At 38.6% G+C, this 273,298-nt stretch overlaps 6 protein-coding genes and 1 long non-coding RNA gene across 15 annotated transcripts; 1 reads left to right on the top strand and 6 right to left on the bottom strand.

Moving 5' to 3' along the window:
• Window positions 1-311: 311 nt before the first annotated feature.
• RPS13 (ribosomal protein S13) lies at window positions 312-4,492 on the bottom strand. Its single transcript, XM_051803977.1, has 6 exons — window positions 4,389-4,492; window positions 4,085-4,133; window positions 2,424-2,502; window positions 1,472-1,641; window positions 1,013-1,113; window positions 312-390 (listed from the first exon to the last, which is right to left on the bottom strand). The coding sequence occupies exons 1-6, from the start codon at window positions 4,409-4,411 to the stop codon at window positions 357-359; spliced, it is 456 nt and encodes a 151-aa protein (XP_051659937.1). The 5' UTR covers window positions 4,412-4,492; the 3' UTR covers window positions 312-356.
• Window positions 4,493-4,584: 92 nt separating this feature from the next.
• PIK3C2A (phosphatidylinositol-4-phosphate 3-kinase catalytic subunit type 2 alpha) lies at window positions 4,585-55,922 on the bottom strand. 4 transcript variants are annotated; one of them, XM_051803937.1, is made up of 33 exons: window positions 55,820-55,922; window positions 43,454-44,622; window positions 37,568-37,674; window positions 35,755-35,912; window positions 32,745-32,865; window positions 31,926-32,037; window positions 31,270-31,349; window positions 31,102-31,165; window positions 28,471-28,614; window positions 26,444-26,486; window positions 26,142-26,355; window positions 25,936-26,058; window positions 24,229-24,396; window positions 21,938-22,046; window positions 21,048-21,190; window positions 20,325-20,513; window positions 19,760-19,853; window positions 19,398-19,492; window positions 18,901-19,081; window positions 18,217-18,321; window positions 17,512-17,604; window positions 17,054-17,183; window positions 15,513-15,649; window positions 14,920-15,089; window positions 13,647-13,803; window positions 13,123-13,232; window positions 11,690-11,897; window positions 9,755-9,879; window positions 9,232-9,349; window positions 9,058-9,139; window positions 8,514-8,623; window positions 8,153-8,278; window positions 4,585-7,620 (listed from the first exon to the last, which is right to left on the bottom strand). In XM_051803937.1, exons 2-33 carry the CDS (start codon window positions 44,540-44,542, stop codon window positions 7,438-7,440), a joined length of 5,088 nt encoding a protein of 1,695 aa, XP_051659897.1. In that variant the 5' UTR covers window positions 44,543-44,622; window positions 55,820-55,922; the 3' UTR covers window positions 4,585-7,437. The 4 variants fall into 4 exon arrangements, with proteins under 4 accessions (XP_051659897.1, XP_051659898.1, XP_051659899.1 ...); XM_051803938.1 differs by lacking the exon at window positions 55,820-55,922 and adding an exon at window positions 55,290-55,430; XM_051803939.1 differs by lacking the exon at window positions 55,820-55,922 and having other exon boundaries at window positions 37,568-37,668.
• A 5,991-nt stretch (window positions 55,923-61,913) lies between these two features.
• LOC127478401 (uncharacterized) lies at window positions 61,914-73,599 on the bottom strand. Its single transcript, XR_007907217.1, has 3 exons — window positions 72,047-73,599; window positions 70,912-70,980; window positions 61,914-63,606 (listed from the first exon to the last, which is right to left on the bottom strand). It is a non-coding gene; the product is annotated as an uncharacterized LOC127478401 (long non-coding RNA).
• Window positions 73,600-73,747: 148 nt separating this feature from the next.
• NUCB2 (nucleobindin 2) lies at window positions 73,748-102,959 on the top strand. The gene is made up of 13 exons (XM_051803973.1): window positions 73,748-73,912; window positions 85,369-85,512; window positions 86,154-86,261; window positions 87,514-87,640; window positions 90,629-90,732; window positions 92,360-92,545; window positions 93,187-93,277; window positions 94,598-94,656; window positions 96,166-96,258; window positions 97,293-97,382; window positions 97,951-98,121; window positions 98,453-98,534; window positions 100,159-102,959. The coding sequence occupies exons 2-13, from the start codon at window positions 85,369-85,371 to the stop codon at window positions 100,269-100,271; spliced, it is 1,368 nt and encodes a 455-aa protein (XP_051659933.1). The 5' UTR covers window positions 73,748-73,912; the 3' UTR covers window positions 100,272-102,959.
• A 16,349-nt stretch (window positions 102,960-119,308) lies between these two features.
• On the bottom strand, window positions 119,309-121,926 carry KCNJ11 (potassium inwardly rectifying channel subfamily J member 11). Its single transcript, XM_051803974.1, has one exon. It carries the CDS (start codon window positions 121,616-121,618, stop codon window positions 120,416-120,418), a length of 1,203 nt encoding a protein of 400 aa, XP_051659934.1. The 5' UTR covers window positions 121,619-121,926; the 3' UTR covers window positions 119,309-120,415.
• Window positions 121,927-126,628: 4,702 nt separating this feature from the next.
• ABCC8 (ATP binding cassette subfamily C member 8) lies at window positions 126,629-206,575 on the bottom strand. Of its 3 annotated transcripts, none has more exons than XM_051803942.1 (39): window positions 206,324-206,575; window positions 204,788-204,929; window positions 201,974-202,095; window positions 196,459-196,625; window positions 194,438-194,680; window positions 193,401-193,589; window positions 186,519-186,683; window positions 184,423-184,578; window positions 178,522-178,656; window positions 176,892-177,054; window positions 172,577-172,617; window positions 172,121-172,266; window positions 167,572-167,677; window positions 167,240-167,350; window positions 165,188-165,263; window positions 164,993-165,098; window positions 160,594-160,629; window positions 159,013-159,048; window positions 155,596-155,694; window positions 154,723-154,807; window positions 153,393-153,473; window positions 150,674-150,811; window positions 148,234-148,359; window positions 147,464-147,563; window positions 146,715-146,962; window positions 145,996-146,156; window positions 144,747-144,816; window positions 143,898-144,055; window positions 142,612-142,704; window positions 137,971-138,073; window positions 136,493-136,606; window positions 135,748-135,868; window positions 135,444-135,574; window positions 134,813-134,891; window positions 133,833-133,941; window positions 132,337-132,440; window positions 131,418-131,551; window positions 130,012-130,074; window positions 126,629-127,254 (listed from the first exon to the last, which is right to left on the bottom strand). In XM_051803942.1, exons 1-39 carry the CDS (start codon window positions 206,517-206,519, stop codon window positions 127,117-127,119), a joined length of 4,791 nt encoding a protein of 1,596 aa, XP_051659902.1. In that variant the 5' UTR covers window positions 206,520-206,575; the 3' UTR covers window positions 126,629-127,116. The 3 variants fall into 3 exon arrangements, with proteins under 3 accessions (XP_051659902.1, XP_051659903.1, XP_051659904.1); XM_051803943.1 differs by lacking the exon at window positions 206,324-206,575 and adding an exon at window positions 205,478-205,653; XM_051803944.1 differs by lacking the exon at window positions 206,324-206,575 and adding an exon at window positions 205,406-205,459.
• Window positions 206,576-221,970: 15,395 nt separating this feature from the next.
• On the bottom strand, window positions 221,971-270,354 carry USH1C (USH1 protein network component harmonin). 4 transcript variants are annotated; one of them, XM_051803971.1, is made up of 27 exons: window positions 270,250-270,354; window positions 266,366-266,433; window positions 264,396-264,539; window positions 263,783-263,921; window positions 256,509-256,617; window positions 256,370-256,394; window positions 255,886-255,943; window positions 255,024-255,127; window positions 253,936-254,020; window positions 253,771-253,830; window positions 253,433-253,489; window positions 251,487-251,629; window positions 250,930-250,995; window positions 247,713-247,837; window positions 244,741-244,790; window positions 242,418-242,570; window positions 241,943-242,059; window positions 239,554-239,799; window positions 237,623-237,679; window positions 235,985-236,104; window positions 231,780-231,842; window positions 227,901-227,942; window positions 227,532-227,585; window positions 227,290-227,389; window positions 225,796-225,905; window positions 225,067-225,122; window positions 223,325-224,174 (listed from the first exon to the last, which is right to left on the bottom strand). In XM_051803971.1, the coding sequence occupies exons 1-27, from the start codon at window positions 270,283-270,285 to the stop codon at window positions 224,075-224,077; spliced, it is 2,487 nt and encodes an 828-aa protein (XP_051659931.1). In that variant the 5' UTR covers window positions 270,286-270,354; the 3' UTR covers window positions 223,325-224,074. The 4 variants fall into 4 exon arrangements, with proteins under 4 accessions (XP_051659930.1, XP_051659929.1, XP_051659931.1 ...); XM_051803970.1 differs by lacking the exons at window positions 223,325-224,174; window positions 231,780-231,842; window positions 235,985-236,104; ... (3 more) ...; window positions 242,418-242,570; window positions 244,741-244,790 and adding exons at window positions 221,971-223,318; window positions 245,535-245,608 and having other exon boundaries at window positions 270,250-270,351; XM_051803969.1 differs by lacking the exons at window positions 223,325-224,174; window positions 231,780-231,842; window positions 235,985-236,104; ... (3 more) ...; window positions 242,418-242,570; window positions 244,741-244,790 and adding exons at window positions 221,971-223,318; window positions 245,535-245,611 and having other exon boundaries at window positions 270,250-270,350.
• Between the last annotated feature and the right edge of the window lie 2,944 nt (window positions 270,355-273,298).

Genomic DNA, 273,298 nt, shown 5'->3' with positions numbered 1-273,298 from the left:
GCTTTCTGCACAAGCAACAGCTCTACATGACCTGCAATTAATGAATAAATCTCTCTAACTAACTCCTCATCTCCTGCATAATCCCTTCTTCAATTTCTAAATTTCCAGGTCTTCCTCCTCTTACTGCTTTCTTCCCCAGTTCCTCCTGCAGGACACAGAGGCAGAGCCTGATATGAATAAAATGCATCAGCAGTGAATGACTCAGTACCATGGCTGCACGCCTGCTCCACCTGGAAAACTTCCCACTTACAAGCAGCTTCCTGAAACAAGCAGAAGCTTCTAAGGCACCGATCATTTAGAGACAACACAAATTCAGATAAAGAAAATTTATTCTTTCATTAAGTCACAGCCAGATCTTATGCGACCAGGGCAGAAGCTGTCGATGATTCACTAAAAAGAGAGAAGAGAGAAAAGAGAGAAATATCAATTGCAGAGGCAGGTTTTCAAACTAGTTGTCACACAGTTCAAAGCTTTAACTACCAGCCTTGAGCTAAATCACTGCCTGTTTAAAATTTTTTATGGTGTAAGATTTCACTCTTCCTTTTAAAATATAAATACTAGGAACACAGCACAAAACCATATATTCAAGAATCTGGATAGCTGCACTTGAGTCTTCTTAGAAAATGCAAGGCTAATCCTGTGGTGGCTGCCTTTCAAGAGAAAAACTATAAATGACTTTCATTTTTGTCATACCTACTAAGCCATTTCTCAAAATTTTTTGAAAGTAACATGAACTACAAAAGTATCTCAAGCGAGAACAAAGACTGCAGTTTGTATTCTTATAAAAATTATCTAGTCCAAAGAAAAAAAAATCATTGTCTCAACAAACGAGGTCACTAAGTGTTTCTAAATGTTACAATGGTCATTTTACCCAGCAGTTAATATTTATAAAAATACCGGTTCTTTGCTACCTCGGTTATCTACACACCTGATCATAACACTTTGAGTAATAGCCCCAGCAGTTTACAAAACCTTTGAGTCTTCAGTGACAATAGGAATGCAAAAGACTTACTACTTCCAGTTGGGTGGCAGCACTCTCTTAGTTTTGTAGTAGCGAGCCAACCTATGGATCCTGCTCTCAATCAGAATCAGGCGGAACTTGGCATCTTTATCCTTGAAAAGAAAGTTACATTATAACAAAGCACTACTTTAATTTCTCAATGTACTATTCAGACGTGCTTCAACAAAATAAAAAATCCACAGCTACTGCTACAAACTCCACATTCCCATTACCAAAGCCTGATGAATCCCATAAAGTCAGAAGAGGACCAGAAATATGTGGTTTTAATGCTGCTTTTAAAATCCTTTTCACAGACAAAGACCATCCTCCTTGATCAAAATGCCTCCCCAACTCCATAAGTTTACTCAAAGCGGGGCTAACAGGAAGTACACAAAGCTTCTTTGTCAAGTTGTACATAAACTACTGTGTAATTTAAAAACACAAACACTGAGTTATCCAATGAGCACACACCTTTCTATTTCTCTCAAGATGTTTGCGAACAGCAACAGCTTTCTTGATCAAGTGATAAAGATCCTCTGGAAGGTCTGGGGCCAGTCCCTTTGATTTAAGGATTCTCAGAATCTTGTTGCCAGTAACAAAGCGAACCTGGGCAACACCATGGGAATCCCTCAGGATCACACCTGGAAAAAACATTCACATCTTACACTGGAAAGAAAACCACACACCAAGAAATCTTGTGAAACCAACCTTACAGTTACAAGCTATCCAAAAAAACCGTCTTCTGCAAATTAAAAACCTTTCTAGTGGACACTGAAGTGAGCAAAATACAACTTACAAATGTTGAAACACTTTATGATAAATCTTAAAACACAACTAACACACCCACCACTCTTACACAGGTAGTACATGAAGTGCTACAGTACTATTGGAAAATTTTCAACAGGGTTCATTAAAGGAATGTATTCAATCACTCTATGAATTATTATTCTAAGAGGGATTATTATCACTTTCAGGATTACAATAATAAAAGAATTCATTTACACAGCAACCAATTACACATACACTGCATACACAGCTCATGACCACATAAAGCTGTCATGCAAACACTTCAGCTCTAGAAGAGCCCAAACCACTGAGAACTGGTCTATGATGCAGCTACAGTGCCTTGCTCAGTAAATCCTGAGCACAAGGGCTGCCGATATTTGAAAACTTCCTCCAGGAAACTGGGCAAACCAAACTTCCCTATAACACACAACGTTACATCGAGATCCTCATCGGTCCCTTCCAACTCAGGATATTACTTTATGGCTCTTAGTGCTATCCACAGTGAACACACACAGATACACCAGATATGCAGTGTTTTCTTAGCATGTTATTTAACACAGGTTGAAGGAGCAATTACATTATTACAGTCAGAAAAATGTGGTTTTGTCCCCATTCAGGAGTGGTTTATAATCCTTACCAATCTGGGACGGAGTCAGGCCCTTTTTAGCCAGCTTGTAGATCTGTTCCTTTACATCATCAGAAGTGAGTTTCAGCCACTAAAGAAAATGAGAAAAAAAAACCCCAAACTGATTAACACTGCTTAATACAGAGGGCACAGGCTAGCTACATGAAAGCTTTTTATAAATGGTAGAAATAGATGCTTTGTAGTGCTTGAAAAACAATCAAGAACTGAAATTGTACTTTTAACAATACAGATTTTTTTTGGCACACAATATACCTATAGTGCTGGTGAAATGTGGTGAGGGAAGGCAGAGATAAAACATGAGAGCCTCCAACTGCTTTACCATCAGTTCACTTCAATTGCCAACCAGAAGCAGAAATACAAAGTTACAGACAAAAAAAAATAATCACTGCCATTGGGAAGGAATTCTTAAACTAGGCCTTTTGACAAAAATACGAAATTGAGACCCATTTAGCCACCTCTTAGTAAACCACCTACAGAGATTACTGAAAAATCAGACTTTAAGAACATTAATTAACTTAAAAAAAAGAAACAAATGGATCTACCGAGATAGAATTAATAGAAAAGGCACAGTTCTATGTTAAACTGTGCTGATAAAGCCACTGCTTCTACAGTTATTAAGGGGAAGACAATACCAACAAGCTAGGTAATCCTCACTTTCAGTCAGCTACAGAAGCTCCTGATTTTTTTTTCCTTTTTAATACTGTCACAGTATGAAACTGAAAAGCACAGCAAAAATAAATTTGGAAGTGCTCCGAAGATTACAATTTAAAACAGAATATAAATAAAACAGAGCAAAAAAACCCACACAATTTTTTAAAGCAAATACAACATTTGATCATCCTAACTTATCAAAATGTTTAACTGTCAGTAGTAGTTCGAGTAGCTTCATATTATTTTACTTCAAATTGTATCTACTTAAAATCAAAGCACAAAATATGAAATTATGTTCTCATTTCACTGTTTTCCAGTCCATGCTTTTCCACATGCACCACAAATTGTTCTTTCTGTCAACAAAACAGATCCTCCAAGAAATGGTCTTGCAACCAAGGGACAGAGAAAGCCCTTTCTTAAGTACAAGTAACCTGAAAGAACTAAGGGTGCACCAAAATTATTTACTTTCCTCCCCTGACCAACAAACTGGCTGTAAATATTTTTGAGAGTAAGCGGTTTATTCCACAACAGAGAAGGCCAAACTCAAGTGTGAAGAGTAATTTAATCTCAAGAAATTACCAGCATATAGACTCTTAGAAGTAACTGAAGCAGTACTTAAGTAAAAGAACACACAAAGTGGAAAAGAAACTTTTTTTTGCCTAATGAATCGTCTGGCCAGGACAGGACACTTGCTTCTCCAGCACCGTAAGAATCGTCACAGAACCACAGAATTTACAGGGACGGACGAGACTCTTGGGCATCATCTAGGCCAGCACATGCCAATGCAGGATCACAGGAGCGCGTCCGGGTGGTTGAGTGTCTCCGGGGAGCATCCACAACCTCCCTGGACAACCCGATTCATCATAGGCGAAGGCAGCCTTTTACCAGGCCATAATTTAAAAGCGATGACACAAATTACAGCTCTTTCGTTTCGTTTCCCTCCGTAGGCACTCCTGAGCTGCGCTGTGAGGCCCGGAAAAGATGATGGGAAAGGAACTCACCGTGGGCACGCTGCGCCTGTAGGGCAAGGCCGACTGGGACAGGCCCTTTCTGTGGGAAGAAGCAGATGAGATGCTCAGCGGAGCGGGCCGCGCTGGAGCTCCGGGACCCCGCGCCGCGGCCCGAGCCTTCCCCACCCCGCCGCCATCTCCCGCGGCCGCGCGCCTCCCCCGCCAGCCCCACACGCGCCGCGCCGCTCCCGCAGCAGCCTTCCCGCTCCCGCCGCGGTCCGCAGAGCCCGCCGATCCCCCTGAGGAGCCCCGATCCGCCCCTATCCCGCGGCTCCAGCCCGATCCCGGCGCTCACCCCGGAGCGTGCATGCGACCCATGATGGCGGCGGAGAGAGAAGGAGCGGCCTCCGCGCGCGCTTCCGCAGGAAACGTCGGGCCCGCGCCTGGCCCCGCCCCCCGCGCGGCAGCCAATCAGAGGGGCTCGCCCCGCCCCTTCCTCACCCTCTCCCCCCCCTCCAGCCCCGCCCTCACAGAGCAGGACACGCGCTGGGTTTTATTCCAGAATAGTGTTTAATGTACTTACAGGAGAGTTACGGAGTCACATTGAACCCGCCGCACGGCGCGGGGGCGACATTGTACATCTTTATTACCGCTTAGTTAAAAGTATTTGGTTCTTAGAGATACACAGACGGAGGGCGGCGCCCCGCCCGCTCTCGCTGCCCTCCCTGACCCCCGGCACCGCCGCAGGGACGGGCTCCCGGCGAGCAGCGCTCGGGAAGGGGGGACACGGCGCGCCCCGGGGAGCCCCGGCGTTAAGGCAGGCGACGGGGGTCTCTACACAACCCTAACACTTGTAAAAATAGAGAAAAGAGCGTTTACCAGAGATCGCACATGCGTCCGGAGACAGGCAGCTGTAAGGTCGTACAAAGGCAGTAATAAAAAGTTCAGTGCAAAGTTGTAGGTTAGTAAAGGAAGGAGGTCCTAGCGCAAGCTGCTGCTCTCGGATACCAACACAAGGTCTGTACGGACAATTTACACTTCTGGCTGCAGGTCAAACGGTGCATAAAAGATTTTTTTTTTTTTCTTTTCATGTAACAAGATACAAAAAGCTGTTAAAACTACATTTCTCAAGCTACTTAGTATACTGGTAAATTCCATCCCAATCAAATATTTCCCTCTTTCACATCCATCTTGGGTTTTGTATGTAGCACGGTAAATTCTTATTGCAACAATCAGATTTTTTTCTTAATTGAGAATAGTGCAAAGAGGTGCAAGCTTGGTGCTGGTCCTCTACACATGAGGAGAGGCCAAGGCTAGATCCCATAGACAACATAAAATCCATGACCATAGAAAGCTCCAGCCAGTGACTATTTTGAAAAGGAAGGGAAAGGCACAAAATGAGTTAAGCTATGAAGAAGATTAAATCAGAAGTCAGGACATGTGCTAACAATAATACAGTACTACACTTTTTTTTTTTCAGTCCAGACAACTGTTAAAACTGCAAATCATTTTATAAATGATTTTAGTTTAATTGTATTTTGTGCTGTAAGACACTGTGCTTTAATAGCAAACTGCAAAAAAGGCAGTCCATATTGCTTTCATTTTATTTCACAATGGAACGTTTCACAAAAACAGTAGTCTACTTTCCTGTGTTTGAAGTGACTTGTGATTCTAATGATGGAATGGAGTAAGTCTCAAAAGCATCAAGTGAGCAGGAAATATATCTAGTTAGTTACATAGTTTATTATTTACAGGCTAAATACTAAATGAAAAATACGCAGAAGATGCCTACTACAACTGGGATTTGTAAGCGCCCATTAGTATTGGCCCAGTTTCTAACATTCAAGATAGCATTAGCTTTTTAATTGTAATAATTACTACGAAATTGGACCGTGAATAGTTTAGGCACCAGGAGATTCAAGTTTACTTCTCTCTTCCGTATTGAAGGGAGATTGGTCAGTAGTAGGGGAAGGAAATTCGGATTATAAAAGAGGTTTTTAGTGTCGGGTAGATAGAAGGCTTTCCCCATATTGTGTCTTTGTTCATAGTTGCATATTTCACTTTCAAAGTTCGCTTCAAGATTTTGTACTAAAGAAAAATGTTGCAACTTTATAGCTTTGTTTAGACAGAACATGAACAACCTAAACCCCGAATAAGGTGAATAAAAAGGCGACACCTGTAGTGCAGAAACACCTAATAAGTAACCAGTGGTATTAACAGGAGATAGTGACATTTGCACTCCGCTGTCACAGCATAGTTCAAATCTAATGCTTCTTGGAATGAAGTATTTTAATGGAAGTAGTTCTTACTGGGAGTGAAAAACAGTATTGCTGAGAACTGTTAAAGAAAAAAAAGCAGTCCAGTTCCTCTCTCAAAGCTCACTTAACACAACTCATTTCTGGCCTGCAATTCATCCAGCAGCGGTGCTTTTCAACTAGAGGCCATCCTTTACCAGGAGGTAAAGGTGCAAATGCCACTTCAGGTTAGTGTTTAAATGTGTTTCACACTTAATCACTGCAGTATTTAAAAGTTCTGGGAATTACAACAAAAAACCCACTGAGAAGCTGGGCACATTTCCTACGGTACCACATTCAGCCAGTCTTCATTCAATTTCTGGAGATCATGGGCAGAAAAAAATGTATCTAAGTTGAACTATTTATGAAGTAAATAACACATTTTAGGAAAAGATTTCCAGTAGGACCTGCAAGGTATCAAATATGAGAATGTTACCCCTTTATAAGGAGCTGAAAGTTAATATGTATACATATTTAAATACCAGAAATGAGGTAAAAGAGAAGCATTTGAATTATAAGGCACCATTATTTACAACTTCCATTATTGGCACTCACTCCAATAAATCTTAGAGAAGCATGAATCTGGGATTATATGCAATGCTAAGGAATTTTTCCAGCCCTTCAACCTTCATTTCTACAGGTCTGTGTGAAGCCACCTATCGCTGCTTCTGTGATACCTAGTTAGTAGTGGGGATGTAATCCTAAAATATGCAATTTCTTTGATGTTCTCCAGCATCATGCCATGGATGACACAACAGCAGTAACAAATTAAAAGCAAAAATGCACTATATCCACAGGCCTAAAGATTAAGTTACGGTTCAACCAACCAGCATGGTCAAACTGTTCATCTCGCTTTCATGGATGGTTTAAAAACCCCTTCCTTTACCCACAGCTCTTAAACATTTAAAATGATGCCTTGGTAACATCACATGAGCATAAACCAGGTTTTCTAGAAGTCCTCCAGATTAGGCTACATGAACATTGGTCCAACGTGTCTGTTGAAATGGAGAGTCTTGAAATTTAAGATGTACAAGTTATCTTCAAGTAGGAAGATGCACAAAGCACAAGTGAATACAATTGTTCTGGCCTTACTCAGGTGTAGAAATGAGTTCACAGATAGGGTACAGCAGTTAGTCGATACCAGTTAACAGTCTCCTTGCTCAAGTTGAAGTCCTTTAGTGGGAGTGTAATTCCACCCAAGAAAAAGTTCTCACGTAACGATTCTGCACTGAGCACGCTTAACTGAAGTTCTCTCTGTTTCAGAGTCTCCATGCTATATCCACTGTACACGAGCTAGAAGGTAACAAGTCAAGAATTTTTTGGTTATATGTTACACAGATTGCCCTTTTTTCTGACTGCCAGGTGTCTTAACTGCACTATATGACCATTCAGTACATCTGTTTCTCAGAGAATGGGCTGAAATACATCCCTATTTTATTTTGTGCTCCCAGTGTTAAGTGTTTAGAAGGACTAGTGTTTTTTGACTGAAGTACAGTTTACATGCCAAGACTTCTGAATTTATTTTTCTCCACATCATGAGTCAGTGAATCCAGGGCAAGGGAGGTCTTTAGTTTTAAGATTCCTTTCCTTCTCCCCATCTCTCCTCAGTCAGACTGAGAAATTTCTACCTACTTGTCACAGCACACTGACCTACTCAGTTGCTTTGTTTTATTTTTAAACAGGGCACAAAGTTTTTCAAAACAGTTCCTTTTTCTTTTCCATTTCTCTATCTTCACAGATTTTTTTTTTAGACAATATTTAATTACTGCTTAGAATAAGAGATAATAGCAAACCATACGGAGTTACTACATACATTTTAACTTACCATTTCATTGAAAGTTGGGTTTCTTGTCTTCCGGGAGATTTTGGTTTTGCGTTTGGATGTTTTGTGCGTGTCTGGAAGTAAGTATGTTTTTACATAGGGATTTGGATCTGCACCATCTTCTGTAACCTACAGTCAAATAAACAAGACAAGTTAGAAAACTAATTAGTGCATAACTAATTGCATATTTATTTTCAATCAAGACTTTCCAATCAAGCTAATCAAAAGCAGCAATTAATCAAGCTGGCACTTGGAAAATTTGGAGGGAGAGAGAAAGACTGATGCAGGAATGGTGGAACTAAGTCAAGATGGTAATTGACAAATGGAACCAGTTTTTGGCAGCGAGTGCAGCATCTGTACTTACCAGGTCTTTGATGTGCATCACCATGATAAATAGAGTGCTATTTCTGTAGGATATGGACAGCTTCACTTCTCCTCCCACTTTGCCTGAGGTAGGACTTGATGGACTTGTGTCTGAAAAAATAAGACAATTATTTCTTCTGTAATATTTGTATGTTTTTCATCAGTGCTACACTCAATTTCCACTCATAGGGGAAAAAATATAAGCCTTACACCAAGCTCTGTTTCTGACTTTATTTCTAGTTCCCTAATACGGGCAAGGCTATAGGCTTTAAAGATTTTTTGCACTCTCTTGCAAGAACTAGCCTCAAGGTTCGGAATGAAAACCTGAATAATTTAGTCAAGCCATAAACAACTCCAAGTGATCACATATATTGTTGCAATTTTTGGTATGTATTTCCTTGAAACTGTATGCAGGCACAGTTGGACAGACAGTGATGCATTTTCTAATGAAGGAAAACTATAGTTAACTAAACCAGATTTAAAAAATTCACGTTGTAAAGGTGTTATACAATTTATAAACCAGCCCACGCCCAAATGTTACCTACCTGTAGGTCTGGCTATTCCATCTATTCCTTCCACTTTGTCATCACGAAGTAATGGATGGAAAAAAGTATAAACAAGATCACACTAAATTTGGAAGAAATGTTACATATTAGTTTAAGTGTTAAAAAGCATCAAAACCTGAAAACTTGCATTTCATTTCAATTATTTCTACTCACTTCTGCCACTTCTGAAGAGCTGTTCATCAGGCTCTGTATGTAGCTGTTGAGCTCCACTTTTCTTTTAGCTGCTACATCTTTTATATGTGTTCTTCCCAGAACCATCTTATTAGGAAAGCTACAAGAGAAGAGAAAAATCGTGTTTTCAGTTAATTTATCAGAAGCAAGTACAGTTTGATTTCATTGTTGTTTCCATCCTGAAATGCTGACATCCATTTTATTTTCTGCCAATGAGGAGCGGGAACACAGCATGCCAACAGCTTATGACACTACAGAAAGGCAAGGAAATGTTTATAGGCAATTGTTATATGTGATATGACACACAGACCCAAAACACTGAGATACTTCTCTGGCTCTTCTCCTTAAAACTTGGAGACAACTGTTTTCTCCCTTAATTGGCCAACTCTGAGGTCTTAATTTGCCCCTCAGCAGTTTTGTCTCCATTTCAAGCAATTTCTTCCTCCACCCAGCTGGGAGCAGTTTTGTTGCTTTTATAATAGTGATGAGTGAGTTAGGAACATACCCTGGTAACTTCCAAAGAGGAAAGAGAATGCCAAGTTTGTTGTGGAGCTCCTGGAACTCATCAAATGTTCGGAAGACAAATGTTGGCTCAACTTGCCCTTCTCTCAAAACTCTCACTACATAGATCTGCCCAAAACACAAAAACCACAAAGATAAAAGTAGTTAGTTTATATAAAAATATTATAGAACTGACTTAACAATATAATTTTCTTAACAATCAACTCTTTCTCCTGTGGTAATCCTTCTCCTGAATACATATCCTGTTATTATATCCCACAGCCCAGCATTTGCATTTTATAGTGGAGTTACAATTATAAATAGCCCATAATGCAAAGTAACATCCCATGATCTTCCTATAATGTAGATCCACAGCTGACAAGGGGATAAAGGTAGTTAAGGCTAAGCTGTCTGCACTCTCCCTTTTAAGCCTTATTGTAAGTTAATACCATACACCTATATACCTATAGGTATACAAAATGTTACATCGGTGCAGGATTACATGGAAACATGTATCTGTGGGACCAGGACTACCACAGAACCCTTCAAACAGTAATTTTTTTCAATTTAATTCCCTCAAGATTCCAAAAGATTCCACTTCTAAAGTGATAATTTTGTGGGCAGATGCAAGTGTACTGCATTTATACAAAAAGAATTGTTAAAAATACCAGGGTGCAGTCCCAGGATACAGTTATTCACTTTCGTAGAAGGAAATGAAGGTTGAGAACCTGCACAGTGGAGTCATTTTATGGGCAGATGAGTTGAATGTACAATGTATAATTTAACTTTAAAAATCTAGACAGAATCTTGACTGCCTTAACAGCCTCCTGGAAGGTAAGAGGCTGTTTTGGCTTAGACTAGAAGTACTCAAATACATTTATTATACAGTGATTCAGCACAAAGCTCTTCTTCACTTCCAAAATATTTCAGATTTGCTCTACCTTCCCTAGATGGTGTCTTACCAGATTAAGACATTTACAGCAAATACAACTTGGAAAGAGATGTACATTTGCATCTATCACTAGAGCTCACTTCTTAAAAAACTTCAGGAAAATATAACTTGAGCTGATTATTCCAGCCCAGCAAATAGCAGTACATAAATAAAACAGTAAAAAAGATAACTGAAGAGAGTTGCACATCTGCACAGGAATACAAATATTAAATCTTAAAATGCAACCAAGGGCTATAAAAACCCTGAGGGCAAACTGCAATGCTTTCTGCCCCTTGTAAGGCTAACAGGAATGTAGATGCATTAGTACAGGAAATGATGCTTTTACTTAAGAGGAACAAATACAACTTTAATGGAAGGTCAGACCAAAACCAGAGTGCTTGACTTAAAGACTCCTACTCAGGAAGGAGCCATTTTACAGAAGGTGGCTACGTAAGCCCATAAACATGACTCGAATTCCCATATTTTAAAATTATCTCCACCAACACTACTTCTGCCCTTTCTACTTCCTTCTAGATCCTTTTCAAGAGGTGTTTTCATTTTGAAGAATATTATGGGATGCTAGAAAACCCACTCTCTACTCTAGCACTCCCATGGCTGGTTTACCCTAGCCAGCAGCTGAGCACCCACACAGCTGCTTGCTCAGTCTCACTCCCTCACCAGTGGGACAGAAGGGAGAAGAAGACCAAAAGCAAGAAGACCCGTGGGCTGAGATAAAGACAGTCCTTGGGAGGGAAGGTGACACAAAGAAAACGTCTCACCACCTCCCACAAGCAGACCCATGCTTAGCCAGTTCCCAAACAGCCGCCTTGGATGACAACACCCTCCTGTCCCCTGCTTTCTTGCTCTACCCCCAGTTTTTAATCGCTGAGTGTGACAATAAATGCTGTGGAATATCTCTTGGACGGTTTTGGTCAACTGCCTCTGCTGTGTTTTGGAAGAAAATACAACAGTATCTTCACTGAGTGGAAACAGACTCCACATACTTACATAATGTTTATCTGGGTTGTATCTCTTCTGATATGTAAACACAGACACTTGTTTGATTCTGCCGTCTTGTTTAAGAGAATAAGTTTTAGCAGAAAATGAGAGGATGGGTTCATCATTAGAAGGTAAACCTGAGAAACGCAGCTGAGCCAGATTGTGAATGAAGAAATTAAACTTTGTGGCAACACTTCCCAGACTGGATTCAATCAGCCTAGAAAAAACAAACAAACAAACAAACAACATCAAAACACACAAAAGGGGTTCTGTCAATAAACCAGACTGAAGTCTAAGAACAACACCCCCCAATTTCTTACTGACAAAGAAAACATTTTTAAACTATGTGTGATCAATGGACTATATAAATAGCATCATATCAACATTTCATAGAAGATTCAGTATCCAGACTTTGGAATACGTCTTATCCAAGAAGTGAAGGCTTTCCAGACTTGCTAAAAAGCCTAGAGTACTGCATCCAGCTCTGGAGCCCTGAGGACAGAAAAGACATGGACCTGCTGGATCACATCCAGGAGACAGCTGCAAAAATTATCAGAGGGATAAAACACTTCTCCCATAAGAACAGTCAGAGAGTGGGAGTTGCTCAGACTGCAGAAGAGAAGGCTCCAGGGAGACCTTATTGTGGCTCTGCAGTACTAACAGGGAGTTTATACAAAAGATGGGGACAAACTTGTTAGCAGGAGCTGTTGCAAGAGGACAAGGGGTAAACTATGTGAGGGTAGATTTAGATTCTATGTAAGGAAGAAATTTTTTTACAGCAAGTGAAACACCAGAACAGGTTGCCCAGAGAGGTGGTAGATGTCCCACATCTGGAAACATTCAAGCCCAGGTTGGACAGGGCTCTGAGGAACCTGATGTAGAGTTGAGGATGCCCCTGCTCATTGCAGGGGAATTAGTCTGGATGGCCTTTAATGGTCCCTTCCAACCCAAATTGTTTTGCAATTTTAAGTTGCATCCATACTATGGCAGTCTCCCCTGTACATTTAAAGTGAAGTACAGTAACACATTTTCTAACACACAGCAACTACTCAGTTATACTATATACACACCCTCACCCATGACACTGGAACATCATCCCTCTCTCCCCAGTGTGCAAAAGCACTTCTCCAAGAAAGAACTTCTTTACAATGCATTACATCATATACACTCCTATTAAAAAAATTAGGATGTATTCAAAATGCAAGTCTCAAACAGCCAGGTTTTAGGTTACTCCTAAAGACAGCAAAGTCTTTTACCACAAGCATTAGTCTCATATGAAACTGATCTTACATAGTTAACTGATATTTTATGATTGTACAGTGTAACTACTGGACTTCTACAGACATGTTTGTAAACATCCTTCATATGTTTTTTTCATAGCAGAAACCTCCCATTAAGAGAATGATGCTGGGAGATATTTTAGTTTTCACTTTATCCAGTACCTTGTAAAGAAAATGGTGGCTTCTGCATCTGTTGTTTGGGGCTGGAGAGCATCCTGGACATACTTCAAGTCCTGAACCCCACTTAGCTCTGGTAACCCAGAAGAAAGCATCTGCAGGAAATTAAAATTTACAGTTTTAATGAAATGAAACAACATGCTTTTATAGTGAAATGATTAAAACTTAGACTCTCAAATTCATTTGTAGATGCACTAAATTGCCAAATTCAAACAGTGATAGCAAACAGTTACTTTTATAACAGCAGTTATTCACCACTTCTGCTGAATTAAAAGCAGTTAAAAACACTACGCAGTGTCATTCATGGTATCATCTTGGTTTTAAATCTTCAGGAAAGAGGTAGGCAGTAAAAAAGCTTAAAAATTTGCAAATAAACCTTCCCAAAAAGCAGATTGAATGTTTCTGGCTTTTAAAAGCATACATTAGGAGTTTCTGCAGCATAAATAGCATTTAATACAACCCAGCATGACAGATCTATCAAGTTTCAATTGAATTTGAAAAATGATTACCAATGAAAGTAGGTTAAGGAAGAGGCTTGCGTGCTTTCTTATCAAGTTGTAAGCTTGGCAGCAGAGGTCCACAAACAGCTGAAAGCGGATGGTGGGTTTTTCCCCACCATTGATGACATAAGCCATATCCGACGTGAGCACAAACGGAGCTCGATCCCTGTTCGAAAAGCACAGAGAATTCGTAAGTTAATTATAAGGGCTATTCCTCATCATGTGCTTCCTCCCCCCTCCACCTCCACCCTGGGGTAATGATATTAAATATTCCATTAATGCCATTTCACATTTTTGAATTGGGTTCAGCTCCCTTGTGCTACCTCAGGTTACCCAGCACATTGACATGGTACTGGACCTACAGTAGATCTGGATCAACACTTGGAGGCCAGGTTACCTTACAATGCCTTCCCTCCCTCATTTCTGGAAGCCACAACATATTTAAACAAATTTAATGACTATATTATCACCAGACTAAAACATAACTCCTCTATCCTGGATATAGATTATCTTCCCCTACACAGAGGATTAGTCAATACAGATTTGCTGTTCACTCTTTTCCATAATCTTGACGTTCACTACTGTTCTTATGATCCAGAGTCTGCTTTCAATTGTTTCACACTCATATTCAGATGATGTAAAGGTTCTGACACTCAATTTCTCAGCCATTGGTAAAGTTCACCTCACAGGCATGCAATACATACATGGCATGACAATAGCTATCAAGATCAAACTACGCTACAGCTTTATCCAATATTCCTGGAAAAGTATAACACCAAGATCTGTGTTAGAAGTAAGACTCCAAAATATCAATAAAAAGTTATATTAATCTTTTTCTGTACCAAAATACTTTGCTTCCATGACTTGGAAAGAAATTGCCACTGAAATCTGTCAGTTGTGTATAGCACAAGGTTCTTAAGAAGTGAGTGCAGCTTGGAAGCACCAAATTTAAATCATGTTTAGGAGACCAAATATCTTATGTTGATCTACCAGTAGCTAGAACAGTAATTTTATTTGAACGTTATGCCTGTGTGCTTTGCCTTCAAACAGTTCCAGAGATCAGAATATGGAAATAGGAAACTGGAGCCTTTTCCAAATTAATTCTGTATGTTTAAGTTCAAATGAGTTTTGGAAACTCTCTGGTTAAACTGGAAGATATTGGTTTCATAATGAGTACAGCAAATAACAGGAATTTAAAAGAGAATGCTTGGAATGATAACGCTTATAAAAGGAAACTAAAAACATCACTTCATTCTCTAGATTGCTTAAACCCAGAAAATACCTTTTAAAGCTACCAAACATTTGTGCATGTCCCAAAAATTTTCCGAAGTCAATGTGAAACATGTGCCCAGTGTTTCGGAGCATTATGTTGTCATTGTGGCGGTCACAAATTCCCAGTACATAAGTAGCTACACAGCATCCTGCACAAGAGTAAATGAAGTTTTCTGAAGCCTAGGAGGGAGAGGAAAAAAGTGAATTGAGATCAAATATCAGTGGGAAAATATAATGCATGCATTAAACTATCAATCTTGATGAGTGTAAAATTCAAGCCAGGCAAGACAGGCCCTAAAATCTGCTTTTTCCCCAAATACTGTTCTTTAAACAGATAAGTTTGCAAAAATCTTCAGAAATCACACTTTTCAGCAAAAATGGTCATTTTGCTTTTTATATAAATGAAAGAGAAAAGAGTTGAAGTCAAATCACAAAACTATGTTGGCAAAGAAAAGGGTACAAGACTTGTATTTCCAATGTGTTTCTTAAATATACAAAACAAATTTCAATGGAAGACCTGAAATATGAACTTCATTCTTTCATAAGTTGGTATTTATTCCTTTTAAAAGATCTTCAAATAAGAACAACGCTGAGATAAGTTACCTTTTCATATTCCTCCTCTGTAGGGTTATACTTTCGCAACCATTCTGCCAGAGGTTTGTCTTTAAAAGAACCTGTCACTCCATATTCCACTTGAATTTTCCTAAGTGTATCTGAAGCAGGAACAAGCTCTACCATGCCTTTATATAAAACACAACAAAGTGTATTTAACCATCTCCTCATGTTATACTGCATATGTTATACTTGCATTTCCATTATTCAGTAGAAACTTTGCTTGACGAGGATGAATTTTATAATCTTAGACTAACGTCTTCCAAAACCCAGTTAGATGTAAAAATAATTCTATTAGTCAACTAAGCAATTTCACAGACTATGTTACAAAGCAAACCATGAAACACATGTAGCAATCCAACTTCGCTTACTTTACTACAATTAGTTACAGTTGTTAGAATGAACATATAAATTATACTCTGAATAACTGCTTTCTACCACATAAACTATTATTGGTCTATAAGCAGTAACTGCAAAATATTTTGATGCTGACCTTTCTCATAGCTGACACTGAGGTAATCTAGTAACTTAAACTGCTGTCAAATGTTGAAACAGACCAGACAGTGAGCTTTACGTGTGGTCTTATTTTGGGAAGACAATTTACTAAAAATATTTGTATAGCTAAATCATAAAAGGAAAACATTCAGTTGATCAACAGAATTTTACTTCCACCTTGGCAAGAGCTACTACAGGTAAATCTAATTTACATTCACTTTACTTTCCCACTTTAATCCTTCCGAGTACTTTAGGGACACACTAATATTAGCAGCAAGAAAAAAATATGCTATGCAGATCAATTCATCATTCAGAGTAGGAGGAAAAGCCATCTGTTTCTCTAAAAAGCAAGTCTTGCATAAATAGAAGCTTTTTGCTTAGTTTTGCCAACCTAAATTTCCAACTTTTCCACGTATTCAAGAGTTTTTGTCATGCTGTTCTAGCATCTGACCAAAGAAATATTTAAATTATTGTTTATCCTCTTAAATATCTTTGGTTTCTATTGGCTAACTCTAGAGAATTAGCTAAAACTAGAAAAAAGCATGTTCAAGGTGCAGGGCAGTATTTACAGTCGAGTTCTGTGACCTACTTTCAAACCCAAGAGACAGCCTGATATTGCCAAGGAACTTTCACCAGCATACGACACTAACTCTGGGGGATAGTGTGTGTGCACGGCAGGGAGTGTTTTAAATTTTTCTTCTTTTTGCACATTTCAGTACGTGAATGATACTCTCTGACTCCACTGCAGCAGACTCCAGATATTTTGGAATTTTGGTTTTGATTGGAATATTTCTTTCACCATAATTAAACTTTCAGAATAAGGATTGCTATAGCCCCATTATTTTCTTGTGCTGCAATAAGAGCATCAAGAGAAACCTTAGCTTTTATCACTGTATTTATGTGTTTGCACCACTGTTCACTGACAGCAGAATGCTCAAGAGACACATTTAAGTACCACTCAGCCATCAGGAAATTCAGAACAATCTAACATTATACTCTCCACTACTGAAGATTAAAAGCAGCATCTGGTTTTGCACCTCGGTCTTTTCCAGTTGAGAGACACTTGAAGATAACCATCCGTAGATCCAGTCCCTCTTGCAGCCAGATCTTATCCATGATCTTAATCATTTGCAAGGCCAACATATCCTGTCTCAGATCTTCTCCAACCTTAAATGATAAAATAAAAGTTAACTAGAGGCATAATATGCTTTCAGCAAAACTGAACACCACAGATTTTAATTGGTTTACATTTCTAGGAAGTGATACATTATGCTACTTCCTCATAGTTACACAGCTAAAAAGAGAGGCTACAATTAAGCTTCCACATGTGATAGACTTACATTTTACAACCTGCTCAGATGTTGGTTTCTACATACACAGGAGCAAACTCTCAAAAACTGAGCTTACTGGTCTATGCCAAAGTTAAATGATACCAATGAAATGAAACACTGATTATCATTCAACTTCTTTTCTCCAATACACAGATAAGGCCTACCTTAAACATCACATTAATTTCTTCTCCCAGAGGGTCTGCATTTATCAGTGCAACTTTCAGCGGTACTGCATTGGAGCTGAAGAAAGAACATGCCTGCAAGTAGATTTAGTGTTAATAGTCAAAAAGGCTATTCCTGCTAGCCCAGAAAACAAGACATTCTGACAACAAGCAGGTTTGACACACAATGTGTCTATTCAGACTTTTAACACTGCAATTGTGGTGAATACGTGCTTCCTTTGAATAACGAGTCCTTTGGCTGTTATTTGTTGCATTCTTGTACAAAAGCCAATAGTTCTGCACAGTCATGTTTTATACATTTTGAAGAGAAGAGTGAATAAAACATGAGTAAATATTTTATTAGTAGTTTTTTTTGAAACCTAGAAGATACAAACACATTAAAAAAAAAGTGTGTGTTTCACAGTATTTTTCCTCATTTATCTGCTTTCAAGTACATACTCATAATTTAATAGTTACAGTAGAGAAGGAAAGCAAGATGAACTGTCCCTCCAACACAGGATTAGTTCGAGCGTTAACAGACCTTTAGGTTTTCAGTCATGCATGATGATATAATCAAGACTGTGGTTGAGCAGATACTGTCAAACCTTGCAGAGTTCTGGAAACATCATTTACCTGCTTCTCCTACATTCTAGCTTTGCCTAGATTTAATTTCTACAAAAAGGTTTTGGAATTCTGAATGTGCAGTACCTTAATATTTAACTCTTTTGCCACAAGACTGGGATTGAGTGGCAAACGGCATTTGTTCTTCAAGAAAAACAACTGCACACGTTCCATACCATTTTGCAAGGCAACCTACAGGAAAAAAAAGAAAATTCAGCTGATATTTTCCTAACTAGAGCATCTACAGAAAACTTCTGAACAAAGTTATCCTAAAACAAATGTTTTAACTCCAGAGTCAAAGGAATGCTAGGAACTATAACTGCTGGTTTAGCTATTAAAAATACATAAGCCTGGCAGTATAACACTAATCACACAATGTCGTGGCGTTTTGGTGGTTTTTTTACTGAAGCAGATGATAGCATCCCACTCTATCAAACTAAGTTGTATTATTAGCACATAAGCAGATACCCCATTCTTTTGTATAATGGGATCACTCTTCAGCAGTAATAGGTTTAAATTAATTTCCAGTTTATTGCATACACAAACCGTCCTATTGTATCACAATCCTATGTTTCTGATGACAACAAACTTGACAAAAAATCACATTCATTACGCTTTTAATTTGTTAAAATGCATAGCAATAGTCACAGATCTTCCTATAAACTATACGTAACATTTTGAACTTAGACTAAAAAGACAATTGAATGGATTAGTTTTGAGGGTATACTCAGTCTAACCTTCCTAAAGAATATTAAAAATATATATACACACCTGCCGAGCAGATCCACTCGTTTGCTTTACTTTTTCTGCTACCATTCCAAAGAGCTGCACTAGTCTGGTCTGCTTCTCCAACTCTTCCCTCAGCCTTTTTCCACAGACCGAAAGAAAAGCTCCAAGAATCTGCTCATACCTTACACCAAACTTCGTATCATACAGTGTATCCTTAAGAAGCCTGAAATAAAGCATATAAGTTAAATTTTCCTAAGGAAAATACTGCAAACGATGTAATGTTAAGACATTAAAATATTTTAATGAATCAGTTCTACATATGTCTGAAGTTACTGATATATATATATAGGATGGAAAAGGCAAGAAGTTTGTGCTTCATAGAGGCACTATCTTTTCTTTCATTAAAAAACTCCCAAAAAGATGTCCAGTTTGTATTATCACCACTGATAACAGTCATTGTTGTATTAGTATTACGAAGGGGTTTTTTTCAGAAATATTAATCTTGTGGTCTGTGAAAAACAGGACAAAGAACTTCTTACCAGTACAGGTAGTGTGCTATTCGAATGCTTCCCAGTGCCCGAGCCAAAAGAAATTTCACAAGAGCGCTGTCGAGATAGGTTTCATACTTCAATGCCTAAATACAAAGAAAATGAAATAAATCAGGTCTGGATTTAATTCTAGATGAAGACTGAGGTTTTATGACTAATGCACAGGCAGAATCACCACAAATCTTTAAGACAGTCACAAAGTGATTTTTTTTTTTTACTCAAATTGTGTTCCCTACTATGCATTAAAGTTATTAGAGGCATGCAATTGCATTTCTGCTATTAGTCATCAGCAATTCCTTTGAGTTTTCAAGAGCAATAAAAATTTAAACTTCTGTGTAGGCAGAAATTCTTACCTGTACAAATTGAGGCAGGAAATCTGTTAACTCATCATCACTTAATGACTCCATCCAGTTCACAGCTGTATTTCGTACTTCCTGATCAGCAAACCTAGAAAGTCACCACAAATCCATATTTAGTTATCTCTGTTCATATAGGACTTTTTTTTTTTTTGAGATCAGGTAGATAGAAAAGAATCAATAAAAAGGCTTTAACAGCTTAAAAAAACCTACAACTGTGAGGCCCTTCATTACATAAGATGCAACCACATGTGCGTGTTTAGGACAAGCACAGTAACCTCTCAAAACTTAGTGCTGATAGCGTGGCTCTATAGTTCCTGTCCTGTCACACAGTAAATATTAGAATCCTAACCACTCTTACTGTGCTTTCACTACATAACTTGGTCAAGCCTACATCAATAAAGCAAGCACATGTTCTTTAAGATTTTAAGAACACTTAGCTTTTGCTACAAGAAATTCAGCAATATTTTTCTACAGAACGCCATTCAGGATCTGCTACCAAAGAAAAGTCATTTAATGCTCAACTACACACACAGAATTTATTTAACACTGTTTTCCTTACTTTGAATCAAGTAGTTCCAGTGCAGCTAAGGGTGATAAAGGAGGCCACTTCTGAAGTAACGAATATATTTCTGGAAGACTTGCCCAGTCCCAGTGAGGGGCACTAACCAGTATTTTTGGTAGGCTACTAGTATGGCTATGACAGTAATGTCTTTTCTCCCACAAAAATTCTTTATCTTCTTTCGACAGCCTGCAGACAAAAGCACAAAATGGAATGACATTGAAATAGTTATTTCCTCTGCAAAACTCAAAATGAGAAGCCAAATAAAGCCTCAAACAATTAAGGAAACAGTTGTTAAAAGTTATAATTTGGGCAGGGCAAGATTAAGTTTTAGTATAATCTAAAATAAACCAAAATGTTAATATCAGTTTGGTGCAGATGAGTGGGAAAGCCTGCCAGAAAAGCTTCCATGGCACATGAACAGTCACTGCTCCTGTAACAGAAACTGCCAAGCAGGAATAGACAACTGTAACAGGCAGTCAAAGGGGCAGCAATCTTGTAGCAAGAGACTATTATAACACCAGCCATGAAAAAAAAAAATTCTTCAAGTCAGTACTATTATTTCAGATGTTTAATTCAATCTCTTGTTTAAGTCTCTATAGGTCTTCACAATATATATTAAAAAAAAGAGTATTAAAGAAACTTAAGAATATATAAGCATTCCATACACTAGCCACAAATTGTCATGTGCAAAGAGACCACAGCTAGAAGGGATGAACATACCCAATAGTGTTATCCTTGGACAGAATGGCAAGGAGACGTTCTCTCAATGGTTTTTCTAATGATTCTATGGAATGATGCACAGTAGTCTTTGCGGGTTCAGGAATTTTATATTCAATATCAAATGCATGGGATGGGAAGTCAATCTGAAAATAAAAAAAAAAAAAAAAGATGATGCAAGTCCTTAAGCATAGTAGAGAAAGCTCACTCTTCCAGCAACCTCAGGCATCTGAACTCTTTAGTTCTACATGTGTAAGTCTTCAGATACTGTTTCCTGAAGGTTTTTTTCCATCTCAATTCTTTTACATGGTCCTTAAATGTACAACTGTTGCTGCACAGCAGTGGTTGGAGCACCTTAGTAGAGAAGTGAGAGTGCTTAGAGTGGACACTAATCACAGAACTATTCAAATTCACACCAGTGGTTTCAACCCAACCAGCAACTCAGACCATGTTTTGGGACTGCTAAGCCATGCCTAGTAAGGCACCTTCTCTTTGGAGAGAAATTCATACTCTGAGTTTAGAAAGAGAGGTGCTTATATACTGTAAAGAAATTGGAATTGCTAGTGCTTAGGTCTAGGCAACTCTCAGCACACATTTCTATGGATTTCTGTCAAAAATGTTCTTTCCCAGTACTGACAGGATGTAGTGCCAGGGTTCCTCCAATTTCTCTTATTTCAAAATAGTTATTCAATTACTGATTGGTATGGACTTCCAGGAGCTTTCTATTCTTTCCCCTTACAGTTTAGTAATCACTATTCTATACTGGCTTTGAAATATGACTTAGCAGTATTTACCCTCTCTCCAAAACATTCATCTATTATGACTCTTGTAAGACTTACAAGTCACAGTACTCAAAAAACAAACAGTCAGAGCAAGTCAGATTTACATATAACCTGCAATACTATTCTTTCCATATTTCCTTTCTTAGTGGCCATCCCTGGCGCATGATGCGGATGTGAGGAGGTCCACATTTGCAAGAGCTTTGTCCCAGAAGTTAACAATCTGAGAAAAAAAACATGTACAGGTATTAGTATCACAATCTGTTTACTTCACCAAGATATTAGTTGTCAAATTATTTTAATTTTCACTGGATGTCTTCTTTAAGAGCTGCACACAACCATTAGGCAGAAAAGGCAATGGAAAATGTTCAGTGTTGACACAGTTGACACAGATAAATTAAGTGCTGCCTGTTCCTTAAGTGAGAAAAGGAATACTTTGGCCTCTGACAAATAAACTGAACACACACACACACACTCTCTTCTTACCTTCTCAGAGAAAAGGTCCAGGCATATGAATATTACAAACACTACCATCTGCCTGGACTTCCCACATTACCAGATTCTGCAAGTGCATATCAAATGACATTTGCATTTGCCAGTGTATTTCCAATATTAATACCATTTCCAATCGTAGTAGGGAACAACTGAGGACACCTCATAAATCAGTTAAGTGGTGAATGTTAGGTACAGAAATGTTCTATCAGTCTTTAAAAATCAAAATGCTGTCTCAAAAGACTGCTTGAAGACCAAACCTTAAGTATATTTTGAAAGATGTTTTAGGGTTTATGTGTATTTCAAATAAAGAACAGTTTGTTATATGTAAATATTGATTAACTGGGAGCTTATTATGCCAATAAAAGCTACTAAATCGTGCCACTAGAGCACAACTGAACAGCTTGTTCTTTTTAATAATTCTCCAGTTTAATATACTTGCCATACCCTTCTGTCTCATCTACAAATAATGACATTTTAAGTCACTCTTAAGACACACTTCAGCTGAAGGGATTTTTACTTGGCTGTGAATTCTTCCAAAGCACATACATGACCATTTTTATTCTTCCTACATTTTAGTTAGCTACAAGTTTTAGCTCCTGCTTGCTGTTGCTGCTATTCTCAACTGTAACTGAAATATTTGGGTAGTATCTTTAACTAGGTCTGAATTTAATTTACATGGACTGCAAGTGGATTAGACCACTAAGAATCTCTGCAGCTGCTACATACAGGCCACTGAGTGAACTCTGGCACAACACATTCTATTGTAGTGCTCTGCATAAACAGAAAATCCAGTTTTCTCCCAAAACTAACTACTATGACAACACCATGAAGCAGAAGGACAAGCAAAATCTGCAATTCAAATCAAAAGCTATGTTTTCAAATACTGTGTGATGCAGTATTTAGATAGGAGACTGAAATGCAACATTTAAACAGAAGTTTGAAATACACATCATTTATGAAAAGAAATCCAAGTTTCAAGTGGAGACTGAAAGCAGCTGCAGGCCATCTTTGCAATGAAGGAAATCCTAAAATCTTAAACACCCTCAAGCTGTTGGAATCCTTACTAGACAAAAGAGGAAGCAGGACAAGTAAAGTCAAACCTAGAACCAGAGGACATAAAGCACATGAAACAGGCACAAGCAATACACAGCAGTAACTTTCCAGGAAAGACTTGGCTGTCTTTCTGCAGCCGTGGTGGTCAATTTAAGTTTCCAGTAAGACCTAGAAGTCAGAGCACAGATAAATAGGAAATCATAAGCATAAATGCTGAAGCTATTTTGAACTGGTGTGATCACTCCTGCAACATCAAGCCTAATTCTGGCATATGTGGTTCAAGTCTATTGGTTAATGTCTCACTGAGCAGCTACTAAAGTGATAAGCATTTTGGAATGCACTTTGGAATGAAAGTTTGAAGGACAAGGAAACTTGAACCAGTGCAGAAACACTTAGCCTGGGAAAGTTACAGTAGGCTTTTCATTCTTAGTGAAAAAAGTATAATAGGATCCAGCAGCTGTACTTGATGGAAAGCCAATTCAAACTAGAACTATGTAATAAGTTTAACACAGTTGTTAATCATCCCTTTATTTTAAGTTTTTTAAATAAATTCAGCTCTGAATCAAAAGGAATAATTTCAGAATATTCTGGGACATAATAATCCAAACAATATTAAACTTCCTTCAGCAGGTAACTTTTTTCAGCCAGTTCGATGGAAATCCTGTAACATAGGACTGTATTTTATTCCCTATTTAATGGAAGGTTTTATTTCTGTAACAATATAGTTTACAATTTTACCTTTACCATGGCCTACTACATTCAGTGCCAGAGAGGCAGTTTCTATAGTTATGGGAGTGGAGTAAGCTTTATACAGAGCAAATGATATTAATAATCTTACCCATGTTTTGAATACTTACCGCCTAAAATCAAAGAGAGGTAGAGAAACCTGACCCAAAATTTCTGGGCCCTTTCTCTGCTTATTTGAGTCAGGGGAACTCCCACTACTTTGATTTAGGATTCCAAACAAAGTCAGACATAAGACTGATTCCAGAGGCAACTGTGAAATCTGGATGGGGAAAATTATTCTACAAAATAAAAGTATTAAAAATAAGTCAGTTAGAAGAAAAGCAGTTGTTAGTAAGTTACAGGCTTATCCATATAATCCATTTATGCCTCTTGCTTTCAAAAAGTTAATTAACATTGAAGAACAAGTGGTAAATTTCCATGCAATCATATTTCACTCCATTTCCCCCACCAATAGCTTGTAAAACCTGTTAAATTGTACTTCTGCACTGCAGTCAGATTTGGAACAATCGTTTTTAATTTGTCTGTTAAGTCCCATTTCTTACACAGAACCGACCTGTTCAACACAACCAGTGTTCCTGCTCTACTCACTAGGAGGACACACACAACTCCATGTTAGCCACCTCCTAATCTCTCAGATTTAAAGGGTCAGCTGACAATGAAAGAATCTATTAAGAAGTGTTGAAAGTTAAAATCAAGTGGTACAAAACCTGTAAAGAAAGCAGCTCAGGAATATACACCTCACTGAGCCATCAAATTCTCATTTTTGTTTACACTGGTTTTAATGCGTAAAATATTCTCTTTGATTTCTCTGTAGCATATCACTATAAAATACTGCACTACAGTAAGCAGCTCTTAAGTAAACTAACAGATCTTTCACTGTAATACACTGGCATTTGCAAGCAAAAGATCTGACAATTAATCCCTTGCATCACCAGAAAAAAAATGTAGTTGGGAGTATTCTCTGAAGGCAGGTGTTCTAGAAACTCTCATCCCTGGTTTGAAATAATTTGTTCACTGTAAACTTTCAGAGTATTCCTCAGGGTCTATCTCTGACCTTTAAAAGCAGTCAGGACAGTAGATATAGGGCACAGTGGAGCTCCCATGATGCTTCAGCTGTGACAGACTGCCTGACAACTCAAGTAGGAGGGAGTAAGCTGTGCAGAGATAGTGAAAAATTTTCCCCTCTCAGTTATCAAATACCAGCTGTCATTATCTCCCTATTTTTTCTCTGCATGCCCTTCCTTCCTCCTTTCTGCCCTCTTCCCCTGCCCTGGGGAAACTGGAGTTCAGTAGCTCAAACTGGACATTCCTTTATGTTACAGACCGATACTCTAAAGCACTTCTGCATCTGCCCTCTCTATAGCAATAGTACTAAATCAGATTTTTAAATTCAGATATAAAGTTGTTACAATGTATCTGGAACAAAAACCAATTGAATATTAACGTTAGTAAAAGTGAGTTTTTCTTCTCCATTTACATAAATTAAGCAGGACTTACATGATCCCTCTTTAAGCAGCACAACCTGTTCCCATTACAAAGAGTGTTACAACCTCCCCAACTCCTATAACTGTGCACTACAAACACATTAGCACAGGGCACTTGTCCAGCATTTCCATTCCCACTTTCAAAATGAGTAGTAAAATACCATTTGGAAAAATATTTGATTTTGGTCAGTAAGTCTTGCACATTGTTCTTTGGACACTTCAAATGGAATCAGAACCAAGAGTTGCTTGAATGACCGTATTCAGCAGCTAGCTGGGTAGGTACTAGCTAAACCAAAATATTTTACTGAATTTTTACATGCTAAAATCACTTACAGTTCATCCCATTTAATCAAGTAGAAGAAGTTCTTGTATGTGCCAACCTTCTTGGACTGCACAGGTTTGAACAGATCTTTTCCATTATGGGTCAGAGAACAAATCAAGTAGTATTTTTCATAACTGGACAAGGAAAAAAAAATAAGTTCAACAAGAAAAAAAAATCTATAAAAGGAGAGGAATTTTACAATTAATTAATTACTTACTTTGACACCCAACCAGAAGAAATTCCATGAGCAGCAAATACTGTGAACTGGAGATGTTCCGTGGCAGTACAAGCTTCCTTGGTACTCTTACCATCTTCTGGAGAAATTGCTGCACAACTGCTACAGGAATTCACGTGGAGTCGCACAAGAGCTTCAACTGCTCTTGTTAACTGGTCTATACTCACTTTCAGAGGGTTTTCAGGCTGCAGTGAACCTAAATTATAATTTATTTTTAATGCATTTTTCCCTAAATCGACCACCTGAGAGCAGTTTTTGAATAAAAACTGAAGAACTTTACTCACCAGGTGAGCTCTTGCTAGTGTCATCACCACATTTTAAGGACGCCTAGACAGTAAAGTTAGAGCAAATTTCAATACTGAGAAATCCTAATAATTTTCAATTGCTCTTAAGCATCTTGTACAGAAATTATTAAATATCTGACTTAGGCCCATATTTAGGTTTATGTAACACATCTTTTCACTCAAAGCTCCTCAAGAGTTACCTGACAGCATCACAATTTTCACATTGTGCAGCAACTACTCATCAAGTTCAAAAGTTCATGTTTTGTCAAGTCAACTGTTTTGACACTCCTTATGAACTCCTAAAAGCCACAGTACGCTGGAATATTGCTCAGGATACCCTAACTTCCCTGGGTAGAAATAAAACTTGCTCAGGGCTGTTATGGATGAAAGCAGAGGCTGTTAGCTCTATTACCGAGTAATTGAAGTCTGAACAGCTGTTCTGTTTGTGGCATTTGTTAAGGTATCTTTTGCTGGCAGAGTTACTGCAAATTTACTGAATTAAAAAAATGTTAAACAACTAAGAAAACCGAACAGTAAGTACTGTTACTTTGGACTATATTTGTTTGCTTCTTGGTCTGCTAAAATGGAAGTCTAAACATGATACAACACCACAGCAATGTCTAGTCTCGACTCTCTTCTAATCAGGAAGGGTTTCATGTCAAATTCAACTCCTGATAAAACTAAAGTTTTTAATGAAAACTGAGTCTGTGATTTAAAATCAAAACCCAGTGAACTCCTAAGACCTCACAGAAAGTCTAAGAAGTTTGCGACAACTGCTGCTGAAGAATGAAAGTTCTCCTTATGCTTTTAGTGTACTAATTGAGCATCTTGTCAACAGTCAGTTTGAACTACAAAAAAACTTCCCATTCTTATAAGAAAGGTGGTCACTTCTTCCAACCACAAGGAATTACTTAAAAAACAAAAAAAACCAAAAAACCAATATCTTTCAAAGTGTTTGGTTGCACCTGTCTCCAGTCTTTAAAGTAATTTTGTTTCTGAAAGCAATCCTATAAGCCTTCATGCATGTTACTGTGTAAGCCAATGTGCATCATAAAAAAAAAAGGCACTGTTTTACTGATAAAATCCCACCTATTTCAAACTCTAGTGGAATAGTGTTATTTTGGGGAGTTATTTTTACACTGTAATCTAATTATTTCTACAGCTTTCTCCTATCAAAAAGCAAATGTTGAAAAAATATTTTACATGCTGTATTCCACTGTTTTCTAAATGTCTTCTGCATTTCCCTGCAAGAATTTTAGTTCTTGGGACAACTATATTTATTTGTCTGTGCACTTTGCAAGACTTCTGCTCAGTATTACAAATACATCACTGAACCAATGAAGCCAGAAGTGAACAGAGCATCACATGAATCGCCATTCTAATAAGGCAGCTGGACAACAGAAACAGCATTACAAGATTATTTAGCTTTTTTTATTTGCACACTTCTCCATTTGTTGACTTGAGACCAATTCTGCTCAAGTGAATCATTCATTATAAGGTGCTGCATTATATAAGCATCAAATTCTGTGCTGTTTGAGAGATTTGGGGTTTATCTGTATGCTCAGGAATGCAGGAGCACGAACAGTTAGTTTTAAGATGCTATTGCTAGTCATTTAAACACTACTGGGAAAATGCATGATGTAAATTGTTCCTTAGCATAACTGCACTGATTTTAAAGAGCATGAGCTAGCTGTCAGTTCCCCTCGGTCAGATTTAATGGCATTTGCTTTGACAAAAGTTTCTAGTTACAGAACCAGAAACCAGTACTTTAAAACTAGTTTTTAAAAAGTCACTATGTAGAAAAGGAAAGTATTCAACAAGCAAGTGATTAAGGCATTAACAGCAGAGAAACATCAACATAAATAGAAAATATTAGGTAAAATAAATAAATAAAACCCAGCAAAAAAAGCCCAACACGATCCTGACAGAACTGTTATTGCTATTTCCAGCTACCAAAGATCGTGAAATACTATTTATCAGTGTTAAAAAGAGTACCTCAAAATGCAGTTTATAGTGTGAAAGTTTACCTCAGCATTTTTAGTCCTTGGAAGATTAACAGCCCTCCTTAGCTTCTTCACTGATTCCGTTATTGCAGGAGTCTCTACACAATCCAATGTAGAACAGATTTTTCTGACAGTCTTAATTACATGATCTACTGCTTTATGCTGGTTCTAATAAGGAATGTATGAGAGAACAGATTGATCTGATCACAATTGTGTAACCCAGTAGAGCTTTAATTTTTTTTTAATGAATTGCCACAAAAATTTCACTAGGAGATGCGTATCTCAATTACATTAAACTGTGGTGTAACAATTTGATTAAAGAAAAAACCTCAGCATCAAGAAATTCCTTATGAATGCCAAAAACACAGTAGTATGGATTCTAGAATGAAATTCCAGGAAACACTAGGAGGTTCCCAACCATTTTTCTGTTAAGCTGCTGGCAAACAAGTATTTTCTATTGAGACACTAAGCTCAAATTCCCTCATGGCGTAAAAGTAAAGTGTAGTTTAAAAAAAGGCTATTCACTTAGTGTGAGGAAGCAATTCTAAAGAAGCAGTGTTTCAACTTGAGTCTTCTCAAACATATAGGTTCAAATTACACTTACACTACTACTGCTTACATTACAGTATTGCTTCCATAATGGAACTTTATCTCTTTTACTTCACTTTAACATACTTCTGAAAAAAGTTTGTTGCAACTTTTGCTTTAAATGCTATTTAATTTAAATGGTTCTTCCAGATGAAGCAACTGCAAACTGTCATCTAGGAGCAGGTAAGAAAGGAAGGGGTGTTGCACGCTTAATATGAATCTTTATTGAAAGGAATAGATCAGCTTCTAATCAGAGAATGAATATGCTGGTAGGCTACTTAAGACAAAGTTGAGATGCTCCTAACATTCTCCTCCTTCTACTCTTCCAACAGAAGAAAATCCACTCGAGTTAAATCTAAATTATCCTAGGTTTCTTGGGTTTTGTTTTTTAATGTAAGGAAAGTCTTCACCCAATTTTAAAGAACACATGTAGAAAATGAAAACATTTCACTTTTTAAAAAGCATAATGTATATGTTTCTTTCACAACTACTTCTGAGCACTTACAACTAAATAAGAAGGATTATTAGTGCAATATCCTCTCGGTAAGATGTAAATTGACTCCCAACCCCTACCCTCTCACACATATTGTCATGGCTTTCCTGCAAGTGGATAGCAAAGAAGCCATTTGAATCAGAAAGTTTTTGAATTGAGAGTTTCCTGGCAACAATTAACTGTCCTGGTAAGAAAACAACCACAGAAGTCAAAGGACACTGTAAATATTTAAGTCGTACTTTCAAAGCTAACACTTTGAAGTTAACAGCTGCTTTGAGTCATGAAGAACAAAATTTCCATTGCTATTTTCCTCACAGGCTTTCAATCTCAATAAGAAGACAATTGATAACTTTTGAAGTGTTCAATGATGTGAAATCAAAGCCTACGTACAAATTATTTAAGGATTAATTTACGCTTTTTCACTTTGATTAGGAAGCTTCAGCTACTGAACATGTACAGGAATTCACTTCACGAAGTAAATATCAAATACAGCAACTGCTGATATTTGGACCTAATCATCACCATCTACAAACTAGATCTCCTGTCCTAAGACTGTAGAAAGAGCAGAACATAAGTCTGAATTGAGATGTTTTGCATTCCTCATCTCAGCCTGTGAAATCACAGTAAAACAAACAAGCTGAAGCAGCTGCAGGAGCAAAGCAACAAAACCACCATTAAGCAGCAGCAACAGCTCCCTCTTCTACAAAATGATTGTGTTCAAAACTACCCTTGAGAATATGATGAATCACCATCAAAGGAATTAAATAAATTAAGGGTGTATGTGAATAGTGGACATCAGCTTGTTCAGACCTGCATTCCTGGAGAGGCAAACAAACATAGTGGAAATGAAAAGTACTGCAATTAAGTAATTAGTTTCAAGACTGCTCTTACAGAAACAGGTTAAGAAACACGGTTAATGTTTAAGCATTTAAGTCTCCAAGTTACACTGTTATCAGGAGTTAAATGCAGTTTCTCCTTTGGGAAATGAGAAAAGTAGGTTACTTCCATAACCTTGTGCATATGGGAAATCACTCCATATGCATATGGGAAAAAACTACTTGACATGCAAGCTTCATTAAGCTACCTATCGTACACCAAAATAGACAATGTTTTTGACAGGGTATTTCAAGTTAATCAAATAATGCAGAATAAGTTTTACACAGAGTGTAAACATACACAAAGTGTACAAACATGCGTCAGTTATAACTCCCATTGTACACAGCTATTACTGCTCATTATTGTGTAGATTTTTATCTGTTACCAAATATATCTATCATCGTTGTAGTTAGGATTCAGACCTTTTCCCTTGAATTTATCTCTTCGAGCATTTTTCAGGAAAAGGTTGTTTTTCACCCCAGGACTTGGAAGATAGATTTCTAATTGTGATGATTAGGTAACAGTTAGTTTGCAAGAAAAGAAGAGAAATCTAAAAATCCATTATTCCAAATTCACATTTGACAGCTTGTTCAGATCTCATTTTTCCCAAGAACACCTGCAAGTCTTTTTCCCAGCTACCTTACTAGTGAACTTTCTCATGCTACTTTTGGTTCAGCAATAATTTACAATGACCTTACCTCATTCTTAAGAGCTATGTTAACTTGCTTATGATACACGTCAAGAAGCTCTTCAATAGAAGGCCTGCAAGAAATAATAGTTATTGAACACAAGAGCAAGAAGAGAACATAGGTCAGGAGTTCAGCAGTGATCTGCACTTGGTTACTAAAATAACCACAAAACATTACCTTATAATAGGTTCCCTGAAAGGTTTTTCTACTTTGTAGAGGTGTTTGGTTAGATGAATGGGTGTTCTGTCATCATCTTCCTGCAATAAAATATTAGATCTCAAGTCCAGTTCTTGCCTTTCTATAATTTGTAATACTGTGTTAGAAGTTTAATTACTAATACCTGTGGAGTTGCAGGGGAAAGATATAAGGTGATTTCTTCAAAGGGGAAAAGAAATAACTAATCAATAGCCTATGATATGTGTACACACAGGGACAGAGGGAAGAGACAGCCATCAAGTGCACAACTACACAGATACCAAATATTCCTCCTTCCTCTTTGATGGTCTGATACAGATTTAATTAAACTCAAAAACTGTTCTCAACTTTTAGTTAACTCTGAAATTTGTTGCTTCCCTTTCAGGTCTCAAGTTTAGTCCAAATGTTTGCATACTTTTTCCAGATATAATACTTAGTCTAATATAAGTGACATTACCCATATTTGGATTACCTGCCCTGTGAAAATTCAGTTATGTATTTCAGTTCCTCTTAGTACGAGAGGACACGATTCCTGACACCAAGTAGACCTACTAACTTGTTAGAACAACTAGGTTACACTTTAGATCCACCAACTCTGATGCAAACTCCCAACCTCTTGAAGACTAGCAAGTACTTACTGTCCGTGCCAGATCGCTGCAGATCGCACTGTGGGTCAGGAGCTGCAGTTTGATTTCTGTGTCCCACTTCCGGCAGTTCTGGATATATTCATGACTTCCTATGCAGTGCTTACTGTTAAACAAAAGCAAGCTGTAGTCACAACAGAAATATGCAGTGCCTTTTAAAAATCTCACATGAAATATTTAAGGCAACCTGTTGCCTCAAAGTAAGGAAGTGGTCAATCAACTCCCACACCACACTTGATCTGATTTTCACTTCTGCAGAAGTTTTGATACACTATTACAGACACCTGTATTTTTACCAAGGCTCTTACCTACAGTGAGTAATACACAAACCAAATATTCTAACCCAGAAAACAAATGGGGTTTTGTAAACCATCAGTTGTTTTTGTTTTTTTTTAAAGAGCCAAAACCCAAAATCAAACCAAACCAACCAACAACCAAAAAACCACAAACCACAAAACCCCCAGATTATTAGAAAACAGTAGATTTTTTTCCTGGTTGCTGGGATTTGAAGAGCAGCTGAAAACTACAAGATCCATCTATGGAAATGCTCTCAAAATCTGCATCTGAAATATGCTCTGTTTGTGTTCAACACAACAGATGGCAGATTAGAACATATTTTTAGGAAGGTGTTGAGAAACTACTTTGATGTATCCCAGAGCAACTCAAAAGACTTCTGATCTTTGTGCAAAGAGTGACTCTTCTACATTTTTAAGATTTCTGCCTTCATACATACAATCACTAGAGATATACTTTCCAGTAACTGTGTCATGAAAAAGCATGAAATTAAATATTAATGAAAAGGAGTTTGCTTACTTCTGTAAAACTTCTTCTTGGCCACAGACTTTCAGGATATAGCTGCCAATGTCCACTTCATTCAAGTCATCATGCACCCAGCAAAGTGCCTGCATTATTATAAGCTCAACAGGGGAACTCACTGTTTAAAGAAATTACATCTAAAAGTTAAATATAAATCTATAGCGAGTGATACCAACTATTATTCACTCACAAATTGTAGTTATTTAATGAAATTGGGTTTTATATTTGTTGGAAAGACTCTTATGCTTCTATTGTCTCCTAAATGTCATAGTTTGAGATGTTCACTTTTTTCTCACAAAGAAAGGTATCCCATAAAACTAGCCTGTTATTATAAAAAGCCCATAAATTTTTTAAAATTAGGATATAGTGCAGTCACTTGACCAGAGGTACAAACACAGTCTGCAGGACTGAAGATAGCCTTTTTTTTTTATTATTATAAATTTGCCATACTTAGCAAGGACTTCAAATAGGTAAGTGATCCCAGAGGCACTTAAAGTTTAAAAATCATTATCTGAAGAGCTGGAGGTGGAACTCTTCTATTTGTTCTGCTTTGGAAGAACTGAATATCAGCTGCAGCTGAGGCAAATCCTACTGAAAGTGTTTTTTACTTTTTCCTTTCTCTTTGTCTAGTGCAGTTTCCACTTTGGACAGAGCAGATCTCAGCATCAGCAAGCCTTTGCAAAAAGCAACTCTTAGCTACCAGTATGTTCACATCATGTTCCAAATGCTTTTTTTGAAAATAATTTCTCTTCTATCCAGCAACTACAGAGCAAAAGAAATAATCCCAGTCAAACTGCAAATCCATTCCTCCACACCCACCAGCTGTCACTGATGAAAAATACACAGATATGTTTTAATAACACAAATGATTAAATACAAAATGCTCTCTAGCCCTCTCTCCCTAGTTTCCAGCAATCTCCTGTAAGTCATTTACAAACAATATCACTAAGTGCCTCAAAATCCTCTAAAATGCACTGTATAAAAGCAACTTAATTCAGATTGGTTTTTTCCCCTCCAGGGACTTTCCTAATTTTCTCAAATTTTTTTTTTTTTTTTAGAAAGAAATATTACTGTTATGGTGGACACACAGTGGTAATGCTACAGTATTTTCCACAAGATAACACGTGCTTCATACAATTAACAAATTATTTGGTATTACAAGCACAGAGGTATCTGACAGCATATGAAAAATGACTGTGAAATTCAAGAGCAAGGAAGTATGAATTCAGAAACATGATTTAACTCATTAAGACTGTTTAACCTATTATTAATCTAGAGTGAACCTGCTGTAATACCTTCAGCAGAGAACATGGTAGTTGAAGAGAAAAAAGATGCAATGATAGTTTATGGGCTGCAGTCACAGGAAGCATTGGCAAAGGTCTGCCAGCCCCAGAAAGCCCAGGAAAGTAAGACAAAGATAATGGTACCACCTTTTCCCTGCCCTACCTCAAAGACATTCATTTCTTGCTGACACACGACGATTGCTCAGATAGACTTGTACTTCTACGTAAAGTCTAATAAATGACTACAAAATGAATCCAAATAAGCTCTGAAGTTCATCTGTTTCCCTCCTGGTCCTTTCTACACACTGAGCTGTCAGAGCACTGAAAGGCTGCAGTTCCTTCTGAGCAAGACTGAAAGGCATACTAAAGCAAAGCAGCAGGATGCTAAGGTATGTAATAATTTGACCAAGAACAGAAGGAATTAAAGGTAGAGAATAACTTTAAATATGCCTATTACTAGTCACATACCCATCTTTCATCAGCTATGGAAGACAAGTAGTTCTACTGTGATAAGTTTCAGCATCAGAAAAAAAGGAAGAGAATACAGAGCGCAAAGAATAAGATATGTGGGGTTAGAACTCAAAACACATTCCAAGCTAGTCAGAAAAATAATAGAAATAAAGGGCTGAAGCCCTAACATTTTACTTACTCTAACAAAGCCTTTTGTAGGAAAGGATTAAGCCTGTTATATTAGAAAAGTATAATCTTAAGGATTAAGAGCAGAAACCCTTCCTAGGCTATACTTACAATCTCCCTCATTTCTTAACAAAAGATTATTACATCACAGCAGAATAAATAAAAGGTCCAGCAAATCAATACAGGATGAAAGCATTGAGAGCTCCTTTCCCAAGAGAGCAGTTAGTTTACATGAGTAATACAGCAACTCCATATCTTTTGGGAACAACCAGCTCTAAGGCATCTACACAATTACAGGTCGAGAACCAAAGGACAAGCAAACATCACAGCACAGATCCACTGTCAGGAGGTTGCTCCTGAGGTAATTTATTATCATATATTTTATCACCAAAAACTGCCAGAAGCTGACAGCATGCAGAGTTACAGCCTTGAATACAAATGCCATGAAGTCAAGACTGCACAGAGTATATGAATGTATGTACAAGGGAAACCTAAAAGGTCCACCCCAAACCAATATTCCTGGTTACCCACAAAACCAGGACAGCAGGTTGCGGCACATCATGACAGTATTATTGTAGTGTTTCTGTTTATAAGTATATATTGAAGTCAAATAACAGATAGTTTTAGTGCTTATTCTTATTTTCCAGCAACAATTTGTTTGAATTTTTAGATGGGCTACAGAAGTCTATTTAAAAATAAGTTAAGAGTATTGAAATAAAAAATTGAACATTAAGAATCCCAGTCCTGATGTCATCATCCCCTCAATTACTATAAAGTAGGTCAAAGTTTTGAAAAACTGTTTTATTCTATCCAGCTGTGGATAGAATAGTGCTTCTGGTTTGCTTGACTTTCCTTTTTTAAACTAAATGTTTCACTTTGTCAACTTCTAAATATTTTCTAATGGAGGCACTGACCCAGAATTAGGTCTTTCCTCAGTTACCTTTTCCACATTTCCCACAAACAATCCATGCATCTGAGACACAGGGATTAGAAAAAGTGAAAGCCACTGGCCTAGGCTCAGTGTACAGTCTTAAGCCATCATTGTAAGTCTTAAAAAGCAAACTCCAGTTTAAAAAGCAGAAACATACCATCACAAGTAAAAGTTACTGGTTGCTGGAATTCTTCGATTTCTATGGAAACCTTGATACTGGCACTCTCCCCACTTATATTTCTTTGCAGCATGATTGGACTCAGCACAAAGCCTGGGTTTGTTTGCTGATTAGAGTAAGGAAACTTGGTCCTCAATCTGAAAGTAAAAAAGGTATATGAAACATTGCAATGGAGAAGTCTAAGACTAAAGCAAAAAAACATGGTAATAACCACAAGCCAGGTAAAGACTACCTTTGGCTCTCTACTTAAATTGTATGTACAAAACACCATTTAATTTTTCTGCTCTCCACAGAACACTGCCCACAATAATTATACAAGTAGTAGTTAGACAGGAAAAAATCCTAGCTTATAATTAGGCAGGTTTTCCACATAGCTTCAAATATTTAACAGGTCAATGCTTACAGGATATATCCATCTTCTGAAGAAGCAAAGCTCTAAAACAGTTTTTAAAAATGTAATTTACATCATTTACGAAAAATAATTTTAAAAACTAATAATTTCTTTTATGCAGAAAAGACAATAAAACTCTTCACATATTTCAATTTTTAGAAGTCTAATCTGAATTTAGATGCTACGCAGAAGGTAGTTATTCCAAGTTGTGGAAGTTGAGAAAGAGGCCTTAGATAAGGGAATGGCTTTTATTTAGGACACAAACAGTATAAAACATTCCCCTATTTGTGAATAGACAGTACTTTGATAGCTGCTTTTTATGGATAAAATAATTTAACTCAAAACTTTTATCAACATTAAAGTGGTATCATGGGACATTAAGAACAGAACTCCTCTATAAGGGTCATTTATTTCATCATCTTGATTACTAACAAAAGCAAGAATGGGAAAAATACCCAAAACCCTCTAGCAAGAATTGTCCAGTCAAAAAGCCATCAGTATTTTAAGCACTGGGTCTTGAAAAAAAAGGCAACAATTAGATTTAACTAGAAACTGTTGCAACAAGCCTATTTTACATGAGCTTTTTCTTAATGTTGTTAATCAGTAAGTTTCACAAGTATATGAATTCTCATTGTTTTATGGAGTTTGCTTTTATAAACATTCCCATTTTAATAAATAGCTACTGTCCTTCAGATTCAAAGATCTCTATTTCCTCCATTATTTCTTGGATTTTGATCTTGAAAGTTAGAAAGGCAAGACTCCTAGTTTGTCTTCTCTAGGAAGAAAGCAAAAAAAATAATAATCTCTCATTAAATTGTGGCAGTAAGAAAAAAACCACAGAAGGAGCATTCTGTCATCTTCTTTGGTGTGGCCTTTAAGGAACTTCACCACCTGATCAAAGCAGTGACAAGTTTGAAGGTTTTATTTGTTTAAGTATTCCAGTTGTGGAAGCAATAAAAATGAAATCATTTAAGGGTTGGAAAGCCAGGACTTAGTGAGGTGCATCAGCTAAGAAGGAAAAAAAAATACTTTAAATTCATGCAAAAAAATTATATTAAAAATAGACAGAAGGAAATACAGAAAAATAGTTTGAGGATAAAGAAGTGTTATAAAAACAAGGGAAAAAGTGAGAGGAAAGTCATGAGACCAAAATAATGAAGAGGCCATGTGATAATCCAAAAACCTTAGTACTCAACGTTTTAGCAATTTTGCTGCATTCTTAAACGAAACAGGACAAAACCAGGAAAAACTGGGATAAGAAAAGGAAAAAGGGCACATACTGAAATCTGCCTCATCAAGCAAAAAGAAATGTAGGACTATCCCTGTCAAGCTAAGTGAAAATGAGTCATTTAGCTTTTTTTCTTCATTTTGAAAGCTTATTTGTATTCAGTAATTTCTTACTTCATAACTGCTTGAGAAAAAGCTGACAGCTCTTGATTCTGTCCTTCAATTGCTTGGAGAAGCACATTTTCTGTCAGCATGCCAGTGGTCCCATTGTCTTTCTGCAACTCAAAGATAATACAGTATTTAAACAGCTGCAAACATATTTCTATAGCCAGCAAAGCCCCATGTAGATAATAAATTTTCATAAGTCTAAGGTTATTTTTGTGCCTACTGCTATATAGAGAAAAATGTATATAATCACTAAGTTGAAAAGTAAAGATTCACTGGACCTTGACAGAAGGTAATTTATTTACAGCACCACTATCAGTTAAGATTAAGTTGCAAGCATAACAGTTCCTGAGCTCTCAGCAGAGACCTCAGCATTAGAATTTGGCTAGATTTGGTTGAACCAGAGGAGGAAGACAGACAAATGTTTTTTCCTCCACTTCTCCAATTCAGCCTTCAGTATAGTTCCAGAAAGAGTCATTACAAACCAGTTGTTCTCACGATTACCTTTCCCTACAAAGGAGGAAAATACAAGTTGTACACTGGAAGGAAGTTACACACTGCAAGGAAGTAGCACTCACAACATGAAATTCAGGACTAATCTCGTGGTATCAATTTACTGCTGTTTTTATCCTTTATGCCACAGGCATCCACCATCTCCCAAAGTTGCAAACCACAATCTTTAAATTATCCAATCTAAAAAACAACTGCTAAAAGAGAGCTGAAGTTACAAACAACAAAATCTAATAAACTTTAAAAATCCAACAAAACCACAAACAGAGATCTGCAGCAGTTTTTAAATCTGTATCTTTTTCTGGTCCAATTCACAACACAGCCACAGAACTGCTGGAGTGAACAGCAGAGAGAAGCTGGAATAACCAGTGGGATTGAGGTGGAAGTCAGTTGTCCATAGTCTAACAGCCACCACTGGCCTGAAGGATTCATGTAGCTCCAGCCAGACACTTCCTGAAAGAAGTTGAAGAGTTTGCTCATGTCCAACCCAGAGTCATTGCACACAGAGGATAAAGGCTTCTGATCAGTTATCTTTTTCACCCAAAGCTTCTACAATGCTTATAGAAACTTTTCATTCAACCACAACTCCAAAACCAAAGCAGACTGCACAATAATTTTTCTAAAAATCATCACGACTTATTTATACTTAAAGTAGTGATTAATTACTTAACTAGTAAGTGGGTTATTTATTATTAGCCAAAATAGTCAGCTAGGCAACTAATGTCATTAGAGTTTATCACATAATATAGTTGAATTAGACAGTCTCAGAAAAGGGGTCAAATCATGCAGAGCTAGTGACTGTCAGGTCTTTTACTTTTAGCACTTTTTTCCCTCCAAATTAACTTGTTACACAAACTTGGAAGAGATACAACCTAGAATTGCCTCTTGAATTGCATTTAAACCTAGTTATTTCAGCTAAAATATTGGTTGCATGAACAATGATCAGTCAAAAGGATAAATTCTGTGTAACTGGGGATTAGCAATACCAAAGGGGGCAATTAGAGCAGGAAGCTGTAAAGCCACAAAACCTGGAATGAGCTTCACGAGCATGTATAATACCTTAAATTAAAAGGGTTCTTCTATTCTAACATCTCAGACAAGTTCTGTCATATAAAAATACTTTAGGGCAACTGCAGAACACTTGTTGGACTAACCCATGCAACTCTATCTAGTACACATACTCTCTAAGCAATTACACAATAACAATACAAAAAAATCACACAAGGAAACAGGAAGGTGACCAAGGGAAAGGTAAACACTTTGAATAAAAGTTCAACTAACTGTTGGTCGGCACTCAAGACAAAACTCAGTCATTTCAAACCAAGTAGCTGCCTATTACAAATGTTAAATTCTACTGAGGAACTCTTTTTAAAGAATACTGCAAATAAGTACACAAAGCACTATGCAACCATAGCATAAAAGCACTACAGAAAAGGAATACTTGAAGTCATACCAGTGATGCAACATCTCCACTTCATGCCACTATATGACACTTTTGAATACTTAGAGCAAAATCTGCAGGCTATTCTACTGTTAAATTCAGTGAAGTCTGGGGAACTGCAAGGCATGTGAACACATGCAAGTTCAGCCAGGGTAAACAATAAATTCTAACCTAATGAGCAAAGAAAAAAAAGACTTTGTTCCCCATGGGTGACCTCAGGGTCACATTTGGCTAACGAGAGAAACCTAATGTTACTACAGATATGCAACGATGGACAATATCTCCTGGTGGAAAAATGAGAACATTAAATACCTCCTTGCTTTTTAGTTGAATTTCAATACTAAGTTTTGATCATTTTTGGGAAAAAAATTTCAGGAAAAAAAACAACTGAAAAACCAAGAATTCTATTTAAAATCCACTAGACTCAGATGGGTTTTGAGCAACAAGAAGGAGTTTAATTTCTTTAACTTCCAGAGGAGCCAGTCTAAGAGGTGCAAAAGCTATCAGTCAAACAGGAAATAACTTGTAAGAAAGGGCTTCAGGCCAAGTAAGATAGATAGTTCATATCAGCACAGGCTGCAAAAATAGAACAGGTCTGTAAATACAATTACTCTGAACAATGACAAGCAAACCCAAAATCCAGTAATTTATCAAAAGTCATGTTAAATAAAATCCCACAAGTATATAAATTCACAAGATTCTTCAGCTCTGTGAAAAGGAAAGGAAGAGAACACAGCACATAAAATACAACAAAATTATGACTTTTGCCTCTGCTTTCAGAAAGAGTGACAAACACTGAAGTATTTAAAGAGGAATACTTCAAATACAAATAGATACATCAATTGTATCATAACGAACATGATTCTTGATACAAATAGATTCTTCTATTTGATCAAAGCAATCTCTTGATTCAGAGACTAAGCAGTCATACATTTTGATAGAATCAAAATATATGACTAGAATTTTTTACTAATAGTTTTGTTTAAAGGGGCAGTGAGACCGAGTTATTCAGAAAGGGTGGGGGAGAATGATCCAGACCAGTTAAGATGCAAGACTTCAGAATACACTTTGAAGAACACAGATACCTGGGGTAAATTGGATAGAATACAAGAGAGCTGCCAAGAACAAGGGCTACATAACTCAGCTTCCTACTATAGTAGGTGGAAAAATATTTAACCTTGAAAAGCAAGTAGAAGCATGGGATAGGCAAAAGATACAAGAGCCAGGTTATGTTGCAAAGGTATCTATTTGAGAGACTCATCTGTAAATCTATTAATTATCTTCCTTAATAACTTAGCAGAAATGACCATGCTAATTTATAGTCTTGTATCATCAGCTAATCTCATAATACAGACTAGAACTGGAGCCTGGTGCCAAAACTCGTCAATCAGAGACCAGAGGAGAAAAAGTGGAAAGTAAATCTCAAACCTTCAATTGGGCATTCACTTCAGAAATCTGCTATAACCTAAGAACTTGTTTGAAAGAGATGGTGACTACAAGTTTGATATGGGTTGTTGTGATGCCATGGTGAATAAAGCAAATGCAATAGAAGTGTATCAAGAAGGATGTCCCTACCTGTAATGAGCATTTATTCATGCTGCTGTACAAGGCACATGGCACACTATGCTCTCAGATAGAGAACTAAAATTCTCATAAGCCATCTTCAAAAAAACATGACATAAAAGGGAAGCTCTCACACAAAGCTTGCAGTGAAAGCTGACGAAGTCACTTTTATAGCACATTGAGGTAAATATCAAAATGATTCTTTTATCTTAAATGCCTGCTGATCTACCCTGAAAGAAGAACATTTGCTAAGAGCTAGTTACAAATGCACTCTGCTGAAAATAAGATGACTGATTAGGACAGTAAGGGTCCGAAACAGCCTTTAAATCAAACGTGGCAGGAGGAAAAAGACCACATGTGAAGGCAGAGCTTGAGCTTCATTTATGAACCAATTCCTATGTGACATGCAAATAGCAGGAGACTGGACCTTATGAACAGGAGAGCCCCTTTTAAAACCTGCATTCTTGAAAAAAAAATGGAATTTATAAAACCAGATTTCATTCAGCAACAGTCAAATACTTCTTCCTACAGACAACACCTCAGAAACACTGTGATCCAATACAGTCCAGCTATTACCATCAGCAGCTGCATTACAACCAACCAAACACCACTGGAAAACTGACAAACATAACACCAGATGACATAGCAAACCGAGAAGCAAACTGCTATAGAGCCCAAATTTACATGCCTTTCCAAATACTAGGAAATAACTGAGTTAATATATCACAGTTCAACTGTGGGGGAAAAAAAAGCAAAATTAAGTCACACCCAAGATCTACACATATGCAATGCTAAAAATGTGATCCCATAAAAACAGAGGTAAAGAGTTTTTTTGGGTTTAGGGGGGTTTTTTTGGTCCTTTTCTATGAGCCTCCTATTAAACTTTTGCCAGGATAGTGACAACTAACCCAGAAAAAACAGGAAATCCTTCAAACAAGGGGCCAAAAATTTCACTCCAGTGGAAACTCAGACAGCCCTTTAGGCCAAAGTCTAGTAAATATTCGTATTTCTGAGAAAAACCTCCTCCACTTTGGAGGTGGGGAGGGAAGAATTAAGGAGTAATTTGGAAAATATCCTTGACTGATAACGGTTGGGTTTTCTATGGCATGTCCCTAGCCTATTAAAAACACCTAGAAAGACAATACCTAAGAGTCAAAACAGCTGCAATCCAAAGTCTCCAAGGCAAACAAATAGTTTACTCCTCCCTCTCTAATCAGCTTCTACAAGTACAATTTTTTTCTGCCATTACCATCCTTGCCAGGGTGCTGGCTCTTCCACTGAAGTCTTCTCCTTCAGTCTTTCTACTCTCTCTCTACCAAAAAAACCACCCAAACAAATAAAACCCCAGAAGTATTCTCTAGTGAGCTGACTAATGTCTTGTTTTATGATGGAATTATCACAGAAAGAATTTCAAAATATAGGAAAAGTTAAATAATCTACAGCCATTTACTGGACTTGGAAAACAACAGGATGCACTTATGGGGGCATAATTAACCAGATGAGATTGTGACAGTATTGATCACCTGCTACACACTTTAGTTTTGACACAAACTGCATCTGCTCCATGTCTAAAGATATGAGTGTCATAACTAAAGCCCCTGCTGACAGTTTTGTCTTGAATATTCCATTGAAGTGATCCTGATCCTAGAGCACAAGTCACCTTTTTGCCCTGCCTGATAAAAGTAACATCACACAAAGATGGTTTCCCTTCTTCCAGAACAGAAGTACAGTGTTTCTGACCCAACAGGCATCCCACCATCCAAGACAGTATAATCAAAAAGTTCTCTAGCATTCTTGCACAGAAGGAAAGCTTTCTGCCTACCAAAGTGGTCCCATAAAAGGCTGCAAGTGACACTAGGAAAGCAGAAAAGATCTTTGACTATGCCACCTATCCATGCTACCTTTTCTAAAATAAAATAAAAACAAAAAAAATGCTGAAAGGTTCAAAGATAAGGAAAAAAAAATTTTGTTTTTTTCAAAATCAAAATAAAGGCTGCTCAAGATAAAATTTTCAGTTCTTAACTCACCATCCTTTTATTTTGCAGTATCAGGTGAACTACTCATAAAATTTAAATATTTATCAATAGGATTTAAATACTTAATTGTTCTAAATCTTATTTCCATTTTTTATAGGAGTGTGTTGAAAAACAGCAATTTCCTCAGTAAACACGGAAATGTTACACAAGGGCAGAGTTATTTTGGAGATAATTCAGTAGTAACATTCAATTTTCTGAATAGCACTAATACATATGCCATAAGATCACAGTATCTGGACACTGCTCAAGCCAAGTAACAAAACAAACCCAGACCTTAAAGTGTCTTTAAATATTGTGATTAATCTTGACTACTGTACTGCAATTTAAAGATACCAATTTACATACCTGTGATGTTTGGCCCTGTGACTTTGCAAGTGGAGTTGTTCGCATGTTTAAGGACTGGCTCCTTGTGACTGTTGCTCCAGAAGATTTCCCATTAACTTTTCTTTCCAGGTGATAATTTACTAACAGCTTTTCTTCTAACAGCACAGCCTCCCATGGATCTTCAGCAGTCATAGTTGAAGCCCTCTCTCCATCATTCTCGGCTTTATTTAAAGTCTCCACATTATCCACTTTCGGTTTACTTAGGGGATCCAAATCTAACCAGTCAAATTTACTAACATCCCCACAGCTTTCCGAGGCTGGCAGGTTAGAAACTGCAGACTTTATAGCAGTCATTTCCAGGTCTGTGCTCGACTTCCCATTTTTCAGAAATTCTGAAGTGCTTGCAATTTTGTCAAATACTTTTGCCATTTCTGGTGTGAGTACTGGAGGATATATAGGTAGGCTTCTTTGTGGATGGAAAGGTGTGGTAGCTGCCAATGGGTATGAAATGTATTGTGACTGTCTTGGAAGACCAAGATAAATAGGCTCTCTGGAGGGATAGGACGACATACTTGGATGGAATCCGTTGTGAAAGACACCAGTCTGTTTTGTGTAAGAAGCTGAGGTGTAAATAGGAGGTAAAGTGCATGTCACAGGTGCTGGTATACCAGGTGTCCACTGTCTCCTCTGACCCGCAGGCCCAAGATAAAATTGCGAAGACAAAGACGGGCTCAAAATAGGACTTGCTGGTAATGTAGGTACTTTACTAGATTCAAAATTTTCATCCAGCAGCAGTTTCTCTAGTTCAGCATGTGTAAGCTTCTCTATGTCAATGGTACTTAGTTTATCTTCCATGCTCTTGGCATCAGACTCTGGAAACACCATGAGGTCATGGTCCTGTTTGTTATGAGGCTGTGCTTTTTGTCTGGGGCTGCTTAAAGAACGAAAGGTTTGTTTATTACCAGCTACACCTCTTTCCTTCTGCATCTTGGCTAATGCCTCAGCTTCCATCTGCAATGCCTCCTCTTTGTCCACGTCTTTTGACCTTGCGGCCGACAGAGAAGGCGACGAGCGCTGTTTGAACCCATTGCTGCTGGATATCTGGGCCATGCCGCAAGAGCAGATGTCCAATTAAGGCAGCAACACTCCCCTGGTTGTCTACTCTTGCCTTCAGAATAGATCTAGCAGACCTAAAAGGAAACGAAACATTAGAAACGTAGAGAAGAAATCATGTCATACATCACCAACTGACAAGGCCGCATATGCCCTTCAGAAACCCAGGACATAAAATTTTCAAGAGACCGATTTTTATTTGTCTGCGGGGTGTCAAACTTAAAAGGAAGCCACAGAAATATATCCACAATATATCCATAATCTTTGAATTATGCAAGACCCATTTATTTTTCTTACTCTACCCACTGGTAAATACTAATAATTACTTGGTTTCTTTTTGCACCACTAAACCCAAAACAGAGAAGCTCCCCTTCAGGTACCTAGTGGTTTTCAGATTTGAGCAATTACACAGGTGCAATCTTGGAAGTAGAAATCATTCTAAAGACTATACAAATATCTAGCATTGATAAAGCACATTATCAAGAGGACTTCCAGCTTACTTCAACAGATTACAAAAACAACAGACCTTTCAGACTGCTGTACCATGATTATAATGGTCATAATGACACTGAAGGACCTCTCTTCCTTTGGAAAATATTGTACTTTACCCTCTTAACAAGAAAAATAATGCTTATGAAATGCTATTTCTTGGACAAGCAAACTGAGCTATTTAAGTACAGCTGCTCATTGAGTAATCTCTTTAACAGCCCCTTAAGGAAGTGTCATTCACTACTAGGTAAAGGAAGAAACTCTGAAAGGTCACTTTTGCTTAGGGCCACCACCACTACAAATCCAGTCTTGTGCTTAGGACTACAATAAAACTTCCCATATTCACCACAGTATCTATGCCTCTCTATTAAAATAATCTTGTAAGAGATAACCACAAGAACTGTGTTGTTTTTCAGTGTTAACTTCTGCTTTATTCTACAGCTTTTGCACACAGTTGGGTCAGAGCTGAGTCCAGGAGATGTCTTCAGCAACAGCTAGTGTGCATATCAAGTAGCAAGATAAAAATCAAGAATAATGAGTTTCTGCTAGGAAGCTTACATAATCCGCAATCCTCATTAAAACACAGTTTCACTGAATTGGATGAGCCCTACAGATGCAAATCATCCTGAGTTTTAAGTCATGCAATGATCTACAAATTAAGAGTTCTCTGCAGCAAATAATGTAGATAACTCTAAACTCTTTATGATCCCTTGTATTCACACCCATCAGAAGGGTTTGGATTTTGGGCTGGGTTTTTTTTTCCCTCCCTGAATCAAATCAGAGATATGTGCTTCAAACAAAGTGATGGTATTTCTCTGTATTCCCCACATGGATAGCAAGATTCTCAACAGATTCTCTAAATTCTTAAAGACTGGCCAAGTTTTTGTTTTACCTGCTTCATTTCAATGGCTTAGAGTGTGAAGGACAGACATGTTCATAAGAGGTTCTACACATTTCAGCCAAGTCTGAAGACATAGTCAAGTGAAACCCTTCACAAAGCAAAATTAAAACAGAAATGATGTTACAGGTACCAAGACAAGATTCAAACCAAAGAGGGTGTCTCCAGAAAGACTGAAACAATGACAGATTAACAAAGTAAAACCCTGAAAATCACACAGCTGAAGTCTTGGGGCATAAAGTCTTAATGAGAAGCTTAGGAGGTCACAGGTATGTATCCATGCCACAGGATAATTATATAAATGTTCAACACAGACTGAGTCTACAGAAAAAAGCAGACACCAGATTCTTTCTGAACAATACACTAAGCTGCAGAGTTTGACAAACATTAAGCCATAAATATTGCCTTTAGGATGAAGTTCTCTCTACTGGCTATCTGCAGAGCTGAGTGTTTAACCCAATCAGGGAATCAATTAAAAAAAAAAAAACACAAAAACAACCAAACAAAACCCAAACCCTTTTGCTGAGTTCCTTTATAGATAGTGCAGGTCTCTGGTCCCATTAATAGCACAGCTGTGGCCTTCAATTATTTACTATGCTCCTGTTAGCAGGGCAGTCATACTAAACCTTCTCCTAAAGATATACAGAACATTTTGTAGATGGTCTAAGCCTACTAGCCACAGATAATATCCTAACAAGAAGCCTAATATACTTGACACCAACTTCTCAGACTGCCTAGAAAGCCAAGCAGGCTTTAATCTCTTTATTAACTTACAGATGGTTAAAATTGCTATGTCAAATTTTCAGATGCAAGGACACCCTGACTTGTGAAGTCCTCTCAATAATTCCTACCTGGTTTTTCCAAGAAGCAGCAGCATGAGGTAAGTGCAGTTTTCATAGTCTTGCTGTTGCCTAACGATTCTAAATAGCAGTGGGACTTTTTTCTGAATTTTATTTAAAAAACCAAAATAGGATCATACTTTCTGAGACTATTCAGAACTGTTTGGGCCACAACTCTGAAGATTATCAGTGCATTCTGGTGCTGCTTGATAATTACAACAACAAAACCCAGGTCTTTAAAAAATTAGGAAGCCTTATTTTTGTGCTGAAATCAACAGCCTTGATCTCCATATTGCCAAGCAGTCTCCTACTCACAAGGAGTCACTGTTCCACAAAATCACAACTGCAGATAAACATACATTCCTTAACACTCAGAAACATGCTGCACAGCTATCACAGCACATTCATTCATAACATCCAGAGAATCCCAATCACTCAATAACTGCTTGTTTATTTTACAATTTTACATTAACAGTGCTGTATTTCTGTCAGTGGTTTCCAGCATTCAAGATAGAAGTGGTTATCTGAAAAATTGAATTTTAGTTTTTAGTTTTGCAAGACAGCCTCATCAGCATACATATACTTAACTTGATTGCTGTATTTAAGTCCTGTCCTTGGGAAATTTCTAGAATCAAATCAGTGTATAAATTTCTGTCACATTCTATAAGTAGACTGCAGGTTTTTTCAAACATTTTGAAGATTTTAAAAAATGATAAAAAATCTGATAAAATTGCAATAGTTTTGGCAAAAAGTATTTGCATGCCAGTTTTAAGCAGTAAATCCATACAACACATCAGAAGAAGAAAAGCTCCCTCCCTAGGCATAAGCATGATTAAAATACCGATAGACCTTCTTTTAAATACTAACTACACCTCACCAGTTAACATTTTCATGTAAGTTCAGCTTCGCTTTGAACCTCTCACTTTGTAGCCATCCAAGTTCAAAGCAGAGAGTGAGTAGAATTTAAACTTCTCCAATATTTGCAAACAGAAGGGCAAATTCCATTAAGACCATCTATCAGCAGGGAACTCCTCTCACTCAGAAGACTGTTTCAGTTCAAATTCCAGAAGCCTGAACCATTACTGACTGTGCCACAGGAACTCAGCAGAAGTTTGCAACAAGTGGAGGTCATCAGAAGACCTAGCAGTAATCCTTACAGAGTCAGGATTGTTCTCATCTCAACTGCTGCACACTATTTTAAGTAACAGTAATAATCAGTTTTCAGCTGCCAATCTATTCACCTTCAAGAGCACTACTCTTGCCAAGCACTCAAAGAATGTGAGAAACATTTCAGTTTTTTTTCAATGAAAGCTGGAAGCAATTGAAGAGATTGTTTTATCACTTATGAATTTCTGTTATAATCTGCTACACCACATATTTCTCCCCTAAATTTGAAATTAAACAGACACATTCATACTTAGTATGAAGTCATCACATTTATGCTGCCATACTTCACCAATACTGCCTGCTTTGTTTAAAAGCAAGTCTAAAATCTCAACCACCCAATTTATCTGCAGCCTAGATGAAGGATAATCTGTCTATTGCAGTGAGACTTCATTAACTTCAAGCAAATTCTCCTTTAACCATTTGACCAGTTGTGATCAGACATGAGTTTGCAGACCCCTTTGGCTCCAGCCTAGCAGAGTTTCCATAAAAGCAAAAAATTGGTGACAATATTAAATAAACGTGTTTAGAGTCTAAAGTTAATTTTATATCACTCAAGTACCTGTGTATTGCTATGTAATTTTGAGTATTGCCCATCATTCGTTATTTCAAAGGAGTAAAATGCACTTAAATAAAAAGGCAGCAACAAAACGTTATTAATATCAAGAACCAAGAAACTACAACATGTCCAACCATCTCCTTCAGATCAAAACCTCTACATGGAATGGTAATTAATTTCAAACCAGATTTTCACTTACAGTGTTACGTTTAAAAAAAAAAATACACATATACTAACTTAACAAATACATAAAATGGAACCAGGAAGAACTTTTTTCCCAATAATGAATTTATAGGTTTGTGGTAAGAAACTTCAGGGGAACCAATACAGGACTTTCCACCTCTACCAGGACAAAGACTCCCAAAATGTAAATTAGTTTCCTATCTTAATGATCCAGGGATGACTTTGTTAGACATAAATCCTGTTACCTTAAGCAGAGGTAATCTCACCATATGCTCATGTACATGTTAACATTCTTCTCTATTTAAGATGAGTTGCACAATTTTCTCCTCAAAAAACCCCATAGCTTGTAATATTCTATTTATAATTTGTTCTAGTGCTATGCAAGAACAGAACATATTATTTGGTAATTTATTCACAAGAAGTACTTTATAGTTATCACAAATCAGTGCACATGAATTCCCTGGAGTCCAAGCACTAAATACAGAAGCAACGATAACAAGTCAGGCCATTTCCTGCATTCCTTATAAAGTAATACCCTGGCATACAGTAGCCAAAGCTTCCTCAAAACAAGTGCAATTTTCACAGTAACTTTGAAGTAATTTTGCCATTACTTACAAAAAAATAAACATATTTGAGGCATTTGCCTAACATGGAATGATAGCTAACTTAAGAATTAACAAATTTTGCCTGCATACCAGAGACAGCAGCAGTTTTATGGGATACCAGGGAAAACTTAGCAAACTACGACAGCCGTAATATACTGTGGAAAGTACTAACCATCTGCAAAGGAATTCATAGCGAGACATTTGCCACAGCAGGAAAACTCTTTAGCAAGAAAAAAAAATAAAAATCAGAAGCACTTTGATGTTTAAAAGCCCTCTCTGCCAGATGCACTCAAATTGCTACAAACAGAGAAAAAAAATGAACAGATATTCATGACATGACTTCTTGAAGTAAGGCTGTTATTCTTTTAAAATACTGTTAAATTTAAATTGGAAGTTTCTCAATCATGTGTACACATGCACTTCCAAAAGATCAGTGTTTAAGCTATATAGTTCTAACATGCTATCTTTCCACTAAAAACTTAGTAGCTTCTTTAATCCAGTCATTTAGAAAAATTAGAAAGTGCCCCCTTACACATGAGATTAAGACAGTTAACCAGAAGATTGAATCTATTTTGTTTCATGTCACATCTACAGAACCTTCAAATGAAATTTCACTAGCTTTAATACAGGTGCAATTTTTAACTGGGCACAAACTCTGAACCAACACTCAATTCATTTGTTTTACTCAAATCATTCAGCTCATAAAGCAGGAACTGCTTCTCAACTTTGATTTTGAAATTTCATCACAAAACCTTTGATCTTGAGGGCTAGGCAAGAATAGGATGTTTCTAGCACTAGAACAGGAAGCCTCCAACTTCAAGATCTTTCAACATCAGCAGCAAATCCCTTGAAAAATACACCCCCTGCTCTTTCAGTGCTTATAAAAGCTTATGAAGTGTTCTACTGAAATCAATTTTCATGCAGGACACTGTGCAGAGGACCATTATTTTATATGCCGTACTTTTTAACTGTAGAATGTGGAGTTTTTGATCAATGTTCCAACAAGCATCTGTCATGATGTTCCAGCCAAACCTCAGTGTAGGCAGCCACAGCTACCTACAGATCATGTGTTTTCCATTGCCACAAAGTACTCTTCCCCTTCTGGAACCAGGCATTTGCATCATTAGCCCCTGCAAGCCATTCCATCAGTAGATGTGGATACATCCAGATTTGCCACCACAGGTTTGCAAGCTTATCCAGCATATTTGTGCTGTTATACTCCTCCCCTCAAATTCTGAATCCAATCACCATTTCATTTAAGTCTGTTAAAGAGATGGGGGTCTTAAAGATAATTAAATTCCATATAAGTTTTATAAAAGCAAGCAGCCAGACCCTGCCAAGAACACCGGGTGTCACAGCTAGAAGAAAACTGTAGCATGTGCTCATATTACTGGACACTGCAGATTTATTAGCAGGATAATCTTTATAAATACTTGAACTGTGGTAAGAAGCCCTTAAAGCCAATTTGTGAAGACACAAATCAACAGGAAACTTGGCATCAGTTCCATCAGCTGCAGAACTACTCATCAACCTTTGTATCCCTATATTTCTCCCTATTCTCTTCTCAGCTCTCTAGCAGCACACCTGCTATTCTGTTCCTGCCCAGTATTGTCTTGATGCAGGTACCAGAAAAAAGCAATAATCAAACTGATGGCATCTCAGGCTGTTTCATTCTGATATACTGGGCCAAGATTGTTTTTTTCCCATGCCTTACAGCCAAGCTTATTACCAGCATTGTTTGACAAAGGCTAAGAATTCTAGTTCTGTTGCAATGTTTCTCCTTACAGAATAATACTTTCAATTGCACTCCCCGTGTTTCAAAAGTTGGCTTTACAAACTTTTTACTGGTTCTCTTGCTTTACAGACACCTCTGAAGTTGTGCTTTTCTCCACGTCACCCTGACTATTCCCTATTTTTCCCACCAATCCCTCTTTGCAAAGGGTTCTTGAAAACACTCACGCAACACAAAATATTTCATACAGAATCAACGTTAGCTACTGGCTTAGGTGTTTTGGTTTTTTCTATTCTTCCATTTCTATTCAAATATTTTGATTCCCCCCCAGCTAAATAATCAGTGCTGTAATCCCTGATTTGCAAAGTAACTTTATTCTGGAATATCACTTTGATGGAACAATTAAGACTGGGAGGGGCCTTGGTGGGGGTCTCTAGTTTCATTACCTGCTCAAAGCAGGGTCAGTTATGAGAAGGTGACAGGGGTGCTCAGGGCTTTATCCAGGCAGCAATGCCCAAACACCTTTCATATAGGTTTATAACGTTCTACAGCACAGACAGAGGACCATGTTAAAACACATTTTTTCTTAAGTTACATGCCTGAAGTAAGCCCTGAAGATATCCTCCTGATGTCACAAAACATTCAAAATGCAGCCATCTGCAGGAAGTTCATGATGCAAGGTACAGTGGCTGTTAACACAGGGAGATGAAAACAACCCTCCACCACAATTTTACTCCCTGTGCAGCAGGGCATAGTACACACCTTCAACCAAACATAATCAAAAACACGCACTGAGACGAAACATTGACACCACAGCTCTGGCCCAGGTTTAAGTCTGTATCACTGTATTAGTATCACCCTACCAGTCTAACCAAATGCAATTCTGCTGCAGTAGCCAAATTATTTCCACCACTTGCTTCAGCAGATGAGTTTCCCCTCAGGCAGGAAACTTGCAAAGTTTCAGTTATAACCAGCAGATGCTTCTTAGTCAACAAACCTCGCATTCATAGAACTCTATGAAGCAGAATTGCTGATTATTAATTGACAGAACAAACACACAATTCACATGTACCTTTTTGCTTTATCCATTAGAAAATACTAAATGCTTATTACATGTATTGATTCAATGATCACAGGGTTTTGTTTGGGTTTTGTTTTTGTTTGTTTGTTTTTTTTTAACAATACGCAGGTAGAAAACTGAATAGGGTGGCTACACCCTGTCAGACCAAAGGTTCATCTCATCCTTATCTTGTCTCTAAGGGTGGCTTCAGAAATGCAAATAGGAAAAACCTAAACCAAGACAAGCATGTAATGACACTTCCTCAAAATACCCTTCTAGTCCCCACTGATTTGCCACTCAAGTACTTCCTGAATCCTGAGGTAACTTCTCTAAGATTAAGACTCCTGATGAACTTTTTCATCCACAAATTGTCCAGCCGCATGCTGAACTCATCTAAACTTTCAGCACTCGCCTCATAACTCAGCACTGCCACCATGCTCTGCTCTTCACTGTGACTACAATCTAAGCAGAAGATCACATCAGTTATTGATGACCTCTTCTAAATGCACCTCCTAAAAATATCACCTACAATATTGAAACCTACAAGCTAAATTATTTACTCTAGGTCATCATGCACTGCCCAATCTGCAGACGGGAACCAGCGACATCCTCTCAGCACAAATACCATGAGGCCCTCATACACCATGTACTGCAAGCTTCCAATTGTGGCTGGGTTTTTGTAAGTGATGGTTTGTTTGTAAACTTCAAATTACAAGTTACATGAAACATGCAAACATACCTTTGCCCTCGATTTCAATCTCTTCTATGAAAGCACTCACAAGTGGCCATCGCTTGGAACAAACTAAATCCTTAATCTAAGGAAATAATGTCAGGTTGCATTTCCAAGGTACAGACTAAGGTACAGATTAAAGTAATATTTCTCATAGCTTTTTTAAATGTGAGCTTTGAGGAAAGCATTTTATTCTGCAACTTCTATAGCTTGAGTGAGGTTTATCATTACTGGAACGCTTTGAAACATTCCCTCCTTCCCTTCCATGTCTGGAAACAACTTCATCATTCTCCTGCAGCAACTGACTTCACTGTGACCTCCTCGCCTACAAAGAGGCTGGATGATGCTCTTTAGATGACTGATTTTATTGACCACTGTTGATAAAAACTGAACTCTGGTTCTGGTAATTAGTCACACATCCACATCTTCTGCTTAAAATGGAGCAACATGTTTACAATTACACTTCCACGAGGCAAACAATTTGCATTTGTGATGTACTGCCTCATTTTTAAGTTTGTTGTACTATTCTAAAAATAAATAAATACCAAGTAATTTCTGCACTGACTGTAAACACTAAAAGACAATACTTCTAAAATAAAAAAATGGAACGTCATCATCTGAATATCATTAAGGCTGACCTTAAAACATGTACTATATTTTATGAATTCTAGTCATGTTAGCATTATACTTACACTGGCCTACCTACCAGTACTAATTTACTGCAATTTTTAAAGCTCCCATAAGTCAGCCTTAAGATTCTTTAAGAGTTTAAAGGCAAACAGTATACAATCCTGCTCAAATAAAATTCAAATCTAGCATTAGTTTCTCTAAATAATCCCATACTGGTCTGGTTTTGATCCCACATAAAAGTCTAACACAACAACAACAAAAAAAAAGCTCCAAAACATCATCTCAGCATTTTTATTTCTAAAACAATGTAATCCAAGTTTCTCCAGCTAGACAGCAGATACAACAGCAGAACCGGATAAGAAATCATCAGTTTCAACTTAGTTTGAGAAGTAAGAAACAAAGGAACACAAATTCAGAAAATATTTTTTTAGTGCATCATTTTCTATTTAAGGCATTTAATTATCTTTGTTATGACACAGAATGCTACTCAAATCAGATAAAAATAACTAAATAATCAATTTCAATACACTGACTACCTAAACTGATGAACATTTGTGTTTGAGTTCTTAACAATGACAATAATAACCCAAAGGAGAGAGGAACCTCAAGTATCTAAATCAGGATTACTGTTGCATTGTAATCAAGGAGGGCAAATCTATTTTATTAAATCAGTCAAAATTTTAAATCTTTTTTGACATCTCCCATGTATTTTTTAAAAACAATCATCTTTAAGAGATGTAAAAGAATGTAAAGGAAATTTGAACATAAAAAAAAATTCAAATACAGTACACCATTTAAGAAGATGGGACTCTAAATAACCTATTAGTTGCCTAGTTTGTGGTCCCGTCCTCAAAAGGGCACTTTACTTCAAGTATTTGTCAGTCTCTCTGTGTTTTCTCTCAGTGCCTTTATCTTCTATGCAACTTTCTTTCACTGCCCACTTTCTCCTACTGGCTTTGCTTCAACTTGCTTTTAGAACAAAAAACACAACCCCAAAACACAAACAACAGAACTTGGTGGCAATTACAGTCCCTTTTCCCCCCTCCCACAAATATGCTAAGTGATCTCCAATTTAAGTGATCTCAATTTAAGCAACTTCTCTTTCTCCCAGATACATAATAAAGTTTTTTCCAGGCCCACTCTCAGTGTCAGGGGAATGAAGGAAACAATTGCCTTCAAAGACGACAAAGCCAACTAACAAAATACTTTTGTGTGTCTGATTTCATTTCCCCTGCCCCATTTCTGCTTCCCCTTTGGATTCTTCATAAATCATCCACCACTACCACTCCTGAACACAGATTATATTCTAAACGAATATTGCACAATATCTTGTACAAACATCACACGTTTTTTCTTGAATTTTCAGTTCCGTTTGGAAAGAGATCTGCATTAAACACGCAAGGTTCTTATTTAAAACGTCTGCAACTCTCCTCTACCCCAAATCAGTTTGTGCTATGCTCTAGCATCACACTTGTAATAAGTAATACAATGACTAGGAAAACCATCTTTTTTTTCTTCCAAACTCTTTTCTTCTGAGTGCATCTTACGCCACATCCTTTTCCCAACAACAGCATAGCTGGACTGGGAGGTTACTTGTGCTAACAAAGGTGCAGGTATACCGTTTTTATTGTGTTGATGCAGAATAATAAACTCGATCGAGTCAAGAACAGTAAGCCAGTCACACACTTCCATCCATCACTAGTAATTCGGAAAAGCTCCCGGAGGAAACAGCAGAGCTGTTTAAGGATCAGCTCTGTAAACATCCAACTTCTCTGAAACCACAGTAACGCACCAACCCGGGGCAAGCGAACCCCCTCAAAAGCCAACGAGGAGACGAAGAAAAGGAAATGTAAACCTGGTGCGTTCTTCCAGCGACCGCCAAGGTGCCCCCTACGCAGGGCGAGCCTCCCCAGGCTCCCTGCCCCGTGCCGGTGACAGCTCCCCGCACCCCGGAGACTTCACCTCGGGTCCAAAAACCACCCGCGGGGCGCGGGCAGCTCCCCCGGCCGGCTCCGCGCCCGGAGCGGCGCCTCTCCAGAGCGCAGTTCCCGCTGGCAGCACGTCCCGCAGGCAGAGCCCGCACAGACCCCGAGCGGCGGGGACGGGACGGGCCGTGCGGGGACCGCAACCCCCGGGCCCCGCCGCCCGCAGGTGCCGCCCGGCAGCGCGGGCAGCTCCGGCAGCCGCCGGGGCCGGGGCCGAGCCCAGGCCGGCAGCGGGAGCGCCCCGAGGCCGAAGGGTCCCGGCGGGGCGACCCCCGGGGGCAGCGGGCGGCGCGGGGCAGGGGGCGCGGGGAGCAAAGCGGAGCGCGGCGGGGCGGGACAGGGACAGCGCGGAGTCCCCGGCTCGGCCCGACCCGCGGCGGCGGGGGCTGCCCGCGCCTACCTCGGCCATTCCCCCGGTCCCGCGGCTCCCGCCGGGAGCGCTCCAGGCTGCGGGCGGCTCCCCCCGCCCCGCCGCCGTGCGCTCACTTCCGCCGGGCGCGCGGGGGGGCGGACGCTGCGCTCGGCCCGGCCCCGGGCCCGGCCCCGCCTCACCTGGGCCCGCCCCGCCCCCGGCCCGCCCGGCCCCGCCCGGGGGTCCTGCCCCGACGCGGGGGTGGCCGAGCCCCCGGGCCGCGGGGCCGGGTGGTGGCGCTGGGGTGACTCTCCGTCATTTCCTCCCCTTATCGCCCGATCTTCCCAGGAATGCGCGGCATGGCTGGGAACTTGCTCAACGCACCAGAAATGTCCGTCGGGGGCGGGGGGGCCGCGGACACAATGGACTTCCTCAGCCGCCGGGAGCGGGGGAAGGGCCGGGGCCGGGGCCGGGGAGTGACGCTGGAGGAGCCCCCGGCACACGGGGCTTGGCTGGAGGGATAAAAGCTTTCCCCGCTCGCCAGTTGCCGACCCCGGTGGTTTGTTCCGCTGCGTTCTGTTCTGTACCACTACACAGAATTTTGCTTGGTTTAACTTATGAAACTTCTTATCCGGCACGGGCAGATCCCGGTTGTCAGCTCCAACCTTCTTGACATACCAAGGCTTTTCAAAAAAAGACCAAATATTTTGGTTTGACCTTCACAATAGCTTCAAAAGAACATAATGCTTTGGGTATGCCCAAAAGTATTGCATGTGGGATTTTATACAAAGTTTAGACAATGGGCCTTTCATAAGATCAAATTAAAAGTTGTCATGGGCATTTAAAAGTAACAATATGATTTGTAATGTAGATGTAAAAGAGTTCCAGAGGGAATAACTTTATATTCCATCCACTCAGAGGATACTACTTAAAATAAGCAAAGATTTCAGTATTTTATTCAGCACTTTTAGCACACCGAAATTCTGAAAAATACAAAACACTTAATGAAGCGTAGAAGACACATGAAAAAGTGTCACATAAATGAATTAACAAAAATTAGTCAGAAATACATTGCTGACTGTGATTCTGTGTGATTGTATATAAGCCCCACCATTATAGCATCTACGCATTCTCTATTGAATAAATCTTGACCTGGCACCAGTAAGGTCAATGAAAGCCCTTGCAGGTGATTTCAACAAGAGCAAAATGTAAACTTGGAAGGCTGACACAAAATATGTTCCTGGAGAAGCACCATAGGCATGACTCTTTAATTACACAGATTAAAAAATTAGCAGAGTTCTTACTACCCTTGTGATCAGACTTTTTTCAGGCTGTCAGTTATTAAGAGGAGATATCAATCCTTTCTAGTGCCATTCCAGTATTGACAATCAATAAGCCAATTCTGCTCCAGGTTTGAATACAGTAGAAGAAAACTACTTTTCTCTCAAGCTCTACGTTTCTTTCCAGACTGTCTGTCCAAATATACCTTCTTTTCAGGCTGCATTTTAGAGTCTTTCTCCTGACAGTCATGTCTCCTTGCCACCTCCTCTGTTGGGCTCCTGTGGTGATCCTGGCCCCAAGAGCACTGTGTTTGGAGGAGTTAGTGACCCACATAACAATCAGACTGTGCTGTGCTGCCTGCCCTTCAGACCTGTTTTGTCTCCCTTGGCCACAGGATAAACTTTGTAGCCCATTATACCGAGAGTTTATAGGCAGCTCCCACTTGCTACCAGTGATTGCACCATCTGCGGGTCCTTGGCTTTATCCAAAAGTGCAGCAAGATGTTCCCATGTCAACACCCTTTCCGTTTGTCAGTAGAAATAATGGACAGAATTATTGTCTTGCAAGAGAATCCTGTAACACCTGACATGGGAAACCCTTTTCCAGGAATGGGTTCTGTGGAGCGTGCTGTGCCCACTTGATGCTGCACAGCTGAGGGTTCCCAGCATATACAGGGTTGTAGGATTATCTGTGCTATCCTCTCTTTCCTCACAGTGCTGGTTGTAATAAATAGCAGTTCAAATGATACTTCACAGAGGCACAGTGCCTTTCTTACTGGGATTGTCAAAGACCAGCAGCTCCTGGTGCAAATCAGTACCATGGTGCTTATGCTGCTTTCCCCTTCACATGCAGGTCACATTAATTGCTCCCAATTACACCTCCAACTCACTGGCCACATGGTTTAGCCCTGGGACAACCATTTGTCGATGTTTCATCCATCTCTAACCAGAGGAGCATTAATCTGCTTAGACTGAACAAAAGGCAGCTGCTACATCCAACAATTTCAACAAGATCATGTTGGAACTAACATGAGCTTTAAGTCCCTTCCAACCCAAGCCATTCTATAATTCTATGATTCTACGATCATGACTCTTTTACTGATCACTATCCATAAGGTTACCTAATATGTGACAGTACAAGCAGGTCAAATATGAATTGTACTAGTTGAGATAGGAAAGATTATTTGGTTCATTCTGTGGATTAGTGCAGAATTTTAGACTATTATCAACCCTGCCTCCCAGTGCCACAATAACTGTAAGAACCTTCCATGTCTTTCCTTAGAAATTATTTCATTCTTGTCAGAAATTTTTCCTCTATTCTGCATTTATTTTAATAATTTAAACCCATGCTTTTTAGCATTATCCCTTTTTTTTTCTTTCAAAATGTTCTAAAGATACTTTATGTTAAATAGGTATTGATTTCCTTTTATTGTTCTGAACACAAACTGAATGTGCTGTTCCTTCATTTGCTTTCACAGAATCATTAAGGTTGGAAAATACCTCCAAGATCACCAAGTCCAGTCTTTGACCAATCATCATCTTGTCAACTAGACCATGGCACTAAATGCCAAGTCCAGTCATTTCTTGAACATCTTCGGGGATGGTGACTCCACCATTCCAGTGCCTGACCACCCTTTCAGTGAAGCAATTCTTTCTGATGTCCAACCTGAACCTCCCCTGGCACAGCCTGAGGCCATTTCCTCTTGTCCTGTTGCTGGTTGCCTGGAAGAAGAGGCCAACCCCCACCTGGCTTCAACCTCCTTTCAGGTAGTTGTAGAGAGCAATAAGGTCACACCTGAGCCTCCTTTTCTCCAGGCTAAACACCTCCAGCTCCCTCAGCTGTTCCTCATAGGACCTGTGCTCCAGATCCTTCTGCAACTCTGTTGCCCTTCTCTGGAGATGCTCCAGAACTTCAATGTCTTTCCTGAATTGAGGGGCCCAGAACTGGACACAGGATTTCAGGTGTGGCCTCACCAGTGCCGAGTACAGTGGACAATCACTTCCCTAGTGCTGATACAGGCCAGCACCTTACACTGAAGAGCAACCCCAACATCAGTACTTTTGCCTCTGCTTTCATTGTTTCTCCGTTAAATTCACATTACATAGGTACCGATTACTGGGTGTACTCTAAAGCCAGTACCAGCCGGTTTTAGAAACAGCATTTGTATACCAGATGCCATGCAGTGTTCTCCATAGCTGGGCAGCCAAAATAACTGCCAAAATAACTCTTAAGTGAGAATTGATTGGCATTGGAAGCTCAGGTAGAGTGACTCTATACCCTAGAGAGTTGAGTCAAGGAAGGGAACAATGGCATAGCCTGCAGACTTGCTTAGGAATGGATGATTACAAGTTACACATTCCCACATGCAAACATGACATCAGTTTTAAAGTATTTCTCATACAGGAAGTTATTAATACACCCGTGTAAAATCAGTGCACAATATGTGTGTCTTAGCAGGCTCACTGCCTTGCTACTGTGTGTCTTGTCTGTGATACACTGACCAAATGCCACAGTAGCTCTCAGGAGACACTGGGTAAAGCTATATCTTGCAAAAAACCCACAAGTTACTAAGTACCATTCTTATGAAAATTTATATTGCATAACGCAGGCAGAATAAACGAGAGACTTTGGTCAAATTTTTGGAGAAAGTAAGCACTGTGCTCACTATGTTGATACTCAAACATCCCAAAAGCATTCCCACACAACATATGCAAAAATCAAATCAACTTGTGTAACTAACAACACTGACACTGGCATTAACTGGAAATGCAACAAACTGCAGCTAGCAGATGCCTTTTAAAACAATACTTAGGATACAAGGAAGCTTGATGTATACCTAGACCAAAAGGATGGCTACGTATAACAAAGCTTAACAAATGTGTTTTGGTGATGATAACAATAAAAAACAAAACCAAAATCAAACAAAACAAAACAAGAAACTAACCAACTGCCCCCCCCCCATCAAAACAGAAAGGAACAATACATAAAATCCCCAAAACAACCCACTTTAAACCCAAAATTTCCTTAATTTTCTTCTCAGCCTAAAATGCTTTCAGGTAAGCTCTTCGGAGTTAACAGATGAATGCCTCAATTGAACTACTGGAATTGCTACTTGCCTTTAACTGGAAGGAATAAACTTGATGTCTATTGTTAGAGTATCCTTTTTCTGAACAAGAAATTGTTTGTAGGAGCACAGGGATTCTTAAAGGACAAATACTTTTCCTCTGGCAGTAGGAAGACGGAGCGTACTGTACCCGGGACAAAAACATTTTCGCAGAATCCATGACGTGTTCCAGAACGTGGTGCTCACTTCGTGCAGCGTGGAAATTCCCGAGCATTCGTTCATCGGGATGCAGATTGCAACACAAAGTTCACCTGCTGATACACTCTCCGTGGCAGACACCACGTGTGGGTGTCTCACTGCCTCGTGGAGCGGTCTGGGGGAATGGCACCGCGAGGTGACAGCTCGGCAGGGGCGGGGAGCGCATCGCTGCGTGGCAGCCAGGTGTGAGCACCCCCTGGAGCAGGGAGCAGCCAACCTCAGCACTGCAATCCCAAAGAACCCTCCTGCGCTTGTCACAGCCAGTGAGCTGTGCTCAGTGCTGTAGCCATTCTTGTGTGTGTGTGTGTCTTCAAAAGCCTTATGAGCTGTGACTTACAGCTATGGAGCAGTTTAGAAACTCATATGTGAAAGAGAAAGGCTTTATTTGAATTGTAAAGTCCTTTCCAGACAATGCAGGAAAGGAAAATTATGCGTCTACATCTACGACTCCAGTGTTAGGCTGCTCTTCAGGATGTTTGAATTAAAGGCAAAACAGCTTAAATTTATCTTATTATATTTTCTTAAAGATGTACATATAAAGAAATTGTTAAATATACTGAGAAACTAAGATTAACCAGAATAAATACTACAAAAGTCTACCAATCTTCAGCTAATCAATATACTGATGTCCTCAAGGTGACCCCCTTGTATTTGAAGGCAAAAAGTTTTAAGATCTAATTCTGGAACAACTGATGATTTGTATCAAAAGTTCAGCTAGGACTTTTTTAGTATCTACAAACATTTTTTTTTCTCTAAAAACCAGCAGAGGGAGACAGGTTCTTTTTTACTCCTAAAGAAAGCAAAAGACTGTATTACTTCCTCAAAAACGACAACTTTAGAAAATTCAGTATAATTTCCTAGATTACTCTTTCAGTGCCTTTTTTTTGGTAATTTGAACTCTAATACTCACTTTTCTTTTTCTTTGTGTCAGTGTTTATCCAAGCTTAGATGGCTCTTACTTAGATCCGCAGATGTTTAGTCAACAGTATGTTCCTATTAATATTTTGCTGTGAATTTCTTTCAGGGAGAAAGGGGATATCAGTGTTAGTAATGAATGAAAGAAAAATTAGGCTGTGGTTATGTTTTTGTTGTTTCACTGTTATGCAACAGTTTGCATATGTTTTCAGCATTTCTAAGGTCTGCATATGGTTCTCAAAATCTATACAATATCAGCTGGCTATATATATGTTACACATTTAAGGATTAAATATAACAAGAAAATTCTGTTCTACAATAAAAACCACAAAACCAGCTGATGATAGTTTCAAGTGCAAGTAAATATCGTCTTGGGTTTATTTCTTAGGACCCAGGTCCTGCTTCAGTAAATGGGAATTTAGGCATTAGAAGCCAAAATATTACTATAGATCTTGGCACTGAAACTGTATGTCCCATACAGTTTAGGCAACATTCTATACAAAATGGCATGACAGGGCATACAATTGAAATTCATAAAATATTCTTCATATTCACCCAATTTGACACATTTCACTCCTTGTTTTTCTGTAAATACTTTGTGATAACTTTTTTATCTACTTTTTTTTTCCCATACAACTCCCTTTTACAGATGGTCTATTTAATCAGAGAAGAAATTTCAATAAATGTTTTTTGGATAGAATGTGTTCTATGTGATATGCACGATTTCTATAATTTGAGGGTTTTAAATAAAATGAAGCTTCCAATAGTTCCTAGAATAGGGTGGAAGCAGGAGAGTTAGAGAACACATGCAGGAACTGTGTCAGTGCTGCAGTGTGCTCAGGAGGTACCGTGGGATAGTTGTTAGTCTGATGTATGCTGTGGTAAGGGCTATTAATGTAAGAATGATGCCAGAAAAACCTGAGTGAGAAACTGCGGGCAACAGGATGCGTGCCTGGAAATAGCAATCATTCCTTGGGCAAAGATAATTGAGGTAATTGAGAAGCCTTCTGGCATTTAAAATCCCAATGACAGCAAGTCATGCTTAATGAGACATCCAAGGACAGAGGATGATAAAACTTCATATTGACTACCCACTTGAATTATCCTGTATCAAAGAGTTTAAAACAAACAGACCAGCACTACCTGTAGGAGTCTTACACAAGACACTTCCACGGTGATCTCTTTGGAAGGCTGCTAAGAAAGAGGCTACAGGGTCTTCTCCCAGCTGCCCAAATTCCTGCAACTCCATGGAAGATCCAAGTCCTCCCTGATAAAAGCTGGTGTTTCCTTTGTTGTATAAGTTAATTGCGTGAAGCTTCTTGTAGTAACCCTATGATCATCAGTAACACAACTTCACAGTTCTGTAAGCATTTCAAGACAATGGAAATATTCTACTATTATAAAAATATTGAACAATTCCTTATGTCCTGTATTTATTTGTAGTCAAACAGTGTATATTGGTGAAAAGAAATTATCCTATCAAGTACATTCAACGGGGTGTTTTCATATCCCCGTACAAGTCTGAATCTGTCATGGCTCTGGCCCTTAATCCTTGTATTTTGGTATACAGTTTTTTGTGGTTTTCATAGGGGAAGTTAAGTAGGGGAAGTTCCTGGAGAACATTTGTAAAAAGTTTTCAAGTAAAGGGTCAATTATCTAAATTCAACAGATTTTATCTAATAGATATTCTGGAAGCAGCAGAATTAATTAAAAATCCCTTAAATCCTTACCATTATTTTTTAATTGGTAAATAGGCATCTTTTACTTAGGAATGACAGTTACATAACAGTAGAGCACTGGCACATTATTCAAAGGGATTTATTGCTTTTCTTTGCTGCTTACATTCATGAGTAGAAAGACACTCATGCTTGAGGGTATCTGGATAGAGTTTTAACGAAAGTTATTTCTGAGTTTGGTGGAAAACTTTTCCAATGGGATTGCAGTAGTCAGCCCCCAGTGGAAAGAACCCAACAACATTAGAAGCCAACAACATTAATACGTGTCACAACTCACTCAAACAACTTGACACAGAGCTTTTGTGTGTGGGAGGAAAAAAAGAAATGTGTGTTCATGCATGCACAGCTCACTGAGAAACTTCCAGGAGGACAGCTGATTGTCACACCACACAATTCTGGCCTCGTTACAAACCCAGTCTTCGTGGATACTCCATCCATCAGAATAAATGAACTTTGTCTGGATTGAGCTTGTGCACCCAGGTGTAGGTGTGCAGAACATGCTGGGAATGTCCTTTCTTGTCTTCCAAGGTATCAGAGAAATCACCTGTCAGCAAACCTTCTTGGGATCCACAGTCATCCTTCTGCAATGAAACAGTGACACATCAGGCTACAGAGAAACACAGCACTTTGTCCTAAGTAAGCAGAGCACAGGCAGTATTGAAGCAATTGGAAGTATTAATGTTAAGAAAACTGCTTATTTTCCAAATATAATTTTAATATGAAGTTTTGAATACTAATTGGCCTTTGCTTGAGAAATATACTGAAGAGTAGCTGAAGGATATAGATAAAGGAATGACATTTCAGAAGTGCCATTGGGTAATTCTGCCCATGATACCAATCTAACAGTGCAGCAAGTATTTAAGTTAATGTGTGTGTGTGGTGAAAGTATAGAATGGTCTAATGACTGTTAGAAATTACTAAATGGAAACATTTTTAGTTACCTCATTTTAACTAAATCTCAAATCTTTCAGAAAAAAAATGATTTAATTGTGTATATGTCACTTGCAAATATTACTTCTAATAGAAGTGAATATTTAACTAAATCCCAAGCCTTTCAGAAAAAAAAATATTAAACTGTGTATATGGCACCTGCAAATACTACTTCTCTTAGAATACTGTATAGTGTTTTGGGAGAGCAGAAATTAATCATTCCAGTCAGGAATCCATCATTAAGCATGGCATTAAGCATGATCTTGGTTTTGTGTTTAAATCAATGGAAATTCTGCTGTAGTTTCACTGAAAGCATAGCCTTAAACCCCCCAAATTATCTTTGCTTCGTACCACTAAAACCAATGGAGGAATCCACCCGCAGTGTTTTGGCATCTCCCAAAGGTTCCTGGATGAATCCCTAACTCATGAAAGCTTTGTGTTAAAATACCACACTAATGAAAAGTTAGATCCTCCAGCTATTTGTGCATTCTCTGTTAGCAAGGGCATCCTGTCCTCCTTAGTCTCACATTATTAAAAACAAGTCCAACTCTCAGTTGTGAGACTGTGAAGTAAAGTGCCCTCCTCCTATCTAATATTAAAAACCTTTGAAAATCCACAAGGTTTAAGTAAAAAAGCCAGTATTTTTCTAAAACCTGGTGACATTTAAAACCTGAATAACGATTAACGTGCTAGTCTTATAAAATGGCCCAACCATGCAATGGTTCTGGAACATCTTTCTAGAGCAGCAGAGAACACACAGTACTGATCATCCCTGACCTTTCTCTTTGGTTGAGAGAGACTTTAATAGCTTGTTCTGAAGACAGACAAGAAGTCGACTTTTTTTCAACGTCGAAAATATACGAAACATACCCAGCCTTTTAGAGAATTCCCTAGGTATTTTTAAGTATGCATAACAGCTTTCTCTAAAGGGAGAAGGTACAGATGTGAAACAGATGGGGTTCTTTTTTTTCCCTAAATTTATTGCAATCACAAATGCAATGCAATTGGCTAAAATAGTCTAAAAATCCTATTCTCACATCACAGTTTCGTGAGCTCTGGAGTCAATGCACTGTTTTCTAAGGAAAAGGACAGATAGCTTGACAGCTGTAGAGGGCTTACACTGAAGGCATTTAAAGAATCCTTCTTTAATCTGATTTTAGTAGAAATTAAGCTTTACTCATTTTCTAGTCTAGCACCAAAATTGACAGGGCTGATCCCATGGATAATTAAAACATCCCTGGGAGTTTGGAATCTGTAATGGCTGGTCTTAAAAGGTATTATGTTGCATTCAGAAGAAGGAAGGAAGCAAGGAAGGAAGGAAGGAAGGAAGATTGAACAGAAAGAACCAGAGCAAAAAGCTTAAACTATCTGTTTCAGTGACAGTGGGTATCATAATGTAATTTGTTAACATTCCATCTGACCACTCAATAAAGGGGATTTGCAGCAAACCCTGGAGTATATTTAGCCCCTAAAAACCAGGCCACATGGTGGGATGTGGTTAAGACCAGAGCTCAGATATTCAGCTTCCCACAGGCTCTTCTGTAAGTATTAGATTGTCTCCAGAAAGTCCCTTTTAACCCTAAATTACTTCAGAAATACTTTAATCTCCTTTCAGATATCACAGTTCAGAGAATTCACTGTTTGGAGTTAGTGAATAACACTTTTCCACATTTTTAATTTTTTTCCTCTCCTAATTAATTATATAGGTTAGGGAAACTGAAATAAGCTTGCTAGGTTATTTCACCATCTACCATTTTAGTGACCCATCCCCAGTCACTTAAGATGAAAACAGACTTTTACAACACTGAAGACCCTGCCACTCATTAGAAACCATTAGTTTAAAATTAAAGAACAAATATTGCATTATTCTCTCAACTAAGTGCATGCATGGAGATTAGGGAGTACTAATAGAGCATGACTGGCACCTTTGCAAACTTAGGACTTCAAAGGTAAATACACTGTCTGCCTAATGGCAAAAGGCAGACAGATGTGATGACAGAGGTAAAGCTTGTACTGAAAGCTTTTTTTTTTTTTAAAGCCATGTTTAAACCATATGCCCCTCTGTGATCATTAAGCACTGGAAATTAATGTTTTGGACTGCTGTAGTAAAGGATTTAAAAGAATCTGATGCTGATATCTTCACTGGCTTGAAAACCTTGAAATTAATAAATAACTTGACTGCAGTCTACTAGTCACACTTAGTGGTATGCAAGTCAGATTATTTTGATGCAAGACATCAATTCTTGCCCAAAATTTGAGCCCTATGAGGGATCCTATATCTCCAGTCATTAATATGAAAGAAGTTTCACCTTTACCAGATGATAAAGTCTTAAGACTGCGAGTATCTAAAACAAATTTGTGCAGTCTCTTCAGTTGGTAAAGTTTCTTAAAACATCATAGAATAGTATTAATTTAAAAATAACATAGGAAATAATATTTGTTTCCATCTCTGCAAGTAGAGTCTGTCATTCCATTCGGCATGGAGACTGCATGATTTTTTGGGTAGGTTGGGGAAAGATGACCCTTCAGAAGGGTTTGAAAGGTCTCCCTGTGTTCCTTTGAACAAGAAGTTTTAGAGAGAGGCTCAGACACACCAGAGGAGAGATGAAAAGGGACTGTGGTGAGACATGCCTTCCAGTCCCCTGGTAATGGCCATTTCTTAAGTGAAACTATACACTTGCATCTTGAGGCTCACAGAAGGAGTTTGATAACACTTTTACAACAAGGAACAATTGCAGAGCACTTTCAGATAGACTGATGAAAACTTTTACCTTGTATGTTACCTTTTTATTGGAGGAGGGGATAAAATACGGAACGATGTGGGAGTGAGGCCAGAAGATGTGACAACATAAGTAAAGAAAATAAGGTCCAGAAGAATTATTGTTGTTGTCCTCCTCTATTTTACAGCTCAGTCTGTCTCTCAGATATTTCCATCTCCACTCCCTTTCACAACTGTAAACACTGCAGGAACCACAGCAAATGCCATAAAGAAAGGCTGTATTAGCTGCCTTTAATCCAGTGTCAACACCAGAAAACTGGGCAGCATGTAGCTAACCGATGCTAGGAAGATCTTAGGTGTTGGTTCCCAGGGCAGTCTTTCCACTACTAAGTTGTATCAACAGGTTTTGAATTTTATTGGTTTTTTATATCCAGTGTGGCTGTTGCTCCACAACCTGTAATAACTTCTTTGCTTCACAATCTGTGGAACTCTTGGCTTAATATTTCCCTATTTCCCAAACTAAGTATGAACACTAACCACCATAAAATATTTAATATTGAAACTGCCTGTAAGAAGAAATTATAATGTGATGGTCATTTAGTTGCACAGTTAATTCATGTTGGGTTTCCAAAATTATTTTAAAGGCACGAGTATTCTTTTTCTATCCTTATCTAATTTCTGGTTCTGCAAAAACATATTCTTGAGACTGTTAGGTGCATAAGCATATGGCAATTTTGGTTTTCTTTCTCCACAAGGTTTTCTGTTCCCTTTGCTTCAAACCGTCTTTCTCCTGCTTTTCCTCCCTCCTCCCCATGCCAGGAATCGATCAGGCCAACCACATAACTTTTCATCCAAATTAGATACATTTGGTGAAATTACTAGTTAAGATACAAAAGCAAATGTCTACATAGAATCAATCTTTTCAAGTAAACCTCAAGTTATGCAACAAAATGTTATACTGATCTGTTAGTTTTCCTACTCCAGGATATGTAATTGCTTTTGAAAGCACTTGCATTATGATTTATTTCCATTCCTCTGTGGTAGGTAGAAGACTGTATTTCCACTTTCTAGATACAAGCTCAGCAGAGGCAAGAAAATTACAAACAATGCTCTTTCAAATATTCTCATCCAATCTTATTTTTATGAATAGTTTTGGAAGTGAGGAAAAATATTTGCAATGCTGCATTAAACATGTATGAATTAACAAAGAATAAAGATCAGTGGTTGATAAAGTACAAAGGGAGACAGAAACAGAGTGAAACAACTTTTAAGCTACTTTTATGTTCAGCTAAGGTTTATGTAGGTCAATGCAAACCTTGCAAATTCCCCTCCAGCACATCTTTTGTAGAAATCTCTCTTTAAAATTTCATCAAAGAAAGGAAAAGTTGGGATGATGTCCCTTTCTGAAACAAAGTAGCTCCTTGCCACAGATTATTTATACATCTTGCTCATAATAATACTTCTGAATAGAAAGTGTTTCATCTCTGAGATAGACAAAATGTTTCCTGATGGCCAGGGTCCAAAACAACACAGGATGGAGCAGAACTTGCAACCATATCCTCCCATTCCTGTAACATTCAAATTCCCTCAGCAAGTTTTTCAGGAACAAGATAACCTTAGGGCCCAACAAGGGCATCAACAATACTCTTTTCTTTTTCAATGTGAGAAACAAATACACATGCAGTCTATACCTCACTGTTCCACTGAGCACATAGATACACTTGGGTGTTTTGTTTTCAAATTCCAAAGCTGTCAGCACCATTCTACAGATGTCCACAAACACGTACATTTCCTTTCATATGTAATCAGATGTAACAGAGGATAAAAGGGTGCTTCACACTGGACAGGGTCTAGAAAGACTGGGGAAATGGCTTCCAGACCAAAATGCTCTTGCTACCCTTTGACTCAAAGATTCAGTCTTCAGCACATTCCCCACGGAAGAGTAGCAGGGGAAAACATATAGACTAAGTCTTGCAATTAAAGATAAACTCTCATCAGGAACGGCAGGCAGAGCCTTCCTACCCTTCAACAGATCAACATTCCCACCAAACTTAGAGTCATCTGTGAACTTAATGAGGGTGCACATTTAAAAACCTAAAGGAAAAGGCAGACCTTTGGCTTGTACAATTCACGGCATCACAAGGTAATAGCACTTTACTTCCACAGTGCCTAAAGAGCAAAACTGCACTTTTCACAACATGCATAGGAAAGGGAAAAGTGTGCCCTGGACTTTAATCTCTTAAAGATAAATCAGATCCTACCTCATCTTTCTCCACAAAGCAGTTAGAAAGCTTATACTTTAACTTTGATTTGCAATCCAAAAGGTGGGATAAATTCAAAGAGCAGATGATGGTTGAGAAATTGTAGCATGCGATACAAAGGGAAGACAGGCAGCAATGTTCAGCACGTACCTCTGAATCTGCCACATGATTGCATTGCTTTTTTCCTGTGTTATGAAAAATAGTGACCATTTCTATTTACCTTCATCATGCCACTCTTTACTTTACAAGGGTAGACCTTTATGTCATACTTACCATAGAGATGTACGATGGATTTATGCCACAATATAACAATTCTTTTCCTTTCATACTATTATTTTCCTAGCAATTCCATTCCTCCTAATACTTGCTATTTTGACCTCCACTAAGCACTGCATTAATGTTTTCACAGAACCTTCTTATTACACATCCACTATCTGAGCAGTGAGAGAGTTAGTCCAAAGCTTGCCATTTTGGGTTAAAAAAGCCAAGACTGCCATTTCTTCAAGGCAAATCAGTTTACATTACTAACATATAATTTATTGCTTCATCACTCAGCTACTGAGTATCATCAGATACTCTGCAGATCCAAAGTAAAAGCTTTACTTGCAATGTTATTGCTCTAAGTAATTCCCTGTCATCAGCAAACTTTCTCACATCATTTTGTACCCCCCTTTGGGAACATCTATGATAACACTGAAGCACAGAGACCTGGTATAAATTGCTGGGAAACATCACTGCTGACTTCTCTCCACCCCACGTTAGTCCAAGGTTTATAAAAAATAACAGTAAATAAAGTCCCCAAACCCCTAAACATCACAAGAATAAAGCCCACATGTTGACTGCTCCTTTTCGCCCTGCAGTTACTGAGTGATAATCACACGCATATAATTACAACAAGACAGAAGCAGATATAATTTTAAACGACAAGTATTTCTTAAAATTGCTACCACAATCTTGTAAATATCTGGTTGATACTTAGCCTTTGCCAAAAATTCAGATGCTACTTATCTGCTTTGCGGAGAGAATGGCGTTATAGAAACTGCAGATAAGTTAAAAAAAATACAGTAAAATGTAAAGAAATATTGATTTGCATGGGAAATCAAATAAAAACTGAATCAGAAATCAAGTGCTACCTTTTCCTTTAATGGGACATTCTATTATTTCTTGCTGCATGTGAGATTTGTGTCATACATATGCCCTATATGTCCATTACCACAAGACTTTCTGTTCTACTTTTAAAGAGTATTTCCATTACTGGAAATGAGAAGCCAAAAAAGTGCTGTAAGTGATACACTTCCTGCTGCAACCACAGTACCCCACTTTTTACTTCCTGTTTTTCTTGGTGTCCGTTATTATCATCTCATTTTCAAGGCACCCTCTCTTCAGTTAAGAGTATCAAAATTGCTTGTACCAAGTTACAAGTCTTACCTCCTTCTTACACAAGATATCATTCCTCTTCTGTCTTCTCTTTGTGATTTCTCCATGTTGCTTCAAGTCTAAAATTATCCTCGTGTCCTGTACCAGCATTAATACTTTTCTACACCTTTAGAACAGTTCTCCCTCAACTTACTCTATACTTGCCTTCTGAATGTATTATGGGTCTTGCCCCAGTTCTAACTCAAAGTATTTTAGAGGAAGATTGTGCCTGTTTCTCTGAATACATCTCCTTCTGTGTTACTAAAGTAACTTTGTCAGACATGATTTGCCCCAGTGAAGCCATGTTGGCTGTTAGCAATCACCTCATTTTCCATGTGCCTTAGCACAGTTTAAGAGTTACCATCATTGGAGGGGTTGTTGACACAGCCCCAGAAAGCTGGGAATCCACCCTACCCAGAGGTTCTCCACCCTTCAGTTAAAGCAGTTAAAGGAGCCTGACTTGAAATAGCCACATAATTTTTGGAGAGAGAAAAATAAGTAGCACAATTAACTAGGCTACAGTACTTATCAGCTTGTGATTGGGAGAGGGTGAAAACAACCTGAAAACTGTTAAAGCCGTGATTGAAATCTTCTCCACTCAAGCAGCAGGCCTGACAACAGCATGGGGCCTGTAAGGAAAAAAAAAGAAATTATTATCTTTCAGCAGCTGGTTATTTGTTTCTAAAACTACAAAACCACAGAATCATAGAAGGAGTTGGATTGGAAGGAACCTTAAAGAGTATCTAGTCCAACCCCTCTGCAGTGAGCAGGGACATCTTCGACTAGATGAGGTTGCTCAGAGCCTATTCAACCTGACCTCTACATCTAAATGTACATCTACAACTTCTCTGGGCAATCTGTTTCACCACTGTTTCACCACCCTCATTGTAAAAAACTTCCTCCTTCTTTCAAATCTAAATAAACCCTTCTACAGTTTAAAGCCATTTCTCCTCATCCTATTACTATTACCCTACTACCTGCCCTTGCAAAAAAAGTCTCTCTCCAGCTTTCCTGTAGGCCCTCTTCAGGTACCGGAAGGTGCTGTAAGATCTCTGTGGAGCCTTCTCTTCTCCAGGCTGAATAACCCCAACTATTTTAGAGGAGACAGATAGCTGGAGAACAGTTGCATCTCCAGGAAAACCAACTAACAGTCACCCTGATCCTCACTGCACCCATCCTGCACACGGACACGCTGCACTGGCCACACACACGCGTGCACTACAGCAGCCTCAAAACCTCTGGCACCACCAGCAGAAGGGCTTTGCTCCAGCCCCCTGGCACCACCCACCTGCCTGAACCACATCTCTCATTTGTATTAAGTATCTCCCAGCTCTTCTGCAAAGGCAGCATCCAAGGAAAACTCTGCAATGTGCCTTCAAGCCACCTTCTGGCAGGCATCTGAAAAGGGCAGGTTCTTCCGGGAAACCTGCTGGAAGGTTCCCACAAAGGACCTGCCTCCAATTCTTCCAACAAGGCAGAGAGAGCTCCTTCTTGGAATGGGCAAACAAGAGGCCACAAAAGCTTTGTCCTTCATACAAGCAAAGAGTAAGGGTGCAACTCTGACCGAACCCATCCCCACTCCCAGGTGCCTACTTTTCCCTCAGGCTTTGTGTTCTCCACACTCCAAGGGCGGAGCCAAGGCACAGGGAAGAAGAGTCCACGCAATGCTTGGCAATCGGCAGTTCTAGTGCTCACCTCCCTTTCCTTCTTTCCCTTCTCCAGTGGCATGTCCAGATGCTTCGCCCCCTCTCATCCACTGTCCAGCACGGGATGCTGCGCTGAAGGGGTGTCACTGAGGACCCCTGACCCCCTCAGAATGTTGTTGCCACGGTGTCGCTGAGGGGACCCCAGGCACGGGATGAGGAGGGCGCTGGAGCCAATGGCTCCTGAGGGGAGATAGCTGGTGGTCCCTGTGCCTAAGGGACAGCCAGTCTCACACAGGCAGCACGGCAGGTGGGAGCGAGACCCAAGAGGGGGGACCTCAGCCCCCACAATCCTCGTGCTTCTCCCACATCAGGGCATCTTTCAGGCCACAAACTGCCTGCAGCTGACTAAATTCCAGTGCTTCCAGGTCCCCAAAATGACAGTCAAGAAACTGGTAAAGAATGCTGACTGACCCCAAAACTCTGTTTCTAAAGTGAACTGTAGCGTAGGAAAATGATTTTCTAGTCTGTAACAGTATCTTCTTGAGAGAGGGAAACATCAAAGTAGTGTCAGCCCTCTTACTTTAACAGTTTTGCTACCACAGATGTCATCATAGACAGTTTACAGCCCCATTTTATTTTACCTGCGTAACCCATAAGCTACAATTTCAGCCACCACTTTGGACCCATTATAATTAAGTCTCAACCCTGTGGCAGTTTTGAGTTTCTTCCCTAGGCCGAGTAAATCCCACAATAATTTATTTTTTCTTCTGATTTGTATAAACTATTGCAACAGTTTCTTAAAAAAATTAACTTGTAGATGCTTATCTTGTAAATTAGAGTAACAGAAATACAATGCACAGTGATAAAAGTTCTTCAATAATTTGTACATATCAGTACATCTCTTTAAATGGGAGTACAGGCTCACAGTATTGAGACACCATCACTGCTTATTCCAGAAATTGGTATTTCATAGGAAGTGCAGTGCATTTGCTATCACAGCTACCATTTACCTACCCACTAAAACCCACTTTTCTGAGCACTTCTAGTGTAGAACAAACGCCTAGAGCATACAGAAAATAATTGCCAAAAAAACCCCACCCTGATACCATACTCTGAAACGAGGTAGGAACGGAAATACACAAATCAAACCTTACACAAATGTGCAAGCTGAAAATAATTTCCTAAGTTGTTCGATCTGCATGGATGTTAAGACTTTTCTCCCCTAAGAGGAAGGGAAAACCGGGTCTGAAGGCTCAAATGAGTGAAAAGAAACAGGAAAAACAAGAAGCGTGCCCGAAGATACATTTTCGAATTTCTACATCCCAGCTCACGCCCGGACAGGGAACAGCAGCGATTTACTGCGACGGAGAGCTTCGCACAGGGTGCCACGGGGTGTAAGGCGCGAGTTGTCTCCCGAGGTGCAAGGACAGTGCCAGCATTCCCTCGGAGGATACAGGGGACCCACGGAACACCCAGATCCCTCCCTCGTCCCTCATCCCTCATATCCCTGATCCCGTATCCCGCCCCCGGTGACGTCAGCTGCGCGCGGCCCGGCCCGGCCCCGCCCCCGCGGCCCCGCCACGTCCCTGCTCGGCGGCGCGCGCGCGTCATGGCGCGCCGGCGGGCCCGGCCGGGCCAATCGGGGCGCTCCGCGACGCCCGCGAGGGGTCAGCGCCGGCCAATGGCGGCGCTCCGGGGGGCGGGCGCTGTGCCCATGGCAACGGGCGCGGGGCCGCCGCGGGGCTGTCGCACCGCTCCGCCCGCGCCGCGCACCGAGCACCGCACCGAGCACCGCACCGGCAGCCGCGCCGCTCGGGGGACACCCGGGCACGCTTCGCCCCTCGGCCCCCGCGCTCAGGAGGCACCTCGGCGTTGAGAAGCAGCGGCTCCTCTCCCGCCGCAGCGGGACCCAAAGGTAGCGCCGCCCGTCCCGGTGCCCCCGCCGGTGGCGGAGGCCCTGGCGGCGGGGCGGCTGCCAGGTGGGAGGCGGGGTGGGGTGCGTGTCGCGGGGGTCTCGCCGCCCTCCCGCCTGCCGGGTTCGAAGCCAGGGGGGTCACGGTGAAATCGCGGGGCTGCCTCCCGTGCGGGGCAGCGCAGCTGAAGTTTTCCCCGGCGGCTCCAGATGTGTGTGTGTGTCCCCTCCATCCCTCGCTCCATCCCTACGGCCGCAGGTACCCGCGGATCCGGGCGGTAGGTGAGCTGCAGAGCGATGTAGAGCGCCAGGGGAAAGGAAGGCAGAGCTGGCAGCGGCAGCAGCTGCAGCGGGAAAATGTTGGGTGGCTGGTAATTCCACAACCGCAGGGGAAACTTGGGCAGGAGACTCGACTGATTTTACTAGAAAGGGCAGAGCTTTTCGGCGTTACTGTCATAGAATCACACAATGGTTTGGGTTGGAAGGGACTTTAAAGATCATTGCATTCCACCCCCCTTGCCTTGGTCAGGGACACCTTCAGTTAGACCAGGTTTCTTAGATCTTCATCCAACCTGGCCTTGAACACTTCCAGGGATGGGGCATCCACAGCTTCTCTGGGCAACCTGTTCTAGTGATTCATCAACTTCACAGTAAAGAATTTCTTCCTAATATGTAATCTAAACATGTTTTCTTTTGGTTTGAAGCCATTCCCCCTTGTCCTGTCACTACATGCCCTTGTAAATACATCTCCCTTGTCTCTTTCCTGTAGGTTCCCTTCAGGTAGTGAAAGGCTGCAATTAGGTCACCCCAAAGCTTTCTCTTTTCCAAGCTGAACAATCCCAGTTCTCTCAGCCCTTCCTCATAGGAGAGGTGCTCCATCCCTTTAATCATCGTGGTTGCCTCCTCTGGACTTGCTGCAGCAGATCCATGACCTTGTTGTGCTGGGGACCCCAGAGCTGAATGTCTTACTGTACTATTACTGTAATACCACTGGAGGAGCTCCATAAAATATGCCAGTGCTAGGCTGGCCACTGCACTCAGAAAATATTCCAGAAGAGGAAAAAAGTTGAGATATGGCTGTAGACAGGTAACATTTTTTTGATGAAATGAATATGTCTAAGGTTTTCAAAAGAGTTTGTGTTTGGCAACACTTTTTAGGAAGCCCATAGGAGAAAAAAGCCTCTGTTGTTTGAGTTGCAAGTATTTGCTGTGGACAGATAACATCCAGTAGTTTCAACACGAGGCCATCACATATGAACAATGAAGCACCTGTGCACCCATGGGATCAACTTTAGTGTGGAGCTTTTGTGGGCTTTTCTTTGGTCATTTTGTTTTCTCCCACTCTGAAGAAAAGTCCTATGGTTGACTCAGTATTGGTGCAGCTCTACTCTGAATTCCTAAGTGACCATCCCTCTCAACCAAACAGAGCAGAACAGGGAAGATTCCTTCTGTGAACACTGGGTAGGAAGGGAAGAGCCATTCAAAGACTTTGAACCTAGGTTTTATTGTAACCTTTATGGACCTCTGCTTAAAACTCACAGATAGTTTATGGGAGAAGCCTGCATTTCTGTGAGTGCTTAGGATTCAGTTGTATCTCTAATTGTCATTTGCTACACAATGATCTTGTGCAGTCATAGTGCCACGTCCACCATGACTGCAGATTACTAACCTAATTACACACCCTACCTCCTACCCGTGGTTACCTTTTATTCACCACTGTAATCTCTTGGATGGTAGCAGTATTTTATTTCAGGATAAGAAAGGTAATTATATAAAAAAGAGTAGCATAAGTCTATCCGTAAACAAATTGTGTTGGTGTAGAACAATGTGAATCTCATTCACTTCTAGCCTAGATAGTTAACACAATTAAAAAACCCCAGGGAAACCAAATTATAAATTAATATTGCCCATTGGGTCTGCTTAGAACTTACATTAGTAGTTGGATAAAAAGGCATGTGGTGTAAATTTGTTTGATGCTGTAATACTGCTTGAGCTACATTTATTTGGAATCTGAAATTGTATTCAGAAAACCCCATCAGGCAAATAAAACCAAGCAACAAGAACAAAAAGAATTATTCTTTTAATAAGACTAAAGCCAAGTTTTTATACCTTGGCTGGATAGTACTGGCAGTGCTGCTGACGTAAACTTTCTGTTCGTATAAGCCAAGTTAGAGGCTTTCTGTCACATATGTAAATGAAATGCTAGCCATGAAAGGGGAGAGCAGTAGTCCTCTGAGAAAATAAAAAATGTAAAATACATTGACTCAAATGTTAGAGATGTGGAAATATTGATGCACAGTTCTAGTGCTGCGCTGACTAAACAAATGCACTTTACATAAGAAAGATAAAATCGTTTACTGTTAAGTTAAAAGCCTCTATCAGAGCTGCTGTGATTTGAACTCTTGTGCACAGAGGTGTTTTATCTAGTGAGGTATTGTGCTCTGGGCTGTTTGATTGCTCAGTAAGCAGAAGAGATTTCTCTGAAGTTCTTGTTAGATACATAGTAGACACAAGCCCTTTGGATAGGGGTGTGCTTTTATGTAGCTAAAATCATGACCAGGTGCTAATGCCAAACCGAATGAAATCAGAGGCAAAATTCATGTTCATTTCAACAGTTTTTGCTCTTACGTACTCTACGTGATTTGACAGTTGGAAGAATGAAAGAAACTGCATTTCATTAGAACATTTCATTTTAATCATATTAAGTTGTAAAAATTATTCTTCACCATAGGTAATTCATAAAATATATACACCCTTTTCATGATTGCATTTCTCCTGCTTTATATTCTTTATAAAACAAGAGTGGGACATTTATGCGCATTTGGGTTCCTAAGCAAGTGAAAATCAATGGGAATTAGCAAATTGCAGACATAAATCTCATTAGGCAGCTATCATTAAGTGCCTAAATATTTTTTTAAATCTGGCTCCATATCATTAGATCTAGATTTATTCTGGATAGTTATTCTGGGTTTTTTTTTGAAAGGGGAAAAAAGTACTTTGAACTCCTGGGGCATTCAATGTTTACTTTAGCATCATCATTTGCTGTTGACTAGAGCAAAATGCATATTGTTAGAATAATTGAAATACTTTTTGATTAGAGATAGAGTTTGAGCCAATACATTGGTTGCATGTAGTAGCATATTTGAGGTTGCTTTTACGTCAGCACTGACAAAATTGCCATTTGCATTTATGAAAAAGGAATTTCTGACGTTCCAGGTGTGCTGTTGTATTATGTTCTGTGTGGGAACTGAAACTATAGTGCAGGAAGCTGTATTTCTACCAGTAATTTATATTTTTTTATTTGCTTTTGAAGTTGATAAGATTTTTATCAAGTATGTATTGAATTCAGTACAAGTTTCTGCTTGACTAATGGCTTCATAAATCTTTTTCTGAGCCAACTTTATTGGAAAGGATAAAATCAAGCAAGTTGCTTTGAGAAACAAGAACTAATATTTCATCATTCTTCAGTTAGTAAGGCAGCTTTGTAGACACTGATGTTTTGGTTTTTTTGAAGCAAGGATAGGGAGTTCCTTGGAGGTAGGTGCTATTATAAATGTGTATGTGTATTTGTGTGTGTGCGCACAGGTTTTTAAAGAATAAACAGTTAACACTGCAACAAGAAGAAAAATAGTTTTCAGACTTTACCTACCACAGAGCTAAGCACATGTAGCAGCAGATGTACATTTTGGTTCTATGCCACTTTGGTTTTGGACATACAGTTGTATTGTTTCATGATATTATCTTACATTGTTATGTTGTTTCAACATAACATTGCTTCTTTCCCACTCCAGCAGTCATAATTTGTATTGCTATATAGTATCCCTCAGCATTTGGGTGACTCATTTAATAAAGCAGCTGAAGTGCATTTTTTAAAGGGAGGTTCTGTCAGCAAACATTGTACTGGGCATGGTCAAGGCATGCTCTCTTTTCTGGGAAGCTGAAAAAAGAAGTTGTATCATCAGCCAGCTTTTAGCTGTAAAGAGAATGAAGCAACTGAAGTGCAGTGAAAAAATACAACAATTCCAATTCAAAAGAAAAGAATTTAAGCAAAGTAAACAGGATGAGAAAAAAGGATTTTGCTGCCTTTATGTACTTAAATGGTATTGTTTTATATAAAACTATTTACGTGCAAGATCAAAATGCTTCTTTGAGAAAGTAAGGAACGTCTCCTGGTGCAGAGAACTGAGTGGGATGTGCTCAAACAAAAGATTAGGACAGCATGTCCAGTGTGAAACCTGTTGGATATTGGCTAGAAAAAAAAAAGCAACATCTGAATCATAGTGTTAGTAGACAACTTTGACAGAAGAGAAAATAATACTTGAAGGATAATGAAATACTCTATATAATTATATAGCAATAATAGCTAGCTTGTAATAGTTAATAGCTTGCATATTAACTTATTAAAGGATGAGTTTTCATTTGGGAAGGGAAGTATGCAGGTGTTTCTGTATTTTGAGTGTTAACTTGTAAAGGGAAAACCACTGCAGCCTGTAGCCATTTCCCTTTTCATGTCATTTGCTGCTCATGTCTTCAGTGAGCAACCTGGATCTATGGACTGATGACCCGGTGAAGAGACATCTTCACCACAGCCAGAGGTTTAGCTTAACATTGTGAGCAGAAACAGGTTTTTCCACTTGCTTCTCAAAATTATTGCCACATTTCATCTGTGCTAATGCCAGATTAACTCATTAGACAAATAGTGTGAAGAAAATGCTTTAACTATTGATTCATTGACTTTGTCCTTTCTTAAGGTATGATAGCTTACAGTGTCTGTGTGGCAACTCCTCCTCCTGAAAAAACTGGAGGATCTAACACTGGTGTTTCCAAACAGAAAATATGGCAGAAGAATAATCTGTTTCTGCCTAATTTCAAACATTTAATGTAAAATTGGTTTATATATTTGCCAATAATTTTTAAAGAAAAGGAAAAACCCATGTATCAATAACCATTCCCTGTTTAAACTGTGATATATGGGCAGGTATATCACTCAGAGAGGTGAAAACAGATTCAAGGTGCTACATTGCTGGCTCAACCTGCTGAAGGAGTACATTACATAGCTCAGATCTCATTCTAGTACTGAGGTTAGAATATTCTTAGAAAGATGAGAATCAGTAGATCTATTTTATCTGTTTCTTGTTTGGGCTTTTTTTTTTTATTCAGCACTGCCTATGAAGATTGTTCATTTCTCTGAATTACAGCATAAAAATAGGAAGTCACAGTACACGACCACAGAGAACATTGCTGTCATCCTGCACGTCTGCACTGTGTCTCACACAGGTTTAATTACTTCCATATCAGATATAGCAGGCATATGTAATATTTTTTTAATAGGTAGGCTTATTTGTGCATTATGTCAGTATGGATTTATGTTTTCATTGCCCACCATGGTACACATGGCTTTGGCAAGTGCAAATGTACAATATGACATTTACAATGTTGCACTATTCTTGCTTCATAATCACTCACCTTACTGAGCTTCTACATATGCACCCTGGTATCACTATATGGTTTTGCATATCTCAATTTTAGAAAATTTGGCATGGAGTGTTACTTCTTTGCAAAGCACAAATATGTTTTAGGAAGGTGATGGAGATATCAGTACCAAAATTATGTTATTTTCTGGGCAATAGGTGTTAATGAAAAGTAAATTTTGGGGTTTGTACTAGTAACACCTGGCAGCCATATAAAAGAGGTGTGCTGATGCTATGTTTAGCAGCTTGCGTTAATGTTGCTAGAACAAACTTTAGAAGCAGCATTTTGTAGTTACCTTTCAAAGCCTGCAGCTCTTTTTAATTCAAATGTTCGATCTTATTCCACTGAAGTTGATAGGAATTTGTGATTAACTTTAGTAGGATCAAGATCAAGATTGCTGGCAGACAGCCTGCTGCTTTCCTTTTTCAATTGTATTTTTCTGTTCATGCAAGTACATTGGTGTCTCTGTTTTCTGCTGACTGTCTCATTCTTTTGGCTCTCGGTCTGTTTTTTAAAATACTTTATAGTCAGAGAAGTTTTTATTTTTCCTTTTCCCCAAATGCTTATGATATTGCCCTTGTTTATAAACTACAGTATTTGTCAGTTCTAGAGCACTACTTTTATGATTAGTTCTCTTTATGTATTATAAGTAGAAATGTTGGTTTGTCCCTATTGGAAAGATGAGATTGATTTCTGATACCAGCAGATTACAGCTGTGCTACCTTTTCATCTAGGTGGGCTATGTGTCTTTGACTAAAATCACTTACTTTCCAGATGACAGTTGTAACATTAACTCTCTCCATCTGTCTTTAAGAAAGTAACTAGTTAGCTGGGCAGATCCATAACTGCATTAAACTGTACAGGAGTAGGAAGAATAGTAATAATAACATTCCCCATGGCAGGGCAGGAGCGTGTCTGCTGTGCTTTATGTACCACTTATGGCAATGAGCAAATTGACAACTGCTTCTCTTCTGCAGCACCAGGATTGACTGTTGACTTGGTGGCTCTAGTACAGAGGAAACCACATTCCTGGATCAGACACATGGATGCACTCAAAATACCTGGGAAGGGATGGGCATCATGGAATGGGTTTCTCAGAAGTCCAGAACTCTTGAAGGTAGCTGGTAGCAGGCTGAGAGTGGAATGAACTCTTAATAGTAAAGTGCTTAGTGGAACAAAAACTGGAACCCCAATTTTCCTCTCATCCTGCCTTTCCTCACTCTTCCCTCTAGCTGCTGAATTTGAGTATCATGCTGGGGTTTTTTTCTGGCAGCTGATTAATGTTAGAATTTGCAATGGGCCTGGTTTCTGTCTCTAATACAGGTCAGAGTAGAATGTGCTCAGTGACTCAGTTGTGACTGTCACACTCTAAAAGTTGATGCAAATCTTAGTCACCTGCTTTTCTTAAGGCAATTTTGATGACTATAGTCTTGGACTAATAGGTACCTAAATACAATAACTCTGTATTCACTAGATAATTATTTTTTATTCTAATAAATGTATTTCCAATTTACTTGTTACATGACAGTTGGGTTCCTCAAAATACTGTGGGAAATCCTGTGTTAGGCATAGTAGTTTGCAAAGTCAGCTGCAATGAGAGAGATATTTTTTACTTATCCATTTTGGACTCTTCTGCTTTTAATTCTTCCTGGTATGTGTGAAATTTTTAGCCTGTTTTATCAAAAAAGCTACAGTAAAAACACCCTATGCAAAACCTGAGACGAAACTGCCTGATGTAATCTTTCCTGAGCAGCCTATTACATCAAATAGATATGAAGAACATATTGTGATATCATCCAGTATTTCCCATTATGTATGACAGCATGTAATTACAAAGGTTGGTATTTGCAAGGAAACCCATATTGCCCATGAGCATGTATTTCACAGAGTCAGCAGACCCAATGGCACTTTGATTAGGGCTTTTGATAGATAAGTTCTGTTGATTCTACTGCAGAGTCCATCCTAAATTTGGTGGTGATCAGTGCTCCCTCATATGAGGTTTGGCAGACCAGCACAGTTACTTTTATCTCAGTTGTTTCACTGAGCACGGACATTTTATATATCAGGTTTCCTGAGTTGTAAGGGAAAAAGTCTTAAAAATTGAAGTGTGTCCCCCTGCAGCCTAAACCAGGAGTCTGTGTCTCCACAACTGTTCATGTTACTAGAAATTGTGGGTCAGGAGCTTTAAAGAGGTTAGTTATGTCTTTAAAATGGATCAAAAGCTGGGTGTCATTGTTGAGAGTGTTGGCTTTAGTACTTGCCTTAGGCAAAGAATGAGTCAACACCAGAACAATGGTGAGCACCTGAGTTTCTGGCTTCTCTTCATCTCACTGCATCTCACCTGTTGGTCTTACCTGAAATGAGCATGCTCATTTTATAGCCACATAATGATTTTCTAAAACACTGTTTACACAGCTTACATAACTAGAGTGGTCTATAATAATATTAAATTACTTTTATTACTGTAATTTTGTATATATGAAAATAGTTTGGTTGGAAAAATATCCATCTATTTGGGTCCAAATTTTTAGCATTATCAGAAGGCTATTATTTTTTAAAAAGGAATACTTCAAATATACATAATCTTTTAAAAACGGTTCTAAAAATGCTGAGTATGTATATTTATTATACTCACATACTTTATAAATATTTTGAGTTTTATTAGTTTTGTTTCATATGCATTGCCTATACTTCATACATGCTTATGGCCTTTAACTTAGAATTTACTAGACTGCCCCATTCATACTCTTCAAGAATTTCAGCAAGGTGGATTTTTGTTTTTCCTGCACCTCTTTTTGGCTGTGGTACTCTGTGTCTACTGAATTTATTACCCAGGCTGTTCATCCAGAATCTTTCAAAGTGGATTTTGAGGTTCAGTTATCTCCTATTGATTTTCTAAATACACACAGCTGACAGATACTGAATTAAGTGTTTGCCTTCACTTTTACTTTTTTTTTCCTGTTTTCTTTCATCTGAAAAGTACAGTGGCTTCCTCACAACTGTGTCTCAGTCTGCTTTGAAAGGGAACCATCACCTTGCAAATATTCTTAGTCCTACCTATAGAGTTTATAAACTTTTTTTGTTAAGAAACAGTGCTCCAATAAAATCTGTAGCGTAGCCTAGGCCACCCAAGGTTCTATTTCAAATCAGGCATTAAAGGACCAGCAAAGATTCGGGGAAGAGGAACAAGCATGATCAAAGGTATGGAAAAGCTTTTGTAAAAGGAATCAATAGGTAAGCTGGCACTCTTTAGGCTGATGTCTGATCGCTCTTGGAGAGCTATTATATGGAAATGGTAATTAAGAATAAATTGTTTACATCTTTTCCAATACAGAAACTAAGGGGGTAATTGAATGAGATAAATGGATGACAGGTTCAGAGAGGAGATGGTTTACACAACATGTGTTATCTGTGCAACTACACGCCATACTTATGTTATAGGTAGTCTGTTACAGAAACACTGTTATCTATTTCTATCCAACCTGCTGCTCAAGTTAAGCCATTTCCACTTCAATTCATTGTATTAAAGCCCATGTGGTGATCTAGCTGTGTTTGTATGTTGACAGATACTTCAACATGCCTTGGTAAGGATAAAATAACAAGCATCAGTGTTCAGAGAATGCAGTGTCTGGTGTCAGAGTCAATCTACTTTTGGAAAAAAGAGGTCAAAATCAATTGATCTTGTCCATGCAAGACAGAAGAAATTAAGTGACAGTAGGGTGATGGTTGTCTGCCAGCTGAAAGAACTGAGGGCCTGCCTAAGATATATTAACTCACTATTGTTATCCATACATAAAATGAGCTGTGCTACTAATGGATACAGACTCAACTGATGGCTCTAGTTTGGGACTTTCCAACAGCATTGTTGATCTGCCCTTGTAGCCTGGCCTGGCCTGAGACTTCTGGACAAGTCTGTTAACTTGGCAATTTGATTTACAGAAGTTATCCAGTTGGTACTCAGAAATACTCAGTCTTGGCATCTACATCAAGAGTAGGAGACTTGAAAACCTAGTATTTGTTAGTTATTATCATTTCCTGGGAATAAATCCTGTTGAAATGAACAAACCTAGGCCCAGCGTTTATACAATGCTCTGTAATTAAAACCATCCAAAGTACTGGAACTTTGGCATCTTTAAAAGCAATAGTGAATAAATAACTCCTTCACTCATCAGCTCTGTAAGTCCCTGCAAGCCAACAGCTTGTGTAGAAGTATAGAAATTACCTTACCAGTTCCAGTGAATCAGTCTGGGTCTGGATTTTTTTGTGTTTGTGTGCTTGTTGTAAAGTCATAACCTAGGCAAAGCTAATCAGACTTGTTGTGGATCTGACAGTAGTGCTGATGCTGAATCTCATGTGCTTAATATGGCAGCAACAATAGCTCCTGCTGTCCCATCTGGGAATGAGCAGATGTTAGGAATTTTTTAAATGAAAGTAACAGGTATTTGCGGAGCATAATCCATTTAGGCTCCTTCTGCTGAAGATGTGATTAAGAAAAAACAGTTTCTGGGAACTGTTGTAATTCTTGAACCTTTGACATATAAAACAATAGATGGATAAGTGAATATATTTTTATCTCCAGCTATTTCCTCACGCCTAACAAAAGAAAGAGTATCTCTGCACATCTTGTATGCCTCTTCTATTTTTTTTTTGTTATGAGAGTGCTTTAATTTTCCTAGTAGTTGCATAAGGGTGAATAAAGGGTGTCAGCAATGCTTAATATTGAATACATAACATTATGTGTATTTATTGCTGTAGTAAATCCAAGCAAAAGCAATGTTTCACTGTCAAGTACCAGATCATGTAGTCAGGGAAACTGGCACTGACACTGTAATTGCAGTTTGTCCCTCTCCCCTCTCCTCCTAAAAAGAGGTTTGTTGCTGGTGGACATAAGTACTTTTGACAGAACTACTTGCATGACCAGCTAAAGCCCTTGTACAGAAATTCGCCTTGTAGCAGTTATACTTTTGATTTGACTGCACATTTCTTGAATGTTATGTCCTTTTCTTTGGCATACCTAAGCTAATTTTAGACAGTCTTTGACTGGCAAGTTTCATGTTCCAGGAGGTGAATTATGTTACTAATGTAGCACTGGAGTTTGCTCAAACTTTTTATATATTATCCAGAGACTGTGGAGTGTCACAGGCTGAACTGGCCAGATTGTCTCAAGAGCCTGACTTTGCTGTCAGATGCTGGATCACCATCATTACTTCTTTTACCTGGATTTTTATATTCACACCATTTAAGTATTCCATCTTATCAGTTTCTGGCTGAATTGAGCTATTTTCAACCAGATTTGATGGAGGGAAAGAAGATAGAGGTCAAGAACTCAGAGTGCTCAATGTTCATCAAACTATGTGTGAATTAGATCCATATCAGACAACAAAGTCTAGAAGAGACTGGCTGAATAAAGCCCCAGCCTCAGCAATACTCTTTTCACTAATGTCTGTCAACCTGAAATACGAATATAACATGGATTGTAAAATACTATTCCTGCAAATAAATTTTGGAAGGAATCTTGACTCCAAATTAGGCAAACTACTCCATTACTGAAACATAAAAACCACTGGCATTACTACAGTAAGATCTGATTCAGTGTCCATGATTGTCTTTAGGAGTTTGTCAATAAATTCAGCAAAGACATGATCAGAGTAGGAATGTCAATATTAGTTATGTGAGACTTGGACATCCTAAACAGGTGTTCCCACCTGTTATTGATAATACCTCCACATGCTACAAATCTCTTAGCATTTACAGTACAACTTAGGTTTGGCACACAACTCTAATCTGAGGAAGTACGTTTGCATAATAATGGCCTTTAAAAATTAAAGCTGTATTTAATTCTTTGGGTTTTAGTGTTCCTTGAAGAGCAGAACATCATGTGGAAAGGGGGTTATTACAGGTATCTATGTAGGAATGTCAACCAATTCTAATCAGTACAGTATGATAACATCATTTATATTAATTTTTGTGACTTGGTCTCATTTCAGATGAAGTGGCTATCTGTCCTGCCCCAGCAGTGTCTTTTGCTGATGACATGTCTCGTAATGGCCTTGGAAGCTGTACCTATAGACATAGATAAGACAAAAGTCAAAGGAGAAGGCCATGTAGAAGGAGAGAAGGTAGAAAATCCAGTAAGTGTAAAGAAATTTATCTGCCAAGCGTTTTTCCTAATTGCCAGTAATCTGAGGGTAGGAAACTCCCTTTCTGAAATTTACGTGTTCTTTACTGGAGTTACTTGCAGGAAGGAAACTAATGTTAGCCAGGATTGCCACAGGGTCTGCCATCTACAATGGGGACGTTCTGCTTAAATTTGTTCTTCCATTGTTTTCAATGAGCTGCTAAAGGTGAGGTGGCACGTGGAAGGGCTTCCCCAGCTTACAGTAGGAAGAACTTACTGTTCCACAGAGACTTATTTCAAAGGACTGGGTGGTGGCCTAGGAAATTCTGCTTGCTGATTCTAATTCTGTGTTTCAAACAGAACAGTAATGAATGAATTGCACTAATTTTAAAAAGCCACACTATATTAACAGGACAGGTGCTTGTGTATTACGTGGGTTCCTAAACAATTTTCTCCTCTTGTCAGTTGCTGAAACAAATGAATCAGAAGTTGCTATAGGGCAGTGATGCAAATAGGAAAAAACAAAGATATGTAAGACAGCATAATACCTGTGTTGCTGAGATTAGAGTGTCAGTTCAATAATTGTATTAAAACAGGGCTAAATGTTTGGCAGTATATTCTTTTTTCAATTTCACTTTTTGGGTTTTTTTGAAGGATACAGGACTTTATTATGATGAATATCTCAGGCAAGTGATAGATGTCTTGGAAACTGATAAACATTTCAGGGAGAAACTCCAGACTGCTGACATAGAGGAAATAAAGGTAGGTTCAAAAAAAAGAGTTGAATCAAGGTTAAGTAAATCCATCATCTTGAGCCATGTATGTTGTATTCTTTCTTCCTTTTTTTTCCATACTCCTCTCAATTTTTGTGAACTTAACTGTAATTTTTATTTAATGAAGTATTTTACTAGATCTCTGTCTGTAGTCAAGGGACAGCAGAACTTCTGTTCGTTAAAGAATATTCCATAGCATAAGAAACCCTAGCAACAATATACACTGGAATGCATAGTTTCTGCCTGCTGCCTATATCCTAAAAAGCTAGTTTCAGACTTTATGCAGATAGGTGAACCTTCATGTACATCAAAACAGCTGCAGTTGTAGCTTTCATGTGTAGTTGCTTGCTGAGTAATTTGGAACGCTGTTTTGAACACAGAGGTATATTTGCTTTCTGAGACTAAGATAGTAATTCACAAATGTATATGATGACGTGGAAAAGAATTACAAGACAGATTTTAACATCTGGGGATACTGAGGAGTTGTGCTAGAAGTAAAGTCAGTGTATATAGGAATAAACCAGACCTCTGGATTTCTCTGCTGCTGTCCTGTCTTTTGTGCCAATCCACATACCACTCTGTCCAAAACCTCACCACGTTGTTGTCTTTTACTCTTTGTTTCCTGGCTCTAGGTGGTGGCTGTTCTGCATTCCCCCTTTACGAGCTAGAAATTCTGCGAGGGATGGGTAGGAAACAGTCTAAAGTGACAGACTTAAAGAGGACATCCTGCCTTTTGTGTTTCCTTTAATCCCTCGTGTTGGCATTGGCAGCTTTCAGCTTCTTCTGTGCTCCATCTAGTGTAACCCTTGAATATTGCTGTTCATTTCAAGGTTCTTGAATACACATTGATGGCTGTTGCCGTGCTTGTACTTTCCCTGAGGTCTTACAGCCCTCATCGAGGGGATGAAGAACACAGCACTTTGTGTGTTTCTCACAATTCTTGTGAACTAAGTTGAGAACATTTGATCAAGAAGCTTGTCACAAACATTATTAGGCATTGCTCCTTCAAGGTTATGGTTTTGCTCTTTGGAGGAGCAAGATAGAAATTCTCTTTTCAGAAAGCTTATAGGATTCCTTTCTGTTTCTATAACCATAGGCATAAAAATTTTGAATCTGCTCTTTGGAAAAATACTGAGATTCTTACAGTGAGTGCTACAGTATTGCTACAGTCTTGCAGCTCATGTCTAATCCTAAAAACTACTTTCTTCCAGTTTTTATACATAACTTTTGTTTTTCAACAGAGCGGAAAGCTAAGCAGAGAGCTTGATTTAGTAAGCCACCATGTGAGAACACGGCTGGATGAACTAAAAAGACAAGAGGTGGCAAGATTAAGAATGTTAATTAAGGCTAAAATGGATTCTGTTCAAGGTAAGAATACAAAATTTACCGAGGTGAGCTGTGGGACAATTGTGTTGGAGAAATGCCAAAGTCCATTAGTTGTGCTTTGTTTGTTGTCAACAATAATAACTAAGCTGAAAGTGAGTGTCCTTTCTGAGCTGGCCTAGGGCCAGTAAAGACCTGTCTTTATAGGAAACTGGAGATAAGAGAAGAGCCATCTGTGTTTTACAAATACCTAAACTTCTTTCTGTCAGTGGATTTTTCACTGACAGAAACAAGTTCAGTTATTTATAAATAAATACGTTAGATACTTATAAATAAATTTGTTAGATGCTTCTAATTGTTTTTCAACTTCTTTTCTATTTTGTAATTCACAATTACTCACTGAGAGCAGTAACATAGTAGGACTATGTTTAAGACCACATGACACAGTGTTTCATGACTTTGCAGGGTAGAAAATTTATTGTTGGACAGTCAGTTAACATGAAAGTTTTCCTCTTTGTCGTCTTTTAACCCCCTTTCCACTAGTTGGAGTTATTGTACAGATTTAAAGCAAACATTAAATATTTATATTTAGAGGATTGTTTTTCTTATTTTGGAGTCAGTTTTAAGCTCCTGAATAAGTAAAAATGTTTGGAGTGAAAAAATTCTCCTTAGCATTTGCTCATTTGCTTAATTTCTAGTGAAATTTTACAAACTCAGGCAGTTTCTTTTAGTGAATAAAGTATACAAGTTTCTAATTATTCTAGTTGCTGCATGTTTGTGTGGGAAAAGGTGCTATCCCTTTTTATTTCTTTTTACTAAAAAACTTTTAAAGTATGCATTTAGAACTAATTCTGTAAATTTCTTATTAGTGGTTTCTTTTTAAAGAGATTTAGTTGCTCATAAACAAAGATCTTAATGATGGACTCCATGATCTTGTTTCTGAAATGGTGTTTTCACAAAGAAACTCTTATAAAAAAAGTCTCAATTTGCCTACGCAGATTATTTTATTATTAAAAATCTTTGCAAGTCATGGGGAAGGATCCCATGGAATTGAATCCATAATGTATCAAATTAAAACACTTCAAGAATGAAGATCTGTCTTCCAGGCTAAGCCAAATTTAGAGGTGGCAAATAGACTGAAGAAGTGTGTAAGTGCAAGTAAGTGTTTATGGGGATGTTGCTCCTGTTGCATCCTGGTGACATTCACAGTGAGCCAGCTGACAGCACTTAATGGTTGTGTACATAGTAATTCTGTGTATTTTGAAGTTTGATGGATTGATTACTTGTAGCCCCCCTCTACTGTCATAAATCAATAGTAACTAACAGAATGTGCTTTAGAAAAATAATTTCCCCCAGCAGCTCAGATCTGTTACCAAATAAGTGTGGGATCTTAAATTTGGGAACAGATTATTGCAGTTCAGAATATTCAGGTGACTACTAAGATGTGAAAACATTTTGTAAAGTTTATAGTCAGCTTTGCCCATGAGTACTTTGCATCATATACAAGAAGTATGGCCAGATTACCTACAAAGTACAGCTGCATCCACATGCCTAGACAACATCTTAGAATAGGTACAAAGAGCATTCTGTAATAACAGCAGGCAGAGCAGTTTGATTTCCTTTTATTTGTTCTGCTAATCTTTGCCCTAGAATACCACTTAATAGCTTAGTCTTCTGTCTGATCTAAAAAAAAGAAAAAAAAAGCATACAAATTCCCATGTTTTCTTCCCTCTCAGATGGATCAGGTTTATAAAAGGAAATCCCAAACAAATCTGAGATTATATTCTGCATATATTCAGTTCTTCATCCAGATGTGTTTTTAAATATTTTCACCAAGATCCTACTAGACTAATCAGTACAGGACAGAAGAATGCTAGGGGTTGGATCTCAGATAATACAGTAATGTGGCAAGTAAATATTGTCAAATCAAATGAACCTTTTCCCCTAACTATAAGAAATGGAGGGAAATCGGTTTGGGGGCTGGGTTTTTTGTTGTTTGTTTGTTTTTCTTAAGTCTATTATTACACTTGTAAAAATGTTTCAAAACCAGGCAAAGGCACATATATTTCAACAGAAATCATGATCTCACCAAGGAGGAATGATGGCTGAAATCTGCCCTGGCCAGTGTTTGCTGTTTTGTGATAATACAAACACAGCATTCCATGTAAAACAGACAGTTTTGAAATTGTGGGTTTTTTCATTTTTTTTTTAAACAAATAAAATATTCTTTGCGAAGCCATCTAATAAAAGCTTTTCACAATTGTTGTACTTAACATATCAAAGTGTGTGCTTCTTAAGAGAGCATTACTATCTAGCATTAGCATTCAGAAGCCATGGTAACAGGTAGAAAAGCCTGCAGTAGAAATGTGTTCAGTTGTTGGTTCTTTGTGCATTGATGCTGGTTGGGTATCACCCCTGTTACAAGGAAGAGAAAACACTTTCAGCTGTTAGACAGAAGACCCAACTTTCCACTGTCTTGCACTTCTCTTTTTCCACAAATAAAATCTGAATATCTGCTTCTCTGATTTGTTATACTTTTATACCATATTGTACATAAAACTTTGGCCAGATCTAAGATTTGTAAAATGTACAGGGGAGTAGAAGTGTTGGATTTTTCCCATTTCAGGAAAATATTCAAGTTGTTAGCTTTGATACATCACAACTTCAACTATCTCATTTATATAAAAGAGAATAAAATATTTTTTCTTAATTTATGTAGCTCAAATTGATTGTACTTTTCCTTGCTGAACCACAAGCTTTAATTTGTGCATGTGAAGTTACTGTGTGCAATGCAACACTGACACATTAGAGGGACTGCAGTGCAAATTGCCATTAAGTTTGCCAACCTCCTTCAGGAAAAACAACTTTAGAAATTTTGTTATAGTTTCCTCCAGCAGTGAAAAAATTATCCAGGCCTCAAGGAGCCTCAGGTACTTACAAGGCACAAGCTCCCATATGAAAGACTTTAACTTCTTGATCTTGCTGGATTTCAAACTTATTTTCATGTTTTGCACGTGTACCTTATTCTTTCAGACACTGGCATAGACCATCAGGCTCTCCTTAAGCAGTTTGAGCACCTGAACCATCAGAATCCTGACACCTTCGAACCTAAAGACTTAGATATGCTGATCAAAGCAGTGAGTGCCAGATATGAACTACTATGGGGGATTTGGGGTATTATTTATTATGCTTTTTTCCTCTGGTAAAGGCAAGTCCTTTCCTGTATACCACTTTTTATAAATGACATGCAGTTTTCATTTTCAGAGAAAAGTCAGTTGTCTCCATGCACACTGGAAAACTGTTGTCAGTGTGCATTATGCTAAAGAGCCCATAAATGTTGGGATGTCATCTTATCATCATATGCCAGTACAAGCAACTTTGGGAATAAAATACACCTTTCTGGAAGTCTTTAAATTAAATACGGTTTAGATAGAGGTACACTTTTTTCCAAGTGTATTTTCTGATTTCTATTTCTAGGTGATACAGGAGTCTCACAGAATTACATAAGTAATCAACCCTAACCTACACATATATATATGTCAAGCTGCAAAACCACAGCAGAGTAGAATTTAAGATACCAATATTACAAATTGCTTACACTGGACGTGGCATTCAGTGTCTGTTTAGCAGATTCATTATCAGTCACAGGTGTGGGTTTTTTTCAGTGCCTGTTTTTTAAGGGATGTAGTTAAGCACTGCATGGCTTTTTTAAAACTGCTAGAGAAAAATACACTTCCCAAAGGGAAAAATTACTTTCATCTCAACTATGCTTTAGAGAACACTGCATGCCCAACATGAGAATTTAACAGATTTTACATTTTCAAAATAAATTGAAAGGTAATTTATATTTCTAGCTTCCTGTAATTTTGTGTAATTTTTTTTACCCTTGGAAAATTTTATCTCCATTTTCTGTAAAATTATTTTTTATAGAGATATAATTTTTCTTCCCATTTCTGAGCACCAATTCTGGGAAAATTCTGGTTGGCTAGGAGATGCATATCCTCAACAGGGCAGTTCTTGCTTTTATTATATATTTTATTGTTTTGTCTCTTCATTTCTCAGCCAAGATATTGACAGAGTGTAATGGGTATTTTAAGGGGTCTTTGGTTTGGAATTGTTTTTTTAAAAGGTACAGTGAAAACTAAGATGTAAATCATGGAGAGAAAATATGAGGTGTAAACATGTACTTTGAAAAGCACTACCAAAAAATCATTTGGCTTGTGTGAAAATGACACATCTTTAAACTCTATACAATATTTGTTAGAAATTCTTCCCTCACTCTCACCCTTTCTCTCCATATAATTGTTTTATTTTTTATTTAATCTGCATTAGGGTACTGCAAACTAACCCCCACTATTAATGAATGCACTTTTTTCATTAAACTGTGGGATAAACTACAAATGTTCTCAGTCTGAAGTAATCGAGGAGTTAATGGTACTATTAGTGTGGGACTTATTTAACTTAATTTATTACTAACTGATGAGAAAGGACACCTTTCTGTCTTTATACAGTACTGTGCAATTGCAAGAGTTGTCTAGCAGTTGAAGCCTTGTAAATTAATTTCTGTGAAAATAACAGAGCAGGGATGTTTCTGCATCACTGTCATGTGAAAGGACCCCTCCCAGCTAGACTACCCTATATTTAAAAGGAGAATGGCAGATTGGCCAGCCTTGCCCATGGAGCTGAACAATACAGTGTTTAATGTCAGAGGTGTTACATAATCATGTGGCATAATCATATGTCTGCATATATCCGTATTTTTAGGCTACAAGTGACCTGGAAAACTATGATAAGACCCGCCATGAGGAGTTTAAGAAATATGAGATGATGAAAGAACATGAGAGGAGAGAGTATTTAAAAACATTGGATGAAGAAAAGAGGAAGCGAGAAGAATCCAAATTTGAGGAGATGAAGAAAAAACACGGAGATCACCCTAAAGTTCACCATCCTGTAAGGCCATAGCCTGTTTTTATGTGACTGAGTGGAAGCCTTCCTTTCCAGAGAGAAAAAGCTAACACAGAGAAGGGTGTATCTTGTTTGTTCTCAGCATCTGCCTCTTATCACTGATGTGCAGAGCGTGGGCACAGTGCTGAGAGCATTACAAACCCCACTATGTAAACCCCCATTTTTTCTGTACAGGTATGCTATTTTCTGGCAGAATTCTTGTTTACAAAGATGCTGAAACTCACAAGGAATAAGCCAGAACAGAATTAAAAACTGTAGGGATGCCTTCATGGTGTGCCTGGCCTGCAGGGAACTGCATCACAGGACCCTTTGCTCTATAAAAGGCAAATTAATATAACTTCCTTTAGCTGTTTTTTTCTAGATGAGTCTGTGTAGCCATGACTGATTATTACAGGTGCTCCTTTCTACAGAATATGCATTTCTTTGACACTCTCTTTCCCTGGGCCTTTTTGTCTAATGAATGTATTAGACCTGACCAAAAGGGAATTAAAGAAAATTCCATTGATTCCATTTGCCATGTGACTAATCAGCAAACAAAGCCTTTCAGAGAAACCATAATGTAAAGGTAATGCAGAAAAATTACACTAAATTGTCTTTTGAATAGTTTTTCTTTAACCAATCTATAGGGAAGCAAAGATCAACTGAAAGAGGTGTGGGAAGAAGCAGATGGACTAGATCCTAATGAATTTGACCCCAAAACATTTTTCAAATTGCACGGTAAGAGCTTTAGTTTTAATTTAATGAACAAGTTGAAGTTACTTTCTTTTACATTCTGCTGAGGACAAGTTTATCATATGCTAGGATGAAGTCTTATACCTCAAGTAATTTGGATGAGTCTGAATAGTATAGAGGAGAAAATATTTGTTCTTGTTTGTAAGTTTCCTGTAAAGTTTTAAATGGAGCTTAAAATTTGAAAACAGAGTTTTGTTTAACTACTCCTAAAATCCTACAGCCAAATACCAAGAGTGATTACTCAGGGAAGTATGGGTACTTGGAGGGCTGTCCATATCTACAACTTTGCTTGCACACTACATACTAGGAATAAATCCTGAGAGGTGTGTCCGTGGTGGGGGAAAACCTGCTTTCTCATCATCTCTGCAGATAAATACCAGACACCTCTAATCTTTGGAACGGCCACAGACGTGCCAAGCCTCATCAGAAGAGGTTTATCAAGATTCCCTTGATAAAACGAAAACCAAAATGCCCCCTAATCCTGCTGCTATGTTTCTGAGCAATGTGCAGCTAGAAACAATAAGTAGTAGCCGTAGCAGACATGAGGATGCATCTCAGTGGACATTTTCCTTTAAACTTTCTGAAAAGTTTTGTTAGCTTGTTTCTGCAAATCCTACCAAAACATGAGTAGCTGAAATAAACCTTTTGCCTTAGAGCTTGGTATTTAAAAAAACTTAGAAGCAGTTAAACAAAAATATTGCATAATACCATCCATTTGAAATAGGCATTCTCTTTCAATTTCCGATGTAGTATAACAATATTCAGAGTACAATATAGATTAAAAGATGGATCATTAATCAAGTATTCTTCTCTCAGCATTTGCTGTCATGAAAAGTCATTTTACAGTTATCTCAAGTGCTGCATATTTATATAGATTTTCACATAATATTTTAGGTTTTTTTGGAGAGTCATACTGCCAATGAAGAAAGTTTTTCTGCAAAATTTTGTTGCTCCTGAGTCTAATTACAAATTTAGTTGTTAAATTGCAACAACTTGTTCTCAGTAATATTTTTTGGCAGTTGCACTCTGCACAATCCTGTGGTGACCTATTTCTCTTTGCTAATCTAAGAAGTAGGGATATTGCTCCAGACTTGTCCAACCAACCAAAAATGGCAGTACACTTCAGCCAAAGCCTGATAAAAATTTAAAGAGAAAATCAACCTATGTAACCAGTTGCTTGTTAAATGAGGTTTTTAATCCACATGGGATGTGTGTGTGCTGATCCTTATTTAACTCAGGAAGGTCTATTACATGTATGATTTTCTGTACCTACTCAACTTGCATTTTTAACACTTCTTTTTGTAGATGTTAATAATGATGGTTTCCTGGATGAGCAAGAATTAGAAGCCCTATTTACTAAAGAGGTAAAAAAAAACATTCAGAAGCTTAACTTCTTTCAGAAAATGGTTACAGGGATGTCTGTATTTTTTCCAAGTATAATTGGTGACTTTGGACTACAAAATAGCGTATTTATGCTGAGTTTTGTGCATCCTTAATAGTTCTACCTATGCAAAACCTATCAGCAGGCAAAATGAAGTCATTGAAGAATAGGAGTCAGGCATCAGAGATCTAGTGCCCATGCATTTCTCTGTCACAGGCTTGTTTGAGATTATATAACTAGTCTGCAGGATAGGTGTCACCTGTATAAATTGTAGTGCAGAGAGCTGCACTTCTGCTCTGCCTAGATGCAGCCTGGTAGAGGTTTTGAGGTTTTGAAGATGTGTAGCTGTGCTTGTTCAGTGTTTATCAACAAGTCTTATGGGAAAAAGGGTCACACTTGTGTGACTTGGCTCAGGGACAGCAGGCTGTGGTAGTGGCTACAGAAATTTCATGTTTTGTGTCTGGCTACTTTGCAGCACATGTACATCTGGTACAGTAGACAGGCTCTTAATTTCTTTAAACCTTTGTTTGTTCTTGTGAAAAGCAAATATTAGCATGTCTTTGCCACCCAGAGGGGTAATGCTAGCAATTCCAAAGACAGGAATTGCAGAATCGATAAGTAAATGAAGGGCATTTGTCTTAATTTTTTCAGTAGGTTATATTTTGGTATTGCGGAAAAAAAAGATAAATTTCCCATTCAGAGATCCAGTGCTATGGCTGTCAACATCTAGTCTAATATTTTTTTCTGATTTAATGAGTCAGAGAGGAAATGTGCTATACAGTATATATAGAAGGTTATAAATTCAAACTAGTGTAATTTTTTTAAGAAACATGATTTGCAAATGGAGATTTCTAACAATACTTTACCATAATCCCCCTCAATACAGGGCAGTCTTTTTTGACAAATGTCTCACTATTTTGTAGTTTTTTTAGTTTAAAAACAAATAGTCTGGGGCCTTAAAATTACCTATGGCTAAGCAAGAGAAGGTCAATGCCTGAGAAAGCTAAGTAGAAACAAATAAGCATGAACTCTCCAGAAAGGCATTGTGCAAGAGGAGAAGTGGACCATTAAATTTAGCACTCAATTTGTCTTGTGATATCCTAAATGCTTACAGGGTCAACTGCATGCTCTAGTAAAAAAGCTACTCGCTCCCATTCCAGAAACCACATGGAACCTCTGCCTGCTTTGAATCAAATGCAGGATCAGACTGTGCTCACTGAGGTCAACTTTACTGTAACAGCCACAGCACAGAATTGCAACAGATCACATGAATTAACTGAAAACTTCATTCTTAGGAAAGAAAGGCTCACTTGTTGCTTAAATACTGTGCTGAAAGAGGAAAGTTGCACACACACACACACACATGGACTCTCTATTGCAACAATGGCGAGCTTAGGTTTTTAGCAGTCTCACGCTACTTTTCCAGATATTCTCTGTCACTTGAATGAGCAGCCCTTTCTTCAAACTAACATTTACTAATTCTGAATTTTAGCTAGAGAAAGTTTATGATCCCAAGAATGAAGAGGATGACATGGTTGAAATGGAAGAAGAAAGGCTGAGAATGAGAGAACATGTAATGAATGAGGTGGGGACTGATATTCATTAGAGCTTATTTCCTTCTGTGTTCAAGAAATACAGTTCTGCCATGAAATGTTGTCCAAGTGCAGCAGAAAGGGATGACCTGTCACACTGCATGCTGTTTGTGCAGGGATTCACATAAAGTAACAATTCTCAGGCCCTGTCCCTGTATTCTGATGTAAATGCCTGCTGACTAGGTCTTGTTTAGAAGTTCCAGGAAAGGAATTGTGCATCAGCCTCTGCCTCTTGCAGATACTGAGATTCAATAGAAATTCCTTGTGAATTGTGTCAAACAGGGAAGAACTCTAAATGTTCTTTGGTACTTGGCAGATGGTTAAGATTCTGGTGTGTAGAGCAAGGGCTTCTTTCATACAGCTCTCCTTTGTCCCTTCAGGAGAGAGCTCAGAGCTCAGGGTATCACCTATGACAGTGAATACCTTCACCAGGTCTGATGGGTTTTCAGCTCAGAAGACAGAGGAAAGGGAAGGGGATATTTTGAACCACTGTGTTCAAATTATAATAATTTTTATATTCTATAATTTTATAATAATAATAAAAATAATTGTTCTGTATTCAACTATATTCCTTAAGCTTGAGGAACAGAGCAAGCCTGGTCTTCTATTAGTCATAAAGGGAAGCATTTCCTCCCTTCCCCTTAAAGGATTCTGACACAATTCAGAACCTCACCATCTGACAGTGGATATAATTTTATGAGTCAGAGTAGTTACCAGAAAGCTACAGAACATTTTTCTCAAAAAAGTCATACCTTCCACTGTTAGTGTTGGGGCTGTGAACACAAGTGTTTCCAATAAAGCCAATGATTTTTGAAGTAAAATGTGAATATTTACTTTTTACTTCTATTTTTGTTAAGCTATATAAGCTTGTGAGAAGTTTTCAGAAGATGTTGCGGGCGATCCCTTGAAAATGGGACAATCTAACAATTAAAATGGTTATATTTGAGGATATTTGTTTGATGAAATTAAATATTAGCTCCATCAAAACCCACCCATTAGGTTAAGTTTAATTTTTTGCTTCAAATAGGTTGACATCAACAAGGACCGACTAGTGACTTTGGAAGAGTTCCTCAGAGCTACAGAGAAAAAAGAATTTTTGGAGCCAGACAGCTGGGAGGTAATGAGAATGTGTTCCAAGTACAACATAGAGTAGCATTACCAGCACTCCACCAGGAAACCAAATGGCATGTCTGTGACCTTTGCTTTTTTTCAGTTCTGTGTTGGTATGTGTGTCGTTAAGCGCCTTAGCTAAATGTAACCTACAAATGTAGCAGCCTAATGTAATGCAGATGTGAGCTTTATGGGCCTCTCACACACGGAAAAGGTCTGGCGCCACCCTGGGAATTCTAGAAGAGCTTTTCACACATGCTTTTCAAATGGAAAATGGACATTTTGTTTATGAATCGCTTTAAAGGGAAGATAAGAGCTCAGCTGGAAGAAAGAGGATAGTTTTCTCCTACCTCTAAATCTGTAGTAGAGTTTTGCTGACAAAATAGCTGAGAAATGACTCTTTTGCTGTTTGCCGAGAGTGTACTAACCCTTTACAGTGTCATGTCTGGGTATCTTGTTCTGGGTTTTTTTTAATTGAACTGTACAATTCAGATAAGAATTTCAGTGGGGAGATAATAAAAAAATATACTTGTGTTCCTGGCTAAGTATTCACATTTGTATGTATTTTCTTGCAGACACTAGATCAACAGCAGCTCTTCACTGAGGATGAGCTGAAGGAATTTGAAAATCATATTTCCCAGCAAGAAGATGAACTTAGAAAGAAGGCAGAAGAACTTCAGAAACAGAAGGAAGAACTACAGAGGCAGCATGACCAGCTTCAGGCTCAGAAACAAGAGCTTCAGCAGGTACATGTATGAGAACAGAATATTTTTTTTTCCTTTTCTGCATCCTTATATGTGTAACAGCTCATGACAGTTCCCAGCTCTGGAGCATTCTTCACCTTGATTTCTTGTATGAGTCCCAGCTGAAATCTAAACTAATGGTACCACAGCAAAACATAGTCTAGTATTCAGAATTACCGCAAACTACACAAGCATCTCAACTCAGCCATATACTCAACTAACCAAGACTTTACTTAATGACTGCAAAATTTGTTATAAGTGTATTCATTTATGTCACATCAGAGAAAGCTGACGAATTTAAGTTTTTTGACTGTTGTATTTTATTTTTCACCAGGTCGTAAAACAGATGGAACAGAAGAAACTACAGCAAGGAAATCCTCCTGCAGGACCAGCTGGAGAACTGAAATTCCAACCCCGTATGTCTCTCTCTGATAGATACACAAGCTTTAAAATAATATTTGCAATGTAAAAGTCATTACAACTATATTTTCTGTTGGAACTATTAATCTAAAGCAATTTTAATGACCTCTGTAGAGAGGTTCACTAAACAGTCTTTAAGAGGGAAGTACATAACTCTTCTAAAGTATTCCTGAAATCTCAGTACTTTTAAATCCATAGTAAAGAAACAGCGTTCTAACACAAGGCATAAGATGGGCAGAGAAGGAGGATTGTGTTGTACCTGTCTGTCTAAAAATATTGAGATCTAGGGTCTCTGAACATCCAGATAAGAACAGGGACGTACAAATGACCGGGTCTGTCTTATGTTCTATGGCTGCATTGCAGTCTCAGACTGCAGAACAAATCAAAGCATTTAAATATTCTCAGTGGTCAATTTACCAGCAACTGGATGCAACATGACATGACAACTTAGCCTTAAACAGTACGAAAGACCAATTGCTTCAACACCCTCAGAAGAAGGTAGTGGCATAATAAATCATTTTTTTTTTTTGTTTGCTCATTGGTGGCAACAAAACAGCCGGATGTGTATTAGCCCTTCTTATCTGTAACAGCTTGCCTGAGTTACCTTTGTGCTTTAAAGGAGTTCTCTTGACATTCATTTTAAATACAGGCTTCAGATCTATCCAGGCAGCCTTTTGAATACTAGAAGCTCTTAACTGCCCCTGCAGGGCCACCAGTGGGACTTCAAACCTCAAGTGCTGTATTCAGTGATTACAGCTTTGTTGGTAACCTGAAATTCTACCCATTCAGTTCCATGAAGGGAAATGATGAAATTTCAGAACCACTTTAATTTTGTCTTTTCATTTGCTTTGAATCAGCCTGTAGGAAATTTCATTTTACGATCCTTAGTTCTGAGAGCCTAAATTCCCCTCACTAGATGATACATTCTTTTGATACTGGCAGTATTGTAGCAGATACTGTTCTTAACATATGTATTATTTTATGTAAAATCTTTCTGCAAAGTCATTTAATCAGGTGCCATAAGAATTCATTATATTAGCTGGAACTGGTCACTACTCATTCACTGAGTCAAGGAGATCCAAGTAGACAATATTTTAAATCCATAGGCCACTGGAGTTACTAAGGATACTTTAAGGAAAAAAGAATCCCAAAAATGCAGCTGCAAGTTCATCAGACTATGAAAATGAGTATTATTCAAGCATAGGCAAAGGCAGAACATTGTAAGTATTGATGCAGCAAGGAGCAACATATAGGGAGCAAGTTGTTAAGTATGTCTTTTTCAAGCTTCCCATGTTGGGATTAAAGGTCCCATAAAACCATGGTATATTTCAGAAAAAACAATGTTGAAAGAATCAATGCCTTATTGTTTTAAAAGTATTTCACAGAAAGCAGAAACAACTAGTAGTCTAAGAGGAAACGCTGAATAATAATGCAGTCTATTGGGTAATCTTAATCTGATTTAATTGTTATTCACAGAGAAAATTCTTGATTCCATTTATAAACCAAAAAATAGAAGGTTTTGTTGATCGTTTCTATGATAGGAACCTTCCTTCAGAGACTTTTCACATCTGGGGCCAATTTAATTGAGAAGTTACAAATGGTTCTATTCTTGTTTTACAGCTGGGGAACACAAAGTTGGAGATGCAGCAAAACATCCGGCAGGAGGTGATCAGCCTTTACCACCAGGACATGTCCAAGAACCAGCTGTTAGAACTGATCAAGTTCACCCTTAACCACTTGTGCCTCAACTTTATAGCATCTTTATTATTTGGGGTGGGAAAAGGGTGGGAGGGGCTTGGGGTGGGGTGGGCAGGAAATCAGAATGAAACAAGAACTCTCCGCTCTCTTCCTCAGACTGTAAAATCATGGGAATGTTAAAGTATCAGTCAGGTTTGATTTATAAATTAAACTAATTTTCTCTCCGATGCATCAGTGAGAAACACAAGGGGATCATCTAGAGGCTATAATAGAGGAAGAAATTAGGGAAACCATTAATATTAAAGATTTTTATGGCCAGGGGACTGAGCTGTTGAACTCTGCTCTTACAAAGAGGGAAGAGATGTCTGCCATTCTGTGTTTAGGCATGAATCAGAATCTTCTCAGAGAGGAAAGAGGGAACAGGCCTGAATGTCTAGTTTTATGTAGAAACTTTCCAGAATGCTGAAAAGCAAGAGATAGGGAAACAAAGACCATATATAAAAGGCCTGCTTTTTCCACTGCTACCAAACCCTTTCTTCTTTGAGACCAAATAAAAATAAAACCTGTTAATCACAGAAAATTTGCACTTTCTAAAATTTAAACACAGCAAAGAATTATGTGGAACAGTGAATATTTTTCATGTTTACAGAAGCCTAAGAATTTCACTGTAAGCCTTCAAAAGGAATACTGTACTTGTAGTGCATTGATCTGAACCGTCCTCCTTGTTGAGACTAATTGTGTGTAGCAGTTGAAAGCTCAACTGGCTCTTGGGACAATACTTTTGTCCCCATTTCTTTCATCAGATGCCAGCTGATCTCAAAAATTTGCATGTTATTAAATAAGTTTTTTATGTTGATGGAAATATTGTGCAAAACAGAACAAGACTCATTGTCTTTTTCTGTACAGATTATCCTACCTCCTACAATAAAACCAGATTTTTCAAAGTGCACCATGTGCTTCAGAAAGCTCTTCTCAGACATTAATCTGGGACTTGTTAAGGGTCTCACTGTTAACTCTTGTGAGTTTTTCAGCAGTTGGTCTAAGTTTATGAAGTGTCCTAAACCAGGGGTGCTACTTGATTGTATTATTTTGATATTGAACCAGGATAGGTCCCTAGTATTGCAAGCCAAGATTTTACAAGACTTTGATTTTCCTGTGAGTTTTACTATAATGCTGAAAAGTTGTGTGTCTGTCCTTGCTTTTCATTTGTTTCAAACTGAAAGTATCCTAAAGTGTAAACCCTGTTTGGATTTCTTTGTTTGCTTGGGTTTTTGTGTGTGGTTTTTTTTTTAACATGGATTGTTCTGATTGTATAATGCTGGCTTTGAATGGATACACACACACCTCAGCTAACATCCTTTACATTTCCTTCTTGTTCTGTGGCTAACTGCTGACAGTGGCATTAGAAGAGGTATTTTGGGTTTTGAGAAAAGAAACAGAAGCATGCCTCTGTTATAGAAAGATGTTCTTTTCAGAATAAGACATGAATATTTTAGGCAAACTCAAAAAAGACAGAAGGCAATTGCTAACATTTTGTGTTGATGTTTGGGAAGTTTCTCACTCTGAAGAACTGTGATTGATGGAAGCTAGGCACATTCCTTCCATGTTCAAGGCTTCTTTCATCAGACCTGGGCATATTCTTGTGCTCCACACAATATAACAGAACTCAGTGTGAGAACAGATTAGGGTTCCTTATCTTTTTCATCTTGTTAGTTGTCAGGTCACATTTCCTTCATTTATACCACTCAAACAGTTGGACTTCTTTTACCTTTTTTTTCATTCTTTATGCAAGTAGTTGACATTTTTAGTTTCCAAAACCACTGTCTCCTCTGTTTGTCACTTCCATGCAATTCTAACAACAGTTTGATTTTGTCTTTGTCAGGAGACTAAAATACCTTTCAACAGCTTCATCTGTTTGCAAAGAAGCCCAGACATAATAATGGCTACATAAAGTTTCTCCATGCACAGCCCTGGCTTTGAGGTTGTAGCCTGATAATGAGTAACAGGGTGAGGAGGGAAACAAAGAGGGAATTATTCAAATGTCATGGAAAAGGTGAGGGGAAATTTTGATATTGTTCTCCCTATCCCACATGAAAGTTTGCAGAGGACAAGTGATACAGACACAGATGTTTGTAGAGAATCAAGGACTGAAACCTTTGGTGTGAAGGCTTTTTTACCACACAAATCATTCCTTCAGGCTGGATCTGCCCTCTAACAAATGCCATTATATGATCATGATATGCTTGTAATGTAATGCTCAAGCTTCAGTTTCGGTGCAACCTCTTATGTTTTGATTTTAAGATCTTCACTCTGCAGTTGGAGATTGGCCCCCGTATCCCATATACTTTGAAGCAGCCAGAGTTTTGTAAAGAGTTGTTGGAACTTGGGTGCTGAACTCGTGAAGTAGACAGCTATAATCGCAGATAAATAAGGGACGGGAATATCACTGGCATAAGTGCTTTCACCTGTATTCTGCTTTTCATTTAGGAGGTGATTACAAGAAAGCCGTATCTAACTTTGTTATGCAAACACCAGTATCACCACAAAGAGATTTGGTTTTGTACTTGGCTGGGATTTCAGTAGGAGGATGAAGGGGTAAAATTTCATCAATGTTGTACAAATTCATATCTCCAGTGCAATATATGTATTAAAAAAACAAGCCCCACTCTGTACTTTGTATAGATTAGTTTTTAACTGGATTAAACTGAAACTCAGCACAGTGACAGATGTTTAGTGTTTTATTTTTAGCGGGTGGGCAAGAGGCAGATTTACCTCTATACAGCTTTGTATTCACAGAAACATAGAATGGCCTGGGATAGAAGAGACCCTAAAGATCATCTAGTTCCAATGCCACTGCCATGGATACTACACCATTCACTAGACCAGGTTTCTCAGAGCTTCATCCAACCTGGCCTTGAACACTTCCAGGGAGGGGGCATCCACAGCTTCTCTGGGTAACCTGTGCCAGTGCCTCACCACCCTCATAGTAAAGAATTTCTTCTTAATATGTAATCTAAACCTACCCTTTTTCAGTTTGAAGCCATTCCCCTTTGTCCTGTCACTACCTGCCCCTATAGAAAGGTCTTTCTCCATCCTTCTCATAGGCTCCCTTTAGGTACTGGAAGGCCACAATGAGGTCACCCCAAAGCCGCCTCTGCTGCTTAGAGGTCCTTCCTCTTTCCTCTCCATTTCCTGCATTCTGGAAAGATGTGAATTTATAAAAAGATGTAAGGGATCTTGTGTCTTCCCTGGCACCACCTGTCTCACTGCAATAGCTATTCACTAATTTGGTACTTGAATGCTCCATTTTCTATATTCATATATAGAAAAATATATTCATATATAAACCCAACTAATTAAAATGCTACTGCAACAGCATTATAAACTCTTAACACCACACGCTTCTTTGACTTGTTCAGATCCAAAACAGAAATCCCAGAGAAGGTGAAGCACTCATGTGCTTAGTAACCCATTTTTCTAGAGGTTACATTCTTTGGTTAGAGATTTTGCATTTGTAGCCAGGTGTTGGCCACTTCAGGATGTCAGAATGGCTGGGGCAAGGTGTCTGGTGAGATCCACAGGACATGATGCCATACCCAGGCACGTTAGACTTTTCCATCTTGTGAGCATATCTTGATTAGGAAAAATATGTAGAGGGGCATTTTGCAAACAAGCAAAGCTCTGAACTATGGCTTGTCTCTTGATAATTTATGCAAAAGTAGGTAGCAGATGCCAAGAGCTGTCCCTGAGGTTGGCCCCAGCAGTACTTTCTTGTTTACATCCTGAAATATCTGTTACTGAAATCAAGAGATAGTCGCACCAAGATTGTGAAATTAGAGTCCCATCTAAAAAACCAGCACTACTGACTATAGTTTAGTTACATTTCTAAAAATGAGGGGTTTTTTATTTTTACATCATGAGAAATAGGAATCTAGCTTGAGTCCTATTATTTATGCATCCACAGACAGCAAATATCAAAACCATGTACAGTTACTCTAATGTTACCTAATACCATAAAAGCTACACTTGCCAGATACACTTTGTATCCAATAGTAACAGTTTTTATAATTATACTATCAAATACTATGCTAAATGACAGCCCACATACTTGCTTGTGTGGTGAAGTACAATATCAGTGAGGGAAAGTAATTTTTTCAGAGATGTCCAAGTTTCTAGACCTGGTATGTCTTTCAGTGACAAAGGCAGGGATAGAGCAGCACTACAAAATTGACCTCTCCCTTCTTTGCCCCTTTTCTGTGAATTCAAGCATCTGTTGGTCTGAATGACTGCACAGTGACTGCTGCTCAGTCTCTGTGCAAGCAATTTGTATCTACTCAAATGTGTATTTGCTTTGACACGCAATAGCTCACAGCTGGTACCTCCTAAGAAACTGCCCACAGAGCCATTTCTGTGTTAAAGAAGGTGATGGTACACACAGTGTACAGAGTTTCTCCTCCAATATCTCATTTCACACCCTCTCATTATCTTATCACTGCTGTTAATAATACATTGAAGACTTCCATTTTTGTGCTTCCTATCACCAGGGACAGTGGAGAAAGTGGGATGAAGTGCAGGCAGCCCTCTAACTCCACTCTGTTCATACCAAAGCTACCCCAGTTCACAAGTCCAGGGCCCACCTAGGAGGAGTGGATGAGTTATTCAGCCGTGGAGTAGAGTTCTCTGCAAACTTGTATGTATGGAAATTTCCAGCCACAGAAAGACACTACATACTTCAGCAGCCATGAGTGAAGTTCCTGAGCCCATGTTAATTCTGGAGGCTGTGCAGACCTTGCCAGTGCATTTAATACCATGGAGAAGTGATACAACATCTGTTAAAACACACAGGGATTTCTCAGCTAACAAGCATATACAGTTGCATACCATTTCTTCACTAGAGGGAGTCTAAGACAAGGATTACTGAGCACTTCCAAACTTAATAAAGGAGCAGAAGGGTGACACAATACAACAGGACGTTGAAAACTGAATGATCCCTTAAAAGCTAAACAATATCTGCTATGTTTCAAAAGGGTTTTTATTTTTCTTTTACAAAAATGAATTTCTTACATTTTAAACTGTTTCCTTTTGAAAGAGGCCCTGAAAGTGCAAATAGGCACTAAGCTAAGGATGCTTTTCCTGAACACAGACACCTCTGTACCATCCAAGGACTGTGCACCACAACTGGATAACAACAACATGAGAACTACTTGGTGTTTAAAAACCCAAGGTGCTGACCAGGAAAAGCTACTATTTACATTTGTAGCTGGAAACCACAGTCCTCAAGTAGGATCCTATGTAGTAGTGAAATAAAAAAGGCAATGCTGTGCCATTCCTGCCAAAAAAATACAGCTGGAGGAAACAGGATTATACAGGGTCCAGCTCATTGTCACTCCTGAGGCTGCTCAAGGAACAGCTTCTTTGGAGGTAGATGACAAGTTGGTTCATATTAGCTTCCCCCCTCCCTCAAGGGAATTCTAAAGCTGAAAGTTGCATGTATTAGAGCCAGTTTAGGGAAGCTGGTTCACTCAGTCTTAAGCTCCCAGGGCTATTCACCAATGAATAGCCAAGCAAAGTGATAAAGATAATTCTGTTAAATGCTGAACTGAGATAAAGGAACAGGGAGTTGTCATCCAGGCATGCCTTAAGTTTTTGTGGAGTTTCCACACATCCCTAGTTTAATTGTGTTCAATGTCATGCTGCTTACTACACATAAAGCCACAGCTCAATTTCAACCACAAAAGTTATATTTCTTAGTCTAAATAACCTCTTTCTATGCATTTTATTTTTAACAAGGAAAGAGGAAAATTATATGCTGTAAATGTTCATAGATTTGTGTTCACTGAGGATTATAAAACTTAATAAATCAGAGACACTATTCATAGTTTAAATAACTATCTGTGTTTTAAATTTCTACGGCATTTTCAGAAAGAAAAAAGCCTGTCCTGATGAGTAGATTTAGTTCAATCTACAGGCAATGACAGTATCACCATAATAGTCTTTATTAATTTATCTATTAATTATTTACAGGTCCCCCGTTGCATTTCAGTTGGCTCAGTCTTTGTATTAACAGCTGCTTGTCTTTCGGTTGGGCTGATTGCTTTCCTGTACATTAAGCACTATCAACCACATCAGTGGTTTCCAGTGTCTAAATTTCAATTCTGATTGTATTACAGTTTCGACACTGAAAACTGTTCTTGCAAATGATTTTATTCTAAGGCTAATAAGGAGGAATCAGCGACTACAGCCAGCACTGGAATACTTCTTTTAGCGCTACTGTGATCTGTAGCCCCAGCTCCCAAAAGCAACACTCACATGCTTTTGCTCCCATTTGCTTAAAAGCAAAGTTTTCCTTTGGTCCTTTGGCAGCTGCAGGCAGGCTGGAGATTGCTAAGCCATCTGTGCCGTTACGTGGCACTGCAGACCTGGGCCCTGCAGGCTTATGCATGTTTCATCACAGCTCATCTGTCAGTCTAGACATGTCCTCAATGGTTCAGATGTCCCTTGGGCTCCTCAGGACAAAGCCAGGGTGGCACTGAGTATGCACAGAGCATTTTTTTAAATATAAAAAAACCCCAAAACCCCCCAAACAAATAAAAACCCCTCAGAACCAAATTGCAACACAGTAGTTATGAAACAGGGGAAAAACAGGGCTGGGACTAGATGCAATGTATTCACATGCTGCCACAAAGGACTGACTGAAAAGATGCAGTTTGACCCAGAAAGTGCCTAATACACATCATTCTGCTCATGCCTGATGCACATGTGTCATCAGTAAATCTTCAAAGTGGTAACTCTCAAGTGTTTGATGAGGTGCTTTCTTCATTATTAAACACTAACAAACTTATGCATCTAAATAACCCATTTACAAACAAATCCACACAGAAAAAACCTTGGAGGCTGTCTGGTTGTGCTGACTGTACAGTCACATGTCTGCCATCAGTCGTGGACTAAACACTGTTTAAATAATTGCAGCTCTTCAATCCAGAGAATGTAACTGCATGTTTTAAGTAATAAGGCAATAAAATACTTTTATGCACTATCATAGTCTAGTATCTAAACCTTTGTAAAGTGAAGAATTAATTCATGTTTATGAGTTAAAAAAAAAAAGCTATCTCAAGCTTATTTCAGGCAGTCATTAGCACTGTGTAAATGCAGCTCACAGCTGTTCTTGGTGCACAGCTCCTTAATGCTGCCCTAAAACTGGCTGCAGTCTGTCCAGCACTAGGAGGCAAGTGTGTATCTAGAAACAAGTGAGTCCTTTTTTCCTTACAGTTCCTCAAAAACTAGTAGTGTTCAAATGAAGCATAGAAAAGAAGCATTAGGAAGAAGCAGTTTTGAATCACCAGCTTGTGGGCTTTCATCCCAACTATTAGTACTAAAGTTTTTATCCAAAGTATCCATATGAGACGAATGTACAAATTTTCTTCTGTACCACACAAAGCAATGCTGCAAGAGAAGATAAAGCAGCTCTGCTAAAGGACCAGGACAATCTAAAACCTTTTCAGTTTCAGGTGCACATAGAGGAGAATGGGACTTTCATGGCTCCACACACCATTCATGTTTTTCCAAATGTATGTGAGCAGCACAGGGCAGAGCTGAAAATCATTTATGACACTCTTGTATCATATATTTTTTACTACATTTTTTATAAAGAAAGACAGAAGTAATATTTTCTGGAGTGGACAACACCACTGACTGTCAAAATGCTTTGCCATGAAATGACAGTATAGTTTAGTTTCTGGAAGACAAGGAGGTGTGGGATTTACAGTTGGTAGAGCTACGGTCAGTGTTAAAAAAGATAATCTTTTTAAAGCAAGTGTCCACTTTAAAACTCCCAAATTTTCATCTCGCTGCTGTAAGGGTGGGCATTCTTTGTCTCCAGAGCTGTGGTCTTCTACTCTAGACACTCTCACATGAATACACAGTGATTCTTATGTGTTCACATGGAATTGCTCTTAGTAATACTATGTATTTTCTCCAAATAGCTGCCTTAGCTGCCACAATCAGCTGTCCAACAGCTGGTCGTTTCCCCCACAGGCCTGCAGGAACTAGGAGGATGCAAAGCATTTCCCGAGATCTTAAATAAGATGTCTGGAAGCCATTTCCCCACAGAAGTCACATTCCCTTCACAGAAGGCAGCTTAATCTCTCAAACACTGTTGGTCATAGCCACTGGATCTCTCTAACCAGGGAAAGCAAACACCCTTCAAACACATCATGCTTTTCTTCAGAGGAATTTAACAGCTGCGTACGGTGCAACCATGAAACCTATCCTTCCCCAATCCTTTTCTCTTTGCCTATGTTATGAGCTTCCAGCAGGGATTCCTCTCCGGGATGAGGAACCCCCCCAGTCAGCACCTTGCAGTGCTCTATATTGTCTTGATAACATTTAAAGGAATCTGGTGATTTGCTTTTTAGCCCTATCAGTGCTGGATGCAGTGCAATGTTTAATGGGCACGCCAACTGCTGTGCAGGCACTTTAACTTCGAGAGCCCATTCTTTCTTTCCTGAAGGAATTGAACTCTTTAGGCATAGAGGTGATGAGTAACTCTCAGAAGGATCCTCCACAGGTACTGAAGTTAAAAATGAAAGGGTCTCTTCCTGCTGGAGACAAAACTGTATTGCAAGGAAAACCAAATTTCATTTACAAGACCCTGCAGTGCAGTTCATTGCTGATCTTGCACATTCAAAGAATACTACAAGGAAATCCTGTTCCCTCAGTTTACAAGGTGACTCTCTTATCCTGTGTCCTTTGGGCAATGTGTTTATGCTTTCCTCTTTGATCCACTTGAAAACATCTGGAGAGGACACACTGTCTTTAAACCTGCGTTTGCTCTGTCGTGAGTCAGATTTGCTCAGTCTGCCCTGGAGTGAGGTCAGTGCAGCTGTGTCCTGGATGTCCAGCTTTATAAGCACTGACATGCCAAAAACAGAGAGTTTTGAGAGGGCCAAACCTAAGGAGCAACAAAGATACTGCTCCTGATCAGATTTCACAGGATTTGTCATGATTTTAATAAAGTGCTAAAAAAAAAATCCTGTGCATACCTGAGTGTTCCACTATGACACACCTACAGAGCACTGCACTTGCAAACTAATGCACACAAAAGAAAGAAAAATGTAGATGTAGATTTAAATCTAGCCCAAGGACTAGATTAATCTTGAGAAACAGAGCTAGCCTGAGAATTTCAGTGTCCACAGCACCTGTATTCCTGCCTCCCCTGCTGCAAATCAGGGAGCCTAATCCATTGAGCAGATGTAATGCTCTACGTCTTTTGGAAGCTTTTAAGACACTATTACAGAAAAAAAAAAGGAAAGAATAGCTCTTGGAGTTTGTTAAGTATTTTCCTGAGGCAGCATATTTTAATAAGATGACACTTGCCCTTTAAGAGAAAATAAATAGATTATTCTGCAGCAGGGAAACTGCTCCAATTCATAACCTTTTAAATTGTGCTGGCATCGCTGATTTTAGGGGACCATAAGAAGGACTAGCAAGGAGAAGCTGGGAACTCCATGAACCAGGGAAAATAAAATATGTAATTACATGTTACATTTGTTACAGAAGCCCTGTAGGTGGATGAGTACTAAATTAGTATAAATAAATACATCTTCATATCCAGAGGACTAGAGGTTTGTTATGTTTAAGCTGTCAAAAGAACATTATTTCTCATATTCCTTACTGAGACAGGATTCCTCTTGCTTCCTGTATAATTAACCAGCTATATCAATACCAAGGCTATAAAGAGATAAATAATTAAATTTCTTTAGCCTCCTTTTAACAACTTATCTAGCAGTAAGAAATATTATATACTCTATGCACACAGACACAGAGACTAAGTGGTTTCTGACCTGAAGAGATTTAAACTTAGTGGTTAATGGAGGACATATAATCAAGACAAGAGTTACTGGCCCACTCAGGCAACTGCTTCTGCCTCAATTCCATGCTTCAGATAACACTACAGCTTTCATATTTGTGGGAAAAAAATGCTTTCAAAGTCATGTACTTTGTAGCCTGGAGAAAACTAAAAAAAAAAAAAAAAAAAAAAGAGAGATTTCTAAGGTTCCCAGGTATGTATACTACATCTATGGGTCCTTTCACTGTGAGGGCAGTACAAAGAACTGTTTGATGTAATTTGTAGGGGAAAATAATTTTATTTCAGTGGTAGGGAGTCATTTGGAACAGGAAAGTGTAACTCATGAGTCACCATGCAAGCTTGGTTCAGGCCCAGGAGACGCCGGCTAAAGCTTCTATAGAATTAGTCCACACAGGTATATTCATTTGGCATGTTATTTTTGCTACCGAGAGTCTTTACAAAAGCTCTAAGAAATTGGCGCAAACAAAGGTTGAATTTAACTTGGATGTTTGCTTTCCTTGAATTGTTTTATTTCAAATGAGTTAAGAATGTTATACTCCCTGCTATGAAACGCTGAAAGTAAAGTGGTTGGGAAAAAAATAAAAGCCAAAAATTGAGATTCTGTTACCTTTAATCCAGCTATTCCACCACCAATTTGCTTTCCAGGACATATCATATCTGACAGGATCTATTTCACTTACCCTCTACCCTCTCAACCACAATATGTAATTTCATATTTACCCTGCTGTAAAATTCTAGTGGCAAGAAAGCAGTATAGATTTTACATTTCATATTTGAGGACTGTTACCATCAAACCCTTGCCTGGGGTTTACTTCTTAACGAGTTTGTCCTCAAACTATAAATCTTTTTTGTAGCAAAGTTAACAGAATGTTTTAGTTGGTGGATGATGGTGAATGGGCTCAGAACAGCCTGTCCAAGTCAAGTGCTTTATTGCTATAGTGTTGATAGGAGTCATACTTTGGTCATATTCCTGCTGCAAGGAAAAAAAGCCACCTCCTTTAACAAAGAGTAAGATTTCTCTCTTCTAAGTCATATATGCAGTATGACTATTGGTATGTATGTACTCAGTGTCTTACTGAGACCAGGTATAGGGCACCCAAAAACCAGCACACATACACTTTTTTTTTCTGTTGCAGTTCTTTCCTCTATAATAAATCACTCTTGGCTTAGTGTCCCAGGAGTATTTTACTGCAGCAGCTTTTTAATGGAAGACTTTCTCTCTTGGTTTAGCAAAGCCTCCTCCTTTCTCCATAAGAGAAATTCCTACACAAACCACAGCCAATAAGACTTGGTGTGTCTTGAACTTTCCGTATCAAATTTTGTACCTGACAACATCAAACAGGTGTGCAGAGCAAGCCTTTCAACTTAAGCTTGCAGGCAAAGTGTATTGTTTTATTATTGTTTGTTAATCTCTTAGAAATCAGTTTAAATTTGGATACTAGTTTGTAAATACTCAAGCTTCTTTTAGACTGGCTGGATAAAGGAATAAGACACCCAACGAAGTTATTAGAGGTACTGGAGTCTTACCTAAAGGAGATCATATCCCTAAGGAAGTATTTTAGTATATCAGAATTGCGTGGAAATTTTCAATTTTCTATCCCAGTTTTGCAGTTGAATGAACTAAAGCAATACCATAAACTTTAAAAGCAAACTAAAAGAACTTTCCACCAATAACTCACTAAGGACCAAGTCAAACTTCTGAATTAATGCTGATCAGTATTTTTTCACTTATAATAAACTGTTTCAGGAAAATGAATGAAATGTGAGTGCCAGTACACTATTTTAGCCAGGCTTTCTCTGAACTGCATCCAGACTTCTTTAAGTCAGTAAGACAACATCTGTTGAATTTAGCACACTTTGGAGTAGTTTCTCTGAGAGTCAGTGTGGAAACCAGTGATGACTGGATATTGAGTAATACCTACTACTAAAAACTTTGTTGAGTGGCGTAAATTTGGCAATACTTTTTAACACAAGATCATGTATTTTTCTACAGATACATTAACTCCCCTTATGATGGGACAGCATAAGAGTATTACTATTGTAATTAATTTAATTTCTTCCTACTTTGTAGAAGAACCTAACAGGGCTGCTAATAAACTCTCTCTGACACCAAATCAAAGGCACACAAAACCATGAACAACAAAACTCCGTTTTAGTTTTAAAACAGAGCTATAAAGGCCATTCTGACAATATCACACCTGAGCATGACCCTCACCTCACCAGGCAAACATTACTGGAAGGTGTGATAAGTGACAGTGTTTATTCAGCAGCTGCTTGGCCCTGTATAACCTACAGAACTCCAGAATTGGGATTAGCAAGAGGAAGAAACAGGCAAAATCCATACTGTCCATCACCAGCAAATAAGTTGTCTCCAGGTTGATTTTGGTAGTTTTTAAATGAAGCTGCTTTTTGATATGAAAGTCACCTGAAGGAGGCAGTAAGGGACCTCTGGAAGTCCAGACAGAGGTTCAGGGGTAAAAGAGAATGTTTTTGAACATGCAAGTTTCACACTGAGCCTACTCAAGGCCAAGTCCAAACAAGAGGAACAAGCTGGCAGGGAGTCTTATATTTATAGTTGTCTCTTCAGGTAGTTATTTAATGTTACAGAGAAGTGTGAAAATTACAGTTTTAACAGTAAAACACAAAACCATTCATCCAATATGACACATTTATGGAATAGCTTTGCTGCTAAAACACTTATTCTCTTCTCTCTGGAAAAGTAAAATAAACAATTCTGATTCATCCAGCCAAGAAGCAGTTCCCACATCGAAGATGAAGTGCATTACTACACATCCAAAGGCTATTGTGGATGTGACACCTCAGTGCCAGGTACATGGAAGTAATAGAAACCGATTGAGTTTAGTTATCTGGTTTAAGGGACTATTCCCAATGGAGAAAGAAGCAGAAAATAAGGACTGCATGAGGAGGGATTTAGTTTCATCTCCTATGTAACTTGCAAAATATAAAACAGAGTGAAGAATGTAGGTCCAAACGTGAGGTTTCTACTGAAGAGGAGACTTTTGAGGAAACATAAATTTTAAAATTGGATTTAACTCCACTTAAAAAGAAAATGGATTCTCTTCAGTGAGGACAGATTTGGGCAAAAGAGTAGAAACACTTGTGATACCATGGAAATATCTTGAATGGTAGTACTGTAATTCAAGAGTTCTGACCACAGGTCACAGGGTTATGACACACTGTGGAACTTTTTATTTTATTTTTCTCCTTAAATAGATGATCAAGAGCACAACAGAGGTGATGTGCTTTTCAGGTTATGTACAGTAATGAACAAAGTAAGTAGGAAAAAAATTCAAATAAAAATTACAAAAAGGAAATATGAAAGAACAAACTTTCAAACCAAATGGATCCAATTAGTAAAGCAGGTGGATTCTAAATGTAAAGATTTCAGTTATGCATATCCAGACAACTCTTGATAGAAGAAAATCTGTGAGAAAATAACAGCTACTTCCTACAAAGTAATTTTTAAAGATAGATACTGACTTCCAAAAAATATCTGTTTATTGCCTATAATTCTAGATAAATTCTCAACAAGCATGAGCTCTGTCCATGGTTGATGTAGCCAGCCATTAGTTCTTTCAAATCAAGCCATCCTGGTATATTCAGTGATTAGTATACATACAGAGTGATAGACATCTTGTAAAACATCACTGGGTAGGGTACCTTCTTTACCCTCAGGTTCAAAATTTACCATCATTTTACACAAGGAAGGTGCTCTCTGGGCACTCTGCTACACCAAAATCCATACATTTTGCAAGAACATCACTCTGATCTTCCTGCTTATCTCACTGCTTCTCTTGTCCACCCATCCCATGAAAGAAGCATTATCTAACTTTTATTCCTCAAGTTTTAAAACTAAAGTAGATCTAACATCTCCATTACTTGTATGAACTCATCAGGAGACAGTGAGAACTTATGATAAAAGAATTGTTTAGGTTGGAAAAGACTCTTAAGATCAGCAAGTCCAACCATTAGTCCAGCTCTGCCAAGTCCACCACCAAACCATGTCCCTCAGCACCACAGCTTTTTAATACCCCCAGAGGTTGTGACTCAACCACTTCCTTGGGCAGCCTGTTCCAATGCCTTACCATGCTTTCACTGATGGAAATTTTCCTAATATCCAGTCTAAACCTTCCCTGGCATATCTTGAGGTCATTTGCTCTTCTCCTGTCCCTTATTACTCAGCAAAAAGAGACCAAAACCCACTTCACTACAACCTCCTTTCAGGTACATGACAAACAGGACAAGTTGATCTAAGACAACGACATAAACATTCAAGTCATTCAAGTGCCTTAGCATAGAGGATTATACAATAGACACAAGGGCCATATTCTCTGTGCTAGAGAAAAGGAAATAAAACAGGATTTTTACTCACAAGGCACAGGAAGAAGTTCCCAGGAAATGCTGAAGCTGGAACAGCATCACTGTCACAGCAAAGGCACCATCAGAGACTATTTGAGTCAGCTGCCCACTCCATTAACCTAATAGTTCCCAACCCTAAGAGGGAAAACCTGGTGCTAATGAACTCCTTGGCAAGCTCTCTTGGATTTAAAGGCTCAGGATGTAAAATGAGGGCTGGATAGAACGGGGGCTCATTGAAGTCAAGGGTCCCTTCTTTCTGGCACTGATGCTCACTGGTAATTTATGCGCTTCAGCTTCACTCAGGAATAACATTATTGTGACTATAACAACAACAATGCTATTTATATGCTGTGCCTACCCTCTCTTGGGCAGAGAAAACATAAAGGCAAAACCATAAGCAGGTATTGGCCACTTAAAATAGCAAAGGTAAAAGGAAGAACTAGAGAAATAAAAATGTGGCTCCCATCTCCTGCCATAGCATGTGGCAGCCCTACTCCCAGCTCAGGGCCTCAGCTCCTGCAAGGGAAAGAAAGAGAAGACATGTTTCTCTGTGGGGCCACTGTCACAAGGCCTCTAAACTCTCTCCAGTTCAGACTGGGTTGCTTATTTAATGTTGCTGAGCTTTGCAGTAAGGGAGTTGGTTAGGAAACCCTCATTGGATGTTTCCATTGGCATTTAAACTCCTAAGGCACAAAGGTTGACAGAGGCAAGTGGTGAAGAGGAGCTGCAAGTGGTGATTTTTGAAAATTCTCTTTAAACTGAGTCATTCCCCTGTGATAACTCCTTAAAGTCACACTATATATTAAAACAGGGGCATAAGCCAGAAAAACATGCAGCATACCATCCTCTGTAGGCACCCAGTGGTGCTTAGAGCAGGATGGAGGCAGCGGCATCTGCAGCCTCTTAAGAATGTCTTCTGCTCTTTTAATAGTTCTCCTTGGGGGTATGGAGGTTTGTATCACGTATCTTTCTCCCGTTGCTGGATCAAAAATAGTGCACTGAGTCACTTGTCACAGGCAGTTTGACAGTCCCCAGCCACGCTGAACACACGTCCCACCGCCTGCTCTGGTCCAGCTCACCCAAGGCCTTCTTCACCCAAGGGTCCTCTCATCTCAAACAGCATCTTCACTTCAGTAAGGTCTGCAGTGATGGTTAAATCCCCCTTTCTGCTGCAGCACATGCTTTCAGCAGGTTGGCAGATTATGCCATTTGATCCAAAACCACACTGAAACAGGTGGAAATTTTTCTACTGCCTTCCAGGAAGCTTGGATCAGGGCTGATGGGTTTGAGATGTCCACCTTGGAATGGGGCAGCTGGGCCTGGATAAAGGAAGTTCCACACAGGAACATGCACTGCAAGGAGTACTGACCCTGCCCATTTTTAGTGGACACACCAGTATGACTTTGAGCATGAGGAGAGGGAAAGGTGTAACCAGGGAGCCTAAAATGCAGTGATTTTGAACCTTCTTCTTTTCTCCTCAACCTTAATCTGAAGAGCTAAAGCACTTCCCCTTCCACACAAACCTGCAAAACGAACAAGAGGGAATAATTCATGGTGGTTTATTAATATCCAGTTCCTAGGAATAGGTATTTCCATGCTTTGTACAAATAACCACTATTAAAGTTGCACGCTTGACAATTTCACAGAGGATTTTTGGGTTTCTAGTATCTATTTAAATGTTGTATTTTATTTCTCAAAACATTCTTGTGCTTTATCCCAAACAACTGGTGCTAGCACACCTATGATAATTACTTTAAGGGGACACTGATGTACAAAGAAAGAGTGGAAGAGAAAGGAAAACATGAAGAAACAAATTCAGTTTTCAAAAAACTATTAATTACCTGTTAGTTTGATATTATTAACTATTAATAAATAACTAACCACAAGGGTCAGATGCCAAAAAGTCCTCCTAACACTGCTTCCAATAGGGCTCTGTTGTGACTTGTACCTTGCTCAACACACAGCAATATTGACCCACTGGATTGAGTAATGCTGATCATGCCCAGCCTGCAGTCTCGCCTTACAGGGCAGCCAGAATTTTGACATTGACCCTGTTGCTGATCTATGCTAGCATGTAAACCATGGCCTTCTTAAAGACTTTTATACCAGCCTCTCATAGCTGCTTTTTAGGCCTCTGATCTCACATATCAGAATTGTCACACCTTTGCTGGTCCTTCGAAAGAAAACAGTTCATTACTTCTTGTCTTCTCACTGTGTAATTTCAGGATTTTAAATGTATTTATTTTGTGTCCCTTACTCCCTTGTGCCCTCATATGCCACCTCCTCAGTTCACTTCTGGTTTGTATCTATTTTATAGGGACATGTCCTACTGAAGTACTGTACTTATCATGGCTTTGAGGGATAAAGAGACAAAGTGGGACCTTGTTATGCTCTAATTTTGCACAAGGATGTCCCTTGATTTCATTAGGAAACACAACATGAAACTGATACATTCAGTGGCTCACCAGCAGTCACTACAAGTATTTTAAAACTATAGCATAAAACATAAGTGTTCTCCAGTCTCCCTTTCTGATTAACCAGCTCTATGACCCTATGATCCAAGCAGCTTCACAAGCTCCATTTGGAATGCACTAAACAGTGTGAACTTATGAGCACAAACTGATGATGATATCTGGACTCTGAAGCACATGAAAGGCAATTCCCATGGACTCAGCTGGTTCTGCCACACCCAAAACTCATCACTGGGTCACTACAAAACCTGTGCTTCCTACTTCTTGTGTCCATGTCCACACCTCAGCCAGGGCAAGCCTCTGGCTTCCCTCATGCTGGTTTCTGTGCAGAGGACACGTGGGAGCCACGGCACACTCTCCCCGGCTGCTAAGCAGGATCCAAATTGTGATACCACCTACCAAAAAGCAGACGTGGGCTGAGAAAGAAAGTTCAAAAGCCCACTCACTTTGGACTTCAACTACAAAAAACTGCAGTGTTTGCTCACTGCTGAGAATGAGGAACTTTTGTACGTCAAATGATTGCACCGACGCCTTCTTCAGAACCCTCCCACAGAGAATGGGGGCGGTCGGCACAAGTGCAACTTTCAGAAAAATTTCAGATACCTGTGCTCCTAAATACTGTGTAAATGGCAAAATGAAAGGATCCCCAAAAAGAAGTGATATCCCTAGTGCAAAATAAATACGCTTACTCTTCCTTGTTCTGCCCCTGAAATGCTTTTGAGTATTTTCAATGGTGAAAGAACAGAAGGATTTTAGATCAAAACAATCCCAAGATTCAAAATCACCAACACTTCGATTCAAATAATTCACTGTTTTAACAGCACAAATCCTGCCTTCCTCATAATATTTTGATGTCTCTTTTTTGCAAGACGTGGAAAATCAGGCCAATTCTTGTAAAAGAAGTGACATAAAAGATGGTCCTGACAGCAGCCCAGTGAAAGCAAACTGTTTCCTCCCATCTTTTCCCTTCCACTCGCAGTGAACAAAGAGAATTTTCTACCTCTCTCCTTCACAGATCTCCCTGAGGCAAAAAGAAGCTTGCATCAGTTCCTGAAAATAGTAGCATGGTATTGCTGCTGAAACTGCTTCACATTTAGGTCAAACCTTGAAAAGAGCTTTAAAATTGCAACCAGAGCTGAAAATGTTTTATGAGAGAACCTTAAGGTGTATCTTACACACTGAAATAAGGCACTAAGGAGATTATAGAGAAGTCAAAGATTTCAAGTCACCGGAAAACTAACTAATATTTTGTCTATGACTCTTGTAAGAACAGAGCAGTGCTATTGTGACAAGTGATTAAAAAAAATGAACTTTCAAAGGAACGAAGGTGCCTGGGAAATGCAGGTAGCTCTATGGTAAGTGCCCTCTGACAGGCAACGGGAGACGGCACAGGGGCAGTAAAAGGGAAAGCTGGAAAATAATGCGACAGTTCAACTCAATCTGACAGAACAAACTTAATCATCAAAGGCATTTAACCATTCAGCATTTTAAAAAATAAGGGGGGGGTATGATTACAAATGTAAAATATGCCTTTACAAATTTTCTTTGCTGACTACTTGTTAATGCTAGTTTTCCTGTCTTGTTGTTGTCAAACTCTTATCACACTTTGAGAGCTGTTCACAGAAGAGTACTGGTGTAGTGGGAATTTGGAAACTGAGCAGGTATTTATTCCTGTAACTGGCAGTCTGATAATGCTGATACAGGACTTCATAAAACTGAAATACACAAACAGCAAAAATATAACTAATATTTTAGCATTTTAAAACAACATTTGATTTCAGCAAAAGTTGTTCTGTTTCATTATAGATGCCTGAAAGCATTCTGTAGTCACTATGGAAGTTTTCTTATACTTCTGAATGAGTTTGTCTTATTGTTACACTAATAAGGCATAAAAAGTTTGCCATAATGTTGCCAACACAAACCATTTTGGGTGTCTGTTGTGAACTACATAACACACAAGACTTGATACTAGAAGCTCCTTTAATTTGAAACTAACTTGGTGCCTCTCAGCACAGCTTGTGTAACCAGGCGTTGGATCAGTTCTGTAATACTTATTTTTAGGTTGTATTTGAACATTATATTTTTTTCCTGGGTGACTGGTTGCACTGTAGTTAATCCTGGAGCTACCTCCTGATCACCCTGCATAGAAATAAAATTGCTGCTGTTACCAGTGTGCCCAGATAGTGGATTTGCAGGAGTGTGCTAAGGGGAATTGCTCCTGTTATCACTGTGGAACCGAGAGGGTGAACATGGCTCCTTCATGTTTGGTGGCAAATGACAGATCTGGAATTCAGCTAAAAACCAAGGCAGGCGCCGGGTGTGCAGGGAGATCAGGATGAAATTAGAAAGGGAATCGCTTCCTCAGCAGGAGTTTATTTTGTGACACAGCATCCCAGAAGTGACCACACTGTCTTACACATCCCTCCTTCCCCTAAGCACAAAAACCTCAGCTTCTTTTATAAAAGGGAAAGGAGTGAAAGGTTTTGCCTACTGCATGCAGATATAATTTCAGCATTCAGCATTGGCCTTTCATTTAAAATATCTAATTCTATTTTTATTCTCTGATTATCTCGCAGAATTCACCATGACCCAAGAGAGGTTAATTTTTTTACTGAGTATCCTATGGCCATGTGGCTTGGGTGGAGGGGAATGTTGCTTCTCTTCATGTAGAAACTGAAATACAGAATTTTTCTGATTTATAGTTAATTTGAACTGTGTATTATCTGTTACTCCTTTTAAAGGCAAAGTATTGCTTACTATCAGAAAGGTACAGTCCAAATAGGTATTCCTGAATGTTTTATTTTGGAAGTGTAAAGGTTTTTAAAATAAACAAAGGTAAATATTCAAATACATTTCATATTGCATCTGGTAGGAGTGGCTCCATACAACACAATATGGATGATGCAAATCCAGCAGTATATTTCTTTGAGACATAGAGTATAATATATAGACACTTCTGGATCTGGTCTTCTGTCATACATAACATTGTCTGACCCTTTTGTTATAATTTAAATCCAGCCTACTTTATTAATTATTAATATTTTATTTTGCTATATTGATTGTTCAAGTAAGAAAAAAAAGCAGTTAAAAACTACTGACTTGCGAACACTGCAAGACCCTAAAAACTGCAATGTCTGAGGATAAATACACATTTATTTTTTGAGAAAATGTGTTATTACCTGCAGTTGAATCAATGCAGAATGATCGTGCAATTAAATAGTCTGACTTGAAATTTAAAGCTGCAGACCATGATTTTCCTACACCCAGTTCTGCTTGAAATCTCTCACATCTTTAAAAAAATATAATTAGCTTTAGATTTCCCCACAATAAATAACACCAGAACATACCTTGTGCTACCAACCTGAATTTAAAAAAAAGTAAGAGGCCACCTCAGTGTTTTGAGTTCATGAGATCATCTTTCAGATACAAAGCCCTAAGAGAGTTTTCCAGTCAGAAGGCATCAGGAAGGCTCTTCACTTATGGTAAACTTGGGTTTTAGCTTGACAGACCTCCTCCTTATTGTGCTTTTAGGGGACAATGTCATGGTGTCCATAATGCTCCTGTCCTCCTCCAGCTGCCTCGCAGTGCAAGAAGGGGTGGGCACTTTCACTGTGTTGCCAAATTTAGAGTAATCCACAGAGTATCTCCCATCTTCCTCTGCCACAATGGGCACAAACCTTTGGCCCCAGAGGATTTCGTCTGCCAGGTAGGAGGTTCTGGCCTGAGTGGTGATGCCTGTGGTCTCCACCACCCCTTCCAAGATGACAATGATTTCCAGGTCCTCGTGGTGGTGAAGGTTCATGGGGGAAATGTCATAGAGGGGGCTGTTCTTGTCTATCACGTGGTAGATGATGAGTGGGGAGACGAGGAAGATGCTGTTGCCCCCCACGGGGTTCTCCATCTGGATGTCGATCTGGTTGAGGGGCACCACCTCCCCCTCCAGGCTGGCGGTCTTCTTCACCACCTGCATGCGGATGGTGGCACTGATGATCATGCTCTTCCGGAGGTCGCCCACGCGCAGCATGAAGCAGAGCTTGCCCTCCCGCAGGGCGATGACCGCGTGCTTGCTGAAGATGAGGGTCTCGGCCCGCCGGTGGGCCTGTGAGGTCTTCATGAAGATGCAGCCCAGCATGATGGCGTTGATCACCAGCCCCACGATGTTCTGCACAATCAGCACCAGGATGGCGGCCGGGCACTCCTCCGTCACCATGCGCCCGCCAAAGCCGATCGTCACCTGCACCTCGATGGAGAAGAGGAAGGCGGAGGTGAAGGAGTGGATGCTGGTCACGCAGGGCACAAAGTTGGCCTGGGCCCCTGCTGTTCCCTCCCCGGGGTCCCGCTGCAGCCGCGTGCTGTGGTCCAGGTCCCCGTGGGCGAAGGCGATGAGCCACCAGACCATGCCGAAGAGCAGCCAGGTGCAGAGGAAGGACATGGTGAAGATGAGCAGCGTGTGTGGCCACTTGAGGTCCACCAGCGTGGTGAAGACATCCTGGAGGAAGCGTCCCTGCTCCCGGATATTTTTGTGGGCCACATTGCAGGCGCCGTTCTTGCCCACGAAACGCGCCCGCCTCTCCCGCGCGCGGTACCGGGCGTGATCCGGCACATCCTCCGCCAGCCGGGTCAGCACGTACTCCTCGGGGATGATCCCCTTCCTCGAGAGCATGGCTCCCCGCCGCCGCTCCGCCGCTCAGCACCGCCCCGAGCACCGGGGGCGGGAGGGACCGTGTGTCTGTGTGTGTGTGTGTGTGTGTGTGCGGCGGGGACGGGGGGGCGGCCGCGCCCGGGGGCAGAGCGGGCGAACGGCGCCGCCGCAGCCCCCGCCGGAACCGGTCCTGGATCGCTCCCCGTGCGAGCTGGGGGCGTTCCTTTACCTTTTACCCCTCAGGGTGGTTTTTTTTATTTTTTTTTTTATTTTTTTTAATTTTTTTTTTCTTTTTTTTTCCCCTGAGGAAGGGTTTCGTGCCGCTGTTTGTTTGTAAACATTTGATCCAGGATGGATTTACTCCCCCAGCTGCCTTCCGTTAACAGGGGGCTGCTTTGTGGGATGCTGTGGCTTCGGGTCAGGTGATTACTCCGTGAAATACAAAAAAAAGAAAGACAGAAAAGAAACGGTACTGGGCAATTTTTTAAAACGAATTTTTAATATTAATAATAATAATAATAAAATTCCTGAAATTCACCTGCACGTTTTTCTTCAAAAAGAGGAAAGTGTTCATCTAATAAATCGGGCAGTTGGTGGCAGGAAATTTGCTTCAAGAAGCTAAATCCAAGGATATAATGGTTACACAGAGACCTGGAAATAAAGGGACTGAATCCCACTTCTAAAATTTGCTTGAAGAAGCTAAATCCAAGGATATAATGGTTAAACACAGACCTGGAACTAAAGAGGTTCAATCCCACTTATAAAATTTTCTAGAGTTATTTAGACAAAACAAGGATTTTTTTTTTTTTTTTTTTAACAAAGGAGCCCATGAACTTACATGAGCTATGGCTGCTCAGGAAAATGTCTATAGTCCAAATAGAAGTAAAAATTGCAATAAAAATGATCCAGCTGCAAAGGGTTAACCCCTGGTGACATGAACTTCCAGAGGGGCATATCCTCGGAAGAGGCAACAAAAGGAGGCAGGAAGGTAGAACCCATCTGTGGCACTACGATGTCTCTGTGGGTGTAAATACATACATGTGCACGCCTGAAAGGATGTATCTTCCTGACAAGATGCATTATTCAGAAACATTCTGATCTGACTTCTCTGTTGTGTAAACAGCAATATTCTCATCCATGTGTTTACTTACTCTAATTTCAATATTTTGTTTCTATTTCAGTTTAGACACCAACATTGTATAATTGCTAAAACATCCCAGGATGTTTTAGCAATTAGCAATCCTGCATAAGGGGTTTTTCTTCAGTGCCAGTGGATTTGTGATTATTTTTTTTCTAATTGCACGTGTCCATGGACTTTCCCTTCAGTTTAAGCTCTAAGTGCTGTGATACACACTGTAAACAGCTATTGGCGCCGATTCCCTGGGCAAGGCAATTGTCCAGTTGATATCTGGGAGTCAGCCAGTTGGGGCTGAAATTAACTTTCACCACCTACAGCTACTTAAAGCGGCCCACCTAGGGATTTCAGACTAGCATTTTGAAGTAATCACTGAGCATTCTGAGCAGTTGTTATGGGTCTTGCAATTAAACGCTTACTTTAGACTATTTCTACTTTTTATACATGAATAGTTGCATGTCCTTGCACACATCTATTCCTTTTAGATGGTCCAGTTTCCCAATACTGCGTGATTTCTCCTGTTCTAGTTAATCTTTCTTGCTTCTTTGATAAACAAAACTAGAAAAGCAACATGTGGCTGCCAGGACACTGAGTGTAGCCAAAGGTGTTTCCCCTTTCTCTGTATCACTTCGCTTGGCTCTTTTTGTGTGCTTACTGTGAATATGTCACCTGCACCTACACTTTTAGTTTTATATATAAATCATGCCAAGCACATGATTTATATATATACAGTTTAATTTTTTTTAAAGTTTAGGTTTTTTTAAAAAAATACTTTTTTTTCCTAAACATTTTAAAAAACCGCAAAACAACCCAAAAAGATGAAGTAATTTGAAGATTTACTTGTCAAAAGTGTAGTTCTCTGGTTGATAGCAGCTCATACTTCCAGCATTTTGCGGTGAGCACGAGGAGGCTGTCTAACACCATGCAGTTCGCAGGCAACATTGCACGCTCTTTTGCAGAGATGGACGTAGGGATTCAAGAGGTAGTCCTGACTTCTGTGCCGGTTTTCCGTACTCTTTTCTAGCCGTGGGCTTATTCTGTACCTTTTCCTCCAGGGGGCGGTACCTTCATGAACGTAGAATGGTTAAAAACTTGTGTGGGGGAGTGTTTTAAAGAGAAGAGTGAACTGCTGCGTCGCCTGGTGCTAGGAACTACCCATGGAGCCCGCTACAGCAAGGGATATGGCATGAACACATTCACTGTGTTGGTTTTAGGAATCTTGAACTCTATAGTGCTAGAATGGTGTTTCCTTGTTTCCACTTCTGTTCTTTATTGGGACTGTCACTGGCTACTTCTTTTTCTTTACCTCTGAGCACTTATGGGCTGAGATGGGATAGCAAAGCAAGTGGCTTCTGCTGAGGAATTTCTACACCAGAATAAAAAGAAGCCCTGTCGTTGGGGATCAAGTGGCAGGTACTTAAAAGAAAAAAGTGACAGATCTTCTGAGTGAGCCAACATTGTTGTGTTAAGAGCTCCTGAACAAATTGGGCTCCCAGGAATGAACAATCCCACTCTGTGATATGGAATCACAGGGGGTAAGTTTTTCAAACCAAAAATAAGTTTTACATTTCAAAACTCCCTCCGCCCCAATTTATCCTAATTTTAATGGCTATAAGATCTTAGGATAATTGTTAAATTAAAATCTAGCTGTTGCCATGGTATTACTCTGCCTTTAGAAGCAGAGTAAGGCTACAAAGGCTTCCCTTGGAAATCAGAACGTGATGAAATGGCCACATTAAGACAAAGGAATAAATGCTATAAAGGTTTTCATATAATGGAAGCATTTATAGAAAGGAAGCAAAAAAGATCCTGGTTACATCTCCATGGGCAGTTTATCCCATGAATACCTTTAGGACTGAACTGCGTCCCATCCCAGAGGAGAACTGAAAGTCAGGCCATGGCTGCTCCTGTGTTTTCTTGCACCCATTTCAGTATGGCCCTTTGCTTAGCAATGCTTCATTGCCATGAAAACACATATGAGCCTGATTCAGTAGCAAGTTCTGGACTGCCTATCTTAAGGCAACAAGGTTTATTGACTTGGATAAACACAGTGAGCCTCCCACCATAGAAAAACGTTCTTGGGTATTGCTTCAGATCACGGTTGAGACTCTAACCCTTTAGAGTTAGGGGCAGAAAATCCCTGGGACTTGGCCCTGTATCAAGAAGACCAGATAAAACGTGCTGAGGAAACGTCAAGTGTGTCCTGTTCAAGTAGCAGCTGAGACTCTCCCTGTTCACATGTATTTATTCAACATTGTGGTACCACTGAAAAGATATAAAATCGTTGAGTATGAACCAACTCACCCTACTCTTCTACAATACTGCTTTTGTGAAATATAAATCCCATTTAAAATGGAAACATATGACACTTGTACTGTGAGTTCTAATTTCTTAATACTGTGAGATATAGCACATATGCTGTGTCCCTTACTCCCCTGCTTTCCCTTCTGGGTAAGGTTGTCAGAAGCTTGTAGAATAGGAGCTAGTCCAAATTGCAGTGTCAAATCCCAGGCATTTAATTAAAAGCATATGAAACCTTGCTTCTCTGCATCTCTTCTCTTGCCATTAGGATTTAGGATCTTCCACAGATGGCTGCAAAACCTCTGAGGATTTCTCTCTGCAGTATGAGTTGGAGATGTCCTGCAGAGTGGTGTTTTCCTAAGTCTTTACAGGATGAGATCCTGCCTTGAACCAGTACTGGAAAACTAGGAGACAGAGTACACAGTAGCTGTAGTAGAAACTTGCTCTGTGCCCTTGAAAGGATAGTCACCTGTCTCCCATTTCCTCTCACTTTGCCCTAATGGAAGCCTGGTATCCCAGAGTAAAAACACACAAACAGTCCTGCAGCCATTTTTTCTGGGACATTGCCCAGCAAATGATTCCCTGAAGGAGGAGATATCTTCCAGCTGCCCATTTTCTCTCTTCAAGTGTAGTAGGCAATGTCAGAGCTCATGCATTTCATCTGCATAACCATATCCTACACCTCCCCACTTTTAACACTGCTCATACACCAGTGACCTGCCCTTTGTTATTGCCCAAATAACAGCAGGCAGATGCTGCAAATCCTCTGCTGTGGCACTGGTAACACTACTTAAACAGCAACAACAGTTCTTCAGTTTTCCTTGCTTTCTGCTGCAGTGTTAGAAGTAATGCATTAAAATATCATATATCCCATGAGAACATCAAGCTGTCTCTTTGTAGAAAATGAAGCCTTTAAAAACAGCTTCCAAATTAATTGAGCAGATTAAAGAGACAAAAAAAGAGTTCTCCAAAGTGTCAGGAATTCTTTAAAAAGGGGAAGATGACAACAAAAAAAAGTATGTAAACGCAAAGTTGCTGTACAAAGAAGAAGGGTGAAAAATGCAGGGCAGCCTTCCATTGGGTTACTGACATTTTAACCCTCTAGCAATGAAAAAATCCTGAAATGATTCTCACAGGGCAGAGATGAGTAGCCATCTAGCCAGATTAGGATACTTTCAGTGGTTAAAAATTATCCTAATAAGTATATATAATATAATGCTAAGGATCACAGTGAACCCAGAAACAGCATGACAGTGGGTGAAATATGTGAAAAGAGGAGACGATGAGTCAAGTTCTCATGGCTCTGAGCTACAGTGAAAGGTTTAATACTGTGTATTTACTAGACTTGGAGGGATAATTTCCAGATGAATTGGTACATCTGCACTGGTCTGGAAACAGTGGGCATTAAACACTGATACTTTATCACAGCCTGCCTCCTCTCAGCTTCTTCACAGTTTGGGAAAGAGTCTGCCTCAATCCTGCTTGGAATCAGTATTCTATGGGCATAGAGATGAAATCAGATTGTGACTAATTTCTAGAAGGTATTAGAGAGTCTAAGACAACACAGGCACTATCAATAAACCACAATATAAAAAAATGTTTTATAGATTTTATATTTGGATATTAAAGCTTTACAAAGTCGTATGATTGAAAGAGATACAAGCTTCTGAGAAATACCTTTGGTATATAATTTTTCCTTCTGCATTTAGTAAGTCACGAGTGTTATTTACAGTAGGGCTATGACACATTAAAAAAATAACATGTTCATAAATGACAGGAGAGGTTTGAGAGTTACATAAAAACTCCATGCAGGCTATGTTTGTTTGGTGTGTATCCTGTTGCACTTCACCCATGTAGTTTTTCTCAACTATATTTCATGGTTCTTTGGTAGTAAATAAAAAGAAGAGTAGTTGTATACAAAAAAGTAAAGTACACAGATAATTCATTAATGCTTTAGATGGAGAAAAATGGCTCATTTTATTAAAAAAGGAAAAGCTCAATTTATTATGAAATAATATTTATTTACAGGTATTTTACATTTATAGAAAATAATACAATTGTAATCTAAATTTTTTTTTTTTTACTACTTATCTGCTTGTACAAAAGAAGCAAAGACACTGTCTTCTTGTTCTAGCAGAACCTCTGGCTTGTCATATTCCAAAATAACACCTCTCTTCATTACGATAACCAAATCTGCATTGAGGATCGTGTTCACACGGTGCTGAAAAACAAATAAACAAAATGCCAGGTCAGTGTGCCTATCCCAATATATTCCGGGATAAGACAGACTTCCAGAAATTAGTTTTTGTATCAAGTTCAAGTTTTATTCAGGCTACTTATCCTACTTTTCATCCTTATTTACTGTGCAGATACTGAAGATAAATATACACACGAAGGGCCATGTGGGTATTTGAGCACCTAAACAGCACACGGGTACTTCAGTATGAAGAGTCCTATGAGTCCACACTAGAATGTCCCCAGCCCAGTGTCCTGCCACAAGAAGGTGGCCAGGCAGAGTAGAACAGGGCAAGCAAGTGTGGTACTGCATGTGGGAATTCTCCCAGTCCTGGGTTACTTCTAGGTCAGGGAGCATTCTTGAGCTTGATGTAGTTTGTCCATTTGTAAAACCAAATAGATCATTTTTCTAAGACATTGTCTATGTCTTCTCTCGAGCTTTCATGAACATTTTGCATCCATATCCTTTGGAATTGGATTTTTCCACCCTTCCATCCCACTGTATGAACAAGCATTCCCTCCTTTTGTGTGCTCTGGGCCATGTTGCTCAGAGCTTCATCTAATGCCCCTTGACTCATGACTTTGCAGACCTCTCTCACATGTCCTTACATTGTCCTTCTTCCAGAAGGAAGAACCCCAGCCTATTCAGCTGCTCCCCTTTTGGAGCAGTTCTAGCACCTGCAATCCTACTTGTGTTTCTCAACATTTTTCAGTTGTAATGTGTTGTTCTTGGAATTAGGAGACTGGAACTACACACAATATTCAAGGTATATGCGAACTGTGGACTTATACAGTGGTATTTTGTTTTCTTTTTTTTGTTCCCTCCCCTTTTCCTAGTAAGCCCTAACTTGATTGATTGATTAATTTTATTAGCAAGAAACCTCCCCATTTTTTTCCAGTGAAAACAATTACTTCAGCTTTTCTGCAATAACGTTAGTTTTCATGAATTGATCATCAAATAGCCCTGTAAACTGACTGACATCTTGCTCCTGGTGTGTTTCATGGATTCTTTATTACTTTTTATGGCTCACAGACACTGCTCTCTTTTTGTTTTCTTTTGTCTGCTTTACTGCTCTTCACATGTAACACGCCATTTTGATAATTTCTCTTTTCTTTATTTGGCTATGAGTTCAGCTTTTACAAGAATGCCTTCTTGTTTCTAAGAATCTTTTTTATTTGTTTAACCATACCACTGTCTTTCTATCCTTACTCAAGTATTTCCTTAAAAATAGCATGCATTGTTTCTTTTTTTAAAAAATAAAATCCTTCAGTAATTTCCAAAATGTCTGTCAGATTCAATTTTCTTTGCTGCTTCCTTTAGCTTTTTTTCCACCATTTATTTTTGGGTTTTGTTTTTTTGCAAGTCTCCCCATATTGACAGAATTCCACTTTTTAACATTGAGTGTAACTGCATGGGATTTTTGGGGTCTGCATTACTCCTGCAGGGATATTTAATCTCAGAATACTGTTACACAGTCGCTTTTCACCCCTAAGGATTTTTATCAGGTTTTGGGCACCCTCTGTACAAAAATAGCTCTTGTATTTCCTTCTGTGGCTTCCTAGCCAGATGTTCCATAAAATAATCACTGATGGCATCTACAAATCTCATTTCTGCTGCAGTTTCTGTGACATTTATCCAGTCCACAGGCAGTGGGAGGGAACTGAAATATCACATTCCAGTTGAACTTGCTGCCCTTGTTGTCTGATCTCTTTCAGTATAACACAGTCAGTACTGCGGTTCTGGTAACACAGCAAGTAACACAGAAGATAATACAGGGCCAATATTATAACTCTTCCCATTCCTGTTCTTCCTTAACACAATTTAGGAATATATGGCTTTCTCTGGAAAAAGCAGACAAACAAATAACCCCCTCAACCCCCAAAAGAACAACCCAAACAAAAAAAGGTCAAAACTACTACTCAATCCCCCCAAAAACAATGTTACCATTCTGCTACAATGTTTTGACTACAAACCCACCTGCTGTAAACCACATTTACAATTGGAAGAAAAAACATTAAAAGTGAGTTTATTCCATGATGTCGTTTGTTTGAACTGTGCAGTTTAAAACTCACTAAGAGAGTAAAAAAACTAATAAATCTGTCCCCAAACAAACTGAAAAAGATAGACAAATGCAGAATGCAGTGCAACTCTGAATTTTCACACAGAGAAATCAGGAAATGTCGTGCTTATGGTTCCTTTGCTTTTTTATAATGACACACTGAATGGATACCATAAGATAAATCAGGTTTTCTATGATACGTGTGCTAGGTGAGAATAAATGATGTTCAAAGATTCCTGAGCATAGATTTCTTGATTCAATTTTTAAGTGTTAAGAAGCATACTGACTTTATTTCACCACTCTGAAATATGTGTATTTATTTACTTGTCCTTAATTAAGTAATTATTTTAGCTTGATGAAACTTATTTTTAGATTTCACAGTAGTCAAAGCATATGGTATTTTAAATTAGCCTAAAATGGGTAACAAAAGACAGACTACATACATAGATTAGGAGCCTTTACAGGTAATCTCACTTAGCATCACTCAGCACATTTAAGAAGCTGCTATTATGAATTTAAGTAAGAAAGTAGTTTAAATTGGAAAGGAAAGCTTACATTTAAAAACCACTTAAAAAAAAAGATTAATGGCCAAATTAGCACATTCATTAACATTGACAAGAACTGACTAATGGGGCATTTCTGATTCTTGTTTGCCCTAGAATAGCAGCAGAGACTGTACTTACTGCTATTGTAACCACAGTACGGTCAGCAAACGCAGTCATGACCACCTTCTGGAGTATGTTCTCCTATGGAAAGAAGAATATTTTATGCTTTTCAAACAACAAAATTTACATGCTAGACACAGACACTAAGAAGGCCTAAGTAACCACTGATTATTCCACGCTTTTATTGATCTTACACCACAGAAATGAAAAATTAACTACATGCCAGAACGAAGCCTGAGCCTGGTCTCCAGTTGGACAGCCCTGCTCCCCTGCCACCCCCACTGCCTCTGGGGTTCAGAGGACACAAGAGCTGTGCTCTGGCCCTCAAAACTCCTGCTATCCTGACTTCAGGTTTATGGTAAGGAAATCCAAGGTGAATTCAGGGTGCTGCCAGGCTGCATGTATGCTGGCACTCAGTAGTGTGTTCTTCACCCCACTGCAAGCCCAGGAATGTTCCAGCACACTGGGGACATCTAACACCAAGGGGTGACAGAGACAAACAAGGGAGTGTGCTGTACCTGGCATATTTAACAGTGGAGATGATATTTAAGATGGTCTTAACATACATAGCTCTCACTCAACAAGTACTCATCCTTTGCTATGTAGGAGACATGTTGCATACCAAACTGCCTAGAAGTGTCACTAACACAGATACTTTCATTTGGTGTTATCTGTTCTTTAGATAAGTATTTCAAGGGAGGAACTCTATCCTTAATGTGTCAAAATCCAAAATGTGTTTTAACTGGGCTGCATACAGTAGAATTCCCAACCCTACTGACAACTTAACGTTTTACTGAACTAAAAATTGTAGCTGTTGTAAACCATCCCCACCCAAATATTTTCTTTACTTACACCAGGAAGGAGACCGAAACCTAACAGATGGAAAAAAAATCCTAAAAATGTACCATTCTATTTGGCTAAAATCCAGTCACTGCTTATTATTGAGTGGTTTAACATCTGCCCAGCAACTCCAGACAATTAATGCAATAATCCAGTATGTCTTTTCTGTGTCTCTGTTTATTTCTTTGACTCTACTTTCAAGCCTTTTAACTTCCTGACTTGTCCTGTCCACCGTGCTGGGGAAATTTGTTGCTTGCCCATTTACCCTTCACTGACCATTCCAGCTGACCTTCCAAAGCTTTGTTTACTTAAGAAACTGCCAATTAAAATAACCTGCTTCATTTTCCTAATGCAAGCAGTTCTGCAATATCTATTAAATTCATACTAAAATGGTTTGAAAGGTCTTTAGATTTGTTAGCAATGACTCCCAATCATTGGACTTGTGGACTTGTGAACACATCTGCACTAAATATGGGATAAGCATACTAGAGAGTAGATAGAATTGCTTTCCACCTTTTTCTTCATGTGTTGTCAGTTGTCTCCCCTTCAAGGAAAACAAGAAATCAGAAACACTCTAAACTCACCGTTGCCATGTCAATAGATGCTGTGGCTTCATCCATGATGAAGATGCTCGTCTTCCGCACAAAAGCCCTTGCCAGGCAGAACAGCTGCCTTTGGCCCTGGCTAAAGTTTTCGCCCCCTTCTGTGACTATAGCATCTGGAAATGATACAACAAAACCAAAATTTATATTGTGTGTGTGTATGAGAAGGTCAGATCAGAACAGAGCATATGCTTGGAAAATAATATCTCGCTTTGAGCATAAAGTAATATTTCCTCAGTCTACAGCTGCTGGTGATGTTATTTTACCCGTTTATTTCCATTGTTCAAAACAACCTGTACTTTTGTCTCATTATATTCTTTATATCTGTTAGATATCAAAGTAGCTAAGGATGTTTAAGAGTGGGTTTCTACAGAACTCTATGACACGACACTTCCCTGTCAAAGCAGCAGCCATCAATTATTTACCCTAAGGATGTGTAATTTAGGATTATACATTTTAAGGGATTTTATTGATGGTTCATTTGTTTGGTTTGGTTTTTTCTCTCTCTCTTTTTTTTTTTTTTTTTTTTATGGCCAAATGATTCACACCTTTAAGCTTTTGAAATTTTCCTCCCTGGACAATGACTACTGGAAAATAAAAAAACCCCATGTTCTAGGTAACACCTGACTTCTTGACACCTTATTTGCATTTAAGAGACCTATAAACCTAAATACTTCATAATGAAGACATACCCACTGATTTGAAAAGAAAGAGGATTCTGCTCCACAGCTACAGTTGATAGAGCAGTTACATGGATGTAGAACCTTTGACTGCAGCCAAGCACTTTTTGTCACCTTCCATAAACCTAAAAAGCTTCATCAACTACCCTTTTAATAAATAAATGTGAAACAGGAATGTTGTGAATACTGGAAACAATATTCTCAAAAGGAAGTCTTATTACCTAGACCCCCAGGTAGTGCTTTCACCACATGCTTGAGCTGTGCTATTTCCAGTGCTTCCCACAGCATGCTGTCAGTGCATTTCTTCTCAGGGTCCAAGTTAAACCTACAGTCATGGGTAATTCAACAGCATCAGTCAATAGAAACTTCTGCAATGGATTTCTTCTTTTAGTGTGCTTAGAAACAAATCTGCAGATAATCAGAATCATATGCTAAAGATCTGTGCCTGACTCTGATCAATCACTGGCGTAAATCCACTGAATTTTCCAGACTTAGTTAACATTTACACCAATGTGATTAAGAAGAAAATTTGACACTTTCAGTTGAGCAGAAAGGAAAAAGCTTCCTGTTTTGCAGATATCTTTATGGTTTTATAATTTATTTTGTTCTGACTAAACGAAAGAAATTCTCATGTTTTACTGGAAAAACCTGTGACTATACTCAAGTCTAAATTAACACTAATTTTTTAACAAAGGGCAAAAATCTACCCTCTCTCCTTTTAAATCCAGTGTCTCTTTGTTTTTCACTCCTACAGAAACCTTAACAGAATAATCAAGCTTCATACTGCGTTATGAAATGCAAGTCTTCAGTGCAAATGAGCAAATCTTGCATTTATGAATAGATGAACATTATTTTAGCTTGCTGTGGCCCAGAAATGATAGCAACAAATGCGAATCTCATATTACATTAGTATATAGAATGATAATAAAAGATTCAGTGGTGCATAACACTCTATTTTTATGTTTTACTCCTGCTGTATGTGTTGTGAATGACAGATGCTGGCCTAAATAAATTTTTTAATAGGTTAATTGGCACAACAAAGGTACACAATCACATCATCTTCTTGATGAGAATGAATTGTGCTCTATTCAGGCACGTTCAGGAGATAACCATGAGATCTGCATTAGCATGGAGTCAGCAAACCACAGAAGCCTGTATCATTTTCAGTGAACTCTAATGACTTATGTAGAAACTACAACTGCAGGTGATATAACTGTGCACTGAGGATTGTACTGTTCTTTTCCCTAGGTAAATGCCATGGACACAGGGAAGGATATTTGTTGGAAACTGGAATTTTTGCCACTGTTTCTACTGCAACCTCTTCTCAGAGAAGTAGGAAGAGAACGAAAAAAAAAGGAATTAAGGTGTTTGGTGTCACAGATGAGAGACTAGCTCAAAGAGTAGAGAAGAAACATGGCTCAAGGATAAAACAGACCAGTCTCCCAGTACTTCTCATATTCTATTGCTTTCCCTCTGTCTACATCATTTGGTAGTCTGCATTTTTTCCATCTCCTATTTTAAGACAGATAGATCAAAACAGGGTGAGTGAAAAGCACAGACAGAAGGCAGTGACCCTCCCTACTCCAACTGAGGAGACTGGAATTGAACAGCTGGGCATAAAAGTGATTATATAGTATAATTAGAATATATAATTCATATTATATGACATATAAGCAATTACATATTGCTTTATTTATTGATGGTGCTTAATACTTACCGGATTGTTCCACTGAATAAAATAGGATCTTGGAGAATGATTGACAGCCTGGATCTTAACGTCTGTAAGGGGAGCTTAGCAATATCTATACCATCAATGATAATCCTTCCTATTCAAAAGAAAATGGACAGTCTGTTTAATGTGCCACACAGTTGCTGGCAAAGACACGGCTCACTTCCAGGCTGAAATGCAGTACAGCAGGAACAGGTCTTGTATCAAATATCCCCTTCACTAACAAAACACGCTTTGGCTAAGCAGCAAACACAACTGCCCGGACACTAAGCCTCAGCTGGAAAGAACACGGAGTATACCTGTGTATCTTATGAATGATTAGCCACACTGCTTAACTGCTTGACCAATATAAACATTTATCTAACAACAAGGTCAGACTTTACTTCAATCAGGGACTAATTACTAGGGGCAACAAGCGTTTCAGAAAGCCAAATTACTGTTAAGCACTGTGAAATTTTATCTCCAAGTACAGCTGTCTGGCTCCGCATAAGGACTCTGTGGGTGATGTAGCTGGGAAACTGGCTAACATCTTTTTGAGATGCACTCTGTGAGGCACATGGACATGGCACACAGAGCAGGAAATATGGCAGGAAATTCCAGGGCAGCAGGCCAAACTGCGACCCCCAGTTGCTGACTTTTCTGGGCCCAGCAGATCCCATCTGTGCCTTGGATCTTTGTGCTTGGACACCTTTCCCTTTTATGCTTTCCTTCCACTGTTGTGATTTAACAGCACAAAAGGCTGTCATCTGTCACTCTTGGACTTTTGCTTCTGTCAAGTAGAATTTTTATTGATCCAGCTTAGGAATGGCACAGCTGTTAGGTGACAGATGACATTGGATTTAAACAGGGCCAGAAAGTCTGTCCTGCAGATTCAAAAACCACACTTCAGAGCTGCTGATGTTAATAAGAAGACTACCAAAGCACCTTCAGGTACTGAGCTTGACTGATACACAAAAGTGTAAACTTACCCTCAAAAGTGTCAACCATTCTGAAAAATGCAAGAGAGAAGGAGGATTTTCCACTGCCTGTTCGGCCGCAGATCCCAATCTGTGACACAGAAAGCAGATGAACATCAGGCAAGAGGAAATGGATAATGTCTGTACTTGACACTTCAGAGGAGTGGGTGGAGGAGCTGTTCTGATCCACATGATCCTCTTGTCATCCTGACAGGTCAGTCAAACTGAACTGGCTATAACAGAATCACTACATTTGCTTTTTGTCTTTAGGAGTCTGAGCATTTAAGGATAAATCGAGGCCAGACCTATATATGGGAACAATAGGAGAGCAGTAATGATGGGGATAAAGGCCAGAGAGCCACATGAGAAAGACAAAAAGTAGGTCTAGTGCAGTAAGAGCTCACTGTCACTTTTTCTGGCACAGTTTGCTGATGGCAGAGCACTGGGATACTTCAGCAGGGGTGTGTATGCTTAAACATACCAAGCTAACAATCCCCCAGACCCCTTTTCAGTGCACTACACTCTTTGAGAGAAAAAAACCACTGTAATTCAGTCATCAAAACATTCTGTGGTATGTTTTTTAACTCTGATTTATGTGATGAGTCAGTCTAAAGAGCTTCTCAGAATCACTGCAGTTCTTTACCTTTTGTCCAGGTGAGATGTGGGCATTGACGTGCTTTAGCACTGGCTTTAAGTTGCTGTCATATCGGACACTGAGGTTCTGGATTTGGATTTCCCCTCTGTCTGGCCAGTTCTGGGGAATCTGTGAGGAAGCTGTACCAGGAGCACAGTGGCAGGGGAGGAAAAAAAAGAATTAAAAAATCAACCCTCTTGTGATAAATTAATTGGTCCATTAAGTGATTTACCACAATTTCCATGTTAATACACTACAAAATCATTAAAATTTCAGTAAGCTCATTCTGCATGCTGCACAAAACTGCACTTACAAAGGAGCCCTTCGTAATTTTCAGCTTCTGTTTTGAGAAGGCCATTGATTCTTTTCACTGCACCCAGCTGGATCTCCATGTCAGCCAGGTTACGAACCATCCAATTCAGATAGTTAGACACCTGATGTAAAGCAAATACACAACTAAATTCCAGATTTTTAGTAGTTTGCATCATTTGACCAGCATGCAGTTTATATTCCTACACAGGAATGCCTCAATAAGTGGAAGGTTGTGAACAAACTGTATGGTGCACATCAACAGGGAGGCAACAACGACTAAAGGTTTAATTTCCTAACTGCAGTGCACAGATACTTTGGTACTATGGAGATCTATCTACACCCACAGAAAAGAGGGGGCAAACAATTAAGACAGGTGACAAGACATCATTTTGGTAACATAAGGTTTGACAATCTCGAATGATGTGCCAGGGCATAATTACAATTGATGCACTGAAAATGTATTCTTCACAAAGCAAGACAACATAAAAATTATGAAGCAACTTGGCCATGTTTTGTTGACATATTTGAACTAACACCTTTACGTGCATTTTATCTAAAAACTGAAGGAAACATACACTCAAATATGTCAAGCATTAAATGTGAACTGATGTAAGCACATGGTTTCAGTGATGTTACAGTACCCACTATAGATGTACAGACACCTTCAATCTTCCTGTTCATCTTTGTGCCCTGAAGAATTACAAAAAAATGTTTGGGAGAGACAGAAAGGGTCCCGAGATTCTTACCATAAGAGCATAGGTTAGTCCCAAGCCTACAAGTCCTGAAGTGAGTTTATTATACAGGCAACTGGTAATAGAAGTGACAGCTGCTATGAGTACCACACATGCTCCAATGTACTCCTGAAGGAATATGAATAAGCTCCATCACTATAAGTCTACAAAGGATCAAAACATTCTCATAACTTTGCATATCAAATAACAAAGCCATTGCATATTTTGAAATACAGGCTAAAACCCCCATGTAACTCCATACAGACCCTGCCTAGGAAACCACTCTTACTGCCTTCAGTGGGGCCATGCTGTGTGAAAACGCTATTGTAACAATACTCCTAATGTTCTTCTGGAGGAGTCAACACAGATATCTTAAGCATGTAATGGAGGTGGTTGAAACCTTGCAGCTGATGTTACCTGGGATAGGAGGGAAATGTTCACGTGATCCCATCTGTGAGCAGATCCTCTCTCTGTGGCCGATGACGAACCGCTGGTAGGCTCAGCTGCTGCTGCTGAATTGCTACCATCCATATTTGTTCAAACAAGCTGTTCTTGCACAGCATGTACCTGTTAGTTGGACTGTGTCCACCCATAATGGGCTTTTGCTGCTTCAAGTTAAATCACTGGTGATTTGACTTCCCACAGACAGTTCTTTGAGTAAAATCAGGTAACAGACTAGAGAAAACCTCTGTAGGAGGGAAACTGTCACTTGTCTATGTTTGTACTGTTTAGTGATATAGGCATTGATCAGAATTAGGGACTTTGGGTGGTCTAGGCCTGAACATATAATAGGATAATAACACTTTATTTAAGTCATACTCAATACCTGAACTTAAGTAGCAACAGGTGCCAGGTAAAATGGCATGAAAGTTGAATTAACATACATTTATTACATATAAATGGAGTCCATGTTACCAGAACAGCAGTACTACATCTGCATCTAAAAATCTGATACCACCATCCACAACATAAAATTCCTTGATTTGTGTCTTGGAGAATTATTTTTAATAAACCATTTCTCATGCCAGGCCACTTAACTGAGCAGGAAACAGGCCACAGAATATCTTTGGCATTCTTCAGATGACCCCAAAAGAGGCAACCCTCTGCTCATTCAGAGAGCTTCCAAGATGTTGAAATATTCCTAGGGAGCCATAAGGCAGGGACCTGCTGACATTGACTGATATGGTTCCTTCCACAATGGCATCCTGTCTGGCGGCACTGCTCAACTAGCTCTGATCGCTCTTCACACTCAGAGGAGCCAATGTGACCTATAAAAACTATTCCTGTCTTGGAAAAACAGCTGCAAGCTATGGGGAAAATTCATACTCCATTCAGGTTCCAGGATGGGTTTGGCACGTGCTCATTACAGTCAGAGACACACAGAGGGCAAAGGTATAGCTTTGAAACCCCGATGAGGCTGTTGGATGCCTCAACAGATTCCTTGGAACAAAGTCAAAGATTCATTGTGTACACTCAATAATTAATGTACTTGCCATGCGAACTTCCAGCCAGCGATTGGCAGCTGTAAGGAAAAGGGAAGCAATGTTGTTGGAATCTGTGTATTCGAGAAGTTTTTGCCGAAATTTGGCTTCATACCTAAAAAAAGAAATAAAAAAAGAAAGAAAATAAAACTCAGGTAAGGAGAAGAATGAAGAAAGGAAAGAGAAAGAGAGAAAAGAGAAAAAGAGAGAAAAGAGAAAGAGAGAAAAGAGAAAGAGAGAAAAGAGAAAGAGAGAAAAGAGAAAGAGAGAAAAGAGAAAGAGAGAAAAGAGAAAGAGAGAAAAGAGAAAGAGAGAAAAGAGAAAGAGAGAAAAGAGAAAGAGAGAAAAGAGAAAGAGAGAAAAGAGAAAGAGAGAAAAGAGAAAGAGAGAAAAGAGAAAGAGAGAAAAGAGAAAGAGAGAAAAGAGAAAGAGAAAAGAGAAAGAGAGAAAAGAGAAAGAGAGAAAAGAGAAAGAGAGAAAAGAGAAAGAGAGAAAAGAGAAAGAGAGAAAAGAGAAAGAGAGAAAAGAGAAAGAGAGAAAAGAGAAAGAGAGAAAAGAGAAAGAGAGAAAAGAGAAAGAGAGAAAAGAGAAAGAGAAAAGAGAAAGAGAGAAAAGAGAAAGAGAGAAAAGAGAAAGAAAGAAAAGAGAAAGAAAAGAGAAAGAAAAGAGAAAAAATAAATGAGTCGGGCCTTGGAGTCTTGGAAAAATGAAAAATACAGTTCAGTTTCTGGGGTATATGCTTATGGGCAGCTTGACACAGGGTCTAAATCAGAATATCCATAGTTAAGACTGACATAATCTGTAGACTCATATTTGACCCAGGCAAACTGTATTTGTGTGGTATCTTAATGAGTAAATAAATGTTATTGCATTGATGAAACTCTATGGGATTTCAAGATCCCACTGGACATTTTCTGAATGAATTTGATTATATGGTAATTGTGAGAGACAAAAATCTAAAACTAAAAAAAATTCAAATAGTTATGAGAGAAAGAATACTCGTGAAAAAAAGTATTAATGCTGCAGAATGCAGTTTCTCTTCTCACTTAATCATATAAACTCAAGTTTTAAAATTTATATTACTGCAGTGCCTAGGAATTGTAACAATTTGTAAGTATAAACTCAAAGTACCTGCAGTCATAGAGCTCCCATATTAGACAAATATGTTTGTCCCTATCATTAAACAAGTGGAGCACTTCGGAAAACAGAAGTCCGACTACATGGTGTAACAAAAAGTAACAGGCTGCAAAAAACCCTTCCTCTTCCCTCAAGGAATTAGCCACACTACACAAAGCAGGATTAATGGCAAATAGGTCTGTTTACAGTGTCTTAAAGTGGATCTGCACCCACTCATCCATTTACCTGGGCATATTTATTTTTATATGTGTAAATTCATGTGATGTTAATGATAAAGTGTCTCAACAATTATGGCTTATAATAAACAAGTCTGGCACAAGATTCTTTTCCAGGGTAGTAACAGAAGTTTGAAGGCCTGAAGATTTAGTTTGCTTGCTTTTTTCGTCCCTTTACTACATTAGCAAGTTTAACAAATTTCTCATGTTTCCCTATGAAACTTTATCCCATTTATATCCTTTAGCTATTATGGCTGCAACAAGCAGGTCTCCTTATACTGATGTGAAAAAAATAGGACAATGTCTAAGTATGAAGTACATGGCTTGGAGAAGCTTTCAAATTTGTTCACTGCAGAGTACTTTAATCCTTCTTCTGAGTACAGTATAATAAAGTTACGACTTTACATAAATCATTTATGATTTTGAGGAAAAGAAATATGTGCCTCTTAGTGGAAATAGCTTAGCTGTTCACAACTTAGCCATGTGCCAAGACATAAGAGACATGTCTGCTGTGTGCAATAGAGAAGCATAGAATGGCCTGGGTTAGAAGGGACCTTAAAGATCATCTAATTTCAACTCCTCTGCCATGGGCAATGACACCTTTCACTAGACCAAGTTCCTCAGAGCTCCAACCGGGCCCTGAACACTTCTGGGCAATCTGTTCCAGTGCCTCACCACCCTCACAGTAAAGAATTTTTTTCCTAATATCTAATCTAAACCTACTCTCAGATTGAAATGATTCCCCTTTGTCCTGTCATTCCATGCCCTCATAAGTGGTCTCTCTCTGTCTTTCTTGTAGGTTCCTTCAAGTACAGGAAGGCTGCAATGAGGTCACCCCAAAGTTGCCTCTTTTCCAGGCTGAAAAAACACAATTCTCTCATAGGAGAGGTGCTCTAATCAACTTAGTGACCCTTCTCTGGACTTATTCCAAGAGGTAGATGACTATCTTATGCTGGGGACCCCAGTACTCCAGGTAGGATTCAGTACTCCAGGTGATTTTGCCCCTCTACTCACCAGAATGGAGTAGAGAGGCAGAGTCACCTCTCTCAACGTGGCCAGGCTGCTTTGGATGCAGCCCAGGATCTGGGCTGGCTCCGAGCATGTCGGTGTGTTTGCACAGCCTAGAATGGCTGTTCCTGAAAGCAGGCATTTGTGTCACCATGTCAGAGCTGCTAAAGCCTTGTCTCTCCTCAGGGCTCATTACCCTCAGTGCCCTACCATGCAGAAGTGGCTGTGCTGCTTCTGGAACCAATTCAGTCACACTTAACTTTCATATGTTAATACCATGAACTACATGATACAGATACCCTCAGAAGATGTTAGCTACACATCATGAGTCAGTCATGCACACGCATGTGGAATGAGGATCCCAACAAAGTTACCACTGTTGCTGGAGCACTGCAGAGATACCAGAATTTCTCTTCAGAAACTGTCCCCAGATTACCAGGCCTCTCAGAAAACAGACTAGTCTTTGCAGAAGCCTTCACATTTAAATTTTATTGCTTATTTAGCACCAACATGATCTGAAGTGTCAGACAGCAAACTAAATCAGGCCAGGGCATCTGCTGAAGGTGCATTTGTAGGTGCAGCAGTAGCTGTCCTTCTGATCTCCCTCTGGACTTTTTTTTATATTTCTTTCCTTATGCATTTTGACTAAATCCAAGATAGAGAGTTACCAGGGGTAAGGACACTTTGGGAACAACTGGCACCTCGTAACAGAATGACTAGATTCCTGAATTAGTGTTATTTTTAGGTATGCTCACGCTAGCAAGTCTAAACTCCACTCCTGCTAATATGTTAGGCAGCTGAAAAGCTACACAGTCCTAAAATAGCTGGGTTACCAGCTGATGCAGGAGGCTGGCAGGCAGATGGAATACAAAACTTACTGAAGGCACATGGCTGGCTGGGTCAGAGACACATCAGTTACTGCAAGATTTAAGAAAAAGGAGGCACCAAACACAATTCTTTGACAGAGGAATTAATTCCAAAGTGACAGGAAGAGTCAAGAGGGTATGTTCTGAAAGACTGAAAATATTAGCTAGATGGCAATAAATATTATTTTCTGTATCAACAACAGGAAATATACAGCCATAATACTCTAAAGATTCTCTTGATCAAGTAGAAGAATATATGGATAAATGAGAAAAGCAACAATCAATTTCAGGAAACTGATTTTCCTGAAAACTTAACATAGACATAACTGCAAACTTAAGGACACTGTTGGCACTTAATGGATTAAATATTCAATAACAGTAATTAATAATGGAAAACACTATGCTTTTCTACCACTCTCAGGGAAGCTACCTTCAGTCAATCTTAAATTGGTTGTTCTTTCATTGAGCTATTTATGTCCAATTTAAAACAGTTTAAGAAGTTAACTTTGTGCATTACTTTTATTATAAAATTAAAATTACAGGTTAGGAGAAATAAGCACTACTGTTTCAAAGATAGAAGGGTAACAGTAATAATTAACTGAAAAAACAGACAGACATTATCTAGATGAGATGGGTGCAGAAAACAGTTGACTGCGTTTGAGTCAACTGGGAGAAGACAAGAATAGCACTAGTGCAGGGAAAGCATCTGGTAAGCTCAGCAGCAGTTTTATTGGTACCTCTGAAGTATCAGCATGACTTCCAGTTTTGTAACACAGATACACAACCCAGGCACATTATGAGGTATTCCTGGGCTGCTCTCCTCTGAGCTTATGTGGATGGAAAAATGAACCAAAGGAGGCAAAGAAACACTTTGTCTCCAGTTTTTGTATATACGAAATCAGTATAAACACACACATTTTCAGCTAGCAACCTGTAAAATAATGTGAGGTGCTACTGTATCCTCTGAAGTCAAGCACATGCACAGTTTATCTTACCAGGACATCAACTCATACACAGATTGCTCTGGCATAATAAGTTGGTGCATATTAGTTATGTCATGGAAATTGTCCAAGCCCATACTCTGCCACAGCACATGCTGTGGTAATTGCAAGCTAATTTAGCTACTTAAATCACATTTGATCAGAAGTCTTTTTTCAGACTTTTTTTCAGACTTTTTTCCAGACAAGTGTCTGGACAGTAGCCACAGGGCAAATGACACATACTAACTTGTTTTTCTACAGTAACCCCTTCAAATGCAAAATACTTAAAGTTCTTCAATGCTTTAGTGTAGCCCTTACCCATGTTTTGGAGACTCTGGATTTTCCAGGTGATCCCAGTAACAATTACTTATAACTGCACAATTGCAGAACAGCATCAGAGATAAATATTCAAAAGTGAGGTTGTGTATGTTTCTTAAAAAACTATACCTGAAGGCTCGGATGGTGGTAAGACCTTCAACAGTCTCTGAAAAATGGGAGAGCAATGGTAGCTGAGTGCTGTCATCCAGCTGCTGCAGGTCCCTGGAGAAGGTTATGAAAAGAATTTCATAAAAAGCTGGTTTTATTGTGCAGTTATTCTCTTAAACCAGGCCCAGGGAGTGAAAAGGAACATCATCACAATAATCATAAACATAAAGTTTAGATAAATTGCAAAGTAGTGTCACATGTCCCCAAGAAGGGAACGAAATCCCCAGGAGGATTTTTCTTTTAACATTGAACTAGCTGGAGTTATGAATGGCCCTTTTCCCTTCACTGCCTTCCTTCCTTTCTCCTATATTCCTGTTTGTTATATTCCATTGTTTATTGATTTAAACACCATTCTGGCTCTATGCTGAATATAAATTTGATGGGATTCTGCAAATAAGAGCTTGAGTTAAGCAGAAGGCAAAATGCATCCCTAGATCACAGCATAACTCCTCACTGAGCTAACAGCATAACTCAAACACTCAACAGAGTAAATGAGAGCACATTAGGTTGCACTTCTCCATTTCATATTTAGTCATCATATCAGTAAAAGCACATGTAGGGTGAAATTCTATTTAGTCTCAATTTCTTCCAGCAGGAAGTAAATTGGTTGCAGACTCCCTCTCAATCTGTGCATACATAAAGGAATATGCATATTTTTGCATTGCTGCAAACATTTCTTGAGTGTCACAAGGGGAAAGCTGTTTGACCTTAGAAGGAGAAAAGTCACAGATATGGTTATAATTTTTCATCTTGTTAAAAACTACAAGGCACTCAGAACAGGAGAGGCTGCTCGTGCATGTTGGATTCTTAATGGTCAGCTGTACCACCATGGTTATACTGCATTCTGCAGCCTCTCCCTGGCTTTACAGATTTCCACTTCCACCTGGACAGGTAGACAGCAGTTTCCCAGTTCTGTTACCACATTTTCTTGGGCTGCCCAGATTGCAGCCCTTGGGGACAACAGAATCCAGCTGGGTTTTTGTCTCCTGCGAACTCCAAAAAACTTAGATCATGCACTCTGCTCATGCCTCCCAGAAGTTCTGGGAGAGCTCGAGCTCTTGAAGAGCTGCCAACAAAGACACTTGTAAAATGACACTACAGTGGATTTGTCCCACTTTCAGACAGGAACATGGCTTTGACACGACCGGATTTAATAATGAAGTTTCTCTGCATTGTAATTCTGCAGTGCACTACTCATGCACTGCAGATGTTTCTATTGCCAGAATTATACTGGTTTATGTTCTTACCGTGAGGCGACTCGGAAGTACTTCTGGATAAAGTAGCACATGATTGCAAGGGGAACCAGGGCAATGAGGAACATGGGTGTGACGTACGAGATGACAGCAAGGGCAGATACACACAGCAGAGTGGAACGACTCAAGCACTCCAGGGTAGCTGGAATGTGCTGGATAAAGAAGAAAAACCGCACAGAAACTTCCATAACACACCAAGTTTAAACCATCATTATTTCATTTTCCTCTCTCCCACTTGCACAAGAAATAAAATTTTTGAGGATTTGAAGCACTAAGCATACAGGTCTGTTCTTGAATTTACTGCTGGGTTTTGGGAACATCTGAAGGGATTTCTGTGGGGCTGCTCCACATGTCTGTATTGTGGAGCACAATCCTCATGTCAGACAATTACAGATGGATGCAAGAGATGATTTTAGCAGCTGCATCAATCCTATGAACTGGCGGTGCAGTCTGGAGTAAATAATGATAATGTGAATTTCAATAATTTCTATTTTAGGCAATAACATTTGCCTTTTTCTCATGTCATTTGCTCATATTGTGAAATGAATGTGTTTATCCATTTTCAAAAAAAGTAGATACTCTTTAATTTGGGGATATCACTATGAATCTAATTTTGCTTCCCCTTTCCATACAGGGCATCTTAATAAAATAAATGGTTTTTCAATGTGAATTTAAGACGAGGAACTCATTCAGAACTGAGAAAATCATGATGCAAATTGATATAGTGAAAAATATAGTTAATCAGTGAGCTTTATCTAATTAAGTTTATAATAAATGAAAATCCAGTCTTTCAGATTGAGAAAGACAGGATAACTTGGGAGCTTGAATATATTTATTCAGTACCTGGTCAATGGTATTGCAGTCAGCTGAAAACCTGTTCAATATACTTCCCAGAGGTGTTGTTTCAAAAAACCTAAATTGCAACAAGGAACAGCAAAGATTGCAATACTGATATTAGAACTGGTTTAGTTTACTTTTTTGTCTTACTTAAGCTTGGTACTATATCACAGAAACAAGCAAATAGATTGACAGTCACAGTAAAATTCCTTATTCTTCCCAGTAACCATGGCTTTCCTATAGAATAGCAGTCTGGAATATACAACCACAAGCATCAACCCAACTACCTAGAACCTACAAGAAACCTACAACTGCAAGCACACCCTCAGCTCCCTCTACTGCCTAAGGTATGCACATCATATGATTACACTTGAAAAAATCCTTTCAGATTTTGATTTGAGGCTCCTTCAATTCATGAAAAATGCAAAACAAGTTAAACTGGAGTGCCTTGCATTTTTATGGGAATGGAAATGCATAACTAAGAACAACTGTTGGAATAATATATTAAAAGGCATTTGGATATGCAAAATGCAAATTACATTACTGCTCTGTAATTTTTTACTGTTCCATAACTCATGCTGAACTTGAAGTCTAATTCTATTCTAGGGGGAAAAAAAAAATAAAGTGAGGTTTTCCATGTATGTTATTTCTCTGTGATTTCTGGGTCAAATACAGTTAGCATAGAAATAAGATGGTATTTTTCCTAATGTCCAGTAAGAACTGCACGTTTGAATCAAGCTGCAACTTTCCTGTCACGCACAGGAAAGAAAGCTTCTGGAGGCAACAAAGGCCTTCACTGTTATCTGTGCATCCCAGTGTCCTCTAATGATGCTGGTAATGACACTTGTCTAAACTCATTACCTTTCATTGACTTGCACAGTTGCTGCCTGACAGTAAATATTTCCAGTGATTAAGATGATAATGCAGGCTATGAATTTACTGTACAACATATTGATCAATAATTGTGTTTTCTCCCTAATTAAAACAGCAAAGAGAAATTAAACATTCAAGGAAGTAAATCTCTGAAGTCACAGTCAGGCAGGAGAGGCATTTGTCTCCGTATCCAGAAACTCAAGCAGCCTGGGTACCATTTTCAACAACTACTCAGGAATTTGATACCTGGTGATTTTCAATGACATGTTAAGAAAACGTGATGCACAGTTACTTCTGAATAAAACCTGTACTTAGAAGACTGTCTTGAAGTAAAGAAGACAAAATCACTACAACACAATTTGTATAACAATCAGAAAAATACCTCATTGGAGCCAAAATAATTTTATTTAGTAAAGCAGAGTGTAGCTTTTTGGTGACTTTCAAACCAGTCCACTCCACTGCTATTGATGTGACAAGACATAATACGATGCCAAGGCAGCAGAGAATGCTGAAAACTTTAGAATATGGAGAATGGTCGAAATCCTAAGAAGCAAAGAGAAACACAATTATTCACTTTAAATTATGTTTAAAATTTATTGTAAACACACAAGCACAAGACAAAAAAACATAAGGAGTAAATTCTTTTTTCCTCCCTAAATTAAACTGTCCATGATTTTTACTCATCTTAACTCACAATTTTTTATACTTTGGAGAGTGAAGTGTTTGCATGAAAATAAGAGATTAATCAGAAAATTAAAATCACAGAATACTACAAAAAGCCCTGCTTGCAGTGAGAATGCAACACGACAGGAAAAATAAAAAAGACCTATGATATCAAAATTACTTTAGAGACCAGGGTTTAGGTGTATCAGCTACGTGATAAAAATACAACAAATCTAGCAGAATGAGAACAACACACCAAACTTAACTGTTAGTTTGACTGCACTGTGTACCCAAAAATGTATTGAGCTTCAAAATACTCTGGAGCGGCTCTTTTACTAGAAATATAGTGCACCACACACAACTCCTGGAGAGGAGGTTGACCGTGGGAGAACTCCAACAGTTAGATCAAAAGAGAAAGGTGAACAAGGCATTGCATACCGTGCAGACAGAGCAGTTTTTCATCTCTGGTTCCAGCTTGTTAGTGATGACAGCCTCGGTCCAGAGTGCCAGGCAGTAGTCGATGGCCACCATCACTGTGTGCTTCAGCAGCTGGGACAGGACCAGCAGCGGCAGGAGGAGGATTCCTGCTGCACTGAGGTACTTGCCACAGGCTCTCCAGGGCATCTTTGCTCTCTGGTGCAGCACAGAAGACAAGTTGTCTTCATCATCACTTTCTGTTACTTCTTCTGCAACGTGCAAGAAAAAAGCACAGCCACACTTTTCATCAGAAGTGGCAAGTGGCAGCTACAAACCAGGTCTTACAATACAGGATAAAGAGTGGCTTTAAGGTGAAAGTACCTGCTCAGGCATGCATGTTTTAACCTGCTAAAGTTTGTAGTAATGCATGCTAAGAAGCTACAAAAAAACCTCAGCACTTGGTGATCAATTTCTTGAATTATATTTTTGCAATTTGAAAGTAGTGACTTTAATATTATTCTTTGTCCATTATTAAATCACATTCACATATAAGAAAAAACCTTAGAAGTTTGGAGGAAGCTATGACTTGTGAATGCCTGCAATCACTGTAGTCCAGAGGTAAAAGCAATGGAAACATCACTCTTACAAATCATGACCCACATGGAAAATGATTTGTTCTCCTGCCAGTTTGAATGATGTTAATTCATTCTAATATAATTTAACTGTGAAACAGTAATGTACTATCCATGGGTTCAAAGGGTGCCCTTTACCTTCATCCTCTTCATCATCTTTCAGCAGTGCTTCACGGGAATACATAGTCCTCCGGAGATTTGTTCTTTCCAAAACAGGGTTTTCCTCAACAGTGGTTTCCTAAAAAAGAGACAGTTCATGTATTTTCAACTAGAGAAAAAAAAAAATTACTAGCTGTGATAAAATTGTTTCCATTCAGTAAAAAAATACAAGTGAAAATCTCACAGCAGGCAACCATATGTGAAGGATTTGCTACATCTGTGTAAAACCGAAGGACATAAATTAAATAGCTAACATTAATTTCAGGTTGTCAGTCCCAACTCCTTTGGAATCTTAACTTTGACAATTATTCCTGACTTAATAAGAACCAAGATTAATATCTCATTCTTCCTGTGTTATAGGATGAAAGGCAAAACATCATGATATAGGCACATCTGAAAAGCTTCTACCCAGTGCAATGAGTAAATTCAGGCATATAAAAACAATTGCCAGTATTAGCAATGCTTTTCCTAAAATGGTCATATTTAATATTCCTTAAACAAGAATATTTTGATAGGGTTCCCTATCAAAAATGGATTAGAACAGAATCAAGGAAGTATGAGGTGTCCAGGTGAAGGAATTTATCTTAATAGATAAATAATAATGCTAATACTAATAGGACATTCATATTAAGTTAGATACCACACACAGCATGTCAACCTTGCTAAAGCTTTCAACTTAAGCAAAATAAAAAAAAAAAAAAAAAAGACACATTTTCTTGTATATATTGATTGCCCTTCCCATCAAAAACCTTTTCCAGCTCTTGGTCTTGTCGATTCATTAATGTCTTCCAGTGTTCAAAAAGCTCAGTCTCTGATTTCTGAATGTCCTTGAGTGTTCCTTCTCTCTGGATGTAACCATCTTTCATTGCAATTATCTAAAAAGTTAGAAACACAAGTGGTGAGATAAATGGCCGGTTATGCCTATTTATTTTAAAGTTATGTTGCTGTGCCTTGACAGGATTTTCTCTTTTCTTAAATAAATAATATTTTTGCAAACGAATCTGTCTTCTAAAAGGACAGTGACATTATCTCTTGACTCTACCCTTCGCTGAAGGTGCTGCAAAAAACCAGAACTCTCATTTTCAGAAAAGAAGGCTGCTTTTAAGAAAGAAGAATGGGATCTCTGTCAGCAGACAGGGGGGCATATTACTCTTCCTAAATACAAGTCATTAGCAAGATAAGATTTTAGAGTTCTCCTACCTCCTAAAAGGAAAAAAGCTTTTAGGAGCACACTGTGTGCAGTATGTTTTGACCTCATTCAGGCAATTAGACATGAGCATGCTGGCTCCCTCTGTTTGATACCAAGGACTGATAAGGAAGAGCTAGGGAATTTGAATCCGTAAAGCTTTAAAAGCATAAATTGTCAACACAGTTTGAAAGGAATTATATATGCAAGACAAAGTCTGAAGAGAATGGTTTCCGGGTTTGCATCAGTGTAATTACATTATATTCATAGTGTAACTACCTTCACTTTAGATCTGACAAGGAGAATTGGAAAATGAGGCGTGCAGATTGCAAACCCACATGACATCATTAAAAAAATAGTTAATGCAGTAGTTGTTTTTCTCTCTCCCTGGAAGCTCAGAAATTTCCATGGGTAGGGTGTGGGGAAATAATCTTTTCTGCTTATTGCTAAGAATTTACACCAGAGCAAAGGTAAAAATGGAGTAAACAAGGATTTTTTTTGTGGTAAGTGCATTCAGGAAACCTACAATTGGATTGGACCTTGAATTCTTCTGAGGGTTTTGCTACAAAGATTTAGGAGGCCATCACATATACTTCAAACAATACTTTTATTTAAAATTCCTTAATAGAACAAATATTCTCTCTTCAGTCCATTGGCTAAGGCTTAATGACACCTGTACTTAGGAATAAAACCTGAACTATCTGATAATATCTTTATCTTTAAATGATAAAGTTAATAAAAATCCTTTCTGTCTTACAGGCTGCTTGGAACAATATATATAATAAAATTACTGAAACACATGTAGAAGATAATAAAATGAAGTAAGCTTCATACACTTCCCAGAACACCAACACCTAGAAATGGGTCTGACATTTGCAAAGAAAATTGAAATGATTATACTGATACAAGGCCATAACTGAGTATATTTTTAAAAAATGCAAATATTTAACAATATAAAACAAGAAGTTAAAATTGACTTCAGAGGGAGGGGAAGAAGGCAGAAAATTACTGTATCCTGAGAGACACTAACCAGAAAACCAGACCTGTGTTGAGAACTCAAAGGTGTACAACTGAGGGACAAGGTCACAGCAGACATCATAAAGGACAAATGCTGCCCACCAAAAACATGGTCAGAACAAGATTAATGTCTCTCTGCAACTTTATACCAAGCCAATATGAAGCACAGGCAGCAGCTGAAATACGATTATTTCTTGAGACAAGTAAACTGCTGCTGTAGTCTGTGCAAGCTGCAGAACAGAGAGAAGTCCTGCTAGGAGGTATAACTGCAGTCATCAATCACCAGGGGCAAGGAGACCTGGGATGCTGTAGCTGGATAACCATAGGAGAACTAAGTGCAAGGCCAGTGCGTATCAATGAAATAAAAAAAAACAATCTGAAAAACCAAACTTCCTTCTTCATCTTTGACATTTCCAATTACAAACCTTCATTTTTTTTTCTGCAAACTACAGGATATAACGAAGAAACCTAACAAAACAATCAAACATTACATATTTCTTAAAATCTTACCAATATACAAGGGTAAAGATGTTCTTGATACATTATATATTAGTACTAACAACAAGGAAACACTGATATTTTCCTTATATTTCCATGTACCTCAATATCCATAAATGCACCTTCTTCTGTGACAGCACAAATTCCTAGTAACATCCCGGTAAAGTCAAATGTGTTACTCAAACATTTCATTGTTTTGAAATTAAAAAAAATGAGCAAAATTTTTCAATAGGGTGTTGGATATTCAATATTATTTTAAATGCAGCCTGCTTTCACAAGCATTTTAAGTAGCAGCTCTTTGAAAATCCAACCTGTTTAGGTGTTCTAAGGTGGGAATCTCAAAATTATGGCACCCCCTAACTCATTGGCCAATTTGCAAAAGATCTTTATTGTATATCTTCTCATTAACTATTAAAGCATTATTCGTAGCAAGACATGTTTGTGCCATGTTCTTGCCTCCTCAGAAAAAATGGGAAGAGTTTTCTTACCCAGTCAGCATGGGGCAAGTACTGCAGCTTGTGAGTCACCAGCACAATGGTCCGCTTGTCTTCCCGCAGCATTTTCAGGATCCCTTCTTGCATGAGATGATCACTCAGGTGGATATCCAGGGCAGAAAATGGATCATCCTGTCGTCAAGATAAGGAGTCAGCTTCTAGAGCCACAGCTTCAGGGATTTAAGGAAACTCACAGATTTCAATACCAGTAAAACTAATTAGATCAATACAGACATATAAAAGAAGCCCCAGAAGATCTAAATTCTGCCGAGGAATGGTTTTCTTAAATTACATAACAGCAAACCTTGAACTGTCTTTTTGCAGTGAGCACTCAGACACATGATAATGCCATGACTTTGTAAAGGCTTTCTGGGGCCTGGTCCTGCTCCCAGATGTGTTCATGGCCCACATTACAGCAGCACACAGCATCTGTCAGGCTCGAGACAATGCCCCAGTGTGGGTCTGTGGCAGGTATTGCATAACTGCTCCAGGGTCAGGGCCAACTAACACATTTTCATTTCCTTTGTACAATTGCCTCCAGATTTTTTTTTTTAAATTCATAAATCAATAATTTATTGACATTATTTATTAACAATGAATCACAAAAAAAAAAAATCACAAAAAGGAGCAATATTGATCATTTTGATGCCTCACTTCAGATGTTTGATTTATGACCCAGATTACCTTATTGAATCAATGAATTATAGGCAATTCATTTAGTCATAAACTAATCTGTACCATCTTTTGAGGAACTTGTTTACCTAATCCTATTTATATGGAATTACAAACTTTGTGATTTGATTTGATATTTCTGCTTCCAATAGTGATACTGGCCATAGGATTTACTTACTATTATTATTTCATGCTAATATATTACACTAAACCCAGGCTTTCTTGAAAATCAAATTTTGGGTTTTTTTCTCCAAGGGTTTGTTGATAAAGTAGGGTTGAATTTTAATTAATTCTGCTTTCTGGGTGACATCACTGCCACCAGTTAGTTAGGGAGAGGTATAAGGAAAGAGGTGAGTGCTTTAGAAAATCCCCTTAAATTTTTATTCCCTTAAATTTAGCAACAATTTCCATCGTGACTGTATTAGACACTTTAGTATTGTTGCTTTCATGCATCTACAAACCCAAATATACCCGAAATCGAGCGTAAGATAAATATGACCGCTGAAATCTTAATAAATCAGAGCATCATAACATAAAGCACCTAAATAGTGCTTTTGAAACACAGTAACTTCTAACTGTGATGCTCGATTTACTCTCAAAAATGCATGTGCAACTGTGTGTCCACTGAGCTCACTGCACAAGGACGTGTGTTGTCAGCTCTGCTGCTGCACTCTTCCGATCTAGCAGAGCCCTAAACACCATTCTGAGCCCCGGGTCTGTGCACAGCCACCTCCAATGTGATGCTGCACCTCTGGAGACTGGCAGTGCCAGCTCACAGAACACAAGACTCCACCGTGAAGTCAGGTGAGGCTGCTCATTAAGGCAGCACTCACTACATATATGCTTATAATGATACACTGATAACAAGAGACCTGAAAAGATTCAGTTCATGCTACAGGACTAGTCTGATACAGACTAACAAATAAATGTAACAGTGAATGAAGGTAATTAAGAAAAAAATATGCAATGAATCATCACACGACCTTTTCTCACATCTGCAATTATCACAAGAAGTTTAACCAATATTACATTCATGCTTGTGAGAGAGAAGTTTCATGTGCATTGGTTCACAAAATCAGCCTTAAAAGAACTGACAATTTGCAAATAACATAAAGGATTCCTGATTATTTTCTTTAAATATTAGGAACTGGAAAAAAGTTTATTCGTAGGTGGTTTTAAATTATCAAACCATACGAGAACCTGCTACTATTAGGAGGTTATTGAGTGTCCTTCACAAAAGGACAAAAGGGGCAAAACGGAGCTACAACCTGACTGGATCTGCTGATTTGCAGCACCTGCCTAACAGCTCTCTACTCTCCTGCACTCTGATCATTGCCTGGAAATACCCTACGCATGAAGCAAGCACATTGTGGTCAGCCTAATTACAGGCTTTTAGGGATGACCTCTAATGTGCACAGCTTTTCTAATCCCACGTGACTCACGTCTCACTGTCATAACAGCTGGATTGAAACCTCCTTAGAAAACTGAGCTAGAGAAGGAAGTCCTAAATTGGAAAGCCATCAAGCTCACTACTTGTGAGTATGTAGGATGCATCTGTTTTCCCACCTATGAAGCTGTTAGAGCCTGCTCTCACTCCTTTTTCCATAGCATGGCTGTTGAAGCTGGGACAGGATATACAACGTGCAGTTCAGGGAGGAAAACCAGCTTAGTTTGTTGCAGAAAGGAAACACCCCAGACACAAGACAACATCAATTTTAGACCTGAGACAGCTTGGGAATTTTATGAATGCAGTTAAAATTATTAAATTTCCAAAGATAAAAACAAGGGTCAAAAAGAATTTTCAATATACTGAGAGGGGAAGCATCAGCATTTCAATTTGTAATACCTATCTATCTGTCTGTCTGCAGCGTTTACAAAATGCTTCTTACCTGCAGGCTAGCTAACAACAGATATAAAATAAACAGTGCACATTTGGCTTGGCTCAGTGAAACACAGTGTTCAGTGTGTGACCCCTGAAGTACTCTAAATGCTTGCATCTCGTGCCTCTGCATGGAGCATAAACAAAAGGGCACCTACTCACCAGGAACACAACATTTGTCTGCTGGTAAAGTGCTCTTGCCACGCTGATACGTTGGCGCTGCCCTCCAGACAGATTAATACCCTGGAGATAAGCAGGAGAAAAACAATCAGACAGTTAAAAAAGCATCAGCTGAATATTCATATTCTGATTGGAGTACCCATAGCAGACTCTCTGGACAAAGAAACCCAGAGAAATTTTTCAAAAGCGTGGGGCTGCAATCCAGCTGGGAATACAGGACACAAACTGTTAGAGAAGCCAGAGCATTCCGTAAGGGGCTGTACTCCATACAGAGGGACACGAAATGTTTAATGGCTGTGGTGACACAATGCTGTAGGTGACACAGATATTCTGCAGGCAGCCTGAACTACACTTCTGCTGAAAAGTTAGCCTTGTGAGTCTGGCTGTGTCCTGGGCTTATTTTTTCCAGTTTACTATATGCTGTAATGCTAAATCAGCTTCATTATATACTATAATCAGTAACTGCTAGGTGGGAGGTCAGACGATGCTGACATGGACATTACGGACATTTCCTGGTTGCTATTGTACTTCTTTTGGCCTTCAGTCCCCTGCTACCACCTTGCTTTAAGTTATTTATATTTCCTGTGACCCACCTGTAGTTTCACAGCCACCTTAAACTCTCATAAGCCAGCACTGCTGCCAAAAGATGCTATCCCACCTTCTCCTTCCCCTCTCGAAAACATTTGTTTGGCTACACAATGAGCTTGGTTTGGAACTATTCCATTTAAAATTAACATGGTAGCCAGTGCAGAGATTAAGCATGGAAATGTGTCCTTAATTTATCTGTGTGGAGGTGGTTTCTGTGTTGGGGCGGAGTGGCAGTTGGGTTCTTTTATTTGTTTGTGCCAGTGCCAGTACATGCTAGAGTAAATTATTTACAAATTTGTTACTTCTGTTTCCTTTCCTGTCACTCCTTAGTCTTCCCTGATGTGATAAAGCTTAATTTGCTGCTGATTAAACACCTGCCCTTTGGTAAATGAAGGGGCTCTAAAAAATCTACGTACTACTTATTTTTATGTTACTCCTAAAGAAACCAAAAAATGCCCTGTAAAGTCAGGATATCTGCAATAGCAGCTGCAGAATAGTCAAACGTTCTGATAGCACCACATTTAAATCATTGCACCTCACATAAATGACAGTGTTTCCATGTTTACTGAGCAATGAGCTTTCAGACTAATGACCCAAACATACACTTAACTAAAAGATTATCTTTGTTGCCAAATAACCCATAAGGTTTTAAGAACACCACAAAATAATAAAACCCCCTCCATATATTTAAAACAAAAATAGAAGCCTGTAGCTGTTTACTGACCCTCTCTCCAATCTGGGTTTGGTCTCCATGAGGGAGAATGTCAATATCAGGCTGGAGGGAACAAGCATCAATTACTGCTTTGTACCTGCGGAAACAAAAAAAGGCAATGCAAAATCCACACAGATACTGCTAAAGAAGCACATTTCCTACCTGCAGAGGAACAAAAATTAACCAGCTGGAAAAATCACACGGTGGAAAACATATTTGTTACCCACTAATTGTTCTAATGGGATCTCTTTCAATCACAGGTAAGTAAATAATATCTCAGCTAAGAAAAAGGATCTTAGGTCAGCTTCCCAATTAAAAATGTTAAATAGTTAAACCCTGGAAACACAAACACAACTTCTTCCAAGGCATATTGCTATTCTTTACCATTTAATTTTTTTCATGCTCAGGGCCTTTGTTTCTTGTTTCAATATCCAAGGATGACAGAAAAAAATGTGTGTAGGATGTGAATACATAGTCAACCACTTCTTTTAAGGATGGGGGGGATGGAATATCAGCAATTGACTCCTAAATAATTTAGCATGTTTGGTGGGCATTTATACCGAGTAAAAAGGCAGCCCATTAATCCTTTACAAACAACATTCCCACTTCCAAACACCTAATGTCCTCCTAGGTGAGTTAAACTAGCCAATTAGGTGTGGGAAGACTGCATGCTAGACAAACATGGTTCTTGGAAATGAAAACATTTGTACACTTAAGTTCAAGTGAGACATTCAGGAAAAACATGGTCAAAGGGGGATTGTCATACTCAGGCAGGTGCAGTATATGTTTGTTACTAGAGGGAGATAGAGACCATGCTTGACCCACACAACCTCTATATTTAAGGAAAAGGGGAGTAAAACACATAACAAGGCTGGAACCTGTTACCTCTGTTTGTTAAAAGAGCTTTCAAACGTGATATTCTCTTCCACTGTGGCATTGAGCAACCAAGGCTTCTGGGATGCATAAGCTACTGAACCTCTTTTCCTGGAAAAAAACAACCAAACAAAAAGTTGTTCCCAGCTTACCAGTGCAGTAGGTGTTTTTGGAAACCATTCTCTTGTAAAGGAAGAAACTGGTAATTACTCTTCAAAAATGCTGGCTTTCATTTCTTTTCTTTTAGTCAATCAATAACTTTCCCATTACAGAACTATATAAGATGTTAACTTTCCAACAGAATACTGAAATTGTTCACCCAACTGAATTTCACTTTGTTCCCTCTTTTTCTGCTGTGAAGTGGGTTTTGGAGAGGCTAGCTCAGTAAAGCTGCCTCTTGAACAGTGTGGATGGCAGGAGGGAAATTACAAAAGACTGAATCCCAGCTGTTAGGATAAATTAATTAAAAAAAATATGGACAGCAGATCACTAGTTAAGCAATACTTTTCAGGGGGGACATTCTAAAAAGATATTTTTAAAGTGTTTGAAAATGACCCAAACTTGACACGTGCACAAATACAGTTCCCTCCACCCTAAACACATATATTTTCCCCCTTCTAATCAGAGACCTAGAGTAACAAAGTAAATGGGTGAGATATTTCTATGCCTATAAAGGAAAGAAAACAGAACACAGATAAAAAATATTTCCTAAATTTCCCTGCATGGAATTGCCCTAAATATATATATCATCAGAAAGGGACAGCTTACCAGATATAGTCATCAGGGTCTCACCATGCACATACTATTTCACAGGAGTTATTATTATTGCTATTTAAACATAAAAGTGTCTGCCTGCTAGTGAAGCAGCAGTGCTTTTGTTGGCCGTGGTGCACTAAGCACCTCAGTAAGACAGAGCTGGGAGAAAGGCAACATCTTTTGTTAGAGCAACTGATACTGTTGGAAAAATCATTGGCATATCACCATTTTTCCAGAAAAAGGCCAAGAGGTGGGATCATACGCCTAAAAGCATATCTGTTTCCTTTCTAGCCATACCAGCTAATCCAATAAGGAGATAGGATCTCTCACTCAAACGTGGCCTTTGTCTGCTAGACAGCCATTACAGCAGCCTCCTTCTAGTCAGACCTGAAAGCAGTTGAAACCATGAGCTGCCAAAATACTCTTTATTTTTCTTTATCAGTTAAGGTCACTTGCCCTGCTCGTTTTTTCAGGCTTTTACCAAGCTTGTTTTGAAAGTCATGATAGCATCCAATGATCCAATTTTCGTTGACGACCTGGAAGGACACACAATTCCACTACTCTGCTAACATGCTTCCAAGTCCAAATTTCTGATGGTTCATTAGAATTTAATGGTGTTTTATGAATTTTCTTTACTGGAAAATGAAACAGATATAACAAAACACAAGAAAAAAAGGACAGAAAAAATTCCCTAGGCAGTACAGCCTGCAGTGGCAAAATCTAATGCAAAGAGCATTCAGTTCTGCCTCAAGAGGGAAGCATTTTTTCAATTACTGTGAAATTTTCATACCGATAATTGAGAAAAAATTGCTCTGAGCATTTCAAGATGAAGATTTATTCCCCTCCTCTCCTTTTCATTGCTTGAAACTGTGCCTTTGCAGCTCTTAATTCTCAATGCCATCAAAAAGTTACTTCTAATTTAGTTTTTGAAAAATAGTAACCAAGTTTTGAGAAAAAGTCTTTTACAACTTGTTTGAGTGAACATACAGGCATTGCCCAGTATGATGTACTCCATGCTGAGAACCAGCACAATGCCTGGGAATACCACTCATACTTGGAATATATTCTGCTTGTTGGACATCAGAGAGAATTGATTATTGCAAGGAACTTGGGAACAAGCAATGAGTTTGGCAAAATTGATTATGGACTTAGAATTTAGTGAGTTCCTCCAAATTAATCCTAACTGCGAACTGACACTACGAGGACATATCAGAGCAGATCATATTTTGACATAAGCAAAAAGTTTGCAAGTGCTTGACCACATGTGAAATCTATAGCATGTCTACAGTGCTGCTTACAGGCAAGAGGCAATCAAAAACAACTGTTGCTGCAACTGTGAGAGACATGTGGCAAAAAATCCAGAGAATAAAATATTCTGAAATGAAGTGTGCAAGACTTGGTCTGAAATTCTGCCTGGAACCTACCTAAGGTTTCCCACTTATAGGACCAAATGCAAATAAATGGCTTAGCAGGTAAAGACTTACAAGGGATTTATTCTGCAAGTGGAAGCAACCGCTTCCTACCCCCAGAGCGCATAAACAACTACGTGTTTTCATCAATGGAGTATATTTTTTCCCCTCTGGCAACACAACAGACTAGCCACAGCCTCTTAATTATCACAGAGAGGCAGACAGAAAAATTCAGCCTTACAATAAATAGAGAAAGCCTTCCCTAAGGTCCCTGGAGATTATGAGCTTTGGCCAATATAGAACTAAGCCTGTTCATTAATCATGAATCATATTAATTTATCAATCAGAAACAACACTGTCAAAAGAAACAACATCCACTTCTTTACTGTGCAGGTGACCAAGCACTGGAACAGGCTGCCCAGAGAGGTTCTGGAATCTCCCTCACTGGAGATATTCAAGAACCATTTGGATGCAGTCCAGTACCACGTGCTCTGGGATGACCATGCTTAAGCAGGGAGGTGGGACCAGATGATTGTGGTCCCTTCCAATCTTACCCATTCTGGGATTCTGTGGTTCTGTTAAGATTGCTTAAAGTTCTTAATCTATCTCCACATTTCATTTTATTAAGTCCAGCAGGGTCAGTACACCTTCAAGATAACTGAAAATTCAACTGGTTAAGGGACATTCATACACAAATCTCAGTACCTTAATAAATATAGTAAGTCTGAAATGCTGGTGATTTTAAAAAGGAAAGATGCACTTAAAATGCAATGGAGTTATGATTATGCTGGTAGAGGAAATAATACATTGCAAAGCCTTTCCTGTGTGTTTTGGGATTGCTGACTACAGTTTTATTTTGCTTATTTTGCACAATTCATTAATTTCTAATATAAGTCAACAACTCAAATTCATGTGTTCTCCAGGTATGAGAGAAATGTGTACTGTTCTGTCCTGTATTATCACTGCATGCACAAAAAATATGCTTCTCTTATTTTCAGCCTGATGGTATTGGAGCATTCTGGTATTGCCAGTCCTGAGCATTCAGGAGTATATTTTTTTTTACCATTATTAAATTGCAAGGGTCACTTCCTTGTTTTTATTTTAAATCTTGCAGTAGCTGCATACAGAGACATCCTGCTTGTCTTCTAAGGAGGAATAACTCATTAAGTGCAGAGGCTTCTCAACAATGTTCACACAGAGTCACAGAATGGCTGAAGTTGGAAAGGCCCTCCGAAGGTTCCCATTAGTTTTTAAAATGTTGTACCTGAATTCCGTGTCAACAGGAGATTCTTTCTCTGGGCTGCAGAAAACAAATACAAGGTGGTTTTTTTTAAAAAAAAGAAATTTTTTTAGACAGTGCAAATAACATCACAAACTACTATCACTATGCTATAATTAAAAATCCAGCAAAATGACTGCATAACAGAAATAAAAATCTCTACGCTAAAATTCTGTGCTGCGTGATATTGATCTAAAATGGTATGGTTAAAGCTTCTGTTTTGAGAAGTGCTAAACAACCTTGTAGAATGCCTTCAAAATCTATGAGCAAATCCTCAAGACCTCACAAGAGTGGCTCAAAATGCTCCCTCTTTTGAGAACACCAGAGGTGTTCTACAGGATGTTAGAGCAACAAAACCACCTGAGATAGTCTTATGTCACTTAACCAACTAGGATTAGCAGAACATAGGACAATGTAGGTAATTGCTTCATACAGTCTAACATTCTTTCCTACTTTTTAATATGCCATACTGTGGTGCCTGTTATCTCATCCTTTGCTGTCCATTCCCACAACAGTTTCAAACATGTGAATGTCTAATTCTGATCTTATTTCTCTTGTATCTTAATGTATCTTTAACTTGGCCCAGAAATTTCAGTCTCTCTTATACAGACAGAACTGTGAGATTTCCAAATATCCTTTACCACAAGGGCTTAGTCATTAGGTACATAAAACTCTCTCTTATACTACACATAGATGGCAGCAGAAGTTTTGCAGGACTCAGTCTGACAACCAGGTAACAAGTCTGTGAAATAAGGTAAATGGGAGAGAAGACGCTGATAAATTTAAAGAAAAGGCAGTGGAACGGTTGGTGAATCACAGAACTGAGAAAATATTCTGGTCAGTAGAAGTCACACAGTTTAGCCTAAGTCAAGAAAAAATTACATTTTTCCTCTGCTGATTTCAGTAACAAAAGTTCTCACTGACGCCAGCAGGGACAGGATTGTCACTTGTACAAGGTTTACCATTCTGGAGATGCCACACTAGAATGACAACTCAGTGAGAAAGCTTTGTTCTTAGTTGATTTGATTAATATTCCCACAATCCAAGCTGAGCTATGTTAATCAGGTACAAATAATTTCCATGCAAGGATCCCATGCCAACAGATGGACTAATCTGCTACTCTCCAGACTTCTCAGTCTGTGTGTGCCTGAAGAATGCCAGGTGAGAAAATAAACTTATGACAGGATGTAAAAACTGCAGGGTAATGGGGAGAATTTGCTTTAGTAAATGAAAATACTATTTTTTAAAGTGTAGCATTAGGGAATAGTCCGATTCAGGCTTCAAGAGAAGGATTTTCAAAGATATACAGGAAAGTTACGACATGATTTTCAAACTCTCCAAACGGCAATGGAGATAATGTTTTCACAATGGAAATCTAGCTCTTATTTTCGTAACTTGCATAGGTGGTTTCAAAAATTGTATCCTAAGACAATCAATGCCATTGAAGTTTCATTGATTTTCAGAATTCTGACTCTGAAAATCTTAACCATAGATTTTTGAAGCCTCTGGTTCCTTCTATTGCAACCGATTTAGTAGGAAGACCGATAATCGCGCCCGATACCGTACCTGAAATCTTCCCCCGTCTCACTGTCAGAAGTGCAGCTGCATCACAAACAGAAAGCAAAGACTGTTTACTTAAGTGAGCACAGGCAATCTGCCCCAGAAAGAAAAACTATTAAATTCCACTTAGTGCACAGGCTGCAAACATTACTTATCACAGAGCTGCAGTGCAGCATCTGTTCCTTCTACACAAAACTGACTTAATTTTAGCAGGTAAAAAAAAAATTGGTGACTTTTTTTTCCTTATAAGCATTAATTTGACTCCACAAACAAAATCACTTCTACCCTGTCCTGAAGGTGCTAGTAGATCTGAGAAGTCCTGCTGTGACAAGAATGAAGTTCCATTTAAAAAACTAATTTTCTAGGAAAACACAATGATAATTCATGATACTGGGTTTTTTTCCATGACAGTAACTGCATCTTCGCAGCCTATAATGGGTTAGTGTGAACCCCAAATCCCACCTTCAGTTGACTTGCAACATACTGCTTTCTGTGTCAGCCCTATCCTTGGGGGGATGTGCCAGTGGAAGTGTGGGCAAGTCTGAGGGACAGACAGGCTTTGTTTTTGCTATTTTTGAACATGTACAAAGATGTTCACAGAGCTGTTTTGACAGGATGACTGGCCATACGTATTAATGATGCTAAATTCAGTTCCAATGAAAAGAGTGAAAAATCTGTGTCAAATGGTATAAACAAAATCAAGGAGAAACAAAGTCTTTCATGCTTTAAAGAGGACAGTCTCATTAACTTTATGCCAACACAATTTGCTTATAAATATCCAGGAGAGAAAACTATACCTGCAGTTTTAAAGGCTGGTTTGAGACACTTCCATAAAGTTTTGCATAATAAGCAATGACCATTATATAAATTGAATTTACTGTATAATTTGAGAGCACCAGCCAGCCACTAGTACTTTTATTCCAAAGGTCAGTGTACCAAAAAAAGCTTTTCCACAGTTGCCTTGCAGTTCACTCATCTTTAGTGACTGTGTGAACTCAGTGGCACCTTCTCCAAAAACCCTGTTGCATATCTATCTGTCTATCTATCTATCTATCTATATCAACACATTCTTTACAGAAACTATCGATAGGCTGAGATACCAAATATCTTTTCCAGCCCATTTCATGCACAACACAAGGACCTTGAACCACAAACATCAGTTCCTGCTTCACCTTGAAGAGGGCCATTCTGAATTATGCTGGGGAATACGTTGGTAACTTACAACATGTACTATTTGTGCATGACAGCAACTCCCTCTCCACTGTGCCTTCTTTTGTATCCAAGCATTGGTATATGAATTCCCTCATCTGTGTTTCAGTTTGGTAGCTGGAAAAAAATTATTCTCCATTTGGAGTTTTAACTCAACCTTTTCAAACCTCTTCTCCCCACTTTGTTTTATCTGCCCTTTACCCCTTTTCCTGCAAACTCCTACCAATTAAGGATGCCTTGATCTGCAGTGTTGAAATACCAAAGTAACATATGTTTGATAATGAGGTCTAGATCTAATTTTTCAAGGCATATAGATGTCTAACGATGCAAAGATAAGCCTATTGAGATTTTCAAGCCTCCCAATTTAAATTAAGTACCTTGATGTTTCTGAAAACTCCAGTAAACATTTTTTAAAAATCAATGTATTTTTTAGGCATCAAAATAACTTTAAAAACTTTGTGATTTGATAAAAACAGTCAACTCCACATTGAGAAGAAAACCTACTATTAACAACCTTAAAATTATCACTTCCTTCACATTATAAGGACTAGAGATTCAAATGCAAGTATATATACGTCCTGTTTAAAAACAAATGACGTAATTTTGATTGAGCAAACAATTTCTCTTTTAGGTCAATTTTTTGGTATTATTTACTCCAACAGGACTTGAAATGGGACTATTCAAAGTGTGATACTGCCCAGAAAAAATTAGCATGGCATATACTATAATTATTTACTCAATAACCAGCCAAATCAATACCATTTACTACCTGTTCAGAATATAAAATAATGATTTCTCTATTTTTGATAATCTCTAACCATTTTATACAATATTTATATTGAGGTGCTCTAAGCCTGCTTTGGATAAGAGGCATCAATCTGAGCTGGATCTTCTGAAGACATGCCTTAATACAAACAACAAAAAAATCACAAATGAGCCATTGCTTACTTCTGATTATCCCATTCCTAGCCCAGAAATAAATCATATTACTTTTTAAGGTTTTGAAACAAATAATTTTTATAAGAAGCAAGCAAAGATGATTTGCAGTTAATCGTGTTTTATTCATAGAGCACGGAGGCACAGAGGGTGGAAATTACTTGTGCAAGGTTATCCATTAGACCAAGGGAAAGGACAGGAATAGAATCCAGATTTCCTGAGCAGTCAGAGACATGCCAGCAGGATATGCCCTTCGTCTTCATAGCTTTGACCTTGGAGGAGGGGAAGGGGAAGGAAATTTGGAGGAGCTAATTCAGGTCTATTCTGTAACATGAATGAAGCATTCCCCATGAAAGAGCTGTGACAAGGAACTTACTGATTTCAGTGACACATTTCATTGCCTGAGCTAAGGCTATGAGTCTGGTGATTACTTGATAAGACTACTCTCCTTGAACCTGTGATAATGTTGCATGTTCCTGGTCAGGCATTAGTATTTTCTTATCAAATTAAGGGAGCTTTCATCTGATAGCTTTACAACACAGGTGTGCAGCCCACAATGACTGCATCTATCACTCTGAATAGACCAGGGCACATGGCAGCAGCTCTGAAAGATGAGACAAAACATAATCTGTCCCAGTGCAGCCAGCACTTACAGTGCTCAGATTGTTTTAGCCACAAGTCCCTTTACACATATCTGACAGATAGCAAAGCAAATGTGATAACAACTGAATTTCACCTTGTGATACTTTGGCACATATAGAAGACATGAAAACCAGTTCTGACCTTTGCATTGTTGTGAAGCACATATTTCTAAACAAGTGCTATTTAAAAACACAGTCTGATCAGAGCCATCATGTCATCTGTTTTAGTTTAGCATCAGACATTCAAATTACACTTCTTAATCATGTTATGTCATCTGTAAAAAAATTACAGGCTTGCTGAAATGAAATTAGTTCACCTAATAAGGCTGCAGGGATTCTGTGTGGTTGCCCACCATACTCTGATTTTCTCTTGGGGAAGTTACGTTCTAACAGATAGATCATGACCTTCTGGAACTTTGGCTTTTGTTCTTTTCTCCCTCACCAGCTGAAAGGGTCACTTTCCTATATTATATTTTCCACACCTGCAAAATAGAGAACCTTCTTTCCTTGTTACTATTAAAGCATATGCAAGTCTGAGTAGTATGACTGGCTTGAAGGCTGGATATAAATAGTATCTCTCTACAAATGCTCAAGGAATTTGAGAGAACTATTTCACAAAATCAGTGCAGAACCCACTGGGTAACAGTGACCCTCTATCCATCAGAGTGCGTGGATTTGACTTACAGTTGCACTGTTGTTCCTTCATTCCCAATCAGCTGGAAACAAAAGTAATTGTTTCTCTAAGTTCTTCAGCAATTTTCTTGAGCTTTGCCTACAAATAATCCTATCCCAAAGGGCAAAGTGCAGTCTGTATGGCTAGGAAGTCTAGTACTGTAAAACAAACAGGTCAAAAATGTTCACACACATTGATCAAACTGTGTACTACAGATGGCAGCAGTTTACCGGAAACCGTGTACAGGAGTTGCAATACATTACACCATCTGTCACGTAGCTTGAGGGTCAAGAGAACAAGTCCCAACAGAAAAGCTGCTGGAGTTCAGTACCATTTTTCTCCTTCCCTTCATGGCTAGTACAAAAGTCAGACACAAAGCAGAATTTATAACTGGCTATCAGAATACAGGTGCTGTGTCCCCTTGGGAAAGGAGGGAAGGACATGACTGACTCCCTCTTGTCAGATCAGGCAGGATGCTGGGGGAGGACTCTGAGGTCACTGCCACTTAAAAGAGACTCACATGGAGCACACATCTAAGCCAGGGACTATTCCTAGTGAGCCAGTACCTCTTTATAGTTCCATGCAAAGACACAAGCTCAGGTCTGAAAGTACAAATGCCATTCTGTAGCAGCACAACTCTTCAAGCTAAATAATCCTGATTCCAAATTAGTTTCAATTTCACTCAAGTTATGCTGCTGGAGTGCAGAATGCCCAAGTATGGTTATCCCTTCTTATTAATGGAATAGACAGTTTGTTTTACCCTGGCTGGGGATTCTTTCTGATGTGTCCCCCTACCACTTAGAGCAAGGTTTTTATCTTGACTGTGTATCTAGAAAATCTCTGACTCCACAGTTTCTCAGGATAGATTTCAGGCTTTTTCTGCATTACTACTCAACTCAAAATGAATTTTTAAATTAAATTAGAACTTTAAGTTAAATGGCACTACCTGCTCCAGGATATGTTGCCAGAGATCTTCTGCATCTCACCAAGTATGGCCAGCAAGAGCGATGACTTACCACAGCCCACCTGCCCTACAATCATTGTTAGCTGACCTGTGAGAGAGGAAAGTAGATATAAGATTCAGATAAAACAAATGCCTATGGAAAACATCTTATTCTGTATATCTGATGTAATTTTGTACCTTGAGGGATTCGGATGTCAATGTTGGACAATGCTGGAGGACCTTCAGGTGTCCAAGTGAAAAATCCATTTGTGACCTATACCAAGACGGAGAGAAATAAGAAACAGAAATCCTGTTCACTTCTTTTTTCAGCATCAGAGACACTTCTGTATTCATTACACTGAGCCTAGGAACAGAGTGAGACTTTGCTCAATACAGGAAATGGATCTTCAAGTGACTGATTTTGTAAAGGCCTGTATTCTGCTGGGCAACAACCTCTGAAGTCAAACAAGCACAACTATTAGAAAATTACTGAGACTTCATAAAGGGAAAATGAAAGGTTGCTGTTTAGGGTTTCTCTTGTTTCGTTATTTGTAAGGTAGGTACATATAATAAGTGAAACGATTAAGACACAATTAAATTGCATACATGGTCACAGTCTGCTCTCTGCAGAGCCCTGAATGTCACTCTAGACACAGTGAAGCATATACAGCAATTACACAGTCCAAATTCCAAGCAGATTTGCAGAACTTTCCACCATCCATAGATGTTGCTGCCTACTACAGTATTTTCCTTTGAATTTCTGATATGATTCTCAGATAACCTACTCTTTGCTAGACACAGAAATCTTAATTTAAAAAACTAAAAACGGGAAACAAAGCCTGTTCAGACTTTAAATGGAGATTTCCATGGCTACTGTGAAAAACAGGAAAGAGGAGAGAATTATAAAAGGTCTGGATTTATACAGGGCCCTCTCCTCTCACTTTTTCAGAGCCACTGAAGCTTCCAAAGCCTTTCAGCTCTACAAGGTACAATAAGTTTTGATCTAAGAAGAGTGGAAGGGGACAATTCTATCATACCCTTGAGAAAAACTGATATTCTTATCTTGGGAAACTACTTGAAAAATGAGCAAAGCAAATGTGGTGTTCCTCCCTCTAGATTCCCAAAGGCAGCCAGAGGATCCTCTCTCAAAAAATGCTCCTTCCTGGGCAACGAGCTGCAGACAGACAGTACCTGCACAAGTATCCTGACCCAGGGGCCACTGGTGACAATGATGTCAGCAGATGGAGCCAAAGATTATCGCTGGTCCTGGCTTTTGGTTCAAACCTTATAAATCCTGTCCTTACAGAGGTTACTGCACTGGCCTCTCCTTTGTGACAAACCCCTCTGTTGCCACTCCAGGCTGTCTTTTGATCCAACACCGCCCCCCAAAACCCTCTCTCTCAAATATTTCTCTTTTCTTCCTGGAAATCTATTCAAGATCAATCTGCCACCAAATCAGCATGTATAAAAAAAACCTAAAAGCACTACCAGTTGTCCTACTTAGTCCCATGAAACTGAATTATTCATTCTCTTTTGCTGGAAATGCAAATGTAACAGCAGACTTCCACAATAAACAGCATCATCACCATAACAACCATCAGGATTTTTATTACTTCTGGTCATTTCCACAGCAAATCAAGAGCACCAGTCTTCAAAGTGGCACAAGTAATTTTAATTTTTTCGTCAGAGAAGTTAGGTCTTTGAGAGTTAGTTTTTAACTTCATCTGGAAAGGCTACTAGGAAATGCAAAAGAGGAAGGGCAGATCCATTACAAGATTATTTTAGGAAGGTCCAGAGCAAATTATTTTCTATTTTCTTCATACCATTATTGTGTACAGACACTGGAAATGAAAGAAGGAGTCTAGCATACTTAAAAGGTTGGGCCAAATGATCTTTTGAGGTTCCTTTTACTTGGCTGTTCTACATTCTAGTAGATTTTAGTTAATTTAGTTAATAGATTCTTGTTAATTTTTGTCATGAGAACAGGACTAATGACTTAAGACACTTCAAATAGAAAATTGCTGAGTGGATTCTAGAGGAATAATTGCAGCTAATCACAACATAGAGGTCAGTAGTTAATTCTTGAAAAGAAATACAGAGACAAGAAAGGTGGAGGTTAATCTCTGACAAGTGCACAAGTGTCTGACAGTTCACATCAAATGCTGGTTCTTGAATTGAAACTGCCATCAGAATACAAAAGTGACTATTAGTGAGCTAATATAAGTGTTATTAGAGTGACCTTCATATCACCTTTACACAAAAATCATCTGCTTCTGTGATATTAATGGGTCTTCTCATGTGAGAGCTGTAATTGTTCCAGTCCTCCCTGGCAGGCCTCTTGCGGTTAACAACTTTGAGTGGCTGTGCAAAATCAGAAAGACAGAAATCAGCAGTAATTGGTGGCAGTATCAGCAAAATGTTCTAAACACAAGCAATCACAGTGTGGATGATACAGTTCAGGTTATTAAAAGAGAGGTTTTGCAACCGCAAGAAAAAATTAGTAGGAAATGGAAAAGTAAAAAATTTATTCTGGGTACAAACTACTCCAGCCACTTCACGTGCAGTGGAACAGCTTTACTCACCACTGCCTGGTACTTGCTATGATTATCTGCACTTCTTAGCTCTGAAGATTTATCATGTTCTTCTCCAATTTCTTCACTGGACAGGAACTCACTCAGTTTCTGCACACTGGAAGGGGAAAAATCACATGTCAGTGTTGAAAGGAAAATTTCTGTTCACTGCAGTGTTTATTATAGACTATCCCTTCTGGCACTTCAATTGCTGTCTGCTGCATAGTTTGTTTTTGTTTTGTTACAGGTGTATGAAAATGTGCAATGGGGAGTTGCCAAGGAAGTTTTCGAACCCTGCCCTGTTGTCTATTAACAAGGATGATATCTTAACAGTTTGTGCAGATGCTTCTCAAGTCTTGTCTCTTCTGACACCATCAGAGACACTACAAAAAAGTTCCTTTAGGCATCTGGTGGGACACGGACCAGCACAACAGTGGCTTGTTTCAAAGCCACATGCTGAAGTGGAATCACTGTCATTTTTGTTACTCAAGTGTGGCATCATCAGTTCTACTGAACAGCCTTATGAACACTAAGGCTGATGAAATTTGTACACTGTGAGCTAAATTCAACCAGCTATGATGAAATATGAAGTGCACAAGGTAATGTGATAAAGGAATATACCTTAATAGAACAGTGTTCAAGAGATGAGATATAAAAGGAATCCTGACAACCAGCAACAAAGAAGAAGGCATAAAATCTTCACTAGCTGCTTAAGATTTAATTAGTTAAGAGATAATGTGCCTTTATTAAGACATTTAACAGATCAGGGCATCAATTTTATCTCTGTACCTGACTTTATAAAATGTACATCTAATCTATTCACAGGGACAGCAAATGAAATTTGTGAAAGAATTAGACTGAATCACAAACTCAACATCAAAGGAACTCAATTAGCTGGAAATAAGTTAAATATCAGTCTTGAAAAGCGTAAAGTGCCAGAAGGCCTTAGGTTCCTAAAAATAAATTTATGGGCAAGGACTGAAAAAATTGGTTTCAATATTAAGCCTTAGGCTAACTGGGGAGAAAGAGGTAAACAATTTCACTGCAGCATAGTGGTACGTGGCTATGTGCTAGGAAGCCAATCTTACAAAATAAAAATACACACCTCCCCCATTTATTTTGCATTCCACTGACAGGGTTTTCTTCTTCAGAAGGAGGATTAGTTTCTTCTAAGTAGCTCATGAAATCCCCCCTGGTGCCAAAATGGTGTCGGACAATGGTTTTACAACACTACCTAAGGCAGACTCACTGCACAGTTAGCACTCGTCCTGCAAGCAGAGATCAAAGTCACCTGGGGACTGCCTAGGAGAGAACTGGTTCTACAGTTTTTCTGTCAACCTGCCTAATTGCTAATGGCAGCTGAAGACTAAGAGCTTTACAGTGGAGTGAATTTAGCTAGAGGGGGTACTACAATCTTAGCAACAAAAAGGGGAAGAATAACTATTTGGGACAGGCTAAGAGGAGCAATAATTAATTCAGGCTCATTTTCGGATCAAAATTCCTTGATGGGAAAGTCTATTATCTCAAAGGAAGAGATTAGAAACTCCACCCCTGGAGATATTTATAGCAATTTGCACAAAAGTCTGGAAAACAGGGCTAGGAATCTTACCTTTTTTGTCCAGCGAACCAGATGTTTAAAAGAACATTTTAAATGTCTGTAAATGGACTGACTGATGGTTTAGATGCTGCCTATATGGAATTGATATGCAGCTGCACCCATATGCTCTATACAAAAATTACACTGATATTTGAATAATTGCTCTGAAGGTAGAAAGAGCAGATAGAGAAGTCCTCTGTGTATCTGCTCCAGGGTCCAGAGGGGTAGGGAGAGAAGACAGCAAACATACTTGGACCATCCATAATCAAACAAGGATGTGTCTGTATTAAGCCATTCAACAATTTGATTTTGCTCTCTAGTTGTGTGTCAAGGTGGCTGTACCCTAAGTGCCAATCCCTCTGCTCAATGCATAATTCTGGAATCACTGTTCCCATGGCAAGTACTGAAGAAACATAGTATAGCTGTGAGAAAATCTTTCATTAGAGGCAGCAGCTCATATTTCGGGATGCCACACTGTTCTTCAAGGATAAAAAAAATCATGTTCTCTGCAGAGCTCCTGCTGACAGCGCAATTTCATTAGCACTCCAATATCTCCACGGGGAGATTATTTTTAAGCCATGGAACAGACGTATTGATTAAAACATGGTTATTTGCACAGCTGACTGAAAAGGTGGTTTGATATTAAATCCAGGCAAATACATAATGCCACTCTTGCTGCTTAACCTTTGCTGACAGAAAATTTACACCATACGCTTTGTCCCTGAAGACCTCACATTTAAGAAATACATTAATTGGTTGCTCAGTTTTAATTTTCAATGGCAGAAACGCTCTACATATTAAAAACCAAACAAACAAACCCCCCCACTTTTAAAAGATATACCAAAATTTCTCACCTTCCTAAAGACTGTCAACTGTTCCCCCTCTTAGAAGCAGACACCCAAGCCCCATAACTTGAAAAAGTTTTGGGAGTCCTACATGGAATAGAAGCTTTAAGTCTGTGTTGCTATTGGAATCCATCACACAGAGGTTCTGATAATGTCAGTGACAATCCAGAAGGATGCTTTGCACTTGGGCAAATGTGTAATGATTAAAGATACTGACTGATGAGGTTATTGTTCGATATTATTGTCCCTGATAGCATCTGGCATCAGAGGCTGTAGCCAATATTAAAAGAGCAGGGTTTTTGAAGTGCCTGAGATACAAAGCCAGTAACACCCTCTTACTATCCTTTATATGCTGGTTTCACTGCTGGATCATCTTCTGCATCTCTTGATCCCTTTCCGTCGCTACAGGAGAAGCTGTTTTGCACACTTGCTAAAACCACTTAGAATATCTTAGCCTAAAAAAAGCTGAAATACAACTTTGCTAAGTTAGGTCACCTTTTCCTGATCTTACTGACCAGTTATTTATTAGCAGGAATTAGTAGGACACAGTTATAGCAAGCAAGTATTAGTTGTGCTCAATTCGTGCAAACTTGACTGTCTGCTTTTCCACATTTACCAAACAAGTAAAGCAAGCACGTCTTTGCATGGCTTGAAAATATCTGGCACACGCTTCCAAAGTATTGCTCTGAAGGATGAGGCACTCTATCCAGAGTAGCACCAGCAGCACTATGGAGAAATGCACTCTGGGACACCACCCAGGTGACTGTCACACAAACAGCCATGAAGACAAGGATCAAGGCAGCTTTGCTAGAGTTTGATTCCTGTCTGGATTACAAATGCAGGGCAGCAGCCTGCTAACAACAAGGTATCTACAGAATAACTCATAATGAACTCCCAGGGAGCAACAATTAATACTTAGTTAATACTAATTGCTTTAGAGTTGTTCCTGCAGCATTGACAGACACAATTAATTTACAAAGAAATCCTTGGACAAGCCAAAATAAACACCCATTACCAATGTGGGCCCCCAGATACTTTGCTGGATGTAATCTTTGCAAGACAATTTGTCGTGACTCTACAGACTACCACAGTGGCTCAAAGCATTTTCTTCCAGCCACCAATGCTCTCAGATTTCACACTCCTTAGGAGAGAGGACACAGATGGGACTTTGCAGTGTCAGGGAATTTTGAAACAGCAAGGGCAATCTCAGCCTCTTGCTGAAGTCTCCTTTCCACCCTCAAAGCAACACAAAGGTAATTATGCAAGGGCTGGTGTCCAGCATCTGTCCCGTAGTTTAAATAAGCTCTTCCGACATCTATATTTAAACAAGCTCTTCAGACATAAGCAGGTCCTAATAAAGCAAGAAGCCCCAACTTGCCTCCCCTATGAGTCAGGTAGAGGTACAATGCACAGGAAAAAGCATTATGAGGTTTTTACAGTAATCTGTTGATACTTACGTTAAAACTCCCAGTGAAACAGCAGTTCTATGGCTGTTCTGCTGGTTGTTGTTTCAGTTTTTAAATGCTCAAACTAACAATTTGTAAGAAAGTAAAAATTCATCAAGTCTGGAGTAGACGTTTAATCATTAACTTGGTCTCACACTTAATAGTGATTTTTAGTTTTTTTTTTTTATTTGCTTATTTGTTTCATCTAACTCACCATCAATGGGCAGTCTCAGGCAGAGGGGTGGAGGCTTAGCACAACCCAAAAGACACACACTGAAACATGTGCTTCTGTGATTACCTTTTACCCTTCTATGTGCTTTATGAAGGGAAAATGTTTGGGTGATTTACAGAACTAAATCTTCAGTAAATTTTCACTTCCTTTCTTTTTACCACACATCTGTTACATCCAGTATCAACACAGCTCAACCCATTCTACACAACGAAGCACCAGCTGTGCACCACAAAATGCTGGTTGTGACAATTGTGTCAGCACAGAACTTGGCCCACATGCTACAACCAAGGAAATCAAGCAAGGTAAAAAGTTGGGAAGCAGTTTACAAGAGCAGATAAATAATCACCAGGCTATTTCTAAACTTGAAACCATAAAAGAGCAAGAGACACATTCTCAAAAATTAGAAAGGTGGTAGCAAAGATATTGATTTTACAGTTCTCACCTTACTAGTGCTTTGACAGTGGATCTAACCACACTGGAGAGCAGGAACAATGGAGATACAAGAATATGAAACAGGGAGATGGAGGCAAATGCCACCGATGGGAAGAAGTCAGCCTTTCTTGTCAGATGAGCATGGACAACAAATGTCTACAAAGAGACAGACATCATCATCAGTGCTTTGCCATAAAGAAGGAAACAAACAAAGACTTCACACTGCATAAGCATTTCATTTACAGAATCTTAATTTATACTCTACTCTCTTAACATTTTGGGGGAGTGCTGCATATTCCAGGCTGCTTCTGGTCTGAGACGACAAGTGGGCATTTTCCATTCTCTCCCAGAGGAACCAAAAATGTGTAGCAGGTTTGCATCCTGTTTTCCTTCTTTCTCATTTCCACATCACTTATACTTGAAAATGCAGTTGTAATTAACATTACTTAGAAAAGTCCATACTTACTATAAGTACAGCTGCAATTGGTATTGCTGCATTCATAAAGACTGTGAAAGAAAACATGTAGGAACATTTAGAAACAATTTCCATTCAGACATGCTAAATGCTAAAATACTACTAGCATTGGTTTACAATGGCATTTTGTATGCTCAAGACAGTAAAAATGCACAAGTATCTACCACATGAGTGCACTGTTTTATAATGCCTACAGTTTACTTTTCTTCATGTCACCAGAGTTGTGGCCCCCTCAGGTTTTGGGATGTAATTCAAAGGATAAGGAAAGACTGGCAACTCTGTACTGTGTTGTTGACTTAACTTGGAAGATTTACTCATAATTACTCCTGCTTTGTCAGGCTTGGATACTTGATAGTATCCTCAGGAGCTCTATACAGCTTCTAATGGTACCTAAATGTGGTAGAGCTTAGATTTCAGCTGGGCCTTGAGTTATTAAAATGTGAACAATGAACCAGTTTCCTCCCTGACCTTGAACAGCATCTGTTTTGGTGCTCTGGACTCCCTTCTATAGCAACCCATACATTATTCATGCATCATTCAGAGGTTATTAAACAGATGCATGGGGAGAAGTAAGCAAATACCATTTCTACATAGGGCCCTCTCTTAGATCAGGCAGGAATATGGGTTAAGAGTGCAGTAATAACCAGTCATCCTCTGGGAGCTCAAGTCAGAACTGAAGCTATGATCTTACCCTACACATCTGTCCCCTCTTTCACAACCTGAGGATATTATTTAGTCATCATTTAAGTTTTGACCTTTGCTCAACTGTATTTCATGTAAGTAAACCATACAGAGAAAGAGTATAGAATTTATGGCTAAAATGGAATTCAAAGATCAGTACAGATGTAACGGAAAAGAAAAAGGCTAGCCACTTGTTTTGTGTTTAAACTGTGCCTGTCTTTCTTTCCTACCAAGTATATCAATGTTTAAACAGTAAAAGCTCTTCCCAATTACTTCACCTGAAGTGAAGTGTCATCATTAGACCCACAAATACTGTTTGGCCACCCTTTGCTGGGCATAAGCCCCTGAAGGACTTTATATACCGTCAGATGTTTCTTTCACCTACATTTAGATTATATTTAATAAATCCTGTAACATACTTATAAACTCTGTACTCATGCTTATACAACATAGCTTTATTTTATAGCTATTTTATATTTTATAGCTTTATTTTATAGCTTTATTATAACTATTTGTAGTTATTTCATGTAGCTCTAATTCTTTGACCGAGGGGAGTATTTAAAAATATAGGTATGTTGGTGTGTGTAATTCCAAAATAAAAGCTTAGCCTTTGAAAAACTAATATGCATTAAAGCTTAGAAATTAATAGTTTACACCTCACCCCAGGGAAAAAAAATCCTGTATTTTTCTGAGGAAAATGCTCTTTCTGTGTTGGACTCTCATTTCTCCTAATGATGCTACCTCCTGCCCAGTTTTCACACTTTGTATCAGCTTGAGGTGGTTACAGTACAGAAATTTTGAAACAGAGAAATTTGCTGCCTGCAACTATGTCCTTTTGAATTACATCAAATCCTTGCCTTTGAGACTGCTGAAGTACATGAGTTGGCTTTTAGTAATGAATCTGATGAGAGAATCTAGCAAAGCTTCTGCCTACAGTACAAGATGGTACCTGTCAAATATGAAGCTGGATGGATTAAATATTCTGTAGGGTTGGCAAAGCATGCTGCATTTAAGGTATCTAAGGTACTTGGTGGCTCTCAAGAAGTTGATCTGAATTTTGCTATTATTATGTGAGATCACATCCAAGAACTTCACTTCAAACTTCTTCTTTCAAGCAAACAAATAAGAGCCACTGGAATTTGGGGGTTCCTTTTTTTTTTTCCCAATTATGCTAGTGTTCAGAATAATAAAATATTTTCTAAAATGAATTTATTTTGCAGCGAAGACTTTTTATTTAATTAGATCCATTCAAAAGTACTTTGTTACTGGAAAAAGGCAGACTGAAAACTGGGAAAAATGTTCAGTTGGTCCTGAATATTTTAGGGTAGTAACTAGTGTTATTTTCCTGTGAAAAAGTCTGGAGTTATTTTGTTCCTTACAAATGAAGGAAAAAATCATAGCAGTAGGAAAACCACTCCTTTCTTTCTCTTTTTTTCCCTGAATAGTCTATACTAAATCCTGTAACGCTGCAACACAGCGTTGACTGTGGTGGGTGTCTTTCGTTAAAATATAAGAAGAGCTAATTTCTATTATAGCTTTTTTAGCACACATGCACAATTCCATGTACATACAACCTGGATCCAGGCACAGGGGTGAGGCACATGAGATCCAATTTCCATGCAGTTGTGAAATGGAACTTTCTTTTGGTTTAGCCAACATCGCCCTGAAACTTTTAGGTATATTTTCTGTAATCCACTGTAAATCTATTCCTTATGAATAAAATAACTCCAACCACATTCTTTCATTCCTGTTACTAACTAAGTGTACTTAGAAAAGAATTCCAGAGTCTATTCAAAACTGTATGTTGAAAAAGTATATATAAAAATCTCTACTGTGCTTTCTTAGTGTTCTACCATCTTGCCTTCCTCTTGATCACAAAAATATAAAATCTTGGTCCTCTTCTGCCTTTTTTTTTTTTTTCTCCTTAACATATGTCCACACAATATTAGCTAACATGTTTTGGGCTGATTACGCCTGTCATTCTAATTATGGTAAGAAAAAAGGGAAGGTTCTCCTGTATTTATGTCCCCTTTTTAGTCTGCTAAACTGCAAGTTTTTAAAGATCAGTGTAATTTCTGCAAAAGTCAGAGGGTGTAAGGAACTCCTAGGCTGAAACAATAAGAACCCTTTATAAACCAAACTTATGTGCACCATCAACATAAAGCTGCACGGTTTTACCCCAAGCTGAGAAGTTATCTTCTGTGTCTTGCAAATACATAAATACCACACATAACACAAAACAAAAATGCAGTTGAAAACTCACAACATTTCAAGAAGCATCAGTAAATATTTAGAATTGTTTTGAATAATACATGTTCTTATTTATGTAATTATTTCTTTACAGAATAGTCAGTACTCTTGGGAGGAATACACCTTTTCCTAGTATTACAAACAATACTGTGAGGATTTAAAATCTAATAAGCCTCCACAGCTCCTTCAGTCCCACAGCTGAACCCATGGCCCTGACTATAAACAGATTTTAATGCCACATGAAGCACTGCAGACAAAGGGAACCCATCTCTGTTGATCTGGGTGCAAGATTGAGTTTCCAGTCTCACAAACTTCAGATAAAATCTGTTTTATGTCAAAACAGAAACCCCTTTCCAAGACCAGAGAGCTTAGGATCCCCAGAGAGAAATTCTGATCTCAGAAGTCAATGAATACCTCAACTTAACATCAGTTAAATTCAGTGGGATCTTTCCCTTAGAGTGCATTACCGATGTGATCATTTGTCATCAAATAAAGTCAGCTGTCTGTGTCTTAGGTGAAAGAAATCAAATAATACTAACCAGACTGCAAATTATTTTTCTAAGGACTAGTCTTCCTTATTATTCCAGAAGGTATTTGTACAGGTACCTTGTAGTATTTGAAAACTTTTTGCTAAAATTTTCCCTTTCATTAATATCTCACATATTATATGAACAGCATTCTTCAGTGTGACTTTACTAATTATTTCTAAAGTATTACAGTAGAAATTACATTGGTGTTGCATATAATCTCCTCAAATACAGAGTTCAATATGCCATAGGTCTTTTTAAAAGCATAATAAAATCTTAAAACAGTTGAAAAATAACAAGAGAAAAGAATCTCCATACAGAATGGTGAAATTGCCAGGATGCTCATATTTTTTCTTTCCAGGATATAGAAATGGTTTTAAGAATCACTTATCTTAATAAGAAATCCAAATTTTGAGTAAGAAAGTGTAAGTACCATCTGTTGGAGCCTCAGTGCAAAGACAATACCTGTCACACATTATGATTTGCATGCTCTGTACTGTTCAAAATGCAGGAAAAAAAAGAGACAGAAATGTCAACAAAGGCTTCATCCTGAATGTTGTATTATAGAGGAGAATACTGCTTGTTGAAGGTAGTCTGTGAAACAGTCCCTTGAAAGCTTTTCTCCAGAAAAAGTCAATGCTATGAAGCATTGACTTTCTCTTTCAGGCATATTTCCCATACAAGCAAAATTCTACTGAAATAAATGGAGAGTCTGACTAAATGGGAAGTGAGGACAGATCAGAGCCTAAAGCAACAGAAATAATCTCGACAGAGGAATGGTAAACTCATTAGTAGCTAATAATGCAGTAGCACTTAGCTGAGCAGTGGATTAGAATGAAGAGACTTACTGGATATGGAGGTATAAAGGGCAAAAGACTTGAGGCTAGTCATTTCTTTTTGTCTGGTTTCCTCCACACTGCTGTGGAATATGTGTTCCCAAGCATAGAGTTTAAGTAGCTTAATGCCTCGAAGCATCTCATTTGTCTTCTTCAATCTCTCGTTGGAGTACTCCTGCAACATTTACACACACATTTACTTGAAGAGCACAATTAAAACACCTGTTCCCCAAGAATAAGGATGACACAACAATTCTATGCAGCCCCTTGTAATCAGTAAGGAACACATCACTAGTTCTGTCCATTCAGATGTTCTGCTGCAGTGTTTCACAGAGATGAGCTTCCCTAGACTTCAAGGGAAAAGACTGTTGGTTTGCACTCCTAAATCGCATAGTTTGGCCTGAAAATTTTACTCCTCTGTCAGGTTTCTGATCACTTGCAAGGCTGCCCCTCAGGACTTACACCACTGGCTGGATTTTCAGCTGGGACCCTGACAATATCCAGAGGAGACCAGAACACGCAGACAAGCTCTGCCTGGGCACTGCTCTGACCAGCCATCATGACATGGAAACAATCAAAACAGTCCGGCCATGTTAGCAAGGAGTTGTGATCCCGTCAGGAACCTTGGCTCCAAGCAGGGACAGTTGGCTCAGGCACAGTCATACACTGGTAAAGTTATACTTCCAGTAAAGTGTAACTGGAAGTTACACTGTTTCCATTTTTCAGGGTAGCTCAAGCTCTGTACCACGCCACACTGCACAGCACACACGTTTCCATCACAAACAGCATTGCTCCCATCTGCAGGAATTTCTAGGTGACACCGACTGTCTGCTTGGATGCTGTTGGGATGAATGCTGTCCACATTTCTGGAAGGGCACATGCTGCTGATGGGAAGGCATTACTGGTCACCCAGGAAGGTGCACAAATAACTCTCGTTACCACAAATGATTTGTGGTGGAAGAGATTTCAGCAAGCTCTCTGGCTCCACTACAAGTTCCTACGGCTTCCTTGGCAGTGCAACAGTCGCTGAAAGTGGGAATAAGGTTCAGAGCAGCTGGGCATAGTAATTCCAGTGAATCAAAGTAACTTTCTCGGCAGTGATGCAGGCGATTCAAATTATAGACAAGCCAAATGAGGGATCAAGGAACAGCTCGTGACTTAGCAGACCTCTAAGCTCCCCAGTTCAGGCCCGCACTGTGGGAGTTAGGATGGCATAGAGTTAGTTTAAATAAATCCATTTGATAGATTTCCACATCTGGGGTCCAAGTTTGGATGCAGCATTCCTACCTCCTTTGCCCTTGGACAGTTTGCCCTGCACGATTCATTTATTTGTGCACTGCACAAAGCCATCTCAGTCAATGATTACTGACCCTTTACATCTGCAAGTTGTTGACTCTTAAGATTTTTTGTTTTCTCTTAGGGAAACATATTTTTTGAAAAATATAACCCCCAAAAATACATTTTTACTGCTTACGTTTATCATGTTTCCACATTCTTGAACTTGATATCCTTGAACATTACAAAATATTTGAGAAGCAGTTCTGGGTCAATGTCCACAGTTAGCTTTGTAATTCCAAACACAGACCAATGCATAATTACCAGAGGTGATATTTATATCATGAAAGAGTTTGAAGGCACTTACCAATGTGCTTCTCTGGGCCTGTGACAGTTTTGTTGCTACAAAGTACTGAACAGGTGCAAGGACTATGATTACCGCTGCTCCAATTAAGGCACTGATTCCAAGAAGGTAGTAGAGCAGAAGAATTCCTACAATTATCTGTTGGGAGAAAAGAAAGTGAGGGAAAGGTCCTGGTTTTACTTTGGGTATGTACCACGAACACCAATTAGAGGGTAACCAGACACCATGTTCAAACCAACAGCCACTGCAGCTACACCCTACCCCAAATGTTGTATGTTCTGCATCGCTGGCACAGCGAGTGTGATCAGTCAGGATCTTCTGGCAGAGGACCAGACACTCAACCAGTGCTCCTCCCCAAATTATGCATTCTGCATATTTCTGTTTCACAGATGCCCCATTACGCCCAGTAGAAGGTTGTACAAGGTTTGTGTATCTTCTGTAATTTAACTCTCACAGCTATTCAAAGGAACTTTATTAAAAAAAAAAGTAAAAACCCTTTTAAATAAAATTTTATTTAAAAATACTTCCAACTAACACATTGAGGTATTCCCTTTAGAGTCACTATTAAATATTTTTTTCCATTGGTTGGATGACATAGCATACATTTTAAAATATTTTATATTTATATATTTACATATATATCATATTTTATTTTAAAATATATATGCACATATATAAATCATATATTTTATTTTTTTTCTTCTCTGATATTGCAGTATTTTCATACCAGAGAAGAAATTACATCTCCCAGTTTAGTAAGAACTCACTAATCTGCAACACTGAGACTTCCACAAGAAGGAATGCTTCTTTGATTACTATAGAAACTAATATGAAATATTATTAAAAGAATAATAATATTAATATTATTTAATAATAATCAATAATAATAAAATATAATGTTACAAAAAATAATATTATTAAAAATAAATGGATCTTGCAAATGTTAAGATGACATTAGTGCTGACCAGCACATTAAAAACAAAGGAACATCATAATTACATCACTGAGAACCTCCCCTTCAAATAATCTCTAATGTAAATTGGAAAGGATATGTTTTAAGGATCTACAGTGCCAGACTCACAATGACTATTAAAAAAGGATTAAAGAAAGAGCTTAAAAAACAAAGGTTTGTCTTTGGATATGTAAGAACCTAGAGATAAAGCCACAGTCTGGATGGAGAGGGCTACTGTAGGCAGCTCAATAAACACAAACAATATATACAAGCTACCAGTGTTAATTAACACTATTCTAATGACTGACTCCTGAACATTCTGCAGCATTGACACTCTATATGTTTAACTGTGCAAGCTGATAAATTAATCAGAAGACATAGTGATAGAAAATTAATTTCATACATAATTTCCCTCAATTAAAAAAATAATTGGAAATTTCCTTAAAGTGTTATCTACTACTCTTGCTATGTTTGCACTGTCTCATGACCTTCACAGAAGCATTATCTTCCACCATTTCAAAGCTCAATAGTTATATGCCCATCTATTTCCACACATTTATGGGAATTTGGTGTTTCCATGAAGAAAATGACTCCCTAGTTTCCACATTTCTATATCAACATTTTCAATAATTTAAGACACAGAGAGAAAATACAGACTTTTTTTTCTCTTAAGAACCCTTTACATCTCTCCAAAACTGAACTAAACTAAAACATGACCATCAAACTGAGCCACAGTACTTACTTAGGAAATATGCAATAGCATGAAAGTAAAATCCTGTTGTATACACACCTCAAATCTAGTAAGGTTAAATTGCAAATTAAAAATCTTTTAGTGACTAATCTGCTTCCATGTGAAGTCAGGAAATTCATGAGTGTATGAAGCCAAACAAAACACACAAGGATAGCCCTGGCAGAGCTCTCCTCCAAAACAGAAAACAGTCTTGGTCTTTACAGATCAAGATATTAATTTCCAATGGCTTCATCATGGATAGACACTCCAGACCCTCAAAATACAGGTAATCACTGAACAGGGTGCAGCCACTGCAGAATACTGACTCCCTGCTCTCCTGCTTTCCCTTGCTACTGGTTCACTGTCAAGGATATTATGGGACTGCCTACTTCTAAAAAGAGAGAATCAGCTTCTCACATAGACAAGGAGAAAGCTATTCCAGTTGGATCTTGAGGGAGTTAGCTGCTAGCTCATGGCTGCTTTTCCACCTGTCATCCTAGCTATTGAGAGGACAGTCTTCACAATAAAAACTCCCTGTTTCCAATAGGCTAAAGTTATCCCATCTTATCTTCTTTATACTGAGATAATAAGGGCAAACCTTTCAAATATATTCAGCATGTATGGAAAAAAAAATATGTGAAGACTTGTATCTGTAAAGTGCTGAAATCTGTAAATCTAATTGAATGTAGTTCTATATCATATCACAAAGGACAGAGTCAAGAATAAACAGTATACAGACAATATCTGAACTCTGGAGGACAGTATCTGGCAGATAGGAAGGTTCTTATTAATATTCCTGAGAAGGTAACAATCATATTTAAAAAAAAAAAACAACCTGTGTAATGGAAGACTTTGCTTCCCTTTCATCAAAATCCCAAAGCTCTTCCCTGCCAGAGATATATATCAGGAGGAAGAAGCTCACCAATAGCTCTGGTTATTTTGTCTTGATTATTTATTGAGGATAGCAAACACTTTCAGCCAAAAACTGCTTTGTGGGCAGTTTTGAAAGAGACAAATATCCTTTTATTACCAGTGTAAGCTATCCCTACCAGTGAGCCAGAGATATGAGAATACAGGATTTTTTAATAACCACAACGAATTCAAACAAAGGTGTTTATAAAATGGAGTCGTGGGGAGAAAGCCTTTATAGCGTCTCATTTTGCTCCCAGGGTTTGAGCCAAACCTACTGAGGGCATCTTTCAACTGATTGGCATTCCTGGGCCTCTTCTCATGGATTTCAATAACATTCAAACAGTAACTTACAGCAATTATAAAGCTCCCATTGACTGCAGTCAGAGCAAAGATGGGGCTCAAATTATCAAGACTGTATAGAAAACCTGACTTGTTATGAATGGCTACTACAAGATCCACAGCAGATGCTGAAATATTGATTGTTAGATTAAGAGCTACAAAACAATTAAAAATCTGCTTTAAATAATAATGGAGTCTGTGCAATTTATTATTAGCCATCTCTCAAGCAGTTGTTTTCAGTACCTCATAAAGCAAGGTACTGAACGAATGTTATGGAAAATGGTTCGAAGAAACCTTCGTGACCAATGTGACTCATTGTTTTTGGCAATATGTGCACCATCCACAAAACAGGAGCACGCTCTGGCACTGATCGTCCTCATCTGGTAAGGAACATTGCAGGGGGAATTTTAATGCAAATATAATCATATTTTAAGCAGACTGTCAGGAAGTCTTTATGAGCCCGTGACTTCTGGCACATTAGAGTAAAATGCTGTTACAGAATATGCAATAATATTGGATTACTTCTCAGTTGCACTAAAGTGCTGCCTACACTGAGGTGCCAGAGAGGTCTTATAAAAGAGATGTACATGAAATTGGTACTTTGTACATTGTTTGTTTTACTAACAGACTTACAATGGAGACTAAGCTGAAGGGATAATTGTACCCTAAACATTAACATTAAAGGGGTGGACTCTTCTTAACGCCTCATAGCTCTTTCAGCAATATCATTTTAGCAGTATACAATCACTGGCTTCTTACTGCAGGGTACTTCCAGTAAGTGGAACAAAAATACCTTGGTATCCTAATTATTACTAACAAACTGCCAATATGTAGCCATATCTAATATGATATTTCATATCAGTTTCTTTTCATTATAGTTGTCCTCTCTTTTGCGATTAGACATCACTATTAGGATACATTCATTGATCACCTTTTTTTCCCCACCCACTCTAAAACATTCTGGTTCCCATTGCCTCCCTCCCTCTCACCCCCACCCCCTTTAATTTCAGGGAAGCCATCTTGATGCTAAAAAATAAGTCAAGAGGTTTTTTTTCTAGGTTAGGAAGTTAATCTGGCTGATCATGGCATCAGATGATTTAAAGACTTACTTTTAAGGAGGATGTGCTTATCTGATCTGTAGTATCTTGACCAAAATCTCTTATTTTTGACAGGAATGACTATAAAATCAACTCAATTCTAATATGTATCTTTATCATCAGAAAGGAATCCAGATCTCCTGATGGCCAACACTGTCACATCTCACTCTTTGACATCAGTGCAGTTTACATAATTACTGGAATGGCTGGCTTTTCTTCCCCATTCCCAGCTTTTCAATGTAATATTCTTCTATGCTTAACATCTTATAGTACCAGAAGCTGACGGACACATGAACTCCTAAACAACACTGCTAAAGCCATGTTAGAAAGTGACTGGAAACATGATCTGCCAGCTGCAGTCTATATACAGTCTCAGGAAAATTATTTAGTTTTCAGGCAAGAGCAGGCAATGCAAAATGCAAAGATGCTGGGTAGATTACTTGCAGGTTTCTGACTTCCCCACCAGTCAAATCAGCCTCTGTGTGGTGCTGAAACCAGACTGCCTTTGTGACATGAACAGAATGGAGTTTTCATCATGTTTTTGAAACTAAGCTATATTCTAGAAAATACCAAGTGAATATAACTCTACTGTCCCTCCTGTTTATATTTACTTCTAGCATTAGAGTAAGCTAAACAAAATACAATGAGTACCTGGAAGAAAGAGGAAAGACTTACAGGTTACTATGTTAATTCCAGATGAAACTACGTGCTTTACTGTCAGCTTTCTCAGGAAATTCTTAAATGGAATTGTAGGATGTTTCTACAGTTTTGTTAAAGTATGGCTCTTACAAACTAAGTAATCTGCTCTTCCCCCCTGTTTCACTAAGTGTGAACTCCGAAAAATGCTCCAGGGTTCTACTGAAATTGCTCTGACCTCCTACTACCCCCGTCTACTTATTAGAACAGACTTAATCACATGCCTGTCCAGTGAGATTCACCACTTCACAGACTCAGAGGAATATCACCTCACTGAAAAAAAAAACAACTAGTTTTGATCAGATTTGTTCTTCAGTGCTTCCACAAGCTCATGTGACACAACATACAATCTATAGAGCTGGAACACTGAAGAAGTAAAAATACCATGTTTCCATGTTGGATATTACACACAAACTCCTGTTTCTGCAAGCGAATAGGCTTAAGATTAATTTAAATCAATCGTGGAAGTACCCTCTGAGATGGGACTTTGCTTTCCTCATCCTAAAGACTTGATAAGACACAGTTGTATCTCACTGGGTATTACAAAAGGCTACAGGACATAGAACCAGGAATGACAAGGCAATTGGATGTGACTCAGAACAGTGATCTGTTCCCTGCTATCCATGTGGGAAAGGGGACTGAAGGGATGAGAGTGGTATTTAGAGACAGGAGACCAAAGACACCAAAGTAGCAAAACCATTTCATATAAGATATATGTTATAATAATAAAAAACCCCCAAACTGTGGAATTTGTCATCCAAGAAGCAGCAGTAGTTTTGAGGGACATCCAAAGGATCATCTCTAAGCAATCAGATTTGCAAATAAAGTGTTACTTCTCTTGCTTCTGCTGGGATTCAGAAGACAAATTATTCCAATAACTTCCAGTTAACCTCCCTGATGTAATAAATGAATGGACTGCAACCTGCTGCACCCTATAAATTCTTGCTACAAATGCAAAGCATGTTTGGCAGCAGTCAAGATTCTAATACAATCCTAAATACCTAGAGTCCAGTCACAGATGTGAAATCTATTATATGCAATATTTCTAGATGCTAATAGCTTGAAATCTTATTTTCAATTATTCTTTAACTTCTATCTCTACTTTCATAAAGTTCATACACAATGAGCCAGTACAGGCTGACGCGCACTAAGAATAAAAGCACATTCAATCACCTTACCTGTACTGGCATAGCCCAAAGGTTAGGGCAGAGGAAAAAGAACCACATCAGCTGATTTGTGTCTATGGCAACCAGGTTACAGATTTGGCCTGCTGTCATCTCCCCCATAGACATGTTAGAAGTGGAAAGCTGCATAATTTTATTGTATATTTTTGTCTGGAAGAGACATCAAAAGGTGTTAGCATATAGAAATAAAATGAGTTTTCTAGCTCCATCTAAAGCACATGTGCAGCATGTTGAGGGAAAACAACATTTCCAGCAAATTAAATGAAGAATTTTGAGTTTGGCCATTTATATTATGATGTAAAATTTTAAGCTACTTATTCTTCACCAACACAAAGCACAGTAGCTGCATCATGGTTGTCTAAGTACTCCACCTGTGCATCAATAAGAGAATGAAACCTTTACTGCCCCAAATGCCCAAGAACCACATTAGCAACTATGATTTATACCTCCAGCACATCCATAGAGTGCTCTTGCTGTAACTAGCACTAATAATGTATTATTAGATTCAATATACAATCATCAAGATATTATAAATCTTGTTATTTTTCTCTGGCAACTGATCTAGGTCCCATCCAGCCCTGAGAACAATGTTCCTGGCTGAGAACATTGCTACATTTTGGCTAGAGAGCTCAGTCCCATTACAAAGTTTAATTCACCGACTACTAATGCCACAGGTACAATTCTGTACTGAATTAAACAGGTGCCTCAGTACAGAATCAGGCACCATGTAGGAAAGTAACCTAATACACAAAAATGAAAGTGTGCTTTTACCAGCTGGTTTGGTAAAAGGCTACACAGCAACTCTTTGCCATCATGAGACTGAGCTGACAGGAGGCACCTTCATTCAGTGAGTGCCTTCAGATCAAATGACTGTCCATCAAAAAGCATAAAGTCATAAAGGGCACATTGAAGAGGTGCAAGTTTACACAGGAGAGGAAGAGAGAGAAAAGATTTAAAGAAAAAAAGTGTCTAAAATTACTGGCACAGTGAGTGCTACTAACACTAATCTACTGCTTAGAGTGATGGATAAAAATTTTCCAATTTCAATAGCCCAGCTGGGCCTCTGTGTATCATCCAGTGCAGAGAACAGAAAACTTTTCTTCAACAAAATTAATTTAGTGCTATTTTACAACAATTCCCCTTTTACACTTGCTGTGGTTTCAGTGAGTTGCAGCTCTTCCGCTTGATACAAGACATGCAATTTTTTTTCCTATCTTTTGGGTCAAATCTTATTCCTTCGGGATTTTTCTACTTCACTGTAATAAGGGAAAACCAATGGATGGAATCCAGAAGCCTGGCAGCCGACAAGTGCTTCCAAGTGTAAGATCAAAAGAGAATTAAACAATTAGGCTGCTATTGAAAGCATCCATCCATCACAGACTCCCCACAGGATTCACGTAGCTCAGTGGATAAATAGTATAACTTATAAGGCTGGCTTTCAGGCTGTCAGAGGGTAGGTTTCAGCCAGTGCATTTGGCAATCACATGTTGTAATCCTACACCAAATTCTCTCATTTCCAGGCACAGAGCTTTGTATGCTACATAAAACTTGAATTCTGTATGCTACAATGATTACGGACTCCACTTTAGCAATCTTACTCATGTTCCGTAATTACAGATCCTGCAATGGCTGGCAGGTTTTGTGGCATGACCCATGGAATAAGAACTACTCTATACATTGGGAATACAACCTATCCTTTTGTCCAAAGTTTATTAACTAGAGATTTTAAAGCTGTATTATTTACAGGGGATGCAACACTACAAAAAAAATGCCTTTGAGTTGGGTGAGGTGCAGCTCACATCCAAAACTCTTTCAAAATTTACATTCAGTTTTACTATCAGCAAATTACTGGTTAAAGGTAAGAAGAAATACAACATTAGATATTACAAATAAGTGTTTATATAAAATCATCAAATAAGATGCAGAAAAAACAGAATCCAGGTCTAAGCTAACAATTTTTAATGGCAATGGTTACATTCAGTACATTTCAAGAGAGAAGCGTTTCAGAATTTAACAACTATAATTATAGTTTTTATTTACAAATACATGTATAAGTGTATGGAAAGGATAATCAGTAATATATTGGGTACCTGTATTGCGCCTCTCAAGTTGATTCCCGTTTCAATAGCAACGTAGTATGATGCCTGGAGGAATGTCCTTTGCAATAGAAGTGCAAAAAATAAGAGTACAGCCAAAACATATGCATTGGACAGGAACTCTTGAGATGAAATAAAGAAGACACCGAGAATTTTGGTCTATAAGAAAAAAAGAAAGTTAGAAATGAGGTGCAATGATAATTTCATTACCTGCTTTGCATAACTAATAAGCAGAGATAATCCCCATTTATTACTTTGAAAGTGCTCCCAACCTTGCCTGAAACCTCACAGTTTATCAATTCAAGGAAACAGTTCCACAACGTGCCAACTCAGTAAGCTTCATTTAAATGCAGAATGACATTTACAAGATTACTGATATCCTTCCAAAACTCTAGGACACTGAGTAACTCCATATGGTCATTTGTTAAAAGATCTGGAGTGCCCATCATCACAGAGAAATAGTTAACATCCTTTCAGAGAAATTATTCTCACTATTTTAACGCCTCAGATTTCCGAACACTAAAAACGACCTTCAGACCTTGTCAAAGAAAACTATTGGAACTATGTACATTATTTTGGCCTGCAGCATCTTGTTCAGAACTTTTACTTATGGTCAATACCTTCTAGCAAGTTGTTCCTGAGGTGACCCAAGTGCATTTTGAAGCATGTCTACAGCTTAATGGGAAAACAGTGCATTTATTCCAGATTATATTTAACAAGCTGACACCCTTAGTGCCACAACTAGTTGAGAGGTTGGCCCACCTCTGGAAGCCTTCTGAAACTAAAATATCTGTGTTCCTCTTCCTCCTCTTGGCTTCTTCTAAACTTTGATTGCTGGCTTGTGCTTCCATTAATGGCAAAATTAGGAAGAGGTCTCTTTCTATTCCCTTTCAGAGGGCTTCTTGCCATTTACACTCCTGCTGTATTCCTTGCTCAGCATATTTCTTCTTGCCTACATAGTTTCTTTGCTGTTGAAGTTTTCACACCTGTTATAACACTTAATAAACTATATTTCACAAACTCTCACTGTCTGTACATTTTATTAGATGTGATCTGCACCTTGTAGTTAACTTCATAGAAATCCCATATGGCAAGTTCATACAGAGGCTAAATTTAGTTTTTAAAGCTGTTCTTTTGTAAGGTGAGGCTGAGCCAACCGGAAAAGGAACAAACTTCTCCCTACCCCTCCTTGCACCTGGCTTGCTTCAACCTGTACACTTCTGTTGTTCACTGTGCACTAGCTGGGGAGTTAACTGGACCTCTTCCTGAGCTAATTTAAATCACTAACATAAGAAAATCATCCCAGGAAAAAATAATGGGCCAAATCAGACCACAGAAGTGCCCACTCAGTGCCAGAGATAGAGCAAAGAAGAAAACAGGAGCAGAGGTGACAAGGAATGTGAAAGGAGGAAGAGCAAGTCCTTTCAGCTGTGGTGACCCAATAGGTCACTTCATCTTCCTGAGAAACTGAAGTCTTAGGGTATTTTTTTCATCTCTTTTTACTCTATCTTTTGGCATTCATGATTGCTCTTGCCAGTGCTGTAGTGGGAACACTATCTATACCCTTGATATCAGCAGGGTGATTTTTAGGTCTTAAAGCAGAGAAATGCCTTGCTTCGTAAACAAGTAAATAAGATAATGAGCAAAACTGTTTTAGAAAGGATCTTTTGTTTCACTCCATGAGAAGAGTGAATGCTTACATTAACACATCCAGGACAAGTTTCCTGAGACAGCGTCTCCGACCTCACATAGCAATACTCCTTTTCATGAGAGGAAACTACTCTGATCTGTCCACGCAATGATCTCACCATCTGTTGAGGTGCCTGGGAGCTCATTCATCAACATTCTCCATAAATACCTGATCTCTTCCAACTGTGGTTAACTCTTCCTCAGATGTTGGCCAAACTAAGCAGCTGTCAAAGTACTTTTGTCTACTATGCAAGACAAACAGACTTGGGTAGATTGCTAAGGTTTACTGCCTTTTCTCATTTATGTCGCATTTGTTACAAGCACTGAGATTCAGAACAAGGCTGGACACAAAGAAAAGCAAGTAATTATGATTCCATTCCTGTAAATCTTTGTTCACTATTTCCACAAAGAAGCATCTTGATAGTCATATACTACTTTTATGCAAGTACGTTCAAGAACTTGAACATGGAAAATTTCCAAGTGCTACTTAACAGTGCCGAGTTTCACGCTCTGAAAACAGGGAATACAAACTACTTCAATAGTTTATTTCTTGCTTCCAAAGGTAAATGGTCAGATGATAAAGTTTCCAATTCAGCTAGGTGCTTTGACTTCGGCCAGACTTGATGCACATAACCATTTCAGCAGTCTGTAGGGCCACTGAACTCACTAATGAATCAGCCCTCAGAGAAAGTTATTCAAGCATACAGTCTCCCAAGTCAAATCAATAGAACGTAAGTAATCACTGGGCATACCCATTTCTTTAAATCTGTATCAACTGCAAAACTCTGAACAATTACAAGATATCTCAGCAATTATGTTCAGACAAAGAGACGCTTAACTGCAATTTTAGTTATTTGCACCTTAAAGAGATTTTGGAGTCCTAAATTATTACTTATCCCATAGTAATTCAAATAGGCTACAGCAGCATTATATACTACAAATGTCTACACTACAATAAAAATGAGTCTTTCTTCCGGATTATTTATAGTCTTACAAGTTCAGGTTTTCAATTCAACTTGCCTTTGACCCTTGCAAGATCTAAGGGTCCTTGTAAATTTATTCTTGCTGTAACTGATGAATAAGGAGGAAGACTCAAGGCTCTCAATTTAGCCCAGAAACTTTAGAAAATATACAACATTTGGAAAATATATGGAAATACAGTGGAAAATTATAAGTACAACCAAATCTTCTCCCATGCTAACCGCAAGGCCCCAGTCCTTAACTGTACCATTCAAGAGCCACCTCTAGTTTCTTGTGCAGCATATATATATTCGAATACTAAACAGAAGGTCAAACAGTACATAACTGAAAAACTTGGAGGTTTTGCAGAAAAAAAAAGAAAAAAAACCAAGAAAAAGAAAAATCACATTTGAGGAGTTAATTGCTATTATTTTAGCAGTTCTTCACTGGGAATTCTTTTTATTTCAATATATGATCATCCAAGAAAAAGTGACACCTCTAACACATGAAAAACTTTAAAATGCTTCTTATGAAGGCAAATTTAGAATAACATACAAATCTGCAACACTGGGAGGTCCTGATTGTCAAAGATACTCATATAACAGCAAAGAGAAAGGCCAGAGCAGCATCAGTCATGAACCACAAAGATTAGAGATTGTGCTGTATTCTGTCAAAAGCAGCAAGGGAAGCAACATGATTTCAGTGCTGTCCTACATATACAGCTGGCAAGTACTGCTAATTACTGCAGCCAATACTACTTTTTGCTGTATGTAAAAGAACACCATTTTTTCCAAAAACAAGTTTGACAAATCATACTTTTCTAGCAAAGAAATTTTGGTGCAGCATTGTTTCCCATCAAATCTCCATATAATAGACAAGCAGCAAAAGTGAGATGAATATTCTCATTATTTCATCTAATACTCCCTTGAGAGAAAAGGAAGACAAACATACATACATAAACATCACACACACACACTTGGTGAAAGCACCAAGATGTTTGCCAAGTCTCAGATGCATTATCAGGCCATTATGGTTTACAAAGTCACTGAGCACCTCTGTGTTTAAACTACAATAACTGTCTACCTACACTTGTCAGCCTGTAGGAAATACAGAGAAATCAATGAACATCTACAGAATCTTTTGCATTTAAGGCAAATAACCTTGTTTGAAAAGTTGATGAAACTAATTAGATGTTTTATTTTCAGAAATGTCTTCAGGGACATTCAGTGTTCCCAGTTCCTGACAACTTCAGGAGAATGTTGCTTTTTATAAGTGCCAGTAGGCTCTAACCAGTAAAAGGCTGAGCAAAAGGCCACTACTTAAATACCTAAAGAACCCAGTCACACAGTTTCAAATGTAATTTCTGGGCTTTTTGCTACACTGACTTTCAAAGCTTTTTAAATAATAAGTTTGGTGTATCCTTTGAATGTGTTATATCAGCAGATACTCCTAATACTGGAACTGCTAATCCTAACATTGCAATGTGGAAGATGGTACCAGCAAAATATAATGGTTATCATTCTTTCAGTCTCTTCTTTGGTGTGAAATGATTAACACTCAGAGAAATTCATGTCATAAGAATGTTCTGGGGTGTGCATAAATATTGATACTGGAGTTATAAATAAACATGAAGAGCGTGACAGAATTTAAGACGCTGTCATGCTCTGACTAACTGTGGCAGTAACTAAAGCAGTTAATACTGCCTGTGACACCCATGTGATCTCAAGAGTTCAAGCTCCAAGGTGGTTTATATCTGTCACACAGGGCCTGAGGAACAGAGCAAATTTCATATTTCTTTGCCTTCATTTTCACAAAGAGAATTTCTGTTTGAAAGATACGATATCTCCTCAATCTAAACTATTTAAGATGTAGGTGGGTAAAAGATGCGTAAAAGATGCCCTCCACTGTAATCACAGCTTACTTTGCTTGTCTGATTCTGTCCCACTGTGTGGCAACTCTTTCCAACACCTTCAAACTCAGCAGCACATCAGGCACAAAATGTTTCCTCCAACTTGTCTTTGCCTTCATAAGACAGCATGTCAGAAGGCTTGTTTTTCACACCTATGAGGCTCTTGGACAAATAAAGCAAGGTTCTCTTTCTTTTGACTCATTACAAGTAAGGATACGTTCCTAGCCCTACAGCTGGTGTATTTCTTTCCAAAGCAGACCAAAACACCCCAGCCTGTTTACAGATAGTTTGAATAGAAAGCCTTCATTAGGAAGATATTTCAGCTAATCCAGCAAAGGCAATTTTCAAACATTAATGTAATTAGCCTCTTAACAGAAAAAACAATGTGTATAAACAACTGTGTATAAACCAGGTCAAAACAGAAGGAAAAGCTTCTTGGAGACATTTTAGCTAAGCTAAAATTCACTTGTGTCACTCCTGGACTATCACCATCAGTGAATATTGCTGTCAGGTGATCCCAAAACAGTGTAAATGACAATCATGAGGTTACTGCTTGGCTAATGAGTGAGGACGCCAAGGTCGGATGAGGCTCTGCTTGGAGCCTATCTAGACCAGACCTGAGTTTTTTTTCACAGAGCAGCACTACCAGACACTTTCATAGGAAAATTAACTATGACAATCCGTAAATTGTGATTTGATACAATTTCAGCTGAAAGAGTATTCCAAACAAATTATCAAGAAGCAGAGCACAGCAACCCCCACAGTACTTTGCTGCAACACAGCCCTATAGTCTCAGTTTTTTCATTTCCTGCTTTAACTGCTTTCCACTGAATCCACTTGCTATATTAAAGTTCCAAATATTAGGATAAGGATTGCAAAATGGACAAACAATTAATTTTAGCCTGAGGCATTTGTTAAATTTTCTGCAGTGCAGCTGATGTATTTCAATATTTACAGTGCACCTAATCCAAAGTGTACTTGAGTGAATGGGTGTATTTCCATTAGTGTCAACAGACTTTGGAAATAAAATCTTACATCAAACATTAACTGAGCTGCAGAAATAAAATAATCTATCTCATAGAAATCCAGCCTGAGTGACCTCAACTTATAATGAAAAGATGTTTCCTGAGTTACACTTTTATTGTTTGTTAACCAAGAAATACATCTGCCTCTTCTTGGAGAACATTAATTTAAATAGCATCCTTAAAAACGTGTTTCAGTTGATCTTTCAAAACTTAACCTCCCCAAAGACACTAGTGGAAATTCTTTGTCACAGTTAAATTACTTTTCATTTTATTATGATTACAAAAGTCCTCTTTAATCATCTTAGATATCACCAATTTCTGGATATGAAAAGCCAAGCCTATTAAAAAACACACTTTCCTTTCTGAAAAGCACTCAGTCACACACTTGATTCAATCTCTACTCAAGATTGTACCTAAGAGATCCTAAGATTAACTCAGTTGGTTAGAGCATGGTGCTAATAACACCAAGGTTGTGGGTTTTATCCCTGTATGGGCCATTGACTTGAGCTGGGCTTGATGATCCTTGTGGGTCCCTTCCAACTCAGAACATTCTGTGCTTCTGGATAAAATACTCATGACATTAATGAGACTCTGAGTATGCTTCACAGTTATCTTGAATGAGGTTATTTTCCAGAATGCATGGCTGACGAGATACATGGGTCACATATTTTGCCCCCCCACAGAATCCCAGAATGGGTCAGGTTGGAAGGGACCACAGTGGATCATCTGGTCCCACGTTCCTGCTCAAGCAGGATCATTCCAGAGCACACTGCACAGAATTGTTACCAGACAGTTCTTATATATCTCCAGTGAAGGAGACTCCACAACCTCTCTGGGTAACCTGTTCCAGTGCTCAGTCACCTGCACAGTAAAGAAGTTCTTCCTCGTATTCAGGTGGAAATTCCTGTGCATCAGTTTCTGCCTGTTACCTCTTGTCCTATTGCCTGGCACCATCGAGCAGAGCCTGGCTCCATCCTCCTGACACCCTTCCTTCAGATACTCATATACATTGATGAGGTCCCCTCTCAGTTATCTCTTCTCAAAGCTGAACAGGCCCAACTGTCTCAGCCTGTCCTTGTAAGAGAGATGCTCCAGTCCCTTCATCACCTTTGTTGCCCTCTGCTGGACCCGTTCCAACACAGTATAAAAGTGGATAACAGGCAGTACATTCATACTGTCATTTCTAGCATTCAAAAATACATTGCAGAGTCACTTTCTTTACTGGGGCCAAACAATACGCAGCCATAGCACTGCTTTTTTGACTCCTATATTTTTATGACATGTTGACAGTACCTGTGGGCGAATGGTGTTATTTCCTTTTCCAACATTGTGAACAATCCCAGAGATGCAGAGTGGCCCGGCAAATCCAAGCAAGTCAGCCAGAATACGGAATGTGCTACTGAGAAGTAAGGGTCTTCCAAATGCACAGCAGAGAGCAAACCAAATGGATCTGGATCCCTGTGGAGATGATGACCTTTTGTTCTGTTCAGAATAAAAGAAAAATTAATAAGAATTATGTTACACGGTAACCTCAGGTCTGGTAAATGATTGGTATTTTTATTGTTGCTTTAATTCATTGAAAATCATTTGCAATATTTGAGCTAGAAAAGCACAGGAACTACAACTATTGTTTAATTTCTTTTTATAGAGTTAGAACAAAGCATTAATTTGCACTCCCCCCCAATTCACAGAAAGAACCACAATTTCTTTCCTACCCCTTAATAGGGATCAAATAAGTGTGTTGTTTGTGGCCTGCTGAGGGAGAAAGAAAAAAAGAGGGAGGGAACTGATAGGTTTTGTATTCTGGTGAACACAGAGACTAGAAACCTACACTTGTTTTAGACAGGATGTAAAAGAGTTCTCTTAAAATCTCAATACACTCAGCTCCTACCAAGGAGTAAAAATTAATTTGAGCTGAGGTAGTTTCAGCCCCAAATTCTCCTATGAACAAACTGTAATTGAAATTACATGGAAAAAACCCAGTTCTGCAAGGCCTTATTAATACTGACTCTGTAATTGAATGTTTCCAGGGTCTTATTAGGAAGAAAAATGGTGTTCAGTGAACACAGTCCATAATTGTTTTCCACATCAAAATAAAGGCTGTATGCATTTTACACATATTTAACCAGTAATGTATTTGACATGCGTGTTTAGGTAGAGAAATTTCATTATTCACCAAGTATGTGTTCTCTTTGTATATGGAAAGCTATGCCAATGGATACTTGATTTGCATCATGGTTCCTGATAGAATATCATGCTCATTCCATAAAAAGTAATCAAAAATGCAAACACTGAGTAAGCAGAGAGACACAATTCCATGCTTTGCACACCTTCTGTGCTTCAAAGGCCTCATTAAGACGAATGTAATTGGTCACAGCTCTCATAGCAATGGGAAGTTTGCCTATGGTTTTCAAGTCTATTGGCTTTTTATGGGCAGTCTTGATGAATGTATTCATCCACCAGTATGTTCCTTTGGATAACAGATTCACAAATGGCTGTAAGAATCGAACACCAAGGTCCTGGAGGTCCTCAGGAGGTTTAACTTCTTTAGGAGTTTTGAAGAAAACATACCTCTGAAATTCATAAAAATACCAACAGAATCACACTAAATGCATAGAAAATAAAACCGCACAAAGAACAGGTAAGGACATTGCAGATAATCAATGAATAAGTCTTGAGACTCTTGAGAGTGGATACAGCAATAACAAATTATTACATTGGCCTAAATAGTAAGGCAAGAAAGAGCAAAGGGCAGACAGCTGGTGGCTTCCTGTTGTCAACAGAAAACTTTTTCAGACTTCACTCACTTTTGGGAATGAAAAGCCAAGCCTCTTAAAAACATACCTTTGCTTTCTGAAGGGTACTCAATCACATATTTCACTCAATCTCTATTCATGATTAAAATCCTTTTAATCTTAGTAGGATTTCTGGATATGCTCCAACCATAGTTGGAGAAATAATTCACAGGTGCTAGTAAAAATGGTGATGGGGTTGGGAAAGGCCATCTAGAACCAAGAGAACAGCTGAAAGAAGGGAGAAGGTACAGTTGGGACTCAAAGTCAACAAGTCAATTTTCCTTCTTCTAGAAGAAGACTGGAAGGTGGGAGAAAAAAAAAAAGTGAGGCCAATGTCTGCTGTTTCTGAAAGCATAGAGACCTCATCCCCTACTTTTAATTTCTTTCCTCTGCCCCCTCCTCAGCAGTGGCCAACTCTCCATCATCCCAATACCTTTCTTCAGCAGCTGCAGCAACAAGCCACAGAACAACAGGCAGCAAAAAAAAAATCATACTGTTGACTAGTTTATTCATTCCTTTAATAATTAAAACTAAATGAATAAAACAAACAAACAAACAAAAAGGTGACAATAGGCAGTGATCATTTTTTATTCTTCTTTGTGACACACAATTCCACAGAGATTAAATCTCATTTAATTATACAGTTCTATTACGAAGAGGTTTATGGCCAAGTCTCTCTGATGTCACATTTGGATGTCACTGGTTTTCATTTATTATATAAATACTGAATATCCAGCATTGAGCTTTTTATTCCTCTTTGTTTTAAAAATGTTACTACAAATGCTGCTTTTAGACATATTTTTTGTCCCAAGTCACCAAATAGACATACACACAAACACAAAAGAACAAATATATGACAGGTACAACTCACATAGCTGCATGCATTACTGGAAAGAAAACACATGAGGAAACCAGCAAGAAAATTTACATGGAAATATTTCTTCCCCTTCTAAATTTAATTTGTGCACACAGTTATTTGAGTTCCAGGTCAAGGAAACTTTGGCATTTATCTATCCAGCAGTCTCCAAAATCATCTCTCAGTTTAAATTATGACTGCAGGCACCACAGAGGGAAAAAGAAAAAAAATACAGCTGGAAGAAACCCCAGTTGCCCAAATAAATCACTTATTGTGATTGTCTCCTGGAAAATGAAAGATGTTATTTGTATGTCTAAGATATTCTCTGACAGAGTAGAAAATTCCTTTCTACCAGTCTTCACTTGCATCAGAAATATTTGTTTGTCATGACTGAAACAGAATTATTAAAAAATTTAAAACTTGAACAGAAGAAATTGACCTTCATTTCGCTACAACGGAGTCTGGCATTTTTTGAAATTACATATTTATCTGGCCTAATAAAATTGGATTACTAATAAAATTGGATTAACCTTTGATTTTCAAACTGATTTCTATTCCTAACTGGATTTTTCTTTCTCCTTTAGAAATACATTTTAACCTAAGTACTCAGAAAGGGGAATAAAAAAAGGAAGAAAAAACAATAACCCAAAACCCAAACCAATAAAAAACACAGGAGGAGACTTTTATGATAGTAACTTACCCTCACCCTGATGACATTGATTTCTACAGCTAGTAGCATTCCATACAGAACAACCAGGAGTCCTGTGAGGCAAAATCGAAGCTGAGAAAATCCAACCCCATTATCACAGAACTTTACAAATTTGATGGTTTTAGTTATAAAAGCTAAAGTCCAATAGAACAGTAATGCTGCAGAGAAAAAAAAAACCAAACACAAAACAACTTAATCAGCTCCACAGTTGCAAAAATATAAAATAGGATTATAAAATATTCATTCAGAAAGAATGCAATAAAATATATAAAAGCAGAGAGTAGCCTTTCTCATGTCAAAACAGAAGCCTAATTCAATTCCACAAACATTAAAATATTAAGATGATATTGGTTCTAAATGCTTTTTCTATTAGATTTAGTGATATTTGAAAAGTTTCACAAAGTGAAGTCTGCTGAAGAAAATTTCCATCTGCTGTAAACATGTGTCCACATGATGAGTTCAAGGAAGGGTATTGTTCCATGAGTGAAGGTGCCTGTGAATGATGCTCTTCAGATTTGGTTAATGCTACAAGACTGCTATGAATTTGTCTTGAGGAAAAATTCTCTGCAATTCTCTGTGATGTATGGAGGAACAGATAATAAAATACTTTGTCCAAGCAGCTGCTGCACTATTACACGTATTCCATATATGTAATTTACAATGTAGACAAAACAAACAGTCACATCAAGGAAGGATATTCTGGCATTCATAGAATACAACTTTTATTTTTTAGTTATATTGAACTTCCTGTCTAGAACTGCTCATGCTACCACCAGTTACAGATAAATAATCTCTGCAATAAGCTCTGACGGTTTGGAAACACTCTCCAAACTATTCATCAAACCATAAGCCAGCTCCTTTTCCCCGTTCTAAAGGAAATGCCTTCCGGGGTTATGTTCTTTTACTTTCACTGCTGCTGTATCTGCCATGGTGCAACAGATGCAATGTTATCTAGCTGCCAAGAAAAGCTTGGATGTGCTTTCCAAGTTTTGCCAAAACACCGGAGAAAGGCTTTGACCAAAGCATTAGCAACTGTAAGTCTAGTTTAAACAAGGATATTCTCAGGAACTTGCACAAACTTCAAAGAATTCGTGGTGTTCCAGCTACCCTGAGGCACTCCAGAAAGTCCTCTGGGGAGGTACTGTGGGGCTACCGTTTCCAAGCAAAGCTAAATTCAACATGGAGAATCCATATGGGCTTTGGGACTGCCAATCCTGCTTCTACAGATATCAAGTTAAAACCTCTCCTTTAATTGAGGACAGTGAATGGAACAGTACAGTAATACTGGGCATTAGGACATTTGCCAGGAGTCTATCTTCCTCTAAAATTAACAAGCCAGTTTGTAAGAAGAAAGCAGGTATTTGGGCACTGTACTTTAGTGGCTGATGCAGTTGCAGAGAGGATTTAAGAGATATACTTTAAAAATTTATCTTATAAAACTTTAGCTTTCTTATGTGAGGCTTCCTACCATCTTCCCAACTTATACTGCATCAAATTTAATCTTCTCATCCTGTTTCAGGTTGCTTCCTTCCTTTGAGGCACTATTCCTTCCTATTTGCAATGTCTGACTATAAAATCTTACTTCATCCAAGAATACATTCCATACTGTTCTACTCTTAACCACCTTTATCTGTTAATCTTTGTTTTGTCTCGTTCTTCTTACAACAGGCTGAGAACACATCCTTCTTGGAGTAAAAGGGACTTATACAAACATTGCAAACTTAAAATATGCACCAGCACAGGACTTCTGAAAAAACAACCAACCCAAGTGGCACCTATGTAGAGCTCTTGGTATTCTAAATATGAACTAGCAGAGCCATTCTCCATTTTAGGATTTAAATAAGGGTTTATATGACATTTTTATAACATTAACCTATCTTTTATCTAAGAAGTATTAGAAAGGGCCAAACACAATATTCTCAGGTGATAAGTGGCCACTCACTGTCATACTTCCTACAAGCATTTGAATTTACTTAGCTTGTCACTTTTCAACACAAGCGTATATAATCTAATCTGGTGAATGTTCACAGGCCACTCAAGATCAGGATCCCTGGAAAATATAGTTATGGCTCTTTCTTTTAAGCCATAACTACATAGGTGATGTTTCTATCTTCTGGCTGGTGAGTGCATATTGGCTGAGAGTTTCTAGAAATTATCTCGAAGAACTTCCACTGATCAGAACTGCCTAGTGATGAGACCATAGAGGCATGCATGCATTTACTGGATTGCTTTAGATCTATTCTAGATGCCTAAATGACTTCACTTTTGTTTTGGGCCACGTAAGATACCTCACCCCGCAACACTTGGGTCAGACCTCTGAAAATTAAGTAAACCCTTCTACACTTTTATTGAATTAACCCCAATCTAAAAATGCACACACCTAACTGGATGGGATTTATTAATTAACCTATGTCTGCTTGGAAAGAAACTTTGCATGCTAAGCAATAAGCATTATTTTTATATGATATTCCTTTAAAAGAATAAACTAATTGCAAGGGAAATAACTACAATGTAAAGGTACAAGAATTTTAAATTAGAAAAATAGATTACTGTCTAGCAGTGGTAAGGCAGTTGTACAATTAAGATCAGTTAAAAGAAGGACAATTTTCTTAAACTCGTGTGTTCCCACACTACAATCCACTTCAGATTAAAAACTCAAAGTCCTAGTGTTATTTCATCATTTTCTCCTACTGTTAATTTCTGAGGTTTATTTATTTTATAAAACAAAGAAACTGACTTAAACAGTGGAATCAGATGCTACCATTTCATTACATATTTTGAATGTTGAGAAAGCTATCAGATTTTCCAATTCAGTATGAAAACTATTCCAAAATGTGTCCTGCTAAACTGTACAAATGTTATTCATCCATGTGGTGCAAAGAGCATCAAAATTAGCATTATTATGAGAGTCCCCTGGTAAACAGTGTTACTTGAGAACAATTACATTTGTTGAAATATAATTATAGGCCAAATACATACAGAGAAAAACATATTTGGATCAGATCAAAGTGTTCCAAGAGTCGGGAAACTCAACTGTGACCCCGGAATCAATCGTTATCTTCAGAGAATAAATATTCCAAACCTTGTCAACTTTTTTTGATAAGAAATAATAAGAATGACTGCTTCAAAATAGCCAAATGTCTGAGCTAAGCTGAAAGGCAAGATCAGTAAAGGAACTTTGAGTCCTTGTCTTGCAAACCCCAAGGGAACCTGCTAATCCCCAGGTCTGTCACGGTATCTATCTGCCTCTTGCTTGTTTATGAAGAGCTACAAATGGACTCGGTTTCTTTAAAGCACAGAATGAATTTTTTTTAAAAAAGAAACTTAAAGTTTCACAGGATTGGAATATTTCACCCTATTCAGAGTTAATGAACGGACCTTCAAGGGTCTACTGCACTGCATCAATAAGAGTTTCTCTGCTGGGTTTAGTAAATTTTGGGTAAGGCTCTGTCAGCTTTTGCTTTATGTAGCTACCAACTCCTTGCAACTGTGAACATCCTGCAGCTGAGGCAGATGATGCCCTGCAGTTTGGTGGAAATTCACTGATGCTCAGAAGCAGCAAGATGCCACATCAGGTCATTTACTTTATTTGTCTGTGAGTTCAACATTAGATCTCTTCTACAACACTTTAGTGACGAGGAACCCTCTTTCTCATACACTCAACAAAAAGTTTATCACCAACTTTAGCTTTGCCTCATATTCCCATCTACCCCATAAAATGAGGCTCTAAAGGGAAACTGCTTCATGGCCACACTGCACTCTAGTGGGTTGATAGCGGAGTATAGCTATAATTTAACTATCTCACACTGGGCTAATTTGTGATAATTGCCTCATCCCACATGTCAATACAGAGTACTTGCTATTAACATTTAAAGATGACAGTCCTCTTAGTTGTGCAGTTATGAAAAAAGGATAGAAGCTTCCAGAAAAATCTGTCCTAGGTTCTCTCAGAAACATAGGACAAATAAGGGAAGACAAAAGAAAAAATAAAATAAGTCAAAGATCATCAGCTTTTGAAGACTTCAGGTTAAAATTCAAATCAGATCAACTAAGTGGGAAAGAGGATGATAGCCGGATTTTCTTTTTTGTCTTTGAGCTATTAAGATCAGATTTTCTGAAAGAGTCTATTCCTTGGAAATTCTTGCAAAATTAAAATTAATCCATAATATTTAAATGTTGGTATTCATTGGTATAACTGCTTACTATTCAAGTATTGTCCAGAGCTTATCCAGCATTGGCACTCTAAATACTGAAAAAAATTATCATAAAAGAGAAATCTCTACGGAGCAAGACTTATGCAAAAATGGGTAATCAACTATCAGCTGTAACTTTGTGCTACCCTTCTCCAAGACTTAACAGTGGGAATGCAGTAATGACACTAAATTATTTAACCCACAAGCAACTGTAACAGGCTGGCAATGCTTCCCTGAGACATAACATCCAGTCCTATGAGAAGGCACTAAATAGACTGTTGACTTATTAAAAAATTAACTAAACTACCTCAGCCAGTTATAAAATATAAAAAAAGATCCTACTTAGAAGAAGGGTACAAGAAGAAAAGCAGTCCCAAACAAAAAGACATAAGTTGCTAAGCCTGGATAGAAATCTCAGTCTTTGGAGAGGAATTTTTTTACAAGTGTCATAGGCTCCTTCTGCAGAGGAGGATTCTCACCACAACATGCAGTACAAAATGATCTTCAATATTTCAAAGCTTTCTCAAATCCAGTCATTACTGACTTTTTCCCACCTGACAAAAACTAAAACACAACTTTGATAAAAAGAGCTACAATGGCACACGACAAATTTTAGCAGGATCTATTAACACAGAAAACTAACTTGAACAAAATTTGATGAGCCAGGACCACCAAAGAAATAACAGGTAACAGGAAGACTAAACAAGTAGACATCCACAGCCTGCAGTCTACTTAACAGAAGACAGCATACATGACTGTCAGCAGCAATGGATTTTCTCTAGCTACAGTTTATTTACAACCTTGAAAAAAATATTTAGTATACTATGTAGTTCTCATTTTCCATTTGAAAGGTCTTAATGCAGTTTTCAAAGGGAGTTTTAGGAACGCTAAGCAAGAACAAGCAGGCAAAGTAATATATCCAGTGTGTCATACTGAAAGTCAGGGATGTCATTCCTTAACTCCTTGCATATTTCAACAGACCACACACACAAAGACTGCTTCACTCTTATATCATGCTTGAACACAACATGCTGGCAAGCAGGGAACTTGGACAGCTTTTAAAGCTAAGACTTTGTCATGCTACTTTTCCCACAAATCCAGTTTTTCCTAGAGAAGCCCTTGGATCCCCAAGAACACTATAAAGAATACTATTAGAAGTTAAAAGCATTGAAAATAATGAACAGTTTCAACATACATATTGCTGTAGCTTTATTCATACAAGCCATTCCTGAAACTGCAATGACCTGTCCCAGGAAGAGCAGACACACAGCACCACAATCACACTTCCAAGTCTGGTAAGTTGTGAGACATACCTATTAACAGCTTCGGGAAATTGGATGTTTCAATATTATGGTAATAGACAACCGATGTGATGGCTGCCAAAAATGCCATCCCAGCTGGCATGTACAGGTGTAAATGGCGTGATTCCGAGACCCTTCAAAAGAAAAAAGTGAGCATCTGTAAAAGTCAAACCCCTCTTAGCTATTTAAATGTTTCCCTTTTAATTTATGAATTGTATCCTCTAACCAGCTCTGGGTTTTTCTAGATTCCCCCCCCCCCCCCTCAAGATTTTTCTAGAACAAGTTATGGATGCAAAACTCTCCAAGTTTAAATTGAATTTATGCTCCTAAATCACATAGTTGGACTCCAAATTCCTCCCTTGTGATGAAGATAAAAGGTGTGTACTCCTATTTCCTGCTGAAATCAATTGAAACACTGTTTAAATTAGGATAAGCAGCTCAGTTCCAAAACGAGAAAAGTTAATTTAAGCTAAACTAGTTTGGGAGCTGTCCATCAAAGTATGCAAATAAGAACAACTGACAGCACAGTTCAAGATTTTCTATAGAAACGTTTTGTGGAAACGTTTAATTTTTTTCAGTTTGGGAGAAGGAACAGCACCACAGCACAGGAATCACAGAGAGGCCTGTATTTGATGACTGCCAGCAAACAAAAACTAGAACAGAATAATACACCCTTACATTTTGTCCTATAAACCAAAACTCTCCTGATACTTTGCTTCAGGCAGCAGCAAAGGGGGTCCTGCCAACCACAGCCCTTTGGGAATATAGGAGTTGCTGGGCAATGCTATGCAGAGTTGGATAGAAATATGTTTTCTTCCACCTCCTTCTTCTTGTCATCTTCTCTTCCTCCCATTTTCTTTTCCTTTACAACAGGAATTAAGCACCCTGTGCTGGCAAAAGGTACAATTTCCTGTCTCCCAACCAGCTTCAGGAGAAAAGACCCCAAGAGAAAGACTTCAGGACACAAACACTCAGAGAAATTCACACCTTGTCCTCTGAACCTCACGGAAAATATGCTAATAATGTCTTGATTTCTTCTTGCTGCAGCAAAAGGTACTTTTGTGTAGTTTGGAGAGACAAAAAGGGTTGTGCTGTCAGGGAAATGGGAGATGATCACAGGACATAAGAGCAGAATACCCCAAATGTCTAACAGATCCATAGGAGCTCAAGAGGACCCTTTCCTTTCTTTCCTACCGTAGAGATACAGGAAAGTCCTCCCTTACATGGAGATTGTGGTGAAGTCTACAGAGCTGGCCAGAGCCATGCTGACAGCCTGTGTCATGAACACTAAATTCCTCCTGCTGACAATGAGTTTGTATGCATATACAGCAAAATCAGAAAGGATTCTCCAGACTCTGAATTCCTTAATGCCGGGTTTTGTACATAAGGGCTGAATTCTCAGCAAGAAAAAAAAGCAACAGGAACAGATTTCTTCAAACAGCCTAAGCCTCAGTGGGTAACACTGCAGTGGGAGGCTTTTTAAATCTGTTTATTTCACAGTTGCAGGAATTCCCCTATATAACCCTATTTCCAATAGGCTGCTTCTATTGCTGAGGTGCCAAAGCTTTCAGCACTCAGTTGCTGTCAAGAGGACTTACCAACATGATCCATTTTGGTCTTAGAAAGCTGATGAGTCTCAAAACTTGCTTTTATGCACCGGAGCACTCACGAGCCTGCTGAGTGCTCGGGGAGGCACAACTGTGGGTTGGCACTCCCCCAGTAGAGCTCCGAGCTTTGATTCTCATCAGGTGACACCTATTACTTAACAGCAGTGTTCTGAGTCAAGTTCACTAGCAAATAAATATAATGAGAGGGATTGCTAAAGAGCCAAATAAAAGAGAAAACACAAAGCAGAAGATTTTGCTCTGAGCAACCCACACCCTGATCACTCTGAATAAGCATAAGAAAATTTCCTTTTAAAAAAAACTGGCACTCAGAAACATCCTATTTATATATGTTTAAGAGAACTTATAATAATAATGATGATGATATCAGCTTCTACAGCAGAAGACTGCAGTGCCTTTCACACTGCTTGATGCTTACTTGTTATATAGATGGCTAATCAGAGAGGTTTTGTTCTATTTAACGAGGAGCTTTGACTTCATCATCCTTTCGGTTGCAAATCCATAATTGTTATGAAAATCATACCTCTCTTCAGAAGAAGATGATCATATTCATTGTTATACACCATTAGGTTTTTAGATAACAAATCAGTCTCCTGTATCACTTGTTTCACTTGGAATAATTTTCCCCCACAGATTTCTGTTTAAAGACATTCTAAGTTGAATAACAGATGATGGATCATGCTCACATAATATGAGATGCTCTGCTCCAGGTAACAGACCAGCTGTACTGCAAAAACATCAGAAGAAACTCTGTAGGGCGTGAGATAAGGCCCAATACATTCACTACTTTCATTAAGATGAACAGAACGTGGTTTGGGGAGGAATGGTATGACCTCCTGTGCACATGGGAGTTTCTCCTGAGTAAGGACTGTGGGACTGGGTCCTTGGACATAAAACATATTACGAAAATGTCACCATCTGTTTGAATCATTAGGATTTATCTATGATTAGTCTTTGGAAAAACAGTGTCATTAAGCTGAACTAAAAATTATTAAGGTCAGTTTTGCCTCTCTACATCACTTGGCAAGGTCTGTGGAATTTCTGATATATAAGGTCGATAGGTTAATCACTGAGAAAACAGATTACATGTATATAACCACACGGAATATGGTCTAGATGAGAATTTAGACAGGGAGAAAATATCTACCCTGAAACCTTTAAACTGCTCAGTGCTACCAGGAGAAGGCAGACATACACTTACCCATCAGACACTATGCCCTCAGCAATTTCACACACCAGCACAAACAAGAGGATAAAAGTCAATATCCAGCGTAAATTGTGGCCAGGAAAATGAAGCCATGTGCTATGATGTATATGTACTTTGGAACTCTGGCTTCCCCATCCTAAATGAGAAAAGAGAATCATAAAGAGCTTTCTTAACAACAAGGGTGACACACAAAGCTCCTGCATAAAAGAAAACCAAACCTAAACATAGATGTAACAATGTAGTGTACCAACATGGACAGAGTTGTGTTGTTAAAAACACATGCATTTGAATATTTTCAGAACTGTGTTTACTCCACTTCATATGGAATAATATCAACAATGCAGACAGGACACAGCCTTAAATTCCTATACTTTTGGCAACTTACTAATAAGTAATTACATTGCACTAAACATTTTCCAAATATATTCACAGTTTAGAGAAACAGCAAATTAACATCTCGACAAATATGCACAAACAATACAATAAACACACTACTTGTTTTTTCTTAAATTCTTTTAAAAAGTTTAAAAAAAAAAAAGGCACGAGTTAAGGTGTAAAGCAACTCATTCTCTTGACCTAGTTAAAAATTAACAATACTGAGAAACTCCAGACCAACACAGAGGACCCTCAGCAGCTCTTCAGCTGACCCCGTTTTAACAGTCGTGCTGGTTGTTATTTCCGCACCGGACTTTTTGTGATCCACAGCAGCTCGTGTTAAACCACGCAGCTCGTGCTGGGGCCCTTCAAGCCGGCCCAGGCTGAGGAGAACTGGACCGGGAGCAGTGAGAGCCGCGTGTGCTGAACCACCGAGCCACCTACCGGCACCCCCGGGCTTGTGACTCCAAATCTCACCCACCGCAGGTACCGCAGGAGTCGCAGCCGCCGGGCAGCCCTCTTGGCCAGGACCCGTAATGAGGAGGGCTGCCCGGCGGCTGTAGCTCTGCAGTTATCACCGGGAGCATTGTTTGATAGTGTAGGACTTACTCGCCAGGTTTCCCGGGGGTTAATAGCACATTTATTTCTGCTTCCCGCGCTGCTCGTCAAAACCGGCAGGCAAATCCTGCGGTCTCCTCCAGCATCACCCATCTCTCCGCTGCCTGCGCAAGGGGGTTTCACGGGCGGGAGCCCCGCGGGCTGTCCCGCCGCGGAGAGCCCCGGCAGACAGAGACGGGCATCGCCGCCGGGGCGGGGAGCGAGCGGTGCGGGGGCAGAGGGGGAGAGGCGGGGAGAGGCGGCCGCCGGAGCATCCCGCAGCTCGCACCGCGTCCTATAACACCCTCCGCAGCCTTCAGCATCCCCGCACGGCACGGAGGGCAGGGCTAGGCCGGGGGACACCCGGCCAGGGGAGGCCAGGCAGGCGGGGGGAAACGCGGCAGCGCGGGGGAGGGAAACCCGCGGCGAGCCAAAGCCAGACGGGGGAACACGGCAAGGCAACACCGGGGGCGGGGGAGGAAGGGGGCCAGAAAGAAGGGGGGCCGGCAGAAGGAAAGGCACAGGCGGACAGGGCAAGGGAGACCCGCAGGCACCCACCGATGAAGAGGATGGGGAAGGTGATGAAGAGCAGGAAGACGTGCGGCACCACGTTGAGCGCGTCCACGAAGCAGCCGTTGTTGAGCACGCCGTGGTCCACGTTGTAGGCGGTGGAGTTGCCCTCGTCGCCGCAGAACGCCAGGGCCATGGCGGGACCCTGCGCGCAGCCCGGCGCCGCCTCCGCCCCGGCGCACATCAGGCGGGGCCGGCGCGGGTGCGCGGCCGAGGCTCTGCCCGCACCTGCCGGGAGCGGCACCGGCCCGGCCCGGCCCGGGCACCGCGATCCGCTCCCCGCCCCGCCCCGGCAGTCCGCCCCGCCCCGGCACCGCCCCCGCCCGCCCCGAGGGGTCGGGAAAAGCCCCGAGCGGGGGAAGGTGAGGGAACGCCCGGCAGGGAGGGAGCCGGGACATCCCTTCCCCGACACGGAGCGAACGCCCCGTGACAGCCCTCGGTACCCCAGAGCACCAAACCCGGTGTTCCGGGGCTCTCGGAATTGAGTGTTTCATGCATTGTTAATATGACAGAATATAAAAAAATACCCCACTAAATTAGTGATGACAGAGGAACTATAGGCTACAGGAAGTGTATTCTTTCAGCCTTGTCAGCTTCGTGCTTTTTTCTCCGCTATGATGAAGATATTATTAGATTAAGTCGTGTATTCAGCCATACTCTCTCCTCAAAGGAGGCTTCTACATCATATCCTAAACAGCTGTTATGTTCGTTCCTTACCTTTTTTTACCCCTAATGCGTCCAAGCCTTTTTCTTTTCTCCACCAACACTTCCACAATCTATGGAAATCTGACCTTTAATTTGAGTGGGTTCCATCTCACTCCCTAAGCATTTTTATGTACATCAAAGTAATCTATAAATCAAACTTTTCAAACCCTTTTTACTTGAGTGGAAGTTAGGCTCAGCTGAGCTAAAGCTGAACAAGAGCTCTACCCAAATATCTCTCTGCTAGGGGATAATACTGGAAAGTAAAACTTGACGTGCATCAGAAGTCTGCACTTCCCAGCACAACCTGTGTCAAAGCCTGAGATTCAAATATCTCTGGTGTGTAGCCATGAAATACTCAACAATAAGATTCATAACCAAATCCTTTCCCTTGGAGCTCCTTTCATTCCTAGTCACATTTTTCCATTGCTTTGCTGAGTACTTCATACAACTTGCCACATCTTACAAACAGAAATGCAAACAAATAATGCCCATATATCAAGGCTTCACTCTTCAAAATATGAAAGCTACAAGTTGGCTGAATGCCTCTAAGGGAAATGACCCCATGAATAAAAAATTTCTTTGTTCTTCCTTCAACATAACAGAGCACATTCAATTTCTAGGACAGACAGCTCCACTAATAGACCTGAAAATTAAGTTTGTCATGCTATTGATCTTGCTGTTGGATAGGAGCAAAGAAAAAGCAATTCTCTGCATGCATCATATTATTTCCTATATATGCTCTTTTGGAACTACAGCAGTGCAGTTAAGAATAAAAATCAAAAGACAAACCCCAAGCCAAATCCTGTGTATATGTATTCTCAATGTGAAAGTTACACCCACGCTGAAAAGACTACAATTATTTTAAGTTTTGGACAGAATCCAGCATTCATCTGAACTTCTGGTCAAGCTCATCTCTGTTATCCTAATACTTATTTAATAAACAGTACGAGCAGTTTGCATGAAGATAATTTAAAAATAATTTATATTTTACTATTTCCTGAGGCCCCAAGTGACACTAGGGCTCTGTGCTACAGAAGAACAAAGAGCAACAAAGAACTCTTGACAGTTTACACTCTAGAGACTGAAATCATGGTAAAGATTTGGGGGAGGAATCATCATCACCTTCACTGTGGCCACAGAAATGAACACAGAAATTTAAGTTTGCCCAACGTCTCCAAAGGAGTACAAGAACTGAGCTCACATTCCCAACATCTACATGTTCTGTGAACCTTTAGACCATCTTCCTTTCTTACAAGGTGTCAATCACAATATTTTTTTAAAATATGTATCTCAAACAATAAAACATCAGGCAACTCCATAATTTTGAATTTGAAAATTTATCTTTCAATGGTTTTCAAATGCAGCCTGGATTACCTAGTTAACATGGTGTTTTCAAATTAATGGTCTCAGTCCAGATCCTAGGACAGATCCGCACCCATCACAGAGCTAAAGTCGAGTCGGAAATGTGTTGGCAACCTGAACGGAAAAGTGATGGATTAAATGGGGAAGCGTCTTGGATTACAATTAACTACTTAATGAAATACTGAAAAAAACCCCACACTAACAGAAATCAAAACAGTTGGTAAACTGAAAATGGTAAGCTGAGCATTCATAGCAATAACTGACACGCACACACAAAAACTCTTTAAATAAATCACACTTCCAATAGCAATGCTCCAATTTTGTCCCTGCTCTAACAGTGAAAATGGGTGCCAAATGTGGACAGATACTGGTTTTCCTCACTAGAGCAGCAAACGATGATTTCTTTTTCACTTGCAGAAGGTGAAACATCTATTTTGTGACTTCACAAAATAATGCTAAAGTATAGTTGGATCATTTTATGTAAAGCTTAGATGTGATTGCCTGTGGTGTCAAAGGACTGAACCTCCTTACCCAGGCTACCTCTGCTAGTCCTGCGGGCTTTGGAGCAGAGGAATAGTTTCTTTCTCAAAGCTGCGATTTCGTGAAGCTTTGTGAGAACAGAATCGCTTCTCAAAGTACAGAAAAGGCAAAGAAAATACGAAACCGACAGGTAGACGTCCACGTTCATCTGCATGTTGCAATGCAACCTAATTTTTCATGAAAGTCCCTTTAGATCTTGTTTCCCTCACTCTTTCCCGACTATTTCCGTATCACAAAAAGTCGGCTTCCTTCTTCATTATTTCAGTATCTCTGTTGGAAATGAGGCATCAAGTTAGATTCTGGCAGCCACTAGCACATTCAGTAGGTGACTGGAAATATTTTGGAAGCATTTTGATTATTTAAAATTGATTTCCAAAAAGACAAGGGCAATATTTTAATTCAAGGAAATTAATTTAAGGAAAAATCTCTTTTCATGCTTGCCTTGGAATTTGACTTTGTCTACAGGATGTAGAGAGGTTTTTATTTTGTAGTGAAGCACTAACACTTCAGAATTTGAAACCTGATAGTTGTTTTCAACTGATATTCATATATCTGGAAGCTTTCATTTTTATTTTCTACCTTTATAATTTGTTTCTTGCTCCTCTTATTCAGCTGCTTTGCACTGACTTCTCTTTCTCATTAATGCTATGTAGGGGAAGTAGTCTCTCCCTAAAAATCATATTTTGCTACTGGATCACTCTGCAGCTTTTGGCTTGTGTTTGCATTTAGAAACACAGATACAAAAAAGTCCCCACAAAACTTTTGAAAGTTCTGAACAGCTACAGCCCACATTCAAAGTTAGATGGTTAGGCATATAAATTTAGGCATTAAGCAGGAAAATTAAATCATTAGTGAGACCAATTATAAACAGGAAATCTTAATCAGAAAAAAACCCAGTAATAAAGCAAATTCTCATTGTGATTTAGAATTAGCTAAACAAGATGCACTGATCTATGACTTTTGGTTCCTATTAAACTCTGCTTTGGAGGTAGAGAGGAAGGAAACTACCAATCCATTTCAAAAACACATTGGGAAAGGCTGAAACGAAAAAATTGGACAAAATCACCTCCAGAGAAAACTGTTGTTTTATTCCTGTGGAACAAAGAACTCCATTTGATAGTTTCATAGAAGATATCATTTAACAAAGAAAATGAATTTTCTTTGCGATAATAGTCTAAGGTAAAATGCTACTATTAAAAGTAATGCAATAAGCATAACCATAGAATCCTAGAATGGTTGGGGCTGGAAGGGGCCTTAAAGATCATCTTATTCCAACCCCCCTGCCATGGGTAAAGATCCCTTCCAGCAGACCAGGTTGCTTGGAGCACTATCCAACCTGGCTTTGAACGCTTCCAGGGATGGGGCATGCACAGCTTCTCTAGGCAGCCTGTTCCAGTGTCTCTCCACCCTCTGAGTGAAGAATTTCTTCCTGGTATCTTAAACTAAACCTGCTCTCTTTCAGTTTAATAATAGTGCAGAGATTCACAGAAATAGCTGTTTTTCTGTAAATAAACCTTATTAATTTTTAATTGCTGTCCCTCATTAAAAATGAAGCAAGAACTTATGAGTAAGCAGATCTGTCTTAAAGAGGAAACAAAATACAAACTCTTTGTTGGAAAATCATCTTTAGGCAAACACTCAGATAAGTGTTTTAGATTGGAACAACTTATCTTTTAAGTGTGTGCCACAAAGTTCAGGCATCTTGCGGCTTCAGCTACATACACGAGCTCTATCAAGTCATTTTATGAAGCACGTTTTCCAACACCCAATATAACATTCAGGAAATCATTCTTGCTTTGAACTAGCTCCTCAGTTTAATACTGCTTCGCAGTTCAACAGGGCCAGAGCAGTGATAACTTGGCAATGCCACATGGCACCTGAAACTTGGGGGAAAAGCTGGCTTTTCTCTTTGCTCACTCTCCTTTGAAGTGTTAAACACTCAGACATTTGGGGCTACCTGGCAAAACTCATGGTGAATCACCTGAAGGGCTGCAGGCTGTTTCCCTTACCAGCCTGACCTAAGGAGAGGCTTGATGCTCCCCTGCCCTCCTGCATCATCAGAATTCTTCTCAACAGCTAAGACTACTCTCCAGGCACAGTGCTTTCCTCACGTGGCAGAACTCTACATCTTGCTCTCACTAGGCAGAGGGGTCACTGTTGCATTCATCAGTTCTCTCTCCTCTGAACATACACTTGTCACCGCAAAAGAAAAGCCAGCTTTTCGGTGAAAGGTCTGCTTTTCCTCTTAACCTGCCTGTGTATTTACTCCACCTACAGACAGCTCTGATTCATCCTGTACACGTTTTTGAAGGTAATTTATTACCCCAGCTGCAGTTAGCTTGGTTGGTGCTCAACACTTGAAAATATTTTGAGCTGAGAAATGCTGAGGCAAAAAAAGCAGCATTAATGTTTTGAAAAATCAGTCCTAAACCAACCTTCTATTCACTCCTGACAAGCCTTGTACACAGATATACTTTTACAATCTCTTCATGATCTCACTGATCACATCATACCTTAGTTTATTTTCCAGTATCTAAATGCTTAGTGTTTTGAGTACTCCCTGTGTAGTACTTGTAGTACAACTGTTGTGTTCTCCTTAGGAGAATGAGTTGAGCTCTGTGAACTAACTCATGTCCATAAACAGCTCCTGGCTGGCTCCAGTGTGGTATTCTTAAGCAAATGTTATTTTCGTTACTGATTCAGTTAAGCACTGATATGATGCTTGCCTTGTTACATGGGCTCTTGTATATAAAAGATTATTTTGCCTGTTTATACTAAAATATACACACACATTAACAAATAACCATAACAAATAACATAACCAGCATTAATTTCCAAAAGATTACAGAGCTAAAAGTCACTGGCCTTTCTAGGAACCCTTCCAAAAACCAGAAATTAGTCTGAAAACTAAGATTTGAATTGTCTGTTAAAGGTTATTAGAAACAAAACAAAGATATCTTTCTTTTTCAGAATAGAAAATGGTTTTCTGTTCAGGCACACAGAGAGTTTTAGTTAGTTGATTTGTTTATTGACCACCTGGGAACAGTTTCAGACTATCTTCAATTTATCCAGTGGGTAAAATCAACACGACAATTAGAGAGAAACAAAGCTATCAATTCAAACTTGGATTTGGAATGTATTTATCTTGTGCTGCTATTTGACAAAATTATACAGAAAATTAACAAAAAGAGTGTCACAGTTTAATGAGGTTTTGTATGCTTTGTATGTTTTTTCTTCTATTTTTTTTAATAGGATGCAATGTGGTATTTATTCTAGATATTAAAACAATGACCAAAAATCATATTATGGATTAAAAAAAAATCATGAGTATGCACAAAGAGTTTGTTCCTGCATAGCCAATAATATTTATTCCCTGTTGTGATTTATCATATAACTAGTTAATTGTCAAAGGTCTATTTCAGGAGGCTTTCCTCTTGAGCTCAGCCCACATGCAGACTACCTTTGGGATTTTCAGATGCTCAAGGGAGCTAAAACAATCAATACCCGTACAAAATATACAGAAAACTAATTTAATAGCTTAGTAATTGAACTTGTAGCCAGTAATATTTTTTTCCTAATTTCCACAATGATGTTAACCTGAAGCTTATTTTCTCTTGGAGTAGTACAGTGTTGTTTTTTGTACAGCAAAGTGCTGTACCTGGCTTTTAGGTCTGGAAGCTTTACATGAAATTAAGTTGTCTGTGACACTGTCACCTGGAAGCAGTAATTTCTGAGTGTCCTCAGTTATGGCAGATGTTCATAGCCTCAGCCTTCAAACCAGCCAAAGATCCTCTGCTCTGGCTAAATATTCTTTATATTGCCAGTATTCAGGAGGAATCAAGTAGCTTTTGTAAAAGGGCAAAAATAGAAGAGATAGCTGTACAACTCTCTCCAGTACTGAAACTTGGCAGTATTCTTTGCTGACTATAGCAAAAGAAAAATACATTTTGAATGTTAAGTGTCTATAGACTTATAGACTTGTATAGAAAAGTTACAAATTTGCAACAAGAATAAAGAAGATAAACTGAGTACCAAACCTTCAAATCAGCGTGCAGTATAAAACCCCCTTAACCTGGGCAAAATAATGCAGCATCAAGAGGGCTAAAACTATTTGCAAGTTTGAGTCACATTTAATTGGTGTTTTAGCCAAAGAAAGTAAGGAAAATACAGGAGCAACTGCCCAGCACATAACACCATGTCAGTTGTTTTAGTATACAGAAAACGGGCTTTGCTGAGACAGGCCAGCCCACCAGGCTCTGAACAACAAGTAGTTCATCCTTAGGATTCAGGGTCATAGAGTCTCTCAGGTGTTCAAACTAATGCCACAGGTCCTTCACACTGTGAATAACACAGAGGAATCACCTCCTGGACTGATCGTGCCCTAGTATTTGTACTAATATCTACTCTTAAAACTATGAATTCCTTAAAGGGCTGAAATAACGGGTGAGTGCGAGTAGTGAATATTCAGGTTAGTTTTAATGTGTTATACAGTGCATTTACAAGGTGTCTTTTTTTAAGAGTGAATGATAGAAACAAGGACTTTGTACAGCTAAGCATCCCTCTAAACTTAGTGTGTTGGAGAATGGGTTGAAAATAACGGAGAGAATAATCTCTCAGGTCAGGAAGGAAGATCCAGGGAACTACAGGCCTGTCAGCCTGATGTCAGTACCCAAGAAGGTCGTGGAGCAGATCATCCCTGAGTGCCATCACGTGGTACGTACGCGACAACCAGGGGATCAGGCCCAGCCATCATGGGTTTAGGAAAGGCAGGTCCTGCTTGACCAACCTCATCTCCTCTATGACAAGGTGACCCGCTTAGTGGACAAGGGAAAGGCTGTGCACGTTGTCTACCTAGACTTCAGTAAAGCCTTTGACACTGTTTCCTGTAGCATTCTCCTGGAGAAACTGGCTTCCATTGAGTGGACAGCAGAACTCTTCACTGTGTAAAAAAAATGGCTGGATGGCTGAGCTCAAAGAGTGGTGGTGGATGAGTTACATCCAGGTGGCAGCTGGCCACTAGTGGTGTCCCCCAGGGCTGTTTTCCAGTCATGTTTAATTTCTTTATCAATGATCTGGATGAGGGGATCGAAGGCACTCTCACTAAGTTTGCAGACCCCACCAAGCTTGAGGGGGAGTGTTGATCAGTTGGAGGGTAGGAAGGCTCTGCAGAGGGATCTGGACAGGCTAGGTTGATGGGCTGAGGCCAATTGGATGAGGTTCAACAAGGCCAAGTGTTGGGTCCTGCTCTTGAGTCTCAATAACCCTGTGCAGTGCTACAGGCTTGGGGCAGAATGGCTGGAAAGCTGCTCAGCGGAAAAGGACCTGGGGAGGCTGGTTGACAGCAGCTGAACATGAACCAGCACTGTGCCCAGGTGGCCAAGAATGCCAATGGCATCTTGTTCTGTATCAGGAATAGTGTGGCCAGCAGGACCAGGGCAATGATTATCCCCCGTACTCAGCACTGGTGAGGCCTCACCTCAAGTACTGTGTCCAGTTCTGGGCCACTCACAACAACATTGAGCTGCTGGGGTGAGTCCAGAGAAGGGCTATAGAACTGCTGAAGGGTCTGGAGCACAGTTCTGATGAGGACCAGCTGAGGGAGCTGGGGGTGTTTAGCGTGGAAAAAAGCAGGATCAGGGGAAACCTCATTGCTCTCTACAAATACCTAAAAGGAGATTGTAGCAAGGTGGGGGTCAGTCTCTTCTGCCAAGTAACAAGTTACAGGATGAGAGAACATGGCTGCAAGTTGAGCCAGGGCAGGTTCAGAATGGATATTAGGAAACATTTCTTCACCAAAAGGGTTGTCAGGCACTGGAACAGGCTGCCCAGAGAAGTGGTTGAGTATCCATCCCTGGGGTTATTTAAAATCTGTGTAGGTGTGGTACATAGGGACGTGATTCCACGGTGGACTCAGCAGTGTTGGATTAATGGTTGCACTAGATGATGTGAGAAGTCTTTTCCAACAATTTTATGATTCCAATTTTATTTCTATGTAGAATTGTTCTCTCTGTGAAAACAAGAATATTTAGAGGTGGGTGCATATCAGGAGTCTGATGCTGAGTGGCATTATGTGAACTAGTATAAGTAGCAGTAAACAATTCTAGGTACCCACCTCACTGCAGGATGTAGATATCTCTATAACTGCTTTCAGAAAAGTATGAGCTATTGGTTGGAATATTATGTGCCTAATGTGAAAACTCATGCTATAATTAAAAGTCTACACTGTTCTGGTAAAAAGAAGCAAACAACAAGTTGGAAAAGCTCCTTTTGTTCCTGACAATGGTTACAAAGAGAACAACCCCTTTCTCCTTCAGAAGTAACTCTCCCCTTCAGCACATATATTAAATTGCTCCTGCCTAGTGGTACCACAAGGCTGAAGATAATGTTTTGTATCGTACATCTCTTCTTAAAAGAGAAACTATATTCTTTTGTTGTAGAAAATTTTCTGAAAGAAAATACCTATTTTCTCAAAGTTGAATGTTTTCTTTTTACAACAGCATATGTTCCAATGTTTCACTGTGTAGCAACAAATACAAAAACAATGCTGACTTGTAAGCACAGCAGCCAATTTGCAGTGTGCTAAATCTGTAAATACAACTGTGATTGATAGAGCTGATATCCTGCTGAAGATATAATGAGAATTGACAAGTAACATGAATGAACATTGTGTTGGGTTTTATAGTTTTTAGAATAAGTAGAGAGCCATATGAGCTTGTAAAACATAGTAGAGAGAAATGTCTTACTTTACAGAAACTAGTTGGTAGGGAGTTTTCTGAGTCCCCTTGGTTGGAGACTGATGTCTTAAAAAGGTCCCAGTACTTCTCAGCCTATGTCCAAGGCTCCTCAGTAGGTACCTGGGCAGCCATGTGCAGACACAAACACTCCTGTCTGCCCACCTGATACTACAAGTTGACGTGTCAGAACCATCTGTGCAGGGTACAGTTCCCAGACTCTGATCTTCCCTCCTTTGTGGAATTATTCCTGATTTTCTCTTTTTCCCATGGGTGTAGGTAGCTTGTCCCAGCACGCTTTCCCTGGGCTATATTTGTCTCCTGTGATAAGGCAGCAATACGAGTGCGCGGAAACTTTCCGCACGTCTACATTTTGGCAGTCCCACGTGAGGGGGGATGTCAAGCGCTGAGGAAGTTTTTCACGTACAATCCTCTGCTGTCTGTTTTTCATCTGCAGTGTAACAGCAATGCAGTAGAGACAACAAGAACAACCACATCCAGCTGGAGAGCACTGACAAGTGATGATTTTCTCATGTGTGCCTGGGATACATCCTCAACACGTGCTCAAAGTAACTTAACTAGGCAGAAAAAGTAAGATTGTTTTCCACATATTCCCAATCCTGAAACTGTCCAGGGCTTCTTGAAGAAGCTGAACTTAAACACTGAACTGACTGTTCTTTTCACCACATCATAAATGAGCACTGGCCATTCATTCCCCTATTTACTCATAGGTTGGGCCATGAAGGCTCAAGATACTCTAAGATAAGGAATGGGTCATGCTAGACCTAGATGAAAAATCTTCTCTCTTCCACTACTGGGAACAGTGACTACAGTGATCATTGCTCTGTGACTAACATGAATATTAAAAAAAGAATAGTTGAGATTTAATACTCAGGTGTTTTCTGCTTTCTAGGAAAATGGTGACATGCTTCATGTAAAAGTCACTTGGCACTGTCCTACAGTAAGAAAGGGTAAGCATTTTGTCCCTTTGTGTAATTTGTAAATCTAGCCAGTTTTCTGCATCTATTTAGTAAGTTATTTTAAACATCTGTTCATGTACACATGGGTTTAAATATACCATTAGAAAGGCAATACCAGGTGATTTTATCATTGAGAAGGTACATAATTCACAGTGTAATCCAACAGCACAACAGAAAAAAGGCATCTGTTTGTCTGGCTAGAGGTAGAGAAATGTGAATATTGTCACAGTTAAAAGCAAATAAACAAACACAGCTTTTCTGCAGCAGTACAATCTAGGACAAATCATTACAACTTAACGGCAACTTAATACAACTCAAATAACTTTTCCCTGTGAACAATCCAACCACAAAATATGCCCATCCACTCCGTTTAATCCATTCTATGATGGTTAACAGAAATTTGTTTCAATCAAATTCTCTACTCTAAGAAGAGCAACATCATAAATTATCTTGTACCCACCTGTAAACTCTTAAATCACAGATGAGAAATTTGTATGTTAGTTGGAGACTAGACTTGTCTGTGCATCCTTCTTTCAATCTGGACTTTGTGTCTTGACCATTTGCGTGATCTGTAGATCACAGTCTGCTTTGTGGAACTGACTTCTTTATAACAGTGCTGATTTATTTAAAAATAGGCAAATTGCCCATACCCAAATGTATGGGATAGGTGATGAGGAAGCTGCCTTCCCCTATATGAAGAAAGCAACCTGGAGCTCAGAGCACAATGGACACACCTCAAACATCTCAGTTCCTTCTATTCTCTTAAACAGCTACAATCTCTGTACAAATGGCTTGATGTCTGTGTTGTTCTGAACTGGAATTCTCTCACCCAGCTTGAAGAACTCTTCAGGTTTTGATTCCTGCTATGCATGTCTCTCCTTTGCACTAAGATGGAGCTGCCTAATTTTCACTAACAAAGTATGCACTTTCTTCTATCCTACCAGGTTGATACCTCACATTTACAGATCTGCTTCACCACATTTTTTAATGAATAATCAAAATGGAAAAATGAATTTCTCCTCTTTCTTCCCCTCTGTCCTGTTTTGCTATTGGAACTGCTGCTAATCAAAATTTGTTCCTGGGTTTCTCTCCTCTGAAAAATTCCATGTTTTATGCTGGGAGGGGGAGGAATGATAACAAAAAATAATATTTGAAAAATTATAATCTATTTAGTTTCAAAGGATAACCCCAAAAAGCTATTTCACCCTGTCAGGGAAATGCTTATCATAAGATTTTAGTCAAAGCTCCATTTTGTGCCCAATATTTCTAATTAAAAGTTTTGTATCTAGCGTGCTTTGCACTCTGTTAAGTGGCATTAACATTCAAGCTGTTGCCAGCTCAAGCTTTTGCCAGCATGAGCATAGGGGTCTCAGTCCCCTCCTGGCTAAAGCATCCAGAATGTTTAGGGGAAAGGGAGAGAGAAGAAAACAAAACCTCATAAGAAGTAATTTGAAAGGAGTAGCTTTGCATAAAGAACAACCATTAGCAAGTTTGCCTCTCACTTCCTTACTGTTTAGAAAAGTCCTTGTCCTCAAAATGCTGTCTGATTTCTATCTTACTCAGTTTATGTTGGGAGGATCTCAGTCTCTTTCTCCCAAACTGTCCTCTAAGCACCACATAAACAAACTCTGTTATAGCTATTGAAGACTAATGAGTTTTACTGATGTTTGGAAGAGAAATGGTGAGAAAAGATAAGATGAGGACAAGCTAAGAAAATGGGCAGTGGGAGTTGGTGGGAGGAATAACCTTCAAAAATTATTTGATAAAATGAGGAGGAACTGAAATTCAGTATGAGTACTAGAACTTCAGCATTAACAGCTTTCCATACTAAGCATCTCCAGGGCTAAGGCATCCTTTGCCTTCAGATTTTGACTTCAGGCCCCAATCCAGCAAAGTACTTAAGCCTGAGTAGTATTATCAAGCTCAACCAATGTCAATGAGATTGGCTCATATGCTTAAATTTAAGCACGTACTTAAGTGCTTTGCTGGACCAGAGCCTTGCTTGTTCTAGTCTATGGTTACCATCTAAGTAGGAAATATCTGTCAAGCACAATTCAGATGTGCAAGGGATAACCACTGCTTATCATGCAGGAGGTTTTGGAATACTGGATGAAGCAGCTATCTGCAGGACATCAGACTCCACGTTTTCAGGTAGACAAACAGTCTGAGTTCAACAACAGCTATGCAGACTTAAGTATCCAAGAGATGGCAGTCTGCAACATATTTACTCGAAATTAATTCCTTAAAACTTCCTTCCAGTGGCTTTTACGGTGATAGTTTAGCACCTTCATTGACATTATGGTTCACAACCAGTATCATAGTTCAGAGAACACTTCTTAATTGTAATCCATGATCCTCTGAAAGCTTCACATTTCAAAAACCTTCTTTCTAGAGAACAGAAATGTTATTGATTGCTTTTCCTATGTCTGTCTCCAGTTTCTCTTTCATCCTAGATACTTTCAGTAAAGACCAAAAATAGCCCAAGTTACCTTATTACCTTGTTGTAAGTATAAATAGACCCTGAGCCTTACCAAAGCATTGTACTATTATCTTTGTCCTTCAATCACACATCTAATGCACATCTAGTAAAGGAGAGAGAAGTATTCCAGCATAGGCCCATCGTATTCCAGCAGAGGCAAACATTTTTCTGCCTTCCTTAAGAAGAAGGAAAGAAAACATCTTAGTCAGTCTCCATGAGAATAGTTTGCATGACTCGTGAGCAGCCCACCTGGAGCCTCCTCAGATGCAAGAAGGCAATTTTGAAATCTGTTCCAGAAATTTTGGACAGTCAGAAAAAAAAGAGACCTCCTGAGAACAAGAACAATGCCAAAAAATAAAACTGGTAGATGGGAAGAACAACACTGAAAGTCAAACTTAGTATCAGGATCAAACACTTATTAGCTTACAAGTATTTTTACAAGTAATTTTAGACTCATCTGATTTATAATCTTAAGGGTCAGCTCCTTACAGGTAAGACACTGGCTTTTCTACACTAGAGCTGGTTTGGATTGTGTAAAAGTGACTATTCACATCAACACAGATCCCAGGAGAACATGTTTGTGGTGAAAGATGGCCAAGAATTCCACAGCAGCTACCTCAATTCTGACCACACTTCATCGATGTCAACATACAGCTAAAGCATACAGAAAATATCTATCAGCCATTGCGTATCAAGCTCCTTACAACCAGATAAAACCCATAATTGTCATCCTTTGACATAAGCCCATAAGTTTCAGTCTCGTTTTTAAGGTAAGGGGATTTTTAACAACTTATTTATATTCAGAGTTTATAACTTGTATTTGTGGAGTGCTGTGGTTATTTGTACGTGTGTGCCCTTCAAATTAAATTTTGGAGCTTTGGATTTTAAAAAAACTTATTGTTGTCTGTACACATATAACCCCTCTTTATGTATGTACATTTGTTTATGAATAGAGCATTTTTTTAAAACCAAGACCTCCCTGAAATATACACACAAGTTCTAAAAGATGCCATAATCATACAGTAAATAATAAGCCCTCAAAATAGCAGAATGGCAGTAATAAATAGATCAAAGACTTCAATATGCTAATAGGGAGTATGAGTAATAAACCACAGTATTTCCTATCCTGTAATGAGTGTCACGGTTCTGATCCATAGGGTCTCACATCTTTTGCCTGCATACAGGCACGCACAGGCTCACAGAGCAGATGTGAAAGTCACAAGTCTCTAATGTAATTCATGCTCCAGTTCAGCAACTATGAGGGTATGCTAAAGACAACGCTGTGACTAACACGGCCAAGAAATTCCTGAGAGAATAAGAATGACTGTTAACAGTTCTGAGAAACTCTTCCTCTGGGTTATTATCCCATAGAGAGATATAATGGGGTTTAGTGGTCTTAACCAAACAAACAGCTCTGAGAAACAAGACATATTCCCTCTGAGATTATAGCGAATGAAAAACAAAAAGAACATCTTATGTTAAAAGTAATTTGAAACATTCGTGATATTGTCAGGGAAGTACTTGGGCTTCTTCCTGCTTTGTGCATCAGGTCAGAGTTTCCATACTCCCAAAGGGAACTAAGCATTGGCTGAAAAAGAGAAAGTCCCATTTATTGTTATCTTTTCACAGCTGGCTTCATTGGACATGGGTGAGACCTGGGCACACACAGTGATTATTACAGCCACCAGAAGACAGTGCACTAGCAACTCAAATGGGCACTCCTGTTTAAATTATTTACATCTGAGACACTCTGCTCACCAAAGTAACTGAAAGGGAAGTTGCTTCAAAAATGTATTTTCTTGTAGCATTTTCCAACTCCTTGAGCTAACTGGCCAATGAAAGATGTGATCCAGTCTCAGGGCACTGAAAGTCAGAAATAAAGTAAAAAAACTACCTGACTAATGGCTTAGGATCATTTTAACATTTCAGAGGTGTCAGGTTCCTTTTTTCTAACACCACCTCCTTACACTGCCTAAAGAAACTTTGCAGTTCTTACACAGGCTAAACTCACTAACACTTTCTTGTTATACCTGAAGTAACGAGCAGTAACTATTTCCTCAACTGCCTCTCATGCATTTTAAGCTGTATCCAAGCAAATCATGTGAACAGGGTAGATGGGGAGAAGAAAGATAGTTCTGTGACTAAGAATCAGTGCTAGAACTCAACTCCTGGTACTCCCACAGATTTCCCAGCTCAGTCTTCTGTGCTCCTTTTGTCTCTGAAAAAATAACAACAGTAGAAATATTTCTAATATCTAACCTGTAAGTTTTTTGTGTTATGTTTCTTAGTATGCTGAGATAGTGATTAGCAAAATCAAGCACTGGTTGCAGGCTGAAGTTCTTTAACATCATAGGAGCCCTCAAGAGAACATTTGATAGCATCACTCATCTATCTGCATTGTCATACAGTCCAGATGGTTGCAGTATGTAGGCAACTGGGAACCAAAGCAGCAGGAGTAGTACATCCTGCTGCAATTTCCTTCTGGTGCTAATCTCGATGCATTTAGCATTTAAATTAGTTTGTTGGTTAGGAAGTCTACAGCTCTGGATAGATGCACCCAAGGAGACCTAGCAAACAAAATATACCATAGCAACTGTGTTCAGTAGCTTGCCAACTAGCAAATGACCAGATTTGCCCATAAAAATTCTATAAAAGATTACTGCAGCTCAGCCAAGCGATGATTCCCTACTCAGCAGAGGGAATTTTGAGTTCCACAAGGGTGGCATTCTGTTGCAAAGGGATCTGTTACTAAAAAAAACCTCAGAAATCTGTGTACTTTAGCAGATTAACTATTACCATGATGTACAAACCCAGAGACAAAGAGGAAACTAGACTTCCTCCATTTGGCAAATGCACTTTTATTTCTGAATTAGCTGTAAGAGTTAAAATATTAAACATTCTAACATATGTACCCTGCCACACACATTAATTGGCATACTGGAACCATACTGCAAATAAAGAAAGTCAACATAAGTAATCATCTGCGTATGAGTATAGAGTTCTCAGGAACAAAGTTGTTATTTTTCTGTGTTACAGAAAGGAGGGTTTCCAAATCTTGAAAAGGCAAGACTTGAAGGGGAATTTGATATGCCCAAACTGTCTCTCTTTAGCACAGGTAAGAAAAATCTAAACACAATACAAAAACCAGAATACAAACCAGCAGATACAAGAAAGGAAGAAGACAATGACATTTTTAAGGAGATAGTTCGTTCACACAAATAAATTACTAAGTCTACAACTGTAATCATACTTATTTAAAGCCAAGTTCGTATAGATTTTATGGTCTTGAGAAATTTACTCAAACCAAAGACACATAATTACCAAAAGCAGAATATTACACTTGGTGACTTCCTGCATAGTTTAGTCACACATATAGCCTCACTGAGAACAAAGTACACAACTGCAGACTGTGAATCACACCCAAATTTCCCACCCATGACTATGTGAGGGAGGAATTTTTGACACCAATACAAATACTCAGTAGTAATGTGACTACACATAATTATTTTATCTGGACTACTTGCTAGCTATCTACTTTGCTGGTAGAGAAGATTCTTTATGCTGCATAAATATCACCAAAATTATTCCTCATAATGCTAGCACTCTTGGGTTTTTATATTCAAAAAACCTCACAGCTGAGCAACAGAAATGGACATGAAGAGAACTACAAGAATATGAGTGAGAACATAAGTTAACTATACATTCCCACTTTCCCAGGGAAAATCACTATGTAGGGAGCAAAAATATAATCCTTTTCGCACCCAAACTGGCCTGTGAAGGTGTATTCTAAAGTGTTGCATGTGGGAACAGACATCTGTGTTCTATCTTCATTTGTAATTTTAGTGTCTATTTCCAGGAAAACTGAAAGATAATTTTCAAAATTTGTCCCCCCAAAATAGCAAAAATAGATTGAACGCTCACAGACTGAACTATGCTCACCGGCAGTTCTTCTCAATCATCTGGCAAAAAAAAATTTTACTGTATGTCTATATTTGAGTAATTTAAAATCTTTCTAATCTGAAGAATCTGAAGTCTCTAGTTCAATTTACAGGTCTGATTGCTCACATATCAGTCAATAAAGATGTATTTAATGTGGTTATTGATTTCCTATTAATTTACAGAGCAGCAGGTTTCTGCAGAGGGAAGATTCCATTTTTCCAGTTGTAGTCTTCTTTAAAAAAATGTTCTGCAGAAAAAAAGAAAAAGATAGTGAAAAACATGCTGTTAGCTGTAGTGCAACTTTCAGTCTTTCTGATAAGCACAATTTTGCAACTCGATCTCGAGTAACTTTGATTTGTATTGTAAGTAATAATTGAGAAGACCCACATGCAACAAGAAATCTTACCTTTGTGTTTCTGGAGATCTATGACTGTACTTAGAGTGATTACAGCACAGAGAAGCCATATACAGTAATCTGAGTTTCTGACACAAGGATCATTTCAGAACAAACCCGTTGTATAGTGACAAATTAAGAGATGCAAACTTCAGTGAAAACCAAACACTCATGAATACCTGTTTACAGGCACACTGTTGTAAAACACAAGTGGAAACTTGTTCTTTGGACAAGCCTTCACAAGGAAGTAATTTGTACTTGCTTATATACTTATGAGCTCACAAAGCCACAGCAGTGGTCCACAGATAACGAAAAAAATTAGGTTAATCCTACTTGCTTAGGTAGGGCCTATTTATTTAATAGTCTAGCAGATGATAAACCAATTCTGCAGAGGATCTCTAAGGGACTTTATGCAGTAGAAACTAAATACTTATATTTTAATAGCACAGGCATGGCAAAAGCCCAAAGAACACTCCAGCATGCCGGGAACAAAAGCAAGCATGGCAAGCAATGCACAGGCAAGCACATGCTCAAAAAATAACGCAGCCTCACAATGGCCAGTCATGTTAACCCAGGTGTTGCTATTCACCATGAGGGACACTGCAGTGGCTACAGCTGCAGGAGATACCCTTGTCTGTACACGGGTGCACTGCCTTCAAAAACCTTTCTGTGTGTGTTGGGACTGACTGTTGATGAGGGAATAGTAGGGCTAAACATATAGGATATGAAAACAAAAATAACAGTGATGGTTATTTCCTTGCTTGTTATTCTATGCGCAGGTATTAAACACAATTTTATGTCAAACTACAGCTGGGGCTAGCCAGTAAGAGAATATGGATTTACAGCAACTAATACTCCAATACTCTACATGGAACAAGAGTCCAAATTAACAGTGACTGCAAGTCCTTACTCTGCCATTTTACTTGGTAGTAAGGATATCTTCAAATCCTTTCCTTCAGTCAAGCTAGAAAACACGGGTCTTCCTTTTCAAACTGCGTGTCCAAAGTAAAGCAAGTTGTATTGACTCACTCTGTCTATCCCACTAGAAGCTATGGACTCTTCTGTTTCACATCTGTGCTGGCTATCTTTAAAAAAAGGCTTCTGCGAATGTCACAAATTGCCAAGACACCCAAATCATTTAGCTCTTTTAAAATTTTACACATAAGTTTTCTTAGACAAGGACAGTAAATGCAATCTAATAAAAAACCCCAAAACCAAACAACAGAATTAAACGTCTGGTTGTGATGAAGAATCCTTGTGGGCATTCGTTTCCCTAAATTATGATCTATGGGAACACAGACTGAAGTTAAGTATAATTTCTAAAAAAAACCCAAGCCCCAAATTCTCAAACTTTAAACTGAAAGTATGAGTGCGTAGTCACGTACAACCAATTCTGAGAATCACCATTTTCCAAAGTCTGGGAACCACTGCTGTAATGCATGACAGCTACTTATAACTATCAAATTAGCAACCATGTAAAGCAATAAGTTATGCAGTCCACAAGAAATAAATATTTGAAAAATGTTTGATAAAAAAGCAAACTGGATAGGCTACTGTTACTAGCCTTTTAATCCCCAGAGAAAAAAAGCTTATGCACTCACATTTCATCATCATATTCCTTTGGAGGTGATGCTGCAATGACTAAGTCAATCCAGTCCTGAAAAAGAAATGCACAGGGAAACACATACTGCTTTTAGAGGTGGCTAGTGGACCACTATGTAATATCAGAAAGAGAGTCAGCAGAGTAACCTGTTCCTGAAAAACCACAAGGAGAAGCAGAAGAGGAAGACCATTTAAGATTGAGCTGTTTGATTTCTAGCTTGAAATTAAAGAAAAATCTATTGTTCTTGCAACAAGATTAAAAAAACATATTCTAAGAATTATCCCATATTTGGTCATCTGAGCAATTAATACAGTTCTTGCTGAGAAAAAACTCACTGTAGCTGAAGCACAGTGTTACTTGTACATCGAGAAATCAAAGATAAGCTATTATTAGAAAATTCGAATCAACTTGCAAGTAATTTTCAATATCAAAGAATGATTCTACAGATAAATGTAATATAACCACTCAGAATGTAATGTGTTTAAATACCAATCTTGATATGTGGCTAAATGGCATGGAATTTCACAGTAAATTACATACCTGTTTTTCAGAGATGCTACACACCAGTGTATCATCTGGAGATTTCATCTCACTTTGGTAGTACATGACATACCTGCTGGTTTTGATGCTTGCAACCTTATTTGTGTTGATGTGACAACGTCATAATAGAAGGCTATCTTTCATGAGCATTAGAGGTAAAATGAGGGAGTTATTCCAGGTTACTTACCCCACCCATGTTCCAAGCTTTCGCTAGAGTTGCCTGTGCTTCTGCCAGCTTGCTGTCAATTAATATCTTGCCATTTACAGCTAGTATTTCATCCCCTTTCACTATGCCTCCTGGTGAAAAGACCAATATGAAAAACATACACATAAGCAAAGAAAATTCTGTGTCTTTTCTGCGCCATATTTAGGCAGTAATGAGTATAACAAAAAGTGTTTTCACTAGATGTGAAGGTCTACACCAAAAATTAGAGAAAGTTTGCTACAGGCAAAAGCAAACGGAATTTTTAAGCATGGCAAAGCCAAACTAATCTCTTATTGATAATGACCAGTAAGAAACCAGTTCAATAAGATTTTTCCCCAGCAGCAGTTTGCCTGTTTGGGTAATCCAGCTATACAACTTACAAACTATGACAGACTGTAGGCTGTTACTACTATGCCCCATACCTGGAAGGGTTCAAGGCCAGGCTGGATGGGCTTTTTGAGCAACCTGGTCTAGTGAAAGGTGTCCCTCTCCCTGGCAGAGGGCTTGGAACTAGATGATATTTAGGATCCCTTCTAACCCAGGCCATTCTATGATTCTATAAAAATAGCTCAATTAATTAAATTACTGAAGGAATGAAGTGGCATTTGTCAAGTGTCTGCAAGTTTGTTAATCCTTTCCAAGTGTATGTGTAATGTTTAGTCCTTTGAACTGGTTTTGATTTGCTAAGCTGGAATGAAGCACAATCAGCTAACTGAGACTGGATTTGAAGTGGAAAAAACAAAGATGACCAGGGAACAGCCTTATATGAGACACCCTAAAAAGGGATATGAAGGGACAAAGCCAAACAGAGTACTTAGGAGATCAAGTGGCTGAGATGTTTTCACAAGTAAGTGACTCGAACTTAGGTTCAGGCTGGGACAAGGTCAGCAGTGCAAGGGGATATTGTCCTGTCTGTCTACCTGATCATCACAAGAGTTCTCAGGGAAAGGATGAGAGATACTTCCAACCAGGAGTAAAGCCTAGATGCACTGGTGCACATGTTCTTGAGCCTTCCAGAGAGCTAAACTGTTAGCCAGAAGACTCTGGCCTTTAGTGAGGTTTTGGGACTAAAGCCGGTTGTTTTACAAGACAAATTACCAATGAAAGTAGCATTAAGAACAAAACTAAACAGTATAGAGTAGCCATGGTCAGGTAATTACTTTGCACATGAAAGTACTGCATATGTCATTGCTTGGAAATGGTGAAATAATGGAGACCATATTCCTTGCTTAACAGAATATACCAGAGAATCAGGTGTTGGTTTTTATAAATTTTACATAATTATTAATTTGTGTGGCGCTCTTGAAACCATGAACTTGTCTCTGGGGTGCCCTTTGGGCTGACACAGAACTTGGCTCCTTGGACAATCTCAGTGTGCCTTTCAATACTAGGCATAGCTTTGAAAGCAGCCAGCAGCTCTCAGACAGTGTAAGGAGCCACTTTGCTGCAGCATTCAAATTCCCCATTGTTACTCACCGTGTTTGTCTGCAGCACCATCTTCATATATGGCAGACACAACTATCTTTCCAACTGGAGAATCAATTCCTCCCTCAACTGCAAGGTCTAATGATCCTTCCTATGAAAAAACAGTTTTAGTTCAGGCTGTCAAATTTTGCCATTAACAGGAGCTTAATCTTTCCTTCTTCCCAGTAAATGATACTGTACATCAAACACTTACATGAACCCTTTAAATATCAATCAAACAATACAGTATTTACCTTTTTAATTCGTAATAGCCGTACATCTTTTCCCATAATCTGTTCTGGGGTGAACTATGAAAAGATACAATGGTGAGTCATTTCCACTTTGGAAACACCAAACAATTATGTATATGTATATATGTAATTTCTGGCAGAAAAGTGACCTTTTCCTCCTCTAAAATAGTGTTACAGGAAGCTCAGAACACAAGATCATCTTTTCGTATGTTGAACACTCCTTTTCAACATGACTAGAACAGACAAATACACAAGGCCCAGCAAACCAACAAGCAAGAATCTTATCCTCTCCCAGCCCTCAAAATCGAGGATTTGTTTTTTTCCAGTGTATTTCATATTATACAGTGAAGCATATTTAAATTCTCTCCTTACCATTGAATATGGATCAAAATCTTCCACGTACTTCTGGAAGCCCTGAGAATAAAACAATATTTAATTGTAAAAACATCTGACTCATGCACACACTTAACACACAAACTCCATTTATTTATTAGTGAGAGAACATATAATTCTGTAAGCTATGAAAGAAGACAGTAAATGGAGAAAAGCACAGAAAGACAGCAAAGAGTCCATCCTGACAGTCAGAAGACATTTCAAAACCTTACGACAGATTAACAGTTGGAGCTGGTCATACTACGGAGCAGTTCTGAGGAAGAGTTTACCACTCTGTCAGCTCCACAGTTCCTCTCTACACCTAACAAACAGAAACAAATCTTGAAAGCATCATGGGCAGGTATGTTCTGTCACAGTCTTCTGAACAACATTTCTTAGGATTATCACCATGTTGGATGCTAACAGGTAGAAATTACAGGCTCCAATTTTGCTGTCAGCAACACTACTCCATGTTGTCCGGGTTTTAGGACTCTTTTTCAGACCCTTTCTCTCCCCCTTGCCATGGAGTTTCAGGGATTTGGCTCCATACCACAAGAAAATGTAGGACATCCACCACTTTTTGTTTTCATATGGTTCTATGGATGATTTAAGGTTTGTCAGGGAGTGTCTGAAATGCAGAAGATAATACTGCAGTTAGGCAGAGAAAGATTTAAGTTTTGAGAGGACGCACAAAACCTAGTGCTTAACCCTTGTCAGACCAAGACTGCAGGGAAAAGCAGGAGTTATCTCTTCTGCAAGGATGGGATTACCTGCATCAGCAATCAGGAATCAATGGTATTTGAGTGGTGGTTTTTTGAGGAGGTCTAGTAGCTACTGGGTGATACTGTATGGACAGGGCTGGACATTTATAAAAACTCTGCACCTATCCTGTATGTTAAAGTAAGAACTTCAGAATTTAACAGAAATCTTTACTGAGGCACCCAGATGCTGTATCACTCTTATGGCCTCAAGCTGCAATAACCTGGGGGCAGGGCAACAACACAGAACCCCACAACCCTTCCTTGACATAGCAGGCAAGCCAATATCTGACACAGACGAGCGGTTCGGTGTGTGATCAAGCTTCATATTTTCATTATTGTCCTCTCTTCTACTGGATCCATTTGATGACAGTCTATTCCACTTTCAGACTCAGCTAAGCCTTTTTCAACTTGTAAATGAAATGCACAGCTTAAGGTTCCTCTGGTATGTTTAAGTACTGGCTGTTAAATGGCAAAGCTGCAGCAGAAAACACTAATGCCTCATGTGCTATACTCTATCAGCTCTCTCAGTTGCCTCATTTTGATGTGACTGACAATGACCCTCTGGGATCTGACCTCATCCTTACCAGCACTGCCTCTCACAAAGTCAAGGAGCGCTACTACACAGGTCTGCATCACAGAACTTCAAATGTACAAAAGTGCTGCCACTTTGTCTCACCACACTTAAACAGACAACACAACAGAAGTGGTGATGAGTGTTGTGTGGACTGACAGTCATTCCACACAGGCACACCGAATCATACAGTGTGGACTCTGGTTTTCCTCAGGCTGCCTCTCTAACTCTGCACAACTGCAGAGCTTTTGCTTACTGCCACATGTATTTTTTTTTTTCCACAGGGAAATATGTATTAAAATAATCTTTTGGGAATAGGAACATGAAAGATGTTATTTAGCATTTAAATTATGGATTGCATTACATCTGTTAACTGCTAACTTTGAGGAACTAAAAACAAATGGGAATTTCATCACAGACATCAGCAAGGGTAGAATCTCATCCTGGGGGGAAAACCCCAACCATTCATTCATTTAGAAAGTGTATTAATATTATGAACAGTTAAACTAAAATTGTAAGAGAAACATTTTACAATGATAGCTACCTAAAAAACTAATACTTTGAATAACTAAATTTGTATTGCCCTTTGGAATCATGGCTGAAGTAGACATCTATAGTTTTGTAGCAAGCAACTTAGAGAAAAGAACTCCAATCTCAGCCAAGTCACTAAGTCATTATGTAATCTAAAGGAGGTCAGTGAACTCTTTGTCCCAGGTCGGCCTCATGAAAAGCAGATGTTGCCCTTGAAAAAAGTTTTCCTGGGAAAACAATTTTTAATAAGGGAAAAAAACCCAAAAGCCAATCAAACACACAAAACCGCACAACAAAAAAACCTGCAAGCAAAGTCATAGAAACATAGAATATCCTGAGTTGGAAGGGGATCACAAGGGTCATCAAGTCCAACTCCTGGTCCCGCACAGGACAACTCCAAAAGTCACACCATGTGCCTGAGAGCATTGTCCAAACACATATTGAACCCAAGAGTCTTGGTGCCATGACCATTTCCCTGGGGAACATGTTCCAGTGCCCAGCCACCTTCTGAGTGAAGAGCCTTTTCCTAATATGAAATCTAAACCACCCTGACACAGTTTCGTGCTGTCCCTTTGGGTTCATATCACTGTGTATCAGAGATATGGTCTGGATCCAATAATATACAAATACAGGTAAGATAAAATGAAGACATTCACTGAACTGTAATAAATCTTCCCTGAAATGTGCATCACAAATTCAGGGAGCAGAGAGCAGACTCAACATCCAAGCACAGAATAATGAACTAAGAAATACCGGGTGAAGTCGGAGCCCTAAGCCTACCCTCCCACTCCAGGACATATCAGGTGAAAGAGTTAAGATCATTCTAATTCCTTCCTGACTTACGATAAAATTTACAGGACTGAACATAAGTTGAATCCAGAACACTAAAATGCTTGATTGCATTGAAAAAACTCTCTGTCTGGACTTGCAGATGAAAGGTAAAGTTATTATTTAAAAGAAAAATCAACTCCAAAAATGCAAAACACAAGGACCTAAACCAATGGTACTGCTCACTGGTTTCCAGCATCAGTAGTCAAGAGAAATTGAGACGAAATAAACAAAAGAACTGAAATTCATAACTGGATATAATAAAATTTTACAAAAAACACATTTGTTGAGAACACAACTGTTATATATTCAGAACACACTGACATTTAATGGAAACTGAATAATCTCAAAGTTGGATTTTTCTCAGTCAAATCCAGTTTTCCCTTCTCGATCTAGATTGAAACTGATCAAAAGAAGAAAAAAGTCATTATTAATCTTAATTGTTTACCACTCAAAAGCTCATGCTGTGAGCTCACTACTGTGTACCAACTTCTTCATATAACACTGCAATGCATCTAACTTAGCTTGCACTTACAAAGGTGGTCTGCATAGAAACCGGCACACTTTATAGCAGCAGAGAAGTTAAACATGAAGTCCACTTCTTCAAGCAACCGTCTATTAAACCACCAGTCAAACAAAGAGGAAGAGATGAAAACTTCATCACTATGACAGAGGAAAGCAACAAAAGTAATAATACAGTGAGAAGATCCTACACAATACAGGAAGGTTGAATGAATAAGTGCTTTCCACCACCAGTTCTTCTCATTTCCTACCAATAACTATGTTGTGATAATAGCTCTGTTTGTTAAACTAATAAAATATTTTTTTACCAAAAGCATTGCAACTGGCCACTAAGAGAAACATGGAAACCTTAGGAATATCAAAAACAAAAGCCAGTATAATATCAGTTATGAGTGCTCAACTATCTTACAGGTTGCATTTAACCATATAAGTAGTTACAGATGGTTCAAGAGAAAGGAATTACTATCCTCTCATTCCTCATCTGCCTAGACTAGAAGGAGCCACAGGCACACACAAAGCTTACAAAGACTAGCAGTTCTCATGCACTAGGGCTGTCTTGCATCTTCTGTTTTAGAAACTGAGCAAAAGGATTAGAAAAGAAAGCTTTAAATCTATGATCAGTCAAAACAAGAAGTACCACACAAAACATGGAAAATGTTATTTTACTTGTTTTTTGTTAGATCTAAATGATGAATTGTAAACCACCATCCTTTTAAACATCTCTTGTGGCTGCAAAAGAAAGAAAATTGCCAAACCAGATATTAACTTCTTGCTGTAAGTAAGTATCACCTACTCATAAATTATCTCACTATTTATTTTGCTCTTCTAGGGACTGAACCACATTTGCATTTGTTAGTGATTGTTCCCTGTATCATTTCAAAATGAGAGAACACAGACAATGAAACAGTACTGCATACATAGTAGAAAGAACTCTAGAGAAACTACATAAATAATGCACATTTCCATACCACAAGAGTTCTTAAAAATATTTTCCATGACTCCTTTTACACCTCATTTCTACAAAACAGTGCTTGGATCCCTTATCCGTGATTCATGAAAAAATAATTGGAAAAAAACCCAACCCAAAATACAGACAAACTGCTAGGCAAGTAATTTCCAAAATACTGAAAAGCCATGATAAATACATGTTAATGCATTTAAGATTTGCTCTGCTACCATGGATTTCCTATACTGAAAAAATGAATTCCATTATTAAATTCCTTATGATTCTGATAAGCTGAAAGAAGAGATATGTGTATTTGGGCTCATCCTGAAAGAAAGGATTAGTACAGGTTTATTCTACTTAAGGAAAAACTCCTTCAGAATTTAATGAACTTATTTCTATTTTCTTGCTTCAATTAGAATATCTATGAGTCGTTTCACTATATCAATTAATAACTGATGGATTTTATTTTATTGTGTTTGGTTTCAAGGATTTTAATCCCACATTCATTCTGTTTTTCTTTCAATTCCACTACTCTAACAAAATGGTACACTGCAGTTTGGAGGCACTTAAAATAAAGAATTTCTTATTAGGTTCTAAATATTTTCAAAAAGGAAGTGGGCTAAACCACCAAATAATTATACAAAACACTCCTCACACCTCTCCAGCCTCCATTCAAAATCCTGCAGCAAATTAGGTAACATATTTAAGTGTTCTGAAACAAGAACAGCTTTCTACAGACTAAACTATGGCATTTATACTTCAAACTCAATTTGCTTTTAAAAAAATTACTATATATCAGTTTCACTACTGATTCTATCAGTGTCCTGTAGTCACACCATTACTTGGAAAAATATATCGCAGAGTTAATGAAAACTGTGGTTTGCATTCGATCAGTACAAAGATTGAGCTTTTGTCTTGAAGGATTTGTAGGCAAGTTTGGAAAGATTTTCTCTTTAGACCCCCTCTAAAAAAAAATAATTCATTTTCAACACAGATTGTTTTGGTATAGGTATAGTGAATAATAACTGGAATTTCCAATCCTCACACATCTTGCCACTCAGTATCTAAGCACCTGTGTTGCCTGCAGTCCTGCAAAATCAGGCTTCAAATCTTGCAAATTAGAGGAAAGCTTAAATATTACTTTTTTTCCTTTCAAAAATGCTGCATGGTGGTAGCAGCAGGTGCATCGAAGCCTTCTAACTCACACAACAGGATGTTTGTTATAGATGGGAGGGCAGAGACTGATGTTCATGTTGGTTTTGCTTCTCTGAAAACCCCACCACTAAATCACAACAATTCTCTCCTATTCTCTGAGTCAAAATTTAATTAGCTCTGCCATGAGTGTATTCCAATTCACTTTAGTACAACAGAGAAAAACAGCTCACACTGATTTTGACCTAGAGCAGCCCTCAGCATTCAAGGCCATGTGCAAGGTTTAATCACCTCTAATAATTTCCCTATTTATGAGAACAACTTCATTTTCATCAACTGTTAAAAGATCTGGGAATTCTGATCTAAATTTAGTTTATAAGATGACTTAAGTCACAACATTTGGCCCCCCTGCCTTCTAGATAACAGGAATATTTTACCCATTCTTCCATGTCTATTTTATTCTAAAGTGAATGCTTTTTCATCCTCTTTACTAGTAACTTTCTTGAGTGCAGGCCAACTTGATTAGCTGCTCAAATCAGGATGAGTTTCTAGAATTTGGTACTCAGGACAGTTAAACTCAGGTAAAAACAAAGTAGAAGAAATTATATGCATTACATCTTAATATGACATAACAGCTGCAGTTCCATAAGCTGTGTGAAATCTAGCAAGACAAGAAACACGGTAGCAAATGATATTTGTATTTGGTGATACTTTCCTTTGCTAAGAGAAGCTGAACTGGTCCTGTATCTGCACCATGAAACTAAATAAGGACACCTCCCCCACTCCCAACCAACCAAAATCCACTCCTTCTGCATGAAATCTAATTATAATTCTTGTAAATTTGTGGAAACAGGCAGGTACTGTCTTGTTTGTTTTGTCATACACCAGCGTTGTCTTTTTTTAACTAATAGAAGTAGCTTCCTTCTTTGGTATTTGTGCAAATTTTACTTCACAGACAACTGTGACTTCATTGCAGTGAGATACTCTTCACTGCAGTAAGTCACAAATGTAAATAAGAGGTATCAAATCTACAAAACCAATTTATAGACTGCTCTTTCTCTCAAAGTCCTATTAGAATATTACTCCCACTGAAATTTGGATCTTCCAACAGATATAAGGCAGTTTGGGAATGAAGATGATTGGCATCTGAAAGATTTTAGCAGACTTGTGATTTGGAAAATGTGCACACATGCATAACAAATCATAAGGCATTTCCCTGTAGAAGTGGATCTTATTGCCAGTTTCTTAAACTAATTGTAAGCAGTCATTAACAAAAGAATAATTAAAAAAGTGCCCTTCAGAATTGGTACCATGACTGTTTGGTCACATATAAGGGTATTATCAATTCTGCAAACTAGTTCACATATGCACACTTTTTCAAGAGCTAGATTATATTAACTGCAGATTATGACTTGACTCTGTTCATTCCTCCCCTGAGGAATTTCATACTGCTTAGAAATGCTGAATTACTGAACACAAACAAAATGAGAGCTTCAACTGAAGGAAACATTACACTGGAGGGATCTGAATTTATTTTTAGCTCATATACCTGCCTTCTCTTAAGCAACTTATAAAAACTGCTTTCATTTATCATTCAATCCATTTATAATATAGAAGTTTCAAGATGGCTATGGCTGTGGGAAAACAAGTTACTATATATCACTTAAATTTGTTTAAAGTGTAACTGGCAAAATAAAGGAACAAGAGTATCTAAATTATTAAAGCAATAAATGACAAAAAAATCCATTGTGCTTTGATGAAACATCTAGGAATATTGTGCACATTATTTATTGTCAGAAATAGCAGAAGCTTCTAATTAAATAAATGAAATGCAAATATGATGTTTTCCCATCACTTACTGTTTCGCTCATATAAATGTATATATACAGGCATGTCCACACACATGCATGTAACAGACACAGAATTCGTTATGCAAACAGCATAAGTCATGATGAACATCAAGAATAAATACTACTAATTGGTCCACCATGTATTTTAGGTAAATTTTAAGGGGCTGTCAGTTGGGAGTTATCACCTGTCAGAGCAGTATTTATCTTTTTTTTGTTCCGTAAGCCTTGGCTCGCCCTCCCTCATATACTACAATTCCCAGAAGATGAAACATGGTTGGTTCTAAAATGTTTAACCTCTGAATTTTTTTTTTCATTTACACTTGAAACAGAAAAGGAAATGAAAGAAGAAAAAGAATCTGATTGTGAGTCAACTTTGCAGTAACACTGCGTGACCAGTATAATGGAGTCTGATATAACAACACACTTTTTTATCTGGAAATGAAAAGATATATATGGATTTTATATATATATATATATATATATATATATATATATATATATGTATATTATGATAAATGACATAATGAGGTATAGACCTACATTTCAATTGTGTTCATGACTATTTACAGAGGAAGAATACAGTTTAATTAAGTTTTATTATTTCATTTCTGACAAATGGATTCAGAACTTATAAAAAAACAAAACCAAGCATGTGAATAAATGAAAAATAAGACATAAAAATTCTAAGGCTATACACTGCCCTGGAATTATACAACCTTGTACAAAATAGTCACTGAAAGTGGCTTTTAGATAATGGGAAAAATACAGAAAAATACTCTCTTGTACTTACCATTACTGATCACTTGAAAATACATGAATTTTAGTTAGCAGGAAATGAGACAAACATTGACTCTTTGAGGACGTGTCAAAAACAACCCCCCAAAGTACTGGAGCACTCAGAAGAAAAATATCAAAGGGCTTACCAGGGCCTCTGATTTGATTGTTGGCCTGACCATAAAGTTTGGGTCAGGATGCAGCATAACTGGTTTAGAGACTATTGGTACCCCTGGGTGACGTTGGGTAGGTGGACTTGGAGCAAGTTGCTATGGAGTTAATTTAAGAAAATTACAATTCACAACATAATTTGTGCAAATCCATCATTTTATCAAGACACCTCAATTCAAACAGCTTATCATAATGAATTTAGCAACACTAACACAAGAAAAAGATTACAGAATTATTTTAACTAAGGCTTACAAAGTCAACAAACCAGAATACAATTTCTCTTGTATCCAAACAGTAGTTTTGCCCCTAAATTCTGGCTTCACCAGCAAGAGTATGGAAAAATCTCAGCCCTGCTCTTGGTATTTTTCCTATAAAGACAACAAACTGAGTGAGAAGCTACAGGAAAAAAAAAACCTGCTGAAGTTCAGTGCAAGAACACAGTGAACCCAAAATAAGATTTTAACTAATCCACGGCTAAATAGATTTTTTAAAATACAAATCTCCAGGGCTGCAGCAAATGGCTTTCCATAAAGAATTTTAAGTTAACTTATCTTGATTTAATGGCAAGGGTTAGTTACACTAATTACCTGCCCCTGACTCCAGGAAGTACAGATACCAGAGGCATCTGAGACCCAATCATTCCGCACGTACTACCCAATCCTACACTTCTCACTCAGCCAAGACTCCCACTGACGTCAAGCAGAGTTTTATTCAAGAAAAGAGTTCAAAACTGAGCCCTGTGGGTTCAGTTTCTGACTTAACCCCAGCAACTCTTAACACACTTTTCTCAATGTTTCTCATAGGAAATGTGATGTGTTCCAGATATCACTCATATAGTACAAGCTGTATCCTCTGAAATTATTTACTTGCTTCCAGCAAACTGGTTAACCACTTTTTTTTTTTTTAAGGGAGGAATTTTTTTTTGTGGTGGTTTTTTTCCCCTGTATCCTTTTCAAAATAATTTAAAAAAAAAGTTTGGAACCAGATATTTGAAAGTCCCTGTGGATATCCCTTAACTAATGTTGTTAAACACTGCAAAATATATTGTGTTGTTAAGCTTTCTGATCTTAGAAGAATCAAAATTGACAGGTTCACAGATACCAATTTGTTAAAGCTGCACTGGAACTGGATGATTTCTCCCCGAGCCACATAATTTAGCAACAGATTTTTCTAGAGTGCAGAATGGGGAAACCTGACATCTGGCCATCCTGACTCAAAACCAGTGCAAAGAGCTATCAAACAAATGTTGCTCCCTCTGAGATGAAACTTGCTTCTTAGGACACATCATATTTAAAATATAGATTCGTACTAGATTCTTTTGCCTTGACAGAGGAACAAAGTACATGCTCCATGACATACAGACATTTAGAACATGCAAACATGGACTGTATATTGCTCAGCTGTTGAAACATGAAATCCTTGGACCATTAGGAGTCACTTCCACTACTTGGTATTGGATAGCTTCCAACACAGCAATGGAGTCACACACGTAATTCCATGTGCTGAATTTTAAATAAATTAGCCATGCAGAGAGAAACCCCTTGACACTTGCTTGACATTAGCATTACATGGGAAGTTCATAAAACCACAGTCATTATTAACAGCACGTGACATACCAGTGGATTGCTTGACACAGAAGATACTTTGCCGACGTGGGAGGTGTTTCTTACAACCTAAACAATAACAGACTTAATATTGGGTTCATATAAAGTGTAAAGCTAATAATAATTTTGAGAAACAGACCATTTATACCCGATATGTTAATAGTCAGTTGTCAAGAAAGTATTTGACAGGATTTTATTCCTTTTGTCAGGTATTTGTTCGAGTTGAATTGGAAATTAAATGATTTGGGGAAAAAACCAAAAATGTACCAACACAGAGATTTACCAGTTTGTATAATATTAGGAAAGTGAACTTATGGGACAACTACAGCTGTCTTACTTTTTGGCTTTAGCAGGCACAAACACAAGATCTTTAATCCATGAAGTCACACAAATGCACTGCTTCTGCTTATCTGTGATTTTAAAAAGTGGCTTTGTAAAAACTACCAAGGATAAATTGTCAGGCTTCTAATTTTTCTTCCATTTCTGAAGCCAAATCGGGAATACTGAGTTATCTACTTAAAAACAAAGCAGCTTTGGCTCAGTATTAATATTTTACTAAGAGCCTAGATATTTCCTCATATACAGTAATTATATTCAGGGAAAACTGACATTAATTTTGAAGGCAGGTTATTGGTTGTTACCTAATCTATTTTTCTTAATTATTAATTTCTTTTTTCTAACATATCTCACAGGGAAAAACTGCCAGAAGCACATATTGGAATATATTGGTTTGGGGTCAGATCCAGTATGGCAGTTCTTATGTTGCTTCTTCTGTCTGAATATTTTCTTTTAGCTTTAGAAGAGTGTATTTCTCCTCTCAATGTATTATTTTGTACATCTGTTTCCTTTCACATAATTTTTATTTTGCAAATAACTTGGGAAACTTGTTATCCATAAGAACATTTGATATTTCTGTTTCAGTGGATCTAGCATCTTGGCACTTCAAACATATAAAACCACTCAGATTGAGCACTATCAGAGATCCACTTAAGTTTACAAGAGATTCATGGTTTACATAAAAAATAATCTATTGGTTTCCTCCAAGTAGTGATTAACTCGCATATCCTTCCCCACCCCAACCAGAATCATGCAAACATTATTTAGTAAACATGCAAAAACCCCCAAACCAGTCAGTCAATCCATGCAAAAACTCTGTAGCAAAGAAGTGACTGTATGGGATCCTCTTCTGCTCTTTGAAATAAATAAGAATCTTTTGCCACAAAAACAAGTATATGAATCTAACTAGAGCTTATCAAAGGGAATCATGATGAGATCTGGCACAAGATTTCATATATTTGATCCTCTTTTGAACTCAGATTGTAATAAAGAGAAAGTAATAGGATTTCTCAAAGAAATCCCTAACTCCTGTGTGTTCAACAAGTCAAACCAGATTACCAGCTCTTGCTTCTTTATTTTACTGGTAATTGATACTGTTTTGACCTTTTAGAAGTTTGATTTTCTGATTTTAAGCCAATTTTCCTTGTCCACTCTTCTCACCAAACAAAGCAATTTGATGACATTTTTAAAACACTTTCATAAGTAATTTTCACTGCATAGATATTTTTCTCAAATTTAACAATGAATTAAATCCACTGCCTGCCACTGTTTTTTGTTTGTTTGTTTTTCAAATCTTTAAACATTCAAGACCAAATTGTCTTTTTTTAACCTACATATTCCGCCTAAGACATCTGCACGTGATAGGGTTACAGTGTATGGAGGCAGGAGAGCAAAGTCCTCTTGACTTAAATTTAAAAAATGTTAAAATAAAGCTACCTCTGGACTGCATTCACTACTAAAAAACTATGAAACCATCTCATTCTCTCTTGCAGCATTGCATATGGCAGATTGGTAGATCTAGTGGACAAAGTGGATGATGGATCAGGGGCGGGAGGCACGCAGGGGAATGGTAAGGGCACATGCATCCAAACAGATCATGAGGTCACCTGGGAAGCTGGTGTTACCGACAGGGCTGGACCTCTGGAAAGTGGGACGTTTGAGGGAGGAAGTGGATGAGGTGGTGGTGCTGGAGTGACTGTGGGTGGCGGTGGAGGTGGTGGGGCGCGTTGTTTCGGCTTGTCAACTTCATCTAAGTTTATATCATCAAGATCTGTGGTGTGAAGCTGCAGGCCACCGGCAAAACGCCGCATTGATGTGGCAGAAGGCGAAGCAGAAGGACGTCCACTTGCCAGCTATGTGCAACAGAAGAGAAACCTGCCTCAGCAGTTCTGCCTGCAACAGCTCTGAAGAAATTAGTGACCAGTCCTAGAACACCACTCAGTCTAACTGCTCCTGCACAGGAAGCTCTTGGCTTCTCCCACACAGAATATACACAAACGTTTTCTCTGAAAGTCTTTTTAAAAAGCACTCTTTGGGATTCTAGTTTGAACAGAAGAAAATGACAGTAGCCTTGGCTGCTTCGGTAGGGGGGACAACAAAAGAAACCCCACAAAACCCCAATAATATGAAGTCTTCAGAAGGTAAAATCACAGGACAAATCACAACTCTTCTCTCTCTAACTCTCATGAAGTGAAAGTAAAAATTACTGCTTGCAATGGTTATTATCTGAAAAGAAAGTAATCAAACACAGGCCCTGAAATTCTATGTCATTAAAAAAGGGAAAGGGGTTAATGTCATGTAAACATAACCACACATTAATACAAGAAAGGAAATTACGCTTAAGCAGCTATCAAAACAAAATTTTAGTGTGCTATGAAATTCAGATCCTCAAGGGGGTTGAGATCTTATAATTTATAATATCTTATAAATATTTTATCTCTTATAATATATGGATAATTATTCCATACCAGATCTATTGTGGGGCTAACAAACTCCAGAGTTTGAACATAATAAGCAGCTAACCCCAAAAAATAAGGTTGTGTGTGTATGGAGGAGGATTCTATGTATGTTTTTAGAGTTGCTAAGATTTCTTTTATCAGTTATCAAACTGAAGTATTTAAGAAAATTCAGTCCATACTTCTTCATTTTGCTACTGTGTAGTCTCAGCTGAGAAAATATTACATAGATGAACTGTCTGACAGACACATTCTTCTTAGTCTAATACAACACCACTTCTCTCAAGTGGGTAATGCTATTAACATTTTTTGGATCTCCTTATCTAACATAACCCCTGGTACTGAAAAATAGGTATTCCTTTGGCAGAGGTCAAGAGATCTTGACTGCTCTCGCACCAAAGAAGCAGTTCATGCCTGTAGTACCTAAATATTGTTCAGATGCATTTATCCCTCGGAAGCACTCAGGTTTTGTATTTTATGTGAGTTTAACTGCTTAGTTTTGAAGAAAAATTGTAATAGAGCCTTTATACATAATGTAATAGAAGAATTGATGGAACAAATACAATACAGAATGCTTGTCTTAAATCTGGGTAGAGCTCTGAAAATACAACAGTGTTTGTAATCCGTAATGTTCCTTCTTACTTTACAAGGTAAGGGGGACAAAGTTCTAGCAGAACACATGCAACCAAGTTTACGTACTAAGAGAACATTCAGTATAATCATTCCAGTGTCCTAAAGGCCTGCACTGAAAAGCCACATGGATCTGAGCCTAAGGCCATGAAGAACACAAGATCAGCTGCTTTTTTCAGAGCTGCTCTGCATTGACCTGAAGGAAATTCATGCGAGAGTGTTCCCCAAGGGTCCCTTTTGTGGTTACGATTTCTTGGGGATCCCACAGGAGTTCAGCAGATTGCAGTGTTCCTGTTGAAACCAGATGTACTTGGAAAACAGCCAGGGCAGCAGGATGGTGGGAAAGCCTCTCTCCACATATAGAACTATCAGGCTCTAAGGCACAATCACTATCTGCAACTCCCCTAATTTAAGGGGACTATTTAAAGCACAAACCCAAACCCTAGTCTTTGGGAGTTTCTCATCTTTTTGTCATTTTCTTAACCTGTACCTTCATGTCACGTAAAACAAGGAAGCATACAAAGAGCTCATCATCAATGATGTTCTTATTTTCATAACATATTAATAAATATAGCTGGGTATTCTAGTCTCAGTTTTGTTATCAGTAGCATGTCCCACCTAGCCCAAACAGCTCATGAGTCAATAAAACTTAATTTTGTGGTGATATTATACTTAAAGACAAAATAAAACCAGTTCATTAAAATAATGTTTGAATCTTCATAAAATATAGAAACAGAAAGTGGTATAGATGGTAGTTCATCCCTTACTGACTTTTTTCCCCCCTCTTAGAATGAAGGCTGAGGGGGAAAGATAAAGACAGATTTTTTGCTGGTAAAAACCTGTTGCTTTTAGAATACAGCTAGTGAGTTATTTAGAGATCATGCAGTATATGGAAAAGCCAGAATTTTACCTCAGGAGACTCATTCTCCACAGAGGAAATCTGTTCTAACCGTGTTTGACAAAGTCTTTCCACCCAGTGCTGCACCTTTTCCGATTCTTCCAGGTCCTCTCTTTCTGTCTCAGATACCTTAACCATAACAGTGGTGCGTGAGAAAAGGTTATAGGTATGGTCACAATACAAACATGTTTCACAAGCATGAAATGCCATTTAAACTAGTTTTAAAAACAATAATGCTTTTGAGGATGATTCCCTATTTTGCTGTGTTTCATTAAATTCATCACTACACGTGGACACTCATTAACTGCAGAGCTATCCTTGTTTGGGCAATACCTGACTAGAAACAAGCAAATGTGGGAATAGAGTTTTGCAGTGAAACTAAAACTTCATTGCCTTTGACATAATTAAGCAAGTGCTAAGATAATTTCACTAAAGATCCAGCTCATTTTTTTCAATATAATTTTGCACTTGATAGATCACAACATACCTCTTGCACAAGACGATTTATTTTCAGTTGTTTTTCTTTCTCCAGCATTCCTTCTTTCTCTTTGGCGAGTTTTTGCTCAAACTCCATTTCCTTTTTATTCTTCTTCTGTTCACAAAAGCTATCACTTTTTGACTTCTTTCGTTCTTTCCCTTTCTGAGAAGTTTTTTTACAAAAATCATTTACTAAAACCACCACAAACTTCACGCTTGGTACATGAGTGCCGGCCTTGAAAATTTAATTACAGTCGATGCAAGCATGGGGATGGTCTTTTAAAAGAAAATCTACAGTCCATTTACCTAGCAACTTGCAGGAAATTGAACTTTTTTTGGAGGGCCTCTGCCAATTAACATAAGTTGGATGAGATCAGACAACTCAACTTTTTTTCTCCTCTGCAAGTTACAACTTTAGGGCACACAGGTCAACCACAAAACTTTGAATAAATCAAACAGTTTTGGTTGGGTCTTGATTTGCAATCTCTGTTTTGGCACTTTGATATATATATATATATATATATATGTAAATGACTAATTGTTTTCAGGTGACAGATGCTCATGTATAGGTAGATAGTCTATGCATAAAACAGGTTCATGCATATGTCCTCAAACCAGCACTGCATCCCTTAATAAAACTGAAACAAAGAATTATAAAGGAAAGGCTTAGATCAGTTCAGAAACTGAATTGCTTCCAAGGAAGAATACTGCATCACAAAGACCATGTAGCTCCTACAAGCACTGGATAAAATCTACCCAGATGAGTTAACTAATATAGCACAAAGCAACTCTGAAATTCTAGATGTAGGGTGCAACCAAAGGGAAAAGGTGCTTAGTCTTTCTGAAGCCTCTGTTCCTGTCGATATTATTCACTAAAAAATTAGAAAATACATTTAGTACCATCTACTAAATGTAACATCAGGCAGATCAACCTGCTAGGTACCAATGTTTGAAAAATTACTGAACTCAAAGGCACACTAAGCAGTACACAGGCCAAAGTCTTCCAGAAGATGAACATATATCAGACAATCTTAGCTGTCTTCTCTGCATTCAGATACAGCAGGATGATTCATCCTTTCCACCAATTTTCCCCATGGATTCAGTTTACTTCCTATTACAGATATTTTTAGTACAGAGTGAAATTTTGGTTTTAAAACAAAACAAAAAAAAATCACTAGCAATTTGGAGTAGGATGAAAATTCATCACTGCCAGATTTAAAAATATTTCTAAAAGCAAAAGATTAAAAATACATCTTCTGAAGTTTCTAGTGCACACTGTGTCAGAGTTCAACAGTAATTGTGTAAGATCTTCATTACTATATGAAAAGGAATTTTGTACATTCTGTAAACTATATTTGCAGCAACAATACTCTGTTTGTGCTAAGAGACTGAGTTTTCATAACATGCATCTAGAATTTTCAGATAGAAATCCTGACTGCACTGGCTTTCACACAGGTTACAGATCCATGGTGATTTACAGTTGCTAGCAAAACAAAATGGCATTGGAGTGTACCATCTTTTCCTATTCTTTATTAAGGAGAACAAGCATATCCTGGCAGCATAGAAGGTTAAAGTTATAGTCCTGAATGGTGACACAAGTACTTCATTTGTCAGAAACAATCTTGACCTCCTCAGAAACCTTGAGTTCTCAGAAGACAGGCACAAGAAATCTTCATTTCAATTCTAGCACAGTTAATTACAAAAAAAAACCACACCAAAGCACACAGCATCATAGCAAACCCCCATAACATGGCGAAGACACACTGAAAGAAATAAAGAGAATAAAGCAACAGCGAGAACAAATTTGAAACTCTGATAAAGTGAAATTGCAATACTTCAGCAGCATCTCTAGAGACAGAAAAATTTTCTATCACCTTAAAGACTGCTGCAGTTTTTTTGCTCACTCTGTGAGATGCCCATGCCTAACACCCTTTTGCCTTCAGCACTTCTCCTACTGGGAAATTTGCAAAGGTGTAACTGGGAACTGAGTATTTAATTCCCACTTAATTTTTTTCTCTGTACTGTTTGGGGTTTTAATATACATGATTTCGAGGACTTCTGGAGAACACAAAGACATGCACTGCCTACCTGTAGTGAACACCTGCAAAGTATTGACATAGAATTCCCTCTGCAGCTGGTAGAACTCAAAAGTCCAAAGCACTCAAAAGGACAAACTCCTAGACACGTGCAATTCAAATGCATCTTAATTTGTGCACATGTTAAAAGAAGAAGCATTTGACTATACAGAATGCTCAGTAATAACAGAGAAGAAGAAAAATGGGGAATTCAAATTCAAACACACAGCAAACACATTTACATATCACACTTTGTACCTTACGGATGGTGGGAAATTTTCCTTCATATCGATAAAACCACCCAAAAGCTAAAAAAGGTAAAGAAGTCGTTTTTTTGAAGAAAAGCCAAGGACTTGTTCATATGCAGATCAATCCGTGCTGACACATGTAACATTAAAATTTATTTGAAGGCGAAACACCAAAGGATTGCTATTACATGACAAGTTCTTAGTCAATTTGTTGTTAAATTGTGCCAGTACATTTAGTTATGTTTCCCTTATTTTAATGATACACACTTTATGTTAAACAAAGCAAATGCAACAAGTAAACTTCATACAGAACCACACAGGCAATGCACTGCTAAGATTTCCATGGTCACAGTCCTACTTTACAGTAGTTTTAATAAACCCTCTTAAAATGAAACAGATATTCAAACTCCTTCAAGCCTGTGGCAGGACACTGGTGTTTGAGGAGACAAGAAAAACTCCATTTCCTAGGACAAAATATTTCAAGCCAAGTGCATAAATAATACAAAACATACTGCTAATTAAAAACATACAAAACAATCTCTTACCATAATTTTATATATGAAACACTGATAACACACAGAGCTTGCAATATAATCCATGTTTCTGTAGGACTGTTAGATTTAATATCAAGGTATCTTTAGAAAGCAATGACAGCAGCAGCATCAAAACCTTTAATCTTTTACCAAAGGAATTTTACCCTAGGAAAACCAAATGGTCAGTTCTGTGTCAAGACTGACTGTCAGGAGGAAGTGAGACACAGGAAGAATTTGAATCAGGATAGGATGTTAAGGCTGAGTGGCAAACCTGTTTGTCCTGCTTCATGATCACTTCATCCATGTCATCTGTTTCAAGCTGGTCATGTGCAACTCCCTCTAAATCTACTAGAGAAACAAAGGAGGAAAGGAGTGAGGAGACAGAAGTGACAGTCTAACTGGAAGTTCCCATGAAATGAAAAAGAGATCAGCAATGTGTGATTAGAAGTTTCCATGAAATAAGAAAATAGTAGCTAGTAACAAGATATTTTTCTGCATAATTGAGAAGAGGAAAAAAAGTAAGTTCCTGCTTGAATCAAATCAATTTCCAACCTCCTCCAACTCTGAAGAGCAGTTAAAATCTGCATGTGGATCATTAGTCTGCTCTGTGATGAAGGTGGGTGCAGAGGTAGGCGGTTTTTCCTGTAACCAAACCATCAGCAGTTCTGGGATATGTACCTTCAAAAAGAAGTATTGGCCTTCTACTGCACTGTCACTGGGGCGAATGCTACACAGAGAAAATATTGTACTGAAGAGTCAGAAAACTAAATGGGTAGGAGATGGTTGCAGAAGAAACAACTCCCTATCTCAGTTTCTCTTTCATGAAAAGTTAAGTGACTTCGCTGAAGTCATACACAAAATAATATAATCACATTAGGAATAGGCCCAGTTCTCCTGTAAACTATGCAACGAGCACTTTGCAGTTGTTTTTTTTTTTACAATACAATTTTAGCACGCTCTCCACATACTCTTTGTACATTCCCATGTAACTTCTTAACTGTCAACTATGCTCTGCCTTAAATTCCTAAGACAAGTAAGTCAGACACAATTCAGGGCGATTCTTCATGGAAAACTGCAATGTACAAACAGAACCTCCTCCGTCTCTTGACTAATTCTGAAGCAGAGTGCCCAGTGATATCAAATCCATTTTCAGGTTCACATGCTGGAGGAAAGGGATGCCATCCAGAGGGACTTGGACAGGCTTGAGAAGTGGGCCTGTGTGAACCTCATGAAGTTCAATAAGGCCAAGTGCAAGGTCCTGCATGTGGGTTGAGGCAATGCAAGCACAAATACAGATTGGGAGGAGAAAGGACTGAGAGCATCCCTGAGAAGAACTCGGGGGTGCTGGTGGATGAGAAGCTCAATATGACCTGGCCAAGTGAGCTCGCAACCCAGGAAACCAATCCTATCCTGGGCTGCATCCAAAGCAGCGTGGCCAGCAGGTTGAGGGAAGTGATTCTCCCCCTCTACTCCACTCTTGTGAGACCCCACCTGGAGTGCTGCATCCAACTTTGTCGTCCCCAACATAAGAAGGATGTGAACCTGCTGGAGCAGGTCCAGAGCAGAGGCCACAAAGATGATCAGAGGATTGAAGCACATTTATGAGGAAAGGTTGAGAGAGCTGGGCTTGCTCAGCCTGGAGAAGGGAAGGTTCTGGGTAGACCTTAGAGCAGCCTTCTAGTACCTAAAAGGGGTTACCAGAAAGCTGAAAAAGGACTTTTTAAAAGGGCATGTAGTGGCAGGACAAGGGGGAATAGTTTTAAACTAGAAGAGGATAGGTTTAGATTAGATATTAAGAAGAAATTTTTTTACTGTGAGGGTGGTAAGACACTGAAACAGGTTGCCCAGAGAAATTGTGGATACCCATCCCTGGAATGAATGTTCAAGGTCAGGTTGGACTGGTCTCTGAGCAACCTGGTGTAGTGGAAGGTGCCCCCATCCATGACAGGGGGGTTGGAACTAGATCCCTTCTAACCCAAATTGTGAAAAGGTTGACAAGCAAAACATTGAACAGAAAAAACATGGAAAACAATGCACCAAAACCCCAAGCTAAAGAGGTTTATACTTCAAGACGATTTCCTCATAAGCTTTTTTTTTTTTAATTTTTGCCTTATGCTGCTGATGGTTAACAACCATGACTATTAGAGTGGATGTAAATTTTGCAAGATAGGTACCTGTTAAATAAGAGTTAAATTAATTTACTGTGTGTTTCCAGCCTTCTGAAAATAACCAAGTCACAGAATCCCAGAATATTCTGAGTTGGAAGGAACCCACAAGGATCACCAAGTCCAGCTCTTAAGTGAATGGCCTGTACAGAGATTGAACCCACAACCTTGGTGTTATTAGCACCAACCAACTTGGCTTGGACACAAACTGGTGATATATTCCATACAGTTCAGTGATATGTCTGAAACAAATACAAGGAGGTAAGCTGAAATCAATTACTTACTTTTGTGTTTGGAACGTGGGACAGAATGCACTTCTGCAGTTACAGTTTTTAAAGACTTGGGTGGTTCTTTAGGACCCCAGTCTTCTTCCCACTCCTTTTTAAATTTCTCCTCCTCTGCTGTTATCCTAGAGGAAAAAAATGCAGCTAGGAATTCCAAGTATCAAAACAACAGAATCAATATATACAGTACAATTATTTGTGTTTAGTATGCTTAGTTTTTCTTTTAATATAAAGCATAATAAATTCTTCCTTCTCCCAAAGTAAATTCCTTTCATCATTCTTTTTCATTTACTAAGTTACTAAGATAATTTGCAAAATACAGTGTAACTGAGTAAAATATTCTTATTTTATATTGAGACTTTTAAGGCCAATTATATAAACACCTGCACAGATACTAAGCCCAGAGTGATACACTACAGTACTGACTGTCCCCTTGACTGAAGTAAAAAACATCTCTCAGCTAGTAATTTTTCATTTTTAGAACTGGAAGTATCTATTAGAAAAACAGTCAGTTTTAACTATAACACTGGATGACAGAACATCTATCACATGCCTAAATCAGACATTACAATGGTGAATTATACCTAAAAAGTACGTATCTTCCTTCTATATCTTAGATCCATTTTGATGATTGCTTCCCAAACACATAGTTCTATGTTGCACTAAAAAGTGACTCTTCCCAAAAAGAACTAAATACTGTTGAAACACAAACCACATTAAGTTCAGGATTCTAGAAAAAAAAAATGAAAAAAAAGAAATAAAAAAAGAGAACAGAGGGGAATGGAGGGGTAGAGAGAGAGGGCAGAGAGGGAGTGTCACACTTCAGGACAAAGGAGTTTGCAGAACAAGTAAATTACCTAGAAGGCACCTAGAATGGCACCGTGATCCAAAAAAAAAAACATTTCAAAGGAAAATTCAGCAAATACCAAGTAGGTCACAACAGAAGTGTCGTATAACCTAACAGCTTGTAGCTTCATATATGGGGCCTTAAGTGATCCAAGATCTATTTTTGACTATAGCTGGTCTTGAACTGGTAAGCTGATACATGGTGCCAAAATTTACCAGGTCTTAGATATATATGATGCTACTTATACTTGGATTTCTAAATTAGCTAAATAAATTGAAAAAAATATTCACGTGTGGTCAAAGAAGTCTTAAATCTGTAGCTGAGCTCAGTATTTAAATTTAGAGGCATAGTCAATAGCAGGGAACAATGGACAGAATGTTTTCCATAAAAAATGGGGTTACATTGAAGGACATGGGGTTAGGGACTTCTGCCATTGAAGCACATTTGAAAATTTTTCCAAAAATGCATGCAAGATATCAAAAAACAGCACAGTAGTGACTTTATACAAGGAATTACTGCAGAAAGGATTTCTAAAAGATACCAAGCGGTGATCCTCACAAACCATTAGTGCAGGAAAGCATTGTGTTCTAGTGTAACTGCCTGCCACAACTGCTTATTAAATCTAAGCTTTAGATTTCATCTAAGTTCCTCTACTACCATTCTGCCTCCTCCTCACCAAGGAGATTGACACTGACTTAACATTTTGGTTTGTAATATGGAAAACTTTTACAGTGCCTGAGCAGCACCTGAAAGTTATACAAGGAAGTATAAAGCCACGCTACACCTTACAATGAGAAGGCCTCAAGGCATGAAAGCCCCCCCATAGTGAGTAAAGATGCACTTAGTTCAGAAGAGCACTGCAGATATGCAACATTCATTATAACAGACAGGCAATCCGGATTTGGAGAACAGAGCCATTTGTCATCTGTGATGGTCTGCTTTTATAGCAGCTTTTGGCTTTTGCAGGGATTTCTATTATAGACCATAATAAAGAACAGGATTATCAGTTCCCCAGGAATTAGAAAAGGGAAAGGCATAAGAATTCATCCATGTGCTGCAGCAGAGCCCAAGGCCAGACTGTCAGAAAATTTTTCTCTTGTGACAGCTGGGAAATATATTCCTTTTTGCACCTTACAGATTCAGATCAAAAGAGATACTGTGTAACTTACTCTTCTTTCATGTAATTTCCCAACATTTAGAAAGGAAATTAAGTACTGTGAAAATAACAATATGTAATACTGGTTAATTTCAAACTTCCAAATGTAAAAAAATGCTGAAGTAACAAATATAGTAGTGACTATATAATGATACAATCTTTGAATGTGTCTTGTTCTAGAACCATAACTTTTTAAAACCAAGAATAGACTGTGCGCCCTTCCCAAATCTTCATTTGCAAAGCCTAGCCATGATGATGAGACTGTGATAATAAAAATCAGATTTCCTGAATAAAATAGGTTACAGAACTGCCTGCTTTTGGTGTCACTGTTTTAATTAATTCTCACCTTAGAAAAGCAAAAGCCTAGTTAAAATGTATGACTCAAGTCAGTTAGCAGCACATAGTCCTTATTTTACAGAATCACAGAATATGTCGAGTTGGAAGGGACATACAAGGATCATTGGCTGTGCACAGGACCATCCCCAAGAGTCACACCATGTGCCTGAGAGTATTGTCCAAACACTTCTTGAACTCAGTCAGGCTTGGTGCTGTGATGACTTCCCTGGGGAGCCTGTTCCAGTACCCAACCAAAATCGAGGTGAAGAACCTTTTTCTAATATCTAACATAAACCTCCCCTGTCTAACTCTACATAGCTTTTGTTGTCAGAACTGACTGACAGCCTGAAAAGACTATTAAATTCTGTCTTACAAATCATGAACAAACTACCTGTGTTCTGTTTTTTTAAAATATAAGGTAAGTGGATATGTCACCAACCCCCCGAGTACACACGTTTCCCAACTCTTTAGTGATTCTTCTCTGTTTTTAACCTGATCTGCTTCATAGCAGTACTAATTTTTTTCTGTTAGAATTAAATGAAGACAACAGAGTAAAGAAGCTTAGAGACACAAAACTTCCTTAAGCCTAAGTTTCTCTATATTTTAATAACATATTTTAAAAATAAGTGCTCAACTTCAATTTCACATTGAATTTATTATTGTCATAAGCCTCATGTTTTCCAGGTGCTGATTTTCAGATCAGTTTCCTATTCTGTAACTGTGGTGTACTTACTGATACGTATTGGACCCTATATTTAGCTAAATGGAAACATTACACAACTTTATTAGAAAGGAACATGCAGAATGTTTTTACCCAGACCTAATATAAAAGAACTCTTTTTCAGGTGGCATACTGCCTATGTCAGATTTCTACTTACTGCTCTATTTCTCTGCGATATCTCTCTTCTTCCTCTGCAGCCTTCTGGGAAATCTCCAGTTTTCTTCTGTAATAAGAAGAATTAGGACACCATGGTAAAAATAGTATTTTCTGAGTAAGAACTTGGACAAAGTGTGTCAGCATATAGTTAGTAAAAGATATAGACAATAAATACAAACATACTGGGGAAAATTTTTAGAAGTCATCTTAAAGCTACCAAGGGTTCAGTATGCTTTCATAGGAACCCCGAGGTGATTCCTGACCATCTGGATAATAAGGACACTGAATCATAGAGGTATGACAGTCAGGGAGCAAAGTGACCCTTCTGCTCGAGATGGGTTTGAATGACATCAGCTTTGAAAACCCAGAATGTCAAGAGCACCACAGGATAAGCATTTTATGAACAGAGATTCTGCAACAGCAAAATCAAGTTAATCTAAGTTGGGAATCTTCTCACTTCTGCGAGAATTGTCACAGAAATCACAGTGTGCTCCTGTCTCCCATGCCCTTTCCAAACCCAAGGTAAGTTTTTCAGACTGTCCTATACACAATCCTTACAGTCTCTCTTTCTCTTGCTGCTCTTTGATGATTTTGTTAGTCTCCAGCGCAAGCCGCTTCTGATGCATTAACTCCTGGCGTTCTTGCTCACGGAGACGTGCTTCTCTTTGTCTTTCTTCTTCAGTCATGAACAGCTCCTTCCCCTGCAATCACAACCACCACCCAAATCAGTTGTGAGAAAAACTCATGAATGTAGTTCTTTTAGGAAATAATTCAAAAACCAACTACATACTAGCACATCTGCCATTTCCTCACTTTTTCTGAGGAAGGCATTCTGAAAGACCCTGGAAGATCTGAACACTTCACTCCAAAGAGCTATTCCAATTTCATCCTCCAAGTTACGATGTGCTCAACACCTCATAGGAGTCATGCAACAACAGTGTAGGGATCATGCCAAATACCTGCTCAGTGTGTCACCCAGAAAAAAACTTGACATTATACCTTCTTGAAACCTAACTGAGCAATGAAATGTCAGAGAACAGCACATTGAATGATTCCCAGTGTGAAGACAACTACATAGTTACTGTGTTTTAATATTCTCATGCCTGGCTGCTGCTGAAAGGTACCGTCATTCAGGGAACCCAAACACAGGGAACACACATTCCCAAAACATTATATAGTTGAAGTGTTTCAGTTGTTTTTGTTCCTGTTTCATTTGCTTTACAGTTAAGACAACATCACTACTTCCTATTCAAGGAAGATATTTCCATAGTGGAACATCGATAACATTTATCTAATTTTCATTTCTGAAATTAAAACCCCATGTTAAATTAGGAAGGCAGGATTTTTCATGTCTCTAAGGCTCAGACAGCTTAAACAAAAGCAGGCACTGAAGAATGCCTTTGCACCCTAGTCTTTGCTGATGAAAAGCAGGAGTAGGGAAATTATTTCCTTTTGCTATCTCTTCTCCAGTACAAAGATGTGCATTGAGGAAAGGAGAGACACGCAAGGTGAAGCAATGTGGAACAGAACACTTTCATAGCAACAGTTTGCTGTTCTAAGGACAGAACCCCAGTGGTGCACACTGGAGTAGATCTCATCTTTTCTAACAGTTTGTAACATATCTGGAAGTTGAAACTAAGTCCTTAGGATGTTGAGTTTCTGGAGCTTAATAATTGGGTCTGGAGTATTTTTTTAAACAATGTCTACAACGTCTTTGGACAACTGCATCTTTTGTTACCATAGGAGCAGTTTAAATAAACCATTAATTCCTTAATGTAGCAACCCTTAGGAAGTAGCTGAAGTGATTTATTACATCTTTTTTTCCCCCATTTAATTCATTTGCAAGACAATTAGAAAACACCATCTTTGATTAGTCTATGGAACTTGATTATCCTCTTGTACATAACTACACACTTTGCAGTAAGAAGGATTAAGGCAGTAAAAACATTCAAACATTTATTAAAAGTCACACTGAAGTCAGAGAGAAGATTTAATTAATTTCAACTGGCTTTAGATTAAGCCCCAAAGGCTTAAAGTTGTGTTGTAAGAAACAGTGGAAATGGAAAACTGAACAATTTTCAATGTGTTGATACACTAAATAGATCAGATAAAGAGTTACACAACGAATTAATTTGGAATAAGACTAAGACATCATCTATTCAGGATTTGACTCCAATCCAATTTACCTTTTATGTTTCAGCAGAAGCAGATATCTATTTGAACAGAAGCTCTCAAACACGAGAAGCCATTACGGTAAATTTAATTTCCACTGTAAAGGGAACTGTTTTGCATTGGCCCACAATCATGAAACAGTTTCATTTGAGAACACTTTGGATGGTATGAAATAATCGAAAGCCATTCAACACTGCCCTGGTTTGACAGAATTTAGTGGTACAGATCTTACAAAGAAACGGAGGTTTAGTTTTTATAATTTTCTGTTTACCATTTATTTGCTGACATAGGAATTTTCACCAATGTTCTGCTTTTACAAATATACTACTTACAGCGCCTGTTACCACAGAGATAGTCAAAGTACGACTACTTTTGAGCACTCTGACAGCCTGCAAATTAAAACAAAACAAAAATCAGCCTGAAACAAGTGGTAAAAAAGGCCAGTATATATTCAATGGAAGATGCTGGTTGTCAAGGTTGGAATTTTCAGAACCCCCACCTGAACTAAACAAGGTGGTAGGTATGCAAACCTCCACATTCCCATGCTCCATTCAACCCCTTGAGTTAGTAGCCTAGTATGAAAATCAATTTTTTGTGGCCTGGAAGATTAGAGAGATGTTTAATAAGCTGACAACTACAAACTCAGGGAATTAGAAAGACTTGATCTTACCTCTTTATGATCCACGTTAGAAAAGTCCACTCCATTTACCTCAACAATCTGATCACCAACCTAAAGAAATTAATACAAATTTTAGTACAGATGCTAAGTTACTACATATATTAAATAAAAACAAGAGGTCCTTGTGGTACCTACCTTGGAAGGTGACATACTCACCTCTAAGCCCACCTCTGCTGAAAGAGAACCCGGCTTAACATTGCTGATAAAAATGCCTGGTTTTTGTGTCGGACCACTGGAAATACTGGTAATATAAGAAACCCAAAACATTTATAGGATGATACTTATAGAATAATACAGTATAATACAGTGAATAGTTTTAGTTGTTTAATCAAAAATAACTTAGGAGAAAAGAATATTTATGGCATGAACCTACTCTGAAACAAACACCATAACAACTTATCATCCTGCTTTTTTATTTTTTACACCACAAAACTCTTATTTAAAAAAAGCTTAAAGAAAAATATTCAAGCTTCTAGATTTTGCCTTAGATGTTGCAACTAATACAGTATACTGACCTACACCTTCTACGGGACACCAACAGTATTTGAAAGCGAGTAACCCAATGAAGAATTACTAATTGCTCACATGTTTACTCACTGAACTGCAGTATACTCTGTGTATAAAACTGTGTTATTTTTTTAGGATTTTGTATTAGAAGCAAGAAGGATGTTTCAACCAGAGGAACATCTAGCTTGGAAACTTTAAGCTGCCATCTAAGCTGGGCCCAAACACAGAAACTACTTTTGTAGATTATATATCCAACAAGTGATGTTGAACCACCCTCCCAGGTCTGTAAATAATTTTTAGAAGTCTTTATATCCTCCAGATAACATGAAAGAAAACTCCTGGCAATTTCAACTACATATTCCTAAATACATAAAAAAATTCTACAATATCCCTTCTACCCCAAAACCTCCATAACTAGTGCGAGGACAAGAGTCTGAGAATCAGAGAATCATATTTCTAAAAAAACCCTGCAGATTCAACATTAATTTTAGGAACTGGATATAGCTTTATGATGGTTTTTGTTTTGTTTTGTTTATATCAGAAATTTTAACACGGGTATTTATGTTTTGTCTAAAAATAAGTAATATGTGCCACAGATACCCTGCTGTTGCAGTTTGCCTTTCTGATCCAACGTAGATCTTTATTTTCATGATATCATAGCAACAAAGGATGGAAATAACTGCCTTGAATGTCTCACTTAATAAACCAGTGACATTAAATAACAAATGTCTACGCACCTGCACCCCATGCCTTTTGTACCTATCAAGCTAATGAAGACTTTCTTCTCCTTACTGTCTCTCCCTCCAGAAGAAGCAAGTCCAGCAACACTGCCCTTTGCTTCCTATAGAGGGATTAAAAAATGTTGCAGATGTTACTCTGTCTTAAATTCATATCAAGACTACTATAAAATTTCCTATAGCCAAAATGAAACCCTGCCAACATCAAGATAAGATTCCTCCAAGGTCCTATCCTACTGGAAATGAATGTGAATTAGAGTCATTTCAGTGGATCTGCATGGCTAAGGTGAAAGACTGAACTTATCAATTTGGAGAAGATTACTTAAATAGTCAAACTTGGTCTTCAGAAAAGGCTGAAGAAAAATTAGAGGAAAGTGATATGGCAAAATAATAATTTAGCTGTTCCCTGACAATAGGGCTGGAGAAATACACGATAGTGCTCGCTATTGAACTAAGTCTTTCTTCCTGAAAGGGAAAGAACAGTAATTGTGGTATTTCTTTTCACTGCTGCAACCCTTTGCATTCAAAGTTGTCATTCCTCCACTAATACACCTAATACAGGCAAAATAATCTGATAAAGATTTATACAGTAGAACTACAGGCTGGGAAGTCAATAAACTCAAGCAAAATAAAGCACCAATTAATGAGTAAAAGCTATTTCATTTGTGTCCTGCCCTTTTTTTACCTAATGGTTCTAGAATAATTTCATATCATAAAAAATGTTTCTAACAGAACACTTGTAACAAGATATTGCATCATAGAAATACAAACAATAGTTTCTATGATAAGGTCAGAGGACAAACTGTTTCAGAACCATTACAGATTTCCCAGAAGATATGTTAATAAAATATTGATCTCTTACCCCAGATTCTGACACAAACTGATCTACATATTGCCATTTAAGGGGTTCATCTGCTGAACTGGAAGAAGAAAACAATTTAAAATAATGGCACAAATAAAAATGTACTCAAGAAGCTACTTTTGAATGTGGTCTTCTATTTTGCATTCACAACTTTCTTTGGATACCATTCACAACAACTGGTTTATTTGCCAGCAATTTAAATAAAACATCAAACAACAATGCAATTATTTAAGCTAGTAAAGTTGGTCAGATATAAAATTGATCAAACCTCCTCAAGCGAAACAATTTTAGGAAACTCTAAGAAAGACTGTAAAAAGAACCATAACAACTCGAACAGCTTATACAAATGTCTATGCAGACAGACAAAGAAAATGACATTTTAATCAGCATTCAAAACATTTTCATAATAAACACAGGTTCTTTGGATACAAAAGGCTAAGTGAAAATAAGTGATCTAATTTGTTTTCACATGAAATACCCTTACCTTTTGACAGGTATCATGCCAACATCTGAAAAAGAAAAATTCTCTGTTAAGTTTCTACAGATCATCAGCAATCTATTAATAAGAGTCAGTAATCTATTAATAATCTTTGGTGATAGAGGCGATTTTTTAAGTTACTTACGTCTTACTTTTATGGACACTATTTTCTTTGTACGAATGAGGTTTATGACTTCTTCATGTGTGCACGATGAAATGGAATATCCATTTATACGAACTATCTCATCTCCAACCTCAAAAATGAACGGGAGAAGAAAAAATAATTGTGAATTAATATTTTAAAAGGTTTGTAAGCAATAATACAATCTGGTAATAATTTTGATGCAAAGGTTTGATACTGTTGAGTCCTGAATACTTTCTGAATTTCAGGTAATGTTTAGATCAGATTTACCCATATTTGTTTAGACTTGATATTGAACACCAAAAGGTAGATTTGTGGTCAAATAACAATTTTATAAATACTATCTAGTCTCTACACATCAGATTTGTACTCCACAGATTATCTTAAATACAAGGTCCATGTGTTAATTCAAATAATTTTGCAGTGATTTTCTTCCTTTACACTTCAGCAGTTTAACTTTGCTTTTAGTATCTGTTTTCTGAGAGACCTTCCTTCAATAGGAAACTTTCACTTGGTCTTATTACCTTGCCCGATTCTGGATTCAGAAAATGCATCTCTTTGTCTTTTTTTGGGGACCATGCTAACCTTTATTGGCAATCAAATGGCAGGACCCCAAGAACATTCCCTGGCAGTGTTCAATTTACTCATGTAGAATAGATAGGGTGGCCACTTCTATAAAATTTCAAATTTTATTTATCAGAATACAATCAAAAGGCTTCCCTTCCTCTAGTATAAATCCAAATTTGATATACTACGATGACTAGACTAGAAATTTCCAGGTTGCTATAAATTCTGCCTAATGATTCCCTCAGCTAGGGAGGCTGAGAAGAAATCAGTGATGGAAACATTGCCCACTCCATTTAACGTTGAACCTTATGAGCTGCTCAAGATAAGACTGAAAAATGCAGGTCCTGGCTAGACCTTTTACTAACAAAGACTTTTACTTAACATGAACCACGTGACATGGCACTAGGAAAACTAGAGCACGACTTCTTCCACTAGGCACCACAAATCAATCCAATGCACAATAAGATATACAAATAATTACCAGGAAACGACTTTAACAAACCACCAACAGTATCTTCTTATACCTTTGTACTTTGATCTCTACAAGGACAAAGTCAAATACTTTGGCTTCACTGCTCTCCGGTAGCATTTCCTCTAAACTACTATTAATATTTATTATGTGAAATGTATCAAAATGCCACACTGATAGTTGACGGGACTTTTCTCATTAATGTCACCAGCACAGGATTTTGTTCTTAATCAATGAAAGTTTGTGTGTCTCCTCACAAATGCATCTGCTTTCATGGCAGCATTACCGCTGGTTAATGATTGCCTAAAACGTTCCATTTGAAGACTTAAGTTTCAAGCTCCCAAATTTCTTTTTAGGCTTAAGTCTTCCATGCTGGTATCTACATCAGGCTGATTTCAAGTTTCAGCAAAGCTAAAGCAACTCGTTTTAATCAAGAAATCTGGGTGGAATGCATTGTCATGCTCGTTAAAAAGAAATATCTACAATTATTTTGTTGCGAGGCTCTGTGCTTTCACTTTAGGTCTGGAAAAGGTCCTTATGTTACAAATTAAGACTACTATTTTTACAGTCTTAGTGAAGATCTTTATTGACTAAAAAGTTTAGGGGAAGAGGCAGGTTCATCAAAGCACACTTCATGAAAGTGAATAAAGACTCGCTATACTAGTTCTGATCTGGGGGGAACCTCCCCTTCATCTGCTTGCTTTGGGACTGCCAGTGCACCAGTCCCTGGTACCAAGATCAGTTGTGAACATACTTTCAACTGCTGCTGCAGAAGATCAGAAAAGCTGGCTCTTCCAGAATGCCAGAGGTACAGGAGACTCATCAGGAACATGAAGAAATGAGAAGCTTCATTCAGCCCTAACCACTCAAAAAAAATTGCCGTTGTGCAAAACCCAAACCCCGCTATCTGCTTACAGAATGGACTTCATAAAGAATTCACGAGAGTATTACAATAAATATTGTAATCTTTAATGCATTTGTCAAGACTGTGCCACCTTAGATAACCCCGGGACCTATTTTTTTAACATAACAGTTTTGTTTTTTTCTTTTGAGTCAGATACTTCTAGTCCAACTTTACCGTCACTGAAATGACAGAGGTAATGGCATCAGTCTTAGTGGTCTACTGTGGCTGTACAGACCAAATCACATAGTGTATTCACTGTTTTCTCCATCACACAAGGCTGATGGGAGTATCTGTGACTGAAAAAATTGAAGTCACAGTTTAGGTAGTAGCTTCCTTGTACCTTGGTAACAGTTTTAAGAAAAAGAAAAAGGCCATAGCTGGAGATTCCTCCTTTGACACTGCACAGCTCAGTGCTGAAGGCCTAAATTTGCATCACCAGATTTATGTGAGAGTGGAACTGAGAGTAGGAATTCCTCAATATAGCCTGTGTCTTAGAGATTGTCACATTAACTCACACTAGACAGGTCTACCCTTGCGTGACAGGACATTGGGTCGTCACCTTCTGCCTTTTTTCATATGTAATAAGTACTACTGAATCTTCCTACTGTGATCTGTTCAATTGAAAAAAAAAACACAACATAAACAACAAAACAAGAAACTACCCACTTATCTTCTTTACTTGTTTCACAAGCTTTTCTAATTCTTCTGAGAAGTGCCACATGCTCTGCAATATTACACAAAACATTAACAACACATCCAATCTACCATCATAGCTCATGTAGCACATTTTCCACTGAAGATGAAGATTTTTATCTGACACAAAACAGCATCAGCAGACTACAAAAGCACAGAAAACGCAGTATGTGACTGCGCTGTAGGGGCAAAACAGGACTGTTGTCTCCAGCCCCTGACAGTGGGACATCCGCTCCCTCTGCTGGGCATCCAAAAAATCTCACCCAGGGCAATGGCCTGCATTCTGAAGAGTTTAAATGTTTTTAAGCCAGCCAGTCTTTTAAAATTATCTCTAATAAGAGCAGAAAGTGGTCAGTAACGAAGGGTTTTGAACGTTCAAACTGTGGTAGAAATGCAGAATCTGAAAAGGAAAAGCACATGGGATCTGCAGTCCAGAGTTGCACAGCTGATAGCTCTCACTATGAAACAACTCTCACTTAACCAACTTGTTCCAAATGTTCAAAACCACATCCATTCATCCCACAAGCCTGGTAGCCATGTAATTGCAGTCCTCTTTTTCCTGAAAATACACCACTAAATTCTAAGCTAGTTCCACACCCCAAAACCAGGAAGGTTTATCTGGAACAGGCTTCCCAGGGATATGGTCATGGCCCCAAGCCTGCCAGAGCTAAAGAAGTGTTTGGACAACACTCTCAGGTACATGGTGTGATTCTTGGGGCTGTCCTGTGCAGGGCCACGAACTGGACTTCGATGATCCATTTGGGTCTCTTCCAAATTAGGATGTTCTACAGTTCTAAAAATTTACTCTAGAGCTGTTTCACTGCCCTTGACACTTCAGAAACTCACTGTGAATAGCATGTTTTTAGGACTAGAATTAGAACTGGAAGCAAAATGGCTCAGAGACAAGTCAGACTTGTAGTACTGTGTATAAAGACTCATAAGCTCTACAAACCATAAAGACTCTCAGTCTATTTAGGATTCTGCTGATTACACTAGTAGGAAAGCAAGTGACCTCTGCTTTTCAAAGGAAGGTAGAGTTCCTTAGTGACAAAATGCTCAAAATACTTTCTCCATTCCCATCTCTGGCCTCTCTCTGGATTAGTCACTTGGAAAAGTACTGGAATTTTGTGTATAACTTTTCTCTTGATCTTATGTATTTTGGAGGGAGGGGTGCTTTTTGTTTGGTCTTTGTTTAGTTCAAGATCCCTCATTTACTCACATCTTCCACATCATGCAGGCTATAACAGACGATGGAGTCTGGCTTTGCACAAACTCAACTCTTTAAAAGGATAACCTAACAATGTTTTTAACTGCAATGCCTTAACACACAGAAGTACCCCAGTTTCAGGACTGCAAATGTCAGTGCCATTATGGGGCTTCTGGATCAGCAGAACTTGTGCTGCTCTGAGGATGTCATCATTCACTAACCAGTCATATCTGTTAGTATTACATCATCTCCCTAAGAGGCACACACTTACAAAATTATAAATGTACACAAGAGCATATGTTATTTTTCCCTCCAGTATGGGAACAAGCTTTCCCCATACAGATATTTTTAACACTCCTCTTTACTAGACTGTCATTTAATTTCTGAAACTCAGCACTCTTCATTCAACCTAATGACATTTGTATTATTGACTGACAATTACTGATGGTGCTTTAGAAATAACCCAACCTAGGCTGAACTACAGGAGATGTATAGGCACAAAACAAACTGCTTCTCTTTAGGACACTTGAACAGCTTCTCCTGAACAAAGTTGTCTAATACTAGGGTAATTAATTGTTGTTTTCATATATTTTGTTACTTTTGAACTGGTATACCAACCTAATGAATCTGAAGCAGTAGAGACAAAAGTCTGCAGGACTGAGTAGAGTAGAACGCTAGCAATTACTTTGGTATTATATATCACAGTTTCTCCTTTCCCTATTAAACAGGGAGATGACAGAATTTTGAGATAAAAAGATGCAAACCTAACTTTTCCCAAGAGAAATGCCTATTATTTGCAACTTTTAACATAAGAAATATAATATATAGTGCTTCTAGAAAATTGAAGGGTTTATATAATAATATCAACTGTTTCAAATTTCACATTTGAAACATTCATATGATGAAACTTTCATCACTCATACCAACCTCCATCTCTTTGTATTCACCAGAATCCCCACACACATAAGTATCAGAAAGCAGTGGGGGGGGGAGAATGAAGTACATTTCTCCATGAAAGAACAAAACACTTGCAGCCTTTTAGAGAAACTGTAGTCAAAAAAGGGACAAAACTACAAGGGCCACAGTGAGCCTCCATGATTATTCAGTCATTTCAATGTAACTTGGAAAGCACTTCAAGGAGAAATCATGCAAAATTAACTGGAATTTTTTTTAAAGCAGCAGGATGTAAAACTGACGGTATAATAGAAGATCATTATACCTTTCTCAGACAGCATTTTTAGGATAGAAAATGCGTAGAGATTTAGTTAAATAAAGCAGGTAGGTGAAATTTCAGAAGCAGTTGGCTTTACTGTGAGACAGCAATTTAGAACAATGGGCTGCCTGTCAGGTCTTGTTATTCAGTGAGGTTCAGAAAGTGCCTAGTGCCGCCTATTATTCAGGCACTTTAGGCTGAGCTTTAACACCACATATCAAAAAACAGATATCAGGCTGCAAAGCAGGAGCTACAAAGCACCATCTGCTCATATTAATTCATATAATCTAAGCCTAAAAAATTCACAGTCAGTCTCAAGTATACTTCCCCCTTATTGTCCTTACTATGTGTGCAAACTCTAACCATGTCCTGAGTTGCAATACAGCTTGTACAGCCCAGTCCTAAGATCCTTTACAATCCCATTCATTGACACTAACATGTAGTGCAATGACCTCAGTCACAGCCTTTTTGTGTACTGAGAAATCAGGAAAACTGACATCCTTAGAGTAACACAACTGAGCTTAACTCTTTATCTAGTGATCGTGTCAAAACATTAGCCTGAAACAAGCTGAGAAGCAGAGCCGCAAAACAGCATTAAGATGTACATATTAGCATGACAATTTAAGACAGTGGCTATTAAGTCCTTTATTGCTCAGCATCATTAATGCCTTCCAGTATTTTTCCAGGAGATGTTTTCAAAAGCCATACAAGCAACTGGTCTTTGTCTTTTTCTCAGTTTTCTAGCATGGAAAAAGGATGCAGCTGGAATATCTCTGATGAGCTAACCACAACCCAGGAACAACTCTTGTCTACACTTCCTATTCTCACTGTCTAACATAGTAGGTGAGGTCCATGAATTTGTGCAGTGCAAACTCTGAGATGGTGCATTAATGCCCTTTTCTGGAGTTACTGACTGGTAAATCCCAGGCTTAAAAATAGGCTGACAACACATATAGCAAAGTGTTTGTCGTGTCCTAAAACACCCCCTCAGTTCTAATTACATACAGAATTTATGGTTTTGTTCTACAAAGGAGTTTCTAAAGCACCCAGGGAGTCAGTCATGTATCAGTCCAGAGTAGACTGACAGAAGATGGGACTAATTCAATGGTGATCCTAAATCAGATATACAGCTATGAAGGCAAAAACAAAAGGACACACACATGCATGCAAACAGAGAGAGGAACAGTTATTTAAATTTCAGAAAGCTCTCAGCATGAGTTACACAAACATGGAAACCTAACGTAACTGCCTTATTGACAGAGACTTATTTTTAATTTTTAATGTAGGAGAGTCATGGCATAATACTGAAGCACATCTACAAAAAACATAAGTTCAATCAAAAACTGCAATGAGTCATGCCAGCCTAATATATTTTGTACTAATATTAAACATAATCCTTAGCCATCAATACTTTCAGCAAATATTCAGACTTGACAAATTAAAATTAGTCCTTCCACTCAAACTCAGACCTTTAATACACCTTATCAGATTCAAAGTCATAGAAGGATGCAGACATCTGCCACAACAATTGCTCACTTCTCTCTTCACTAAGCAATGCCACATTCAAAGAGAAGCCAAACACTCAAAACTTCATGAATGCAAATTGCATAAGTACTGATTTAGAAAAAAAGTGTTCCTATACATAATTATTTTTGCCAACCTTGTTGGCAGGTTTGTGTATCTAAAATGTAATCACAGAAGTGCAATTCTATACAGTACAAAGGACACTGGAAATAGTTAAAAATAGCATCTTTCTTTTATTGTATAAACCAAACCCTCCACAATTTATACATGATTTCAAATAAACATTCCATTACAGAAATTATATCTGTGCAAAGTGGAACTAACACTTTTAGTATTTATAAGATCTATTCTACATTTAATCAGAATTTGGCAACGTAAACCACTGTTACACAGCCTAGAGATCTTTCTTTCCATCTGCGTACATTTAACTGTTGCTACTCATTAAGTATAAACATTCTAGAAAAATCTTTACTCTTCAAAAATTATCATATCCCAAATAAGGAAAAAAAAAGGTTTACATATCACTAAAAATGGTGAAATGAACAGTGTTACCACTTGTATAATGGTATTGGCTATGGCATTGACTTACATATCTTATGGATTTTATTAGAAGAGACAAAGAGCTCCTTAGCAATAGTAACTTCTAAATGTTAAAGAACAATCCTTAGTGCCTAACATTACATGAATATAATTCTCTTACCTGAAGTCCAGCATTGTCTGCCTGTCCTCCTTTAACCAACTGGGAGATGAAGAGGCCACAGCCGAATTCCAGTCCTCCTCTCACACTTATTCCAAGCCCTTCAGGATTCAAACGATCCAATCTCACCTCTTTCAGCTTTCTGCAAAACCAGAAGATACTTGACTGTTCAACTGAGTAACACCTTGTGGCAAATATGTCTCATATGGAAGTTAGACATTATTTTTCCTGCTATATGATTCAGGCATTTAAAAAAGCAAGTTGACTGAAGTTTGGATGGATGTGTGTTAGCTAAAGACATCAAGTATTATTCATACAAAAAGACATCTGTAACCACTAAATGTATCTGCTTCCAGAGGGCTAGAGCTATGAGAATTTTTTTATTACCAAATGCAGGAAAAACGAGAAAATATTTTTTTTTACTCCTTTATCCTGCTTTTACTAGATTAAAGCAGGTGGCAGACAATTTCAGGTAGTGGTATTACTAGCAAATAAATCAACAGTAAAATAACTAAGCCCAGCTCAACACTAAACCAATATTTTACTCTGTACTTACCTGGAAACCCAGTATTTCCTGCTTGATTTAAGTCAGCTGCATTGTTCTGCATTTTCTTACCGTGATCGTTTGGGTGTCAGCTGATCATATTCCACCTGGTGTTTTAAGGGGATAAGTGGGCGGATAGCATCAAATAGAGGCAATCTGCTTGGCTCATTAATCACGAGTTTTAGGTCCCCCACAAGCACTGGAAGATTCATAGATCTGCAAAAACACAGTGAGAAAACAAGCACAGGTAAACAACACAAAGCATTGTTTTAAAAGTTACTGTACATGTGGCTTCAATATTTGCATGTCCTTTCAAGCTACTCAAAAAGTTATTTATGCAGATATTGGTTTAGCCAAAGCAAAATAGTCTCTCAGGAAGTAAGCCTTCTGTAAGTAAAAAAGAATAACAACTATCTGCTCCAAAATAACTGAAGTCTTCTATACATTGACTTTATCTTTTAAGATCATGCACATCACATTTATAGGTGACATCCTTAATTTCATTCTCAGAGTCCCCACAAGATTTATGGAACTGTTCAGAAATAACTTTCCAGACTAGACATACCTGCCTACTAGATTTTTGCTTCCTTACCAGTTAGGAATCCTTTAAAGTAAATCTAGGCTACAGGCTCCTTTCTTTCCTGAACTTAGGGGACTGAAAAATTGTTTCAATCCAGGGAAAAAAAAAAAATCACAATACTCCATTGCTAGAGTAAAGACTTGGCTTAAATTTTAATTTTTTTTTTCCAAATCAAATTTGAAGGATGATCAACCAATAAACGAAACCTACTGATAACTGTCAGCACTGTGATAGTTATATGTCTACAAAATATACTTTGTTGTACAGCTGCAAGAGGTGGAGGAGCTCCCTAAGGTTCAGTGGAGTTATTCCTACACAATACCAAGTTAAATTTACTCTGTATTATTTGTTGCTCCCTTTCTTATAATTTACATTTCCTGACATACAGTATTACAGATTAGAGGTCAAATACTTCTGGAAATGGTATTCATAGTGAAGAAGATATTAAGTCTTCAACAGCAACTGTATGTATTTTTGCCCTGGAATATTTCACCATGTATTTCCAAAAAGCGATACATCATAAACATACACTCACAGACATACTGAAAATTTTGCCCAAGTCATTGCAATTTTGGAAATTAAAGAAAAGCTGCTATATGCATTGTTAATTTTCTAACTGCAAGAAGATTTTAAATAATTCAGAGCTACTGAATCAACCAGCTTTCCAAACAACAGCCTTTATGAATGGAAAAGCAATTAGACAGACCTGAGTGAAACTGAATCAGATATGCAGCTGAATACCCCCATAACTATAGCTCAGGGCAAACATCAGATGGAAACGGCTACATTTCAGTCAGCTGAGATGCTATTAATTACGATATGAATGGAAACAGTGTCTATCAGAGCCACTTCTCTATGATGAGTGGAAAATACATTCTCATCTTCTTTGAAAAACAATGGATCAGAGACTGATGTAATTTGCAATGATACAAGTCTAAAGCAACTGTGGTTTAAATCAGTTCAGCAAGAGGATTGATAATAGGCCTATCACCTTACGAGTTTTTTACCACTGTGTTGTAACAAGTCAGAGTCATTAAACATGATAAACAGAGTCCAAGACCAAATTTTTTCAGCTTTCTGAAAAAATAGTTGCAAATTTTTTATCTGAATACTTAGCAAAAATTTCTGCAAAGCAATCTCAACAGAAACCTCTGCAGCAAATAGGTAACCATTATTTGTTTCCTAAGAACAGTTTTATCATCCAGGTGCTTCCCCCCCACACACATATGAATCCACCAAATTCTTTTAGAAAACTACCAAGTCAAAAAAACAAAGTAACTTTATAGGTGCCTACAGGTTATACTGTGAAACCGTAAGAGGTCATTAAACAGGATAAAAACTATTACTTCAACTAATTTTTTAGTAGCATATAGGAAGACAACTTAAAATCTTGAATATTCACTCTTTAAATTTAAAAATATTAGTAAAATTCTACACAAACACATAAAAAACTAGATCTTACTGGTGGTACATCCGCAGCACATCATAAAGATAATCCTTCTCCGCTTCATTGTCGATTAATAGATTAACCTGAAAACCCAAAGACATTATCATAAATCTCTGACTAAATAGCCACAAATGTTAAACATAAGAGAGTTTCGCAGATTCTTAAGCTATAGAGCAAGGACTTCATCAAGGAAAGACTTATTTAAGACTTATTTTTAAGATAAATATCTTTTTGCAACAGAGCATTACCTCACGAAGTCGCACTTATAACAAGACTTTCTGAAATTAGTATTACAACAATTGGACAAGGTGGCAAATGCTGACATTTTTCTATGCAGTGGTAATATCATTACAATAATATTTGTCTTACCTGAAAATCACTGTACTGTTGAATAAATGTCTTCAGAAACCTTTTTGGCCATTCATTAATGTAGCACATGCTGTCACAGATAAAACCACTACACTGATATATGTTCTGTTGTCCAAACCACCAGTTTCAGGATCTCACTTACAACATTATGCAAACTGCTGCATCTCTGTTCCTCTCTGCTCCAGCTCTTAACTGATAGAACTTGCTAGTTATTCTTTCCTCCCCCACCAATAGTACATTTACTTAAACCAGTGTCATGTTACTATGCCGGCTCTTGCATAATTACAGTAAATTAAAGCAAAAAAACCCCCCAAATTCTTATATGAGGAGTTCAATTTATATTCAGTGATAGTGAGACCCCCACTAATCTTACTTGCAGCAAGAGGTCACATCACAGTAGTTTTACATCTGAAGAAGCTTGATGTTTAGGAAAACAATTTACATCTGACCTAAAGGCTAACATTACTGTGACGTGAAGACTGAGGAGCAATTTGCATACTTAAAGAAAGGCACTTTCTTTCTAGGTTTGCAATGGTTTGCATTATGGTCTAAACTCAATACATGCTTCGCATTCCTTTTGTCCCTTGGCTCTCTAAAGCCAGCAAGACTTCACATACAGGTGGTTTTCTGTTATTTGTCTCCCCTGGAAAAAAAACACTTTCAAAACACCAAAGGCCAAAAATCTACATGCAGGTCAAGACTGCCTGACAGTAATACTAGTGAACAAACCAATTTATTCACAGTGAATTACAAAGCATAGAGGATAAAGTCTGCCTTAAAAGGAAATAAAACAGTTGCAATCAAAACTGACTGGGCCCCGATACTGCGCACAGACTCAAGTCAAGGGGATACATGTAAAACTGAGTCCAGCATCCATTTTTTACTTCCCCAACAGGAAAAATATAACATATCAGTTTTGGCTCTGGTATACAGAACTCAATTTCCAGTGCTAGCTAAGGTACTTTATGAGCAGTGTCTCATGAAGAACATTAAATGTTTAAGCACATCAACCCTACACAGCTAAGGGCAAAACCATCACTATCTCTTCTCCTCACAGGGAAAGCAAGGAGTAACAACATTCCATTTTTCTCCTGATATGCCAACTGATGGACATGTCCCCACTCCCTTCCCTCTCCGGAAATGGAGATCCATATCTAAATTCTGCTCTTTCTTCTCACGAAATGGTCAGTCTTGCTGTTTGATTCCCACACTTCTCACCCTGCATCAGCAACTTCCTTATCCTCTGGACAAAAACAAATGCACGAATGACTTCTTATATATTCAGAATGCTACAGCTGGGTTAACCCTCCTGGGCCATCTCTCCAAATGAGTCATTCTTCTCCCACTGCCCTCTATTCCACCATCACTGCATCACAGCCACCTGCATCTCTTACCATTTTCCTAATTCTTAAATTCTTTGGGATAGAAACTTACTGTAGACATATGCTTTACCTAGGCATATCATCAGCTTCTAAAATCTGACTCAAATTTCATAAATCCTAAAAAATCATGGGCCCCATCTTCAAAAAAAAAAAAAATACAGTGGTGACATGGTACAACTTGGATCACAGAAATATTTCAGTATATCTCTATTTCAGAAGAAAATAACTGTGGAGGCATGGGATAGGTATTTTCACACCTTTTAAACCAAGGATATTAAAAAAACCCCATCTGGACACAGCCCTGGGCAATCTGCTCCTGGTGGCTGTGTTTGAGCATGGGGTTGGAGCACATGACCTCCAGAGGTCCCTTCTAAACTCAGCCTTCCTGTGATTATTTAAATAGTCCTCACTGTAGTAGAATTATTTAAAATCCTAGAACATAAATAGTTGTTGACGCATTACTGCAGAATATGCACTGTTTTTCATAAAAATTAATAAGAATTATTCACAAAACCTGCACTTACATAAAAAAGAAAAACTGAATCTCTTAACAAGTCTACATAAGTTTATTTAGTAAAATAGAAGTTGTGGGGAGTAAAAAGCACTTTTTGGTGTGGAAAAAGTTCAGATTACAATGCACTGCTGTAGAACAAGCCCAATCTGTCAGCTTTCAAAGAATAATATACATTTCTATTTAAGCTACACAGACATTGAAAAACTATTGAAAGAAAGGAAAGAGCTGGTCAATATATTTGAATATATTACATACTTTACACTGGTACTTCATTGATAGGGAAAACTGATTAAAATTTCTAAGAAAAATAAAAAAGAAAGTGACAAAGAAAACTCAGATCCTATGGCAGAACATTTTTACTGGTTTGTCACAGAAAAAGCAGGCATTCAAGGCTTTGGATGCCACAGAGGCCACTAAAAGCAGGATGATACAAAATAATTCAAAGAAAAGACCTGTTACAGTATCCTGTAACTCAGATAAAGTTTTCACTTATATCTGCATCCTACCTATTTGCAGTAATGCTGAAAATACATCTTACGTTATCAGGGTGGGACTTGAATGATGTATGAATTACAGCAGCAATGAAAGGGAAAAGGTTTAAAGTTCAAGCTGGTAACCATCTGCCTAGAAACCAGTCTTTATAGATACATTGCACAACCCACTGCTGAGTTATACAGTAATAGGTAGCAAGGCAGAAATAAAGTGCTAGATGGCTACAGTCCTTAATGTTTTTGAACTTCAGTTTGACATAAAAGTGTTTTTTGCATTCCCTCTACTTCAACCTAACAATATCTTAGTTAATGGGTTTATTACCAGGCAACAGATACTTCTATGTAACATTACATTACTTTGAAGAAATTGTGTTTTCTAGCTGACTAAAAGAAAACTGAAACAAAAAACCAAACGAGACCAACTATAACCTCTTTCATAAAAACAAGCAAACAAACAAAACCCCCCAAACAAACAAACAAAACCCCAAACTCCCAAAGCAGTACTGAAAATTTTAATCTGAGAGAGTCCTAAATGGCTTTGCAAAAAACATCTCTTAAACATGCAAACTATTTTCCTCCTCCTTTCCTTAATTAGAGCTTTTTGAGCTTCCTTTGCTCATACAATTTTGCGCTCTGCTGAGCACTTATTTAACTGGGTAAATGACAAAATGACGTGCCAGGCAGACCGAGTAGCTCCATGTATCAAATGCATTTGCACATGACTGCACATGCACAATTGCACCGGGGAATGTTAAGGTGGAACTGGGTGCTCGCAGGGCTGGGATGGGCACTGCCAGCGCCTGGACTTCAGCACCTGCGCTGCTGCCTTGCCCTGAGCTGGACCGGGCGCGACGTGGTATTAACATAACCCATTCAGTCAAGCCCCGGAAAAGCTCCCGCGCTGGGAAACGCTCTTCCTTTCTCTCCCTCCCTTTTTAGGAGTTTTAACTACCCTCTCACAGGCGGCTGCCGCCCGCTTTTCCGCGCAAAGTCCCCCGACCTTCTCCCTTCCCCGCCGCTCCCTCCGGCAGCGCCGCCAGCCCGCCCCGGTGCCGGGAGCCGCTCCCGGGCCAGGGGGGGCTGCTCTGCACGCAGCCTCCGCTGGCCTCGGGGGGGCGACCCCGGCCGTCCCCGCTGCCTTACCTTGTGGCGGAACTCTCGGGCGACCCTGCGCTCCATCGTGCGCGGGTGCGGGCGGGGCGCGGGGCGGCTGCGCCGGCGAGGCCGCGCCCCGGGGCGGTGGGAGGGACGCGCTCCCGCCGCCGCCTCCCGCATCCTCGGCCTCGCTGCTCCGGGGGTATCGTAATTTGCCTGCCACCCCCAGCTGGGGCTGTTTACGACCAAAACGACGGAGAAAGTAAAATTTAAAAAAAAAAACAACAAAACCAACAACCCCTCCCCCCCAAAAAACCCCACACGTACACGCACGCCCCCGCGGAGCGTTACCTGCTCTTTTCCCTGGGGTGGATTCTACAACCGGTGCTTCTCGTACTGCACGGAGCTCCCAATCCAGACTTGTCTCTTGTATTTGTAGGTATATATATATGTCACTAACCCGAGCAGTTAAGAAAAGCACGAAGATGTGAAATTTAAAGCATACTAACACCTGGATTAAAAAAAAAAACAAACAAATCCCAAACCAAAACAAACCAACCAACCAAAAAAACCCAACCAAACAAACCAAGAAACCACAAACCCCCCACAAAATCCAAACAAAACCTAAGCCCAAGCAAACAGAAAAATCTGCTTCAATAAATGACCATATTGTAAATAACCTGCAATTTTTTTTTCTATTTTTTAAAACGTAAGCAGGGTGAATCTAATGTACCACTGTCTGATTTCCACCAGCCTTTCCCACTAACAGAAAATTGTTGCTTACAAATAGAGCCTCTGACACGGCCCCTGTGAGTAACTGCAAAAGAATCAAACTCGGAGCACCTGAAAAGGTGACTATTTCAGACTAATCTCTTTTATGTTATTTTGCCCTGGGCTTATTCTACTGTTGTACAAAATTATAGACTTCTGCAATCAGGACTGGAAGCAAGATGAGGACACCTGCTAACGTATGTCCCTTTGTCTCCCTGCAGAATCACCTTTACCCATATAACTTCAGAGAGAACAGGGTTTGTTTAAGCACAGGTGGTTTACCTGCTCCTCCTTCCAACAGAGTGGAATACATATAAAGGCATAATAAATAAAACCCCTACACTGTCAAATACAAATTCTGTTTTATTATTTCTGTGTGGTAATTTTTGTGAGCTATACCAGCTTGTTTAGAAATTGCTCTTACCCCTTTCAGAAGATGGCTTTGCTGTATTGGAACATTTCAAACTTGATGGACACTACTTCTTTCTCATATCAGGTGTCAGGAAAAAGGGAGGAATGCATTTTAAGCCTGAATACAAACAAATGCAATTGTTTTCAGAAAACAATTTTCTTTCAAAATTTCAACTACTAGTACATGAATCACATCTCCTACCTGAGTTCCAGTACCACATTATATCAAAAAGCTATTCTATCCAAGCATTAAACACACTGCTATAGGACTCCCCTGCATATGCAAAGCAAAATTGTCTTACATTTGAAAAGAGAAAGAAGGAGACACAAGAAATCTAAAAGATACATTAAAACCCCTGTACGTGTCCTTTAAATTTACATATAGACTATAACGGTAGTGATATCTACCAATTGTTTCTAGAAGGCTTTACAAGAATAGATCTTTCACAAGCTTGAAGTCATGTACATTTGAAAGAAAGCAACTGGATTTTACAATACAGATGAACTTTCCAGGAGTCAGAAACTCCTCCATGTAGTAAATGATTGTGGAATAATCTTCACCTGGTGGTGTGAAAGTGCTCTGAATGCTCATGTAAAGGACACAGCACAGAAAGGATGACACACATGATTGGCTGTTGGTCTGCTGTTACATGAATTCCTGTGTTTTACTGTGCATAAATACAAAGGAAACAAATCCACAAAACTATCCCATTCTCCAAAACCCTAAGTTCCATAATCAGTAAATTTAAAACATAGTTCTGAACTCTTCATTACTTCAAAGACATAATATTAAAAGATGGTAAAATTATGACTCTTTATTATTTTTAGATAATGAACTCTTACCTAAGAAGAAATCAAATTGCATCTAAATTTGCTTTAAACTAGTTTCAGTTTTTCTTTGCTAGTTGTGGCATTAAGGGAAAAGGAATAAAAGGAGCAGCCCATTTAGTAGGCAAAGAAATACATTAAAGTGTGTACTGAGTAACCTGATTCCTGTGGCTTTTTATCTACTTTCTCTACTTCATTAATGTAACATGGACCAGAGAAAGTGCACCAAAGCCAAGTGCATGCAGCACTCAAGAGTAGATGGGTTCTGCTGCAGGCAGAGTCTAGCATACAATTCTAGAAATCTGTTTGCGGTTATTGGGAAGAGGCTGTGTTAAAGAATATCTTTTATTTCTCACTTCCTTTTCTTTCATACGCATTTTTCCTCCAACGCTTACAGGAGAGAACAGAATTCTCAGTGAAAATATTACTAGTTTTCCATCATTTCATTAGAAATGAAACACTTGTTGCAGCAAGAAACACAATCCACAGGGACAAATTACAAAGGCAGAAAAGAGATCTTTTTAATGACTTACTGTTAACAGACTTCTCAAAGCAGTCAGAAAAGGCCCTTTTTCATCTGAGACAGTTTCTCACCTGGTATGGGCAGCTTCTAAAGCTTCTGACATAAGATATGCAAACCTGAAGAATGATGGGGAGAGAGACAGCAGCAGATGGGAAAGGGAAAAGAAAAAAAGGTAACAGCGATCGGAAGAGGGAAGAGAAAACGAAGAAACATAATGTAAGGAAGCAACTTTAATCACAAGGAAAAAAAAGAGTGAAAAAAGAAGAGGAATAAACATGGAAAAGGCTCCACATTGTGAATTCATACTAATTAAAAAAACTTTATCAGAAGCTATGGAAACCATCCATACAGGTTAGCTTCATGCTGCATTCAGTTGATGTTTTACTCATGCCTTTCATTACTCTAGTCCTGACACCTGGTTCAGTGGGTCGGGGCCAACGCTCCGTGCTGAGCACGGACAACCTCTGCCGTTTCCCACTGGGAGCACGCGGTTCCCCGCGGGCTGGCTGCGCTCGGTCCGTGCGCGTTCCCAGGAGCTCCGGGAGCAGCCCCGGCTCCTCTCGC

Source organism: Manacus candei, unplaced genomic scaffold, assembly GCF_025592945.1.
Source record: "Manacus candei isolate 608988 ecotype Guabito, Panama unplaced genomic scaffold, ASM2559294v1 h1tg000060l, whole genome shotgun sequence".
In the NCBI taxonomy this organism is placed as follows: domain Eukaryota; kingdom Metazoa; phylum Chordata; class Aves; order Passeriformes; family Pipridae; genus Manacus; species Manacus candei.
The sequence above is the reverse complement of the archived record's forward strand: the minus strand, read 5'-3'. Positions and strand labels throughout refer to the sequence as shown.

Bases quoted from the DNA above. Each gene is read 5' to 3' on its own strand.
- PIK3C2A (XM_051803937.1), bottom strand. From the start codon at position 44,542: ATGGCCCAGATATCCAGCAGCAATGGGTTCAAACAGCGCTCGTCGCCT. The intron at 17,184-17,511 runs GTAGGCCTTATC...TTATCATTTAAG, and splicing joins AAATTAATGTGATGTTTAAG to GTTGGAGAAGATCTGAGACA. The intron at 8,624-9,057 runs GTAGGTAACATT...TTATTTTTTCAG, and splicing joins TGGAATAGCCAGACCTACAG to ACACAAGTCCATCAAGTCCT.
- RPS13 (XM_051803977.1), bottom strand. From the start codon at position 4,411: ATGGGTCGCATGCACGCTCCGGG. The intron at 2,503-4,084 runs GTGAGTTCCTTT...CATTTTCTTTAG, and splicing joins ACAGGCGCAGCGTGCCCACG to TGGCTGAAACTCACTTCTGA. The intron at 391-1,012 runs GTAAGTCTTTTG...CTCTCTTTTTAG, and splicing joins CTGCCACCCAACTGGAAGTA to TGAATCATCGACAGCTTCTG.
- USH1C (XM_051803971.1), bottom strand. From the start codon at position 270,285: ATGGAGCGCAGGGTCGCCCGAGAGTTCCGCCACAAG. The intron at 255,944-256,369 runs GTAAGGGTATTT...TTCTTCTTCCAG, and splicing joins GGCATGATACCTGTCAAAAG to TTCAGCAGATGAACCCCTTA. The intron at 251,630-253,432 runs GTAAGTAGTATA...TTGTGATTGCAG, and splicing joins TCTCTGTGGTAACAGGCGCT to GGGAAGGAGCTGTTCATGAC.
- ABCC8 (XM_051803942.1), bottom strand. From the start codon at position 206,519: ATGTGCGCCGGGGCGGAGGCGGCGCCGGGCTGCGCGCAGGGTCCCGCC. The intron at 160,630-164,992 runs GTAGTGCCATTT...TTTGTGATGCAG, and splicing joins GGCAACATATCCTGGAGCAG to CTGCACTTCTGACAGTGAGA. The intron at 147,564-148,233 runs GTTTTTGATGGG...TCTCTTTTTTAG, and splicing joins AAGACCAAGAGCTGGAAAAG to GAAACCACTGTTGAGGAAAA.
- KCNJ11 (XM_051803974.1), bottom strand. From the start codon at position 121,618: ATGCTCTCGAGGAAGGGGATCATCCCCGAGGAGTACGTGCTGACCCGG.
- NUCB2 (XM_051803973.1), top strand. From the start codon at position 85,369: ATGAAGTGGCTATCTGTCCTGCCCCAGCAGTGTCTTTTGCTGATGACA. The intron at 85,513-86,153 runs GTAAGTGTAAAG...GTTTTTTTGAAG, and splicing joins GAGAGAAGGTAGAAAATCCA to GATACAGGACTTTATTATGA. The intron at 98,535-100,158 runs GTATGTCTCTCT...CTTGTTTTACAG, and splicing joins AGAACTGAAATTCCAACCCC to CTGGGGAACACAAAGTTGGA.